Below are 272,212 nucleotides of genomic sequence, written 5' to 3' on the forward strand. Positions count from 1 at the left end.
AAGAAGGCTTGGCCCAGGAGTCAGGCAATGTGGGCTCTAGTCTTGGTTTTCCACTTAACTTATAGGTTTTTTATGTCCCCTGGGTCCCTCAGTCTCATTACCTGGATATGAGCGGATTGGATACAAAGAGCTCCGTGATCCCTTTTGACTTTCCTGAAGTCAGCTATAGGTCAGCTGCAAGGTAGGGATCCTCCATGGGCCACTGAGAGCACCAAGCCTTCCAGCCCCAGTGCTGGGAATGACCTCAAAAGGGATCCCAGTGGGGCTCCTGAAAAACATTCCAGTTCTTTTAACACAGCTCACTCCATATCCCTCTGGAAAGACTACACAGTGCCTCGTCAAAGTCCTTCCAGTGGAAACTAGCGTGGATCGCTATTGCATTCTCCTTCCCAAGGTCCATTCCCTCTTCCTCTAGTAATGGCACCCTAGCTTTCCCTTAAGGAACTATCTTCTCTCTATTCCCAGTCCTCGAGGGTTGAGCTCCAGGGATAGGTTCATGAAAAGCTGGGCAAATAGCCTATTTTTCACCCCAGTGGTTGACTGATGATTGGACCAAGGACAAAAGGCAGACTCAAATCAAGACTTTGGCTGGAGATGCTGGTGGCCTTTTGGCCTCCTTATGAGAAGAGTCTGTTGGAATGAAGCAACACAGAGGGAATCAGAGCTGGGAGCTGAAGAGGGGATAATTGTTGAGAACATCATCTGAGCCCCTAGATCCAGCCATGCATGAAAGCCTACACCTGGACTTTTTAGTTACCTGAGCGAATAAATCCACCCCCACTTTTTGTTGTTGTTGTTTAAATGAGTTTGAGTCGAATTAGGTGTCAGTAATGTGTTCTTTGAACTTTCTGCTTTTCTCATTCATGCATGCCCCTCTGTCAATGTTGCCAAATCCTAGTCAATTTTTTTTTTTTTTTTTTTTTTTGCGGTACGCGAGGCTCTCACTGCTGTGGCCTCTCCCGTTGCGGAGCACAGGCTCAGAGGCCATGGCTCACGGGCCCAGCCGCTCCACGGCATGTGGGATCTTCCTGGACCGGGGCACGAACCCGCGTCCCCTGCATCGGCAGGTGGACTCTCAACCACTGCGCCACCAGGGAAGCCCCCTAGCCATTTTTGATTAAAAGAAGAGGAAGGGGAGGAAGAGGAGAAAGAAGAAGAAGAAAAGGAGAAAGAAGGAGAAGGATAAGAAGAAGTTGTGAAATCTAAAAGCTGCATGAAGGGCAAGGTCTAATGTAGTGCTGGTAATTAGATAGCATTGTTGCCACCACTCCCTGCCCTGTACCCATCACAAATATCACTCATTTATAAGAATTCTTCTCAATGCAGAATTCTTGACAGCCATTGCCAATCGTTCGGAGTTGCCTCCAACCTGAAATCTATTTTCCAACAAAGCTAAAGAGACCTACATCAGTACACTGGGACGGGGACTGGGAGATGGTTTAAACCAAAGCAGAGGATTAACTACCATGGCCTGTCTGGAGGACACTAGTTGATCACAAAGACAGAAGCAACTTTGATATACTGGCAAAATCCAACAGTGCTAATAGTTAGCCCTGAGCTACTGCCAGGGTCAGCCCTTGGGGAGGGGTCTCAGAGACAAAAGCATAGAGTTTGGTTAATTGGCCCCTGGAGCTGAAGCATGGGCAGGAGAGGTCTGGTGGGTGCCATCTTAACCCAGAGGGCTAGGCAGCCTCACATGGCAGCCTTGGGGGGGGGCTCTGCCCTGGCCCACACCCAATGTCAACACATGATGGTGAGCCCCACCTACACGCCAACTGGCAACTCAGGGCTCCCAAGGCTGCCAGTTCTGAGCAGGTAACATTTTCTTGGGCATAAACCTCTGATAACAACAAGTGCTGGTTCTTTCTAAGTTGGCACATTTCTAATTCTGAAGCTGACGGATGCTTTTCTCACTCTCCCAGAACTCAAAATCAACTTGACATTTCTAAAATTACATTTTGAAGGCGATGAATCTATAAAGTGCAAATAGAAACATTCTGGCTCTCTCCCGTAAATGTGAATATTCTTTCTACATTAGCTGGGACAGGGGGAGTGGGGAAGGGAGACTTGCACCTCCGAAGGATGAAAGTGTTCAAGGAGCAGGTGCTCTCTGAATGTCCCTGAGAGTTCAGAGCAGCTTCACGACATGGGATGAAAATTAAGCAGAAGCAAGATTGGGCACGAAGAGGTGAGGCACCTTCGACTTCTAGATGAAGACAGCCCGGCCGCGAGGTGGGTCCCAGAGGAAGCCCCCTGGCTGGGCCGGCACACAGGACACTTAAAAGAGAATCAGGCAGGGCTTCCCTGGTGGCACAGTGGTTGAGAGTCCGCCTGCCAATGCGGGGGACACGGGTTCGTGCCCCGGTCCAGGAAGATCCCACATGCCACAGAGCAGCTGGGCCCGTGAGCCATGGCCGCTGAGCCTGTGCGTCCGGAGCCTGTGCTCCGCAATGGGAGAGGCCACAACAGTGAGAGGCCCACGTACCGCTAAAAAAAAGAAAAAAAAAAAAGAGAATCAGGCGGCAGCTTCTTCTCCTTAAACTGGAGAGGTGTTCGAAGGGGCTTTGTGTGAGCCACGATGGAAACACACCTATCAAGAGGGATCCAGAGCCTGGCCGAGAGGACTGCAGATGGGACAGGGAATTGAATCTTTTTTTTTTTTTTAACAAAAATGTAAAAATCCAGGGAGAAAATGCCTTTTTTTTTTTAAATTGTAGCAAAGGCTGTCCAATGACCACAATCCTCTTCTCCCCTTCACCCACAGATCAACCATAAAATGCAACCTGTTAGTATTTAAAGTGATCCATTCAACAGAAAAGAACCCCGCACCCCTTGCCCTCGGGCCTCCAGCCTGGACAGAGGGAGTCAGGCCCTCCTGCTTCAACGCCTTACAGTGGCTGCTGTGGGTTTTTACAGCTGCAAACAAACGTGACCCAGGATGAAACCATGAGGCCTTAATCAACATTCCACACAGGGCAGCTGCATTCAGCAATCATTAATCCAGTGCTTACAAGGTGCCTCCAGGGTGCTCATTAGTGGGGAGACAGGGAAGATTTGGGGAAATAGAGGCCTTGTTTTTTGGGATTGCAACACCCGGTGGTAGAGGCACATGCAGACAGCACAGGCCTTCTGAGGAGATGGGACGCCAGGGACAGAGATGAGAAGCACTTCTCCAACGGAAAACTGCGGGCTACACTTTGAGAGGTCCCTGTGGGGGAGACGGGGTCTGAGGAAGCTCCTGAGGGGTGGGTAGCATCGTGAAGGTGGCTGAGGGCACGGAGCCGGGCCATCCTGGGTAGAGTGTGCAGCAAACGCACAGGCCGAGAGAGAGGGAGGCTTAGGGGCACAGTAAGCCCTCCTGTGGTGTGGGGGCAGGGTAGTGAGCTGGGGCCCTGGGGAGGTACACCGATCTCCTCTAAGACCACGAATGCCAGGCTGAGGAATCTGCTAAATGAGATTCTAACGAAAGACACCCCTGTGGAGGGTCGTGCTGCTCCGGCCCGGAAGTGAGCTGAGCTGAACAAGCCACATACGCACCTCCGAGTCCCCGCTGCCATCTTACCTGCGTCTCCTTCCGCGCAGAGGAAGGAGCGCCTTCTGCAGGCTGGGCGCCAGGCTGGGCCTCCCTGAGCTGGGCAGGCCCAGCGTCTCTGTGCACGTGGAGAAGTGGCCCCAGGAGACCCTTTAGGGGCTGGGGACTGAGGCTGCAGGCGCAGCAGACACCTCCCAGCCCAGCTGAGCTCGTAGAACCAAGGCCTTGCTAGTCCGTCATAGACTCCGCCCGACTCAGTGAAAGGCGTGGAACACGGGCTTCTGCGGATGTGTGTGGCCTCTCAGCCCATTACCGGTGACACGGGCGGGAAGAAGAGGCAGCAGCCCTGGAGTCTCTGACGAAGGTGGATTATCTGAGTCGCTTATGTGCCCGCACGCAGAACTGCCGCCCTCACCCCTGCCCGCGCTGGCAAGAGTCCCCGCCCCTCCCCCACCGCCGGACCTGGGGGATGCATGGGTCACGTCAGCAGCTTCATGCAAGTGGGACCCGTCCTTCTCCCCCGTCCCTTTCCAGCCTCTACTCCCACAACACCTCCCCACTGAGTCCACACGACAGACTCATTTATTAACTTGACTTTGCATGTCAAATATCTTTTCCGTTTAATTAAAAAAACAAAACAGTTAATATCACAAGGGGCTCCAGAAATACATGCTTTTGAATTCCAGCCATGGAGAGGACTAAAGGAGAGCTGGGATCTGCAGGTGTGGCTGCTTTCCGCAGAGGGATTTGTGCAGCCCCGACAAGCTCACTGCCCGTGAGAGAACCCACCGCACAGTAGGCAGGGGCCGTGGGACAGAGTCTTTGGTCTGCGGGAGCTTCACCCAGAGCTCTCCGGAAAGTGGCTCGGCAGGAAGAGGGTGTCTCCCTAAAGCCCCCCGCTAAGGGGGGACACGGGCAAGGGGGTACAAGAGGAGGCATTTAAGCCTCCCTAGCCTCCCGCTGCCTCTGAGGCTGTAGGCCACCTTATTTAAACCTAACAAAAGGTAGGTTTATGATTTGAACTTGGACCTTGTAGCAGCCCAGTGACACGTCGGCAGCCACGATGCAGTTGTGGGCAGGAAAACGGTGGGCCTGGAAACTGCTCCTAGACCACCCTGTATCGTCAGGTCCACATAGAGAACACACAGGAACCCTTTAGACCAAATAAAAGTAAATAATCATACCAATATAAACAGGGCCTTTGACCCTTTCATTTTATTAAAATGGCACGTAAATATTAAAACAGCATACTGATCGCTTCCTACATCTGCAAGCCCCCCGGGGTGTGCTGATTTGGAGCCGCCTGTGGGCTCCTTCCTGGAGGCTGCAGACTCATGCATTCAGCAATTCATGTTCTTTGTCGGTTTTCCCAACAGCATCAGGATTTGATAATGGGTCGAGATCGGCGAAAAGGCTGAACCAGGCAGTCAGGTCCGAGGAGGGCTTGGCAGGCTCTGGGGAGAGAAGAGCAAACATGAGCACACCTACCTTGCTCCCACCTCTGCCAGGCTGCAGGCAGGTGGGTCCAGGTGCACCTGGAGGGCGCTCAATCCGACAAACCCCATTGCTCTTTGTCGCTAAGCCTGGTTAGGGTATTCCATGCCCCCCCGTTGGCCGGCTGGCTGAGCAACATTTTTAAACCATGGTCTTTACACAGTTCAACGCACAGTGATCCTTTGTGTTAACCCACACCTGCACCTCCACCAAGCGATGGCCACTGCCCGCAGAGCTGCCTGAAACCCCAGGCCCCATGCTTCACCACCACCAGGAAATATAAGTCATTTCAGAAATCAGACTGAATGTCTCAAGCAAGGTGCTTCCTGGAGGAATCTTTTCAAATCTGCTGGGTTAAGAGAAACACCGTGTGTTACTCTTTTCAGCCTTCAAAGCAACAGGTCCGGAAGGGGGGATGGCACCTAGGCCTGGCTGCCCCTCTTCTCTCAAGGTCACTGCCTTCTTTAACCCTCTCCCATCAGAGGAAGGGGGCCTGTGACAGGCCTCCCCTTCCCCACTGGGCTCTAAATTGCCCCCATACCCTTTACACTCCAGCCTCAGTGGAACAGCCTTCAGCTGTCCTTTCACCGAACCACCTGCCCTAACTTCTTGAGTGCCACGATTACAGAGCCTAATTATTTTCCAGATGAGGAGAACATTTTCAAAAGAGTGCCTGATGCAAGTGATTTACAAATAAGTTGGGGGCTCCTCTCTATATAAATCATTCCACATGAGAATCTAAGTTCATTCGCTTGGATGACCCATGCTTTTTTTTCTTTCTACAACGGGTGGCAGTATCAAAAGCATAAAGTAAATGTCTCTCTGACAGGTTATCCTTCTAGCTGAGAGCAGCTAGGAATGTGCTTGCCATCTGGCTGAGAAGAGTCTCAAAAACTGTTGGTAGCACAAGTTGCTAAAAGTGGTTATATGACAGTGATAGAGAATATTGATGGGATTATGCCAACATACACAGGGCTTTTGATCTTTTCACTAAAAAGCACTTAAACATTAAGACAGTATACCGATCACTTTATACTTCTGATTCTCCTCCCTTTGTTTTTCAAAGTCTCTTGTGGATATATTATTTTATAATGAGATAATAATGCATCTATTACAGAGATAAGCTATTGCAAGCAAGACTAGTTAGTAACTGTGCAAGTTATTATTATGTAACATTAATTTCACACTGTGTGCAGTTAGCCCCCAAAACACTTGGGTTATTTTGATATGATAAACTGAGACTTCAGAGATCTCAATACAGCTTGGCGGGAGTGGGGGAGACATCATTTTTTTTTAAAAAAGAGAGTAATTTCTCTTTCTTTAGTCATGTAGGAGGTCACACAAGGAAACTGTATGGGGCAAGATTGACTTAGGAGGATTAGTGTGTTCTTGATAGAGAATATCAAGATATCTTAGATAGGGAGGGTGGGAGGGAGGGAGGCGCAAGGGGGAAGAGATATGGGAACATATGTATATGTATAACTGATTCACTTTGTTATAAAGCAGAAACTAACACACCACTGTAAAGCAATTATACCCCAATAAAGATGTTAAAAAAATAAAAAGAAAATAAAAAAAGATATCTTAGAGACAGCACCAGTGAAAACACCCTCCATGCTCACCTCCCCTTCCCAGCACCTTCAGATGGTGGGTGTGGCCCTGCTGTGAAGAGCCAGGTAACTATACCTCAGGGGCTTGGGGGTCCTCACATTCCCCAGACCTCCACTGTGGGAGGGAAAACCAGGTGCAACTATTTGCACAACACCTAAAAAACATCAAGGGAATGCTTTCTGATAATAAAATTGACACTTCCTTTAACTTCCTGTGGTCAACACAGGGAAAGTGGGTGATGACCAAAGAAAGACAGAGAGCTGCAAATACAGATGAGATCTTCCTCAGGCAGATGTTTTGTCTCAAAAGAACAGATTTCACAAGCTCGAAAGGCCCTCTTTTGACAACTAAGACATCTGGCTCTTCATGAAAAGCACTAACCAAATGCCTTGTCTGGTGGAAGCAATGGTATTTTCAGCTAAGGATCACCAACCTCAGTGGCCTTTTCTCCCTTACTGTTGTCACCCAATCTTGGGGAGCACCCAGTCACATGGAGATAGATCTTTGAGTCTTCCTCATTAGATTTGATAGAGGGAGTTATGAATTAGGACATTAAGCCAGGAAAAAAGTTAGAATGTTAGTTCCTAGGAACATGCCGAACTCTCCACCCATGCAGCCCCTCCTCTGAACCCAAGGTGCTCACATGGAAATTAGTAAAGAAATAAAGAGAAGGGTGTTAGGCCAGTGAAAGTGAAGGCAACTGTCATTTAAGGGGGGATAGAACACTCTATTACCTTTCACTGCAGGGCTACTGCCATTTGGACTGCTTGCCTTTGGTGCTGCCCATGGAGGAGAAGTAGTATTGACATTGCTCTCTGACCAGCCTAATGTTCAAAACCAGAAGATGTTAGATCTAGGGAAGGGCAGTTACACTGCCCCATCAGTTCCTGGGGCACACACATGGCTCTCAACTCCGATAGCCTTCAAAGAGAGAGAGGAGGGTGGTGTGCAAAGACCCTTCTCCCATGTTCCTCATACCCGGAATATGTTTTAGGGGAGAGTGGATATGTATAATCATGCCCACCTTAAGAGTATGGGAAACTAGGGGAAAGACTGCATTTTGAAAAGCAAATGAGAAACTGCTAAGGCTAAAGCATGTTTGCTTTCAGTTTTATACCCATTTTTCTTACCAAGTGACATCATTTCATGGTCACACCAAAGATTATCAATAGTGTTGCAAGGAAATCAAGTGCCTTGTTTTCCTGTCACAAATGGGGAAAGCTTAAAAGAGTGAATACCATTAAATGTAGCAACAGAACTAGGGAATGGCTGGTCTTCTCTACTTCCAATATGATCCAGTTCATTTATTTTCCGTACAGCTAATTTAAATTGGGAAGTTTAGCTAATACAGAGAAATAAATGGCAGTCCAGTCCAAACATACAAGAGGAAAGAACCTCCCCTTAACTTGATGTCGTACCCTTACAAATGACATTGATCTTGTCTAACCCACTGTTCTGAAAGGCCCCCCTGTGCTCTGCCTGCCCCTAATGATTAAGAGGCATTCAGCAGTCCTGCTTTGGGAGAAGCAAGCCTAGTTTCCCCCCAGTATTTACTGTCTGTGCTGGATGTTTCAGCATGACTCATTTAATTTAGAACTTTACCATATACTTCTTTTGCACGTCTGCTTTAATTCTTCATGTGTTAAGTCCTGTCTTCTCAATGAGACAGGGAACTGTTTCTTCAATGTGCTCCATAACACCTAATGTGGTACAGGTAGGTGTGTGTGGGTTAAGTCCATTGTTGATTCTCATTGTGAAACGTCAGATGAGGCACCACTGTTGGGTCCAAATGGTTAAAACTGTATCCTTTCACTGGGATGCTCTGGTCGCAGTGTTTCCTACAGAAAAGCTTTTGTCTCTGATAAGGCCCCCATGAGACATCACGTTTAGATGGCAGAGTTCAGTTGGGGCAGTGAAACCAAATTCTGAAGCAAGCAAGCCACTCAGTAGATGCCACAAAAATGATAAGATGTAATGCTGTTTGTTTCCCCTACCATTCTAAGATTTGTGATAAGGGACCTAATTATAGAATCATACTATATTGATTAGCTTGTACTTTTGTTTCATCTCCTAGAGTTCTGAGCCCCTTGAAGGCAGGGACCATGTATTATTCATCTTTACATCCTTTAGTGCACTACCTGGCACACGATGGGTGTTGAAATTAAGACAAACTATTGAAGAACTCTTTTAAATCATGAGAAGTACACTTACGAAGCTTTAAGAGATGGCAAAGCAATGCTTGGCGCAGTAGATGCTATAATACTCACTGGTTGATTATTTCATTTTAGGCAAGTAAACACAAACATCTCTATGAAGACTAACCAATGACAAGTGAAACAGGTGGCCTGTGACCTATTTATTGGGCGTAAAATAATGAAAACATAGAGGGTTTAAAAAGTATTTTTATCCATTGGAAAGGTACTTGAACATGTTGTTAACATAATCGACAAACAACGAAAAGCACCAAATTTTAAAGGAACTTTTTGGGAAGATGGAAATGTTCTAACACTAGACTGTGGTGATGGCTGCACAAGAAAAAATTACCAGAAATCCTTGAACTGTTCTCTTACAATGGGTGAATTTCATGGTATGTAAATTATAGTTCAATAAAGCAGTTTTTAAAAATGACCAGTATTGGGCTTCCCTGGTGGCGCAGTGGCTGAGAGTCCGCCTGCCGATGCAGGGGACACGGGTTCGTGCCCCGGTCCGGGAAGATCCCACATGCCGCGGAGCGGCTGGGCCCGTGAGCCATGGCCACTGAGCCTGCGCGTCCGGAGCCTGTGCTCCACAACGGGAGAGGCCACAACAGTGAGAGGCCCGCGTACCGCCAAAAAAAAAAAAAAAAAAAAGACCAGTATTTGGTGTAATCCAGGAATAACATAACCTCCCTGTTTCCTAGAAAATTGGCCCATGGGCATTTTCCTTCTACACCCAAATCACATAAATAGTGGTAAACGTAGAAAGTTAAAATTGGAGTTTTGTCATGTGCCAAATAAAGCTCAAAGAGGTAGCATCTAACTGGGTCAATTTTACCTTTTTCCCTACAATTCTCTTCTGGACACCAAATGTCAAGACCCACCTGTGCTCTGCAGAGCCTGTGTAACTTTTCATCAATGCGAGCAGCCTGGCCTCCATCTCTTAGGGCAGTGGTTCGCAAAGTATGGTGCCCGTGCCACTGGCAGGGGCATCACCCACTGAATCAGAATTGCTGGGGATGGAGCCCAGGGAAGCACAAACCCTTGGCGGCTGTCATGCAGTGCAGTGTGAGAGGCCCTGCCAGAGATGGTCTCCAAGGAGCTGCCACGGTCACCATCTCTGTCAGCATCAGGGTCATCTTGGTTGAAGTCAGAGCCGGGACAAGGAGAGAGACCCTCCTCGGAAACCGAGAGGTCTGCTTTCAGGACCCCACCTCCCAGGTCCTGGAGCTTTAAGCTCCTTGACCTCGTCAAGCTGAGTTCAGGGAGGCCCACACTTCCAGAAAGATCCTGAACAGATGCAGAGAAAAGGCAGGTGAGGGGTATGGAAGTCCACCGCTCCCGGATCTCTGAATGCTATTTGAAACAGTGGGGACACGAGAAAATTCTTCACGTTTCAAAAATAGGCACATTTGTTTTTTAAAGTGGTGGCAGAGAATGCTGGAAAAGCGGTGGTTCAACCACTGTCTTTTTCAGAGTATAAAGTGGAACACTTTCCTACAGGAGGCAGAAATAAAGCCACATACCAAAACGGAGCTCCCCTCACTTTATGTGATGGGCATGTTCCCAAATGGCTATAAACAAATAAAGTGACTGTATATCAAGTCATATTTTTAAAGCACCAGAAATACAAGTTGTATTTTTAAGCCTATAATTTAAAGGATTATAATGGCAGACTCCTTTGTAAAGACAATGTCTTCTAATTGGATTCCTTTGTAACTATGGATTTTTGAATATTGCTCATCTAAACGCTCATGAACATGTGGAAGTGATATGTGGAGTGTGACATGTGGAATCTATGGGTTTGGGGGCTTCTCTGCAGCAGAGGACGTGGAGAAAAGGATGAGGGTAAAGACATCCCCTTTGGGGACTAAGATGATGGGGAAAGTATACCTCAAAGTTTCCCATCACTATTCCCTTGTCCCATAATGTGAAGCAGAAACAGCAGCCAGTTTGCCAAATCACAATCTCTCCTCAGAACAGCTATTAAGCATAAGTCTAACAATCCAACTATACGCACACGAGGGGAGAAAATGCTACAGTTGTGACACCAGCTCTATACATATATTTTAAGCAAATACTAAACTGAGCTGCAGTTTCACCCTCACTCATAACACTTTGGGAATTATTTAGGGGAGGGGTGCAACTAGGGTAATTATGTATGGAACGCCAAGCCAGACTTCAAAGGTCTTGGCTTCTATCAGGAAAAAAAATGCTATTTAACGAGAACTTACTGTTGCTAATATTCCTGTAATTGCCTTCAACTGTTCTCTAGTTGGTATTAATTAGTTGGCTGAGGCGTTTTTAACAGGAAGGTGTGGCTGGAAAGATGTCTCCCCATCTCAGAGAAATTGTGTCAGGAGATGGGTGGTGAAGAGAGGAGGCAGGAGAAGCTGAGAGCTCTGTGAACAAGATGCCGAGCCTAGCCGTCGGCTCCTGTGATATGTCAACTGTGCTACCCGTTTGCAGGAAACACATATAAAATTTTATTGGAGCAATCCTGCCCCGCTTTACTTACATAAGGGAAAATATAAATCAGCCAGAAATAACACCGGCCAGCTAGAGCAGCAAGTAAAGCCAAAATAATACCACCCAGAGCAGCACTTCACCATGAATATAATATTTCACTAACCAGGAAAGCAAAAGCCCAGGCTGGGTTGACGAGCACAGCCCAGGGTGCTCTGGGGTGGGGTTGGCCATGAAGGGGAAAGTGGGAAGACCATGGTCTTGGTGGCCGAGCACCAGCCTGCTGTCCACACCTTCTCTGAGCCCCGGTTTCCATACCTGCAAAGGGTGGATAAAAATTCCTGCCTCATTAGATTGTTGTATGGATAAAATGGGATCCTGGTGGTGAAACGAGGGAATACAGAGGCTGTAAAGAGCAGGCCCTCAATAAATCTAAGTTGAACCTCGATTTCTGAATAAGTCAGCAGACATGAGAACCAACCCCTGAGATTGTCTTAGGACTGTTTTCTTTCCTATTAGTGATTCAATGTCAGTTGATCTCTCCCTTCCTTCTTGCCTGCCATCCATCCATCCATCTACCCATCCATCCAGATGTCTCTGTCGAACATCTCTTCTAGGCACTGAGCTATGATCGGGAAATATGATGGTAAGCAACACAAACATGGGCCCTGCCCATGACGACCTAAAGCAGACAAAAAATTAAATCAATTTTACAATGAGGTGAAATAAGAGGAATGATTAAGTACTGGGTGTAAAGGGAATGGAGAGCAGAAACACCTAACACTGACTGCGGGGGGGAGTCCCTGGAGGAAATGCCACTGAACAGGAGAACCTGAAGGATGAGAAGTTAGCCAAGCAGAACAAGCAGAACATGCAGATGGGTGGAGTGCTCCGAGAGGAGGGGACGGTCAGACTCCCTGGAGTCCAGCTTACAGATGTAATAAATACATGGTTCTCCAGCTGAACAAGGTCATTGAGTCATGCTAAGTAAAGGCGTGGGGGGTATGGGCAGTGATGAGAACGGGGCAGGCCTTAAAGGACTTTGTAAGCCAAGCTGAGGAGTTTAGACCTTATGTGAATGGTGGATAAAACCACAACAGCTTGGCAAGTCATGAGACCTTTCTGGGGTCCCTTGATTTCCTCATCTATAAAATGATGGTAGAGTAGACGGTCACCAAGGTTCCTTCTGTGGACTAACGGAGGCACTTAAATTCTGCAGATACCCAAGACCTGGGGATGTGCCCAGCAGGCTTAGAAAGTGCTGCTTCTTTGATGGAACAAACAACGCCAATGGCTCACGCTCTGTGTTCAGGTCATCTTTAAATGGGGCCCAGCAGCCGCTTCTTTCACATTATTCCATTTGAGTCCTGGAAATATGTTAGCCTGGAGCAAGGCTAAGCCAGAAACAGCAAGAGGAGAGCTCTGGTTGAGGAAAGGTGACTCTAAGAGAATGATCACGCTAAGCTTTCCATTACACTGGCTTTACATGGAAACCCACCCAGATGGCAATAGCACCTCGGAATTAGGTAAAACAAAAGGATATCCAGAAGGAACAAAGGGCTGTATGTTTGTGAGAATCTGGAACAAGACCCCTAACTTTGGTTTGCAGAATCCTAAATTAAAAGATGTCCTGGTGCACTTATTTTGAGGAGATGGTTATCTTTTCAGTATCAGCGTCTGTTTCTAAATTAAATTTTGGATGTTGGTGGGGAATTAAGAAGAATGTTTAATGAGGCCCGTCAGCCTTGCCGGGTCTCTACCTCAGGCAGCCCCTCTGGCTGGCCCTCTTCCTACTCACTTTAAGAGGCCTCAGGAAGGTACAATTTTCTCATCACTGTATGACACAGAAAACCCCAGCCCCTATCATGCTGGCAACTTCAGAAACCCTTAGAAAGTCTAGCTAAAATTAACTCCTTAAAATTTTTAAGCACAACTTGATCCTAAATGTAAGTTCCTTTGTTTTGCTCTCCTAGAGGCTGAAGTAGGTGGGGGAAGGAAGATATCATTGTTCTCTTACTAAATCCCCCTTCCTTTCTACTTCCCCAGAGCAAAGGAGAAGAGTGAGGACACAGGCCAAAGAGGAGAGGAAGGCAGAGGAGAGCAGAGAGATAAGGAGGCGAGAAGACTGAAGAGGTGGAGGAGGGAGGGGGAGGGAGGGGGTTTGGAGTGCGGAAGGGAGCTGAGGTATCTGCGGCTGTGGCCTGGAGCCACCCACCTCTGTCCTCTGAACACTGCCCCTGAGGATACAGCTCTGCCTGGACCTCACAAAGAGCTACAAAGGTGGTGGAGAGACTGAGCTAGACAGCACTACAGTGAATGAGGGGGCAATGGCTAGCACAGGCGAAGATTTTTGTAGACAATCTCGATTTCACATATTCTATTCTGGAATGTCACCCAACTTTTGTGGTTGACACAACCCTGCCTTCCCACACCCACATGCCTCCTGCACGACTGCGTGGTTTCCCCCCGTCCCTGTGCACACCCAGGATGCCCAGAGCCAGGATAACAGTCTTTATAAGCCCTGCTCCTCCAGAAGCACCCAAGGCAAGGCCTGAGGGAGCCCGTCCGGGAATCGCGTTTGCCGTCAGAGACATGGTACTTGGAGGCAACAGAACAGAATGGGGAAAGGCATGGATTCCGGAGTCTGGCGGCTCAGGCCCACAATCCGGCCTGCCTCCTACCAAGAGGTATGATCTCGGGGAAATTACTTACTGCCCTGTTCCTCAGTTTCCCAGGCTGTAAGCTGGAGATGATGCCAGTACCTGCCTGGGAAGGGTGTGGTGAGGATGAAGTAAGTTAACACACGTAAAGCACATGGGAGTGCTTGGCCCACAGCGCATGCCATAGGGAGTGCTGGTTCTTATTATTTTACCACGATAAAGGGCAAAGTCACAGAAGCAAACAGTTTTAGACCACAGCATCTCTGAAGTAGGGGTTAACCCAGGGATAAGAAGATGACATTTGTGGAAAAGTAAAAAGCTCCTTCAGATGACTTGGGTCTCTGCTGATAGATTATTTAGTGAGTCTAATACCTCGTATTACAGATGAGAAGGCAAAGGCCCAGAGAATGAGTAGCCTGACCAATTGCTGCAAAGTGAGTGCAGGGAAGGGAGTTTACAGAAATAAAACCCAGGCTCTGAACTCCCTACCACTGTTTGCCTTGCTGAGCCAATATGCCAATGAGCCTTCCTACTCCACGTTTAGTTTGACTACTTACTTATATCAGTGGTTTATTTGATTTAGTTTTTGAGATGATCTGGATAATCAGGGGAAGTAGTTTCAATATGAAGTGTCAAAAGTTTAATAATTATTTAGATTCTTTTGCAATTCATGTGTATAGATGGATTTTCTAGACCATGGATGCAATGGAAAAAAATCTAGAGCCAACACCCACCTTTTGCTCTTTTTTTAGGAGGTTGGAGGGAGTCCTGACAAAAGCACAGAATACGGTTATAACTGGATTACATGATCAATCATCAAAGCAGGGAGCCCACTCTTTATCTGTACACGTGTTTTGAAGGTTTTCTGAATCAGAGGGCATCACTGGGGCAGAATTGTTGGGGCTGCCTGCTGGTAACCTGTAGGTGTATAGAAGCTGAATGGGCTTCCCCTTTAAAACACTGAAGTTCACTTTTCTTTCTGTCATTTTGAGTTCCATAGACATTCAATTTACGGCTGTTGGCATGCAAAGGAAACAGGATAACTCAGAGGTTACAAAAATAACTCCTTTAACATTGATCTTGGTAGAACCCCAGCAGAGGAAAGGAAACTTTTAGCAGCCAGAATGGTCCCTTTATGGTAAATCAGATCATGTCCATCCTCGGTCCAAGATGCTGTGATGGTTCCAAGTTCTTCCAAAGGCTATGAGGCCCTATGTGGCCCTACCCGTCTCCTCTCCAACTGCCTCCCTCTCTCACTCCAACCCCGGTGCTTCTCCTGCAGACCCTCGACCATACCTGATCTACCCTGCTGTTCCCCCAACACTATCTCTGGCTCTACTTTTTCCTTTTCTCCACATCGTTGGTCACTTTCTAAGCTACAATGTAATTTTATTATGTTTACTGTTCATTATCTCCTCTTCATTAGAATGTGAGTTCCAGGAAGGCAGAAGCCTTGTCTGTTTTGTTCTCAGGTGAATCACCAGTGCCTGGCGCCCAGAGGACTCAATAAATATTTGTTGGACAAATGAGAAACTTGCTAAAGTGCTACTGGGGTGGTAACCTCCACTGAGACTCTGTTTGCCTGAGAAATAAATGGCCTCCCTTTGAAGTACCTCTTTCTCTTTCCATAGCGCGAGCTTGCATCTCTCTTGCCGTCAGATCACCTCCTTCCCTCCTTAGACCCAAGTGTGGTCGTGTGCCTTTCTCCTGGCCATGGGGCAAGGCTGAAGTGCAAAGCCCACAGCCACCACACTTGTCCTAGCTCTCAGGCGGAGTTCTGGGGACAGCGCCCTGGGCCTGAGCTAGGATCTTCTTGCTCTACATGCTCAGGAAGAGGGTATGTGGCTCTGACTTCTCAGTGTCAGCCTGGGGTGCTCACAATAGAGTGACACTTGGCCATACCAGCGAGGGAGAAGCACTGCCACCACTGCTCCTGGGCAGCAGCAGGGGCCCTGGTGTCTCCAAAGCTGGGGGCGCCAGGGGGATTCATCTTCCAGCACATCTGGAGAGTCTCCAGGAGCCCCCAGCTCTGAGCTGTGGATCCCACTCCGGCCCCTGACTCTCCCACGCCTTGTTAGTGCCTCTGCCACAGGTGGGTGGTGGTGAAACCCAGTCTTTGTCAGCCTTGCTCATCTGAGGTCCCAGCAAAAGAGGTGGTGAAACCCAAGGGTGAAAGTTGGGGCAGAGATGTAGTTTTGGATTGCAGTTATCCATTACTGAGAATAAATGAGATGGCTACAAAATAGGACTCAATAAGGACGATGAAAGGAATCATGTATTTCATAAAAAAGAGAGAAGACTTTTCTTTTGGTCTTGCCTACCAACTCTTGTCATGTCCGTGATCTCATCTCCAAAGACCTGAGGTGTTTTTTTGTTTTTTTTAATTTAATAGCCCATAATTACTTAATCATTCCAGCTCTGCCACTTGTTCTCAGCTTTAAGAGCCAGATAAACACGTTGTTTATTAAAGGAGATAGCCTAAATTCATGGAAAAACCAAAACAATTTGAGAATTTCTTAACAGTGATTCCTGTCTTACAATTAAAGCATGAAAGGAGGAAAAAAAGTGTTGAACTACTAAAATGGTTTCCTTCTCAAGGTTTGTTTAGAAACTCGAACTTCAAAATTTAAATTTCAACCTGAGTGTTAGTTTTTGCACTCGAAATCAATGTGCTCCCCACGTAAGCAATTCTTAACCAGTATGTGGGCTGCTGGTGAGCCTCGGAGTACCTTAAACCCTTACCAATGCTGCCGATCACTTTTGATCAGTGTGAAAACTCTACTTCTGCCGTGGTCGGGCTTCAGGGGACTGTTGGGCCATGTGTTTCAGGCAGAACAGGAACAGCTGAGCTGAGGGCATACTCAGGGTACTGGTAAGCCCGGATGGAGAGGAAAAAAAGCACCCAGAAAGCTCCGTGTCTACGGGAACGTGGAGAATGTTGCCTCATGAGTATGTGGGAGAACTCAGCTAGGGTGAGTGCCAGGAAGAGATAGCAAAGTCAACAAGCCACAACCGTGAAGGCAATCTGATCCCTCAAGTGTGCCATGAAAAAGTCTAAAATCAAAGTAAGACAGACTGAGAACCACCCCTCTAGCCTTTGATTAATAGGAAATGTTAACAGGAGGAGAAAATTATGAGAAGAAATAGATTTTAAAACCTAATACATATCTTAAAGCTGGAACGTGATTCTGAAATTTGAGCTAAAGAGTCACTGAATATAAAAGGAAAATTTAAAAACAAACAAACAAAAAAGACACCGGCTATATTTTATCTTATAAAACACCAGTTTTATAAGGTAAAACCCAGAAAACATTAAAAAAAGATAAGGAAAAATAGGCCACTGGATTTCAAAAAACAAAAAATGAACCAACAAAAAAACCCATTTCAATCCCTGTGGTACATACCTTCCAGTGAGGCCTGTAAGTCTTTCATATTTTGATCTAGAAGCTGTGAAGGAAGGAATCCTGAGCCTGTCTGGGGCTTGGGGTCTGGCTCTCCCGGGGCCGCAGTGGGTGCTGACTCCTTCACCCGACTGTCTCCAAACACAGCAGCCCACTCTTTGCTGAACTCGCCCTCTTCCAGGGAGGAAGCGTTGAAGATTTCACTCAACAGCAGCAGGTCATCTTTGTCAGCACCTTCAGGTTCCAGGGTCCCTGCCATTGGGCCCAGGCAAGCTGATCAAAGCAACAGAACACGAAACATATCACCACCAAGGGCCCAGGCCCTAGGGAATAAATGTAGCGGGGGTTGGGATGGGACAGACCAGGTGATGGCTAGATTTTTTAAAAAGTTAATCAAAATATAAATTAATTCCCTTACAGCCTCTCAAGAAATTTTGGAATTAAATTTCTAGTCCCACTGAAACCAAGCAATACCCTGTGAGGACTTCCTGGGGACAGCCCCACCACCCATGTCCCCTGCCTCTTGTTCGTATAAAAGCTTTAGTCTCCTAGGCCTTCCCAGAGTTCGAAAGAGCAAATTTAATCAGAGAAGTAAAAAAACAAAAACAAAGGAACACAGTCAAACAAGACAAAATAATAATAGCTGAGCCATAAAACAAAGTCAAAGACCTTTAGTTTCTCCTCAAGGGTTATAGATAATATCCTGAGCCATATCCTTGAGTTGTTTTACAGATACTAAAACCCCCACCCAGTGGAGGAAGTTAACTGCATGCTGACCACCAGCATGTAGACAGGTTGGAACCAGAAGGTTGATGACTGAGATTCCTGTAACATCACCTTGTTACCTTACCATCAACCAATCAGAGAAGTGTATGAGTTGATCAGACGCCCTGCAAGCCACACCCCTAAGCTTGCCTTGAAAACCCTTTCACTAAAAGCCATCGTGGAGTTCTGGTCTTTTGAGCATGAGCTGCCCGTCCTCCTTGCTTGGCTCTACAATAAATGCTGTACTCTCCTTCACCACAACCTGGTGTCAGTAAATTGGCTTTGCTGCTAGTTGGGCAAGTGGACCCTTGTTTAGTTCTCACTCATTCTCTTTCTTTCAAAGCAAGTCCAGTTTCTGAGCCATTAGAATTGCATTGAAATAGTTTCCACAAAATTCTAGAGTGTTGGTTTCTCCTTAATATAAAAGCATATTTACCACCAATACATTTCTCAGACGTGAAACAAAGCCAGGATTGAAGGCATGTTGGAGATCTTAGTTCCTTGTTTGTATAGCTTCCCAAATCTTCCCAGACAAGCCCCAAATTCACAACCAACACACCATGTGGCAGCCTGCCCTGCCAACCAGGATGAGAAGGGGAGCCTCACCATGCCCAGACTGACCCAGGGAGATGGGAGCAGAGGTATCAGGAAGTCTAACAATGACCAAGAAAGACATCCTTGCTTCCTGTCTCATTTGCAGCACCCCAAGTGCATAAAACAAAGGAAAAGCGGGTCTGGTTTGCCTGAGGGCAGCGGTGAAAGAATGACAGGAAAACAGGGCAAATCACACACGGAACCACTAGAGAATGAGCTTCACAGACCAAAGACACAGCCCTGGAGGGTTGGAGTGAGCACTGGACCAAAGGAGGAGCCCCTGGACCTTCCTTTACTTGCTGTATGACTTTGGCAAGACCCTTAACCCCTCTGGGCCTCTGTTTTATCATCTATAAAATTTTATTAATAATGCCCACTTGAATATCATCAGGAAGATCAAAAGAAATACAACTGAAACATCATTGCCAGTCCAGAAGGAAGACTTTTGAGATTCATTCTTAGAATATGAACAATGACAAACTACTAAATAGTGAGTACAAGTAGAATGGGGGCATTACTATCACAAATCCTATAACCTTTCATTGAGTTTTCTACATATTTTGAAAACCAAGAATTGATGATTTTTTTAAACTCTGGCTTTGTTATGGTGTCTAACTGCCACTTGGAAACTACAAACATTTTTGTTGTTAAGTCATGAAGAGAGGGAACAATCATGATTTACATTTTCTCTGAGCTAGATGGTAATGCTGACACTGTCATATTAAGTGAGGTGAACAGGTTTCCCTCAAATATATGAGATAATTTTTAAAAAGGCTTCACATGAATTAGATAAAGCTCTTGTATCTCTGTCGGCTTTACTGGATCTATTTTCAACTATACTTTATAGAAAGATCTATGATAGAGGGGATTTTGGATGTGTTGTGCAGACTGGCTATCCATCAGGGAGGGGAGGGGTCCAGGCATGCTCATATCACTGTGGTTTAAAAATAGTGGTGAAATACCACCTTAATTGGACAGCTGTCTAATTTAAGCATTCTTCTTGTTTGTGTTATCACAGAGGTTTGCACTAAGATATAGCCTGTAGGTGTGGTGGTGAGAAGATTGGGAAAATGGCATTTTACTAAACAAGCTTCTGAGACAGTTCTGTAGTGAGAGAGTAGTGCAGGAACCACTTAGGCCTGTGCATGGTAGGGAAGGCAGGGCAGGAGAGGTGAGGCAGCTCACCGCTGTGAACAAAGGAAGGAACCTCAGCTGTGACAGGGTGTGTCCATCAACATGCATTTGGGTGTCCTTCCTCCCTCCCCCTCAGTCTCTCTCAGCATCACCCTTTTTACATCTATTAACTTCACAAATCTCTGTACTTCCTACTTTCAGTTGGGTCCTGAGTGCCCAAATCTTTTCTCATGGTTTACTTTCTGGCCTGACTGAAACCAGATGATTGCTGAACCAAACTCCTTTTATTGGAAACAATTCAAGTCGATGTACAGACCCTAGAGAAACAGATGACTTTAAAGGACCATTGAAAATTATGTGCATTCCTCCCAAAGTCACTTTACAGCTCTCCACTGAGTCAAAGCCTGGGGGAGCCTTCGTTGCTTTCATCTAGATGTCAATCCAGGGAAAATCACAACCAACATTAGCAACTACAAATAATAAACCTTGAGAGCCTTTCAAAAATAACCACAGACTGGAAGAGCTCTTTGTGTTTACTGTTTAGGTTTTGTGCGATTGTATTTAGAGTAGACCTCTTTGGGTTTTGCTAACTTAGCATCCCTTTCTTCCTCCTCTTTAGTTTCCCTTCGGGGTGACACCTTCTCCTCTGATCCTGGTGAGATACCACTTAAGATGCCTCACCACCTCATCCCAGGTGGATGTGTGACCTAGGCTGGCCAGAGTCTTTCATTTCTCAGTGCATGGTGACTGGCTCAGGGATGGGCTTCCCTGAGTTTGGAATATGGAAGCTGGAAGGAAAAGGGGCTCTCTTCTTTGGGATTCTAAGTTCTAAAGATGCAGAACGGAAGCTCCCAGTGATGATGGAGCCAAACAGGGAGGGAAGAGTCAGAAACAGAATCCTGACCACACTGTTTAAGCCCTTGGATACAGCCTTGCTTAAAGTCAATCCACCTAAGTTACATGGACCAATATCCATACATTCTTTTATTCTCTTTTAATTTTAAAGCTAAATTATTTAGAGAAGGATTTCTATTACTTCCAACCAAATGATTCCCAACTAATAATCTATCCTATCCAACTCAGATTTAGTGACTGAAATAAGAAAAGGACCCACGGGGAGGATGATACTGTCCAGAGGTAGTTCTGAATTGAGATTTAGTCTAAGGTCTACCATTGAATGTGGTCTATTACTTAGTGTCCTGGTTATTTAACAGTTAAAGCAGGCTGCACTGTGGATATTTTCTCTTTTAAGAAAACTTGTTAGCTGAAAGCAATGACACTGACACTGACTTGAACCTGAAAACAGGGAAACCTCCTAATTATTGCCCTGATAATTAAGATGCTTGAAATTACTGTACATAACTTGTAAGAAGATCACAAGTGAAAAAGGACAGGTTTAGGTCTGTAACCACACAAGTCAACACTTGAAAAATAACACTAGTCAGTTGGCTCTTAAGAATCATGCTATCATTTTCTCTGGAAATAATTCAACTCAACTGTGAGAATATGAAGACACACAGAGATACGATAAGCTCTTTGAGAGAAGCCTGGTGAGAGTTACAACTGGAGTCACAGCCTCCACCGTGTAGATGAGCAAGCGTTGCTCCTGGGTTACGGAGCCCCACCCTGCCTTTGTCTTAAAGAATGAACAAAGAGATTGCAGGGGCCAAATCCACAGATACTCCTTCTAGTCCCCTTCATGCCCTTGCTGGCTCTCAAGTCTCCATGTTTACTTTCCTATCAGTAACCCAACGGCAGATACTACTACAAAAATAAAGGGCAACACACGTGACATACTCAAATTCTCACTGCTTGGCCTCCAGCTCTACGACCCTTCATGCACTCCCTCATCCTTTGCAACATTAGCCCTCCCTATGCTCTCCCCATGCTTGTGGGAGCCTGCTCTGCTCCCAGTATTATTCCAACATCAGCATCTGTAATTGTTCATTCTCCAAGGCTTCCTCTCCCTGACCTCAGGTGTGTGCACAGCCAACAATGTCAATCTTCACTTGATGGTGCTGTCTCTCCCCACACACTCCCTGTCAACTCACTGTCCTAGTTTCTTCTTTCTTCTACAGCCACACACTCCACTTTGTCACCACTCTTTTTGGGGCTGTCTGTAATCAAGTTCCTGCCCCCACCTACACAGAAGTGGCCCTCTTGAAGGTTAACAGAGAGATCCTCATGGCAGATTCCAAGCCCCTTTTCTCAGGCTTTGACCTCTGTAGCACTTTGCACTAATGCCTGCTCTGGAAATGCTGTCATCTCCTGTGAGTCCCCATCAAGTGGCTCTCTTGGAGGTCCTCCTATCTCCTTGATAATACTTTCCCTGCTGCCTCTTCCTATTCTGGTTGCCCTTAAGATTTCTTCCTAAGCCATCATCTCTCTCTTCCCTACATTCTCTACATAGAAGATCCCATTTGTTCTCATGGTTCCAGCGTTGCTTGGGAGCATTCTCAAATCTCCATCTCCAACTCCAACTTCTTTCTTGAACTTGGATGACAAATTCCTACCTGGGGGCCCTTAGGGGTTTGCCCATTGGCGAACCTGCTGGCGCTCCATAAAAGGCACCCTCCTGTTGTATACCTTCGCTTAATTCAGCTGTGAGGTTATTACTCCCTTCCTCAAAAACCTTCAATGGCCCCCTCTGACTCCTGAGTGAAGTAACACTCCTTATGGTGGGTTCAGGACCACTACAGTCAAGCTTTAAGGCAGCTCTTTCAGCAGCTAGCCGACACTGCCTTCAGGGAAGCCTACGATTCAGCAAAACTCCTCCGACTGCCATTCCTCAAACATGCTTTCCTGCCTTCCTGTCTGGGAACCTGCTGTTTTCTACCAATGAGATGCCCAAAGAGAAGAGTCATACTCAACTGAAAGGGATCCTATAAATCATCTCCTCTAACTCATTTTACAGATGAGGAAAAATACACCCAGGCTAGGTGACCTCAAGGTCATATACTTTATTAGTTATAAATTATCTGGCTGGAGACCCACGGTCAAATTGTTTTTTCAGTGCACCACACTGCTTTCACTTCAGAGCCTATTAAGGATCTCATATATAAACAAATATTTAAGTTTTGTAAAGTTTGTAGGGTTTCTGAGGTCATATGGCTCCACTGGTAGCTAGGCAAAGCTCACAGCTGCAGGCGCCATGGCAGAATGGTCGAGATGACAGAACCACTTAGCACGTTTACCCTGCCCTGCCCTGCCCAAGGATTCAAAAATAAAAACCCTATGCCTCTGGGAAAACATTCCCTAGGAACAATGATTCTGACCCAGTGAGTTTTCATTGAGTGAAAACTGACCTTCAGAGGAAGCTCTCAAGTTCAGACTGAGTGTGGGTGACAGAAACCTAATGTAGGAGCCAGGTGACAGCCCACTCGGGTGATATTTTTGAAATCATACTGAGGTTCATGACCTCAGCAGAAATTAGGAACACAGAAGATGGAAACATAACTACACAGACCCAAAATGAGAGCACAGGAAAACAAGTAGATAAATGTCACAGAAGTTCCCTTCATCTGTGTGTGAAACAGGAAGACACTCTGGTTTGCTCCCTGGTCCCCACTCTCAACATTATGACTAATTGTAAAGGCCACACGCTTGAAACACACATGAAAAACCCCAAACACCAACACTATCCTCACACTTGGGTAGGAAACCACCTTACGAAGCTGTCTAACAAGAAAAATAGTCTTCATTATAAAAGGCTCTGGTAACAAATTGTACTTGTTTGGAATTCAAGAATACTGCTTCTAAAAACTCCCTTCTGGTGAAAAAAGACATGGATAGTAATAGCAGATGGAGGAAAACCCACCCTGCCCACTCTCTGGGACACACACACACACACACCAAACAAAAAACAAAACAAACAACCCCTCCCCCATCAGAGAAAAAAACCCCAACAATGCTAGACCCAGAGTAGGCACTCAAAAAATACTTTTTGGGGCTTCCCTGGTGGCGCAGTGGTTGAGAGTCCACCTGCCAATGCAGGGGACACGGGTTCGTGCCCCGGTCCGGGAAGATCCCACATGCCACGGAGCGGCTGGGCCCGTGAGCCATGGCCGCTGAGCCTGTGCGTCTGGAGCCTGGCTTCGCAACGGGAAAAAGCCACAGCGGTGAGAGGCCCACGTACCACAAAAACAAAACAAAACAAAACAAAACAAAATACTTTTTGATGAGCCTGCTCCTCCCTTGTAGCATTAGAGCTTAACAAGCAAGCAGTATTACCGGAAAACTTGATACCTGGAGCAGGGGTAAAGCTACATAGAACACTACAGACTATAAGGTGATGAAATAAGAACAGTATTTGGTTTTAAGGTACACCATTATCTCATGAAAGGAACCAAGCCAGCAGTTTTCTCCCTAGGAGACTGAGGGAGACAGGGAGAAGGGAAAGTTTATGAGAAAAGATAATGAGCTTAGTGTTTGACACATGGCTGTGAGGAAGCAATGGGACCCCTAGTTAGCTACATATATATATATATAGGTAAGTACAGGAGACAGTTCTGAATGACTGGGCAGGACCTGGGTGCAGGGACAGAAATGCAGATTACTGCTCCAGGCTAAAGCTTCTCACCCAGACATATGGGAGCTAGTGAGTGAGTGTCTCAGTCATTTGCTAATTGGCCAGAAGTTAGAATCGCAAATCTGGAGATAGAAACCAAGGGAGCAGCCAAAGACAAACATTTTCATTGTAATATGAACAATTAAACCATTTTAAAATTGGTCCAGTTAGTCCTGTCCTAGAGAGGGATATTTTGGATAAGGCCGAGTTAGGAGATTTAGATGAGCTGAATTCATGTTAACTCTCTTCTGCTTTATCCCACCACTTTCTGTTCAGTTATCTGAGAGTTATTTTTCTTGGCCCAACTTTGAGGAACATAAGACTTTACATGTTATAACTTGTGAATTGAGACTAAGGACTGTCACATGTGGTCACAAGGTGATTTCAGAGCCACTTTCAAGTATCTCAAAATGTCACTCAGTTTCTTTTTCATTTAAAATGTTTGTATAAACTGGCCAAATACCGGTTTTCCATTACCTTATCTATTTAGTAGGAGAAAACACATTTCATTATGACACTGAGTCGGAGTGATTTTCTGGGCCACGGCTCCTGAAGAATTGTGTCCTTGCTGTAGACAGAAGCGGTCTGCTCTCTGATAACACTGTACCAGGGCTTAGCCATGACTTGTCCAACAGAATCACCACTGGGGGTGAACCAGCCTCCAAGCAGCAGGGTGCTAGAGCTTACAGCTCCCCCAGTCCTATAAAGTCAGCCATCCCTGGATTAAGCTCTTTTTATTTCTTGATTGTTTAATGTCTTACATATTATAATCAGTATTTTAATTCAGGATTTGGGCCTTCTGGCAGTTTTCCGAAGGGCACACATTTGGAAGTCAACTAATTAAGAGTATTCTTTTCTTCCATCACCGCAAGTTCTCTGTACACTGAGAGAATATTTTTATACTCGTGGCCATGTTAATTTTTAAGCTGATGCTACCCCTGGGGCTGCGGACGCATAAGAGGCAGATAGAGGGAAAGCACGGCTGGTGACTCAAGGGGGGCTTTGTGGGTTGGCAGAGATAAAGGGAAAGGAGAAATTATGTGACACTGCATTTAACCAAGAAAATTTGTAAATCAATTTTTCTGCCTGAGAACAAGTACACATTTTGAGGAAGAGCACATTCATCTCTTTATCTTCAGAATTAAGTTGAGTGCTCAAAAAAAAAAAGTATATGAGCCACAATTCTAGGAAACAAAGATTGTAACTACAAACCAATGAGGTGTTTTAAATAAGGAGAAAGATATCAATCTTATTCCAACATATCTTGGCACATGTGTTAGAAGAAGCTCATGAAAGTAAGCCTGTATCTTGGGCAGTTAGCAGTTCTGACTTAATTCTGTGAATAAAGGCATGGCTACTGGGTTAGTGCTGTACCACTATAACCAAGTTTAAAAAGTCAAAAACCAAAACCAAGAAACTTTTTTTGGAAGAAGCAGGGAAACACGAGACTATAGACTCAAATGTGCTTGTGTCTGTGTAAAGAAACACTGGAGGGATGCACTAAGGGATGGGAATGTTGGAATAGAGAGGAGAGTGGGCAGCAGCAATGGGAGTGAGAGGTTTGCTTTTGTTTTTTTTACTGTATACGTTTATATCATTTTGATTTTTGCACCAATGTGAATATACCACCTACTCAAAAATTATGTTTATTAAAATAATGAAATTAAATAGGAGATAATAAAAGCAAAGAGCAAACTATATAAACAAGAGGTTGGGAATAGGATAAATCATATTCCTATCAAAATAACTTGAAGCTTATGTATAATTATAAATAATCTGTTAAATGTTAAGACTTGCTAAAACTAGGTGGTGGGTACCTATTACTTGTTACATTATTATCCTTATCTCACCTTTGTAAGACTGAAATATTTTCCCCCTCCAAAAAATAATTTGTTTAAAAGCACTTTTATTTCATCAAAATATTCTATCCTTAAGCCAAGGGAGAAACATTCTTATGAAAATATAGGCCATGTGATGGCAATCTGCATTAATTATTTGCTTTTTTACTTTCATACCCTGGTGTGATTTCAGTATTTACAAATAAGTAGACATTCTGATAAATATGCATGGACATTCATGAAATACTGCACAGTGTGTTGCCTAGAATGAAAAATTAGTAAGGAAAGTGGGTTTCTGCCCTCAAGTTTATATGCCTTAGCCTTGGAAACTTTTTTTTTTTTTTTTAAAGGCTTGGAAACTTAGTGCTAGAGTTGTGATGCCTTTCCAATTTTGAAAAAACTTTAACCAATGTCCTGTTTTCCAGGGTTTCTCCTCTCACACTCTGGGAATTAAATCCAAATCAAGCAAAGACTGAGTAGAGAAAATCATCAGCCCTAGGTAACTGGGGCTGGCAGGATGACCTTGGCCCACTTCTAGTCCTGTAAGAAACCTGTAAGACCAGGGCAGACGGTATGCCAGCCACCCAGGGCAAGGGGTGCTCTAGAATTTGGCTGACAATCTCAGGGGTAGGATGGAAAGCAAAGGCTATGACCAAGCTGAACACACTCAATTTCTTGGGATCGCTTAAGACTAGGCATGTCTCATCCAAATCCATAGTTCTGGAATCTCTTGTGGGGGGTTATTTAGTAAATGATTTTAGGTCTGGTGAACTTGGGTGTGGGACCTGGCCAGGCAAGCTTTCCCTGTGCATTTAACTAAGGTTCAATGAAGATAAGCACAGTACATCAGCAGGGCAACATTTCTTTCTTTCTTGTTTTTTTAATTAGATTTTTCTTTTTTTGAAAATTGCCTAAATGCATAATTTATAATCTATTTATTTATTTAAAAAAATTTATCTATTTTTGGCCACACTATGCGCGGCACGTGGGATCTTAGTTCCCCAACCAGGGATCAAACCCGCGACCCCTGTAGTGGAAGTGCAGAGTCTTAACCACTGGACTGCCAGGGAAGTCCCAGCAGGGCAACATTTCTAGTCCTACCATCTCTGCTTACCGTTTGGAGAGTGTCCCTGTGTCAGAGACGATGAAAGACCCTTTGCATACTTGATCTCCAATCCTGGCAATAACCCAGCAAGACTGTTGCTACTGGTTCCAATTTACAAATGAGAACAACTGAGGCTAAAAGAGTTTAAGTACGAAGCAAGTTACTTAAGGCCATAGAGATCATTTCTAGGAGAACCATATCTAAATTCAGGTCTGTCTGATTCTGAAAGCCATGTTTTTTTTCTACTCCAGCATTCAACCTCTGACATAATAGCTTTTAGCTTTAGTAGTTTGAACATTATGTAATTACACTAAAGATGACAGATCTACACATACTATTTGTGCTTGAGCATATCTGAAGTCACTTATAAAGACAAATGACAGTCACCTAAAAACAATTGCTTGGGAATGCAAAGCTATTCAAAAGATAAAAATTACATTTTCCTGCATGTAACAACAGTATTTAAAATATTAAACAAATTATAACCCCAAAGAAATGCATAAATCTTACCACCTTCCTCGAGTTTCATGTCTAATAGTTCATCTATAGGTTCATTAGAGGAGAAGAAAGAAAAGAAAATTGAGTCATTTTCATTTTGTAAGGAGTTTGAGTCAAATTACTAAAATTGAGTTGTTTTCCTTAATCTAGACTACCTGAGCATGCATTATGTATAGAGCTTTTGTCTAAGGCAGATAAAACACTTTTTCCATCTTCAGCTGTAAATATAACACATGCATTTGGTTATCACCGATTCAGAAAGGTGTGTGTGTTCATATACTAACGCTAAGGTAAATACATGGCTTCAGGAAGAAATGGTATCCACAAACTCACTCACACAGAAGCAGTGGTCCTCAGATGATAATTTACCCAAGCTGCTGGCTCTCCATGAATGCTGAGTTAACAGCCCTGAATCCTTGTTTTGTTTGGTAGAAAACTATATGACACTGATCAACAATTCTCCTTCTACGGACAAATGTGTGACTTAAGTACCAGAAGATCGAGTGACGGTGCGCTAAGGAACCTCAGCCACGTGGGCCTGGCTAAAATAAAAGGGCAGATTACGGGTGAAAGAAGCCAACCTGTAAAGGCGACATTCAGCGTGATTCCAACTATATGACACTCTGGTAAAAGCAAAACTATGGAGACAATAAAAAGATCAGTGGTTGCTAGGAGTTTGGGGGAGGGAAAGTTGAATAGGTGAAGCAACGGGGGATTTTTAGGACAGTGAAAGTACTCTGCATGTGGTGGATACATGGCATTAAACATTTGTGAAAACCTACAGACTGTACAACATCTAATGGAAACTATGGAATCTGAGAGATAATAATATGTCAGTGTTGGTTCACTGATTGTTTACCCTGGCGGGGGATGTTGCTAGCGGGGGTGACTATGCATGTGCGGGGGGCAGGGCATAGATGGGAACTCTTTGTACCTTCTGCCTGATAAAGTGTGTGCGTGTGCGTGTGCGTGTGTACGCACAATATAACGACCTTAAAACCTGGTTTGCTCATAGGTACATTAGACTTTCTACAGGTCCCAGAATAAAGGACAGATCGCACTTCATTATAATGGGCTCCATTCTGTGTATATGTAAAAGAAGGAAATCAACATTTACGATCTCAAAATATTATGCAGCTACCACAAGCAAGTGAACATACGGCACAGAGAGAAAATCTGATCCCCCTGTACTGTCGCATGTTGTATAAATAAACGATCTCTATTGATAATTTGAATAGAAATAGAATCAACTGGAGTTTACATTTTTCCCACAAAACTAAAATTTTTCTATTCGATTACTTAGATTCCCACAGGATTCGTGCTGTCAGCCCCGCATGATCCTGAGGCTGGAGGGTGATACAATACACCCTTACAATATTGTAAGAGTCTCTGACAATACAGTCAGAGACTCTTACATGGCCAGCCTGCCTCTCTGGCTTCTTCTACCACTTACTCCCTCCGTCAACCTCTAGGACATTGTTCCTCTGACCTTCCCCTGGTCCTCCCTGGATCATAGTCTTTGCCCAGGCTGTTTCTTTTGCTTTGATAGGTCTTGCAGTAGCCTTGACTTAGCCAGTTCCCCGATGCCCTCGAACAGGTGAAGTCACCCTAACACACAGGCCCATCGCCCTTGCAGCCCACACCCAAGTTGGAGTTGCCCAGTTACTTGTGTAATTGTTAGGTTACCACCTGCTTCCCCTTTTGACTGTAAGCCCCATCCTGGAAGGGTCCATCACCATGGGCCCAGAGCCCTGTGCTGTGTCCGCCACAGAGGTGGCTCTCAATTAACATCCGCTGAACAAATGAAGAAGTACATGAGTAAGTGAAGGCATACAAGCACGAAGGGATGACACGAAGCCAAGCTGTAGAGGCAAAAAAGTGATAGTTTTTTTTTTTTTTTCCCCTGTTGAAAGACAGATGGGGGAAAAGCAAAGGAAGCAGTAAATGGGAGAAGAATAAAGTAGGTGATGTGGTTGGAAAAGTAGGAAGGAACACAGAGTGTGAAGGGAAGAGATGGAAGAGAGGGGGAGTTCTAGGGTGTAATCTGCCCCCTCCTGTCTCCTGGAAAGGCTGCCCCAGCAAAGGGCAGAGGCAGATACATTCCGAGAGGGCCAGGCTGAACAGGCAGTTGGGGTAATTTTAGTTCTCTTCCTATTACCTATAAAACTTTCCCCTGCATCTCCAAGAATTTGAGTCCCAGCGAAAGGCTCAGCTTTCCATCCTGAGTTCTGTCACACTTTACCCTACCCCATGCTCCTCATGCGAGAACGCACCAGTGAATGAATGGGCTGTAATAGCAGAAGGCAGGAATAGCTGACAAGCCCTTCAAAGCACACTGTCTGGTCCACCAGTGCTCTGATCCCTCTTCCGACCACACGAGGGTCAGTACGCCAGAGGGATCTGGCGCCACTCAGTACTGAGCAGGCCCAGGAACCACCTGGAAGAGCAGTGTCTGAGCTCTGCCATCTGTTCCCAACCATGACCAATACACACCCCATGACACAGCCAAAATCGAACTCCCCTGATGTCATCATGTAATCTCTTTGCAACCATCTCTACAGCCCAAATGGCAGTTACAACTCGTAATGGTAATAGCAGAAATGTTATCACCTGTTGTAAAAGAAATAGTATCAATAGTGATGCTCCCCTGACAGGCTGCTGCTGAAATGACTAATGATGCTTTTTCTAGTTCAAAATATACAACCTCTCTCAATAATGCTATAGGGTCAACAGCACTGATATCTGAAAATTTAAAACTTAAATGATAGGAAGCAAATTAATATAGAATTTTCTCAATTGGAAAAAAAGGTCTAGAAGAAGTTTACTGAAAAAGAAAATGAGCTGGCTGTTGTGCAGCAGTATTTCAGAAGCAATTCTAAATAAAAATCGAAACTTACTCTTAAAACTAGAGGATTCCTTGTGCTGGTTTTCATCCTCTAATGAAATTAACCTTAAAATTAAAAAACAAAGTTTAGTAATGTTGTTCTGAAAATGTTATACTTATGATAGGGCCAGATTTTCTGTACAATATCTATTACTGTACATACACACACACACAATATGAACATACAGTCATTTACATGCTATATATTTTTGGAAGAAGAAATAAATTTGCTGGCTTTCTTCTGTCCCTGTATTAAAACTGGTTAGTAGTATCTTAATGTCTGAATTTAGTTTCATGCCAAGGCACATATTCTGTAAATATCTAGGTGGGCAGTTATGTATAACAAAGATAGATACTTACAGTTATCACTTTAAAAACATAGTTAAAAAACTGATGGGCAAGCAGGTGTTTATTCTGATTCGTGGTGTTACAGGAGAGGATACCTCAGGAGGCTAGCTAAATTACATAAGGCTGAAAGCAGGATCATTCTCAAATCCACAAGACTGTTGCCTACTGAACTCTCACTATTCATGGGTAAGATGATGGCACAGATACATCACCACCCTGAGATTCAGCTGGTGCCTCTGAATCCCCCTCCTAGCGAAGTGGTTCACTTTACCTGCCATTTCTGAACAAAATTCTTATTAAATTTCATTGTCATTTAAACTAGTTACTTTTATACTTTTTGAGCTTTAAAAAAGGAAGTACTAAAAATAATGAAGAAATATGAAATTAATTAAAACTAACCACCCAAAACTAATCTTCGGTGGTTCCTCTCTAAGTAAAAGTTAATGCTTTACTTTGATTGCAGTAACATATATGGTGAAAAAAAGGCACCAGAACTCACTCCAGGCCCTGCCTCTTACTATACTAGGGGCCATGGGCAGTCCCTTAACCTCTCTGAGCCCCACTTCCATCATTAACACAACAGGGAAATGCCTATGTTAATTACACGGAGGGTCATCATGAGAATGAGTTGAGATAACATGAATAAAGCACCTGGCATTGTGTTTCATACACAGTAGGTGCTCACTAAATGGTAGCTAGCATCACCATTACTAACAGTAATAGGTTAAATTGCTTCCCCCTCAAATAGTCAATTGTACTAGATTCAGAGCACATTCTATAGCTGTTCCTACAGTGAAAAATTGTCTTTGTTCTGCACTACAGGAATTTTCTAGTATTTGCTTTAAAATTAAAGAAGGCGGGCTTCCCTGGTGGCGCAGTGGTGAGTCCGCCTGCCAATGCAGGGGACACGGGTTCGTGCCCCGGTCTGGGAAGATCCCATGTGCCGCAGAGCAGCTGGGCCCGTGAGCCATGGCCGCTGAGCCTGCGCGTCCGGAGCCTGTGCTCCACAACGGGAGAGGCCACAACAGTGAGAGGCCCGCGTACCGCAAAATAAATAAATAAATAAATAAAATTAAAGAAGGCTACCCTTGGTGGTAAATACTTCCATCAGACAAAAAAGATATTTAAAACCTGATTTAGAAACACAGTAAAAATGTAAACCTGTTTTAGCACAAGATTGTCATCTAAACTTTTTTGTGTGGAAAAGGAAGAACAAATGGAAGTAAGGTAATCTACTAGGTTAGCCAGCTCAAGATTAACCCCATTCCCACAGGCTATGACATCTCAACAGAAAAAGACATAGGTTCACATGTAAACCTTCTCCTTGCTGTATGAGTTGAGGAATCATGCAGCATATATGTTGAAAAGTTCATCTCAGTGTTTAAAAATGACTGGAGGAGGCTTCTCTGTAAAGAGGCAAGAAATGATGATGGAGAGTCACTTCCTGCGCTCAAAGCTGCTCTCCGCTTCACAGAGGAGGAAACAGAAAGTCTGCACGTAGAAACAAAATGTCAAGACCCAACACTTGTGTATCATAACACCTGAGTACTACATGTGTTGTGAAGTAAGCTAATAAGTTATTTCCTTCTATGAGAGAAAAGCCGGGGATTTCCTATCTAGGACAGGATCTTGTAACTGATGGTGACAAAAGGAATAGATGGGGTGCAGAAATCCCAGAGAGCAGGAAGCTGGGTCTGAGGCCAGGGAGTACTGGGGACCTTTACCCTCTCTTGCCCCAGTCAACTCCTCACAAGTTGCCCTTCCTAAGACCCCAGAAAGGGGTCTCTTCTTGGGATAAGTGAGTCCCGGCCTAGCAGGAATATGTGAGGGGAGGAGTTTGGCCTCAATTTTAGTACATCTACTCAGAGAAGTGAGGAAGTAAAGCAGTCACCCTGTGTCAGAAACCCTGGCAGACTCGGTCTGCGAGGATGGCGGTGGCCTTACCTGTGGGAAGAAAGGTTTGCCAAGAGAAGGAGCCGTGACTTACTGACTTGGTTCCTCCACTGAGGCCTCTGCACTTTCCTGCTGGGCAATCTTCTTCCTTTCTTCTTTCTCAACCAGCTTTTTCATAGGGTCTTGTAAGCTCTTGATCAGGATAATAGGAAAGAAAACAAAAGAAAATGAAAGGTCAATTAAAAACTCAACTGCCACTGGTCCCAGGAATCAAACCCTGAATTAGAGGTTTGGGGAGGTAAGCTTGAACCAAACAAGTGGACAGAAATGAAATGTTGGATGTTCTCAGACCTATCCAAGAAATACTAGCTTATAAAGGAGAGTTGTTTTGCCACTAGATTTATGTTTTTCCCTTTTGTGATAAGTTATTCAAAAGAAGGCCTTTTGGCTATTGCTAACTTTATGTTCCATCTTTAACATGCAGCTAAGATAAACATTCTGTTCTGCTTGCAGCCCACACACTGACAGAGTAGAAGCTTTCTCTCCCCCAAAGATGAGACAATTTTATTTTTAATTTTGTTTGCTATTTTGCAATATAAAACAGCTTATTTTTTAAAAAACAAGAGGAAACAAACCCTTTTTTTTTCAGACCCAAAATAGTGACTTAACAAATTCTGACAAGTTAACTCCCACGAGTGGACAGAGCAGGTGCGTCCAAATCTTTGTAGGTTAAAAACGGGTGAGAGTCTTTTTTGGGCACATAATTCCTTTGAGCGACTGTTCTTACAGTTTATTAAATATTTAAGGAAAGGTGTTTTTTTTTTTTTTTAAAAAGCAAAAAGTGCCAAGGAACTGTACACCAGTGACAAAGCCTGAAAAAGCAAAACATCCCTGTAACAACTGAATAATGAGTTATATACAAAGATCTCCATTTCTGGCCTAATTATAATACAAACAAAAAAGAAATATCTCAAGATACTTATCCTGCTTATATTCTCAGAACTATTAAAGTCCTCATCCTTTGGGTCTTCACCTCTCTGTTCCTGTCTCCTTCCCATTCCTCACTTTTCTAGTATGACACACACACAGAGGAGGCAATAACTTTTCATATGCCAACTCGGACTGATTACTGAGGGCTGACCAGAGGGCTGGTTGAAGATGGTCTGAAGGCTGAGTCTTGGCAGAGTGGAGCTGTGATTGGTTTTGGTGTCTGCCATGGACACTAGATGGACACTGGTGTCACTCTTCCTGCTAGAATAATTTTCCTATAACACCCAGGCCATCACATTACCCTTTTTCTCAAGAACCCATTGTAGTTTCTTATTTCCTTCCATTTCTAGTCTAAACTTCTCTGACCAATTTAAAAGATCTTCTAAAATGTGACCCTATCCTACTCTTCCAGATGCATTCCCACTAACCTCACATGTCCTTCCGTTCAATTAGGCTTCTCTCCTCACGGTCTCCTGTGTGCTAGTTGCTCCCTTCCTATCTTTGCTCATTCTGCTGCTTTAACCTAAAAAGCTCTCTCTACCTATCTGTCTGTCCTCAAAGTCCTATCAGTCTCTGCAAAGTCCAGACCAGTTACTACCATTTTTCATAAAGCGTCATTCACTGAGCATGCCAAATTCAAGAACGTCCTTCCATCTCCTAACTGCACTTACAGTTTTATTAGTATTTCATTATACATATCCTGTATTATGTTTTGTCTTTTAAAAATATTTTTTTAATTAGAAAAGTAATAAAACCACATGTAGAATGTTTGGGAAGTAAAAAAGGAAAAATTACTCGTAATTCCATTTCCCTAAAATAGTTATTAGTTTTATAATATTTCCTTTCTGTTTTTTTTCTTACTCATACGACTTATACAATTGGAATCCTTGTTTGTATAGTAGATATTTTTATAGAGCATAGATGCCCTCTTAACCAATTTAATGTATGTAGATATTTCATAATTAAAACAATTTGAGTGCAGAATATAAAGAAGATTTTATATATCTTAAACATTTAATATTGAATTAAAAAATATAAATGTTTAATTTATATTGCCAATATTCTAAGGTAGGGCTAAATGTTCTCTTTGAATGTATGTCCCGATTAGGATTCTGACGCATTTTCTTGCTTAAACCACATCCATAAGGCACTGCCATAGTTTTTAATGATTCCCTATTTCTGGACATTTAGATTAGTACACTCAGTCAGTGAATAGTGTTTGAGCACATCCCAAGGCCAGGGGCTGTTTCGGGTGCTGGGGATACATGGTGCACAAGACAGACAAAATCATAAGCTAGTGATGGATCCAGGCAGAGAACTGATATAGGGGGATAGAAAGTGACTGGGTCATAAGGTAGCAGGTAGCAGGAATGTCCTCTCTTAGAAGTGATATTTCAACTCAGAGCTAAATGGCAGGAAGGAGCCATCCACGTGCAGCTCAGGAGAACCACGGGCCCCAGGTGCAAAGGCCTAGCGGTAGGAACAGCTTGGCTTGTTTCGGCTGTAGAGTAGTGGGTAACAGGACAAGTCTCATGAGACTGGGATAAAGAGGTCAACAGGGGTCACACAGGGAGAACGTTCCTTTACCCACATTCCTCAATACTTAACATTTTGCCCCCATTAGTTTCCTTATACTCTTTTGCTCTTTCTGTCTCTCTACTGCATGACAACTAAATGGACTCTATGATCCTTGGCTGGAGGGGGAAATGCTATGAAGGACAGCATTGGAACAAATGAAGCAATTGGAATATGGACCATAGTCTTGGTGTTCTTCATATATGTGTGTGTGTGTGTGTGTGTGTGTACACCCAAAGGCATCTGGTAAAAGCTGGGCACGTGTGTGTGTGTGTGTGTGTGTGTGCATTTTGGAAATGTGCAACCACAAGGAGTAGTTGAACAGATGTCAAGGACTTACTCTTTTCAACTGAGCTGCCAATCACGGCACTCACACACACACTCATACACACCCCACTTCCAGCAGTTTTATTCTCTAAAGAGTGGTCCAGCCCTGGTCAAAGTGAAGCCAGGAGAATTTCCAGAGAAGGCTCCGCCGGCTCCAAGTCTTGCTTTTAGATTCTGTGACGCTTTGCTCAGGCCTCCTGGTTTGCTCAGTTATCTTCTCTCTGCATTTCCTTTGTATCAATCAGCAGTGGCAGGGCCAGGACAGCTGCTCTCAGCCGGCCATGTCTAGCTGCCACAGTGCTCGCCTAAGCCCCTGAGATGCCCTTGACAGCTCCATGGTTATCATCCCTTCTGTCTCTAGCCTGACCTCCCCTCAGAACCACACTCCAGCAGCTCTCAGACAACCCCTTTGTGATGTAAACCACTTATTCCTTCTTTTCAACCCCTGCTCCTGTTGGGCCATTAGCAGGCACTCAATTGTTGGCCCCCTGTCACCACCATCACGGTTAAGTCACTATTGTGCTTCACCAACAGAATGGCTGCAGTTCCAATTGCTACTTTATTATTAATAATTCCTGTGACAATCACTCCTTCCTTCCTTCTATTACCATTGTCCTTAAAACAATTTTGTTGTTGCCACTCAAGTGAGGTGCTGTGTATGCACCTGTTGGTTGATAAATTAATGTACATAAGGTTAAACTGCAAAAATTAGAGCTCTTTAGCTAAGAAATTCAAAGGTTAGGGGAATCATGTGAAAAGGCTTATAAAATCATAAGCAAAATTAATACTGAGCACATGGGCTTATTTATTAAATATTAGAATTTTGAACTAAGAGGACTCGTGTGTGTGTGTATCTTTACTGAGATATAATTCACATACCACAGAATTCACTCATTTAAAGTGTACAATTCAATGGTTTACAATATAGTCACAGTTGTGTGATCATTAACACAATCAATTTTAGAACATTTTCAGAAGGCGTCTCTTGAAGCAAGAGAGAGTTTTAGATCAAACTAAGCTATATGTTCCTCTACAGAGCAAGGGAAAAAACCCTGCAACACCACATATGGAACTTGTTTCTTACAAAAGATGGTACACATTGAAGATATAAAGAGGCTTAGAGGAACTCTAAAACATTATGGAGGACAAATCATGTCTGCTTTCCTCCTTCAAAATCAGTTCCCGGGTGTGACTGTTAGATACAGGATATTCTACATGGTGAATCACGACGTTTTCCAAGGTTTGATTATAAAGGCCCAACTGGGGGCAGGCGGGTAGAGGTGAATTCTTCAGATTAAAGTCCAAAACTCAGCTGAAAACGCTTAACCCTGTAGCATCCTTAAAAGTCAGAGGTGACAGCATCTTCTGTGTGACGTGAACATCTGCTCAGGCAAAATGAATCTAAGACGCCTGGCTGACTGTGCAGACAAGGCAGCCATCAGATGGAAGTAGTTTGAATCACTGGCTGATGGAAGCCATGTTCAAATCCATGTCCAGAAATAAAACGTCAAAGCATTCTGTTTCTAAACCCCAAACCTTCTAGGCCCTTCATTAAAATTGCTTGGGAAAATCACTATGAATTAGAAGCAATACAACATCATATAAGACTGAAAGGTTCTCTGTGAAGGAGGGAATGTTTTTAGACCAAGTAACCTTTCTCTGTTAAGGCTGCACTGACATGCTAATAGTTTCCATCAATGCTTAAATGGTTTCAGGAAGCACACACACAATATGTAAGATCAGCGTGACAGAGGAAACTTACAGACCGAGCTTGCAAAAGTGTCTTAGAAAGGAAACAGCTTAATATAATAAAGGGAGTTACTACTTCCTGTATTAGGAAAATAAAAGCAACAGCAACATTCATCTGAATGAAAGCAAAACTACTCAGCAAAACAAATTTCACAGGCAAAAGAACAGCAATCAGCCCTCATCTAACGACCTAAATTTAATGTTTAACTTTGACAACTGGGTAACGTTTCCTCTAATCTTTATTACTTTTAATTTTCTTAGGCTACTTCCCATTAATTACACGATATGTATATAAAGGTGCCAAATAATTGTTTATAAAAGGAAATAAAAGTGCTCAAAATAGCACGGCATGGTTAAAAGATGCTGAACTCAGTTGGGTTTGTGTATATTTGTGATTTTATAATTAGTAGCACATGAGGAATAAAAAGCAGAGGCCATGATGATGTGTATGAGCCACATAATTTATGGACATTTAGCTCACATGTCCTCCCCACCCATGCAGCTATAAATTTATAAAGGCACTGTACAAGGAACACAAATTAATCTAGGACCAGAAGGTACTCTTGAATTCTACTGTAGAACAAAAAAGTTAAACAGTAAAACTACAGAAAAATAAACACAGTCTATTCTTTAAAATAAGATGGAGACTTCCCTGGTGGTGCAGTGGTTAAGAATTCGACTCCCAGTGCAGGGGATGCGGCTTTGATCCCTGGTCAGGGAACTAGATCCTACACGCATGCCGCAACTATGAATTCGCATGCCACAACTAAGACCCGGCACAACAACAACAACAAAAAAAAAGATGGAAAATTAGTACTGGGAAGGCATCATAGTGTACTAGAAAGAGATGGACTTCGGAAATAGTTCACGTAGTGCTGTGCCCTGGTAAAGGGTCTTCACCCCCGGGAGCCTCTCTTTACCCATCAGAACAAAGGAGACAAGTAAACCATCCTTGGGACATTGTGAGGATTAACTGAGATAATGTCTTTGCAGAGTACCAAGCTCATAGTAAGCACTCAAAACGTGCTTTCTTATCAATGACTTTTAAAGATCTAAAAGGAATTAGATGTCTTAAGGGCTCATTTTGTGTTACGTACCGCATTCCATGTTTCATACATCTCTCAAAACCCAGATAAACACTGTCCTTCCGATTTCCTGACATGGACATGGAGATCAGGGGAGGTGAAGTAATTTGCTTAAGGCCATTCAACCATTAACAAGGAGAAGCAATATTTAAATCCAGGTCTTTACAATTCTACAACTAGTTAAGAAACTGTATTGAATAACCAGGCCAAGAATATCTACTGAACTCCCCTTTCATATGAAGTACCAAGGAGATGGAGAGGGCTTCATTTCAAATTCTAAAGGAAGGGCCATGGTATTCGAAGACTGACATATACAAGATGCTTTTCGCCTTCAAGCAAATACTTGGAGGATATGGGGAGGGGGAAGGGTGAGCTGTGACAGGGCGAGAGAGAGGCATGGACACATACACACTACCAAACGTAAGGTAGATAGCTAGTGGGAAGCAGCCGCATAGCACAGGGAGATCAGCTCGGTGCTTTGTGACCACCTAGAGGGGTGGGATAGGGAGGGTGGGAGGGAGGGAGACGCAAGAGGGAAGAGCTATGGGAACATATGTATAACTGATTCACTTTGTTATAAAGCAGAAACGAACACACCATTGTAAAGCAATTATACCCCAATAAAGATGTTAAAAATAAATAAATAAATAAAACAGCCAGGACATGGAAAAAAATACTTTAAAGTGCTATTTTTAATTGAAAATTTATAGCTGTACTTTTTTTTTTTTTTTTTTTTTTTTGTGGTATGCGGGCCTCTCACCGCTGTGGCCTCTCCCGCTGCAGAGCACAGGCTCCGGAAGTGCAGGCTCAGCGGCCATGGCTCACGGGCCCAGCCGCTCCACGGCACGCGGGATCCTCCCGGACCGGGGCACGAACCCGCATCCCCTGCATCGGCAGGCAGACTCTCAACCACTGCGCCGCCAGGGAAGCCCTATAGCTGTACTTTTTAAAGGTGGCGATTCTGCTTTCTCTACCCTCCTGTCTCACAGCCAGAACACCACCTGAAAGAAGTGCCACAAGGCAGAGTGAAAGAAGCATAAGCATCCCTGTTTCCAGATCTACCATGTACTGGGCATGTGTCCTTGGGCAAATTACTAGACCTTTCTGAGCTTCAGTTTCCTCATTTGAAACATGGAAACAAGAACAAGTATGCCCACTTCCCCAAGGCTACTTTGAGGATTAACTAAAATATATGCACTTTCTATATGTCAATGCTGAACCTAACGTATTATTCATTATAAGACCCAACCTTGGTACATTAGAGTCCCACGTACCATGACAAATTCTTCTAGACATTATTGCACTTCACCCTTAGCAGAACGCCTGGCATAAAGTAACTACGCACACAATGCTAATATTTTTTCCTTTTCCCTCAAGGAAGAGGTGGAAAATAAGAAGAGGTGGTGAGGAGAGAAGCATCTTACTGTTGTGAACAGGGCCTGGGCTACCAGCTGCCCTGAAGAACCAATGTCAGTCATCAAGGATGAATGGATGACCAGCCACGCTTGGGTGTGTCCCCATCCAATCTGAAATACCTCAGATTTCAGTGGTAGCCACGGTCAGTCTCTCTACCGCTCCTCTCCCAGTGACCTGGATGCAGCCCAATTTGCTGTTGGCAATGATCTGGCCTGGAGCAGCTTGGGGAAAAACATCATTCTGCTAAATGCTGTGTAAAGTAAAGACACTGAGAAAAAACTTGAAAGTCTAAAAGGATATTCTGGATGTTCACCATGAGTAATTGCCATGTTGGGACTGGCAACTAAAATTGCATTGCAGGGATATTTACCCAATTTTCATAAAAACTATTATGGCTTTATTTTCAAAGCAAGTAACTACAGAGCCATGTGGCTTGTCGGTAAATGTTCAAGTGATTAACTGAGAAATGGGGTGGGTGGAAGAAGGCTGTGAGGCATACGAATTTGAGAAAAACAAAATTTAGAAAGAGATGTTTTTTGAACTGTTAGAACTAAAAGCATTTGAGTCTGCAGAATGATGTTCCATATAACAGTGCTAAGTCCTAGACCCCAGGAGAGAGAGGAGGGAACAGTGGCACATCCATTTCGATGGTTATTTTTGAACATGCACAGTTAGGTTTTCAAATTCAGGTTTCCTTAGAGTTAAAATCTTGGCGCAGACCAAGAGCCACTTGCAAAGCCAAAGCGCATTTTTTAGAATTAGCCCTGTTACAGGGGTGGGACACCCTCTTGCTTTTCTGGGGTGCAGGCCGGCCCTGCCCTCTCCTATCCCTGGTGGGAGTGACCTGAGCCCAGACCAGGGTCTGCAGGGCAGAAAGGCTGCCAGAGCGTCTGGGGGAGCAGGGAGGGAGGAGGTTGGGTTTCCCTGGGCAAGGTTAGTGAGACCTCCCATTCCACTGCCATAAAGCCTTGCCTGTGCAAAACTAATAACCTAGGGTGAAAATGGTGCCTAAGAAAGTAACTGAAGCTGGGCTCCAGAACCCGACAACCACAGCAAACCCTTCTGTATCGATACCGCCAATGGCTGTCTTCTGGATCCACTGACAGAATGTTTAATAATCCATCCCTCCCCCACTCCCCCCCGCCCATGGAGCACCAAGGCTGCCACAGTCACAACCACCACCACCACACGGCTGGGCAGTGACAGAGCTAGACTCAGAGCCAGATCTGGCTGGCTCCAGGGCTTGTGCTCCCACATGCTTTGATTTATCCCATAACCAGAGTCAAAAACCGGCTTTCCTCCCCACGACACTGCAGTGGGGCACATCACAGGACTACACTCTGCTACTGACCACTGCCATTCAATATAGGTCCTCATCTCTTCACAAATACCAGTGCAGAAGGACATGCCTTCCCTTCAACCAGCCCCCAGGGAGCGTGTCCACGTCTTCAAAGGGCCCAATGCTCACTTCTCTACAAAGACATCCAACTCAGCGCATGTGCCGGCACGTCAGATAGGGGAGAAAAGGCCACTGGTACAAACAGAATTTTAGATTTTCCAATGAAAAGTCACTTGACTCCTGAGGGCTATTTTTTTTTTTTTCTTAAAAAAATTTTTTTTTCCTGTTGCCTGTTCTGGATATGTGGAGAAATGTGTAAGTAAGTGACATCCTGAAAGGATGAAGCAAACATGACCACATCTGAAGGCTGGTAATTTAAGACAGGTACTGCTTTCCTGTAGACAGCATTTCTTTTAGTTTTCTTCCAAAAAAAAAAAAAAAATGTTTTAAACTCTTAGTCTAAATTACTTTCTCTAAAAAAGCTTTCAAGATAGGGCTAGTCACTATCCCCATGACTTGATAATTTCTACCATGTAAAAGACATTCCCGAATGATGTGGAATCAGTATAAAATTAACACACTAATGATAATTCATGCAAAATTATATGTTAGTAGCATTGTAATGAACCAATAAATATTTATTGCTTGAAAATATGAGATTAGGGAATTGCTTCTTTTATGGGAAACCACTCAAAAGATAGTCTTTCAACTTTCAACTTGAGCTGTTACAATTATTAGATTAACAATTTTTTTGTTAACTTTAAATTTCAAGGCTAAATTTTCCACAAAGTTAAAATGCTACAAAAATGTATTTATCATGAAATTAGAATGATGAAGGAATATGTCAATAAATGTAGAATCGATATAGTCAGGCCTGAATAAAAATGTAATAGCTGTTGTCACATAAAATAGTACCACAAAATATTCCTAAAATGTCAAAATCGTCACTTGGAAAAATTTCAAGTTGTGTGAGGTGAAGACTCAATTCACTTTTATAATAAAAATATTATACAAGAAAGAATTACACATATTTTCTAGAGAAAGGCTCATTAGAAATAAAACGAACTTCTGGGACACGAGTTACATCTCTGTAATTCTGCAGCAAAAGACTCTTCCCTCCCAACAGGATGCACTGAGTGTTTAACACATTAATTATCATCCTTCATCAAGCATAAAACTAACAGTCAGGAAATACAGCTGCAATAGCACAATTATCAACACACTCAGACTACGCCCCACAGCAAAGAAAGCAAATGGGTTGCTTTTCATTAACAGAGCTTGGCACACCTTCCCAAAGACAATGTTTTCTTTCCAGCCAGCATCCCAAAAGGCATTTAAGGGGCTATTTGCTTAGGTAAATCCAAAGAACAAGTAAACCATGAAAATATTTAATTAAATTTCAAAATATTCATTATTGATATACAGTGCCACTCATATATATACATATGTGTGTACACATATGTATACCTATATGTATTGAAAGATGATTTGATCAAGCCAAAATCTTTTATATAAAAGGCTTGTATTTTTAAAACATTATTAGTGCAAGAGGGTTGGTAAGTAAGGTTATAGTCCATGCTTGACTGTGATACATAAGGTATTCATGGTTTTCGTTCTCATAGTTTGTGGCATACAGTATGATATGCAATGCGCCTCCATCTGTGCAGTAATGGGCTGGGTGATAACAGTGTTCTATGACACGGGTTTGAGTCCATATAAAGAAAGTAATTAGCTACTAGCTTCAGATTCTAATATAACATGTCATCACTGAAAGCCTAGATGAATAGCATTCTAAAGAGATAATAAAAGCATAGTTTATTTGGTTTACTTCTGGACACTTAACATCCTTAATATTATTATAATCTTATTACACCTTAACAGATGTATTATTGCTCCTACCGAATTTATATTACAATTGAACTATAAACTGTTCCTTAAACCATAATTTAAGGAAGGCTTGGGGGATGTAAAAGGCAATGGGTAGGGGCTTCCCTGGTGGCGCAGTGGTTGAGAGTCCGCCTGCCGATGCAGGGGACACGGGTTCGTGCCCTGGTCCAGGAAGATCCCACATGCTGCGGAGCGGCTGGGCCCGTGAGCCATGGCCGCTGGGCCTGCGCATCCGGAGCCTGTGCTCTGCAACGGGAGAGGCCACAACAGTGAGAGGCCCGCGTACCAAAAAAAAAAAAAAAGGCAGTGGGTAATCATCTGCCCAAAATATTTGGAATTATATCTGAAGCACTGCCATCAAACTTTCACTAAATTCCCTGCCCAGAAAGCCTCTAGCATAATCAGCTTGGTCCTCTCTGCAGGAAAGATATCACAGCAAAACTTAAGGAGTCATATTTTCTTCAGCACAGAAGGCCAGGGATACACATAGGATTCTTCTATGCTTGTGGCACAACTTCCATTTCATGATTTTATACTGTACTTTATATGCAATTAACTCAAATCTGAACCTCTTTAAAACTGTATCTGAGATAGGCATTATCTCATCTTCCATCTGGCCAACTTGTGTTATGTACAGTTGTCTTTCAAATGACTGATAACCTTTGTATTCCTTATAATATAAACTCTGACACACATTTATGCCCTAAAACCTAACACTTGCTGCCTTACCAAAGGTTAATCCATGGGATTCTGCTCAGGCCTGTGTAAGAAATGTGAGTAGTGTGAGTTATAATAATTTTAATCAATCTGCCTTGGTCGGGATAGCTGCTTCCTAAGGCGCCGAAAGCAGCAGTAAATCACAGAGAAGGCATGCAGTCCTTACCAACAGCTGTAACATAGCCAGTGTGATAAGGAAGGCTGCGGGTTCGCTGTGTGCGGAACATCTGGCTGGACCAAGGACGATGCACAAGAAATGAAAGGTCCGTCCCCTCAAGTGCCTATAGTTCAACTGTTTACACTATGCAGCATGTCAGCAAGCACCAGTGAAAGAGTAAGTGACCAGCTGACAAGGGGATCAGGAAAAACAAACTCGATGGCCAGGGGATCTGTCTGGGGTCAGGTCAGGTACATAACAAGGTGAGGGGACTGTCTTGCGTTCCTCTTGGGACCTCCAATTAAAGGGTCACGGCCTTAAAGTGTTTCTGTCTTAGTACTTTTGTAGATGCAGTGACATTATAAGCATCTCAAAATCAAAGAGGTGTTTTAAGGCAAAAGAAAAAAGAAAAATCTTCTTAATGTTTTGTCAAGCAAAGTGTCGAGACCTACTTACAAACTGCCTGAAAAATTAAAAGGAAGGTAATTTCAAGGTGAAGTTTAACTAGTTCTTTCCTAGTCTCTTCCTTTCAGAGATACAACCTGGCAACAAAGCACCCTGTGTTCTGTCACCATTCTGAAAATCCTTTTAGAACCCAAATCCCTTCCATATCTCGATATGTATTCACCCTCAGCAACCATTACAGAGCAAAGTGATTCCACCTTCAGTTGTAATACTGAGAACCTGACATTTTGCATGTGTTCCTTTTGGGTTGAGAAATCATTGAGTTTAATGTTGCTTCTTCAATTAGAAAATATGACTGCAGTGTTAGGAAAAAATCATATTCTATATTGGATGGTACTCACAGAATAAAATGATATTTGTTAGAAGTAAGGGAAGAAAGAAAAATGTCTTCTTAAGTGAGTATATTTTAAGTTAATAAGTAAAAAGTAATAAAGTGTACTAGACTTGCACAATTTTCTCTTTGGCAACGTCAAACAAGTATTTTAAAGGAGGAGGGCCAATCATTAGGCTCAAGTTCACCACAATTCATCTCCCAGTGACAAGTACCAAGGTTAAACCTGTGTTTTTGGATGGCTGTGGCTTATTGTTGTATTGAATACTGATGTGGTAAAAAAGACCCTACTAGGGGGCATAATTCTCTCTTTGACATTTAGAGTCTGTTATAATAATGATGCTTGCTTCAACAGACATTGCTGGTGATAGAAACAAACCTTTACTTTTTATGAGATTTTCTAACGGCCTCTCTAGCTCTCATACCTTTTTTTCTTAATGTAATATTTATTTATTTTAATTTTTTTTACATCTTTATTGGAGTATAATTGCTTTACAATGGTGTGTTAGTTTCTGCTTTATAACAAAGTGAATCAGTTATACATATACATATGTTGCCATATCTCTTCCCTCTTGCGTCTCCCTCCCTCCCACCCTCCCTATCCCACCCTTCCAGGCAGTCACAAAGCACCAAGCTGATCTCCCTGTGCTATGCAGCTGCTTCCCACTAGCTATCTATTTTGCATTTGGTAGCGTATATATGTCCATGCCTCTCTCTCGCTTTGTCACAGCTTACCCTTCTCCCTCCCCATATCCTCAAGTCCATTCTCCAGAAGGTCTGTGTCTTTATTCCTGTCTTACCCCTAGGTTCTTCATGACATTTTTTTTTCTTAAATTTCATATATATGTGTTAGCATATGGTATTTGCCTTTCTCTTTCTGACTTACTTCACTCTGTATGACAGACTCTTGCTCCATCCACCTCACTACGAATAACTCAATTTCGTTTCTTTTTATGGCTGAGTAATATTCCATTGTATATATGTGCCACATCTTCTTTATCCATTCATCCGATGATGGACACTTAGGTTGTTTCCATCTCCGGGCTATTGTAAATAGAGCTGCAATGAACATTTTGGTACATGACTCTTTTTGCATTATGGTTTTCTCAGGGTATATGCCCAGTAGTGGGATTGCTGGGTCATATGGTAGTTCTATTTTTAGTTTTTTAAGGAACCTCCATACTGTTCTCCACAGTGGCTGTATCAATTTACATTCCCACCAACAGTGCAAGAGGGTTCCCTTTTCTCCACACCCGCTCCAGCATTTATTGTTTCTAGATTTTTGATGATGTCTAGCTCTCATACCTTTAACGTAGTGAATTCATATGGCTGATAACCTTTGAAGCTCTCATGGATGGCTGCCATAGTGTGAGAAGTTTTCTCCCAAAAATGGAGCAGAGTGGTCTGTAAAGAAAGACAGTAAAGCTATTAGCATTTTAAATGCCCAGATCTAATCAGGGGTCCTAGAGAAAGAAGCGTGCTCATCTGTGGCTTTCAAAGTTGTTTTTTTAAAAAATATTTATTTATTTGGTCATGCTAGGTCTTAGTTGCAGCATGCGAACTCTTAGTTGCAGCATGTGGGATCCTGTTCCCTGACCAGGGATCGAACCTGGGCCCCCTGAATTGGGAGCACGGAGTCTTAACCACTGGACTACCAGGGAAGTCCCCCTCAAGGTTTTCTGAAACACGATTTTTACTTATCTCTGCAGCCTTGTTTCCTACTATGCCCCTACTTACACCCTGTATTTCAGCCAAACTTAATGGCTCCCTGTCCCCCTACAGCTCATGCTGCTCCACCACCTGGGACATTCTCCTCTCCATTCTCTTTGTACTTGTCCCATCTGATCCATCCTCCAAAACCCAGGGCTAGTCATTAACAATGGACTTTTGTGATTCCCTCAATTGATTCCATTTCTCCCTCTTCAAGCCTCCATTGGATTTTGTAGATCTCATTTCACTTAGCACACCCTGTTCTGCCCTTGAGGTAGAGAAAATATAGTCAGACGTTACTGTCTCTGACTTCCTTTCTAAATTTTAAGTTCCTTGAGGACAGGAAATCTGGTTTTATCCACTGTATATTCTCTACAACACCCAGAGTTTGCCTCCCACCCTCAGCTGGTGCTCAATAGTACCGTTGATGGATACGAGTGCCATTCTGAAGGAACTGACAGGCAACGAGGAGACAAAAGCAAGTTCATTAAATTATGGCAACCTGGTGAGGAAGTGACCATGCCGTGAGAATTACAGCAACAATGCTAAGGGAGTTCAGAGGAGGCTTACTGAAGGAGGGGACACTCTGGTACCTCAGAGTGGAATTTGGAAAAGCACAAGTGGAGAGGGAGAGCACACAGGCAGAGGGAACCACCTAAATAAATGCAGGGAAGTGGGGAATTACAGTGTATATACAGGGAATAGCTAACATTTGGTTTGATTAACTGTAGGATGCAAAAAAGAGAGATGTGGGAAGTAAATTATGAGAAAGGCAATCTGAACTTCATTATGCCCAAACCATACTTTGGGCTCAAACACCATTTTTCTGTTATCTAAACCTTGTAACATTCTTGGTCCGCTGCATCAAACATCACTTGGTTACCTGGTATGTTGCTAGCATATGAGACAAGAGATTGCATCTGCTCGCTCCCAGAAGATCCACTTTTTGACACACATCCATCTTCAATTTGTCAAAGCTTTTTTTGGCAAGGCGAACTTGTGTTTGCACCTATGAAAGTAAAAGAGAATCTCTGAACCACTCAAACTGTTTGGTTAAAATTTGTCAGTGAGAAAACACCAATAGCGGGATTAACTCTTTCACGTAAGAAAACACCTTTGAAAATTCCAGGCAAGTGAGAAGATGCTACAATATCCATTCTTTACTTCCAAAGGACCTAAACGACAGTACTGTATATCATGATTTTACAGCAGACTTACCATCCTAGTATTTTTCTCAGTCGAATGGTAGAACTCCTCTCCTCTCAAGGCATTCACAAACTGACCATAGTGGGAAGAAGTCTGGAAACACGTAGGGTGGTAAGGGGATAATATTTGCCTTACTGTTTTCCTATGGTTCTTTGAAGCTGAATTCCCCACGTACTCCTCACTCTCCTTCCCCTAATGTTAACATCTTACATGACATGATACATTTGTTAAAAATATGAAATTAACACTGATACAATCCTATTAACTAAACAACAGATGTTATTCAGATTTCACCAGCTTTTCCACTAATGTCCTTTCTTTCTGTTCCGAGATCCAATCTAGGGAACTGTGACACAGCCTAAAACACTATCCCCACTGATAAACTTTCAGCTTTTTATTATTGCATATGTACATCAGCAATCCTCCATCCATCCCTAAGCCATGCAGTAATTCAGGGATGGAGGGAAGGTCAGGAAGATTCAGCAATGTTATTCTACATATTATTTGATAATAATACAGAAAGTTTTAAAATTTAATACAGCTACATTAAAAATAGTGGAATCAAAATTTCCCCTTCCTCTAACCTGAAGCATCACTATATCCTATTTTAACCAGGGAAAGGTAGTCACATATTAATTTATCTCAGATAACTCATGCAGTTGTAGTTACCAGGTAGGTAACTGGGAGTTGGGAATAATGCTGACTCATTAATGGTAGCTCTTTCATCACAGGATACCTCGGGTGGGTATCTCCAGGGACTCGAGGACAATGTCTACCTTGATCACCATTATATGATAGGCACCTGGCGACCTGGTACAAAGCAGGTGCTGAATATATATTTGGTGACCGAATCAAGAAAATTTCCAGACCATTTCTAAAGGTAAAGTACCTGAGTACCATTTTAAAGTAGAACTTTTAAAGTAGTCTTAAAAGTGATAGTTTTATTTTTTAATAAAAATAAACATGAAGATGATTTGATTTAAAATATATTAATTTTACCACTAATAATTTATATTCACAGCTTTTAAAATTATAGGGTATTATACAGTAACAGTAGCAATTGACACAATTGTTATCATTTGTAACAATTTAATAATCAAAACAATTCAACAATAGATATAATTCAAAATTAATATTATACAATCGATACAAGTGAACAATTAATACAATTCGCTCATCACATGCCAGCTTTATTCTCTGTTAGCCTCTGTTATTGCGCTCTGATGGCTGAGGGTAAGAGGCTTCATCAGGGGAAGTAACTGACAGGCAGGGCTGGCATTCTAGATTAGCCTGCCTGACTCCAAAGCCACGCTCTTCTGCTGCCCCAAACGACTTCCACTAACCATTGCAAAATCAAGAAGCTCAAAATTATGATTCTACCCAGAAGCACAAGGTTTCCTGTAGGCTTCTATGGAATTGGAAAATAATCAGGCAGTACATTTAATACCATATCGACAGAATTAATACCCTATATGAATAGGGTCTTGTTTCTGTAGCTGTGTAAAGCATTACCTAAGAATTCCTCTGTATTCCTAGGTCTACAGAGCTTGGAAAACCAGCAAATGAAGCCATCCAGCTCCTCTCAAAGCACACCGTAAGCTTAAATAAATCCCAGAACTCGATCATTCCTCACTGTGGAGTGGAGAGACTCTAGGGAAAGCTACTGGGGTGTGCGGACTAAAAAAAGAGTTAGGATGTGTTAAGTATCAGTGATTTTCTGCCCTCCTTTGAGAGGAATAGGGATGATACAAAAGAGAAAACCCAAGTTCCTGAAGGGAGAAGTGGAAGAGTACGCAGGGCAAGAAGTTTAAGCAGCTGAGAGTTTCACTGCAGGTCCCCACTGGTTCACCAGTTGCTCAAGCCAGGAAGAACTCCTCAACTGGGACCCTGAGAGGCATCTGTCTTTACCCTTTCCTTCTGAAGGGGGAGGAGATAAATACACGTGTGAGCTTTCATGTATGCCTTCATTCAACACATGCTTAGTGAGCATTAGTGCCCATTATGTGTCAGGACCAGTGCTTGGCGCTGGGAGGTCTGTAAAGGAATGAGACACATAGCAGGCGGTCAATAAATACTTAAGAATGAATGCACAGAGGCACAAGGACCCCCTAGTCTTTTAGAGATGACAGATAAGTTAGCAACTATATTATAATACAATGGGAAAAGCAAAACAACAGAACTAAGAGTGAAGACAGAGGTAGCACAGACAAGGGAATGATTAATGCTGGGGGTGGCATGGGCAGGGGTGTTTGATCAATGGCATTAAAACCCCAATTACAGGCTTTCTAGTATCCACACCCTTAGCCCTGTAACTTTGTAGTCTCCTCCCACTCTGACACTGGGCTTGGTATGTGACTTGCTTTGGTCAATGGGCCAAATGTGATGAAACTGGAAGCTTGGGGGAAAAAAATGCCAGCATGCTTACACTTTCTCCCTCCCTTATCTGAGACTGCCGTGAGAGCATGCCCAGGTCAACCTGAGAATGTGCCTGGGCTGGCCAGCTGGAGAGGTGCTGAGGCTTGTGCATGCAAGAGACACGAGGAGGAGAGCCCAGTGGTCCCAGCAGATCAGCCTTTGGCAAACTGATGCCCAGACATGTGAAGGAGGCCAGCCACGGTCAGCAGAGCCTCTCCCCTCCCCACAGCTCACGGGTGAGCCCAGCAGAGACCAGAACTGATGTGCGAACCCACAGACCTGTGAGCAATAAGAAATGCTTATTGTTTTAAGCCATTGAGTGTTACAGTTGTTTATTTCATAGCATTATTGGGGCCATATACATAACATATAAACGGTAAGTAAGGGGCAATGAAGGCTTCTGAGATGGCGGGATATCTGAGGTGAGTCTTAAGGCATGAATAGGAGTACATAGTAAATACAAGGTAGCCATGAGGCTGGCCTGCTTATGCGGAGGTTCTAGATTTTTCTAATTAAATACAAATTACTTTTCTGTGGGGATGTGAATTTTGCTTTTTCCTTTACATTAACATAATCAGTTACACATAGATATTCTTTTATCCTAGAAGAAAACTTAATTCTTTCATAGATATTCTTTTATCCTAGAAGAAAACTTAATTCCCTTGCTTATAACACAAAACTCATGAATTAACATACATTGAAATGTGCCCTAATTTAATTTTGTTTGAATTTTGTAAAGTAATTTTAGGAACCTAGAAGACGACTTCAGCACTTGACCCAGTGAGTTCTGAAAGGCCATATGCTTTGTGTGTCAACAATGATTATTAAAATACTTAATGCACTGCTGAGTTGCCAAATGTTGAGCCCTTTCCCTGCCAAACAAGGAGGATGTTACACTGTTGGGCATTTTGAATACGGCAAAGTTCATTTAATATTTTGTGCTCCATGTCTGTTCTCTAAAACACATTTCCAGTCTGCAGCCCGAGGACAAAACACCAAGGACACAGGCGAGCACAGGCCACCATCAAGAGTCTAATTTCATATGCTTCCAGATGCACTTAAGTAAAAAATGTTTTGATTATTATTCCTCTCAATCCCAAATAAATTATATTCAATTACAGAAACATCTTGAGGAGCTCCTGTAGTTTTCAAGGTTCTTTAAAAAAATCTTCAAATAAATGTATCTTTTTTTATTTCTTAATTTTACTCCTGTTGCCCCAGCTTTGTTCTCTTCTTCTCCAAGCTCTAGGAAATGATCACATATATTTGACCCTCTTTAGCATGGGTCCTGCCTTCCCAAGGCTGCAGAAATTCAATTTACCAGAGAAAGGAGTAATGTCTTGTGTGCCAAAACTACAGGGCACTTCTCTGTACTTACTCGTCATAACCTGAAATTCTACCTCTTAGCCCCAACTTGAATTACATATGATGAAGCCAAAGCTATGCGTACTCAGTACAAGCTGGCTTCTCCATTCAGTGGGAAAAGTCTTCATATTACTACACAACCAAATAATTTGAGAGTAGCTTTGCATTTTTTTCCTAGTGTTTTCTTTCCTTTAAAAGTAAAATAAAGCCACACACCCCCATCTTACTCTTACTTTTACATTGTCTTCTAGAAGATGGATTTGCCTCTCTCCCTCTATCCATTCACTTAGTAAATATATACTGAGTATCTTCCACGTGCCGATAACAGTGAACAAAATGGAGGCCTCATGATGACAGTCCAGTGGGCATTTTCATAGCAGCGAGGAAATAACTACAAACTGAGTGAGGTGATCAGAAGGAAAGCCACACAGTTCCATAAGAATGATTTACCAAGAAATCTGAACAAGAGTATGTTCTGGGAGGTGGTGCTCAAGCTCTCTTCTGAAGGACTGAGCATGGTTAATTGTGCAAGGAAGAGAGCTCCAGCAGGAGGAGGAGGATGTGCAAAGGCCCTGGGGTAGAGGGCAATAAGACAGGCCCCAGAAAACTAGTGCAGCTGGATTGCTGAGAGCAAACAGAAAGGTGGTGTGAGAAGAGGCAAGAGAGGTGGGCTGGGGCATATCTCAGGGCCTTGGAGGTGTGCTCAGGATTTTAGTTTTTAATCCTAGAAGCAGTGGAAAAACATTGGAGTCTTTGAAGCAAGGAAGAGATAGAACCCTATTTTCAGTTTGAAAAGATCACTCATTGCAGTGTGTGGATGGATTGGAGGGAGATGAGAATAGATGAGGATAGATCTAGAGTCAAGGGGAGAGACGATGGTAGCTTTAAACTTGGGTAGTGATGCTAGATATGGAAAAGAATGCTCTGACTGGAGAGATATTTAGTAGGTGAAACAGACTGGACCTGGTGAGGGGTTAGATGTTGGGGGTATAGAGGATGACTCCTATGTATCTGACCACCCCAAGCCCAGTATCACTGTCTAATTTTCCTTTTCCACCAGGTGATTCTACTCACGTCAGTTCTTGTAGACACCTCAGGCCACATCAGGATTCTTGGCTTGCTTTCTCAACCAGTTCTCAATACTCCTCCCTAATTAACTTATCTATTCACCCCTATCTATGCATCCTGCATTCAGAAAAAAATGTTAAGATCAGAGAATACACAAATTACTTCTTTTGGCTTTTAGGAAGGTGCCACAAGAGAAAGTCTAGCCTATCTGAAGTCCCTTGGAAAACAGAAGGTCAGATATTTGGTTTCATTAAAAGAAGATTGTTTTTTCTGAGGCCAACATACTAAGACCTCTAGAGGGACAGATGATCAAACATCTTGCTGAGTCATTTTACTGGACCTGATTTATCCTATACTTATCCACTGACGGCAGGAGCAATTCTGACATTGTATTACGTACAGAAGTATGTATAAGTGACTGGGTGTGCACATGTGTGTGGGCAGCCACGTGTAGACTTTAGGAGCTACCTATTTTTGGTCTTCCCTTAACAAAACCCTCACTCTGCTTTCAAAAATGTTTCTTTTCTTTATTCTAATAATGTGGCTTAAATGGGGGGTGTTGGTATGCTCTTTTATAGACCACCCCTCCACTCCTACTGACTGGCCCAGGGATGAGCACCTGAACCCAAGGTGAGTCAGTCACAAGGCACCATGGATGCCTGATTCAGGGAAAGGCACTTGGTTCAAGCTGGACGAATCAGAGCCCTTCCTCAGGATTTTTTAACTTGGAACTAGAGAAAATAAGTCTCAATCCTTTTCTAGGGACTTCCTGCACTAAGGGCAGGAAGTCGTGGCATTTGAATTTCCTGTGGTATGAAGAAAATTGGTCTGAGAGAATAAAGGTGACATATAGAGAAAAGCATAGAAGAGACAGAGTCCTAGTCGCATTCAAATTCCTGGATCCTGCTGCCCTTCCTACGGTCACATGAGATTTCTCCCTTTGCCTCAATTAATTCAAGTTTCTGTTATGCGGAACCAAGCACTAATACAGGCTGCTCACTTTTGCCTTCTTGGAAATTCATATGAAAGGTTCTATGATAAGGATCCTTTTTTAACTTTGATTATTCCAGGGTTTCTAAAATTTATTTAAACAGAGAACCCTTCCCATATTTCATATACCACCTATTACATGCAATAGATTTTTTAGGGGGGAAATCCCTGTTTTACAGAAGAAGAAATCACGACTTAGATACTTAACTGATATATAAAAATTAGAATCAAACTCAGGTGTGTTTGGTTCTCTAATTGATGCTCTTTACATTAATCCATGGGACACAGGGTAATTGATCTACCATTGACCATGTAACTCACAGTGTTCCAAGTCTATGACATGCACAATAGGTGCAGGTACCATTTCAGGAATCGACTATGCAGGACTTATCAATTTAGATGTAGGCATAGGGAGACTCCCAAGCCACATAGCCTGAATAGTACTTCTATCAGAAATCTAAGGCTCTTCAGCTCAGACTCCTCAACAAAGTGGAAAGAAACCAGTGCATCAAATTCCCTTAGGTGCACGGTGGTCAGTGGATTCCCTGAATTCTAGAGGAAAAATATGCAGAGAGGGTATCTGTTTCATTCTGTGCCTAGAAGCTGATGCCAGCACTGTTACCACCACTAGCATCACCACCACCACCATCATCATCATTATTTCTTTTTTAAGGTTTAATTAAGTTTTTAGTAGGGTAAACATTAATCTTTTTTAAAAACATTTTTATTGGAGTAAATTGCTTTACAATGCTGTGTTAGTTTCTGTTTTTATACCAAAGTGAACCAGCTATACATATACATATATCCTCATATCTCCTCCCTCTTGCGTCTCCCTCCCACCCTCCCTATTCCACCCCTCTAGGCGGTCACAAAGCACCGAGCTGATCTCCCTGTGCTATGCGGCTGCTTCCCACTAGCTATCGATTTCACATTTGGTAGTGTATATATGTCCCTGCCACTCTCTCACTTCGCCCCAGCTTACCCTTCATTACTTTTAATCAGCTTTATTTATGAGGTAAGATTTAATTTTAGGTGTACAACTTGATGAGTTCTTGGACAAATGTGTACAATCATGCAACTACCATCAGAATTATGATATGGAACATTTCTATCGCTCCCTAAAGTTTCCACTGCAGTCAGTTCCTTCCCTCAAGTCCCAACCCCTGCCAACTACGAATCTGCTTTCTGTCACTACAGATTAGTCTTTAGTTCTAGAGTTTCATATCAATGTAGTCTAGTTTTTTTTTTTATGACTGGATTCTTTCACTCAGCATAACCCCCTGGAGATCAATGTTGTTATGTGTATTTACAGTGTGCGCTGTCTTATTTCTGAGTAGTATTTAATGGTATTGATACAGCACAATTTGTATACTCATTTGGGTTGTTTCCAATTTTAGGCTATTTTGAATAAAACATCTGAGCATAAGTTTTTGTGTAGACATGCTTTTCATTCCTCTTGGGCAAATATCTAGGAATAGGATCCCTAGATCATACAGTAACTGTAACTTCACTTTTATAAGAAACTGCCAAACTGTTTTCCAAAGTAACTATATCATGTTGCATTTCCTACCAACAATGATCCAAATTCCATGGGTTCCATAGCCTCTTTAACACTTGGTATTTTCAGTCTTTTAAGTTCTACCCATTCTAGTGGATGTGGAGTCATAGTTATTATAATTTTAATTTGCATTTCTCTAATGACTAAAGATGTTGAAATTCTTTTTAAGTCTTATTTGCCACTTATATATCTTTAGTAATGTGCTTATTCAAATCTTTTGCATATTTTTAAAAATTAGATTTGTCTTTTTATTACTGAGTTATGAGTTCTCTATATGGATAATATAGATCCATTATCAGACATAAGTTTGAAAACATTTCCTTTAAGCCTGAAACTTGCCTTTCATTTTCTTAAAAGTGCCTTTTGAAGATAAAACATTTAAAATTTTGATGACATCTAATTTACCAAATTTTTCTTTTACCTACTTTCTCTTTTTGTGTCGTTTTTACCAAAACATTCCCTAACTCAAGGTCACAAAGACTTTTTCCTGTGCTTTTTCTTCCAGAAATTTTGTATTTTCAGCTATTACATTTAGATCTATAATCCATTTCAAGTTAGTTTTTGTATGGTATGAGGTATGGGTATAGGTTGATTTTGTTTTCCCCACATGTGGATATCCAACCGTTCCATGTGTTGAAAAACTGTCCAACTGCCCATTGTATTGCCTTGGTTGGCACTTTCGGCAAAAATCAACAAGCCATTATATGTGTGGGTCTATTTCTGGACTCCCTATTCTATAATTTTGATGTATATGTTTATCCTTACACTAATACCATGCTGTCTTGATTACTGTAGCATTATAATGAGTCTTTAAGTCAGGTAGTATAAGTCCTACAATTTTTTTCAGAATTGTTTCAGTTATTCTAGGTTCTTCATATTCCTACACATATCTTAGGGCTAGCTTGACAATTTCTTCAAAAAAGCCTTCAGGATGTTGATTAGCACTGCACTGAAGCTACAGATTTACTGGGAATTGACATCTTAACAATATCTTCAGACAAATGAACATAGTACATCTTTTCATTTATTGGATCTTTAACATTCTTTTAACATTTTGTTTTTCAGATGTTAGGGCACAGATTTTGCACGTTTTGTTAAATTTATTGCAAAGTATTTCATATTTTTGATGCTATTCTAATTTCTATAAATTTCAAGTTCTAATTGTTCATTACTAGAAATATGGATTAATTTTTGTAATTTGATCTTATATCCTGTGACCTTGTTAAATTCAGTGATTAGTTTTAAAAGCTTTTTCTGAAAGATTTTTCAGGATTTTCCCTCTCTATAATATATCTATGTAGACAGATCTATATATATATATATCATGTTGTCTGAGAATATAGACAGTTTAACTTCTTCCTTTCCATTTGTATGTCTTTATTTACTTTTCTTGCCTTATTGAACTGGACAGGATAATGTTGACTAGAAGTTGATGTGAGCAAACATGCTTGCCTTATTCCTTATCTCAGGGGGGAAGTGTTTAGTCTTTTATAATTAAGTATGATGTTAGCTGTATGTTTTTCATATATGCCCATTATCAGTTGAAGATATTCTCTTCTACTCCTATTTTGCTGAGAATTTTTATCAGGAATGGATATTGAATTTTATCAAATGCTTTTTCTGGATCCATTGAGATGATCATATGGTTTGTTTTTGGTCTATTCACCTAGTAAATTACATTGACTGATTTTAAATTTACCTCCATTCCTCGGGTAACCACATTTAGTCAAGATTATATTTATTTCTGTTAATAGTCCTTGTTCTGAAGTCTATTTTGTCTAAGGTTAATGTGGCCACTTCAGATTTCTTTTGATCAGAATTTATAGGCCATATATTAATGTATCTGTTTACTTTTAACCTAGCTATATCTTTATATTTAAAGTGAGTACTGAGACTATTCTCAGCTCTGTCTTGCTTTTTTAAAAATCCAATCTCTAACTCACTTTTCTCCATTTTATCTATAGAGAACTATATGAGACTTAAATAATATTACCAGTAAGAGGAATTGGAATTAGTCTGGTGTTAAAGTGAATCCACTGTGCTTCAGGATAATCCCATTTTTTTCCCCAAGTTCCTTAAAAACCACCTATATAGTAATCAGTTCTGGATTTGATTAAGAATCAAAGTATATTAAATTTTTGAGTTTTAAAAACTCTCTTTTAAAATAGGACAATATTTGCTTGTTATATTATTTCTGGCATCTCTGATTTCTCAAACATTACTGGCAGTATTTCTGTGCTTGGATACATGAGTTCTTTCTGGGACAAAATTTATCTAAGTCTGGTGACTAAGTTATTTAAATACAACTAATACACATTAGCCCCTTTCATGGACTGAGCCTCAAGTTTTCCTCAAGAGGTCCTTTCTATCCTTTCCAGTTTTAATACCACCTCCCTTAATGGAGGAGAAAGTATAATAGGAGTTTAATAGTTCTGCTTTCTTTGCTTTTGCCATTAAAATTAAATCATCCAAAATTATTTTCTAGCTCTGTCCACAGTAAAGGTCTAAATATAGTGGCTAACTCAGAAGCAATGAGCACCCCTAGCACCCAGATCATGGTCTCTAACTATCATATCTCTCTTAAAGGAATCAGCGTTCCTTGTTGAAATGGCTGATTCCAGGGTTAGGGCAGGAAACATATAAGATGACCCTGAAATATTATGCTGTATAAGAAATCAAAGAAGACCACTATCAGGGTCATGTCAAAAGGATTCAGGAGTCAACCTGAAGAGGCTCTCACTAGCTGAAGATGAGACAATTTGAACATCAATAAAGTATTATCAGCAACAATTAAAACACATCCAATATATTTAAATCTCTGAGTTCATAATGATACTTAAAAACAAGGAAATGAACAAATTAACTGAAAACCAAAAAACCTCATTGGGCACCTGTAGAGAATGCCAGTGAACCAACTCAATATTTTGACAAAGAACCAAACATTTATCCTGACTTTCCTATCAAACTGTACTGACCTGGTAGTTGATGAGGGAAAGTTACTCATTATGGAACCACTGAAATTTAGTAATGAAGAAGAAATACAGAATATATTAAACCATCTGTTCCTAATAGTGGGCCTATCTTCACACTCACAACAGTTTTATTGTTATTAGGATGTTTCATAAACCTCAATCATTCCAAGTTTTAGCCTTCCTGATATCACTCTTACTTCTAAGTCCCTTCTTTCCTCCCAAGAAATATTACTGAGTACCTACGGTTCTAGGTGCTGAGCATAAGCAGGAAATAAAGTCTCTACTTTCATGATGGTTACATTCTACTGGGTAAAACTGGACAATAAACAACAAAAGTAAATCTCTTGTTTGTTAGATGGTGAAAATAAAGCAACAAAGGAAAGATATATTTGCAGGGTTTGGGAGGGGTGATAGAGGAGTCTCTTTTAAATGGAATAATCTGGGAAAAGCTTCCTGAGAGGTGATTTTGGACCAGAGATTTGGAGGAATTGAGGAAGCAAACCATGCTGATATGGGGTTGGGGGTGGGGTGGGAGTGGAGCATTCTGAGCAGAAACAATGGTGGACGCAAAGGCACCAAGGCTGCTGTGTGCTTGGCTTGTTCAAGGAACTGTGGTCATAAGTTATATGCTTTAGTTACGTTTAAGGTAGGCTAGGCTAAGCTATGATGTTTGGTAGGTTAGGTGTATCAAATGCATTTTCAACTTATGATATTTTTGACTTATGATGATTTTATTCGGACATAATACCAATGTAAGTTGAGGAAGATCTGTACATGTTTAATGCTGCAGCTGGGACGGTTAATAAGCAGTATTTTGCCAAAAACAAGGAAGATGTGGTTGTCATCTTACTTCATTTCCTCTTAAGCATGCAGTTTGAACTTTAACAATTCAGGATAATAAATAAGCCGTGATAATTTTAAGATTTTTCATTATTGCTGAAATTACAGATAAAATTGAATCTTTTAGCTAGCATTCCCTTTACATGAATTAATAAAACTTAATTCAAGACAACAATTTTGGATCCACCTGTGTAATTAGGACAGGCACACATGTGGCTGACAGAATCTCAACTCATTTACACGAACACTTTCATTCAGATACTCATTTTAAGATACTAATAGGAAAAAAAAGCCAATTTCTTCACTACTCTGCTCTTCACAAGTTCAAGTTTATAACATGTTCTGATCATGAGTATAAAAGTTACCTAGGAGAGCGGAGCACACCAATGCCTCAGGGTGATGTATAAAATATACATTTTATATACAAATGTATAAAATATTGTACTAGGAATGTATAAAGTACTGGATGAATGCTTTCATCAAGTAGTTATCTCAATGAAGATTCAGGAGAAGTAGAGATACATACCACAGTCTACACTCTTTTGAATTTCCAGGGAAGAGAGTTTTAACTCTCCTTTTTTTTATTTCACCTGATCATGTGTTCCAAGTTGGGTAAGGAGAAGAAAAGGGAGTGAACACTTCCGGAGGGCAGTGTTTTACAAATGCTTCTTACTGCAGTTCTTCAAAGTAGGCAAAATTATCCTCATTTGCATAGAAGAAAAAACTGAGGTCCAAAGTAATTTGCCTAAAACCAAGCAGCCAGTAAGTATAGAAAGGTAAGGACATGGCCTCGGTTGGATGCTGTCTCGTCTTGTATAAAATACAGACTCCACACCCATACCCTGCCTGCCAGCCTGCAGCCCATCTGCCTCCTCTCCCACATCACCTCCCAGGCACCATGTCATCTGGGCATACAGAGCTGCTGTTCTCCAGCTACACCAAGACAAACCCACCCCCACCTTCTGCAAGATTCCTCTGCCTGGAAAGCCCTCTTCCCGTTGTTGTGCACATGGCAACTCGTGCTCACATTTATGGTTTCCACTCAAAGGTTTTCTCCTTTGAGAACCTTTTCCTGGAATGCTCCTCAGCTGAGTTAACAGCTTCTTCCTCCCTATAATCAAGGCACTTTGCAAACTGGCTTAGGACCCAAAACTATGGTAATTGCTACCTGCTCCCATGCAGGCCCAGCCACCCTCTGGACTGTAAGCTGCATGAGGGTAGAATTACACTATTCAATTTTATAAGGCTAAGTCTACATGCCTCCAGGTAGCAGGTAAACAAAACAACGAATGAATAAAGGGAGGACACCAGAAGGAGTGAACCATCAGGCCTTGTCCTCCCACTATGTAATATGTATAACATGTTCTGTTTGCTCAATTACCCTTAGACTTTCCCAGACACCATCCCTCTTCCTCAACCACTATCACCACCACTCACTGATTAGGTATAATACACACGCACATATTCTCATTTGATTCTCACAACACTCCTACACCATAATTTTGTTTCTTTTTCACAGAGAAGGAAGCTGGTTTTCAGAGCCATTAAGTAACTCACCCAAGCTTACTTGTGAGCAGGGGAGGGGCAGGATGTGAAAGTCCATGCTCATTTCACCAAATCACTTTGCTTTCCTAATTGTAGCACATCTCAAACCAGTTAGGTTAACTGTATATTACCCAAAATGCGATGTCAGCACTTCACCTACTACTCTATTTTCCTTGTCAACTCATTACATCAAAATAATCTAGCATGTTAAAAGTTTGTGATTCTGGCTTCTTCTTTTAAAATACAAACCATGACTCACTATGCAATACATTCATTCACATAGGAATCAAAGAGTAAAAGGTTTTCTATTCTCAAACCCTTGGCAAGTTGAAATGTTTAAAATGATTCACAATTATGTTATTTGCGACATGCAGATATAGTTCAGATTAGTTAGCTATCACACTGCCCCAAGTGTCTTTTTGTTTTGTTTTGTTTTTAACATCTTTATTGGAGTATGACTGCTTTACAATGGTGTGTAGTTTCTGCTGTATAATCCCAAGTGTCTTAATGTTTGCTCAGCTGGTGATTTTTTTTTTCTGTTTTTAACTTAAGAAAGCAATTCTGTCATCAGAAAATTTAACCGACTGGCTTCACTTCCTCTTTCAGGTCATTAGTGGAAGTATTAACTCAGGTCACAAGACAGAACCCAGGACACCCGCCTTATCAATTTCTCTCTAATCTGAGAAGCACACACTTCAGGAGACAGTAAAAGGCTATATTACTGTCTCTTTATCCCACTGATACTTTTGTATTTTATTGAGGTTTTAAACATATGCCATTATTCCTTTTCTTTTCACTACTGTTTTATGGATCATTTATTCATGTCTATGTGCCACGTGAAGGCTGGCAAGTTTGCCTGTGTCTCTTGTCTGCCTAAGCTAAAACCTGCTTGTACTTCATATTACAGTATATTTTTATTATACTTATTGATGATTCTGTAAGTAATCATAACTCAGAAACACAAATCAACTCCTAAATCAATAGGTGAACTGATGTGCTAAGAACCACCTTGTTTGAGGGGTCGTGTTAATTCACTCTGTTGTAGGTCCTGGATAAAGTGAAAAGGGAAAAAGATCAATCCTCTCCCTTTGTAGACATTCTGCTGCCCTTGAGTTCCAAAGTGTGGTGGAGCTGGGAGTTCAGGGCAACCTGGAAAGACCGTCTCAAGAACAATACTGTCACTGGTTCCCCAGAACATCGAGGGTGAACCCAGGCTCTGTAACCGGCATACACATCCTTTGTGATCTGCCTCAGATCCTTGCCTCTCTCTCTTTCTCATTCTTTTCTCCAGCAAACCTTCCAAACTGTTCATTTCTCCCAGTGTGATCTCTCAACTTGTAAAGTGGTTTCATCCTCTTCCCCTTCACATGTTGTTCCCATTGATGTCATATTTCTTCTCCTTTCTTGGCCCTTCACAATCCAGCTTGTGCCACCTCTTCTAGAAAGCACAGCGGGATCCTCAAGTCTGACTGCAGACGCTCCTCTTTCGGGGCCCCAATGGCACCTTATTATACACCTCTACTATCTCACAGGACACATCACATTGCATGGTCATTGTCATTTTAACTGACTATATTCTTCTATATTCTGCAGGGAGCTTGTGGCAGGGACCATATCTTGATTATGTTACCCTGGTACCGATAGTAGGAGCTAAAAATGCTAGTCAAATAAATTGTTTTTAACCTGGTGCATAGTAATATATACCATCACACGCTTTGGGTCTGTGGCTTCTACTTTTATAGTCTGATGACTAACATTCTCTCACTTTGGGTGTGTGTGCGTGCGTGTGTGTGTGTGTGTGTGTGTGTGTGTATGTGTGTGTGTGTGTGTGTTTGTGTGTGTGTGTGTATTTAAGAAGAAGACATTGTCACAGTAATTGTATGCCAAGAAGGGAGCTGGTCCAGCTCCTTCAATTTCCCATCAGTCTAAATCTTTAAAACATTTTCTGTGTTGAGATTTAACATATTTCTGTAGCATTTCTTTGCTCCTTCCTGCTGGAAATCACCTCATTCCAATTTTTTCTAGGTCAGCTCTTCTGGAAAACTTGGGTTTTGTTGTTCTTTGTACACACCTAATTCATCAGCATTTTGTGTCAGTGGTCAATGGTGATTCCTTTTGTTATAGGTCTGAGAACATCTCAGATTTTCAGTTGTTGGGCACGTGCTCTTGTGGCTGAGGCTGCCAGCTGTCCATCAGTATGCATGTGCCCTTCTACAGTTTCCAGTCTCCCCTCAAAATAGGTGTGGCCATGGGACAAAGTTCTCTCCAGCAGCATGTGAGCACAGGTAACACGCACCATCTCCAGGCTTGGCCTAAAGCCTTTCTACATGTGCTCCTGCAGGCTCTGTCTCCTTTTGGGATGACTGGGATGTCCACATCTAGGGGACACTGGAGACATACCTAAGGACTGCAAAGCTGCTGTCAGCCTGGTCCATAAACAACTTGGAGGAAGAGCCATTCCAAAAACCTGGACACCTGCCCAGTAATATTTGGTGAGCAAAAACAAAACCAAAAAATGCTTCTTGGCTTAAGCCATGGAATTACGGAATTTGGGGTGTTTCTCTGTACCACAGCCTAGCCTAGGCTATTCTACCTAATATAGGCACGGCTTTAAGAAAAGGTTAGTTAAATGCCAAGATGCTAGAAACAATGTTGGAAGCAGGTTAAAGTCTATTAGTCCCATAGGCAACTGTCAGCTGTCCAAAGATATGTTATTTCCATTACTATTTTGATCATCAACAAGAATGTCATCAATAATATCAGGTAATTACTAAAGTGTTCAAAAATTCATTTTAGTGCCACTGAATTTTTAAAGAAATGTTTTAAAGCAACCATGGTGGGGTTGGGGGGAGTGTGCTAAGTGTTGGGGGGGGTGAATTTGAAAACAGTGAAATTGCTGGAAAATTCTTCAGTGCTTTTTTATCATTAGAACTGAGAAGTCTTAGATGATGCTCTGGTGAACTTCTGATGTTCTTAGCCCAAGTTACCCAAACTAGCTCCCAAGTGCTTAATATATGTTCCTTGGAATGGGAGAAAGTCATTTTTCATATTTTTATATAAAAGAGGTCTCTTGATATTTAGGGCTGGAAGATATTTGCTTGAAATGGTGAGGAAATTAGAAAGTAGGATATGTAAACAAAAAAGACATCCCTCATTAAAATGGTCCTTTTCTTTTTAAAGTGCCTATAAATAATTGTCACTAAAATTCATTTCGGTCTCTGCTTTCTTTCAGGTATGCTCTGTGCTTCTATTCTTCCCTTCCTCTCCCCAAACTCCTTAATTTCAGCTTCTTTTTTTTTTTTTTTTTTTTTACTATTTTACTGAGGTATAGCTGAGAGGGCAAAATATGAAGCTAATACCGCCATATACTTTTAAATATGTATATACCCACATGAGTACCACCCAGAACAATATATAGAACATTTTCAGCACTCCAATAGGCTCCTTTGTGTTCCACTTTGGGCGATACCTCCTCAAAAATAGAATATTTTGACCTCTAACACCATGGATTAGTTTTGCCTGATTTTGAACTTCACATAAAGGAAAGCATATACTACATATTCTGTGATGTCTAGTTTCTTTCACTCAACTTCATGCTCAGGAGATACATCCATATATTGCAATCTAGTAATAGTTAATTCTTTTTCATTGCTCTGTAGTATCCTAGTGAATGAATAACACCACAATTTATCCATCTTACTGCTGATGGACATTTGGTTCGTTTTCCCTTTGGGGCTATTATGAATAACACTGCTATGAACATTTTTGTATATGCATTTTACATGAACACTCATTTTCCTTGGGTGTTTGCCCAGAAGTATACTATTTTTAGTAGATAACGCCAAATAGTTTTACAAAGTGCTTCTATCAGTTAACACTTCCACCACCATGTATAATAGTTCCAGTTGCTTCCTATCCTCATTAATATTTGTGACTGTCAGTCCTTCTAATTTTAGCCACTTGGGTTTTTTTTTTTTTAATTTATTTATTGAATTTATTTGTTTCTGGCTGCGTTGCATCTTCATTGCTGCACGCGGGGCTTTCTCTAGTTGCGGTGAGCGGGGGCTACTCTTTCTTGTGGTGCACGGGCTTCTCACTAGGTGGCTTCTCTTGTTGCCGAGTACAGGCTCTAGGCGCGCGAGCTTCAGTAGTTGTGGCACTCGGGCTCAGTAGTTGTGGCTCACGGGCTCTAGAGCGCAGGCTCAGTAGTTGTGACACACGGGCTTAGCTGCTCCGTGGCATGTGGGATCTTCCCAGACCAGGGCTTGAATCCGTGTCCCCTGCATTGGCAGGAGGATTCTTAACCACTGTGCACCAGGGAAGCCCCATTTGGTGGATTTTTATTTTCACTTCCCTGAGGGTTAATAATGTAAATACCTTTGCATATTTGTATTGGTAATTTTGATAACTTCAAGTGCCTTTTCAGATTTTTTGCCCATTTTCAACTAGGTAGTTAATATTTTTCTTTTTGACTTGTATAACTTCTTTATATAACTTCTTTAAGTCCCTTTTTGGATATATGTATTGCAAATATCTTCTTCAGTCTTTATTTTTTCTCAATGGTATCTTTTAATGCATAGACTTTTTAAATTTTGATGAGGTGCAATTTATTATTTTCTTTTGTGGTTAAGTGCTTTCTGCATCCTGTTTCAAAACTCTTTGCCTCCCCCAAGGTCATTCAGATATTTACCTAGGTTTTGTTCTGAAATAGTTTTTTATTTTTGGACTTTAAGTCTATGATCTCTCATTAATTTTTGTGATATGATATGAAGTAGGGGTCAGGTTTATTGTTTTCTATATGGATAGCTAACTGTCTCAGCACCGTTTATTAAAAAGCCCATTATTTCCTCTAATTAATTGCAGTAATGCTTTTGACATAAATCAGGTGACCATATATGTGTGCATTTTTTATGGACGATTTAGTCTGTTCCATTGGTCTACTGAATTATTCTTTAGTCAAAACCATACTGTCTAATTACTTTAGCTTTATAATAAGTCTTAATATCTAGAAATGTAAGTCTTCCAGCTTTGTTCTTGTTTTTTAAGATCACCTTGGCTATTCTATGTCTTTTGTATTTCTATATAAGTTTATAATCGTTCTGTGAATTTCCTATTGGGATTGGGATTGGTGTTGCAATTAAGATCAATTTGGAGAGTTAATGACATCTTAACAATGTAGAGTCTTCTGATCCATAAACATGGCATATCCCTCCCTTAATTTAAGTCTGCTTTAACTTTTCTAAGCAATGTTTTATAGTTTTAGTAAGGTAGTCTTGAATATCTTTGGTTAGATGTATTCTTAGGATTTTGTCATTTTCAGTTTTTAAATGTGGCTAAGAAAATAAGACAGTGCTTAATCAAGAAATGTGAGGCATTACTAGTATTCACATCACCTTGCTTAAGAGGTAAAAAGAGCACAACTCAAAGGCAAAATAAATATATAAGTATAGTGAAAACTACCTAGAAGATTAAATGTTAAAGTCTCATTTTCTAAGAGTTGAACATATCTGAGTGTAGCTATTACTGAAGCAATGTTCTTTGAACCTACTTCTCTATTATCTAAATTAAAGTTACCACTAGCTACTTGCATAGCTTATGTTAGAAAAATTTAATGCTCCAGTCAAATTTCTTTCATTTGTTTTGCTGTGCTATTCCTTTCTTCACCCTCTTCTGGGCTTTCAAACATCTTACAACTCTGCCAGGAAAATCCTTGCTCTCTCCTTCCCCTTTTCACCTGGCTACTAACTATACTAACAGTCTTCAGCTTAAATCATAATATCTCTAAGAAGCCTATCCTGACCCACCAGACAAAATTAGGCATCCCTGCTATGTGCCTCAACAAAATCCTTCAGATCCTCTATCCTAGCACGAGACTCTGCATTTTGACTGTTTGATTATTGTCTGTCTCCCCTACTACACTATGAATTCTATGAAGACAAGGGTAGCAACAGCCTTATTCACATTTTATCTTTAGAGCCTTGAAGATAAAAGTACCTGGCATATATTAATTGCTTGATAAATACTTGAAGGAATTACCATGAAATCTGGGCAGAGCAGAAGAATGGACTCTTTTCTTTTCCTCCTTGAAAACTGGAGTAAATAGAGACCAACCACTAGGCTGTCCCAAAGTGAAATCATTAACAAAATTCTCATTGTCCCTGAAATTTTGGTATGGTTATTATACTTCTTCCTAATTTTTATTGTTGGTAAAACATAAAGTAATGAAAAAATGAATTAAAGGATTACATTGAAAGAAGACCATTCTTCCAGAATAACCAGCAGATGTAGTATTCAGGATTTATCCTATTTTTAGAAATGTTTTATCTTTAAAAATATTATTTTTGTTTGGTGTGTTATGACTCAATTTTTTTACTTTGTGTTATATAGCTCCTTTTGAGAGAAACCCACTGTCACTGCAAGGTTGGCAAGGTAAATGAGAATCCCTACAAGGGAGATCATATCTCTGGATGGTTTATCCCTGCCTGCATCACCACTCATGTCTTCAAGAAATAGCCCCCCAAATAACAACAGTGGCATGTACAGGGACTTGCAGTGACATTTCCCTAATTTTCCAATGTGCACTGAAGATACACTAGACCCTCTAACCATAGCTTTCCTAAAACCTTGAAAGGGGAAACAGAGAAAAGAAGCTACAACTGAACAGACTGATTTAAAAGACTGAGTTTGGTTTTTTCAGCTCGTGGTCTCCTATGGGGAATTAAGGAAGATCAGTTTAGCAGCCATCAAATAGAGACTGAATAAAGGACGCAAGAATATACAGTGGAGAAAAGACAGCTTCTTCAATAAGTGGTGCTGGGAAAACTGGACAGCTACATGTAAAAGAATGAAATTAGAACACTCCCTGACACCATACACAAAAATAAACTCAAATTGGATTAAAGACCTAAATGTAAGGCCAGACACCATCAAACTCTTAGAGGAAAACATAGGCAGAACACTCTATGACATAAATCACAGCAAGATCCTTTTTGACCCACCTCCTAGAGAAATGGAAATAAAAACAAAAATAAACAAATGGGACCCAATGAAACTTAAAAGCTTTTGCACAGCAAAGGAAACCATAAACAAGACCAAAAGACAACCCTCAGAATGGGAGAAAATATTTGCAAATGAAGCAACTGAAAAGGATTAATCTCCAAAATTTACAAGCAGCTCATGCAGCTCAATATCAAAAAAACAAATAACCCAATCCAAAAATGGGCAGAAGACCTAAATAGACATTTCTCCAAAGAAGATATATAGATTGCCAACAAACACATGAAAGAATGCTCAACATCATTAATCATTAGAGAAATGCAAATCAAAACTACAGTGAGATATCATCTCACACCGGTCAGAATGGCCATCATCAAAAAAATCTAGAAACAATAAACGCTGGAGAGGATGTGGAGAAAAGGGAACCCTCTTGCACTGTTGGTGGGAATGTAAATTGATACAGCCACTATGGAGAACAGTACGGAGCTTCCTTAAAAAACTACAAATAGAACTACCATACGACCCAGCAATCCCACTACAGGGCATATACTCTGAAAACCATAATTCAGAATGAGTCATGTACTACAATGTTCAGTGCAGCTCTATTTACAATAGCCAGGACATGCAAAGAACCTAAGTGTCCATCGACAGATGAATGGATAAAGATGTGGCCCATATATATAATGGAATATTACTCAGCCATAAAAAGAAACGAAATTGAGTTATTTGTAGTGAGGTGGATGGACCTAGAGTCTGTCACACAGAGTGAGGCAAGTCAGAAAGAGAAAAACAAATACCGTATGCTAACACATATATATGGAATCTAAGAAAAAAAAAAAGTCATGAAGAACCTAGGGGTAAGACGGGAATAAAGACACAGACCTACTAGAGAATGGACTTGAGGATATGGGGAGGGGGAAGGGTAAGCTGTGACAAAGTGAGAGAGTGGCATGGACATATATATACACTACCAAACGTAAAATAGATAGCTAGTGGGAAGCAGCCGCATAGCACAGGGAGATCAGCTCGGTGGTTTGTGACCACCTAGACGGGTGGGATAGGGAGCGTGGGAGGGAGGGAGATGCAAGAGGGAAGAGATATGGGAACATATGTATATGTATAACTGATTCACTTTGTTACAAAGCAGAAACTAACACACCATTGTAAAGCAATTATACTCCAATAAAGATGTTAAAAAAAAAACTACAAACAGTAAATGCTGGAGAGGGTGCGGAGAAAAGCGAACCCTCTTGCACTATTGGTGGGAATGTAAATTGATACAGCCACTATGGAGAACAGGATGGAGGTTCCTTAAAAAACTAAAAATAGAATTACCATATGACCCAGGAATCCCACTACTTGGCATATACCCTGAGAAAACTAGAATTCAAAAAGAGTCATGTACCAAAATGTTCATTGCAGCTCTATTTACAATAGCCAGGACACGGAAGCAGCCTAAGTGTCCATCGACAGATGAATGGATAAAGAAGATGTGGCACATATATACAATGGAATATTACCCAGCCATAAAAAGAAACGAAATTGAGTTATTCATAGTGAGGTGGATGGAGCAAGAGTCTGTCATACAGAGTGAAGTAAGTCAGAAAGAGAAAAACAAATACTGTATGCTAACACATATATATGGAATCTAAAAAAAAAAAAAGAAATGGTCATGAAGATTCTAGGGACAAGACGTGAATAAAGACACAGACCTACTAGAGAATGGACTTGAGGACACGGGGAGGGGGAAGGGTAAGCTGGGACAAAGTGAGAGAGTGGCATGGACATATATATGCTACCAAATGTAAAATAGATAGCTAGTGGGAAGCAGCCGCATAGCACAGGGAGATCAGCTCGGTGCTTTGTGACCACCTAGAGGGGTGGGATAGGGAGGGTGGGAGGGGGATGCAGGAGGGAGGGGATACGGGGATATATGTATATGTATAGCTGATTCACTTTGTTATAAAGCAGAAACTAACACACCATTGTAAAGCAATTATACTCCAATAAAGATGTTTAAAAAACGAAACAAAACATAGACTGAATCTAAATTTCCCTGTGCTCCTAAAAGTCCTTACCCAAGAAAGTGAAGGTTATATCTTGACTGTTTAGCATCATTCTGAAAACCCTCTTCCCTGTATATTTGTTCCCTTAAAGGCTATTCTACCCTCCTCTTCCCTCCCTTCCCGCTCATTTATAGCATCAACAGCTGTGGTTCTACCCTGCATCTCGAACAGCATAGCCACATCACAATACAGCCCAACGAAAGATACACACATACTGATGTGTGTGTTGGGGGGTGGAGTTTGTAGAGGGGGGTAGTTTTGGTAGAATTCTATGTATTCAGTTAACAAATAGTTATTAAAACTCCTGGCAGGGCTTCCCTGGTGGCGCAGTGGTTGAGAGTCCGCCTGCCGATGCAGGGGACACGGGTTCATGCCCCGGTCCGGGAAGATCCCACATGCCGCAGAGCGGCTGGGGCCGTGAGCCATGGCCGCTGAGCCTGCGCGTCCGGAGCCTGTGCTCCGCGTTGGGAGAGGCCACGGCGGTGAGAGGCCCGCGTACCGCAAAGGAAAAAAAAAAAACAAAAAACTCCTGTCAGTGTGGTGAAGTGGAAAGGGTATCTGATAGGTCTGAATTCTATGCATGGATCAGAAACTTCCTAGCTTTACAACACTGGGCAAGTGATTTAACATTTCTAAGATCCTGCTATTAGAGGTAAAGAATAATGAGATAAATAACAGAGAGAACGGATATCAGATCTTTCTTTAAAACTGTGATACATAATGCTGTTATTAGGAGTTACGTGTAAGGTCCTGTGTTTAGCACAATGCAGGTCCACTATGTATCTGCTCACTTTGTGTCTCTGTGTCACATTTTGGTAATTCTCACAATATTTCAAACTTTTTCGTTGTTATTGTATTTGTTATGGTGATCTGTGATCAGTGATCTTTGATGTTACTACTACGATTTGCTGAAAGCTCAGATGATAGTAAGCATTTTTTTAACAATAAAGTATTTTTTAGTTAAGATATGCACATTGTTTCTTTAGACATCATGCTATTGCACACTTAACAGACTACAGTATGGCAGAAACATAACTTTTACATGCACTGAGAAACCAAAAAAATGCATGCAACTAACTTTACTGCAATATTCGCTTTATTGCTGTGGTCTGGAACTGAACTCGCAATATCTCTGAGGGTCTGCCTGTACATTAAGGCCTGGTGCCATTTCTAGGCTCCAAGAGGACTAGAGAAAGGGCACGCATGCTGCCTTGAGCTCCAGCTGTACCTTTTATCGGTAAGATGCAATGTGCTCAATGGTGAAAGGGCTCCACTCTACTTTGAAATAATAGCTGAATTTATATCATGGTTTGTTTGGTTAAGAAGTGAAATAGAGCAGAAAAAAGGAAATTTGCTTTAATCATGCTCCTTGGGGGAATATATCACAATATAAAACTCACACGATAGCTTTCTCTCTTCCCAGGCTACTGATAAATAATGCCTTTAGAATACATTTAGGTTTGGAGAAATAAATCATACTTGAATATATTTAAAACCTAATGACCTACTGTAGATTAAATACCTATTGTGTGTTAAACATACACCCAGGAGTACAAAGAAGATAAAGTTACCTCGGAGGCAGAGGAGAGAGACCTACAAACCATCTGTAACATTATTTTAAACTAAATATGTTTAACATTTGGAAGAAAATGAAAAGAAAAAGAGATAAATGAAAATAGTTCTATCCTTCTTCGGTTAAAAAAATAGAAAAAGCTCAAATTCAAACAATACTATGAGGCAGTTAAAATTGGTATTTTAAATAAAACTCAACTTTAACCCTAATCTTTTAAGAATTATAACTGAATATATGCATGTACCTAATGTCAAAAACACAGAGCAGACTTATGAAACTCTGAATCAAATGATCTATCATGCATCTATCTATTCATTGATGAATGATTATGCTTATGTAATGGTTCTCAAAATGTACTTTCTGCAGCAGCAACATCAGGACCACCTGCGAGCTTATTAGAAATGTAATTCTTGGGCTCGATTAGTGGACATTTGGTCCTGTCCAAAATGTGCATTGAGACATTTGGTCAACGCCAAAAGGTCCTTGACACTTGGTCCTCCCCAGAATCCATAAGCTTATTTGGTCCATGCCAAATGGCCCTTGATATTTGTTCCTTTCAAAATTGTTCATGCTTAGAAAATGTCCTGGGGTTCAAATAACCCATAATGTTTGCTTATACTTTTGATTTATAGGATTAATACATAAAAAATACTATCGCATGTTTTATTGGTCCAAAAATTGTGCTGTGGCTGTATTAACAGTAATAACCCTTCTTGCCTCAGTAGCCTAGCTGGTAATAGAACATGGAATTAGATAGACGGGTCAAGGTTCAAATTTTGCAGAAGAGTGGGATTTATATTAACTATGCCTACGGAGGAAGAGTCCTACAGTTAGAGAAACACAGAGGACAAGTGGAGGGTGAGATCTCATGATGCATGGTGCATTAATATGTCACTGGGCATTTGGCGGAATGTGGCTGGGTTGTTCTATAAGTGTGAAGTTTGAAAGGAGGAGCTTGGTTAAGCCACTATGTAAAATGGGGATCGAATGTGGTGATGTAAACACTTTACAGAGTATCTTGCTTGTTTGGAAGGAATGAGAATAGATGTGGCTCTCCTACCACAGAGTGGTCAGGTATAAAAGCCACCATGAGGGGCGATACCAGGCATTTAATTAGCCCCACTACAACTATCCCATTGCCCAGGATTAATGGGCAATGTTTCCCTTGAATCAAGGTCATATAGAGGTACGATCTTGGTAGACAGCAAGAAGCATCTGCCACTATTTGGAGAGATTTTAGTGGGTGTGACTCTCATGCTTACCTGCCAATCAGCATGGAGCACCACACCCTGGGCTAATGCCTGTCTACTGGCTAACCCAGCCAGGCTGAACTGGGTACTGAATCCGTAAGACATTAGTAAGGTTTCCCCTATCATTAAACCAGTGACCACTGCTCAGAAGTCTACAAAAGAAAAAAAAAAACAACTTCTTCTGTTGCTTGGCAATGTGACATCTTTATTTGAAAATTCTCAGCAGAATATTATACTCACAAAAAGAAAAGCCAATGCTACATAATACTGGCTTTTGTTACATCTCCATTCCTTTAACAGAGACAGGAGTAAAAGGTACTGGTGCTGTGAAGAGAGGAGAATCTGCATGGACAAGTGGTCAGGATTTGGATAATGTAATCATTCAAGATGGGACAGGAAAACATCAACACCACTTTGGTGATGTTGAAGGGGAAGTAAGGAAAACGCTGAATAGGTTAAAATGACACACAGAGAAGAACCAAATGCAACACCATCACAGCTACTTTGAAGAATTCTCTGTGATATTCATGATAAAGAAGTCTTGTTAATGCTGCCAGTAAGAAACTCATTAACGAGGCAAGTAAATAAACAGAACTCAAAACAGACATCAGCCTCCAAACCCAACTTCACTGCATGTAAATGAAATTCCAGAGGAGTATAAAGTGATCAGATGGGGAGAATCAGTTCTTATGCACAATTCCATTGCTCGAGATGATGACAGAATACTATTTACACAACTCATGATAATATTTGATATTTAAGTGCCAGTACCACAATGTTCAGTGACAGCACCTTCAAGATGGCACCTACGTCGTTCAATTGTCTACTGTGCACAGTGTGCTATTGGGTTATATTATGCTGTTGATTTATGTACTAACAATGAAAAGGCAAGAGACACTTACAGATATACATGAGGAAGTACCTGCATTTGCACGAAAGAGAAATCCTGACATTAACCCTTCACTGTGCATGATAGATTTCGAGTTTGCAAATATGAATGCAATTTGACTACTACTATCAAGTGCACGAATAAAGGGATGCTTATTTCACTTTTCACAATCTTGAAAAATACCTTCTCTGAGTCTAACGCATGATATGCGACAATGAAAGGTAACACCTGTCTAAGTGTGCACCATTTGGGCCTTTGAAAAACTTAAATGAAACCTTTGAGCACATTGTGGAGAATGCAAAGAAAATTTAGATGACCTAATGGCTTAGGCTCAGAGAGTGTACGTCTGTGGAAGGTTTGGCAGCGGCAGAGTAAGACCAGACGCTCCAAGATTTCCACCAGAAACTTGGGATGTTTACACATCAGTATTGAACGGCGATCACAGGACAAACAATGCAGCAGAAGGCTAGCACTGTAAATTTCAAAAGCCGACAGGAGTATATTGTCCTTCAATTTGGAGCCTCATTCAAGTGTTAAAAGACAGACAGGAAAGCAATGAACAAGCTATCACCCAGGTTTTTGGTGATCACACTCAAATATGGCCACCAACTTCACCATGATACCAATAAAACCAAATGCATATAACTGAAATTGTTAACAGATAAGGTCAATTATCAGGTTCACATATACTTGAGAGCAATTGCTCATCAACTTAAGAGTAAGCCTGCCAAACATCACGACGAGGAAGAATAAGAATAAATGTGAATTTATTACACATTTCATCATGAATTACGATAAAAATAATGTAAATACAATTTTAACAAAGTTGAGTATTTGTATTATTTAATGAATCACGGCCCAAATGTCTCCCTGGATGTTTTGGACAGGAACAAATACCAAGGACCTTTTGGCATGGACCAAATGTCTCAATAGACGTTTTGGATGGAACCAAATGTCCCGCAAGGCTCCGGTCCCACCCAGACCTACTGAATCAGAAAACACGATGGGGTTTGGCTATATGTTTTAACAAGTCTTCCAGGTGATTGATTGTGCTGCATGTTAATGTTTGAGAACCAGCCTCCTGGAGTGAAAAGGTTAACAGCGTGCTCTTTGAAGTCAGAGAAATTTGGGTTCACATACTGCACTTAGACTTACTGTCTCTGTGACTTGGAACAAGTCATTTAACCCAAGCATCAATTTCCGATTTAGTAAACATGGTGGCAAAGTAGAGACATGGTACCTTTCAGGGCTATTGTTAGGATTAAATGAGGAAGTATATACAGATGAGATCTATAGTGTATGTACCTCAAATACACGGTGCTTGCTGCAGAGTAAGCACTCAGTAACTGACGTCTGTTATTTTTCCAGGCATGGGAGACCTTGTGTTCAATATTGCAGGAAACACTGTGCTAATCAGACATGGCTTCTTTCTTCAGTCTGGAAAAGGAGCTACACTAGCTTACAAATAATCATGATACAAAGTAGAAAGTGTTAGTTGGCAATTGAGTGGGTCCCTCACCATGGTGCCAGGCAGTTTCTTATATTAAAGACACCCTAATGGAACTTGATGGAATTGGGATTCGAAAACTAATATCTAAAACGTTCCTGAGATGTTTTGTTATTTACATGAAAAGAAAACTTTTTGAGGCATCATTTCCTCTTATAATTATCAAACTGCTTTCATAAGTACAAAATAAATAGAATACCTAATTCCTATAATACTTTTGAGGAAAAGGTATTCATATATAAGAGAGTATAAAAAAGACTGACAATTTCGTAACACATAATGACATGTTTATTTGGTTTCTAAGTCTCATCATTTCTACCCTGAAACTCTCTCATCTATTTCCTCCTTTCCACTCTTGTAGCAACCCACACAGACCTACCAAAATAATCTTCCCCCAAAACTACTTTACCACAATCACCTCCTTGCTTAGGAACCTTCATAATGACATCATTTTCATGACGTCAGATACAAAGTTACAGAGTCAAGATTCAAACCTGAACAACTATATCCTATCACCTTTTGGAATCACCATCACTGATACTATTTTTAATAGTGAGTGTGGGGTAAGGGTGGTAGCCTGGCAGCGATTTTTGGTAGAAGTAGTTCAGGGATTATAAATATAGGAGGGCAGGAGGTGGCTGGGCCTTAAGAACCATTTTGGGGGTGAAGAAGTTTTTTTAAATGTGGAAATACCACAGTTACTGGCAACCCAAGGGGTCAGGGCAGGGAAGCCTTCGGGGAGAGGAAGAGAGAGCCTTTTAGGATGTGGCTCACCAGGGCTGGGAAGAAGGCAGCATTCAGGGCAGAACTCAGGGGAAGCAAGTCTATGGTTTGACAGGAACATCACCTGTGTTCCATCTCTCAGTTGTACAAGGAGGAGGGAAAGACCCCCCCGGAAAGGCCAAGGGACTAAGCCGAACTTTTAGAACAGCGGATGCAGAAGCCATGCTTCCCAGTGAACCAGCCTTGATAACCAGGGAGGGGAGAGAGTTAAAGCAGAAACCAAGGTAGGAAAAAACCAGGGAGGCACCCCTCTTTGAGGAAGTCTTCATCGATTCAGATGCCACCCTCCTGTGGGCCTTCAAGTGAAATAGGATCCTCCTGAGCTTTCATAATATCCAGTGATCATCTCATATAGCACTTATGTTGCAAGCATTTGCTTACACATTTGTCTCCCCCACTAAACACTAAACTCCTCGAGAGCTAGTTTCTGTATTATTTGACTGTATCCCTAACCCTTAGCCCAGAGCCTGGCACAAAGCAGGTGCCCTGAGTAAAATGCCAGTGAGTGCATGAATGAATGAATGAATGAAATGAGGGTAGAGCTCTGGAAGGACGCTTATAACTCATGTAGTCCGAGCCTATTGTTTTGCAGAGAGGTTAAAGGGCTTGCAAGGCCCTTTAGTGCTAGAGGTGCGGGGTTTAGTGCTAGAGTTGTTCCCGGAACCCAGAACATGAGGCCACCCTTCCTCCTCCTTGCCCTGCTGGGATCATGGAGACAGCTCTCACAGACGTTCTAATGTTTGTTGGCTCCTTGTTGGGAATGCACAATACATTTTTCCATGGAGACAGGTCTTTTTTTCTTCTTTTTTTTTTTTAATGGTGGTTCAGTTCCCAGGCCAGGCCACAAAAGCCAATTTACCCTATAGCTCAGCTCAACTATAAAACCAGCGGTAGCTTTGAGGCCTCACTGAACCCCCAGCTCCGAGCCCACAGTCTGGGGGGCAGGTGGGCAGCTGGCTCTGTAGGGAGGAAGGCAGAGCTCCCTTGAGCAGACCAGGAGCCTGGGGTGGGGGCTACGCAGGGGGGCTGGGCAGGGGGCCCGGGCAGCAGCTGCATTAGGCTAGGCAGCCTCTGAATGCCTTGGTGGTTCTTAAGTGGATTGTTTGTAAGTTGGGAACTGTCTGTACTTAGAAAGGCGGATTTCAAGAGGTAGGGGATCCTATTTCACTTGAAGGCCCACAGTAATGAGGGTTCTTTATTCGTAATGAAGTAGCCACTAATTGGAGGGACAGGCTCAGGAGGCCTGCCGGAATTTTGTACTCCTGGACCAGAACTGAGTAATATTATGCAGTAGCCTGGCAACCCCTCACTTCTGCATAAAATTCATATAAAAATCTACCATGAAGTGCCTATTTGACATTCACTGTGTTTATTATTAATAATGATAATAACAGGGTGGCTTATATACAGCATTAAGCTGAGAAAGTGAATGAATTCTCACTTTCCTCAAGTTTTCCCCCTCCGGCCAGATTAGGAACATTTGGAAAATCCTTACACTCAGAGTGGGCTGAAAACTTTCATAGTTACCCTGAGGAGACATGGCTCCAGTTTCTAAGGGCTCGTCCAAGAGATGATCTCTTTCCTTCCTTCAACTCCTCAGAGGCAGAAACCTTCCATAAACTCATGAATGTTGTAAAAGCAAATGTACAACAAAAAGCAAATGTACAAAAAAAAAAAATAGTGTCAATGGAACTGAAAAAGTTACAGTAGGTGAATCAATTATAACAAGGTAATAGTGTTAGCCTTTCTGGACTTAATGAAATGTAATCAACCCCACTGGAATGTTCTGGTGCCCCCTGGAGGATCCTAAAACCTACCAAAACTGGTTATTTAGTACCTTTCTTCAGAGGCCTTAGAAAATCCTACAGAGGCAATGTGTTTCTTCTCCCAGGCTCAGATCAACATAACCTGACTCAATCACACACAGGGGGACAGAGCAGGAACTAAACCTAACATTTAAAAGGTTTTACCCATCGTAAGTTTATCATTAGACTGCAGGTTTTTGGATCAATGACAGAATCTATTTTTGGTTTGTAAAGTTTATAAATCTGACAATGCAAAGTTCACAGCTACACGTGCAATCTCTCAGTTCTTCTGGGCTGACTGTTTAGTGAACAAGGAAGTTTGCTTCTGTGAACCTTGCTTTGTTTTGCACAGGCATTCTGGAAAGTTAAACATTTAGCTTCTAAAATTTTACTGCACTGGCGTTCCTCAAGGACATGACTCCAGTATGATTATGACTACATGGCCATCAGAGTTGTTTATTCCATAGCCACAGAGCAGTCAGCAGATGTGAGGAACCATTGTCTGACTTCAGTAAGCTCCAATAATAATAAGCTCCAATAATCTAACAGGATTATAGCTGCCCATCTGCCCTCCCCACATCTAATTTATATGAGAGTGACTGAAGTTACTATCTTGGTGCATAATGTGACTGATACCCGCCAGCCTTAGATCATTACATCTGAAAGACACAGACCAGGTTTCACTAAATTTGCAAAGACTCATGCTGGTACTTTATTGTGACTCATACAATAATGGTTACAATAAAAATACAATATTATACGTAGAATTAATATAAACTTCTGCTGTCACTTTTTTCAGTGCCATTCCATCATACTATACTGAATGCTTAATTTCTTAATTTGAATATTATATAGGAGTGTATGTATTCAAACCATGAAATCATCAAATGTAATTTCAGACTTTCAGAAAAGCTTCAAGAATTCTTTGTATTCCTAGATACACTTCACCTAGATTCTCATAATGCCAACATTTACTACAGTCTTTTCTTTTTCTAAATGCACGTGAACACACATTTTTTTTTCCCAAACTGTTTAAGTTGTGAATATAATGTTCTTTTATTCCTAAATATTTCAATGTGTATGTCCTTAAAGTAAGGAATCCTCTTATGTAAACAGTATAATTATCAAAATCAGGAAATTAACATTGAAATAATGTTATCTAATCTACAAAACCTCACTGAGATTTTATCAACTGTCCCACTAATATTTCTTATAGCAAAAGAAAATCTAGAATTACACACTGCATTCCGTTGTTATGATTTTTCAGTCTCCTTTAATCTGACGGTTCCTGAGTTTGTTCTTGTACAGGCCAGGTATTTTACAGAATGTCCCACATTTTGGATTGTCTTTTGTGTCGTCATGGTTAGATTAACGTTATATGCTTCTGGCAGCATAATATAAATGGGATTCTGGCTTTTTCTCTACAAAACATACTTGGAAACACATACTATTGATCTGTCCCATTAATAGTAGTGTTAACTTTAATCTTTTGGTTAAGGTGCTATTGGCAGGTTTCTCCACTTAGAGTTACCATTTTACCCTTTGTGAATAAAAAGCAGCTTGCAGGGATATACTTGAAGACGATGTAAATATTCTGTTCTCAAACTTTCATCTATTAGTTTTAGCATTCATGGATGATTCTCTCCTGTATCAATTATATTTATGATGGCTTGCAAAAGGTGATTTTCTAATTCCATCATTCCTTCTACATTTATTAGTGCATTTTCTACTAAAGTTTTCCCTTCTTCCTTATTTATTTGTTTACTTGTTTGTTTATATCAGTGTAGCTCATGGATCCTTACTTTATTCAATAGTATTAAATTTACTATTATTATTTATTTAAATTAGTTTAATGATTACATCATCCCAGATTGGCCAATGGGAGTCCCTTAAAGCTGGTTCCTCTGTCATTCTGACATGTCCCTATCATTCTTTAAACACATTCTTACTTTGGGGCATAACAAGGTGTTCTAGTTCTTTACCTGCCCCAATCCTGAATTCAGCCATTTCTCCACGGAGCTCTATATACCTCATTCCCTACTTTCTTTTAGTGGAGAATTTGGGTATATAGAAACCTAGATCTTGGCTGTAGGTATGCTCACTGCTACTGGAGTGAAATTGCTTCAAGGCCTTCTCAGAGGACAGAGCTGGGGAATGTTTATACATACATATAAACAAATATGTGCATATACACATGCACTCATGTGTACAATACACATTATAATCCATGCAGACTTATATCCAGTTACATACATATGTATGTGTATATGTATGTTCATGTATGTGTTAGAACCCATGAGTTCACACCTATATCTCCAGTTTCAGTCCAATAATGCAGAGTTCATTCTATTTTTTTCTTTTACCCTGATTGTAGCTTCCTTCTCTCGAAGTGCAAAACCTGACTGCTCAATCCTAGAACATACAAAAAATGACTTCAGAATTGCTAACCTACGCTTCTGCAGAAAGAGAGGTCTGCTAACCAGAGTTCAACATTTACTTAGAGTTATTATGTTTTTAGCCTGAGAGCATGTTGTCATACTACTGCATTCAAAGCTACTTGGGTTTGCTTCCCCCCACCTTCTTCAGTGTGATTATATTATTTATATGAAATATAATTTTTTTCTTATCCTCTGTTTGATCAAATCTATTTTTATCTTTCAGAGATGTTTTACAGTTCTCCTTATAAAGACGTTACATATTTCATGTTAAATTTATTCTTAAATATTTTATCTTCTTTATTGCTATTGTAAATACACTTTTCTCTACCTTTGTATATTCTTTTATAGCTTGCTGATTTCTGAAATCTCTTATTTATTTATTTTTAAATATAAATTTATTTATTTATTTATTTTTGGCTGCATTGGGTCTTTGTTGCTGCGGGCTTTCTCCAGTTGCGGCGAGCCGGGGCTACTCTTCGTTGCGGTGAGCAGGCTTCTTATTGCGGTGGCTTCTCTTGTTGCAGAGCACAGGCTCTAGGTGCACAGGCTTGAGTAGTTGTGGCACGCGGGCTTCAGTAGCGTGGCTCGTGGGCTCTAGAGCTCAGGCTCAGTAGTTGTGGCGCACGGGCTTAGTTGCTCCGCGGCATGTGGGATCTTCCTGGACCAGGGCTCGAACCCATGTCCCCTGCATTAGCAGGCAGATTCTTAACCACTGCGCCACCAGGGAAGCCCATGAAATCTTATTATTTTGTTTGGTTTTACCATTGGTTTTTTAGGGTTTCCTAGGTCCATAATTATATCATCTTCAAATACTGATAGTTTCACTTTTACAATTCTTATGTTGCTAATTGGTTTCTCATGCCTACTTGTACCAGCTAATATTTCTAGTACATTGTTGAATGGTAGTAAGACAATTGGTAACCTTGTTTTGCATCCAGTCTTAGTGGAAATAGTGCTAGTGTTTCTGCATTAAGCTGGCTTTAAAACTAATGCATGTTTGTACTTGATCATAAAACTATATGTTTTCAGAAAATATCCATCAATTCCTTTTCCTTGAGTGACTTTATCAGGAATGAGTGTTGAATATTGTAAAAGATTTTCAGAATCTATAATTATATGATTTTCTTCTTCAGATCTATTAACCAGGCCATTAAATTAATTGATTTCCTCATATTGAGCCATCCTTGTATTCCTGGGATAAATCCCACCTGGTCATGGTGTATTATTTTATTCATGTAGTATCAGATTCTATTCTCTAATATTTTATTTAGAAATTTTACATTAATATTCATAAGTGATACTGATCTATAATTTTTTGTACTGTTTCTATCAGGTTTAGTTATTGAAATTATACTTGCATAGTAAAAACAATTCAGAAAATTTCCTTCATTTACAATACTCTTGAACAATTTATGGAGCACTTAAGGAATATTTGGTCTTTGAAGGTTTGGCATAATTTCCCTGTAAAATGTTCTGGTCCTGGTGCTTTTCTTGTGGGGTAGTTCCTTGATAACTTTTTCTATTTCTTCTAAGGAATTTTTCTGTATAAGCTATATCAAATGAGATCAATTTTGGTAAACTAATTTCCTAGGAAATCATCCATTTCACTTAGGTTTTCAACTTTGCAGAAAGGTCTGAAACTCAGTTCTTATATTTCTAAATTCTTCTTACTCCAATAATTATCTCCCTTTGTGTATGTGTGCATTCTCCCTTTTTTCTTGACTTAGCTAGTGGCTTATCTAATTAATTTATTCATTAGATTTACTGTTTTTCTGTTCTCTACCTCAATTTCTATGTTATCTTTATGATTTCCTTCCTTTTGCTTTATTCTAGTTTACTTCTTATTCGTTTTCTAGCTTTGTAAATTGAGAATTTATTTATTGCCATCTTTAACTTTTATTCAGTGTTTAAGGCTTTGAATATTCCTTTGATCATTGCTTTATATGTATCCCACAGATTCTGGTATGTGGTATTTTTCATTATTATTTTCCAGAAATTTAATTTACATAGGATCCTTTTTTGGTGAATGTTTCCTGTGCACTTAAGAAGAAGGTGTATTTTCTATTGTCTGAGTATAAAGTGTAATATATATCCTTATTGATTATGCTGTTTAAATCTTCAGTATCTTTACTTTTTTTTTACTTGATTTGTCTTACGCTGAGAGTACTATGTTCAATTTTTTTATTAGTAGGTGTTTTTTATTCTGTGTATCCCTTTCATGTCTTGTAAATTTCGCTTTATAAAAGTGGCTGCTGAATAATTTAGTACATAATCTAAATGACATAAATGTTTTATCTCCATTGTGAATTGTGGCTTTTAGCATTAAAAAGTGGGGTTTTTTACACATAAAAGGCTTTTAAAACTTATATCAATATTGCTATATCTGCTTTCTTATTATTTCCACTTGCTTGGTATATCTTTGCTTATCCCTTTATTTTTAGCCTTTCTTAATAATTTTATTTTGGATACAGCATATAGTCGAGTCTTTCTTGGTGTGTCCCATGGAAAATCTTTTCTTTTTTTAGGTGAGTTAAGCCTATTTACATTTATTGATAAGGCTGATATGTTTGGCCTCAACTCTGTCATATTTTGGTTCATGATTAGTATGGGAATTACATTCTATGTTTTATTTCTCTATTGTTTTATTAGTCCTTTAATTTGATTTTTTTTTTTTTGAGTTTAGTGGCCCTATTCTGTATGCTTCTGTAATGGTGAATACATGACATTAAACATTTGTTAAAGCCCATATAATCTGTAACACAAAGGGCTAACTCTAATGTAAACTATAGACTTTGGTTGATAATGTGTCAATGTTGGTTCATTGATTATAACAACTATATCACACTGATATGGGATATTGATGGTGAGGGAGGGGTATGTGAAAACTATGTATTTTTGGTTCAATTTTGTTGTGAACATACACATGGGCATTTTAAAAAGTACGTAGCTGGGACTTCCCTGGTGGCGCAGTGGTTAAGAATCTGCCTGCCAATGCAAGGGACACGGGTTCGAGCCCTGGTCCGGGAAGATCCCACATGTCACAGTGCAACTAAGCCTGTGTGCCACAACTACTGAGCCTGCACTCTAGAGCCCGCGAGCCACAACTACTGAGCCTGAGTGTCACAACTACTGAGCCCGCACGCCTAGAGCTGATGCTCCACAACAAGAGAAGCCACCGTAGTGAGAAGCCTGCACACTGCAACAAAGAGTAGCCCCCGTTCGCTGCAACTAGAGAAAGCCCGTGTGCAGCAACGAAGACCCAACACAGCCAAAAATAGGTTAATTAATTAATTAATCAATTAAAAAGTATGTACCTGTGGGAAGGGTGAAAACAACAAAGATGGTAAAGATGAAAAAAATGATGAAAACTATGTTTCAGATTCCTTAAAAAATTATATGTCTACCATTTGCCAACCAAATTAAAAGAAAAGAAGAACAAAAACAAAGCCTTCCTACTCGAATTGAGCATGAACCAACACTGTAGAGAGATTTATAACTGAAGGCCACTGTCACTTCACCAGCCAACTGAGTGGCATTTCACACTGAAAAGCTAGAGAGTTGTGTCCACTTGGCACATGGTGGCAGGTATGTTCCAATCCAGTCTTTCTCTACATTGGGCTCTAAAAAACATTCCTTTACAGTCTATTGCAGTATTTAAATATGGTTTTAAGTTGTGCCAAAATATGTATCATCAACTGTGTTCTCCATTAGGTGTTGGGAAAGAGTAAAGTCATGATAATAAAGGCATTTGAACCATTGTTCATGCTTCTTGAGTAAACCCAGTCCCTACTTTACCAGCTCAGAACTGAGAAGCTGTGCTCTTTAAGGAATCAATGTGAGGAGTGCAACTCTCAATGCCACGTCTCTCATTTTTTCCTCCTCTTGGCTTTTTGCTACTAAAATCAATTAACTTTATACTAGAAAGAAAGCATCATTTTGTCTTATTCCAGGGGGATCCTCCCCCCCCCGCCCAGTTAGTTTAATAGATGTGCCATTGAACATTACAGAGAAAATGTCATGAAAAAACCACAACTGTTCTTGCCCCCATTTGACAAAGCTTCATCTCAGATGATTTACTAATGAGTCAGTTAAATCCAGCTTTTCAACAGTGCCATACTTCCTTTCAGAACTTTTCCTCTTTGGTTGCTTGTGTGAAACCCAGGCCCAGCAAATATATATCACAGTCCCCTTCCACCCACCCGGCATGGGTGGGTAGTGCCCTGAGCACTATTCACTATTATTTATAGAGTTAGTTGTTCTGAGTTAATACAGCAATATTTTTGTCTCAAATTTTACTTTACCAGGAATTTTTTTGGAGCTATTGATCCATGTGTGTGAAGAAGCAGATATAGTGCAATACAATGGTAACAACGAATGCAAATTCAATAAATATAAACTGCAACATATAAAGACCCTGAAGATACAGTTTAGTTGAGATAAACCGCTACCATCTTTTCCTTGATGTACAATGCAATTATGTCCTGATAAACTCAATGTAAGTTGAAAATATCCTAAATCGACAATGCATTCAATACACTTAACCTAGCCTACCTTAACAGCTTAGCCTAGTCTACTTTAAACATGCTCAGAACACGTACATTAGGCTACCATTGGGCAAACTCATCTAACACAAAGCCTATTTTATAATAAAGTGTAAAATATCTCATGTAATTTATTGAATACTGTATTGCAAATGAAAAACAGAATGGTTATATGGGTCCAGTATGGGTGTAAGTGTCGCGGTTGCTTACCCTCGTGATCCTGTGGCTGTCTGGGAGCTGTGGCCGCTGCCCTGCCCAGCATCATGAGGGAGGATCATACTGCCCATCGCTAGGCCAGGAAATATCAAAATTCAAAATCTGAACGTGGTTTCTACCGAATCCCTATTGCTTTTGCAGCATTGTAAAGCTGAAACATCCTAAGTTGAACTATTGTAAGCTGGAGACAGTAGTGAGAAAGTAAAGGGATTCCTGTAAAAACCATGTTAATTAATTTCAATGTCATAATAATACTACATCTCAAATTGGTGAAATGTTAGTGGACCAAATTTTTTACCCTCTCAAATGGCTAAACTGCCTATAGTCAATTAAAAGGACCATTCGGGGGAACACACTGTTCTTTGGGAACGAAGCAGAAGACCAGCCTGTGTGTGGTTCCTCAGAAAGGCCTCTGGCGGTGAGCACAAGAGGTAGGCAGGATTCAGAACAGGATTCAGAACAATGACCAAAAAGAAACCACAGAATTTAAGGATAGAAGTAGAGATGGATTTATATGAAACTAAGTAAGCTTGAGTGAGTGTCCCTTTGAAGACCTTACACCTAATTTTGTGGGGGGTTTTCCTAAAGAGAATTCCAAATAGTATATAAGCCTGGGCTTGTAAAACCTGGACCTGCCCTGAGTGGAAGGTCCTTAGAAATCACTAAGATGGACTGTCTGATTTTGCAGATGAAGAAACTGAGGGTCAGAAAGGACAACTTGATGAGGTCCAAAAGTGGATGTCAATCATTAATTAAAAGTCAGCCTTCTTTGCACAGGGAACTCTACCTAATGCACTGTCATAACCTAAATGGGAGGGAAGTCCAGAAAGGAGGGTATATCTGTAAGTGTAAGGCTGATTCATTTTGTTGTGCAGTGGAGGCTAACACATTGTAAAGCAACCATACTCCAATAAAAATTAAAAAAAAAAAAAAAAGTCAGCCTTCCTGTGTTCCCTGTAGAAAGGACTGCATTGTACTACTTACACTGCAATAACTACCCCGGCCAGGCCCATAGGTTCCTTCCCAGGGAAACTGCCCCACTCACAGCCTCTGCTGAAGGAGCAACCCCAGCCTGTTTCCTGAGGAGAAGTAGCTTTGTGGTTTACCCTGTGACCCTGCCCCTCACCCCCACCTCCAGGCCATCAACACAGGTGATTGGCCCTGGGGTTGACATCTGACCCAAGGGAGTCATTCCATCTGGGTCAATAACCTGGGAGGTCATCTGGTATAAAAAGCTCTGCTCAAACACAAAAGACTTTGATGAACTAGCCCAGTCAAATTCTCTCTCCTGGAAATCTGAACTGGGGAATATGGAAAGAGACAGACAATTAGCAGTAGACCCAGAGAGTGGCTGTGCAGTCAGCTAGGAAGCTGTGAGCTCTGTCTGCTGAGGGAGAGATGAGATAAGCCAGTTTTCAAACCCCGAGGGACCCTCTGGTTCTAGAGTCTTTGAGGTGTAGTTGCATTGCTCTTCCTGAAAGCCCTGGCATGGTGGCTCCGGTGGCTGCTTTCTTTCTAGCTTGGTCCTCATAACCCCTAACCCCATGCTGACCACCACCCCTGGGAGAGCACCAGATCCTTGAGCAAAGTGCTGATTCAGCAAATACTCAACTCCCATGTTTTTGAAAACCTTGATGGCAAAAAGTGGGAAATGACATTCAAAGTGAGGTCTGAGTTCATCTTTGAGGAGAAATTGCTCCTTTGTCCTTGAGGAAAGCACTTTAGTAGGTCTTTGCTTATTCAGAAGCAAGAACATATTCTGGAAAAGAAGCAGAAGGGAGAGAGAAGGAGCTAAAGTACTCTGCATTATAAAGTAAGTGCTAATCTTCCTGGTGGATGGATTACGTCTCTAACACAGCTTCCCCTTAAGCAAGTAAGACTTTTCTCTGAGAACCTCAGCGGGAGGCAAGATGGGGCCCTGGCGCTCCCAAGTGGGAGAGTGAAGCTGTCTCTGTGACATGGGGTCCCGCTGGGTCTGTCCTGGCGCTCCCAAGTGGGAGAGTGAAGCTATCTCTGTGACATGGGGTCCCACTGGGTCTGGAGGAGAGGCATCCTCCTGAAGTGGACTCTGAAGGTACCTGGTGGATGAATTCCATCAGGAGTCACACATCTGCATTATAATTCTCTTCCGTTACAGGACAAGGGAGGACCTGCAGAAAGTGCCTGGCAGACTAGAGGCTGACAGCTGACTAAGGACACAAGTGTCAGCCACAGCAGACTGGAGGAACACAGCATTCCTATGGAATTCCCGAGGATGCTTGGGCTGGGACTCCTGGGAAAGTCCTGTACCTCCAGGAAAAATGGGAAAAGGGTTTGGAGCACCATTATTGGACTGTTAAAGTGCAGCATGACCACTATATTTGGGAAGTGAATGAGACATCTGGGTTTCACATGGTTTCAAAGAACCTCATGAACATGGTAAGTAATTAAAATCACCATTTAGTGTCATCTATAACAACAAAGGAAGAGTTTTTAGGTATGAATAAATGCATGTATATATAAAGAATAGGTATATGCATATCCTTTTTTTTTTTTTAAGAAGCATCAGAGAATTGATTCAAACAGAATTAAACAATTAGGAAACATTAATTCACACCCTAGAGGTAGGATAGCCTCCAAAATTGGCTCTGGAAGTCCTAAAGGACTGAAATTCTTCCCAATTTCCTGTGTTACCATTCTCAGCCTATTGCCTTTAAGGGTGCCAGTAGCTGGGGCACCCTTCATGGTCCCAAGAAGGCTGAGGCAGTTCCAGGGGCCACATCCAGACATGACAATATCCAGGTAAGCACAAGGAGTGGTCTTTTATTTTTTGGCCACACCACACAGCTTGAGGGATTTTAGTTGCTCAGCCAGGGATTGAACCTGGGCCTTCGACAATGAAAGCAGAGTCCTAACCCCTGGACCGCCAGGGAATTCCCAGGAGTGATCTTTTTCTGAGTATCCTTCTTAGGAGCAAGGATATTTTTCACAGAAGCCTTCTTACCAACCTGATCAACTTCCTCTCACTAGCCAGAATTGGGTAAGCTACAAATTCTTCAAAACCATTTAGTGTCTGGGCTTCCCTGGTGGCGTAGTGCTTGAGAGTCCACCTGCCGATGCAGGGGACACGGGTTCGTGCCCCGGTCCGGGAAGATCCCACATTCTGCGGAGCGGCTGGGCCCGTGAGCCATGGCCGCTGAGCCTGTGTGTCCGGAGCCTGTGCTCCGCAACAGGAGAGGCCACACAGTGAGAGGCCTGCGTACCACAAAAAAAAAACAACAACCAAAAAAAAACCCATTTAGTGTCAAAGAGAGTGAAATTATCAAGACCGTCTTCGACCAGTGGTTCCCAAGCTTGTGCATACATCCTGGAGGAGCTTATTAAAACACAGGTTGCTGGGCCCCACCCCCAGAATTTCCGATTCAACGGGTCAGAGGTAGGACTCAAGAATTTGCATTTCTAACAAGTTCCTAGGTGATGCTGATACAGCTGTTTGGGGACCACACTTTGAGAACTACTGTCTTAAGACCAACCATTTGGAGTAAAATGGATGTTGGGGCATCAACCAAAAATGTCTGCCAAAAGAGATAACTTTGTCAGAAGAATATTTTGTATATTCTGGAATGAAATATTTCTAAGAATTTTCTTTTGAAAACTGAAGTTTCCGTAAGTTATGTATGTGACAAACAATACTGATTGTGGTCTACCACAAGCCAAAATATGGAAGTAGAACACAAGCTAATGGCCTATGGCAGAAAATGTGGTTTGAGCAAATGTCACCCATTGCCACAAACATCCACCCATCCTGCCCTGCACACTGTGCTACCCCACACCCCTTCCCTTGCATACTTCTATTGTCTTTTCCAAGGCTGAGCCTGTAGCAGTATCAACTGCCTACTTGCTGAATTGACACTGATCTCAGTTTTTCTCTTGGCAGAGGAGACAATACGAGCAAAGGAATGAGAATAAGAAACAGCTCATTGTTTGGAGGAAACTAAGCACCTTGATGTTTTTGCAGCATAAGATATGAGGCTGGAATTGGTGTGAGGTAAGGCCCTAGATTTGGACAAGAGCAAAACCACAGTGGGCTTTGTGGGATGTTGAGGAGCTTGAACTCAATACTATGGCCTCAGCAGCCACTGAGCAAAGACGTGATGTGGTTGGATTTGGTTTTGTTTAGATCACACTGGGTAGTGTAGAAGGCAGACGTGAAGGAGGGAGGCATGGTAAAAACTAGTAGTCCAGGAGAGCTCGAAGGAGAGCCAAAATGGTAGGCTTACAGAAAACACGGATCTGGGAAATATTTAGAAGGTCAAAATCTACAAATCTGGTGATCTGTTAGCCATAGAAAGTACATGAAAATGAGGCATTCAGATATTCCTTAGGTTTTTAACCTCAGTGAGAATAAAGAAGTGAGCTGTTATGGGTAAGGTGATGGGGTAGTGATACAGGGGAACAAGGAGATGAAATCAGTTTTAGATGCCCTGTATTTATGTTCTGGCCCATCTCCTCATGAACGTATAGATGCTCGACTGGTAGTTAGGCATATTAGGATGGGTTTGAGAGAGAGGGCTAGATGAGAGAGAAAGATATCAGAGTCACCTGGAGTTGAATCAGGAGCACAAATAGATCACCCAGGAAAATCATGAAGGTTAAAAAGAATATTTAGCCAAAAACAGGACCCTGGAAAGGCCAACATTAACATGGTAGGCAAAGGAGGAGAGAGCAATGAAAGAGAGCAAAGGGAGGAGGAAGGCTAGAGTACAGAGTTTCAGAAAGCCAAGGTCATAGCGTTTGAGGCAGGAAGGAGTAATCAACATTGTAAAATACTGTAGAGAAGAGGGTCCTTAAGATAAGGCCTGAAAACTGTTTATAGGATTTGGAATGGGGAAGTCATAAGAGATTTCAGGAGAGCAGCTGGGCTGAATTACAAGGCAGTGAAAAAGTGGAGACTTTTGTTCTTGTTGTTGAGGGTTTTGATGGGAAGGGCATGGTAAGAAAGCAGATAGCACTCACTGAAGTAGGGGGCATGGTCATAAATTGAGGAGGGTTATGAAGGTTTGGGATAGTCAGGAGAGGAAACTGTTCTTTAGGTGTTCTGGGAGGGTTGGCACTGTACTTGGGGCTCTTTCATTTTTCAGAGCGTTTTGGTAACCACAAACCCAGGAAATAATATATATTTTAAATGAGTGTGCCACTGGGTCTCAGGATTTGTGTAATGCTTAAAGGAATAGATATAGGTGCATGTGGCAGAGTGCATTTTGCAAAAATGGCCACAGTACTATTTCCAGTCACACATGGAAGAGGCTTTGTAACTAACTGCCTTAATGAATAGAAGGCAGAAGTGACGCTGTATGACTTCTAAGGCAAAAGGCAATGCAGCTTCCAGCTGGCTCTTTATCTGGGGATGCTACCATGCTGTGAGGAAGGCCCAAACCGCCCACTTGTCTGATGCTTGATGCTGGTTGCTGGCTGGGTTCTAAGGGCAAGCATCCTGAGAAAAAGAGCTAGTCCAAAGCTGCATTGTCCTTTGCCTTGGAAGTCACAAGGGTCATTTCTGTCCCCTGTCTGAATTCCTGACCCACATAATCTGTGAGCATGATAAATGGATGTTTTATTCTACTAAGTTTTGGAGTAATTTACTCAGCCATAGTAACTGGAACAGCATCCAAATATCCAATCAAGTAAACATGACTATTAGGGAAGAACAAGATATCCTTGTATCCCAGACACAGTCATAAGACATATTGAAAGTTATTGTTCTGATCTCTCTTGAATACAAGATATTTTTATTCACTTCCCAGACTTCAGCTTAAATGTACCCTAAATGTCTATGTCCAAGCCACAACTTTATCCCTAAAGTGGCCTTTATTCAAATACTTTCCTAACTCTAATTTTTTTAAACTATTTCTATATTTAGGATAATTAATATTTTATCACATCTAAATAGCTTCCCAGTGTGCTAACCTATTTTCAAAAGTAATTTTTTGAGTCTCGATACTACCCTTTTCTACCCCTGAGCAATAATGTAGACACACACACACACACACACACACACACACACCACTTATTTTTAAAACAAGCCTTTCCAAATGTCACCAGGCATCAAGAAAGGTACAATACCTACCTCTGCCACAGAGGAAACCATAAAAAATACTGTGTTTATTCCAAGAAGCACAATTCTGAAATAATACAGGTCAAACTGTGAGGAATTATCTGTAAAGTTTCTAGAATGATAAATCATAAGTATTCTAAAAAAAAAAAAAATCATAAGTATTCTTCAATGTCTCTAATCCACAGAATCTTAAAAAAATAGATGTTGAAATTGTTTTGCCTAAATAACAGAGCTAAAGTATTTTTCAGATCATTAAAGAGTAAAATAATTAAAATCCTCTTAGTAATTTCTAAGAAATAGTTACGCAACATCTAAGAAAGCACGTATACATAAAACTGTATTTTAAAACACTAATCATGGTTTCTGTTTAATTTCTATTTTCCATATTTTAGAGCTCAAATGCAGAAAATGGAGATTAATAATACTCTTTAGTTCTTGGGATATTATTTCTTTTGTTTTAGATTTTGAGCACATTGACAATTAAAGGGGGAAAAGTACAAGGTTTCCTTATTATCCCAATGAGTAAATACTAAGTATATCAACAGTGCACTCTTCTCTGCCCCACGCCGACCTTGACGTCACCAGAAACTTCCTACCTCCAAAATCACCAATCAAATACCATCCTCTTTGATCACAGCTTCCCATCTTCAAGACTCACTTTCTCAGGAACACCCCAGTATAATAGCTAATAGCCAGGGCTTCATTCTCATTGATGCTTCAGATCCACAGACCTCTGCCCTCACTTTCCTCTTTGTCTAGCTTGGATTGTATGGGCATCATCTCAAACACTCTTTGGCTACTTCGGCACTTCTTGTTTCTACTCATGTCATAACTTCCTAGAGAACTCCAACCGTGGGAGGAACCAACTATGAGCGGAACCGATCTCCTATCTTCTCCATGTCTGTGCCTGCAGCAACATGTGTGCTGCTGAAGAAAAATCAACCACTGGGGCAGAGAGGTATTATCCTGTAACTGCATGAGTAACAATACAGGTATCTCACGTGGTGCCTGTGTGTGAATTAGAACAAGACATCCCTTCCTCAAGACACTTGGCTTCTCTGTCGGAAAGCTGTGGTGGTATCTTGATTTTGCAAGAACAAGGTAATTTACTGGCATCTGTCAGAAACTTGCCATAACAAATATATAAATCTATGATGTTTATGATGTGAACAGTTCCCCTCTGAGGTATGGCAACCTTGTGCAATGCCTGCACAGCTGTACACAGTGGCCCTGATGACTACCCTCATTCAGGCACTCATGCCAGTAAATGTTTCTTTAGTGAAATATATCATGCCTTTGCCTGTCTTCTTAAACCCAACTCTTCTTTTTTCCCTTTATTCTCAGGGGATATCTATTCCTGATACTTCAAGAAAACTGGAGCTACCATATGGGAACTCCCTAATTTTCCTATTATCATATCCACAATCTTTCCATCATTTACACCCACCCTTTCCCTCTTTCATCTTCCTACCAAGACCAGTCCCTTTGTGTGGGCTCTGTATTCCAATCCTGTCGATTCTTTCATGGAATATGTCATGATTTTAAATTCCATATTCCTCTATATGAAATAGTTACTGCATGCCTATCTCCCTATTAGATCCACCCCCAGGGCAGGGATCATGTCTGTGTGGCTCAGCACTGGAATCCCTAGGGCTGTGTACAGAGTAGGGGCTCAAAAGATTTGCCGAACGGGTGAATGCTAACACCTAAAGGCACCTGCTAACTGAAGTATTGCTCTTCCTCTTTCATTACAATGGATTGAATGACAGTATTAATGTAAGCTTGTGAAGAGTAAGGCAAGCCAGCTTGTCCAATTTATGTAAAATAGTACCATGTCATGAGATGGCCAGATAGCCACGAAATGCCTTGGGGGAATGTTACATGTTGATATCTACACGTTTATACCTATTACTTACATAAATCTATGATTTGTTTTTCTTGAAATTGCTGTCTCTTATTAAGCTGTGTGCCCTCAAGGTTGCCTAGCATCAGTGTGGGAGGAAACTGACACATGTTTGGAGAATGAGTTACACCAAGTGGAGGATGAAAACTTCTAAAGCAGAGCACAAAGAAACCGGGGGATTATTTTGCAACAATGAGGAAGGTGCTGTAAGGTGCTGACTTGGAGGAGAGCTGCTGGATTAAAGTATCCTGCAGAAGTACAGCGCAAACCTAGCCCATGACTTCCAACCGAGGTTTAGTGGTGGAAAGACAGGCAGGAAAAATCTTAGAAGCAGACACACTGCTGGTTTTGAGCATGCATGTGTTGCGTGTGTGCTCTTACACACAGACACACGACACACAGAGACACACACAAACACACACACCATCTCTCCAAAACATGGCAGTATCTCTAGCTTTCCTGTATGAGGGTAGTCATTATAATGCTTGTTTTTTCTTGTTATCTTCCCTAAACGTAAGCAGAGCCTTAGTATCCAGCAGTAACTTCAAGCTTATTTCCTGCTGTCTTCCGGCCAGAAAGCTTGGCTGGTATGACTGGTCTCGAAACCAGCTCTCTACTAAGTCAAGCTCGGGCTGAAAGGGACACTAGATTTAGAGTCAGCAGGAAGGTAGGTCTATGCCCAGTTGTGTCAGGCTCTCTGATGTGACCACGTGTGAACCAAACTCTGGAAATCTCTGCTTCCCTCCTTACAATGCCTCTCTCATAGCACACAGGCTGTGACTTAAAAAGTGGAAGATGAAGAAAATGGAATGCTCAGAGTGTGAGCAGTTATTATTAGAGATCCTTCCTGCATCTGGCTTATGCAATTTTAACTATGATAGAAATACATTTAGTTTAGAATAAAGTGGCAAGTTCTTCCAAATTAGATGGAACTTCATGTCCCCATGAAGTTCTGGGACTATAGGAATCTAGGGAAATGCCGTACATGGACACTACTACTCATCTGAACACTAAGCCATCACACATATTCTCTCTCTCTGATGAGTGTATGTCTTATCTCCCCGACTAAACTGTATAACTGTTCCAACAGGGTCACTCAATAATTGGCCAGTGAAATCACTGAAGGAAGATCAAAGAATGAAAAGTAAGCCTAGAGTTTCTGCTGACATACAGTCAGTTGATTTATCTTTGAAGTGAGTGCTTTCTTTGTAAGTGTAACTTTTTGCTCCAGAATCAAAGCGAAATGGTAAAAAAAAACACACAAATATTGCCACAGAGAAGGGAAACATCTAGGCACCCATGCTGAAATGAATCTTAAAACATCTCCTTTTAAAAACCTGATTCCTTCCTTGAATCAACATTCCCATTAATTCTGTAGCTTCTGTTCTTCATAGAATGGTCAGTCTGTCCCTCTGGGAGACTTTTTCGAGGAGATTGGTGGGAAGGGTACCAGAATTCTGACCAGTGTTTCAAGGAAAAACTCTGCCTTTAGAGAGGGAAGGCCATATGACGTGAAAAGGACAAGGTAGGGCTTGCTGGTCTGATTCACAGGAAGACGATGAGTAACAGCAATGTTGTCAAGTGCTTTTGAGAAAAAGAATTATTCTCTAAATGACAAGGGATTCTCAACTAATGCACAAACAGGTATATAAAAATGCTTGACAGAATACATGAAAAAGGAACATGATTTCTAATTGAAGCAGAGGTTGGAAAAAAACAGTAAAGGCTACCAATTGGAGTCACAAATCTAACACAAGTTCCTCATAGGGTGTACTGGGCCCGATCTAGAGGAAACATGCACATCTCATTATTAAGTGGAAACGATGCAGCCAGATAAGGTTAATGGAGTACTTACCTCTTCGGCTTAAATGTTAAAGGCTTTCCAGATCTCTTCACTAGAAAAACTGCAACTCTCATGTGGACAGATACACACTTAGATCTAAAGGGGACACAGCAAGATCATCCATTGGCTCCCACATCTAAAACATCCAAACACGTCTACCTCTTACTGCTTTAAAATCTACAGAAAGGGGGGATGCTTCTCAGCTCCCTTAGGACTCTCCCTACACGAATAATTTCTTCAGGATCTTTATCACCAAGTAGTGCTGCAACCTGGTCTGATAATACAGCCTGAAGAGCTTCAGTGTTACTCTGAGGGAATGTGGGCCAGCACTGGGTAGACAAAGTGGGCACAGTCATGGAGAACACAGAGGGTTGGGAGACTAACAGATAACCACAGTAGATCCTTAAGCAGAGATGCAGCATGACAAGACTGCTGTTCAGAGAAGCTATAATTTCGGTTCAGTGTGTGTGTGTGTGTGTATGTGTGAGAGAGAAAGAGAGAGAGAGAGAGAGAGACAGATAGACAGACAGATACATCTGTTAGGAGATCTTTCATTAAAGCCCCAGGTGATGAAAGTCCAAGACTGGGTGGCCACAATGAGAAGCAAGAGGAAGGGACCAATGCAAGGAGACTTTTGACGGGATTCTAAGCAGGATATGATGGCTGACAGGACAAAGGGGATGACACTTGGGAATGAGTCAGGTTTTGAGTTTGGGGCCTAAAAGACTCTGGTAGGGCCAGTCAACAAATGTGGTAAGTTGTAAAAAAATAAAAAACAAAAGGCCTGTCTGGGGAGGAGACTGGAAGTCGAGAGCCAGCAATGTCATGTTGAGTAGTTGGGACACTGTAGTGTGGCCTGTGAGGAGACCTGAGTGTTTCCCCGAAGTTCTCATATATCTTAAGTGAGAAATCAGGCTTCAACAGAGAGAGATCTTGCAGTCCACACTGAGATTGTGGAACTGAAGTTATGAGAGCTGGTCAGGTTGCTTAAAGAATGTGAGCAGGGTGAACAGAGGACCTGATGAAGATTTTGAGGAATTGCCCTGTTAGTCAGTTCGAGACAGAAAAGGCACCAGTCAGCGGGATGAGGGAAGGAGAAAGGAAATGTACCAGAAGAAGCAGAAGAGTGAATAGCTGAGAAGTTAATCATTTCTCCTCTATTTCCGAGACTTTGGGTGTAGTTCCCTGCACTGGTTTGAATCATGTGTGTGTCCACTTTTCTTCCCGACTGTCTGGAAACCTCTTCAGGGTAGGGACCCTGCAACCCTACTCTGTCCCCAGTATCTATCTGATACACCTCCTCGATAGAGAAGCAGCTACAGAGAAAGCCAAGTGTCAGGGGAACAGGTGGAAAGGTAGTAACACTGCTTATTTTGTGTGTGCTCGATTCCCTGGCAACAAGAAAGCAAACAGTGATGAGCTATCGCTTCACATCTACAAGTCCTGCTCTGGACTTCCTCTCCCCTGATCCAGTCTCCCCGATCCTCCCTCCTTTACAAACCCTTCTACCCTGTCCTCTGCTGTTCTAGTCAAGGCAGAAAGAACTCCTTCCCATCTCCTTACCTCTTAATGTTTTAAGGGGAGGCACACAAAAACATCTCATTACAGATTCAGGCTGTATCCTACTCCAAAAGGTAAAGTGGGGTTTTTAATACTGGCCGTTTCACAGAATTGTTGAGAAGCCTAGTAAAGTAATGCATGCAAAATTTCTTGGCCCAGGGCCTGGCCCAGGATGTGTTAACCATCACTCCCCTCACAGCTCATCTTGCATATCTAGCACCGAGCACATAGTCATGGCTCAAAAAACAAACGAATAGTTTAAGCTCAGTTATATAAAGCCGCCATCACTCATCACAAAGGCCTCATGTTTGGGTGACTGTAAACCACCCATACACATTCAAAAACAAGCTCTTCCTAACTACAGATTTCTCTTTTATAAAGAAGATACATGCTTTCATTTGCAGTCTGAAACAGATATTCAGTGTTTTGACAAAAATGTTAGAAAACTGGAATGAAGTAGAAATAAGGTTAGAAATATTTTAATCCAATCTGACCCTCCCACCATACTCTGTAGATAAAAATAAATTAAGAAAGCAGGGCAAGTGAAAAGGATTTGCTAAATATTTGAGATAAAGCACAGTGTCCTGTTTGGAGGTGACATGGAGGTAAGTCTCTTTAACGTCTTTGAGAGCCTTTAGCATATCTGAAGGAAAGAAAAATACATCAGAACAAGTACAAAATACTACATTAGAACCATTACAAAGGAGCATATTAACCTAAAAGTGAATTCCTGGAAGTTCTGGGTTTTAAGCCAGGCTTAGGGAAGGGAGTGTCCATGAATTGACAGGAAGGAAGTCAAGGAAGAGACTTCCTCTTTGGATGATACAACCAGGAAGGGCAGGGAAGTAGGATGCTGCACTTGCCACGTGAAGGTTGATAAATACAAAAGGGGTTTTGAGGAGAATCAGAGAGATGAAACTGACGAGGTATAATGTAAAAGGTTCTGAAAGAACACATGGATACAGGAAACTGGATTTAATACAGTTGTCTACTTAAGGCCATTTTAGATTCTTGGATGTAATGCAAGAGTTTCACGAAGATTTAAGCCACAGTTGGGAATACTGGTTGAGTTTCAGCTGGAGATGCTGGGCCCCTCTGCTATGTGTCCAGTTAACCAGTATACCTTCATGGTTTGTCACGCTTTTCTACTTTCTCACTGTTAATTGTTATTTTTCAGGAAATCTGCTGATAGCATTGGCTTCTACTTTTGTAACTGCAGATTTCTTCTGGACTAAAGTGCAGTGTTTCATGTCTGATTTCTTTTTATCACTGTTCCTTTCTATCAATGCAAAAAATCACAAATTTCCTTCACTTTCATGGTCAGTGAGTATAGTGGATGAAAGCCTACATAGAGTATGTTCCAGTTGTGGGAAATTAATCTTTTTTGGAAATAGTCAGTGTGCTTTTCTGTTTGCCTGTCCATGTACCTGACCTTCTCCATTGTCAGCCTGGGGCACAGATCTGCCTGGGATCTGTGGGAGGCTGTTCATTTGGACTGTTACCAGAGAAATACAGAGAGAAAGTGGTACTTTCCAGCTCCTGACAGACCAAATGAGGTTTTCAAGTCTGCAGCAAGATAACAAGTTTGAAATTCACTTTGCTAGGCAATAAAGCACTACACAGTTTTTCTCTCCCACTTTAGTAGGTGGACTTGATCATATTTTTCTTGTGGTTGGAAGGGAGAAAGCCTGCCCATCCTCTCTGGCTGGGCGGTCCATCAGGGAAGTGTGCAGTGACACAGGGGGCCCAACTTTGTTCCAGGGAGGGAAAGCACTGAGGGAAAAACTAAAGGTAGAATGTGGTCTGCCCCACCACCTGCTTGGGAATTTGCAAGACGGTTACCTCTCAAGCCTGTCTGTAATCTAAATAAGGTCAGCTGCATCAAAGTAAAGCAATGAATGCAGTTGATAATGGAGGGCTGAATTCAGCTCCCTAGTATCTCCCTGGGCTCTCAGGGTGTGGAAAAGAAGAAATCCAGAGGATCTCACATGCCCTGTGGAAGGAAAAGGAAGGTGGTTAAGGGAGCTGATTAGCGTTCTTTCTGGGGAGTGTTCTTGGCTCCAACTGGGGCCAAACTGGAGCCTAACGTAGTCTGAGTTGCCATTAGCGTGATTCATCAGGGGAAGGTGGCTAAGGCTCCTGGAACGTTGCCAGAGCAGAGGAAAGAGACCAGGCGTTAACCCAGCCACGGGCTTCAAGGACACCATCTCCCTTGGCCCCTCCAGGACACAGTCAGCCAATGCCCTCCAGGGCAGGATAAGGGGAGGGGGTGAACTTCTAAAAGAGCATCCCAAAAGGGACTATTTCAACCAGTGCTAACAGGAAGCAGAATTTTGAACGGACTCAACATTTAAACTGAAGCAAGAGAGGCTATTTAACCTCATTTAACTGACAAGTCCAGAAGTCCCCACCACACATGCTCAGAAAGAAGCTGCTTTGGGTCTAGAAAATAAGATGTATGGATACATGTGACAACCCCTTCCCACCTGGCCTTGCCACATTCAGTGTGACAACGAGGAAGTTACTTAACCTCCTTAAACTTCAGAATCCTCATCCACAAAGAGGGGATCATAGTATCTACCCTCTAGAGAATTCTGGTGAGCATATTCATAAAATACTTAGAATAGTAGCTGGCACAAGATAAACGTTTAGTAATATATTTGCTAATTTTGTCATCATTTCTACTGATACATTCAACTTCAAAGTTTCTGTTGTCCTATTCAAGACACGTCTGTCAAGAAATGTCAAAGCACTCTGTTCCTGAAGTTCTTCATTTTTGATTTCACAGCCTCTAACGCATCCCCACAAGCACAGGATGTCATTCTGGGACAAACGAGAAATTCTGTTTTCACACCATCCGTGACTCTTTCTCAACAACTTGGTACTCACTGCAGGAAGTAACTCAAAGCCAGGACGTCATTGCTCATGAACAATGTTAGCTGTAACAAACCACAGAGGCAAACGACGGCAGTGTTGCAGGACCCGGTGCCGGACACTTCTCTGTCTCAGGCTGATCTAGTCCTAAGAGGACAGACCAGCTACAGGCAATAGTCAAGCCACATGAGCGAGGAAGGATGCAGAGGGGGAGGATTTATTTGTGATGCTGCAGGCTTTTTTTTTTTTTTTTTTAACGTGCATATCGGGACACTAACAGTGCCAGATTGCTCCTGGAAAATTCCCTGTATTTAACGTGTGTAAATTAATTCTCGGCACTGTTTGCTACATGCTCGCAAAGCAGCATGATCCTGAGTAATCAACTCTAGATATTAACTAACCTGAGGCTCCGTCCCAGCTCTTTCAGTTTTCTGAGTCAACCAGAAGAGCATTAAGGAAAGTTTAGTTGAAACCGGAGAGAGATTTAATTAGCAAGGTTAATATTTTTTTCTTCTTAATTTTTATTTATTTATTTATGGCTGCGTTGGGTCTTTGTTGCTGTGTGCGGGCTTTCATTGCGGCGGCTTCTCTTGTCACAGACCACAGGCCCTAGGTGCGTGGGCTTTGGTAGTTGTGGCCCACGGGCTCCAGAGCGCAGGCGCAGTAGTTGTGGCGCACGGGCCTAGGTGCTCCGCGGCACGTGGGATCTTCCCGGACCAGGGCCCGAACCCGTGTCCCCTGCATTGGCAGGCGGACTCTCAACCACTGCGCCACCAGGGAAGCCCAGCAAGGTTAATACTGATTGTAGATAAGCAAAGTAAGTGTATTTGAGTGTCTGTGATATACAAATTTCTAGGCTCTAGGGTTTAAGCAAACATTTATGATGAGTACCAAAAAGCACCATAATGCTTAGGATAGTAGAATTTGGGGGGTTTCATTTAAGTGACTTTTCCATATAATTCAACTTTATTTTTTAAAACAACTTTAAAAATAAGAAATCTTCATACATTCGACACCTGTCTTCAGGGATATCTTGTCTTGTTAAACAGAGCAAAATCACCTTTTTTGATGGGTCACTCATCATTGGAGCGTCAGTTATTCCACAGTGGTGTGCTGGGAAAATATGTCTCAAGGTGTGATCCATGGACCCCAGGCAAGGAAATCACCTTGGAAGCTCATTAAAAATCAGACTCAGGACTTCCCTGGTGGCTCAGTGGTTAAGAGTCTGCCTGCCAATGTAGAGGACATGGGTTCGAGCCCTGGTCCAGGAAGGTCCCACATGCTGTGGAGCAACAAAGCCCATGTGCCACAACTACTGAGCCTGAGCTCTAGAGCCCGCAAGCCACAACTACTGAGCCCGTGCGCCACAACTACTGAAGCCTGTGCGCCTAGAGCCTGCGCTCCACAACAAGAGAAGCCACCGCAATGAGAAGCCCGTGCACCGCAAGGAAGATTATCCCCCGCTCACTGCAACTAGAGAAAGCCCGCGTGCAGCAACGAAGACCCAACGCAGCCAAAAAAAAAAAAAAAAATCAGACTCTTGAGTCCCACTTCCAGCTTCCTGAATCAGAATCCTTAGGTGGGACCCAGGATTCTCCTTGTCCAATTCACTTCTCAGAGGATTCTTATACACAACACAGGCCAGAGAGGCCCTAACTCAGGGTTAGTTGGGTATGTAGGAAAATGTCCTTTACTGAAAATGTGGCAGGAGGCCACCTATCTTTCTGTGCCTATTTGTTGTAGCGTCTCTGTTACTCTTCTCTTATGAGTACTGATCTTTCTGTAGTGTACTGGCTTTAAACCTACAAGCTGATACACGGGATCCTTGGCTGGCTGCTGGCCTTTGTGATGTCAGCTTTCCATCCTTGAGCCTTATACCATGTGTTCAGGCTTGGGGGCTCTAGAAAGTATACTGCTGTGGGATTCAGGCGCCTGGCCCCAAGGAACCCATGCGGAGACACCAGCCATTTTACTGAAAATTGCACTCACAGGATAAGACGGAACGGGAGAAACGCTAAAAGCCAAACACAGAACATGACTAGATGTTCAGAAGGCAGACAGATTGATGGGCTGCCTTGGTGAGAAGTAAAAAAAAATCTGAACAACTCCTTAAGGGTACTGGTAAAAATGAGCCCTTGGGATCAGAGAAAATGAGAACAGAAGATGTGGAACGTGCTGGAAGAGGTAGCTGCTACTTTAATGGGAGGCTGGGTCTCTTCCACCACAGAAACATTTTCTCCCACAGCGACTAAGCACTACATAGGGATCCATTTATCGGATTTGGGAGGAACTCAAGGCAGAGGTGGGAAGATCACTGACTGTGGAGTCAGAGGACTTGGGTCGAATACTGACTCACATATGTGGCTATGGGCAAGTCAGTCAGACCCATGGCGCCTCAGTGGTCTTAGCTGTGAAACAGGACAAAGAATCCATGCCCTCACTGAAGAGTTGTGTAGCTCCAATGAAGTAATGAATATGAAACAGCTTTGTAAACTGAAGACACCTTACAAATATTTAATCAGAAATATCCTGCACTGTATACATATTTAAGTTGCTGCTACATCTTATCTGTAAGACAGAATGCTAAGAAAAACCCTAGGCTGGGAAAAAATTCAAATATGTTAATTATCTTAACATAAATAAACCTATCATATTGTCCAATATGGAGCTTAAATATCTGCTGTGCTTTTGTATCATGAAAACGATAGCTTTAAACAAGAAATGAACAGTACTTTGACTTTTGCACAACTCATATTTAACATTCTCTTGAAATTGGTTGTTCTCATTTTCTTGATTGAAGAATAAGTGAAAAAGTCAATCAAGTCTTCATTTCATTTTCAAAACCCTCTTTCCTAACATCAATTGCTTAATGTCTACTTTACTTACATGATTTATTAGCTGAAATTGCAAAATGGTGGGGGAAATGGGAACATGCCAGGGAGAGAAGAGTGACAAGTAGGTCGATACAGTATACAAGAGGTTTGCCCAAACCTAAAATACACTACGGATGGGAAAGAGGGAGGCTAACTTAGGAAACCTAACCATTGTCTGGCTTCACATCACTACTTTTAGTTGTTATCTTTTCATTATAAAGTGGAAGATGTGCAAACATTTTTTTAAGGCAAAGCTAGTTCTTTCAGCACAGAATTAAAATTAAAAGCAGACGGAGGCCTGGATAATAAGTAGCAATAAATGCTTTTGCTGACATAGCTTCAATTTACAAATCACTGGCTTTTCCTGGCAGCGCTTGGGGAAGGAGGGTGAGGAAGTATCGCCTACACAGCCTGGATGAGGAAGATATGGAAAGCTTTAAAATAAAAGATGTGTTTCAACTTCTTATTCTAAAACACTTGATTTATGGTGACCATGATAAAATTCCAGTGAAACCTGAGTATGCTCTGCAGCCTCTGGAAACCCTGGGAGTGACTATGTCCTTACGCCTTCCCTGTTGTATCTGATTTTGACCTGTATACTTTGTGAGTGGGAGCCCAGTCCATAATGTGTGCACAAAAATATGTGTGGTTTAGAATCTGCATGTATTTCCATCTTTTTCTACACTTGAGCAGCAGAACACCCTTGTGAGAATATGAAAAATAAACTAGGAATAAATAAATAATAGGAAGCCAAAGGGATGTAGGTTGACTTATGGCAATTGATTTTACTTCTTAAGAAATTTTAATGACAAACATAAATACTCTTGGTTTAGTTTCTAAAACCTGGAAGACTACCAGTAAAAAGGAACTGATAAAATTGCTAGATTTAGAGAAGAGAGTGGAGAGGCGCTATAGGGAAAATTTTTCTCTGAGCCTGTTAAGTAGCATGAATGAGAATTAGAAGTGGATGACAAACACAGAACAAGTCATTGAAGGCAGCAGAAAACCCCCAAGGTAAGAGATCAAATATCAACCTATAGATGCTGCAACCCAACTCAAAGGCCCCAGCATGGGTGGAAAATGTGAAGACAATCCCCTCTGAAATAGCGGTCCTCTCCCCCTTTGATTCATCTTTGGGAAAGGATTTTCTCTAAATTCTCACTTGGTGCAAAACACAGAATTCATTCCTTCTAGGACGCAATTGAGGGGGGGATGGAAAAAGTTATTTTTCTACTTCTTCACCTTTTCCCAGTCCCTTGAGGAGAAGCATAACTGCGTATTCCAGTTCTCTTAGAACAGTGAAGGCTTTTAAAGGAAACTTTCTCATCTTTCTTGATTTTGGTGGTTTTCCCTCAGGCGTTGTTTTTGATCCTTTTATTCCTTGGTGACTTGGCCACCTCACATGACTCTCCCTGCTGACGGCTTTCGAAAATGACTTCACCCTCCAACCTCCTCCATCTGGCTGCCTGTATGATATCACCTTTGGAACTCAGCTTCCCATCTTTGCCTCTAATGCCTGTCTTCTCTCTTCCCTTTATTATTATTAAAAACAAACCAAAAAAACCCTCCTCATTTTTGTCAAATTAGGAGAGTTTTCTGTCATTATCCCTTTCCTTCTACCAAATCTTATCTGTTCCCACTCTAATCTCATTTATTCTCATTATTTTTTATACATATTCTTTTAAGGATAACACATGCACATGGCACAAAATTTAAAAGGCACAAAAAGGAATATAGTAAAACTCCAACCTCATTCTCATTTCTGCTTAACTCCTCTCAACCCCTCTCTAATCTAGTCCCCTGCCCCAGAAGCAATTACTATTGCCAGGTTCTCCTGTATCTTTCTTTCCCTAATTTAAGACCAAAAAAAAATGGAAAGGGAACAAGATTCTAAATGTAATATATTTTACTCCACTAACTTCTTTTCAGCTTTCTGTCTATTTGAGAAATTTCTTCATTTATTTCCCATGCATTCATCTATGGGCTTTCCATATGGTTCTTCCTCCCTAGATGTGGGTATTTTTCAAGTCTCTGCCTGGACCTCTCAGAACATGAACTAATACCCATGAACTATTTTTGCTCATAAGAATGCAGAGTCCCATCTCTACAGGCCCAGGAAAAAAAAAAAAAAGATTTAAAAGAACAAAGCAGAAAAAAAAAAAAAAAAACCCATCCCTCAATTTGTTTATATAATTAATCTATCTTGAGTAGTATCCCTTATTCCAATGTCAGCCGTCACCAGAAGAACCACAGTAAGGAATCAGCATCTAAATGACAATGGTTGTCTCAGAATCACAGCTGGGGAGTGAATTTAAATAGATGGATGGACAGATAGATGGGTAGTTGGATAGAAAGAGCCAATCAACTGTGAAGTGTTACCAAGCCCTAAAATCATATTTCATTTGATGAGAACAACAGAAGCCTGATTAATGCATGTGGGAATTTCATTTCAAAGTTATACCAATGGCCTTTCAAGGGCCCGCTTCTTCTTAGGGCTCCCTGAGTCCATGTAAAATTGGCCAGTGTAAGATTTTAGGGCTCCTAAATATGAGTTTCATTTATCTTGTGTAATGATTAAGTGTAGGATAATTGTTGAATAGGAAACAGAATTTTTTCACTTGGGATAATACTCTTATACCCAAAACTGTCCTGAAAAGTTTTATGCTTGAAGGGTAAGCACATACACTTTGATGCTTTCTGTTTAACGTTTTACTTTTACTAAAAACTCATTAAAGGAGGCAAAGGGAAGCCTTCTGAGAGGAGTGAGCTGAATCGTGCACGCTTTAGTGAGCAGAGCTACTATGCCCAGGTCATATACTGGGTCACATGAGGGCCTCCCTGGCTAATTTCCCTCCGAGATTAAAATTACATCTGTTCCCTAGAAATCAAGGAATCATCAAATACCTTTTTTGTTTTTTTCTTTTAAAATCTCAGAACTGTGAATGGAAAATACCAGTTTTCTACTGACTCATTCTTTTGATTGTTCAAACACTGAGGTGTGGATGGACTTGGACTTGAGATGAAGGAGATTCTGAGTTTTACTGACAGACAGGAAAACCTGTGAAACCACTGACAGTCTATGACTCCATTATGGGGCCAATACTGCTCGGATAAATCTTGTCAGGAATGCTTTATTAGGGGTTCATAAAAATAATTCAATCGTTTAAAAAGTGGTATTCAAATTCTTTCAATATACCTTGATGACAAACTAACACAGAACCCAGGTGTTTTCATAAAGCGATTGTGATTCAGAGCTTTCTTTCTGAAATATGAACCCTCCATAGCCAATTTATAAATCCAGTTAGATGTAAAAGTGACAGTTTAGACAACCATCAAATCATTATTTTTTTCTGTCACTGAAAAGTCTGGTTGGAAAGAAGAATGTATTTGAAGAAAATTCCTCTTAACTCTAATAAAAGTAACTTACAGTGCTATAAAGCTATTGGCATTCAGGCAATAGTAGATACATTGCTCCTGTTTGAAATTAAATAAAATCCACATTCTATTTTGTGTGTCTAAGTAAACCACCATTTTGTAAAATAAGAATAATAGCATAGTGGAATAGATCCCTAAAGCATAAACATTTAAAAAGAGGGTGTTAAGTTAACCCACCAGGGTGCAACTGTCTTCTTTTATACTAAATTCTTGAAGATGGTAAAAATTGCAACCAAGTTACCATGAGGGAATAAGAGGACTAGCTGGGAAAGATGATATTTGAGCTGTTAACCAAAAGGAACAGGGTAATCTAGAGGGATATACTGACATGACAGACTTGGAGACAAACTATAGAGACAGTAAGTAGTATATCATACTACTTGAATACAGTAATTTTCCATTAAACCATAATCTAAAATGACATCTTCTCCAGGAGCTACCAAAAGGAGACAGAGGCAGATGGAATAGTCTGTGGTTTCAAGAAGGGGGGAGGGTGTCATGGGCACCAGCCACCCCCCGAACCTGAAGCCAAAAACACAATGTGATGAAACATGGAAATAATGAATTCATCCGAGAGATTCTAGCTGCTGAGGCACTGAGAAAGCCATGGTTATAAGATTTCGATCTGGAACCTGATGGTTCTACTCAGTAAAATCTGTATGTTTTGTATATTATCATGCATGAAATTCTACAGACCAGGCTTGCATATGCCATCCAAGACATGTAAGTCTTAGGAAGAAAAGCCAGACAATCTTGCAAAAGGAAAACTATCTTTGGACTGGATCAGTTCACACTTTGATAATGAACTTTTGCCCAGAGTCCATTCTGAAACTTGAAAGTTAAGCAAGCTTTTCCTTCAAACAGTTAGAGAAATGCCATATGCAAAGATTTTATACTTCTCTCAAGACAGAGGGAAAAAAATCTACTTTAAGCTGACACGTTAGCTTTTACGGTATTACATACGTTTATTTTTTTAACAGTCCAAATATTTACCATTCTTATAGAAATTAGACAATATGAATTATGAATTATTTTTTTAAATAAGTGTATTATTATTATTATTTTGGCTGCACTGGGTCTTCATTGCTGCGCGAGGGCTTTCTCTAGTTGCAGCGAATGGGGGTTACTCTTCATTGTGGTGCGCAGGCCTCTCATTGTGGTGGCTTCTCTTGTTGTGGAGAACAGGCTCTAGGCGCACAGGCTTCAGTAGTTGTGGCACGGGGGCTCAGTAGTTGTGGCTCATGGGCTTAGTTGCTCCGCGGCATATGGGATCTTCCCAGACCAGGGATCGAACCCATGTCCCCTGCATTGGCAGGAGGATTCTTAACCACTGCGCCACCAAGGAAGTCCCTGAATTATGAATTAGGATGTGCAGACAGTATCTTCCAAGATGATAACATCAAAATCAAATGACTCCTTGCTTGCATAGCCTGAGTCTCAATTTTATTCAATGGCAGGATTAAATAAAACACTAAAGAGAGATTATAACACTAAAAAGAAACTATATTTGTTTATTATGTATTTGGAATTAAAAGCAGGGTCTTGAAGAGTTATTTGCACACCAATGTTCGTAGCAGCCTTATTTACAATAGCCAAGGGATGGAAGCAACCCAAATGTGTCCATTGATAGATAAACAGATAAATAAAATGTGGTGTATACATACAATAGATTATTCAACCTTAAGGAAGGAAACACTGCCACATGCTACGACATGGATGAACCTTGAGGACATTATGCTAAGTGAAATAAGCCAGTCATAAAAAGAAATACTGCATGATTCCACTTATATGAGGTAATCTAAAGTAGTCAAATTCCTAAAAACAGAAAGTAGAATGATAGTTACCAGTGGCCGGGGGAGGGGAAAATGGAGGGTGGTTGTTTAATGGGTATAGAGTTTCAGGTTTTCAAGATGAAAAAGTTCTGGAGATCTGTGTACAACAATATGAATATACTTAACACTACTGAACTGGACACTTAAAAATGGTTAAGATGGTTCATTTTATGATAAAAACCCATCTTCAACATGTACTGGAGGTGCTTATAAATTAGAGGACAGCAAACACTTTTCTGTAAAGGGGCAGCACATAAATATTTTGGCTTTGCAGACCACAGTCTCTGTCCTTAACTACTCGACTCTGCCATGGAATGGTGAAAGCCACAGAAAACAAGTAAATGAATGGGCATGGTTGTGTTAACGCTAAAAACCTTACAAAATTAGGCAGCTGGCCCGTGGGCCACAGGTTTCTGACCCTCGCGAAAGTATGAATATCTAAATAAGAGACAAATATTAACACTTTGTAAACGCCAAGCGCTCCTCTACCCAAGAATTAGGAGTGAAACATTCTTGTTTTCCAGAGTCCAAGATTAGAGCAACAGCAAAAGGTCCAAGCAAATGCAACAAGACCATAACTTGCTTGTAGTAGGAAAACACTACACAAAAGGACACGTTAGGGCTTCCCTGGTGGCGCAGTGGTTGAGAGTCCGCCTGCCGATGCAGGGGACACGGGTTCGTGCCCCGGTCCGGGAAGATCCCACATGCCGCGGAGCGGCTGGGCCCGTGAGCCATGGCCGCTGAGCCTGCGCGTCCGGAGCCTGTGCTCCGCAACGGGAGAGGCCACAACAGTGAGAGGCCCGTGTACCGCAAAAAAAAAAAAAAAAAAAAAAGGACACGTTAGCCCTGCTCAAGTGTATATACTTCTTTACTGATGAGCTTAATGATTTTAGAGCTTAACGATTTAGAGGAAAACTACAAATATTACAGCTGGAAGAGAGCTTGGTGATCATCTAGTACCTACCCTCTCCTTGAGTGGAGGAGAAACTGCAACCGGCTTATTACCCCAATCGGAGCTGTCACAGCTGGTGTAGGCAGGGCTGGGAACAGAGCACACCGCCACCCCACTCTGAGGTCATGCTTCTTCCTCCTCTCTATTTCCAGTCACTAGCAGAAGCCAGCCACCCATCAGCTCTGCAGGAATTAGCTGTTTCATGCATGCTTTTCCACATGGTCTTGGCTTAACCCTGAAACGAATTTTTGCTCTTCACCAAGTTCAGTGGAGAAAATCAATAAAGACATACAAGGCCGCAAAGGCCTCATCTCATAAAATTCAGAAATGAAAGCGAGGGCATAATGATCTGTTCCCTTCCCCGTCGTGCCATGTGAAAATAGCATGTTTTTCTTTTGGCATTTAGGTAGTATAAAGAAACAGCAACGCAAGGGTGGAGGCTAGCAGCTAGATTCAATCTTCTTGGGGACCACAAAAAACAGGCACCCTAGTTAAACAACCAAAACAAATAACAAGCACACATCAAATACCAACAAATGCAGATGGAGGGTTGTGAAACAGATACGCTAGTGTGTGTTAGTTTTACAAAAGGAACTTTCACCTCATCAAAGGACTCAAGCCAGTGCAGAGAATTTTAGAACCAGAAAAGACAGAGAGATAAGGGGTCAAATCCTCCCTCCGCTTTTATGTATGAATTGGGCAAAGCCCTGGGAGTCAAGGTACTGCCTTCACAGATACTTACTGCTGGTCTACTGTATGGACCAAATCCTGACATTTTCCACACTCGCTCAACACAACTTGCTGGGTGGAGCCCCGCCCCGCCCTTGGCCCTGAACAGAGGCAGAACACTGGGTTAAGCCTGAAAGCTGGATGGCTCAGGCAAAAAGGAAAGGCCTTTATTGCAGTACAGGGAGATGGCTGAGCAGTGACACGCCTGCGTTACTTGGCATCTCCAGATCCCATGGGACCTGCCCTCAATTGCTAAAAGAGCCCGACCTCTGACAAAGACCAATGATTTCAGCAGTAATTAATGATACTGTCAAATTAATTAACCCAAGTCTTTGTCCACAGGAAAAAAAAACTCTCTGATGTCAATACTGCTGTTTACTAGTCCTTGATCAAGCTCCACAGACCCAAACCTTCAGTGGGGACACAGGGACACCACTGACAGATGACTCTAATATGTCCGCACCTATTAAGCCACCACCATTTGTTAACAAACCTTCTCACGGTAACATATCCTTCGATAATATGTCTAGCGAATTCACAGCTCTCCAAAATCTAGCATTCTTTTAAATAGATACAAGCCTGAGAACACCAGTGGATCTTTCACATTCCCTACAATACCTTTTTGATACCCTTTTGAATTATGGTGATGAAACACAAGACAAATGCTGTAGGATTTCATTAAGCCACTTAATAAATGGCCCTCATTAAAACGCCAGTTCCCTTGTCCTTGTCTATAAGGACTCCAACTAATCCAAATGCCCACATATACATTTCCATATTATCACTTTAGAGGATTCAGAAATATTTTCTTACACCTAGCACAGCTTTTGTTCCATTTAGAATAATTACCCTCTATCCCATTTCTGACTTTCAAGAAAAACAAGACACTTAACTGACCCCAGGAGGACCCTCTCAAGGGCATCAGGCTGCAAAAGCCCGTCTGTGAGCTCACAACTTAAGCTGATGTAATCTGCTACAAGAAGCTGACTTCTATTTTTAAGTTATACCCTTTTACTCTGCCTTCAAAGGGCACATATATCACACGTTGTAACTGCTCATAAAATACTTTGTGGCCTCCTCTCCCATCCATTTCCCTCCTGGGGTGCATCACACTGTCAGGAGCGTTTCCAATGGCAACAGCAGCCCAGCCCTGCCCATTTAAATGCATCCACCATTTCCCATTATTTGGTCTTCAGGAGAAGAGCTACACACGGCCCCACTCTCCAGGTGTCTTGTTTACCATGGTAATTTTGACAAGGAACAGATGACTAGCAGGGTCCTTCTTGAGGGCTGAGATCAAGCTTTCCCACCTCTTTGTATTTCCATCCCCAAAGACAGGCACTTAATAAATGCTTAGATTCCATATATATGGAATCTAAGAAAAAAAAATGTCATGAAGAACCTAGGGGTAAGATGGGAATAAAGACACAGACCTACTAGAGCATGGACTTGAGGATATGGGGAGGGGGAAGGGTAAGCTGTGACAAAGTTTCTACCAAACGTAAAATAGCTAGCTAGTGGGAAGCAGCCGCATAGCACAGGGAGATCAGCTCGGTGCTTTGTGACCACCTAGAGGGCTGGGAGGGAGGGAGACGCAAGAGGGAAGAGATATGGGAACATATGTATATATATAACTGATTCACTTTGTTATAAAGCAGAAACTAACACACCACTGTAAAGCAATTATACTCCAATAAAGATGTTTAAAAAATAAAAAAGAAAAGAAATGCTTACTAATCTTGCCACCGAGAGCTCTGTCATCGGGCCCATGTGCTCAAAGGGTGCCAGAATGAAACCAGATCATTTGCTTTGTTTAATTTTAAGTTTTTCATTCATCATTTCGGTCATGCTCACTGCGTGTTATTTAAAAAGTTGCTTAGCATCTTGAAAACACTAGGAAAAATGCCTTGGTTGTAAGTGAAAGTACATTTGATCTTGCTCTTCATTTATTTATACTTATTCTGCTCATTTCTAAAAATGAATGAAGAGCTCTGTAATTAACGTGGTGCTGTTACTGAGTCTGGCGGAGGTCAGAACAGGACATTTATTTCTCTCTGGTCCACTTCCCTCTTCATTCCCTGGGTATCCCTGTCTCGTCTGTGGCTCGCCCAGCCTCAAGGCTTGGGCCCTTCCAATCCCTTCTCCCCACTGAAATCTGAGCGAGCTTGTGAGAACACAGATTGGATCATTCCCTTCCCCTTCTCAACACCCTTCATTCCCCTCGGCCCTCAGGGAGATGTCCCTTCAGCTGTGGTCTGCTTATCTGCCCCCCACCCCCTTTGCCTTTCACACTCTGGTTGCAGGGATCTAAAAGGAGCTAATCTCATCCTGTTTGCCTTCACCTAAAGGCCTTTGTCCACGTTGCTTCCTCAGACTGGCACTCTGCTCTGCTGTCCCTAGTCCCTCCGCCCTGCTCCTTCCCTCTCATCCTTCAGGGCTAGTTTGGATGCCACTTCCTCCAGGAAGCCCGCCCTGGGTGTTCCTGTGGCACCATGTGCTACCTGAGACAACGGTTCACCTTACCACACCGTGTTTACTTGCTCTGTCTCCAAGTGACTGCCTGGGGCAGCAGGGCAGCCTCTGTGTCTGCTCACTCACTACTGTATCCCGCTGCAGGTGGCCTGGCACAAGGTGGGCTTCAATATCATTTGCTGGATGAATGAATAAATGAATAAGTGCACACTAAAGATTGCAACCAGCCCGGGGCGGGGTGTCACACTTACCAAGTATGAATTAGAATGTTGTTTCCTCAGAAAGTATGAACCCAAAGAACAGAATTTAGTTCAGGATTCATCAGTTAGAATGTGAGGGAGGCAGCTGGCTCTGAGGAGACTAAATTCCCCCTCCCACGGTGACTCCAAAGGAGCTGGACCACTCTCCCAGAGGACTCAGAAAACACATTTCAGTAACACTTTCCTGAGAGATAAATGGAGACTCTGTTTAAAATGGAATCCCACTGGGACAGAACACTAAAGCTGACTCAAAGTTGAGATTCATGCTATGAACTCCATGCAAATAGCAACCTCCACAATTTAAATTCATTCCAAAGAGGGCAGCAAGCCACAAACTAATAATGCTACTTCTTACCTGCAAAACCGTATATATCAATTTCCCAAACATTGTAAGGTCAGTTGCATGTGGCGGGAAAGCTCTACAGGTGTGAGAAGGCATGAATCTGGCACTCAAATGCCATGGCTCGCTTCTGGCCATCTGATATGGGTACTAACTTGGACCAGGTGCTGGGCTTGCCCTGGGATTGTGGCAGTAAAGAGAACTAACCGTGTCCCTGTCCTTGTGGAGAGTCTAGTCTAATCAAATATACACTTGAATACAGACTTCTTTTAAAAAATTATTTCTCTAAATTCTAAGTACACCATGTTCAGCTATTAAATTAAATCCAGCACACATGGGATTGTGGAGTAAGGCATTGCTTCAGCTACTTCTGCATGGCAAAGGATTTTTTTTATTTTTAAAAAATCCGTATTTTCCAAAATCGACAGATTGATGACACTACAGAGTGGGTAATGTTTCAACATTCAAACCGAACGACAAAGGGCTTGGTTTATTTCATCCTTACACAGCTAGTAACCACCCTTCAAAACAAAACCAAATAAACACAATTTCACGTGAAATTCTCCTGCCTTCCAAAATAATTTTATGTTTACTTTATTACCTAGCACATAGAAAGTGCACACTAAATGTTTGTTGAATGAATAAATCACAGGAGAGTTGTTACTATGAAAATGCTTTCGTCGATTTTAGGTATGTTCTTTAATTCCCTTCCTTTCCTCTCTTAAAGAAAAAATTATGCATATTTTCTAGGATTCTGACTTTCATTTCCCTGTCTGATCTTGTGCTAGTTACTTAGGTATCGTTTTCCTCCTCTGTAAAATAAAATCTGTGTCTTGGTTATTGTTAGGCTTAAATGAGGTAACAGATAGAGAGTGACTGGCATCACACCCTGCAGATAATGTTGGGTTTTTTGTTTCCTTTTTCCTTTTTTAACCTTTCCACTCCATCCTCCTCCAACCCCCAAATAAAGTGTCAAAGACAAACCAAATTACCAGCCTGATTAAAAAGTCAGGAAATTTCAAATGTAGCCTGGGCTTGCCAACATCTAGCGATCAACCTTTGAAAAGTTTTATTTACTATTTTGGGGCCTAAGGTTTTCTCTTTTATAGAATGAGTGAGTTTCACTAGCTCATCTTTAGGGAAGTTCTCAGTTCCGATTTTCCATGAGCTCAGAAACCTGCCTTACTAAGGAACTGGATATTGCTAACACACTAATGCCATCTACGATCAGAAAGAAAATGGACTCTGAGTCCCTTCATAGAGATGGATTCTAAATTACAAACCAAAGTAAAACTTGCCTTTTAAAAGAATTTGTGTCAATCTAATACCTGGGTCAACAATTGGTGACCCTATTATTAAGCAACAGAAGGTCCCTCTTTTCCCCCTCTCCACACATTCCCCCCATCCTCCCACATCCCACACATCTAACCTCCTGCACACCAGCAGGGTTTCCCATTCACAGCTGTGCAATGATGTACTTAGAAATCTAGGTATTTTAAGCAATACCACAATTACAAATGGATCATTTGAAATGAGTTAGACAATTGACACAATATTATGTCAAACCTAACATTTGCTTGATTTTTTGGTCTTTCATACCCTGAAATATATCCAAGTCGACCAAACAAAGACCTACCAAGGTTACACACACACACACACACACACACACACACACACACACACACACACACACACACACACACACACACACACACACACACACACACACACACACACACACACACACACACACACACACACACACACACACACACACATCTCGCTGCATTTTCATAAATATTCAGTGTATGACTGCCACCTAGTGGTGCAATGTATCCTCGCAGGACCAAATCTCCAAACAGCTAAATGAACACGGACACTTAAACACACAATGAAACATTGTTCCTCTGCTGCTCACCAGTCATTTCAGGGAAATTTAAGAGCATATCCATCTCCTCAGCTATCTATTTTGCCCATACAAATAGCTGAAGGGTCTGCTGCAGATGGAGTCAATGCCACATTATTTAATCCTACAACTAAACGCAACAAAGGCGCATTATTACTCTATTAATTTTAATATTCATTAGCAATTAAAAAGGATTTCCCCAATAGTCTGTTCTTACCTTCCGGTTTCATTTGGTCTAATCTTGATTTTTAGTTATGCATGAAGAAGCATCTACAAGTGACAGCCTTACAAAAAGTGCACATTACATGAAAATCTGACTTTAATTAAAACCAGTTACTAAATCCCAGCAATTTCCAGCTGTCTCTTCTATCTTATCCTTAGAGAATTATAGATCACATTAATTGGTATTCTGTCACATAAAGAGACACCAGCAATGATTAATTGCATCCTTGGTGCTTTTGATTTACATCTTCTTTACTAGAGGGATTCAAATCACATCTCATTACCTTCCAGCAGGTACCCCTTTTGTTAACCCTCATGAAATCTCCTACCTTCCTGAACTTCTCCATTTGCTTGTAGAGGTCTGGATCAAGCTCCTGGGACACGTCCTTCATCCATAATAACGCCCCTCTGTATTCAGTCCGGCACTGCTCCATGCGGTTCACGGTCAGCCAAGTGTCCGAGATGGCCCGATGCCGGAAAGTCTCCACTTCTTGGTGAAAGCGACACAAAGGATTTCGCAAGGCCAACCTAGACAAGAGGGTAAAGCCACAATAGTGAAACTAAGAGGGCCAGCAATTTGAATCCTTGAGAGCTTACCAGTCTTAAACTCATGAGCCTAGAATAGTGCCTGAAACATGGCCGAGGCTGCAGAAATACTTGCTGAACTATAACTGAAAAGTATGTGAACTGATGAGTCAACCAGAGATGACTATCCATGTGCTGATCCCTTAGATTACTGTTACTTAACTATCACTGGGGAGTCTCTCCATCAGTATCATTGGGGGTGGCCTCATGCCTGGGCAGAGTACTTCTTTAAAGCTGGAACCAATCTTGTGTTAACGGAGGAAGGTCAAGGCATGACTATTTCCCATTTCTTGGCCACTCCCTGCCCTCTGCCTCCCTGAAGCCTGGCTCTTTGGGAAGGCATGGATGTGTGCAGGATGAGGTCTCCCTGTCTAGACCATTCTGGATTACTCTCCAAAGGCCAGGGCATCTGCTGCTTGCTTCAATAGTCACAGAGAATGAAGTACGAACAGAAGCATCTTTAAATGGTCTAGGAAGTGGGAGAAGTACATTTACTGAGGGTCTACTGTGTTAGGCACTTTCAGATAGGTTATATGATTTGATTCTTATTTTAAAAAAAAAACAAACTTAAGGATACTACATCAGAAATGAATGTACATTATACAACGAAGTGGGTATAAAATAATTATAATATTGGTCATAACATACCATTATTTATTCAGCAAAAATTGTTTGATGCATATCAAACTTTGGATAAAATATTTATTTGGGAGGGGAAGGAGGATAGTGCTTCTTTCATCTTCCTCCCTCAAATGAGTAATGTCAGATGAATTATACTCTTAAAATACAGTAGTCTCCATGAAGCTGTGGGGCATAGGTTCAAAAAATAAAAGATTAGTATTTACATCTCAATTTAAGTGCAAACTTGTTAAGGTGAAGGGAAAAGTGGTGCCAGTGAGCTGAAGTCAGCTCTTGGCAGCTCCATCAATGTCTGAAGACATATGCAGAGCACTCTAAGATTATAGATGGGGCAATAAACTGTTTAAAAGAAAAAAATTCCTTTTATTATTTTCTCTGGTTTTCCTCTTATCTGTAAAGCATCATTGTTAAATATTCAGCACTTCTCTAAAAATAGCTTGCTCACATCATCCTACCTAGATGTTGCAGGCTGTTTTCAAAAACATATTGTTGTGCCATAAAGTAAGCTTGTGTTTTATCACCATTGGATTAAATTTAATACTCACTTTTCATCAAACTGAATGGGCTGTTGTAGCAATGACTACCAAATAAGTCAGTAAAACAAATGCTGGTATGAAGGTTTATAAAATTGGAGACTTCTATTTAAAGAAAGAGTCCTCAGCTGTTCCTCTAAGAATCCTGTTCATTTCTGGTCTCCTTTATCTCTTCCTTTAGAGTTTGCCAATTTTCCTAAACTGGCTGAAACAGAGTCTTGTGAATAAAATATTCTTGATTTCTTTGACTGTTATAAAGTTAGAAACCTTTGAAGATATAATGACATGATGATAGGTGTTCAGATCTTGAAGAAAAGAAAGAGGCATATAAAGTCACCTCATTTTTTTCTGTAACTTGTTTCATATAAAATCAGAAAGGTGAAAACCCATTCACTTGTGGTATAAGGGACTGAGTCTTGACCAAGAAAAAATCCAATAACCGGAAACATCAAACTTCAGTGAAAGACTGGCCCACGTTTCCATTCACTAAAATCTACCCAATGGGAATAATTAATAAAGCACCTAAAGGTCTAATCCAAAGACGTTTTATTCTTTAGTAGGAAAAGGTAGAAGTGGACACTAGCGGACAGAGGGCTTGGGTTAAACGTATCATGGCATGCCCAGATAATGGAATAATATGCTATGGACGTTTTTAAAAAGGTATACATGGACATAAAAAAAGTTAGGATTATTTGAACAAAAAATCAATTTGCTAAATAATCAGTACGCAATACTATTCAAAAATTGTATGGTATGCTGCTGTTTATATTAAAAATATATTCTGGCAAATCCCAAATTATGTCCATTCGAGGTTTGAGAATTCAACTTTATGGGAGTTTTATGTAATCTTCTTACTTTCCTCATGTGCAGAGAAGTAGTTTGGATTTCATGTGCCTCATGAGCAGTTGAATACCATGGAATCAGAGTCATCTTGCAGGAGGCCACCTTCCAAATTGCAAGCTGTCCAAGCTACATTAATTTATGGATACAGGGCAGTTTGCTGGTTTACAGTATCATTTACATTGTTTTGGTTGATTTCTTTTACTGTTTTTGTCTGTATCCAAAGGTTAGACTATATAAACTTAAGGTACCATATGTTCTGTGAGATAACTTTGTACAAAACTATGCAAGTGTATAACTGGATAGCAACATTATAAAATAATTATATGATCAGTAACAGTAACTCTTGTGGTGATTGTGTCCAAGGATTTGGCTTGTTTCCCATAAATGGATGGTAATCTTGGCATGAAGGTATGTATAAGAATTTTTCCCACTGAAATTAGTGATAATTATATGTATAATTTAAGAAATATATAATGCTTATATATTTATAAATAAATATATAAGAATTTATGAAAGATTTTTCAAGAATCAATGATCCTTGTAAGACTGGGGCAAGCGTATATGCATTGAAAGTATCTATCAAGGGGTTAAAAGCAAGTCAATCTCTATTAGCAAAATTTGGATTGTTTTTAATTTTCTCCTTTTGGTCTGTTCCTGTTTTAAAATTTTTCTAGAATGAGTATGTATTATTTTTGCAAGGAAAACAGTTATAAATAAGAGTAAAAGGTGCAATTAAAGATTATAAACCAACGCTTCTCTTGGAAAACTGGGGTAGAGAACTATTGGAAATTGTTGCATTCAACTATGAAAGTTGGGGTCCAAATGTCATTAGAGTGAACCAGAATGCTCAGGAGGGGGAACCACTGAAAAATGCACACGTTTGGTTCTCTTTCTTTCCACCCCACCTTTCTTGGATCTTCATAGGAACACCTGTATAACAGGTGGTGGCCTGCTTTTGGCCCACTGGGAGAGAAAGCAGTGAGGAAAAATTAACAGCAGAAGAAAATGTTGGACAGTTTGGGCGAGTGAAATTTTTGTGGCCTGAATATTTTTGGAGACTACCTACAAGCCTTATTTAGGTATGAAGTCTGCCTAATATTAGTGACTGACATTTTGGGGGGCTTGTTAGTTACTGGGGAAGGAGGAGGAGAGAAGGAATGTCACCTTCTCAGATACAAAGTGTGACTCTGTGCAGTGGCTCCTGTCTATTCTACATGGACCTTGAACGTAAGTTATGGCAGTGTTAAAAAAGAAATCACTGATCTATTACAATTTTCTCTTCACCAGAGCTTCTCAAACTTGAGTGTGCATGGAAAACAACTGGGGACCCATTAAAATGCAGATTTGGATTCAGTAATTCTGGGGTGGGGCCTGGATTCTGCATTGCTAACAAACTCTCAGGTGAGGCTTTTGATGCTGCTGATCTAGGGTCTGAGCAGAACCGTGGAGGGCATCTTGAACAGCACCCCTCTCAAGCTAACTGCCCCCAGAGGGCACTCGGGGAACCCTTCTGCCTGGTCTCATTAGGCTCTTGCTTTAGTCAGCTGCTGGAAGGGGATTGGATGGATTGCTATGAAGAACACTGAAGGTCAAGTATAAGCCTAGGATAGCACTCACAGTGACTGGTGCATAACTATAGACCAGAAGAAACAGGAAAACATTTTTTAAAAGTTAATAGGGAAGGAAAAAGATTATACATGTTATCTGAATCAGAGTTAAGTACGAACAGACTAACAACTGTGAACAGAGGAGCTCCTCAATCACAGGCAAGAGTCTTCTAAAGCCCAGTAGGAGGTTCCCTTCATGAATGAGTGGGTCCCAGGTTCTCAGGAGACCTCCCCCAACAACAGAGCCCCAGTGCAGGCCACACACCTTTGCTGGGAAGAAAAGCAGAGGGCCTTTCCTGTCGCTTGCATCATTTTTCCTGCTCTGGTTTTATCCTGGAAGCCTTGGGATCGGAGAAATTTTCCCAGTTCGTTTTCTTCTTGAGACAAGACTGATGGAGAAAAGACCAAAAGGAGTCATGAACAATGAACATTTTTATGACAGAGAGGAGAGAGACAAATCACAAGGTCCTCTCTCTTCTAAAGGCAAAAACGAGATGAAATTAAATCCAAGTGGAAGGCTACAAGGTAAGCCTCCACCGCATTTAACTTTCATGCTGTTCTTCCATTTACGAAACGAGAGATCAAATTCACTTGAGTGCATCTGTCAGTGCGTTTGGTGCTCTGTAATCAGAACCAGAAAATGACCTCTGTACTGAAAAGCGAGCTGATAATGTGCTGCTTCGAGCTGAAATAAAAGAGTTGGGTCTGTCAAATATGACTGTGGGAATCTTTTGTGGCGGCCTATAATGTAGGGCCAGTTTCCCCCTATTATTCCCTCTTCCTGACTTTCTAATCCCTGCTTTCTGAGTTACATTCCACTTGATTGTAAAGCAATTCAAATACCTTATCCATGGCATAGGTCTTGGCTGGAGCAGGGGGTGGAGGTTGAGGGTATGTAGGTAATCAAGTTGGTGACTTGGTAGATTTTTAAAATGCAGGGCTGGAACCCAATCTGAATTGCTAATGCCTAATCTTGACCTTACTCTTTGTTCTTATTTTATAAAATTGAGGTATAACTGACATACAACATTGCATTAGTTCCAGGCGTACAACATAATGATTCAATATTTGCATATATTTGGCCTTATTTTTTAAAGACAACCTCAGAGGGTGCTATTGGTGAGAAAGTGACTGGTACAAGCTCTCTACAGACTGATTTGGCAGTAAATATTAAAAAGTCAGAATTGTACACATCTTTTGACGTTGTACTTCTGTTAGGAGTAAACTACGTCCTGAAGAAGTAGTAAAAATGGGCACAAAGATGTATATACAGATATAATCATAGCCTAGTTATTTATAGTAGCAAAACATTCTCTTTCCCTACCTTGGGGACTGATTTGATCAATGCAGTGCATCCACACAATGGATGCATGGGCTGCTAGGCAGCTACTGGTCCGAATACACATTCACCAACAGCTGAGCCACAGGCAAGCAGTGACACGGAGCTTCCCAGAATGGTTTTTCTCTGAACACAGACTTTGCTAGGGACACACTTTGAACACTACTCTTATTTCACATTTCTGTACTGACGCATTTACCAATCATTTGTCTCTAAAAATGCTTTCTAAATGCTACCAGGATTCTTGTCTGCTTTCATGAACAATCCAGACTTCTTTCAGAATGCATCCCATTCCTGACACTATCCCCCCAACAACAGCTGTAAAACATTAGCCAGGAACCAAGAATCCAAAAGTGAAGGTTAAAGCTACGACTGCTTCCTTATTAATTTGTGACTAGCTTACACTCAACATTCCACGGAGAAGAGGCTTTAGAATCCATTCTTCCTGATGGTCAGTGACTACCCTCCTTCCTCTTCTGTTTCTCAAAATCAAGTTCATTGGTTAAAGCCTAGCTCAAAAGCTACTTCCTCTGTGAAGCAGGTGATCCCTCTTTCTCTGTGACAGCAGCGCCCTCTCGGCACCTGGTACTGGGGTGTCCGTGGGTGGGCAACGTGTCTATCTTTCCCGTGAGAACCTAAGCTTTCTCAGGACAGGGACCTCGTCCAAACTATGGATTCCCAAGACTGAGCATAGAGTCTTATTCAGGGCACTAATTAAATGCTTGTGAAATTGAACTAACTATAACTTTTGCCTTGTTATCGCTGTATACTTCACTCTAAATATTTATCTGATACTTATGTCCTGGTTCTAGGTAATTTTTTTAAATTCCTATAATTATATGAAGCTTTGTTGTTTTTTAATACCTTCCATTCTTCCTCCTCTCCACTTACTAATATGGGACTCAACTGCACAATAAGGAAAATTTCACACTTTTGTTTATAACAGTATGAGGCTACTGTCACCTTTTTTACCTTGAAACCTCAAGTCACGTACAAATGAACACATGAACTTAAGGCTAGGAAGAAACCAATTCATGGTACCTGAATGACTACAAGCGTGGTGAAATGTAGTCTTTCCTAAATAAACCTAAGTAGACTGAAGCACTTGAGAATCCATTTTTGGTTATTTTACACACTTGAGGATTAAACTTGGACTGGAAAGACAGGCTTCATTTTAAGAGCTGGAATCTGGTAATGGGCAGCGCTGCTCAGAGGGTGGTGGAAAAAGTTTGAGTGGCATCAGGCTACAGGTTGGATGACTTAGTGATGACTGTGTCATCTTCCAAGAAGGGATGTTCATTCCTTAATTTTAATTTTAAAACTCAAATACTGAAATAAATTTATAGAAGTTTAAAATTCAGGTGCAATACAGGTATCAGATAACTCAAATGTTTCTACTTATAAGGTTTCACTCAACTGGGACCTAATTCAGAGACAAATAAAAATCTTTTCATGTTTAACTCCTAATTAGATTTTCAGATGTGCCCTGATAAGGGAACCAAAGAACTACAAAACCAATTAGCTTGGCAACATTAATTCACTTAGCACAAATTTATGAATGATCTCATATGTACTAAGCACTGTTCTTGTCACTGGGAATAAAGAGATGGACAAGACACATGAGGACCCTGCTCTGATGCAGTTTATGTTCAAGCAGCAGACAGAAAATAAAAAATACAAAATTCAAAACACAAGAAGAAAAATACCAGATTGGGGGCGGGAGGGTGGCGAGTAAGAGAGAGTGATTGGTAGCTGCTTTGGGCTGGGCGGTCAGGGAAGGCATCTCTGAGCAGATGACCATTAAGCTGAGCTCTGAAGGATACGGGGCCACTAGAGACAATGAGGGCAGGGACATCCCAGATGGAGGAAACAGTGAGTGCAAAAGGCCTGAGGTCACATCGTGGGTAAGAGCAAAAGTGGCTGGAGAGGTGAACTGGGTCAGATTGTGTAGGAATTTGTAAGCCATGGAGTAGAAGTATACATCTTACTTTAAGTACTTATTGGAGGCTTTTCAGCAGAGAAGCAATATGATCCAATGTACATTTTAATTTATTTTTAAAAATAAATTTATTTTATTTTATTTATTTAGTTTTGGCTGCTTTGGGTCTTCCTTGCTGTGCGTGGGCTTTCTCTAGTTGCGGTGAGTGGGGGCTACTCTTCGTTGTGGTGACTTCTCTTGCTGCAGAGCACGGGCTCTAGAGCACAGGCTCAGTAGTTGTGGCACACGGGCTTAGCTGCTCCGCGACATGTGGGATCTTCCTGGACCAGGGCTCGAACCCACGTCCCCTGCATTGGCAGGCAGATTCTTAACCACTGTGCCACCAAGGAAGCCCCAATGTACATTTTTAAGAAAGCCTTATTTTGAAATAATTTTAGGCTGATAGAAAAAATTGTAAATAGGATACAGAGTTCCTGTGTACCCTTCTTCCCCTAATGTTACATAACCATGGTAGAATGATCAAAATAAGGAAAATAACATTGGTACAATACCACTACCTAAACCACAATCTTATTGAATTTTCCTAGTTTTCCCATTAATGTCCTTTTTTCTTTTCCAGGATCCCACATTGAGTTGTCAAGCCTCTTTAGTCTCCTTCAACCTGTGACAGTTCCTCAGGCTTTTTTGTCTTTTATGACCTTGCCGCCCTTTAAGAGTACTGCTCAGGAATTTTGTGGACTGTCCCTCAACTTGGGTTTGTCTACTTTCTCATGATTAGACTGGGGTTACAGACTTGGGGGAAGGAAACCGCAGAGGTGGAGTGCCCTTCTTAGTGTTTCATATCAGGGCTACCGGAAATCAACACACATTATTACTGACGGTGTTAACCTCCATCATTTGGTTCATGTCATGTCTACTGGATTTCCCCACTGTAAAATTATGATTTTTTTCCTTTTGTAATTATTAAAAATTTGGGGGGTAAATACAGAAGACTATGTAAAGGTCCAGTTTCTCCTCAAACTTTCACTCACTAATTAAAACATCTTTCAGTGAATCTTGCCTGCCACAGTTCTTACTGTGGTATTTACCTAATGGTGATGCTGTGGTTCCCTCATTCTTTCTAGATTTATTAATTGCAATTATTTTATAAGCAAGAACTGTCTCTTCTCCCCCATTTGCTTTTTTGTTTGTTTTCTTAGAAATAATAGCAGCATTTAATAATGTGAATGGATATAAGCTTAACACAAAAGTCAGATATATTTTTATTCTCCAGTAGCAAAAATATAGAAAACATAAAGAGGGGATTCCACTTAGAATTGTATCAACGAAATATTACGTGCATAAGAATAAATCCAAAAAATGATACCCAATACCTGTAAAGGAAAAATTCTAAAACTCTGTGAAGCAGTATTCAAGAGTACCCAACTAAAAAGATATAAACTATGTTTCTGGATAGGAAGACTTAATATCATGAAAATATCAGTTTGTTTTTTTGTTTATTTCCATACACACTTAATGGACATTTATCTTACTTCATGGGCTCTAACCTAATACAATCAGTTATTTACTTTGTTGCTCAAATTGTCCCAGCTTTGACCACTGGGAGCTCTGGGAGATTGCTGACTGCGCTCTGACTGCAGTGCAGATGATGGGCTGGAGAAGGAAAAAGTGGAGGCAGGGAGATCAGTTAGGAAGCTGATGCAGCAAACCAAGTAAGAGTGCTGATGGTGGCCTGAACTAAGGCGGTGGCTGTGAAGAGGTACAGCAGGGAGGATCTGAAAGCAAAGTAGGTGACAAAATGGACCAGCATTTGTGGCTGACTGGATATGGGACAGAAGAATGTTGGGGGCAGTGTGTCATGTGTCTGGATTCCTCATACCCAAGACTATGGAGTTCTAGCCCTGGAGAATTCTTAGCTCAAACACTTAGTAAATAGTAACACAGGTAATTTACAAAATTCTGCCTCTAAGTCCTAGGATTTTGTACTTCCGAAAAACAGTCTTCATAAAAGTTTACTAATGAAGGAAAATGTCCAACTGTTAATTTGTGATTACTGGAAAGGGGTTTGGCAGTAGTCAGAAACAAACTTCTCAGAGTCTAGTCTCAGAAATACAGAAATTGTACTCTTAAATGACCTACAAATGGAAATTTAAAAACATACTAACATACGTACAACTTGATATTTAGTATTTCAGAGACAACTTTGTTGGTAATTATTTTAAGATGGGATGACAATAGGAAAATCTTGTTCCCTAAAAAACCCAATATCTGACATAGAAAATGTTCAGGAAGAAGCGCTGTCAACAAAATATAGTCAATGAATTAACTGTTGCCTTCTCTCTCCATTTGGTCATTTTAAAAGGAACAAAATTGGACATAAGAGAGCCTGGGCAATCAAATAAAAACAATGCCAAATCCCAAGATATAAAACTGAAAAAACTTTTTTATAATTAGGAAAATAAATGGCACGTACTTATCCATGGTAGACTCAATGTAAAATTCTTCTGTTATGGTACTTGCATTGAAAAACAGCCTATGTAAAGAATTTCCGATAAAATGATTAAAGACCCCACCCCACCAATTAAAGAGTAAAGACAGACACTCCTAAATAGTAGTTTCCTTGTCTTGCTTCCTAAACATATAAAATTATATATTAAGGCAAAATATCCAATTTCTTACTGTCTATTTGGTCAATATTCACACTTATGGCATACTTACAACAGATTCTCTTTTGATAGAGTACAATTGCTTTAGACAAGTCCAGACAGGTTCTCTGAATCGAGTGAAACAGCTATAATAAAAATACAAACAAAATGCTAAACAAAACAGACAGCAGTGAAATAAAAAACAAATTATATTGAATATAACCATAGCATTTGATTTGCCCACTAAAAACAAGATCGTATGCCTAAATGAGCTTGGTGTTACGTGGTATACTGAACAGAAAATGTGACCAAACCTTTTAAATATGCCCCTATTTTTCTATATTTATTAGAATTCATCAGCTCTGCGATCTACATTGAGATCTGCAGAAGGATGATTTCCTCCAGACATTGAAATAATAGCTGAAAACCAGAAATCCTAAGTGAGGGGCCCAATTAGAGGACTTGGTAAACCAGAGACCCAATATTCCTTCATAATTGAATTTATTTCTTTTACCACTTACTGTCTCTTTTTTCAGATGGAAGATCTGTCAATTAAGCATCTTATTTAAAACACAACATTAGCTTACTTTGTGATCCTAATGCATTTTACGGTAGGCTTAAACAACTCTATAAAAACAAACAAATATCAATCAGCTGAATGTTCTGTCTGCTTTGAAGAGATCTGGTAAAACGGAGTTTAGCTAGCAGCTCCTATCACTCATTATCTTCCCAATTATTTCATAAAATATACAGAGAAGAAACCTAATGTCATGCTATGGCCATAACAGAGAAAATTAAGGGAAAAGCAGGTGGGCTGTATGGAGAAGAATCTCACTAGATTTTAACTTATGGTGGTTCTGGTCTTTGCTTCAGAAATGTAGACAGTTCAAGAGAAGACAGAACAATTGTAAACCAACTATACTACAATAAAAATTTAAAAAGAAAAACAGAGCAGAGACTTCACACTTTCTCCATCCTCTGTCCACCGACTCAGAGACCAGGGCTGCTATCAATTAGAAAACCTGGCAGACAAACATTATGCCTCTGAGGAGCCATCCAGGGAAGCAGGGCAAGGGATTCTTCTCTCTTCCCTGGCTTACTGGCCATGGTGATGTAGTAATGATGCCCTAGTACTACAAAGCACTTCACAGTTGGGTCAAAACAGAAGATCGGCTTCATGATATAAATGATCAAATGTTCTAATAAAAATGAATGCATGCATATATACTTGAAAGATTAAAAACCATGCCTATGAATGCTTAATATGATAAATTTGGTCATGTAAAGTATAAATTTTACTAAATCTCATGTCATTACACTTCCTCCTCTACCTATTTAGGGAAAAAACAAAAACCCTTTACCATAAAACAAAACAGAAAATCAGCAGTCTGAGTATGTTCCTTAACAAATGCTTGATAACAGTATTCTGGGTCACAAACTATCAACACATTCCTGAACATAGGAGCAAGGACGTTAAAGAAAGTATGTTCAAGGGCTATTCTGCTGTTACTGTTCACTTTTTAAAAACTGAAGTATAAATTAAATGCAATAAAATGCACACCTCTGGGGAGTTCCGTTCTGTGAGTTTGACAATTGTATACACTCTTGTAATCATACCCAAAGTAAGATAAGAAACATTTCCACTATCTAGTCAGTCTGCTCTGCTGTGGCAACCACTAAAAGACTTCTGTCACCACAGGTTAGTTTTGTCAGTTCTTGTACTTAAGAGCTGTTTTTCAGAAAATGATTTCATTAACAAGCAATTCTGACAAATATTTAAACTTAGTGAACATTTCTACATGAGCTTCCCAACAGACTGTAATAGAATCTGACCATCATTACAGCTTGGCATACAAGCTTTCTTTGCCAGCAGAATACAAGTTCTTGTTTCATCAGCTAGTCTTCTATGGATAACTTAGTTGAAAAGCGCATCAAAATGGTCTGCACATCGTTTTCATATGCTTTATTGGTGGAATCCGTTCTCCTTCTCTATAAACATCAACATCGGTATTAAAACATTCCTGCAACAGAAATCTTTATCATGTGTAAAATGATTAGTCACAGTTAAGTACTTTGGATGCTATGTGCCTAGGACAGCAGGTATTTTGATTAAAGTACAGTTGGTTCAGTGAAAATGCTTCTGCAAGAACCTAAATATAAACATAAAATGACTGTATTGTGTTTCACGTGCTAGAAAATAACATATTCAATTACTTTTTTGAGTAATGCTTGTATTTACTAGGTTGTTAAGAGGAAAAAAAGATAAATCTATAAGATGTGAAAAGCATATGCAACTTACAATCATTTCAATTCTATTTAGAATACTAAAATCAGAATAGAGGCTTCCTGGCTCTACTTTTCTCCGTTGAAGCAATCTCTGCTAGAACATCTCTGTCAAACCCAGCTTCTGTTAGAACAATTCCACTGACAGGAGAAAGGGTTGGGAACTCATCTTAACTGCATTAACACGTACACTTATACAGTTAATACTTACTGAATGTGTACTGAGTGTCATGGAATCTGACCCCCTGGTGGAGGGAAGGCAGGCAAACAAACAGACACTTGAGATAATTCCATGAGAGATGAGTACTATGAATAGTGGCCCTGGGTCTGGTTCTACCGTCAGATGCACAGAATGAATCTTATCCCTCTTCCACATGACAGGCCTTCCCAGAGAACTGACAATTAACATATTTCCCCTCAACCTCTCTGTTCCAGAAAAACCATGGCTTGCACCACCCTGGTCACCCTTCTCAGAAAGCTTTATGAAATCTTGAGCTTTTGATTTTTGTCTCATTAAGTGTTCAGCTCAGTAACTTTAGCTTATGTATTAAATTTAGATATCATTCTGAATTCTTATCAGACCACGTGACATGTTATCTCTCTCTGTGCCCTGTCATTCACAGAAGTGTTAAGTACGCTTTTTAAATTTTGGGTTTTTTAAAATTAATTTTTCTTGGAGTATAGTTGATTTACAATGTTGTGTTAGTTTCTGCTGTACAGCAAATGCTTTTTAAATTCTGATCTAAAGTACTGGCAGAATGTCCAGCAATCAGGGAATTAGTGGGCCTTTAACCAGTTGTACTAGTATTCAAGGATCATTCAGATATGAATTCAGCTTACTGTATTATTAACTAGTCTAACTAAATATTGGTTAATTCAATTCTAGAATTTTCCAGGATTCAATACAAGCTTATTAGACTCACTTTCCAGGATCTTTTGCCGTCATCCTGTTTTCTTTTTTTTCTAAATGTAAACATTTGCCTGACCCTAGTGTTGCTATCACTGGCAATGGCTCTTAGAGTGCATTAATGTTTTTCAACAAACATTTATTGAGAATTTACCACATTCCATGCATTCCAACGAAGTGCTTGAAAAACAAATTAACTGAGGCATACTGGGGGTTACAGGAGAATTTGTGGGTTTTTAAAAAATATGCTGGGATTGAGTTAATCTGATCCTAGATTTTCCTTATGAACTAGCTGTTTGCAGTATGTTTTCAAATACAAAGCACATCTATGCTTGCCCCCGTGAATACATTCTCAGACCCTGAGCCTAGCAAGGTGGCTGTGCTGGGGCTGAGGGCAATGAAGCGCTCACCTCCAGCTTGGCATCCAGGTCTGCGTCGGAGGCAACGACGTGTTCGTCTTCCTTCTTCCCTGTGGCTTTAATAAAGGCCTGCTTCGTTTCCCAATACTTCTGCTGCATCTTATTTACAACTGATTTATCTTGAGCATATCGATCGTGTAAGTCCCACGGATAACTGCTAAAAGGCATTCGAAGAGCCATTTTACTCATGACTTTCAAAAAAGTTAAGATATTATAGTGTGAACAAATGTATCCAAACATTTACAACATTAATAAACATATAAGTACTTTCTTACATGGTTATTACACCAAAAGGTTAATCAAGTCTAACTTATACCAAAACCTTAAAAGTTAGTGAGGAAATAAAGAAACTTTTGCAGGAAATTGAGAAACTAAACCTTGAGGAGTTTAGATATCCAAAGACTGGACACACTCCTTTCAGAAGTAGACAAAGTGAGGCCAAGTCAGGCAAGGTGACTGCCTCAAGCGCCCCAGTGAGTCAGAGATAAAGCCGAACACCAATGTTCTCTCCAGCCCAGCATTACGGCCAACAATGAAGTGATGGCAGAAAAGTAGAGATAAGGGGCTGAAAAACAGCATACATCAAATCTGTATCACAGAGGTACCTAACACAGTCAAACTCATAGAATCAGAGAATAGAATGGTGGTTTCCAGAGGTTGAGGAGGAAATGGGAAATTACTAATCGACGGGCATACAATTTCAACGGTGCAAGGTGAATAAGTTCTAGAGATCTGCTGTACAACACTGTGCCTAGAGTTCACAGCACTGTATTCTACACTTAAAAGTTTGTTAAAAGGGTAGATCTCATGTTTAGTATTCTTACTACAGTCAAATAAAATTTTGAAAACTAGAAAAGTATTAAAAAATTGATTATGGGTTTCTCATACTAAAACTTTAAATTCTTAAACATAAATGCTTAAAATACCGATAGGAAGCCATTCTTCAGGAACAGCACAGTGAAGATCATATCAAAAAGTATGTAAGGAAGAAATTGGAAAAAAATTCAATTCAGAATAAAATGGAGTTCTGTAAAAGTGACCAGGGTACCCAAATATTGACAGAAAGTTTGCCACTGGTGTTCCATCCCTCCTTGCTTTGTCTACACCTCCCTCCTGTCTAAGGTTCCTGTCCAAAACCTCACACAGGACCCCCAGGCATCTCCCTCTGCAGACATGTAACTTCTTCCACCCCATCCCATTAGCACTCAAAATGTGCCCGACTTGTGTCCTAAAACAGAAATTGCTTTATACTACTATACCAAAATATGTATCTCAAAACTCGATGATTTACACTCTCCTGCCAGATAACATTTACAAGTTTCAATTCACACATTTGTTCTTAAAAAATCAGTTTCAGATGACTTCCTTAGCAATGGTTATCTTTGGAAAGAGGAGAAGGATTATGGTTTACTTTATGTCTTTCTGCATCATTTCAAAGTTTGGAATAAGTCCAGCTATTTCATGTACAGGCATGATGACTGTACTTAATAATATTGTATTCAACACTGGAAATAGGCTAGGAGAGGAGCATTACTCTTCATGTGCACTCATCACACACAAAAAGTGGTAACTATAAAAGGAGATGATATGTTGGGACTTCCCTGGTGGGGAAGTGGTTAAGACTCCGTGCTCCCAATGCAGGGGGCCCAGGTTTGATCCCTGGTCAGGGAACTAGATCCCACATGCATGCCACAGCTAAGAGTTTGCATGCCACAACTAAGGAGCCCGTGTGCTACCCACCTGCTGCAACTAAAGACCCAGAGCAACCAAATAAATTAATTAAATAAATTTTAAAAGATGGTATGTTAACTAGCTTGACTGTAGTAATCATTTCACTATGCATATCAAATTATATTGCACACCTTAAATATATATAATTTTTATTTAAAACATATCAATAAAAACCATTTTGTTATGAGCTTAAATCAGAGAAAATAAGATGAAAATATGTATAGCTTTTATGTAAAAGATAATCCCTCTACACAGTATGTGCATTAAAAGATGGTAAGAATATACTCCCCCAAACTGTGGCTATTTCAGGGGAAAGGAATTTTAAGAGTGGGGACTAGGATGGATTTCTTTCTATTGTGGTTTTTGTTTTTGTTTTTGTTTTTTTTGCGGTACGCGGGCCTCTCACTGCTGTGGCCTCTCCCGTTGCGGAGCACAGGCTCCGGACGCGCAGGCTCAGCGGCCATGGCTCACGGGCCCAGCCGCTCCGCGGCATGTGGGATCTTCCCGCACTGGGGCACGAACCCGTGTCCCCTGCATTGGCAGGCGGACTCTCAACCACTGCGCCACCAGGGAAGCCCAGTTTTTTTGTTTTTTTGGTCAAAGGTCATGGATTAACAACAAAAAAATTCTATTTCGAGGGGGGAAAAAAAGGACTTTAGAGGTCATTTAGTGAACATGCCTCACCCGTTATTTAACAAATGAGGAATCTTAGGTTTCAAAACGTTAAGAATCTTGCCCAAAATCACACAGGATTAAAATCCAAGGCTCTAAATCCCAGCGTAGTGCGCATTTCAATGTTCTCTGCAGCCCTTGTATTTCAGCAGCAAGCAATGAAGTGGCACAGTAATGGGAGAAGGACTATGGGGAAGGGCTCATCTCCTGGGACTCTCCAATCTCTCCTAGGTGGATGACAACTACCTACTTCCCTGAGCCTGCTGCCAGGATATGACAGCCATTACGAGGGTCACAGGATGAAGCCATCCTTTTGTCTTAATGAGGCAAGCTGGAACAATTAAAAAAATAGTCTGACAACTCTTACAGAGCTGTCAGTTGGGGATACTCAGGGAAACTAAATCCCTTAGCTATTTATTAATTACCTTTTAAAGCTCATTACATTTTAAGACATGCAAAGTACTTTTAAAGTTTGACATTTGATATTACAGAGGACTTGGACCTGACTGCTTCTCTACTGAGAGAGGAGGGATTAAGAAGTATATTCCTTGGGGCGCTAACCGTAGCGCAGCGGTTAAGTATCCGCCTGCCAATGCAGGGGACACAGGTTCGAGCCCTGGTCCAGGAAGATCCCACACGTCGCGGAGCAACTAAGCCCATGCGCCACAACTACTGAGTCTGCGCTCTAGAGCCCATGAGCCGCAACTACTGAAGCCCGCGCACCTAGAGTCCGTGCTCCGCAACAAGAGAAGCCACCGCAATGAGAAGCCCACGCACCGCAACGAGGAGTAGCCCCCGCTCGCCACAACTAGAGAAAGACTGCACGCAGCAACAAAGACCCAACTCAGCCAAAAATAAATAAGTAAATAAATAAATTTATTTTAAAAAGTATATTCCTTATTATAATCAATTGTACCTTTGAAAAATGAAAATATGCAATGCACTTTTTCATGATACAAATTAAAGAAGGTAAAAAACGACAAAGATCTGCTTGCCCAGTGGATCAAGGTTTCAGAAGGGTTCAGAAACACTGCTTGTAACAGAACTGGAATTTATAAGTGGTTTAACATGCTGTTAGATGCTTTATAGGCATGTGAAAGGCAGTGATAACACTGTCATGTAATTACCACATCTATTTTATTCAGCATCATCTACTTCCAACCATGACTGGCTCCTGAATGTTCATGAAGGTTGAAGTCATGACTATATATTAATGAGTCTGAGTTATTTTTATTGTTATTTTATAGCTGCCCTATATAAAATTCCCCTATAACCCTAATATTTGAAGTTGTAAATAAGACAGATTAAAAAATGTATCAACTCATTACACTGAAAAAAACGGTGGTAAGAAAAGCCATTGTTAGATTCCCAGGAGAAAGTTACATATAAATGAATTTCTTAGAGAATATTTTTGATTATTGGTTTTCATATTACATTTAGTAGGGATACTGAAAACTTGACTATACTCAACATTGGGTATAGGCTAACAGGTTATTTACTGCTATTGTGACTCTTGATTTTTCCATTCAGTAGACATTTATTGAGCATATACTACATGCTTTCTTCTTTCACTAGCCTCTCCCAGTTCAGAAGAGACAACAAATTACTTACCATTTGTGTCCTGACATATTTCCTTCTTCTTCCTTTTCTACTGTTGATGATTTGGGGAGAAGGGACAGGGAAAAAGCATGAGAGGATAAGTTATATTATAACCTGAAATAAAACAAATATGTTTAACAGTTACATACTATATTATAATTATACATTAATTTGACACATATAAAGTTTTTCAATCTAAGCCATTTCTAGTTGTATCTTGGGGGCCAAACATTATTACACAGTATCACTGTACCCCAATGTCTAGAGTAGTTTAGTTAAGTAACACTGGAAGAAATATCCTCAATGAAGTTTAAGAAGTGAACAGGCAAGTGGAATGAAAAAAGCAGGTTGCAAAAGACTACATAAAATATGAGACCGTAACATTCCAAACAATACTCTATATTGTTGAAATATACAATTATAGAGTGAAGGTATAAAGAATTGCATATGAAGGATGAACACTAAATTCCAAACAGCAGTTACCACTGCAGTGGGGATGCGGAATATTATTTGAGAGGAGTATACAGGGACTTTGTACCCATAATATTTTCTTTGATAAGCTAGGTGGTGAGTATACTGCATCTGTCTGTCTCTTTACAGATTTTAAATCTTTCATAATCAGTATTTCTAGAAGGTAAACCAACACATTGCAAAAACAAACAAAAAGAATTGATAACCCAGAACAAGATACCAAGAAGCGTACAAAGGAGGAAAATGAGATTATTTCAGTTTTGACCAACCAAGTACTGTATTTTCATCTCATTAGTAAATATGGGAGTCACTTGATGCCTTTGCCCCTCACTCCACTTGCCCCCCTCGTGGGAGCTAGCCAACCCCAGGGAGGGGCAGAGACAGCCAGCCCAGCCACACTTGCCTACCAGTTACTGGAAAGAACGGAGAGTTCGCTACCTAAAGGAATGGCCTCTGACCAGACACAGACTGCTGGCCACTGGAGTGAATGCTCAGAGTGTGAATGCTCTGGCTACTTCAACAACATAAACCCAATCGTTCTCCCTCTGCCTCAGAAAGGGTCCTAACAACCAGGATCCCTAAAATGATCAGAGTTTCCAAGGCTTTTTTTTTTTTAATTTATTTATTTGGGTGCACCAGGTCTTAGCTGCAGCACATGGGATCTTTGCTGCCGCATGCAGGATCTTCATTTGCGTCATGCAGGTTCTTTAGTTGCAGCATGTGGGATCTAGATCGTTCCCTGACCAGGGATTGAACCTGGGTCCCCTGCATTGGGAGCGCGCCGTCTTAGCCACTGGACCACCAGGGAAGTCTCTCCAAGGCTTTTAAAAAATGTTTTGAGGGAACGCAATTGAGGTGTTGATATTCCAGGCTTCAGGTATGGGGACAGGAAAGAGGAAGGACATTTTCTTAGAGTGTCCGGATGCCTCTGAAATGACAGCATCCCGTAACCAGCATCTCTCTTCTTCCTGGAGAGCATCCATGTGCTTTTTGGCCATTTGCATATCTTCTTTTGAGAAATGTCTATTCAAGTCCTTTGCCTATTTTTTTAATTGGGTAATTTTTTTGTTATTGTATTATAGGAGTTCTTTATATATTCTGGATATTAACCCCTTCTTTGATATATGGTTTGCAAATATTTTCTCCCAGTTGGTAGGTTGCCTTTTCACTGTTGATTGTTCTGTTTGCTGCAATTTTTTGATTAATTTTTGATTATTAATATATTTAACAATGAGTTCTTTATAGTATAATAGATAATAAAAATCACTAAACAAACTGCCCTTTTCCTGAACTTTCAGGCTATTCCCAGATTATGATGCCATACAGCAGTGTTCCTCACGGTATTGCTTACAAGTCAGTTACGCAGGAATCTTCTGGGGTGTTAACATGAAGATTCCTGGGCCCCATCCCTTACCTACTGAACTAGAATTTCTGGAAATGGGTTTGGGAATCTGCATTTGTAACAGGTTTTGCAAGTGATTCTTAAGCACATTAAAGTCTGAGAACCACAGCTAAATGGCACAAAGGAAAAATCCTCTCTAGAAATAGATCATTCTTGAACAAACTTCTGGATTATATAAGGCACTTGAACAAAGGAATCATGGGTGGCAAAATCAGGTCAGCCTACAGGGGATATCTGAATGTCTCATGAGATGGCAGTTGCAGCCCGCACTTGCATCTCTTTTAATGTATGTTTCAGTCCCATACACCAGGGACAATTAATAAACATTTTAAGATTTACTGACAAAGTCCATCTCACCTGGCCTATCACCTTCTAAATCCACAGTGTCAAAAGAACTATTTAAAAAAATTGTTATAATTCTCATCTGTTCATTCATTTCATTTCAACAGTTTGATTTATCAAACATGCATTGAGCATTTAATTAACATGTGGCAGGCACTGTCCCTGGCCTCAAGGAACCTAGAGTCTAGATCAGCTCTGTCCAATAGAAATATACTATGAGCTACATAAGTAATTTTAAATGATCTAATAACCATATTAAAAAAGTAAAAAAAAAAATAAACCCACACATATATGGTCAATTAATTCACGACAAAGGAGCCAGGAATATACAATGGGGAAAGGACAGTCTCTTCAATAAATAGTGTTGGAAAAACTGGACAGCTACATGTAAAAGAACAAAACTAGACTAGTGTCTCACACCATGTACAAAACTAAATTCAAAATGGATTAAAGAATTAAATGTAAGACCTGAAACCATAAAACTCCTAGAAGAAAACATAGCCAGTAATCTCCTTGACATAGGTCTTGGCAATAACTTTTTGAATCTGACAACAAAAGCAAAAATAAGTAAGTGGGACATCATACTAAAAGGCTTCTACTTCCTGCCTAGCAAAGGAAACCATCAACAAAATGTAAGGCAACCTACTGAATGGGAGAAAATATTTGCAAATCATATATCTGATATGGGGTTAATATCCAAAATATATAAAGAACTCATACAACTCAGCAAAAGCAATCTGATTAAAAGATGGGCAGTAGATCTGAATAGACATTCTTCTCAAGAAGACATAGAGATGGACAACAGGTACATGAAAATATGCTTAACATTACTAATCATCAGGGAAATGCAAATCAAAACCACAATGAGATATCACCTCAAACCTTTTAGAATAGCTATTATCAAAGACAAGAAATAACAAGCATTGGCGAGGATGTGGAGAAAAGAGAACCCTTGTGCACTGTTGGTGGGAATGTGGTGGGAATGTAAATTGGCATAGCAACTATGGAAAACAGTATGGAGGTTCCTCAAAAGATTAAAAATAGAACTACCATGTGATCTAGCAGTTCTACTTCTGGTTATTTACCTAAAAAAAGTGAAAACACTAACTCAAAAAGATATTCACACCCCCATGTTCACTGAAGTCTTATTTACAATAGCTAACACATGGAAACAACTTAAGTGTCCACTGATGGATGAATGGATAAAGAAATTGTTGCCTCTGTGTGTATACACACACATACACACATACTTATGATGGTATATTATTCAGCCATAAAAAAGAAGGAAACCTTGCCATTCGCAACAACATAAATGTACTTTGAGGGCATTATGCTAAGTGAAATAAGTCAAGTAGAGAAAGACAAATATCTTCTGATCTCTCTTATATGTGGAATCAAAAACAAAGAAACAAAACAAAAAACAAGCTCATAGATACAGAGAACATATTGGTGGTCACCAGAGGTGTGTGGTGAGTGGCTGGAGAAATGGGTGAAAGGAGTCAAAAGGTTAAAAAACACGGGCAAGTATACAAATAGACACCTTACCATACAAGATATACAAATGGGAAAAAAATCATATACAAAGACCCTGATAATAAGGAGATTATAAGAAAATAACAGATATGAGAAATCCTACACATTGATTAGAATGGTTACATTCCAAACAAAGCTGAAAATACCAGTCCTAGCAGGAATGTAGAATAACAGGAAAACTCATTCATTTAAAAAAAAAAGTAAAAAGTAAAAAAATTTAAATATATTTTATTTAACCCAATATATATAAAATATTATTTCAACAGGCAATCAATTAAAAAATTACTAACTATACTTTGCATTCATGATTTTGTATCAAGTCTGAAAACTGGTATGTATTTTACACTTATAGTACATCTCAATTGAGACCAGCCACATTAAATGCTCAAAGGCTAGATGTGGTTATTGGCTATAATATCGGGCAGTGCAGGCTGAGCAGGAAAGACAGATGTATATAAACATAATTTCTAGATCCAAGAGACTCTTGACATTTGCAAGAGACATATAAAAAGATCTTCATGTATCCCCAAATTTGTAAACTCTGCTGTAAAAATATCATTTTCCCTTTAAAATACAATGAAGTATATGTTTAGCTAATACTTCAATTCACGATTCTGCAGAGGAAGCTCTTTCTCCACTTCTGCCACAAAGGACTTATGAAAGAAGCCCAAAATGAATGGTATCAGGTCTCAAGGTTGTTAATAGCACAGAGAAGACTTCCTAAAGTTCTACTTGTGGTCACCTTACCTTAGGAGACAGGCAAGGAAGAGCAAGTATCAAGTTGCTCACGGACTGTGAATTCCATGATAAGAAAAAGAAAAGCACCAATATTGTTAAATTCAGCATGACTTGACCACATGAATGCTTGTGTTTCACTAAATTCTGTCTCCCCGGGGACAAAGCAGATGAGCCAATAATATTTAAGACCTACTCAAAGAAGTACGGGGTCTTCCCTGGTGGCGCAGTGGTTGAGAGTCCGCCTGCCGATGTGGGGGACACGGGTTTGTGCCCCGGTCCGGGAAGATCCCACATGCCGCGGAGCGGCTGGGCCCGTGAGCCATGGCCGCTGAGCCTGCGCATCCAGAGCCTGTGCTCCGCAACGGGAGAGGCCACAACAGTGAGAGGCCTGTGTACCGCAAAAAAAAAAAAAAAAAAAAAAAAAAAAAATAGTACAGGCCCAAGAGTTAATAGATCAATGAAAAGTTAGTTCCTAATTTTGATGTAGCAACCCTGAGAGTGGGAGGATGAGTGAGTGAGGAAAAGGTTCTGTGTCTAAGACAAGTAATAAAGGGGAAAGATGTCTCCCTACTCAGAGGTGGGACTGCTGCTGAGGCCAGCACCATCTTCTTGGGTGACACTAAGACAACCGACCTAATCCTCTTAGACTTTCCCAGGCTGCACTGTGATGGAATTATAATACTTCCACCTCAGGATCCGAGGCCAGGCATTAAAACCAGGAGCTGTTCTCTGACACACACATGTGGCTGCGAGACCATCTCGCCACATGGGGAAAACTGGGAGAAGTGGGAGCAGGGATACTTTGTTCAGATTTTCTACAGGGGTTCTGTGCAGTCATTATGTTCATTCTCCTCTATGCTTTTTTTCATGCTTGGTATGTTGAGTCTTCAATTTTATCCACCCATGTGGACAGACCACAACTGTCCCACTTGTTATTTCCAATAGCCATTGAAAAGCCATTTTGAACACACTGGTTGGCCAATACCTAAGCAAAAGTTTTTTCCAAATACCCCAAGGTTCATAGAACACTAAAGCAAGCCTGGTTTAAACAAAGTTTGATGCATTGCTACAAAGTGGATTCGGTCTGTCCGTGGCTGCCTTCAACCCTGATACTGGATTTTCCTCCTTGGAAATGTAACATGGCAGAGTATTTTCATTCCATACAGGCTGCCTTCAGTTGCACTGAACATTTGTTCCGGCCCAGAACACTTCTCTATGAGTTTATGGAGTTAAATGATAGCACCTCTGATTACATTTGAATTATGCAAAGAGTCTAAAATTCTTGAGCCAACGCTTACTCAGAGTAAAGGTAAGATGAGTAGTTATATTTCACCATATCAATATTCTCAACCCACAAAAATATTTCAGTAAGCTTCCTCTTGACTCACATTTCCTAAGTGTGTCCTGTTTCTTATGCAGTTTCATGCCTCAAATTAATTATCTTTCCAACTTTAGCAGTAGGTTTTTCTCTTCTCTCAGTGAGCAGGTTTTCTATTAGTTGGAGTACTAGCTGAGACTGAGTCCAGAATCCCTTTTTCCTATATCTGTACTGAGCATATGGTGGATTCTCTTGAATTGCAGATCGGAGCCACAGCCAAATTTGTCATTTGTCTAATTTATTCAAAATCTCTATTTTCTAACTAAAAATTGTCACCATCTTAGAGCACTTCAGTTCTGTTGCGCACACCAGCATTTAGCTTTCTTTGGGAAGTGGGCCATTTTTCCCCCCAAAAGAAACACACTTTTCAAGAGAACAGAACAGAGTCTTACAGTGATGTGGGTGCATGGGGGTATGTTTGAATCATCCCATAGTAAAATCACTCATTCCCAAACACCAGCTTCACGGCACCACATGTCATTGAATCGAAGGTGCAAATCTGTTCACATTCCAACCTTCCTGAAACCAGGATGTGTTGTATAATCGATACCTTGTCAACTGTTTGGCAGTCATTTTTCCTTCTTCATGGAACATAAAATGGTAAAAGAGTTTATAAGCAATAGTTTCTTATATTTGATCAAATACAGAATAATTCTTTAAAACTAAACCTCTATAAAATTACACATCACTATTTGCCATAGACTTTTGGGGCTATTTGTATATAAGTGAACAGGAGAATCTGAAGTCAGGGGATGCCAAGTGCTGCCTGTGATGGGGAAGAAGTGCCATGGATGAGGAAGGTGCCCAGGGTTAGACGAACAAAGAAGTCAGGGCACCGAGCTGGCTTCCTACATAGCCTCTGGGCTGGGATTCTAAGAATCAGTAGTTGCTGGTCAGGGGAAGGGCAAGAGTGTGTGTGGATATGTGGGGAGGGTATTATACCAGGCAGAGGGAAAGCAATGAACAAATTGCTTCCACAGTAGAACTGCATGGTGTGTGTGTGCAACCAACTGTAAGCAGTTATGCATTCCTAGAACTTGAAGAACAGGAGCTGTGACCGGGGACACATGGGGACCAGTCTCTCCTGGAGGGTAGACATTTGATGCTATTTCAAATGCAGTGGTCACTTTCTATGTCCTGTCTTTGCTACATTTCCTAATTGACTTTCCGTAACAAATGTTGGATGCCTTTGGCAGATCTCTTGGGTTTAGCTTCCAATTGCAGGATACTAATTTATATAATTTTCTCCTCATTCCATCTTTCCGTTTTCTCAGAGATCAACTTCATCTAGAAATATTACCAGTTTTCAACAGTTGGTTTTGTTTCTCTGATGCATAACCTCAGAACTAATACAAGCTGTATAATTTAAGAGCCTAGAGGGAGTTGAGAAAACAATGGAATGAAGCCCCTTCCTTTTAAATTGGGGAACCTGTGATCCAGAGAGAGCAAAGCAAATCAGCTTCAGAGCCAGGGCTCAGATACAGGCTCCTGACGACTTGCCAAATGAAGAAACACACATTTGTCAGAGGTTCTAGGTGCCACATTAAAAAACAATTTATGTTTGTACTTTTTATTTTGTTCAATGTATTTTCATCTTTTTTTCCCAGAAGTTTACCTCTAGTCACTTTCTCTTATGTCTACAATGATTTTTATAATTTCCCATGTAGAGAAGGAAAAGTGTTTTAAATATAAATATTTAAATGGTTTCAGTAGAAATGGGGAGGAAAAACTAAAACAATTCCTCCAGGCATAATTAACTATATTTATTTTTATTATTATTTCAATCTTGATGCATCAAACTGTGTTCACACATAGTTGATAAAGAGAGATCCCTGTGGAAGGTGGGAAGTTGAATTATCTTCTATCCTTTCAAAAGCTAAACATTAATTAACGTAATGTGATTTTGACTAGCTTTTATGGGTGTTTTTCTATGTCTCAGATATCACAGCCTTCCTTTTCAGATTTTGATAGGGTTATGACTACTTGAGCATTCCATATAACTTTCAATGGATTCTGTTTCTAGCTGAGTTTGGGTCTCCTGCAAATGATTTTTGACATTTCATAAATTCACAAGCAAATGTGAAACACCATCATGATTTAATTTTATGAGTCATGCTTTAATTTTGTGAGTCAGCAAGTCCTACAGGAGGAAAGCAGAATTCTAACCTTATTCAAGGCAGCTAAAAGATAGATGATAGATAAGTTTTTATTTAAACCCTACACGTGCAAGTTTGCATTTTCTGTTAATGAATTGGGGCTTAGGATATTTTTAAAATATTTTTAAATGATCGCTCACATTTCAAAACAGCTCAAGTATTATATACAGGCATTAATTAAGCTTAATAACTCCCTAACTCTATTAAAATCACATCCTGAAGTAAATATTTTTAACGCCAGTATAACTTGTCTCCCAATATGCTGCTCAATATAAAATCCGGGAAACCCACCACCATGCCACAAATCTGTCCCTCCTCCAAGTCACTTCACTATCTGGCCTCACTTGGCTCATCTATAAAATAGTAGACTAGGCTAGCTGACATCTAGGATGCCCTCAGTCACAAAACCATGAAGCTAATTTTAATTATTTTCAGAGATATTTACATCTAAGAGAAAGCTTAGAGATAATGAACACATCTTCCTTTTTAAAGATAAGGAAATTGGGTTTCTAGAAAGACTTTTCCAAGATCAGCTTAAAGATCAAGTTTAGGAGGAGGAATTCTGGGACTGAAACACTCATCAGCTGATTAGCAACCTGGTGCTTTCCTGAGTCTCTTCCTCTCTTCCAAGAGATGTCTCTCAAAGGAAAATATCAAATATAGTATCCCATATTTGAAGAAACGTTAAAAAAAAGCCAATGTATTCTCTAAAAAGCTTTCATCCTTAACATTAATATTAGTTAAAAATATTATGTCCCCACGAAACAAACTAAAATCAAAATAAACCGCAAACTCAAATTGCTCACAAGGGGCACAATCTAGGTCTTGCTCTTCTTTCTCTTGCTTACAGCCCTGTTTGCAAAGGAGGAGTAAGGGTGAATTTTGTGCTGCAACAAAACTCATGATGGTAGTAATGACGAGGCTAGCATTGAACACAACAAACCTCAAGGAAATCTAAAAGAGCAAATAATACCAAATGGATTAGAAGACTGGAAACAGAAAAGGAACAAATAGGGTATCTTTGCTAAAGAAAGGATTTTAAAAAAACCCTTGCTGTATAAATTATATTCACCCTTGATTTTATTTAGGTTGGTTTATGTAACTTTCAAATGTCAATTCAAATTTAGCATACGTATGGATTTTAATCTCTGGTACTTACAGTGGCTTTTCTCTAAAAGCTTAATGTCACAAGGTGAAGAATGAAGGAACACCCTAGTCAGACAAAGGTCTCAATCAACTTCTGTCAAGAAATACTAGAGGCTTCAACTGCCAGCATAGAACATTATTAAATGATGGGAATACATGTTTTCCTTAAATTAAATTTTAAAACTGCATTTTATAATTGGGATAAATTTTTTTATGAAAGATTAATCTGAGATAAACTAACTTTCTCATCCGAGACTGTGGTGTCCAGTACATCAGCCACTTGAAATATGGCTAGTTTGAAATATTTCAAACACACATGGCTATTGAGCAACTTGAAATATGGCTAGTTTGAAATCAGATATGCTTTCAAGTAAAACACACACTATAATCTGCAGACTTAGTAACCCCCCAAAAGTAAAATGTCTATTAAGAAATTTGTATTTTATACTCATTTATATTTTATGTTGATAAAATTATATGTATTTTATATTGATATATGTATATTTAAATTTTATATAACTAAATAGCTATATTATATATAAATATATATTTACATATTATATGTTATATTTAATTATGTTCATACTTATTTATATTTTATATATGTATTTTTATATTTTATGTTGAATAATATTTTGGATATATTGGGTTACATAAGTATATCATCTAATGCCCCCTGCTTCTTTTCAGTTGTTTCAATATGCCTCCTAGAATGTTTTAAATTACACATGTGGCTGCCCTTATATTTTTATTGGACAGCCTTGGTCTAAGGCATTAAACAAAGCAGCAAACAGCTAAAAATTAATTCCGTAACTCAGGTCATCAATCTTCAGTACAAATATAAATACCTTTAAATAGTTTTCTCCCCAGAATCTCTGACAATTATCCTGTCAGAGATGTCATTACAAAAATAAAATCTTATTTATATACATGTGTATGTATATATACAAAGACCATATATGTGTATATATACGTGTATATATAATCTTTTAAAATGAACTACAAAATGGCTACAATTCACATTTTCATAATAAGTTGCTTTAAAAAGGTCCAACTCTATATGCAAAATATACTGCTTTAAATCAGATTCACAGGAATGATTATGTGAAGTGGATGAACTACCTTTAGGCCATCAAAAGTGAGAATATAAGGACAATCAATCTCTCTCTCTCTCTCTCTCTCTCTCTCTATACATATATATATATACACACACACACACATATGCACATATATAAATACCTACAAATATAAAATGCATACATATATTTATAAATGAAATATACATAATTCATACATAAATATGAATGGTTAATAATATTACAAGCATGAAGGAAGAAAAAGAATGTGAATGTAGTGACGACACCTATATGAAATTACATATAAGCATAATGTCAACAATCAGAACAATTGGGGAGATACTACTGTTTACAAAGTTCTCTTTCTTTAAGGTTAAATTCATAATTGAAAGCCTTTTAAAGAGATGATCAAGTAATTTCTTAGGCCTCCCCAGGATCACTCAGAGATAGGAGAGAACTTACAGATCATTCAGTCCAATCTTCCCCTTTCATAGATGAGCCAACTGAGGCCCAGGATTGAAGGAAATTTCCCAAGGCACAGAGTAAGCTTTTTTCATTATTTTTAAATTACTGAAACACGCATACACCAGTACATGGTTTATAAAATATCTATGCTGTGCACAGGTCCTGTAAACAAACCCACACAGCTCCTTTCTCTGGAAACGGCACGGATTCAAGGACTTTCCTTGGTAAAGTAGTGGCCCCTAAATCATGTTGGAGTTTGGGCTGGTTTAAGAGCAAGGGATGAGGGCAGCCCAGGCAGAGGAGGGAGATGCAAGAGGAGGACCTTTAAATAAAAGTCAGCAGCAAAGGGAAGCAGGCAGAAAGAGAGAGCTTTGCATTTTCACGTACCCCAATTAACAGAGCCACCCTTGGGTCATCTACTTGGTGTTATTTGAGAACTAATAAAAGATCCCTTTTCCAGGTTCTTGCTACTTTCTTAGGGAAGACATTTACTGGAATAAACGGCAGCAATAGTGCTGTTATTATTAATAGTGAATAAATTATTAACCATTATTAATAGCAAATAAGGCACAAGACCAATTATTTTGGTGGGAATCAGGAAAGACAGGTCCATTGGACATATACCTGGTAAGGCACGTAGAATAACCAGGTAGAACCACCAAGAAGTAACTCAAAGGCACAGAGCTTCAGGTCAGGAGTGCAAAGAAGAGAGAAGCAGGAAACAAAGAGGCAAGTGGTTTGGTACCAACACAAAGTTTACCTACTTCACAATGTTGCCCATGCTGCCTACGGCAACACGGAGGAAAGAGTATTAGATACAAGGACACTCAACTCCTGGCTTTCAGGGAGCAGCAGGTAGAAGGAAAATCCCCAGGGTGGTGATGACCAGCCTCCCTCCTCATGCTCTATGTGGAATCATGGCCCTGGGCATTGTGCTGGGCCCCTTCTCTCATGGCTTCCACTCTTCATCACCACTACTCAGTTCTTTGGAACCATCCAGCACCATGACTATAACCACTGCTGTTCCTTTCCCTTCAGAAGGGACAGGTCTTACCCTTTTGCCCCTTCCCACCTTGGTCCATCTATTATCCCTTCTCTTTCAAGTTAATCAACCTCTCTTTCTGCCGTCAACCCATATCCTCCAACCTGTTTCTTCCTCCAGTTACCATCCTCTTCCTTCTCTTCACAAAGTTCTTCTACGCCCACACAGTCTGGTTCCTTTCTCCACCACACCAGAGAAAGGTTTTCACCAGGAGCCCAACTCAAGTCCTCCTCTCACTTGACCTTTGACTAAGCTCCCCTCCTTGACTTCTCAGAAAACACTCTCTACCCTTTGGTAATTTTTCAGTTTCCTTTGTTAGCTCCTTTCCCTCTGTGTGCAATGATATCTTGAATATCATTGCTCTACAAGGTTCCAACCTTAGCCGTCTTCTATTACACTTTACTTGCTCCCTCTAGGTGATTTAATCCACTTTTGTGGCTTCAACCAACAGCTGTATGCCAACAACTTCCAGAATTAAACACCTCTCCAGAGACTACAGTAGGGGGATCAAAATGTGGATTTGGTGCTCTGGAGAGGTATTTAACTCTCCCTTTTCCTATGGTCATCTTCACCTGGATGTCCGATAGGCACTTCAAATTCAGCACCTCTAAAACTAAAATTATCTCTCTCCATCTCCACCCCCAAATGTTTCTTTTTTCTGTGGTCGCTATGTTAATTACCAGCACAAAATCTACTGAGTGGCCCAAGTTGGAAACTTGACTTCTTTCTCGTCTTTAGCTGCTGGTCTCCAAGTTCTCTCCATTCTACCTCCTAAAAGGCTACTAAATACATCTTCTCCTTTCTAGATTCACAGCCAGGGCTTAGTCTAGGCCTTCAGAGGCAAAACCATCCCTGTATCTGCCCACTCCAATCTTTCACACCATGGTCTGAACTATTTCTATAATATGCAAATCTAATCACACCATCCTCCTACTTAAAACGCTTTAATTGCCTTCTCTTGTCCCTAGAGAAAGTCCAAACTTTGTAGCAAAAAAACCAAGCCCTTTCACATTCTGGCCCCTTCCCCAAAATGTTCACCTTGCACAGAACAATTCCTTCCGGTCATTTCAGAATGCTAGAACTTTCCTGAATACACTATCTCATTTCAAGGCTTTGCAAAGTTTCCCTCCATTTGAAGTGACCTCCCCTCCTTTGTCCAATTGGCCAAACTTAACATCTTATTTCAAGACTCTCAAATGTCACCTCCTCCGTGAAGTCTTCCCCAACCCAACACCTGCCCTCCTGCTCCACACTGATGCTAGTGGTGCCTTGCACTCCCATTATTCTCCTGTGATGAGCTGATTACATCTGCATGCCCCACACTAGCCTGGAAGTCCCTTGAAGGCAGGGACCCTAACTGGTTCATCTTTGCCTCCTTACACCAAGCACAGAACCTGAAACACAATAGGCCTTTAGTAAATATGTGCTGGACAAAGGGCAATAATTTTGTGCTACCATTTATGGGGCACTTTACATGTGTGAAGCACTTGGAGTTAATGCCCACACCAGAAGGGGATACAACCCCATTTTGCAAGTGAGAAAAAAAGCTTAGAAAGGTGAAATAATTTGCCCAAAGTCAACAGCTAGTAAATTCAAGGCTGCTTTTGACCTCTGAACTCCTGTTTCTAAGCACTCCACTCTACTCCTGGACCAAAGGGACTGGATACTGGGCTTGGTTTCTATAAAAACAATCTCTCCTAATCACAGGCTCAGGCTGTGTTAGCCCCAAATCCATTACCACCATGGTGCTTGTGCACAACAAAACCTTGCTGAAGACTCCTGGCAGCTATCAGGGTTCCTACCCTTAAGAAGAGGGGCGCACCATTTATCACAATTAGCTCCTTGGTCCCTGGCTTAGGATGCGCTACCCCAGAAACATGCAGAGAAGGCTGGATTTCCCCCACGTATCATTAGGTTTCCAAGCCCTACCCTGGGAACAGAGAAGTGGGTGGGTGTGAGAGATCATGATGACGGATTTTAATGCGTGCTCTGGGAAAATAGCTGCAAAACTTTACAGTCACTCGTTGTACAAATACACCACAGAATGAGAGGAACTTCCCACTCTCAAGTCTAGACTCTCAGGGCTAGCAATATACCATTATCTATATATTCATTGGTCCATCACTGAATATATATACCTCGTGTTTCCCACCCACAGTCATGCATTCAGTTGTCTTTTTCAGTCACCCTCTTTTAATTCTATGTAATTTCTGTTAAACGTATTCTAAAATTGACCTCTTTAATTTCCTCTAATTCTAATGACTTTTTAATGTCAGTCCCTTATTTTCTACTAATACCTCTACCGCCTCTCCATGACTATAGAGCACATAATTGAAATCAGTCCTGTGCTTACGTTGATTAATACATTTAAGCCTCTCAATTCACAGGTGATCAAACTTGCCCAAGGTCACTCAGCTAATGAGGGATACACATGCACACTGGGCTCCAGGCATGAGGACTATTTGCCAGTATTCTTTCCCTCTGTATGCCTGGGTACTGTGTGGTGAACTCTCTCTCTCCACTCCCAACCTTTTCTGACCTGCCAAATTCCTACTGGCCCTTTAAGGCTTAACTCAAGGGTCACCTCCTCCACAAATCTTCTCAGGTTTTCTCTGCTCTCTCTCCTGTCGGTTGGGTACCTCTGCCCTGGGCTTCATTCCCTCCCCACTTTTCCTGAAATGTAATTGTCACCTGACCCCTTGATCTCCCTCACTAGGCTGCAGGCTCCTCCAGAGCAGTGTAGAGTCTGGGTCTTGTCTTGGGATTCCCAGTTCTGGAACAATGCATGGCATATAACACACACATAACAAATGCTTGCTGAAAACTCAGTAGTGACCCCACTCCTCTGATTTGGCCAAAGTCCTGATGAACGACATCATCTGACTTAGGAGGAGAGACTTCCTATCATGAGCAATGCCATTTTCTCAGCTTTCCATGAACTCATTCTCTCCCTAGGTTTACACTGAGACAAGTAATTACCATTAGTTGAGGAATTACTACTTCTCAGACTGACATGAACGCTTCGTGCACAGTAAGTATGCTTATTCTGACAACACTGTCCAGTGGACATCATCCTCATTTTATGGATAAAGCTCAAAATCAGTTACTTATCCTAAGTAACTGGCCTACAGTCACAGAGAAGAAAGGCTTTGTTTTAAAAGAATATATAGGGCTTCCCTGGTGGCGCAGTGGTTGAGAGTCCGCCTGCTGATGCAGGGGACATGGGTTCGTGCCCCGGTCTGGGAAGATCCCACATGCCGCGGAGCAGCTGGGCCCGTGAGCCATGGCCGCTGAGCCTGTGCGTCCGGAGCCTGGGCTCCGCAACGGGAGAGGCCACAACAGTGAGAGGCCCGCGTACCACAAAAAAAAAAAAAAAAAAAAGCTTAAGTAACTTGCTCAAGGTCACATGGCTAATTAAGTGTTGCAGCTGGGGTTCCAATTCTGCTCTATTGGGATCCAAAACCTGTCCTCTGCCCAGCCTCCATGGCATTAAATATGATGGTGGTATAAAACGTGACAGCTTGAGGAAAAAAATGTTCCTCCTGTAGGTATCGGTATTGGAGTTAAGGGCTTTGCTGAGGCAGATTCTGGATGGGGGTGAGGATGGTAATGAGGTTAATTAGTTAGTGATCTATGTTGACTCATGGACAAAAACATACAGATAGCATCCTTGTCCATGGTTCCCATAAATCTGATAGTGCAGATGGAATAAAAAGGACATTAGTAGCCGGCACACTGATCCTAAACGTTGCCACCTACCCTCAGGTTTCTAGATGTGGGGCTCAACCAATAAAGAGGAAAAATCCTTCCTGATCCTTGTGGCCTATTAACTTCACCGCCTTCTCCTGTATGAGGTTTCTATAACTTAAAAGTTCACACCAATACAGGTTTACCCTGCCTTGTCATTTCACAGTTGCCACACTTCTCTTCCTCTGATAAAACTGCCTGCACCTGAAAAAAAAATGTACTGTTTAGTCAAATACACTGAAAATGCAGCAGTTTTGAAGGTTTTCTTTTGAGTAACAAAATTGTCCATATTTTTTCATAAGGTTGATGCGGAGAGAAATGCATGGTAATAAAGATGCTCAGAGAAAGCAGTCAGATAGGGTCTCAGGTGGACCTAATGAAGCAAAGACAGCTATAAAATAAACTTGCTAGGCATTTACCATCCAGTGTCTTTAGCATGTCATGCCCTATGGATGGAGTGTCCAAGGTCAGTTTTTTTAGCCTTGGGTCTCTCTACTATTACAATGAGTACTCAGTAGCTTAACTGTCATTTTCTAAAGATTCATCTTTAATGACAGTACAACTCTTTACCTATGTAATGCAAAAAAGATCCAATTAGAAAGCTACATCTCCTTAAATTAAATATATACATGGCAGTCTGAAACCAAACAATGATAATCGACATATTAAGGATTATAAACTGATTTTGCCCCTATGGTATTCTCTACACACGATGTTTCAAAAATAAAGACTGCAACCTAAAACAACAAAAACAAAAAGAATGGTTTGAAAATTCACTCAAAAGTAAAGAATGTGTGTTTTAAACAGAAGGTAAGAAATTGAGTCTGGAGCACAGATTTCAAACTAATAAGCGTTTCCTATTTCATTCCCCCACCCCAAGGAACAGTTCAGATCTCAGAAAAACTAAAGGTCCACAGAAACCAACCTGACATTTTTCTGGTGAGGCTTTACTGAAATGTTTAGACATGAACATGTTTGCAATGAGTCATAATTTATAGGACCTTAATGGCCAATGCCTTATGTGCGTTTCTTCCTACATTCAATAGCATTTTCAAACCAGCTGGTGGTACATTTTCCAGGCCCTGATAATTTGTATAAAGTTACCAGATCTCAGTTACTAAGGTTGCCACCCAGCACCCTTTCTCCTGATAATTTTTTATGCTATCTAAACAGAAGAGAACCTGATTCCCTTTTTGAACTAGAACTCTCCCCCAACCAGCCAGTTAATGCCTTTCGCCAGAGAAAGGGCGCACGCACTATTTTTAAGACCCCCAAAGAGAAGTTGAGGGGCCTTCGGGGCACTCCAAGTAAAAAGGCAATGGGAAACGTTAATGGGGAGCCGCTCTGGGCAAAGGCAGACGCAGTAACAGGATATGTTCCTTTCTAGAGGAAGCAGGAGCTGCGATAGCCGCGAGGCAGGAAAGGCGGTGTCAGCAGCACCTAAAGGAAACGGGCGCGCCAGGGTTGGCCAGGAGCTGGCCTGCGTAGGGACTCTCGCTCCAGTCGGGTCCGAGGTTGGTGAGCACTTCGCCCGCGGGAGATCAAGCTCAGGCCTCCCGGTACTAGTGGTTATAAAGAGTACCCATCTGCTCCCTGCCACCTCCGCCAAAGACGGGCTAAAGGAAGAGAAAAAGCAAACACCAGGAGCCGCAGCAGATGAACTCAACAAGTCAGCCCCGGACGCAAGTCCCTGTCCAAGAGGGACCTCGGGGTCCTGGGGCCGGAGGCGTTGGGAAGGCGACGCACTGCGTGGGTGGGGTGGGTGGGCGGGGAAGGGGGTGCTGCAAACGCCGGGTCCACAGATGGGGCTGGAGCGCGGAACGTTTCCCTCCGCGCCCCCCCGGGGCTGCCGCGCGCTCTCGAGGAGCGCGCGCATCCTCCAGACCTTCCCAGGCCCCAGGGCGGCGGCAGGGAAAGGGAAGGGGCTGCGGCGGTTCTTGCACAGGGACAGGGGGGCAGGAGGAGGCGACCTGCTTGTCACCGGCGCCCGCGGAGGGCTGGTAGCCCCAGGCCCCCGACCGCCCCGGCTGCCGGGCGTCTCCCAATGCAGCCTGCAGCCCGCCCAGCTCGCCCTCGCCACGGCCCCGTAGGGCAGGTACCTCGGAGCCTCGGCCCCTAGGAGCCTCCCGGCCGCGATCCGAGCGTCCCTCCAGCTCCCTCATCCGACGTCGGCGTCAGCAGAAGGCGAGGGAAGGGGGCGGGGGGAGCGCAGGAACCGGCCCTTCCTGCGGCGGTCGCCGCCAGCCGGAATAGCAGCCGGCGGAACCCGTGAGCGCCGCAGCGCAGCGCAGTGGCCGGGGGGAGCGGGCGCCTTCGCCTCTCCGCGAGCGCCAGGGGCCGGGGCCCCGCCGTCGTCTCCCCTCTCCGCTTCTCCCCTCCGAAGAATCCCCGGCGGGCGACCCCTCCCAGCAAGACCCAGGGACCCAGAGGAGGGAGAGGGCGATGGCCTCACCTTGTTTGGGGCGGGTCCGGGATTGGGGGAGTGAGTCTCCCTCTCTCTATTCCCTGGGGTCTTTCCTCGACCCCCATCTCCTAGGGTACACCCCGCTCGGATCTGCCGCCCAGGGTGACCCCGCCCCTGCTCTCCCGCAGGTGTGCCACGTGTCCAAAGCATTTGCGTCACAATGACCTGGCCTACAGGTGGGAGCAGCAGCGAACGCCCCGGGGTTCCCACTGTGCTGTGCTTAGCGCGTGCTGCTTGCTTCCACTGCAGACTGCTGTGGCTTTAGAGGACAGGAGACTTCATGACTTCAATGCCAAGGAAAGTTACAGAGCCCTGTACCTGGGAATCAAGTTTGGGCTTAAAGTAAAGAAGCTCTGTGAAAAAAACAACAACTGTATATGTATTTTTCATTCCCATATATTCATGTATCTTTTATACTTAAGTTACTGACGCTTATAGTAATTTCATCTTCTCTTATTCTTTGTTATCAGGAAAGAACCAAACCCTTCTTTTTTGAGTACCCTGCAGTGATCACATGAAGAAATGGTGTTGGAATAGTTCCTTCTTAAAATCATCTATGCTGAAAAGCAGTCCCAATGTGCTATGACTCATCCCTGATTGTGTTATATATTTATTAAAAAGTTCATTGAATAGTCACTGATTGAAACAATTTAACAGGGTGGAACGAAAGATGATTATTGAGTAATGATACAAACAAGTCTGAAATTCACAGGTGACAAGAATGGGCTGCTTGTTCTGTGCCAGGCATATGCTGTATACTTTACATTTAATCCTTACAGCAACCCAGTCCTGTGGGTAGAGTATTATCCCTATTTTACAGATGAAAACACTGCCCAGAGTACCATAAAGGCATTCAGCTAATAGGATGTTGAGCAGAAGTTTGACTCCAGGGTTGTCTGAACCAAGAGATTTAGTTTAATCTCAAGGTAGAAAGGTGTCTGACCAAGATGCAAAGTGAAAAAGTATAGGAGAAGATGTTGACATTTTAATAGAAAGGTAATAAGATGGTACAGCTCCAGGAATTTATATAACTTTTAAAGTTGACATTATTCTTTGGATATATTCTTTGAGGCTTTGCGCGTTTGTCACAGATGGATTTGAGCCTGTCCCAGTAGGGCACAAAATATGGAGCTGAGCAAATATCAAGGCCTTGAAAAATGGTTATGAATAAACAAATACTGATGAATAGGATCTACAAAATAGCAAATTGATAAAAACCTGAGATTCAGGAGAAATTTGGGGAGAGAAAAACATTGCTCCTATATATTTGACATTTATAAGAAACATTCATATGAATCTGTGGACAACACAAGCCAAATGATTATCCTGTTTGTAAAAAGGAAAAAAGGAAAAAAATCCTTTTAAAATGAGAAAAAAAAACCTTCCTTGCAAAAGAGAGATGATTAAGATATTTTGTTTTAAAATATTTGATTCCAAGTACCAATAACTTATGTGTTAAAACCCAGTTTAGGGAGTTTAAAAGAAACAGATTATTTTTAACAGAATGAAGTGCTATTTCTATCATAGTAGGTGCTCAATAAATGTTGGCTGAATGTATCAATCAGTAATCACAGCATTGAGAGAGAAGTAAATCACAACATTTCCTGATTCTAATGTTCTCCTTTCCACCAATGGTGATTTACTAGTTACATGAAAACGTGTTAGAAACCCTATTTATCAAAGGCTGGCTTTGTGGCAGATACTTACATTTGTTAATGAGCCAAATCTAGATATCTAGAGCCAGTAGAATGGCAGCTTGCTTGTGTGTTCAAAGTATCTCCTTAAGATGCAGATAATTAGAACACAGGCACTGGGGAAAGTGAGCAAGAAAGCTGATTTATGGAACTAATTACTCAGGTTTCCTTTTACCTTACAAAAGGTCAAGGTGGAAACCTGGGCCATGAGTCTAATAACCTATCATGGAGGCTAAAAGCAGTTTCTAAAACAATGTCTAAAAGTGAACAGACATGTGATACTGTCTAGTCAACATGGCACTGAGATTCCTTGGGCTCCTAGAGTTTAAGATAAAGCTTTAAATGACTTTTCATCATTATCTGTGTTGTCCTAACATTTGGGATAATACTTGAGGGAGGAAATAATAAACTGGTGCTCATCCTACATTGCCACAGGGAGTACTTTTCCTTCCCACTTAAAAAACTGCTCCATCTATAACACTTTCATTGTTTCCGGGTATCAAGTTGTTGTTTCAATCTTGCAGAGCACCCACAATGTGCTAGTGAGAACTGGAAACAATTTCTAAGAAGAGAACGGCTATTGAATGATGGAATCTTAAATTGTGAAAGAAATAATGTGCATTTTCCAGAGTGTAACAGGATCACAAAGAAACTTTTCCACAGAAAAAATCCGTACATATTCAATGAGTTTTTGAGGGCTTCCCAGTTTCCAGATGTGTTAACGGGACCACATGAATTAGGAATTGTGTTAGGCTGCCATTAACAGAGACCCAGAATAACAGTGGTTTAAATGAGATAGAGATTATTTTCTCTCACTTTAAAAGAATTGGAAAGTAGGCTGTCCAAAGCTGTGTGGCCTCTACTAGGTCCTCGGGGTGTTGCCCTCCTTTCCTTCTATTCCACCATTCATAACAAAGCAATATTGTTTAAAGGTATATCCAAGCTAGGATGTGGAGAAATGGGAAACTTCATATATTGCTGGTGGGAATATAGAAGGATGCAGACAATTTGAAAAATGGTCTCGCAGTTCCTCAAATGACTAGAGTCACCGTACGACCCAGCAATTCCACCCCTACATGTATATCCAAGAGAAATGATGACCTATGCCCACACAAAAACTTGCACATGGGCTTCCCTGGTGGCGCGGTGGTTGAGAGTCCGCCTGCCGATGCAGGGGACGCGGGGTCGTGCCCCGGTCCGGGAGGATCCCACATGCCGCGGAGCGGCTGGGCCCGTGGGCCATGGCCGCTGGGCCTGCGCGTCTGGAGCCTGTGCTCCGCAACGGGACAGGCCGCGGCGGTGAGAGGCCTGCGTACCGCAAAAAAAAAAAAAAAAAAAAAAAAAAACTTGCACATATAGCAACATTATTCAAAACAGTCAAAAGGTGAAAACAATCCAACCGTCTATCAGTGGATGAATGAATAAACAAAATATAGTGCAGTGGAATATTATTGGGCCATGAAAAGGAATGAAATACTGTTACATGCTGTGACTTGGATGAACCTTGAAAATATGCTAAGTGAAAGAAGTCAGCCACAAAAGTCCATGTATTATATGATCCCATTCATATGAAAATCTAGGATAGGGAAACCTACAGAGACAGAAAGTAGACTGGTGTTTGCTTAGGACTGGAGAGAAAAAGAAAACATACATATCAACTTATATACATGCATTAAAATGTAAATATGGATATATATAGACACAAATTATTCATCTATATATAATACAAAATATTTTAGTGCACTATTGATATTTTTAACGTTCTGAATGCTCCTTAGGCTCTCAGCCAATAAGAGCAAGTGAGGCAGAATGCCCTTGTGCCTCTTGGTGAATGGCCACCATAATGCAAATATGTGCTCTACCATTCATGCAGGCAGATATTTACTGTTTTCTACAGCTCTGAAATCCTTTTATTTTCTGACTCATCTTTGACAGCATCATCTATACTCTTGGTACCTGTCCAAGAGTAAGCTGCTGAGATAGAGCTTAAGCTATTATTATTACCAATGTGTTTAATAAGAGCTATACATGCGAATCTCTTGAAAGCTCAGTTCATTAATAAGAAAAACGCTTTTTCTTCAGAGTTGCTAGGAGATTAAACTTAAGATAATCTTTAAAGTAAATTTTGGAAAAAATGACATTTTAAAAATTATTATTAAATTTGTTGTCTGATTTTTATTGGTGATAGAAATTTAAAGAAGGGTTAAGCTACATTTTATGGGCAAAAATAAAGTTATTTACTGTATTGTGTAATACAGATATTAGATGTACTCAAGAATATGTACTAAATATCTTGACCAATTTTGGTTTAATTCTTGTGATCAGTTGTGCTCTCTACATAGCAAAACAAAGCTTCTATTATACTCTCAGCAGGTTTAGTTATATCTTTATGCAAATTTGTGTGCGCATGTGAAAATAGAACAAATGTTTAATTAAAAGCATTAGCTTTTGTTAATTAATAACTTCCTTTCCCTTCAAAATTAAAGCTACAATGAAGAGAGGAGGCTTATTTTACACTAAGGAGAAAGGCAATTCTTTTCATTGCCACACCAGCTTGGATTTATGTATAAATAATACAACTTCCCACACCTCCACCCCAGTATCATTCACTGGAACTTCTGCAAGAAAAATGCTGGTGATGGCATCCAAAAGGGACACCTCATTCACTGCAGGTGGAGAATTTCATTTTATCATGTGCCATCCAGTATAATCCTGCTTCTCACTAGGAACTGTGCTGGGATTTGGGCAAACCTTAGCCCAGAGTTCATAGCCGTGCCTTGGTCTTGGCAGATTTAGGGCTAATGACCCCCTCAAAGGGTCACTGTCTAATAAAGAACAGGACTTAACTGAAAGATTAGGATGGAACTCTCTAGGTCTTTGGTATCTCTCTTTCTCTGTGCACAGGTGGGAACCTAGTTCCCCAACCGGGGATCGAACCTGCATCCCCTGCATTGGAAGGCGGATTCTTTACCACTGGACCACCAGGGAAATCCCATTGATCATCTCTTTATATACCTTTTTGCTATTTTGGTGAGGTGCCTGTTCAGAATTTTTGCCCATTTATTAACTGGGTTGTTCATTTTCTTATTGTTGCATTTTAAGATTTCTTTATATAATTTAAATAACAGTCTTTATCAGATGTATTTTTGAAAATATTTTCTTCCAGTTTGTGGCTTGTCTCCTCATTCTCTTGATAGTGTCTTTGGCAGAGTAGAAGTTTTTAATTTTAATGAAATCCAATTTACCCATTTTTTCCCATGGATTATGCCTTTGTAGTTGTATCTAAGAAGTCATCACCAAACTCAAAGTTATCTAAACTTTCTCCTATGTTATCTTCTAGAAATTTTATAGCTTTCTGCTTTACATTTAGGTTTATGATCCATTTTGAGTTAATTTTTGCAAAAGGTACAAAGTCTGTGTCTAGATGCACATTTTGGCCTATGGATGTCCAGTTGTTCCAGCAATCATTTCTTGAAAAGACTCTCCTTTCTCCATTGAACTGCCTTTATTTATTTGTCAAAGATCAGATAACTATAAGTGCAAGTGTCTATTTCTGGACTTTGTTCCATTGATCTGTCTATTCTTTTGCCAGTACCACATTGTCTTAATCACTGTAGCTTTATAGTAAGTCTTGAAGTCAGGTAATGTCAGTCCTTCAAATTTGTTCCTCTTTTTCTTTGATCCTCTCCAACAATATTGTTGGAAAAAATCAACCTAGAGTTACCAGTGAAAAAATATTAAAAAGCAAAGTCAACTTTTTCGGATGTACAAAGCTAAAAGTTTCATCACCAACATACCTGCATCTCAAGAAATTCATTAATGATTTTGAATCAATTTTATTATATAATCACATTGTATGTATTTCAAAGTTGCAGTCTTTATTTGTCATGCAGGTGTTTGATCTGCAGACTCTACTTGTTTGGAATCCGAATCCCATGATCCTTTGTATTAACACCAAAGACTATCACAGTCCTGTGACTCACAGATTGAGAATCATTGTTTTAGAATATAAACTTCATGAGATATTAAGATATAATTCAACATCATAGGGGAGATGGATTAATTAGGATAAACGCTGGGCTATAATAATATTTAAAGAATATAGTGGCTTAAACAATATTGAACCTTATTTCCTTCTCATAAAACAATCCACTCAGGTGGACCAGGTCAGTACAGCAGATCAGGTGGTCAGGGATTCAGGCTCTTTGTTATCCTCAAAGTATTGCCCTCACTGCATGGCCAAAGAAGCTGCACCCTGTGGGAAAGGGGGAAGGCAAGGGTGAGGGTGTGTTTCCTTCAAGGGCATGACCCAAGTTACACACAAGTTTTTCAGTCACATCCTATTGGCCAGAACCTGGTCACATGGCCATGCCTTGTTGTAAAGGAAGCTAGAAAATATAGTCTTCAGCTGGGCAAGAAAAGAAGAATAAATATTTGAGAAATGATTAACAGTCTCTGCCAAAGCAAGTTAGTGATGGAGTTAAAAGTAGAAGGGGAAAAGTGCATCTGATTGGGAATTAGGAAATAGGGGTTATAGTCCTAATTCAGCCTTACTCCATTATTAACCCAAATGTTTGGCCCATGCTTCACCTGAATTACCCTTACTATCTGCACAGAGAAACTAAGTCCGCGCACCACAGTTACTGAGCTCGCTTACCTCTAGAGAGTCCACGTGCTGCAAACTACAGAGCCCACGCACTCTGGAGCCCTTGCACCACAACTACAGAGCCCACACTACCTGGATCCTGCACGCCACAACTAGAGAGAGAAAACCCACACACCACAACTAGAGAGAAGCCCGCACGCCCCAACGAAAGATCCCCCATGCCTCAATGAAGATCCTGCATGCCACAACGAAGACCAGACGCAGCCAAAAAATAAAATAAATAAATAAAATATTTAAAAAAATGATCAACATCATACCTCCCTAAGAAACTGCAAATTAAAACGAGACACCACTGCACACCTACTAGAAACCAAAACACTAAAAAACACCAAACAGTGGTGAGAATGTGGAGCAAAAGGAACTCTTATTCATTGCTGGTGCAAATGGAAAACGATACAGACACTTTGGAAGATAGTCTGGCAGTTTCTTATAAAACTAACTATGCTCTTACCATATGAACCTGCAATTGCACTTCTTAGTATTTATGCAAATGGGTTGAATACATGTCATGAACCTCCACATGAACGTTTATGGCAGCTTTATTCACAATCGTCCAAAATTGGGAGAAACCAAGATGTCTTTTTTTTTTAACATCTTTACTGGAGTATAATTGCTTTACAATGGTGTGTTAGTTTCTGCTTTATAACAAAGTAAATCAGTTATACATATACATATGTTCCCATATCTCTTCCCTCTTGAGTCTCGCTCCCTCCCACCCTCCCTATCCCACCCCTCTAGGTGGTCCCAAAGTACCGAGCTGATCTCCCTGTGCTTATGCAGCTGCTTCCCACTAGCTATCTATTTTACATTTGGTAGTGTATATATGTCCATTACACTCTCACTTTGTCCCAGCTTACCCTTCCCCCTCCCTGTATCCTCAAGTCCATTCTCTGTAGGTCTGTGTCTTTATCCCCGTCTTACCCCTAGGTTCTTCATGACCTTTTCTTTTTTTTTCTTAAATTCCATATATATGGGTTAGCATATGGTATTTGTTTTTCTCTTTCTGATTTACTTCACTCTGTATGACAGATTCTAGGTCCATCCACCTCACTACAAATGACTCAATTTTGTTTCTTTTTATGGCTGAGGAATATTCCATTGTATATATGTGCCACATCTTCTTTATCCATTCATCCAATGATGGACACTTAGGTTGCTTCCATCTCCTGGCTATTGTAAATAGAGCTGCAGTGAACATTTTGGTACATAACTCTTTTTGAATTATGGTTTTCTCAGGGTATATGCCCAGTAGTGGGTTTGCTGGGTCATATGGTAGTTCTATTTTTAGCTTTTTAAGGAACCTCCATACTGTTCTCCATAGTGGCTGTATCAATTTACATTCCCACCAACAGTGCAAGAGGGTTCCCTTTTCTCCACACCCTCTCCAGCATTTATTGTTTGTAGATTTTTTGATGATGGCCATTCTGACTGGTATGAGATGATATCTCACTGTAGTTTTGATTTGCATTTCTCTAATGATTAATGATGTTGAGCATTCTTTCATGTGTTTGTTGGCAATCTGTGTGTCTTCTTCGGAGAAATGTCTACTTAGGTCTTCTGCCCATTTTTGGATTGGGATGTTTGTTTTTTTGTTATTGAGCTGCATGAGCTGCTTGTAAATTTTGGAGATTAATCCTTTGTCAGTTGCTTCATTTATTTTCTCTTCATTTATTTTTATTTATTTTCATTTATTTTCTCTTCATTTCTCTTCATTTATTTTCTAATATTTGCTTCAAATATTTTCTCCCATTCTGAGTGTTGTGTTTTGGTCTTGTTTATGGTTTCCTTTGCTGTGCAAAAACTTTTAAGTTTCATTAGGTCCCATTTGTTTATTTTTGTTTTTATTTCCATTTCTCTAGGAGGTGGGTCAAAAAGGATCTTGCTGTGATTTATGTCATAGAGTGTTCTGCCTATGTTTTCCTCTAAGAGAAAACCCTAAGGGTTTGATAGTTTCTGGCCTTACATCTAGATCTTTAATCCATTTTGAGCTTATTTTTGTGTACGGTGTTAGGGAGTGTTCTAATCTCATACATTTACATGTAGCTGTCCAGTTTTCCCAGCACCACTTATTGAAGAGGCTGTCTTTTCTCCACTGTATATTCTTGCCTCCTTTATCAAAGATAAGGTGACCATATGTGCGTGGGTTTATCTCTGGGCTTTCTATCCTGTTCCATTGATCTATCTTTCTGTTTTTGTGCCAGTACCATACTGTCTTGATTACTGTAGCTTTGTAGTATAGTCTGAAGTCAGGGAGCCTGATTCTTCCAGCTCCATTTTTCGTTCTCAACATTGCTGTATTTTAATAGGTGAGTAGATAAACAAACTGTGGTACCTCCATACAGTGGAATGTTAATCAGTGTTAAAAAAGAAATTTGCTATTAAAAGACATGGAGGAACCTTAAAAACATACTTCTAAGTGAAAGAAACTAGTCTGAAAAGGCCACATACTGTATGACTCCAATTATATGACATTCTGGAAAAGGCAATACAATGGAGACAGAAAAAAAAAATCAGTTGTCAGCGGCTTGGGTGGAGGGAAGGAAGGATAAATATTTTTTCCCTAATATCCAGTATTTGAGTGACATTATCTGTTTTACTTATTTCAGGTAGGAGAATACATCTGATCTCCGTTACACTGTCTTGATCAGAAGTAGAAGTTCTTCCATTAATAAGTTAACAGTAACTTTGTATTATGTATTTTCTTGGTCAATATTATGTGTATTACTACTATTTTGTGGGGGAGAGTCTAGGAATTCTTTAATATTGAAGAAGGGTCCTCATGAACACTCCAACTGAAAAGTGGGCAAAGGCCAGGGACAGACAATTCATAAAAGAAGAAATTATAATAGTAAAAAATTTAAAAAGCCATTTTTCAATTAAAAAAAACTTTCAACTTAAAAGATTTTTGTTTATCATACTGGCAAACATGAAAAATATAATTTTCAGTGTCGATGAAGATATGGACAATGCCATACTCTCATAAACTGAGGATAAAAACAAAATTTTTGCCAGTATTATTGAGAAATAATTGATATACATCACTGTATAAATTTAAAGTATACAGCTTGATGGTTTGATTTACATATATTGTGAAATGATTACCACAATAGGTTTAGTTGACATCCATCCTCTCATATAGGTAAAATAAAAACTAAAAAAATTCTCTTTGTGATGAGAACTCTTAGACTCTATTCTCTTAACAACTTTCCTATATATCATAGAGCAATCTTAGCTATAGTCATCATGTTGTATATTACATCCCTAGTACTTACCTATCTTATAACTGAAAGTTAGTACCTTTTGATCACCCTCCTCCAATTTCTCCTCTTCCCACCCTTTGCTTACAGTAACCACAAGTCTGATCTCTTTTTCTGTGAGTTTGGTGGTTTTGGTTTTTTGATTTTTTTTAGATTCCACATGTAAGTGAGATCATATAGTACTTGTCTTTCTCTGACTTATTTCACTTAGCATAATGTTGTCATGGTCCATCCATGCTGTTGAAAATGGTAGGGTTTCCTTGTTTTTTTATAGCTGAATAATATTTATATGTATATTAAATATATCACAACTTTTTAATACACGCATCCACTGATGGACACTTAGGTTAGAAACAAAAATTTTACACACCTTTATGGAGGGCAATTTGGCAATGCATGCAAAATGTTAATTGTACATGCCTACGATGTCACACTTCCACTTTTAGGATATTTTCCCACAGAAATAATTAGGTGAGTGTACAAAAGTGAACATTTGAAGATGAGCATCACAACACTGTTTATAATACTAAAACTTTGAAAACAGTAAATTGTCCTTCTAATGGAAGGGCTAGTTAACTACGTTATGGTACATTTACATATTGGAACTCTGACAGTTGTTAAAAAAAATGAGGTCAAGATGTTTTCTTTCTTTTTTTTTTTTGAGAGAAAATAGCAGCTTGCACATCATGTGAAATATGATTCTATTTAAGTAAATATTTTATATATAACATTAAAAGCACAGGCTTTTAATGATATTCACTAAAATGTTAACAGAGGCTGTCTCTAGGGAGTCATCTCTTTTGGCTGATGTTGGAGGAGGGGAAAAGTTGCATTTTCACTTATACTGTGTGGTATTGCTTGGATTTTTTTACAGTGTACATATAGAATTTTATAATTTGCAAAAATAAGATTTAAATTTTAACGCTAGAAATAAATAGAAGAGATCCTCACCTTTGAAGATGTTTGGAAATACTGGTTATATGATTTCTAAAATTCCTTATTGGTTTAATATTCTATGCTTCTAACCTCTAGACTAACCTTTAAGATTCCTCCCAGTGCTAACAGTCTGTGGCTTCCTCCCGCTTGCTGCTGCTGTCAAGACAAATGTGAATTGCTTAAGTAAAGCTGAGGCACTCCCTGATGGTGAGAGCCTTACACTGGCTCAAGTTCTACTTAGTTTTCTTTATATTTCAAGTGATTCTATTCCTGGATGACGATCTTGAGCTGGTTATGGGAACGTGCAGAAAGGCCTTGGGGGTGGAAAAGCTAGATATGGTTCTAAGAAGGTAGTTCAGATTTGAGTGGGAAGGGGATCATGAATTTACCTTTCATATCTATCTAGAGTTTTCTATTTTACTCTTAGGTTCAGGATATCACTAGTAGGATGGCTTATTATTTGTTTAAGAAGAATTTATTATCCCCAATTTGGTGACTCAGCCATGTTTTCCTCTCAGAGCTCTTCCTCTTATGTGTTCAGGCAAGCTGAAAAGCCTTAAAATTATTTTGAATTCCTCTCTCGTAGTTTACCTCATATACTCAACTAGCCATTAAATTCTGTTTCACCGTAAGTTTATGATTCACTACAAGAAACTACAGTTTCTTTTCTGGCGTCTCTCAGCTTTTCTGTCCTTTGTTCTCAGTCTTATTTCCATTTCCATTGTCTTTCCAACCCTGGTTGTTTCTTACCTGGAACTTAAAACTTCTTTCCAGCTAGAATTGTGTATTTACATCAATATTAAGCCAGTTTAGATTGCTGCAATATAAGTATTTTAAGTACTTAGTTTTGTACCTGCTTTATGCTAAGAATTGCATATGTGTGTATATGATTGTGTGGGTGTTGTGGGCGATGATGGAAGGGGGGTGTAAAGTACTAGAAGACAGAACCAATGCATTAGAATTACTCTTTAAGTATGAGGTTAGTTAAACTCTGCTATGATTCCCTGGCTTCGGTTGCAACTACAAAATCTTCCAAAGATTACATCAAAATCAAACGCCTGATCAAGAAATTCAAAACCTTCATCAGTCCTAATTCACCTTCCTCAGCTTCCGACACTGATTTCTGCTTGTCCTCTCTTGTTCACCAGCCCCCACGTCCATCCCCCCGCCCCTGGACTCATTCACACAAGAATGATCACCGTCAGCAACTGCCAAGGCCAAGCTCTCACTGAAGGTGTCCTTCAACTCCAAGTTTAAGGTTCCCCAGCACCTTCTGGCCCTTCTCTTATCATGACCACAACTGCTGCCACAAGGTTTTCTGTAACTCCCAAATGCCTGTTAGAGTTCTCATTAAAGGCTTGCTGAAACAATCTTAATCGAAAGCTTTCTCAATCAGGAAAATAAGGACTACTGGACTTACAATCCACACCCAGCTCAGTTTGTATTTCCCACAAGAGATGTACATAGGTAATTAGGTCTTTGAAGGCAAGAACTCTGACTTCTTCATCTTGTGTGTCCCCTCCACATCTACCAGAGTGCTTTAGATGTACAATCTTAGATGTTTAATGAAAGTTTGTTGAATTAATGAATGAATCGTTTGTATATAACTAGGCCCTCTGAGGGTGGCTGTCAGTTATTTCTCTTGGCTTTGTGTTGGTAAGGTCTCTCCATTAATTCTTAGCCATTTTTTTAAACCTAAATTTGACATTCAAAACTATTATTATTAGTGGGAAGCAGCCGCATAGCACAGGGAGATCAGCTCGGTACTTTGGGACCACCTAGAGGGGTGGGATAGGGAGGGTGGGAGGGAGACGCAAGAGGGAGGAGATATGGGGATATATGTATATGTATAGCTGATTCACTTTGTTATAAAGCAGAAACTAACACACCATTGTAAAGCAATTATACTCCAATAAAGATGTTTAAAAAAAACCCAAAAACTATTATTATGTAATACTGATATGGCTTGATATTCTTTGTTATAGTTTCTTCCACACTTATTTTATCCTAAAAATCATGTAAGCACTTTTTCTATAGACTATAAATGTGTGTTTCCTTCCAAATTTGTATACATGTTGAAATCTAATCCCCAAATGCGAAGGTATTTTGAGGTAGAGACTTTGGGAGGTGATTAGGTCATGAGGGCAGAGCTCTCATGAGTAGGATTGGTGCCCTCATAAAAGAAATCCCAGAGAGCTCCTTCCCTCTGTGAAAACACAGCAAGAAGAGGACCATCAATGAACCAGAGAGTTGGCTCTAACCAGACAATGAATGTGCCAGTATCTTGATCTTGGACTTCCCAGCCTCCAGAACTATGAGAAATTTCTGTTATTTACAAGCCACTCAGTCTACAGTATTCTGTTATAGCATCCCAAAGCGACTAAGACAGCTTGTGAAACATGAGCATTCTCCAGCCCTTTTGGCCCTTTTCCCTACAGAATCAGAAAATTCTGTGGAAGGTCCTGAGAATCTGTATTTTTAACACCCAACCCAGGTGATTCTTATGGCCAGAGAAATTTGGAAATCCTGTTCTATTGAGAAACTTAGTAAGTATTAGTTGAGGTTAATGGTTATCTTTGATCTTTATGCCAAATACAATTCCATGAGTATTAACTTAACATCAGAATGCCTGAACTCCAACCTTGTTAATTACTGTCTGAGTGATTTGGGGCTAGTCCATTGTTTCTCAAACTTGTCTGCAAATTAGAATCACAGGGTCTCTTTAAAAAATTCCAAGACGCAGGCCACAGCCAAGACCAATTAAATCTCATTCTCTAGGGCTGTGACACAGGCATCAGTATTTTCTGACGTTCCCCAGGTGACTGATTTCAACATGCAAACAAACCTGGGAATCGCTGGACTAATTTACTCTCTCTAAGCCCGTTTCTTCATGAGTAAAATGTGGACAGTAACTTCCATTCTAAAATGTTACTCTAATTAGTGCATGTGAATATACTTTATAAATGATAAAACTTTATATAAACCTAATTATATTTTAGGCTTTAAAATATTTTGAATAAACAAATATGCAGATAATAATTTTAACATTTTCTATATATTTATTTTTTAATGTTTATCATTGTGATTGTCAGTTCAACAGTTTAGCATGGTAGATTCAGCTTGCAAAGGAAACCATCATTCAGAAATTTAGGTACATTTCCTTCAGGTGGCAGTAGTTTATCTGTGGCCCAAGTTTAAAGCAGTGGTTCTCAGCTCTTACAGTGTATCAAAGTGCTCCTTGGCTGGGCTTTATCCCCAAAGATTCTGACTCAGTAGGTCTGGAGTGGGACTCCAGCAACTATAAGTTTATAAAGATCAACATGTCATTCTGTTGCCCTGTTGCTAACCGTGGTGAGTTTGCTATTTATGTTTAAGCCTTCTGCTTTAACCACAAGATTTAGTCATAAATGTTCTACTTTTCTCAGGTCAGAAATACCTCTTCATTATGTAAAGCAGAAAACAATATTAGAAGAGTTTAAAAAATGTTTGAAGCCATGTGGGTACCATTCCTTATTACCACTACCATTCAATCTTTATTCTAATATAATCTTACAATTTTTATTCTAATATGAAATGGCCTTCTTGATATATACTCAACCTTCCCAATGACTATGACCACTCTCTGCATTTCTAAAAATTCAAATGAGAATGTGTACTTCCTCTGTTGGCCTGGAATCTGTCTCTCTAGGGTAGTGATTTTTCAACTTCATAGTGCATGAGTAGCACCTGAGAGGCTCATTTACAATGTACCCTCCATCCCAGACCTGGTGGATTAACCTTTGGGTTGAGGCCCAAGATTTTGGATTCTAAGCTATCTCCCTAGGTTATTCCAATGCACACTAAACTTTGAGAACCATTGGCTCTATGGAACAAAGAGGCTGGGATAGCTTTGGTAAGGTACAGACACTAAGGGAGGGCTCACAGGATCCAGACACAAAACTCTGTAAGGAACTCTGTGTTCCATTCTCTCCTCCCTCCTGTGCAAATAGTGGTAAGTAACTACGTTTTTACTCAGTGACCATGAGAAGAGTTACTAAGAATTGGTTGGTGTTAGTTCACAACCTCAGGAGCTCCCCGGGTGAAATTTGAAACTGACCCACACCCCGACCCCATCCTCACCCCCATGCAGAGAGAAAGGAGAGACTAAAGAAAAAGGCAGGTGACTCTACATTGGTAGGTGGCAGTTAATAAGCAAGGGAACTTACGTACAAGGCTAGTCTTGGGCGGCTGCAAGATGAGCAGATGTCCTCATTTGCCCACTAGAATCTTAGGAGTACATACAGAGTACATAATGGTGTTCTGTCGCATATACTGTCCAGATGGTCTCAATAACACATAGCTCTCTCAATGCTCTGTCCTTGAAATGGCTCCCACTGTGAGAATGGTGGGCGGAATGTAAATTCCAAGGACAGGGGAGGGTGTAAGAAGCCTCCAATTGCCCAGGTTCAGCTCTTGGTTAACTGGTGGTCACATCCTCTGGTTGACCTCTTCCAACAGTTGGTAGGCTTGGAGCAGTAAGGCCTATTAACTTTTGTTGCCAATCCCAGCATGCAGCCTGGGTCAGAGAAGACGCAGTAAATACTTATTGGTTTACAATGAGGAAATACTCCTTTCCCTGCTCTTTCTGTTTTCCTTTCCTTTTTCAACCTGACCTTTTCCCACCTTTGTCTTTTTTCCCTGGTTTGTTGGTTTGTGGTCCATTCTTGAAGAAACATCCATCTAGAACAGATCTAGACACAAAAAGAAAAAAAAAAGCCTCTGTATCAGAAATCACATCAATAACAATTAAATCACCCAGTTCATCTTTAAATTGCACCATTAGCACATTTGGTAATTCACTTGGGTTAATTATTTTTACTGTTATATATAATTGTACTTGGCCCATCTTTCATTTCATGACTATGCTTTTATTTATTTACTTTCATTTACCAGCACTTTAATACATCCTGAAGTTTCATCTGCCTATGATTTCAGGTAAACTGTGTTCTTTCTGCAAAACATACAGTAAGTGATTTCTACTAAAATATGTTAGATTGGTAGGAACACATGATACGGATGGGTCACTGAATTTTCATATTCTATATTTGATGTCTTAAAGAAACTTGAGAATTAATCATTTTTTATGTTAAATCAGTATTGAAAAAGCATTAGACTCAGCAGTATTTGAAGCCAGTAGAATCTTAAGGCTAGGCTTAAAAAAAAAGTTAGATTAGGATAAGAGCAGGCAAATTGATTATTCTTTTCCCAAATCCTTTGCTTAAAACTCCAATTATATATACAGCTCTCTGCCCTCTCCCCACCATTCCCTGTTTCCGTAGACAAGTTGTGTTCTTTATTGTGGTTTGGAAAGGACTAACAATAATGGCTAGATCAGTACTGTTTAAATAAGAGCTATAATCGTATCCACACCATCTCTATGTTTGTTTAAGCTCTGTTACTTCTCATATAAATTATGGCAATTGCCACTCGTCCCAGAACTACCCTCCCAACCCATTCTCTAGCCTGAGACTAACTAGGGTAATCTTTCTAAAGTACACATTTGGTTATTTCTCTCTTTTGCTTAAATTCTTCTGTTGGTCTCCTGTGCTGTGTTCTCTGTTGTTCTGGCCACCCACAATGACTTCTTTATACATGGAAATGAAATGAGAATCTTAAATTTAATACTAGAGGGCACATATGCCTGTCCTTCCTGGGGCGTGGCAGCTAAAAGAGGAGAAGCTCAAGACCTGTCAATGGCCTTGTTCTTCACCAGGTACAGGAACCCATGGGGAGAAGCAGATATGAGAGACAGGGAGCAAGCTGCTGGTGCTATTAGAAGCCCTGGTTCAAGTTGTCCCTAACCCTTGGCTGTACCCCTTTCCTTCTAGAAGTTGGTTGTTCCGCCCTTCCTTGTCATATGAGATACCCCAGTACATTCCTATAATGTTCTTCCTTTTACCTAAGTCAGTTAGAAGTAGGTTTTTGTCACTTGCAAACAAAAGAGTTTTGGTTAGAAGAGCTTGTAAGGAAACACACAACTGCTCCTGATACATGGCAAGCACTCTGTTAGCCGTTGTCACTATGATTTGCCTGATTATCAGTGTCATTCCTGTAACATAAGGATGCATATCTGCCCCTTAGCTTATATTAATGCAGAATTGGCACTTAAGTAATGATTGGTAAAGTAATCAACATTAGTGCAATTGAAGGAAAAAAATAAAGAATAGCTTGTAAGGCCCTGCATGATATGGCCCCAGCTTATCCATTCAGTCTCCATATAAATCTTAGGAAGATGCTCAGCTGCAAGTAACAGAACACAAATAGACTTAAATGATAAAGGCATTTTGTTTTCTCTTGTACCAAGAAATGTAGACAAAGATAGTTAAAGAGATGGTTTATCAGCTCAGCTAAATGATAATGCCTTAGCTCTTCACAACTCTTTGGGTCTTTCCTTGATCACAGGATGGCTGTAGCAGCTCCACACAGTCTTTAAGACCTATGTGAGCATCCTAGATAAGGAAGCAGAGGACAACAGCTTTCTCCTTGGGAGGGTCTGTTTTTAGCCTGGAAAGGAAGTCTCAGCTGACTTCTTAGATCTCATTGGCCAGAACTGGGTCACATGCCCAACCCTAGACTCATGACTGTGAAGCGAAAATTACCTTGACTCATTCTCTAACTGTCCTTAAATCCCTGGGTCTGTGCCAATTATCTGAGGCTCTGTTAGCAGAGAATGGAAAGTGGGGCTGTAGCATAGCAAGAAACCATGTCTCCCACACATATATTTCCACTATCCTCCCTGTCCTTCTACTACCAACAGCACCACCACCCCAATTCTAAGAGCCAGTCTTCCAGAACTGCCTTCAGTACTCCAAAATGCTATGCTCTCTGTGGTGTCTGGGTCTTTGCACATAATTTTGCTTTGCCCAGAACACACTCTCTTTCCTTCATTTACTAACATCTTGGTCTGCGTGGCTCCTACTTCTTCCTTTAGGCCTCAGTTTACATAGCATTTCCTTTGGAAAGTCTTCCTTGACCCCCAACACCCCCGATACTCCAGCACCCTCTTGTTAGTCCTGTCTTAGACCCTGCCAAACTACAGATCTTCCTCGACTTATGATGGGTCTTGATGGGGTTGTGTCCCGATGAACCCACTGTAAGCTGAAAGTATTGTAAGTCGAAAATGCATTGAATACACCTAAACTACCGAATATCATAGCTTAGCCTAGCTTACCTGAAACGTGCTCAGAATGCTTGCATTAGTCTACAGTTGGGCAAAATCATCTAACACAAAGCCTATTTGATAACAGTGTCTTGAATAACTCATGTAACTTATTGAATACTATACTGAAAGTAAAAAACACAATGGTTGTCTGGGTTAGAATGGTTGTGATTGCGTGACTGACTGGGAGATGCCCGATGTCGTGAGAAAGTATCATACATCATACCGAACATCGCCAGCACAGGAACAGATCAAAATTCGAAGCATGGTTTCTACTGAATGTGTATCACTTTTGCACCATCATAAAGTTGAACTAATGTAAGTTGGGGACCATCTGTATATTGTAATTTTATGTCTACTTATTTATAATCCCTACTAGACTGTAACTTTTTTTTTTAATAAATTTATTTATTTGGCTGTGTTGGGTCTTCATTTCTGTACGAGAGCTTTCTCTAGTTGCAGCGAGCGGGGGCCCCTCTTCAACGCGGTGCGTGGGCCTCTCACTGTCGCGGCCTCTCTTGTTGCGGATCACAGGCTCCAGACGCGCAGGCTCAGTAGCTGTGGCTCACGGGCCCAGTTGCTCCGCGGCATGTGGGATCTTCCCAGACAAGGGCTCGAGCACGTGTCCCCTGCATTGGCAGGAAGATTCTCAACCACTGCACCACCAGGGAAGCCCTAGACTGTAATCTTTTGATGGCTTATTGGCTGAGTCTTATTTCTCTATGACTTCACCTAGAACCTGTACCTAGTAGGTGATCAATAGATACTTGTAGAAGTAAATGAAGCGAAGCAATTTTGGGGTGCACTCAAAAACATATGTTAAGGGCTTCCCTGGTGGCGCAGTGGTTCAGAGTCCGCCTGCCAATGCAGGGGACACGGGTTCGTGCCCCGGTACGGGAAGATCCCACATGCCGCGGAGTGGCTGGGCCCGTGAGACATGGCCCCTGAGCCTGCGCGTCCGGACCCCGTGCTCCGCAACAGGAGAGGCCACAACAGTGAGAGGCCCGCGTACCGCAAAAAAAAAAAAAATGTTAAAACCACTTAAAAAAAGTAATAGGGACATAGATATTAATTTACTTCTGATTTTTCTTAAAGGGAATAGACAAAAGAGTGGTTTGTTAAAAAAAAAAATTCCTTAAAGACATTTAGATTTAAAAGTCTTAGCTTTGGTGGCTTCCAAAGAAAGAGAATGGCAAAAGATGATTTCTAGTTCAGGCAGGGTGATACTTATTTTGCTTGTCTCGCACAAAAGCTAAAGATTCTAAGAGTTTTTGAATGTTTTTTAAATAGTTTTCCAAGTGGGCATATTTTTGCATATGCATTCATAACATAGAAACTAAATGTAGCTAAATGAATTTACTTGAATTTTATAAGATGCTATCTTACTCTGCAACTACTTGCTACCATTAGGAAAAAGCAATAATGTGACATGACAAGACACTTTCAATTTCTTTTGTAAGCAGGTAAGTTTAAATAAGGAATGAATGAATGAATGAATGAATGAAATAAAGTGGGAAAAAATATGACCAAGTTTGATTACTATAATAAAGCAGCACCTTGAAAATTTAGCACTTTGAAGTTAAATATTGAGCTTGTAAATTTATATGAGGTAGTGAAACATTCATTCACAATTTTTTTTTTTTTTTTTTTTTTTTTTGCGTTATGCGGGCCTCTCACTGTTGTGGCCTCTCCCGCTGCGGAGCACAGGCTCCGACGCACAGGCCCAGCGGCCATGGCTCACGGGTCCAGCCGCTCCGTGGCACATGGGATCCTCCGGACCGGGGCACGAACCCGTGTCCCCTGCATCGGCAGGCGGACTCCCAACTACTGCGCCACCAGGGAAGCCCCCACAATATTTTTTAGAAGAGAATTTACCAGGCACAGTGAGTTGGGGCCTCTTCGGATTTTAAACAGAGTATTGCCACTTTTGGGTGTCATACTGTGACATTTTTCTGGGTGACACCCCAAAAGCTGTCCATGTGGAATGGGGCCCAAAGTGGGAGGGGGCTGTCCAGCCTGTCCTAGCAGCAAGGCAAGCATCTCTGCCTTGGCTCTTGTGAGCTAGTGAATCCAGTGCTGCTGGAATAGTCTGTGGCCCATGCAAAAGCTGTACGGAACCCAGGACAAGCCCCAGCAAGACCACCACAGAGGAGACCTTTTGTGTTCAGGAAAATGCAAAGGCTATTTTATCAAGTGACTCTTCATTGAGAAATGAGTCCTGGCTTATTGCTAGTTTCATGTAGAGACTGAATCACTCAACCATCTGGCATAAGATGGCCATGGTACCTCAATACCTGACATGAAATAGTGTTGTCTCAGACACTTAGCATAATAGCCAGGCATTCCCAGAAGTAATCCACATCAAGTGGGTTGAGATGGAAGAGAAACCTATGAGGCTGTCTATGAGAAGCCTGAAGACACAGGTAAACTGTATGAGCAGGTAGTTGCACTTCTACATTACTCCTGGGGAGTTTCCTATGACTAGTGGACCAGGGACAGTAACTTGAACCTGGTGTACAGATGGCTTTGCATGATACGCTGGCACCAGACAGATGAGAGGAAGTGCTGCTGTTCCTCAGGGTGGCCCTGAACTACATTTGAGAAGGGAAATGCTTACAATAGTTAAATTTTGAGCAGTAATTTTATGTTCACTTTGTCTAGAAGGAAACATTTTATTGTCTACTTCGCCTAAGGTCAGGATCTACACTGATTCTTAAGCACAGAGGTGCTCAGCGGTGAGCACAGAGGTGATATTCAAGATCTGTAACAAGAAAGGCAATTGGAATCTATCACTGAAACTGGGCCTGAAGACCCCCTGTTGTGCCAGATGTTAACCCTTTTATTGCTGAATTGCAGGGAGTCAGAGATGTCTCTGAGGAAAGAACCAGATTGACTTGGGCAATGGTGGATATACTGGGGCAGGGGGCTTGGGACAGTGGCAATATTTTAGAAATGCTTAGGGTTGAATGAGTACATATTGGGTAATTTTGTTGTTCTCGTCTCACTAGATGGTGGGACTTAGAAGGATCAAGACTGGAGAACTGATGACAAGAAGGTTTTAGGGGAGGATGGATGGACCTTTCAGAATGGGCCCATAGTGTGAGAACATCTGTGTTCATGTGAATGCTCACTAGGAGGCCTGCATTATTAAGAGGTTCTTAATAACCAGGAGAACAAAATGACTCCTTCTATGGGAGCCAGTCATCCTCCTTCTCCAGCTAGTCTATTGGTTCATGGATATAACAGCTATGATGGCCAGCATGAAGGTAATGCTTGGAGTCAACAACATAAATTTCCTTTCAACAAAACTGATTCATATACTGTTAGCAACAGTGACTAGCAATGTGCTTCTAGGGGACCTGATCTACTATCCTGTGGCACATAAATTATTTTGAGTTGGAAATGCCCTTTCATCATGGAGGAGCAGCATTTATCATCACTGGAATAGTCTTTCTGGATTTGGATTCTCTTTCCCTGCTTACATGCCTCTAAAGCATCACAGGATTCCATACATGGCTTCTGACCAATGAACTCACTGCATCACAAAACAAGCAAGGCAATAGGCTACTAACTGCCTGGCCTTAACTGTATAGATATCCAATCACCCTGATGAAGCTAGACTTCATTGGAAACTTAGCCACAACACTATCTAAGAAGTAGTCCCTTGTGACATTGGTGTGCTCTGATGTAGGATGTAAAACATGAGCAGAACCAGTGACCAATATGTTTGATATTCTTTTCATAGCCAGAATGCAACCTAGGACCTAGGGGTGAAGACACCTCTTATACTACAGCTACTCTTTCACTTTCAGAGTTTTGGCTTTAATTCTTTAAAATTATTTCTTTAACTCTTTAGTGTAAGGAAATCAGTATTCATTGAAGGGATGCTTCATCTAAGGGTTAAAAAAAGTGTAGGTTTTATTGAATTGGGAGCTGAAACTGCCACCTAGATATGTTAGTTTCTTTGTGCTATCAGGGCAAGGATCCTTGGCAAGCTGTGGTGTTGGCTGAAAGCCAGGAGAACTTGGAACAAGTTGAGAAGAAATCTATCTTATAAGTCAGCAGCATTCTTGTGCATGCCCACAGAATGGGACTTGCACCAGTACTTGCTTGCTAAGTGTGCTTTTTATTCTCATGTTTCCTTTTAAAATGATAATTAAAATAATTATTTTTTTCTTTTCTTTCCTCTTTCTTCCAGGGGTATATGTTATCTAAGTAGTGGTTGAATTTATCATGTAGTCTATAGGCTGTAGAATACTGAGATGGGATTGTGACAGAACTGAAGAGGAATGGACACAAGCCAGAGGTCCTGGGCTCCACAGCCAATATCTCACCTCTGTGTGCAGTGGCTGTAAATGACTGTGGTTGTCTCCCATTGCTGTTGTGTGAGAATTGGTTGGATCGTGTGTTATGAGTGGGGTTTTTTTTTTGTTTTTTTTTTGTTTTGGATATAGGAAAAGAAGGTATGTATTAGAGAGAAAGAGAGAGACAGAGACAGAGAGAATGAATGAATGAATGTCTCTGTGTGTGTGTGTGTGTGTGTGTGTGTGTGTGTGTGTGTGTGTTCTGGGCAGCCAGAGGGTGGATTGTAGCAGATGGCTTTGGGGTAGCTGTATGGTCAACTGTGATTTCTCCTTTCTCAGAGAGATTATTTCTTTGCATATAGACATAGGCCCAGGAGATTTTATCTGTGCTATGTGATTCTGTCTACCTAGTCATAGATGTTTGTCTGGGAGTTTCCACTTGATTATGTTTGGCATCTCGATGATTAACATTTGGAATGGTGAGACAGAGAGTTGGAAAGCCATTTGATCCCAGTCACATTAGTGGCAAATTCTAGAGAGAGATCTATAAACTCATTGATGCCCTGGAAGCTCACCAATTCCTGTCCTTTTAAGCCTTTGTCCTTTACCCCTTCGTTGGATTTCATGAAATGCTCTGAAACCCCTCCCATAATCTTCCTTTGTTGTCTAAGTTAGCCAGTGTTGTTTTACGTTCTTCACAACCAAAGAATATTAGTTAGATAATACAGAAATAAAAGACTACCTATGTATGGGGTGGTCCTAGATGTGGTTGCTTAATTTTAATAAAAAATCATCAATTTTTTGTGAAGAAAAAAACTATAAGAAGAAAGGAAGACTTCCAAGCAAATCTCTTTCTTCATGGGGTTACACTGACCTCTCGCTTCCCTTAATTCTGCGATGGAAAAAACTCAGCATTAATTATTGGAAAAATTGTATTTATTTTTCTAAAGTTAAAATTTGGATGTACAGAGGAGATGGCATGGGGAGGAATGAAAAACAGCATCTAGTGTAGCTGGTTTAGTGAGAGAACTGGGTCAGATGGACAAGAAGTAAAGATACAAAAACTTGGAGTAAAGGCAAACAGAGGATCAAAACAAGTGTAAATACATAAGCCGGATGAAGTCCTCCAGTGCTAGCTTCCTCATACCTGTACCATTTTACTAATCCCACTGCCACTGGGACACAAGTAGATGTTCTGGTGGTAGTGGATACAGGCTATAAAGAAACTTGCCAAATAAATAGAATTATAAATTGGTGGCTTTAGGTATATCATTAATGTCACCTTCTCCCTGTTTATTTTCATTCACTGGTCTTTCCAGCTTTCTCCTCATGGAAATCTAATATCCTCTATTATATATTAATGAAGTAGTTCTCAAACTTTAGCAATCCTAACAATTACCTAGGGGGTGCTTGTTAAAATGCATATTCTGGGCTCGCCCCTCAGGGGTCCTAATTTATTAGGTTCAAGGTAGGACGCAGGAAGCCCTATTTTTTATAAGAACCAGGATTTTCAAATGCAATTAGTCATTGGTTGAGTGACCATGTGTAAATTATTTTCCCAACCAGAACACTTTTGAGAGTGAAGTGAGTTGCTACTAATAATTATTCTGGTAGGACAAGTGCAAACCAGCACTGTCTCATGGAAACCATGACATGGCCAATAATTGATCACATTTGAGAAACACTGCTACGTGAAATTAAATTTCAGTCATAGCAACTCAGACAATTCACACTTAAACTAATTGTGGTTATAAAAGTCCTTGTTATATATGAGAAATTTTAGGCCTTAAGGAAAGGCAGATGGAAGTCCCTTTATTTTTCAGGTGGGAGATCGCCTGCCTGCTATACCCCCAAAATTTATATAACCTTTGATTGGCTTGTTTTACCAGTGATTTTTGAGACAGTTCAAGCACTTTTAAATCACACAAAAAATCTCCTTTATTCTTCCCTCCTTTCATTCCTCCCTCCCTGCCTTCCTTCCCTCATCAATTTTTTTTTTTTTTTTTTTTTTTTTTTTGTGGTACGTGGGCCTCTCACTGTTGTGGCCTCTCCCGTTGCGGAGCACAGGCTCCGGACGCACAGGCTCAGCGGCCATGGCCCACGGGCCTAGCCGCTCCGCGGCATGAGGGATCTTCCCGGACCGGGGCACGAACCCGTATCCCCTGCATCGGCAGGAGGACTCTCAACCACTGCGCCACCAGGGAAGCCCCCTCATCAATTTTTTAAATCAAATATTCATTGAGGAATCCAGAAGACTGAGAAAGAGTCTGGGAGAATGCACCATGAACCCTCATTCCTCTTACTTTTCATAAAATGCAGAGACAGCCCAGCTCTTGAAACTGGTGCACTTTACTACTGTTTTGGATAGATGTTTAGCCAAGCATAATTAAAAATACAACAGAACCATGTATTTTACTTTAAAGCTAGTTTAGTAATTCAAACAGAAACACCTTAACCTTGAATGTTTAAAGGACGAGTTACCTCAAAGTATTTTTAAGCGATGTTAGACTGTAAATATGAAATTTTGTCTCTTTTGTCTGGCATGATGGTCATTGTGTTTAGAGTTATTCTTGTGGGTGAAGATTAGGTTTCACTTTGTTCTTTTCCAGTTAATTTTGGGTTTGCATTGTAGAAAACAGATCAAGTGTGTCAGAAAGTAAGCACCTGCTGGGGAGGAGGAGGGCATTAACTATTTCAGGCACTAATAAGAAATGGTACTTGATGCAGAAGTAAATTAGTCAATTACATTCACGATGACAAGAACAAAATTAATGTTTCTTTAAAAGTTCCTGACCTTTTGAATTATTTTGCCCATAGAAAATGATCCACCTCCCCAATTTTTAAAGCTAAGAGTTGTAGTGAGCTTGGAAGAACTTTATGATTATTTTTTCTCTCCTTTATCAAAATAGAAAAGGGATTTACTTAGGAAGATAAAATCATCGTTATTTGATCTTTGTTAAGGCTGTGTCATCTTATAGATGTTTTTAAAGACTTGGAACATGAAGCACTTTGATAGAGAGATACATATTTTTCTAAAAGTTATTTTTTTCTTTGACTTTTCATTTTTCATATATAATTACTGGAAACACAATTTAAAAACCACAAGGTGAAATTCTTAATTTAGACTTAGCTTTCCTTAAGGAATTCAACAAGAAGCAAATGTCAACTCTAAATAACCCCTTTTTAAGGCATAGGCCATACTATTGTGTGTGTATTGTCTATAAAATAAATGTCATGTTCAGCTTCTGTTAACCCACATTATGCCAGGAAATTTCCTAATGGCTCTTTCAGACATTTTTTTCTTTCTGTAAATCTATTACTGTGAAACTAGTTCCTTCCTGACTTCCTATTATGTTTCTCTGCTATTGCATTATTGGTGTTTATTGTGTTGGAATAATCTGTCTTTATAAATTAATTTTGTCTTTTTGTCTTAATTTTTTTCAATGCTCTTGGTTTTTTCAACTTACATTAGCATTTTTATTATTAATTCCTTTTTGAAGAGGCATTCATACTTAAATGAGATTTATTCTGTTTGCAAAATTTAATTAAAATTTCCTTCTTCCTCAATACATTAAACCTGTAATTGTTCTTGGATTTAATATTTTCTATTATTTCAAGTCAATAGTGGAGAATGAAAACATTCATACATTGACCCAAATGATTTTTCTCTATTTTCCTATCTTTCTAGCAGCTACTTGAACATTTTTTATCAACTTTGAGATCCCTTGAATATAAAAACATATTCTTCTATTTCCTCTATGTACAGAAAGTTTTTCTATAGTTCTTCATCTGTAAACTTACACATTCCACAGTTGTGTTATTTGTTTTCTCTGTGTCCATTCATTCAGCCAGACATTCATTGAGCACATATTAATAAGATACTGTTAGGTTATGTTTATTTGTTATTGTTTCTTTCCAATTGCAATTTTTTGGATTATATTTCTAATGCTGCTCACAAAAAGTATGCTTAAAGCAAACTCTCTTACTCTGATTTATTCTCTTATATAGTTAATTAAAGTGTAGTGTGTTTATAGATTTAAGAGCCATGACTACTAAACAGATACACTAGTAGTTATGATAATTCTAAAACTGCCCAGTGAAATCATATAGATATATAGTGATGGTCTTTCTGCACATATAAAATTTCACTGAGATTTGCAAAAATTACAGAAAACTTGATGACCTTTACTGACAATAATTTTAGTTAAAATTGCAAATTAAACACAAATTAATAAAAGCTGTAACTTAGTATCATTTACTATGATAGATAAAAAAAGCTAGATAAAGATGAAAAATTCTTGGTAGTCATGTTGAAATTATTCCATTCACTAAAAATTAACCTTTTTCAAATTAAGTTTTGTTTTTAGATCTTCACAGGTTATTCTATGAGCAAAGAATCAGGAGAAATGGGAAATAACTTTAAAATGGACAGTTTGCTCAGCTGATTTAATTAATTGAAAGCCATTGCTATTAGCCAACTCTTTCCAGCCAGGCTTGGTAGAGCAGAAGGTACCTTATAGAGCAACTAAACTTTTTTTATAGAGCGACTTTTATTGGGCCCTTTTAATAAAGTCTATTTCGTTAGTTTAATTTCTATTAGAGGGAAAACACACACACATACATACATACACTAAAAGGTCACAATTAATTTCAAAATCTTGGGGTACAGGAACATCTAAACAAAATTCTAGTTCAGTTCAGCATCCCCCATTGGGCAGATATTTACAGAATACCTGCTCTGATCTGGGCAGAATGATGGGGAATCAAGATGACTCACCTGAATCCTAAATAAGGATTAGGCCTTATTTATGCTAGATTTAAAGTGTGTGAAGCTCATTGGAAATACATGAAATCCTGTTGCCAGCTGAATAGGATGAGATACAATTCTGAACAGTGTTTAAACATTTGATGGTCTGTGTTTCAGCGTGCTCATTTCCTAAAACCTAGAGATGTGGCACAATCCAAGAGAAGCCCCAAGCTCTGCTCCTGCATCCCACCTTCTGCTCAGATGGATCTCTTGCCAACCCTTCTTCTACTAGGAAGTTTCTCCTCAAAGTCTCCAACTACTGTCTCAACTAGGTTCATTCATCTTTGTAGTCACCGATGTTCCTAGGACTTAATATTTTATCTTTCAAAGTATACCTTCTTTCTGAGATTTATTTTTCACTTGCATTTCCTGCCTTTATTGTTGAAAGCATCTACAAAATTTATAGGTTAGATTTTTTTTTCTTGAGTTAGTTTTTTTCTCCCCAGAAGCTACAAGTTATAAAGTCGCTTGCAACTGAGGCTAAATCATTTTTGTTTCTAATTCAACACCTAAAATAGTGTTCTAGCTCCCTACAGACTGTTGGTGTTAGTTTTCTTAGTTTGATCCATGTGGCTTTGAAGATTTTAAAGTGCCTGTGAATGTAAAAGTACCTAATACGAGCAGGATTAAACAAAATGTCCTGTGTGTACTTACCGAGTGTGATGCTTAATGGTCTTACTCGGGAAGAATCACGGCATCTATAGCTCAACATCTTGGAGAATTTAGACTGTATTTAGGAAAGGCCACTTCTCACCAAATGGAGTTTAAAAATGTTGACAGGTGTCCCATTCTGAATCAGATAGTGTAATATTTTCAGCTTTTTTTCTGGAAAAAATTGGACATAAATATGACCTGATGTATATATCTGTCATTTTTACTCAAACGTGTTTTATTATGAAGTGACCTATTACAATTTTTATATATCTACTCTTGAGATATTTGCTATTGATCCATTTCCATTGGCATTATGAGTGGATGAATGTCTATACATGTGGACCTTGGTGCAGAGCAGAACAAGCAGCAAGCGTTTTGATTGTAGCACCCATTATAGAATTTTCTCTTAATGAGGCTTATTTCTAGTTGGATATATTGGGATTATATTTGATGCTTGCTAAGTACACAGTAAATGATCATTTGAAAGAATGTGTGAATGAATGAACAAATGGACTTGAAAGTAGGAAAAGTAAAGCAAATTCTATGCTCTGCCTTTAAGAACACTTTGCAGAGGTAGATAACTTAAATTACCCTCAGGAGTTGAATCTAGTATGGACAAGGATAAGACTTCATCAAAGCCAGAACAATGTATCTAGGGTGGGGGTGAGGTAATGAGAAATGTACAGTAAGTTATTGGGGACTTACTACGTACCCACATTATGCTACAAACTTCCATACATGTTATCCTCTTTAAATCACAAAATAATACTATAAACAAGGTATTGTCTATAGGATTGTCTACAATCCTATAGACAAGTCTTGTTTTACAAGGGAGGACAGAGAGGCTCCAAAAGTTAGGTCACTACCCAAGATTATACAGCCTACAAGTGGTGCAACCTGGATTGAACTTCCAACACCACAACTAGTGATCTTATGACAGTGGCCTTGTCTGGATTATAATATTTTTCTGCTGAAACAAATGGAATCCCTACAGCTATAAGATGAGTTCAGGCATGAGAAGGAATGAAAAAAGAAATATGGCATAAGATTTCATTCATCAGGGAACTATAGGGATTTAGGAACACAAATTAGCCTAAAAGATATGAATTGCAGACTAATTCATCTTATGTAAGTATTAATTTATGACTTATTTATTCATCCAATAAATACTGATTTGTTATCCTCCAGCTGCTCACACCTGGCATGGGTCTTGGGTACCTCTCTGGTAGGATGTTGCATTTTATTTGGCTCTCCAAAGTGAAACCTATGTTTGCAGGTTCTGTCCTTGAATCCACCCACCAAAACTCAGATGGTAATTTGCCTCTTTATTGTAGCCAGGGGCTCCCAGTTAGTGAGAGAGGCTGCTATAAAGGGGAGTGAAGAGCCAAAGGAGGTAATTTGTCTCCATTTCTGCTGATAAGGCCAGGAAAGCAAGTTTTCCTGAGGCTACGATAATCTGGAAAGCTGTCTCACTTATTACCCACAGCATCTGGAAGCTCTGTGGCTAAACTGCAAAGATAAGCTGATAAGTGTATTTTGCCCAATAACAGACACTGAACTATCTAATCTTCCTTTAGTATTAGAAGGTGGTCTGGGAACACCAGGTATTAGAAACAGGTTTTATTGTCACTTGTCTGACGAGTTGCATGTGCACAAAGTGTACAGATGAAAAAACTAAACCAGATTAAAAATTAACCAGTTAATTGTGAGTATAACAGAGATAAAGTGAGTTTTGAAAATGCCAAAGTGCTATAACATATTTGTTATTATGAGTCCTTTATGATGAACTTCAGTGGACTGGTTATGTCACAGTAGGTATTAAAATCTCACGAAGATTTTCTTATGGACAGCCAGGTGGTATAAGGTAATACTTCTCTAACTTTAATATTCATATGAGTCCCCTGGGGATCTTGTTAAAATCCAGGTTCTGATTCAACAGGTCTGGGATGAGGCTTGAGGTTTTGTGTTTCTACAAAACTCTCAGATGATATCGATGCGGCTGGTTCATGGACCACATTTTGAATAGCATGGGTGTAAAACTGAGGGCATTATAGTTCCTCAATTCATGAGAATTTATGAAACTTTTGTCCTAAAAATACATATATATATATAATACTTATTATGTATATTATTATATACATTATGTTGTATATTAGTATATATTTATAATATGTAAGTATAAATATATATTATATATATAAAATATATATTTAAAAATATGTAATGTAGCTGGTGCAGGACTCATGGTATAACAGCAAATCATCAAATCATCTTTATTTTCATCTTTCCTGCCCCAGTAATCACTGGGTGCTCCTGGATGAAAATTTCTCCAGACCCCATGACTTTTCTGCTCATGTTTAAGTAATAGATCATCCTCCTGTCAATTAAGATCATGAACAAGGCTCAATTCAGTAATTAGATTTGGGGGCCCAAGATATTAACTAAGCTCTGACCTTAATTTAACAGGCAAACCTCCCTCGGCCCAGCAAGAGCCCGCTTCCCTGGTAAGTCTGCTCTGGAAAGAGGCCCTCATTAGCCTTTATTTACTCATCTTGGGCCTTTAGGTTTAAAGCTGATTCTTTCCTCCTGGGGCACTTTTGTGGAGTCTTCATGATTATGTTTGCTGGTGACCTCCCTCCTGCAGTTCCCTTGTTGCTGGCTGACAGAGCCACTTGGATTCCAGGTGGCCACTTGCATCTCTTGCTTTGGACCTGAGGAATCTGGCCTCACCTCCAGCCTCTTGCTGGACCCCTATTGGGCCAGATTCTCTCTCATCAGCTGCCTACCTCTGGTCCACAGGAAACACTCTCATGTCCTATATCCTGAAAACCTCTGGCAATGCAGATGGACCTGCCCCCAGAGCAGTTAGTCAACCATCCGTGGTCCTCTAGATTTCCTGGACAGAAGGCAGATGGCAGGCCTGGAGTCCCCAAAGTGCAGGGATGTACCACTCAGGGTCACCGAGGGGACCCATCTGAGTTCTTCTCAACAGAGTGAGGTGGTGAAGCCTATTACCTAGGCAACAGCTCTTTCCAAAGTGCTCTCCACAAATATCCCTCCTCCTTCCCTTTCTCAATCCTCTCATATTCTCAAAGTGGGTCAGAGGGTTCAGAAGTTATGGCATGTATTCTCAGAAATTTCCTTTGAAATTCTTTATATGGCAGTTTGGTACCTCACTTTTAAATCACTCTTGTTATTGTAATGGAATGTCAACAACCTAAGTTTAGCAAGCACAACATACCATGTAGTAGGTGTGATACACTTCCCCATTTGACAGGTGAAGAAACTGAAGCATAGAGAGATTAAGTAAAAAATGCTGTATGTGAAGCTAAAAATTTTTGCTCCTAAGTTTGTAACCTTAACTGCTATGCTGGGCCTGTAGTAGAAAATTTCCAAATATTTGAAGGCAATATAATGATACATCCAAAAGAGAATATTAAGAGGCAAGTGGTATGTCAGACCTGCAGAGTAAAATCTTTGGATAACATTTTTGGTTTTAGGTCTTATTTATTATTGCCTTAAAAGAGACATCCTTGGACTGCATTTCCTAAAGTGTGTTCCATAAAACATTAGGCCCATGGTTCCTTGAATCATTCAACACATTTACTGCATGCTACACAGGGAATTCTGTTCCTCTTGGGGACTTACAGCCTATTACCATGTTTCTAAGAAATTGGTAGAAAAGAAAAGTATGATTTAACCCCAAATTATTTGATATTGGATTTTTTTGTTTGACTTAAAAATTTTTTGTTGTAATACCAGTAACGTTCTTTGGAAGTTCCAAAGAATTGGCTCTTGGGAATTTTGTAATGGATTCATTGATTACTTCAGAGATGAGTGAAGGTACATCTACTAATTATATTTTCTTTTTCCTTTGGCTGTAAAGAATGTTTAGTTTACAATCACCTTTTGCAGTAATTTGACAGACTTCCAAAAGCACATTTTAAACCAAACTTGGAACTAACCCCCTTTATAAATAACACTGAAAATAAAGCAGGAGTGTGTTAACATCAGTTTATGTAAGATGTAAGGTTTGGTGCAGTGGTCCTCAACCTTGTCTGCATATTAGAATCACCTGGGAAGCTTTTAAATATTTGAGGCTCAGGCCACTCTGGGTCAATTAAAGCAGGATCTCTGGAGGTAGGATCCAAGTACATATCTTAAGGTAGGCTCTGATTTGACCTTCCCACAGTCCATGTGAAAAATAACCTAGATACTTAGGTGAATTCAAACTACCTCTCTGAAAAGGAGATCAAATTATCTACCACCAACAGATTTAGTCTGCTGAAATAAAATGGTTAAAACATGTAAGATTTTCTTTCTTAAAAAAAACAAAACTAAACTAAATGCATACTACTTAACATTTCTACATCATGGCAATTATCTAGGATATTCCTTATTGAGGCTTTGTAATCTATGACCTTTTGTGTAAGACCCCTCTCCTCATTTGGCTCTCATTTGTCAATTTTATATTTCCAAACTGCACTCTACTGAAAATAAGGAAATTAGATCAATATAGTTATGTTAATGGAAGTAATATGCAACTCATTCGAAAGAGAATGGCAATATATATTTTCCTAAGTTCTACATTATTCAACTCATTAACCAGAAATGTGTTAATGATATAACGCTGTTGTTTTGAATGTCCGAGAGCTCCTGTGATGGCACCTCAGAGATAAAAAGCTACTTAATGTGCATGAAACTGGAATGAATGACTGCACTGAATATATTTAAATTATCTTTAATGTCCTGTTTTTAGCAGCAAGTTTTATCCAAACTCATTAACTATTATTCCTAGGAAATAAATCAACTATGCATTTTTGTTCATCGCAGCTCCCACAATTCCTTGTTATTTTGTTTGAATAGTGAGCATAATTTTGTTTGCCAAATAAAAGAAAAACAAAATCATAGAGCTATATATCATCAAAAAGTCTACAAATAATAAATGCTGGAGAGGGTGTGGAGAAGAGGGAACCCTCCTACACTGTTGGTGGGAATGTAAATTGGTGCTGCCACTATGGAGAACAGTATGGAGGTTCCTCAAAAAACTAAAAATAGAGCTACCACATGATCCAGTAATCTCACTCCTGTGCATATATCCCCAAAAGATGAAAACTCTAATTTGAAAAGATACATGTACCCCAATGTTCATAGCAGCACTATTTACAATAGCCAAGATATGGAAGCAAACTAAATGTCAATCAACAGATGAATGGATAAAGAAGATGTGGCACATATATACAATGGAATATTACCCAGCCTTAAAAAGAATGAAATAATGCCATTTGCAGCGACATGGATGGACCTAGAGATTATCATACTAAGTGAAGTCAGAGAAAGATAAACATCATATGATATCATTTATATGTGGAATCTAAAAAAATGATAGAAATGAACTTATTTGCAAAACAGAAACAGACTCACAGACATAGGAAACAAATTTATGGTTATCAAATGGGAAAGTGGGGGGGGGTGGAAGGGACAAATTAGGAGTATGGGATTAACAGATACAAACTGCTATACATAAAATAGATAAGCAGCAAGGATTTACTGTATAACCCAGGGAACTATAGTCAATATCTTGTAACAGGCTGTAATGGAAAATAATCTGAAAAAAATATATAACTGAATCACTTTGCTGTATATCTGAAACTAACACAATATTGTAAATCAACTATTCTTTTTCTTTTGTATTCCAAACTGTATTTATTATAATGGGTCAGAGAAGAAAAAAATACACCAAACAATTAATAATTGGCTGCCATTTTGTCTTACCTATTCACAAGCAACATAATAATCTTAACCGCACAATGATAGTAGAAGAAAATATAAATAGTGACTACAAAATTATATCCAAACACCACTTTGAAATCATTTTTCTTCAACAGAATCCCCCAAGGAACATTTAACTCTGCTATTAATGTACATAAAATGCTGCTGACATACTGCAAAATTCAGGCTAATTTAATACAGCCTGATGAGCCTTACTTCATGTTAAGATGATGTAATAATATGTTGCTAAATGAGTCTCCTCATATTACCTTCACAGCAATGGCATAACTGATGAGCCATTAAAAGGAAACTGGTGTAGCAGTATTACTGGAAACATTGATAGATCATTCTGCAATTGAACTTTTTTTGGTTCAACACAGAGCATAGAAGCCAACATCTTTATTAACAATAGGTATGGGGGGAGGGATAAATTGGGAGATTGGGATTGACGTATACACACTACTATATATAAAATAGATACCCAATAAGGACCTACTGTATAGCACAGGGGACTCTACTCAGTGTAAATCAACTATTCTTCAATTAAGAAAATAATTTAAAAACTCCTAGAGCTCTAAGAAACACAATGCCAGAATTATGTGATTTAATAAGAACAAACCAGGAGTAAATTCTTGGGATTTTCTTCCATTAAAAACTCCATTGCACACATTTCTTTGCTTTCCCCTTTGGTCCTTGCCCTTGTCATGTATTGTTTCTTGGTTCTATTTTTAGTGGGAAAAACAATAATGATGGTTTCTATGTAATGAGGAACTTCCAAGATAACTTTAGGGAATAAAAAACTATTAGATGATTTCGCCCTGAGAAGGCAGTAGAAGTTGAGCAAATGGGAAGGAGGCGATAGAAATGTGAAAGAATTGCTTGTTGGGATATTTGAATGAAAGTGAGGATGCAGAAGGAGTCTTGCTGGAGAGAAAATGGATTTGTGTAAATGGAAGACTACTTGCTGTTCTACGGAGAGATGTCAAAGGATTAGCAACAAGAGACATTAACATTTAATCTTTTTCATACTTATCAAAAAAATAGAGAAACTAAGGAATAAAGTAATCCTGGGTACACATATATGGTGAAAAAGTCATCTGCAAATTTCAGAAATATGAACTGCCTTCTACGGACTACTATTTAAATGTCACCTGCCTAAAATAATACATTTTAATTGGACTTTGATTGGCAAGTTCTTCACTACTTCCTTTCCTTTTGTGAAGATGTGTTTCAACTGGTAATACCCAAGAGTGCGTGGCATTTTAAAAAGGGAAACGGTGAATAAACACTATTACCTGGATCTGAGCTTCCTGACACAGACAACTGTTTCGATATAATTCTTCTTAGTTGTTGATTACTAGCCTGAAGGGCGTCGTTAAACTGGTTTCAGTTTTCTTAAAAAAATAAAAGTACAGGTAACAGCACTAGAAAGGGAATTTGAAGATGCTAGACTGAGTCCTAAAAAAAAATTACTCTATGAATGCTAGGAACTAACTGGAGCCTCAGTTTTATCAGCTGTCCAGGCGAGATGCCATTTAATGTCTCTGAGGTCCAAAATTGTATGAATTGTATAAATTAGCCTAGAGCTAGGTAGAGCATAACTTGCTTAAACCAATGGTGACATCTGGTGGCTGGATGTGCTAATGACGGTTTCAGCTGCCTTCCAGCTTCCCGAGGGGCTTGGTAAAGCTGTTTTTTAAAAATGGCTGCCTTTTCCATTTGATAATGTTCTGAGGGCCAGTTGGAAGTCTTACTGTTCAGATTTGGTCTCTCTAACTTATTGTTTATAATATGAGTTAAAATAATTATGATTAAGTAGATGAATGAACAATGTGGGTTTTTTTAGTGAATTTGATAATCTTTTTCTTTTAAATAAAAAAAGCTCTAACTTCCTCTGGCTCTGGAGCTACCTCTCTGAAGCAGATTATGTTGCTGCCATGCAATTGCTTGCAGTGCAGGCTGTTAAAAGATAAACTGAGGCATATTAAAATTTTTAAGAGTTTATCTGAGCAAAAATAGATTTGAATTGATTGTCAGGTTTCTGCAGGGATAAACAGTAAATATTCCTGGCAGTACGGAACAACCTCTTGGATACAAAAGGCGTCCCAAAGAACGTGCAAAAGATACTACCCTCCCAAGATCCAGAGCCACTCCTGAAGATAACCATAAAAAAGACAATTCCCCTGAGAGCTGGCAACAGTCTGTGGGACCCTAGCAACCCACATTTTTGTCTGCCTGTATTTTGGGGGCCCCCAACCTGACAGCTACCAACTCTAGTTCTCGGGACACAAACCGGGTCAGACAAGAAGGCAATAGTTGTCTGCGGAAGAGACGGGATCCACAACCAACGGGTACCCGAAAGCAAATTCACAAGTCCCAATTCAAAATGTAATTCTTAATTTTTTTTTTCCTGTCAATCTGCATTTGGGAAGGAAGGGACACGTGAAATTTTACCTTCCTCTCTCCACCAGGCACCACAGATAGAGAGATCTGAAGAGCTGACTTTGGTGAGAATTCTCACCCCTTGCTCACTTCTGCCAGTCTTCCCAGGATTCTGTGTACAGGTTCTGCAGCGAGTGGGGTGTCCCAGCGGCTCTTACTCTGGTCATGAGAAACTGCTGAGGAGGAAAAGTAATTTTCGCTCTACCCATTATGGTGAGTGCTTGGCTGAGACCCTTTTTCTCCAGGGCACCCCGTAGTAATGGATAAGCTTATCCAGGGTTAAAGTTCTCCACTGTGGCCAATTCAAGATTATTTTCGGTAAGGTTAACTTGCTTGTTCAGCCTTGAAGCAAAATTTTGTTCCCTTGAGGCCTCACACTGGACCTAGTCCGGCTTAAGTTGGACCGGGACCCGGTCTGGTTTCCAGGTCGGACCCTGGCTGACCCCAGACACGGTCTGGTTTCCAAGTCGGACCCAGGCTGACCCCAGAGACGGCCTGGTTTCTAAGTCGGAAGCCGTTGGACTCCAGCCGGCTTCCGGACCCAGCCCGGAAAAAGAGCCGCTCAAAGAAAGTTTGTAAGCTCGCGATACAAAAGCTGCTGAGGTAGGAATGAGGAGGGCTTCACCCACCACCAGTAAGAAAGCGGCGAGCTCAAGGGGCTCACAGGCACAGTCACCTGCTTGCTTCTTGCTCCAGAGGGTCCTCGGGGGTCTCCTCTGGTACCCTCTTCTGAAACCAGGACTGTTAAAAGATAAACTGAGGCATATGTGGTCTCTCCCATTGCGGAGTACGGGCTCCGGACGCGCAGGCTCAGCGGCCATGGCTCACGGGCCTAGCCGCTCCACGGCACGTGGGGTCCTCCCGGACCGGGGCTGCATCGGCAGGCAGACTCTCAACCACTGCGCCACCAGGGAAGCCCATAACATGCTGAGAGGTTTTTTGAGCAAAAATCGATTTGAATCAGTCAGCATTCCATCTATCGGATAGAAGGGGGCTCCGAGAATCTATACAAAATGAGATTTTTATAAGCAGAAGGGAGCAGGAACAAGGACATTTACTAGGCAACAAAGTGGTTGGTCATTGCAAGGTCACTTCCCTTTAAGGGATGGCGGGGGTCTGTCAGGCAGATTACCTACTCAGTGCTGATAGGTGATTCCTGATTGACTGGTTTTAGACTCCATTTCTGGGAGAACTGAAACTGTAATTAATTTATGTTTTGGTTTGGCGACGTGGGGTTTAACGTAAGTGACTCCATTTGGGGCCTGTTGTGTTGTTTTTACAAGACTTAAATTTTAAAATAAATTAACTTATTTATTCTCTCAGTGTGAATCAGGAGGGATTAAGAAATAAAAAGCACATCTCTTGACTACTGAAGCCTCTGGTTTAGAACCTGTGCAACTGACAACACAGTGGCCTGGATTTGGGCTCCCTTTTGAAATATAGACAGCAGCAGGGTAAGTCTTGATTTTCACTTTGTCATTATTTCCTGGTTTGCCTTTCATGGTGGTGAGGTCCTTACCCCTGCCTTCTGAATCCCCACTCCTCTCAGACAACCCTTAGCCTCTACACATGGTTGAATGAATGAGCACTTACTTAGGCTTACTATTTTTCCCTACATTTAATATTCACAACTTGTGATTTGTAAAATCTTGATATTCCCTTTAGTGCAGAGTGATAGCACCTCCAGCTTAGTCCTTTTCCAAACTATCTGGCTGACTTAGAATTCCCACATTTCCCAGTCTCTGCCATAGTGCTGCATTTTATCTTTTTTATAGCATTTAACATTATTTGCAATGATAATCTTTATTAATCTGTCTATAGCTATTTTTTCCCCCTATGAAGTATGATGAGAAACCTAAGTGTCAGCATATTTAAGACAATTTCCCTGAAACCCGAGTAAGGGGCAAAGTGAGGAACCTAACCCAGGCTTTTAGACTTCCTAGTTTGGGGTCTTTACCATACACCCAAACTGCCTTAATTCCTGGAAGGGTGAGACTCTCCTTATCCAAGTTTCTGGACAAGAAAGTGGATCCAACCAGAGAGAATGTGGAGAAGGATGCCTCTCTCTGCTTTGTATCCTTGTCCACTGTGGCTTATCAGTCAGGAAGTGGAGTCATAGGCAGGTACATACTCAATTTAGTTTCCCTAGAAACACTGACAGGTGGTGCAAACAGAAATCTGAATTATTTATAAATGACTGTAGGAAAATATTAACTTTGGGAACTCTTACCATTTTATGCTTGATTCATTTATAGTCTACTATTTAGAGCTGCGGTTGGCTTTACTATCATTTATTCTTTTGTACATTGAATCAGTGAGCCTTGATTCAGCAGCTACTACGAGGATAAACCAGATTAGGTTATCTTCTTAAGCATTTAAGAGTCAAAGTAAATTTGATTGACTTACAGTTGTATTTTAGATATATTGCCCCCTCATTCATGTTCCCCTATATACGCTAGAGGGAGGCTGAATTCTGGAACACACAACAGTGACATAGAGGATGGTCTGTTACATCTCTCCCCATATTTTAGGGTATGTATATGCCAGCACCTAATAGTCCTTGTCACATGGCAGATGGTCAATATATACTTGTTAACCGACTATCTGAATGAATATGATGATACCACCTTTCTGCTTGAAATCCTCTAAGGGCCTCCTGTTGTACATACAGTGAAGTCCTTTCTTTGACTCTGACCTTCAAGCCCTGCTTACCTTTCTAACCTCACTTATGCAGCCCCATCTGCACTAGTCTTTTTACACTCTCTCCTATCCAAGGACTTTGGCACATGTTTTCCCTCTGCCTGGAACGCTTTCTTCTGTTCTTCTTCAGGTCCCAGGTCAAATGGCCTTCCTTGACCTCACTATTTAAGCATGCTCCCTTACCTTTCTCCATTTCAGCAACTTGTTTGTAACCTTTGGAGCATTTATTTCAATTTTCAATTTTCACCTCTTTCACTGTCATTCCTAGGTCTAAAACTCCATCATCTCAGGCCTGGACTATTCCTGCCCTCCTACATTTTGTCCTCCACGTCGCAACCAGAGTGAATTTTTAAAATAAATAAGATAGATCGTCCTAGTTACAATCCTGGCTCTGCTCTATACAAGCATGTGTGACGAAATGTGATGAAATGTCTCTGGGCCTTCGTTTCCTTATTTGTAAAATAGGGTTAGTACAGTTGACCCTTGAACAACACAGGTTTGAACTGTGAGGGTCCACTTACATGCAGATTTTTTTCAATAAATAAATTTAACAGCTGGTTGAATCTGCAGATGTGGAACCTTGGATATGGAGGGCTGACCGTGAAGTTACACATGGATTTTTGATTGCGTGGGGCATCTGCACTCCTAGCCCCTGCGTTGTTCAAGAGTCAACTGTAGCAACACCTCTTTCATAAGCTTGTTGAATGATTAAATGAGTACATATTTGTAAAGCACTTAGAACAGTGCAAGTTCATAGTCAGTGCTATATTTTAGCTTTTAACATATACCTGAAACTCCCGTTACTTCTCATTATACTCTAAGTAAAATCCAGACTTCTTAACCACAAGTCTCTGAGGCTCTACATTATCTTGTTTTCTTGCTTCTCTCTTCAAACTGACTGCTTATGACTCTTCTCCTTGCTCCCTGTTCACCCACATTGACCTTTTCTTCCAGGCTTCTGGTCTTAAAACCTGCTTTACTAAAGCTGAGAATGCTCATCCTCTAGATCTTAGTGTAGTTCTCTCCTCACCAGTTCAGGCTCTTCTGAGAAACCTTTCCTGAACACCTTATCCCTCCCCCTCCCCCTCTCTTTCTTTATTTCTGCATCCCCATTGTCTTTTCCTTAACAGTTGTCATAACCTGCAATTATCTTATATCAATATATTGATCTATGTACTTGTTTTTTCCAGTCTCCCACACTCTCAAGTTATCTCTATGATATCAAGCGCTTTGTCTGCCTGGTTTACCTTTGTATCCCCAGGATATAAAACAGTGCCTATATAAAACAGTGCCTGGCATCTAGTAGGTGCTCCATAAATATTTGTTGGATAAATTACAAAACAGTCTTACAAGTGTACTTTACCATTGGTGGAACTATTGCCATTTCTACCATTTCATACTTCTTGGTTAAGACATAAAATCTATGGTATAATTTAATCTCCTTAAATCAACTATAAGCATTTGGCTGGGATTAAGCAAATTCCAAATTTACATGATTAGAGTACAAGGAATTGTTTTGACCTCTCATAATTGTATGTTTCAAAGCTTTTTTGTGTGTTTTCAGTGCCCGGAGTTATTTAAATAGGTCTGCATTGTGATATTTTTTAGTCAATACCATTTTTATTAAATCTTTTTGTAAAAATGCTATCTCTGATCTTTCCTGATAGATGGAATTTAAATTCTTTGGAATAGTTGAAGAAGATAAAGAAAGAAGGCAATAAGGCTGGGGTGTTCTCTCGAGACTCCATAGCCTAATGTGCTTTGAGGAATGTATATTCTGATTCATGGCACATTTTACCAGTTTGGTAAAAATGGAGTATAGTGATAGCTCATTGCAGTGTTATATACAAAGTATAATTGAGAGCTCTAAGAAAACCATTAGAAATCCAACTGAGGATTTCTTGTGTGTCTAAAACTGAGAATAGGAAATCTGCTTTGCCCTGATACCCTCCCTCACTTCCCTCATTTCTGGGGTCTTATAGACACCTAATCAAGTAAGCTGGCCTAACAAGAAGGAAGCACTGCAAAAAAGCAAAGGAGTTCAGTCTGTCTTCTATGCCTAATAGAACAATCTGCCATTATTAAACAACTAAAGAAATTTAAATAAAAGCAGATGATTATTCAGTGTGCAGATCATTCAAGATATAGGTGAATATCAGAGAATGAAAGAAATTCCATTTAGAATCTTTGACGTCCCTTTCTAAGATCTGCAAATGTAGCAAACATATGAGTCCTTAAAGATAGAATGTAACTTCAGCCCATCCCTCAATTCTCTCCTGGGCCCACCTTGTCTTCAACATCAGTTCCTGGAATCTCAAAGAGGGAGTGAAGCTCACCACTTGGTAGAAGATGAAAGGTGGAAATCTGATGGTTTGTTTTTAGGTAGTGTCATAGTGTTCTTGCTTCAAAGTGTTCCTTCAGATGGGTCTCATCATATTATCTTGGCATCGAAATGGCTGCATCAAAGCGGCTTCATGAACAGATCATACACTTAAAATAGAAGACAGGCACATTACCTCAACACGAGCAGTTGTTACACTATCTGCCTTTCTGAATATGCTTCACCGACATCCACACTAATTAAATGAAGTCGATTAGAACTCAGCAATGACGTAATTCCATGTCTAGCACGTCAAGAGCTGTTTGTTTATACCAGTTATCAGAATAGGGTTACCAAACTGTAGAAGTAATTTAGGTGGCACTTTCTCAACAATGTAGATCAATTTAAAGTGGATTCACTGTGGTAAGTGACTCATGGTAGAATAGTGAGATCAAACCTATAATAATGTTTATAAAAGGAAGAGAATGTGAGAAGAGTGAAATATCTTAAGTTATAAAAATTCTTCAGACGAATAGATTTAGTTAACTATTTATTGAGTGCCTACTATGTACCAGGCAGTGGGGGTACAGCAGTGGACAAAATGGACCAAAAAAATTCCCTACCTTCATGGAGCTGTCATTTGTGAGGGAAGGTGAATAAAAATATTAAAAGTTAAATGTGTACTATGTCAGAAAGTGATAAGTGCTATGAAGGAAAATATCACAAGAAAGGGGAACATTTCACTTCTAATCTGTCACCAAATTCTGATGGTTTTACTTTCGAAATATATTCAGAAACCAACCACTTCCACCACTTCCACTCCTCAGCTCAAGCCGCCAGTGTATCGAGGGCAGAATAATGCAGTAGCCTCCAGATTGGCCATCCTGCTTGAACTTGGCCCCTTTCCACTTATTCTTTTTTTTTTGGCTGCACCACGCGGTATGAGGGACCTTAATTCTCAGACCAGAGATCAAACCCTGCACCCACTACCTTGGAAGCGTGGAGCCTTAACCACTGGACAACCAGGAAGTCCCCCTTTCCATTTATTCTTAAGACAGCTCCCAGAGTCATCCTGCTAAAAAGAAGTCAGGCAGTTTCACTTGTCTCCTCTAAACTCTCCAGTGGTCACCCAGAGAAAAGCTCAAGTCTTTAATATGGGCTTGGCCAAAAAGTTCGTTCGGTTGGAAAAACCCAAACAAACTTTTTGGCCAACCCAATAGTAGCCTCAAGGCCCGGCATTATCTGGCCTTTGTTTGCCCTTTGTTCTCATCTCTTATAGCCCTGCTGGCCTGATTGCTTTTCCTTGAATACCCGGTATCTCCTGCCTCAGGGCCTTTGCTCTTGCCCTTCCTTTGCCTAGAAATCATCTCTTTTACTCTTTTCGCTTTGCTGTCACCTGCTTTCGAATCAACTCTGGCATCTGCCTGGGGCTGTGCTGATGGTTATTTCACAAAGCAGAACAAGCAGGGAGTTTGACCCTGATTATTACCTTTCACCTGTTTTGCTTGCCACACTATCAAGCACCTGTGCCTCATTAAAAGGGTGATAGCACATGTTACCTCTTGTCTGTTCATCCCTCCCATGCAGTTACTCAACTACCAATTTTCTCATTTCACCCTCACCCTGTTCATTGGACCTATGCTCTTACCTTCCTGGGTTATGCCCTTGGTCCATTAGCACTAGGACCCTGCCTGTCTGTCCTGGTGATGTATGTTTGAACTGCCTTGGGAATGCACCTTCCTTCTGACTTAGATCCAGGGAACTCTTCTAGCTGAAGGCTGTCACCAGCTTCATCCATGCCTCCTCATAGCAGGCAGAGTTTGGACATCATGAGCTTAAGAAGGCAACTTCCATTTTAATGTGAGTAATAAATAGAAAAATGTTGTCCGACAAAATTTTACCTTAGAGCCCTTAGGGTGGAGTGGAAGTTCTTTATGCAGCTCTTTACTGAAGAGGAGGGAATGTTATTTTTATTGGCTATTTAGATTATTAATCATACCATCAATTGGTAGAGTTATTAATAGGTGTGCTCTCTGCAGAGATCTGTACTTTTCTTGTCTATCCTTGCTCCACATTGCAGCAGTGATAAATCCTGTTATCTTTCATGCTTTTTGGTCTTTTCATGTTGCTTGTCTTTGGGTGGTAAGATTAAAGATTCAGGTATGGCCTTGGAGGAGGGAAGAGAACATAGTCCAACTAGCTTTCCAGAGTCTTCTGCTAACAGACAGCAGAATATGTGTGTGTGTGTGTGTGTGTGTGTGTGTTTGTGTGTGTGTGTATACACACACATGTTTTAAAATATATACAGTATTTAAATGAGACTATAGATTCTCTCTCTCTCTCTCTCTCTCTCTCTCTCTCTCTCTATATATATATATATATATATATATAGACTCTGGTTGGGATGATTTGATTCTTCCTAGTTCCCCATAATTTATAACATAGCATCTCAATTCCTGTTTTATTTCTAACAGTCAGTATTCCAGTTATCTACTACTGTATAACAAACCATCCAAAACCTTAGTGCCATAAAGCTAAAACCAGTTTTTTACATACATGAAATTTGTTGTTAGGAGTTTGCACAGCACACAGTAGGGATGGCTTGTCTCTGTTCTATAATGTCTGAGACCCTAGCTGGGAAGAAATGAGTGGCTGGGGGTGACTGAATGGCTGGGGGCTGGGAATCATCTGGAGGCTTCTTCCTCCACATGTTGGTACCTGGTTTGGGATGATTTGAAGGCTGGACACAGCTGGGACACTGTGAACTGGTGTTTCTACCTGTGTCCTTTCCATGTGGCTTGCGCTCCCAACAATATGATATTCTTTACACATTAAAGTGTTGTTTAGTAGTGTCTAAAATAGAGCTGCCCAGTGATGAAAGTAGCTTTCACAAATTTCATGTTCCAAAATCTTTTAGGCCCTTATTCAAGAAATTGTTACTCTTATTTCACAGTTCCAGTAGGGGTGCACCTCATGTAACTTGGCCTATAGAAGATTATAAGCAGCCAATGAGACAGTCAAGGGTGACTGCCAGAGTCAGGTGAACGGATAGGGCAGTCACTGTCAGATTGGTGTCGGGATACAGATTCAGTTTTAATCCTTTAGCGGAGGTATGTAAATCTTCATTGCAACTCAGAAAGAGCAACAGTGGGGACCACGGAGTGTAAGAATCACTAGATCAACATGAGTCACTAGCCCTTTAAGACAATATAGTGTGGGAAGGGACCAATTTTATGTACTAGTTAAGGACAGGTTTTGTAGCAAAGCACTTGGGTTCACATTCCTAGTTCTATTTCTTAACAGGTGTGCTGCCTTGGTTCTGTAAAAGGTACTTATCAGATCCATATCATAGACTTATTTTGGAGGAAAGGGGAGATTAAGTGAGGTAATGTCTTTAAAGCAGAGTGTGGATGGTAAAAACTGATAAACAATCATACCATCTCTGACAGTCCCACTGATGACCCTGAATCATTAAGAGAAGGGCACATTATAGTAAGTGTGCTCATTTATTGAAACTAGAAAATGTATCATAAATATTATAAAGATTAAAATTATAAAGATCATAAAGTAAAACATCAGGATCAGACAACGTCCTGACAGGAAAGAACCCATTCAAATTGGATAATTTGAAGAGAATTTTGCAGATATGTGAGCAGGGTATAGGGAAACCACTGGATACAGAGAACAGGGTGGAAAAGTATTATCACTCCGAGGTCTTGGGGGAGGGGATGGGGTTACCAGGACTTAGACACAGTGAGGATGAGAAGAGCGTTGCTGAGACCCTTGGTGGAAGGATGCAGCTTGCCTGTGGGGACCCCTTAGGGAGGAAGGTGGAAGGAAAATACCCTGACCTCACTCTTTCTCTAATCTGCTGGAAGGCAGTGGGTAAGGAAGGCAGTCTGCTCGTGAGGGCCATGCAAGTTAGCCTTCTGGGACTGGGAACAGAGTGAACCAACAATAAATAGCCTTTTTCATCTTCCGGACAAGGCAAAGATGAAGAGATCAACCATGTGTAGTTTGTAAAACATAGAACTTCAGCAAAGGAGATTAATGGAGCTTCCCTCTCTCCCTCTGTCTGTTTTGGTGTTCTGTGGGTGAGGCACAGGGTGATTTAAGATGCATTTAGCATTTAGTAGTTTTCCAGCAGGCTGTTTAATGCAGACATTCTTGTTCCTACATTGCCATCCTCACTCAGCAGGCCTGTTAGGGGATGAGAACTATATTAGAAGCTGTGGGAAAAACAAGCTAAGGGGGAAACTCGATCCTTATCTTGCAAGAATTTATATGTAGTTAGGGAGATAGGACAAGCCCATGATAGCTAGCAATTCAAGATGATGTATCACTATACATGCCTCAGGAGTTCGAAGAGGGATGTCATTGAGGTCTTGGAAAGGTTCTTGGCTGGGACAGTGCAGGGGAGCTGTACTTTGAAGGTGGGTGAGATAGAAAGGAAAGCATTCTGTGTGACCAGAATAAATGAAGGACTGATATTTGGGCTCCAGTAGCACCAGCCAGAACAAGTATTACCCTGTAGGCAAGGTGGAACCAGTCTGAGAGATTTAGAGGATCTCAAATCTGGTTTAGGGGAAAATGTAGTATATTAAGTCACTGGGGAATAAGGTAGGTTTACTTTTTTGCTTGTTGCCTTGATAAATCTGGAAGGAACGTCCTGGAAGAAATAATAACAATTTCTAATGTTGACTTTCTTGATTAACATAGAGTCTTTCAATGTGACCAGGTAAATCCAGTAATTTTTGTCGTTTTTCTAACTGCTGAATTGCAAGGAAGTGCTGACTTAGAATCTTGAAATAATGAGGTTGCAGGAATTTGATTTATACATCTTCCTGAGACTGAATAGTTAATTAACTGATGACTAAAATAACTTTATAGATTTATCTATGAAGAATGTGTTCCTAAATACTATAAGGCTTATTTATTTAACCCACTTTTGAGCTTCATGTAAATGAAATCACACAGTATGTACTCTTATGTGTCTGTTTTCTTTCAATAATACAGTTTTGAGATTCATCCACGTTGATGTGTACTGTGGTTCATTAATTATCATTGCAGTATAATATTCCATAATCTATTCTGTTGTTGATGGGCACTTAAAAAAATTTTGGAGCTGTTATGTAATACTGATGTTGTAAAACGTTCTCGTACATGTATATTTTGTTGGGTATATATTAAGGAGTTTAACACTAGGTCATAGGATATTTATATCTTGAACTTTACTAGTAATGCTAAATTATTTTCCACTTATACTAATTTATACTATGATCAGCAGTGTTTGACAGTTTTCATTGGTCAGCATCCTCATAAGCAGTTGATATTATCAGATTTTTAAAAATTTTTAGCCATTCCAGTGGCAGCTCAGTCGTACTGTATTGTAAATTTACTTTACATTTCCAAGGTTACATAATGAGGTAAGGCTATTTCCCTATATTTAGTTTTATTCATTGGATTTTCTGTGCTGTAAAGTGCCTGTTTAAGTCTTTTGCACATTTTTTAAATGGGTTGTCATTTTCTTATTGATTTGTAAAAGTTTTTAATATATGAGTCCTACATTGATTGATTATAAGTACTACAATTAGTGTTTCCTTCACCCTGTGGCTTGCCTGTCACTCGTTTAATGGTGTTTTTAGGTGAACTGAAGTTCGGTTTTATTAATAACTGAAGCTCTTAATTCAATACAATCTAATTTACTAAGATTTTTGGTGGCTTTTCTCTCTTTCTTTTTTCCTTTCATTCTTTCTTTCCTTTGTTTAATAAATCATATTCTATCTCAAAGTCATGAAGATATTCTATATTATCATCTAAATGCTTTATTATTTTGCCTTTTACACTTAGGTCTATAATAGATTTGAGATTGACTTTTTGTGTGGTGTGAGATGGGTTCCAATTTCATTTTTTCCCATATGTTTACCCAGTTGTAGAAACACCATTTATGAAAAACATGGTCATTCTCACTGCTCTGCAATGTCACTTTTGTCATAAAGAGGTTTTATGTGTACAGGTCTATTTGTGTTCTCTCTGTTCTTTTTCATCGGTTGTTTTGAATAATCTTTCACCCGTATCATAATCCTTTCATTACCTTGGTTTTATGTTAAGTTTTGATATCCAGCAGCAAAAATCCTCCCACCTTGTTCTTTCCTTTTGGAATGTCTAGAATATAGACAATTCTTAGACCTTTGCCTTTTCTTATAAATCTTAGAATCATCTTGTCAAACCACACACACACACACACACACACACAGACACACACAGACACACACAGACACACACACACACACACACACACTATCGGTTGGTATTGTGATTGAGATTGTGTTGAGCCTATAGATCACTTTGAGGAGAACTAAGTCCTTCTAACACTGATTCTTCCAGTCTCTGAATATGGTAGACATTCCTATTTCTTTAGGTCTGCTTTCATTTTGCTCAACAAAGTTTAAGAGATTTCCATATCTTTTATTAGTTTTATTCCTTAGGTACTTAATATTTTTGTTGCTATTTTCAACCATATTTAAAGAATTGTTTAAAATAAATATTTTTAGTGAAGTATGACATCCAAACAGAAAAATGCAGAAAACACAAGTATTGCAACTGAATGAATTATCACAAAAACATACCCTGGTTATTACTACTTAAATCAAGAAATAGAACATTGCCCATGCCTCAGAAGCCATCCTCATGCCCTTCCCAGTTAGGATATCTTCTCTCTTCCCCAACGGTATCCTTTAATCTGATTTCTAACACTACGGATAAGTTTTGTATGTTTGAATTTTATATAATTTTGAACACATTATACATTAGTCTTTATTTGGCTTTGCCTCAACAATATGTTTTTGATATTCATCCATGTTCTTGCATGTAGCAATAGCTTATTCATTTTCATTGTAGTTCTGATTTACCCGACCTAATGACTATTCAGTTAACAACTCATTATAATGGCTTTTGAAAATTTATTCCACTTTTTTGGAATGACTTTTTATTTAGTAAAATGACTTTTTCAACCCTAAAGCATACTGAATTAATATGCTATAGGAAGTGATGTTTTAACATTTGATTTCAGGCAGACATATTCACCAAAATTCTTGAACAATTGTTCCTAGTCAAAGAATATTATATGGAACAAATTCTAATTGTGTGTCACATCTGAATGAACCCAAAATGTGTTGTTTTTATTATTTAAAAAAAATTATTTATTTATGGCTGCATTGGGTCTTTGTTGCTGTGCACGGGCTTTCTCTAGTTGCGGAGAGAGTTGCATTGGGTTGCATTGGGTCTACGTTGCCGTGCATAGGCTTCTCATTGCTGTGGCTTCTCTTTTTGCTCTAGAGCACAGGCTCAGGAGTTGTGGCCCACGGGCTTAGTTGCTCTGTGGCATGTGGGATCTTCCCGGACCAGGACTCAAACGCATGTCCCCTGCCTTGGCAGGCGGATTCTTAACCACTGCGCCACCAGGGAAGCCCCAAAATATGTTGTTTTCAATGGATACAAGAGAGAGGCAGCAGTGTTATTTCCCATGACTCTTCAGACTGCTGTGTTTCTACTTGCTTCCAAGAAATCTCATGTTTAGCCTTTATTTTGCCCTCTATTTTGTTTTACTATGCTGTTACTTTGTTTATAAGTGCAGTTTGAGTGCAAAAACCATAACCCCCCAAATGCTGAATAGTTGTTATAAAAAATGGTGCAGAATACCATGATATCACTTATATGTGGAATCTAAAATATGATACAAATGAACTTATTTACAAAACAGGAACAGACTCACAGACATAGAAAACCAAACTTATGGTTACTGAAGGGGGAAGAGGGGAGGGGAGGGATAAATTAGAAGTTTGGGATTATCAGATACAAACTACTATATATAAAATATGTAAACAACAATGTCCTACTGTATAGCACAGGGAACTATATTCAATATCTTATAATAAACCATAATGCAAAAGAATATGAGAAAGAATATATATATCTGACTCACTTTGCTATACACCAGAAACTAACACAACATTGTAAATCAACTATACTTCATTAAGTAAATAAATAAACACATAAATAAATAAAGGTGCAGAAAGAAGAATGAATACAATAAATCTTATATCACATTATATTTTATGTGCAAACTGCTTTTTAACTATTGTTTTTCACTTATATAAACTTGTTTTTGTTGTTCATTTGGTACATATTCTATCTGTGAATATTGTTTGGGTCTTTATGATTGGAATAAAATGCATTAGTTTTTTCCATTAACACTAACAAAAATACTTTTCATTGAATGTTTTTGCTTTAGTAGCTGTGACATTGTGATTTATAAGAAATATGTATTTGGTCTTCTTCCACTGTTCTTGGCACATAGGTCTTAAAACTGTGGGAACTTCCTAAGTGATGAGAGCCATAAAGGTGTCTTTCGCTATGTTAATGAGGTAACTTTTGGATCTCACCTAAGGATGGGGTCTGGATGTCAGGAGAACCAACTATGTTATTGGGGGATTGGAACGTTCCAACCCACTGAGGAGGGGAGAGGGGCTGGAAGTTGACTAGCTGGCCAATGGCCAATTATTTAATCAGTCATGCCTATGTAATGAAGTCTCCATAACAACCTAAAAACAGGATTGGGAAAGCTTCTGATTTGGTGAACACGAGGACATTGGGGGAGACTGGCACTCTGAGAGGGCATGGAAGCTCTGCACCCTTTCCCCATGCCTGTCCTATGCACTTCTTGCATTTGGCTGTTCTTGAGTTATATCCTTTTATAATAAACTGGTAATCTAGTAAGTAAAATGTTTCTCTGAGTTCTGTAAGCCACTCTAGTAACTTAACCAAACCTAAGGAGGGGATTGCTGAAGCCTCCAATCTATAGCTAGTCAGTCAGAAGCACAGGTGATAACTGAGGCTGGAGAGGGATGCAGTCTTGTAGGACTGAGTCTTTAACTTGTGGGATACGATGCTGTCTCTAGGTTGGTAGTGTCAGAATTGAGTTGAATTGTAAAATACTCAGCTGGCACTGAGAATTGCTTGGTGATGTGGGGAAACCCCCTTCACACACTGGAATTAGTGATCAGAGTAATTAGTAGCGGTGTTTTCAGGAATGAATTAAAGTCATTGAACAAAGGATAGGTATATTTCATTGTATGACTATCCCATTTGTCCATTATATTACTGATGGATTTTTTTTTTTTTACTATTTTCCTATTTCTGGTAATTAAGAATGTTCCAAAAAAGAGGGGATATATGTGTATGTATAGCTGAATCACTTTGCTGTACAGTAGAAACTAACACAACATTGTAAGGAAACTGTACTCCAAAAAAATTTTTTTAAGAAAAGAATGTTTCTATAAATATCCTGTACAAGTTGTTTGGTATGTATGTGCTCAGATTTCTGTTGGGTGTAAACTTAGGAGTGGTTTTTCTGGGTTACACATATATGTGCAACTTTAATAGATAATGCCAAAGAGTTTTCAAAACTGCTTCTGCCAAATTAGATTTCTACAGCCAGTGTATGAGAGTTAGGGTTGCTCTAATCTTTGTAAGCACTTAGTATTGTCAGTCTTTTGAATATTATTCATTCTGTCGGCTGTGATTGATACTCTATTTAACTTGTATTTCCCTGATTATTAGAAAGTTGAGCATATTTTCATAGGTCTACTGGCTATTTGGGTATTCTCTTTTGGTAAGTGTCTGTTCAAGTCATTTGCCCATTTGTCTGACAGGTATATTGACTTGTAGGCATTCCTTATGCATTCTGGATACCAGCCCTTTGTCTGTTGCTGGTGTTACAAATATGTTCTCTTATCATGTGTCTTGCCTTTTTACTCTTATTAGTGGTGTCTTTTGATGAGCAGAAATGGTTAATTTTTTTGAAGTCCAGTGTATCAATCTTCCCTTTATGATTAGTGTTTTTTGTGTTGTTAAATAAATCTTCACCTACCTCAAGGTCACAGAAGTTCTTTTCCTATGTTATCTTTGACATGCTTGATTGTTTCACCTTTCACATGTAGATCTACAATCCACCTGGAATTGATTTTTTGGTATGATGTGAAGTAAGGGTCAAGTTTCATTGCTTTTCATATGGATATCCAGTTGACTCAGTACCATCTTTTGAAAATATGACCCTTTTCTTCTGCCCTACAGTGCCACATTTGTCATAAATCACGTGACCATATATGCGTGCTTTTTTTTTTTTTCTGGGCTCTCTACCCCTCCATTGATCTATATGTCTACTATTGTATCAGTAGCACATTGGCTTAATTCCTATAGCTTTCTAAAAAGCCCTGATAATTGGTAGAGTAAATCCTCCAATTTTGTCTTCTTTATGCTTACCTTGTTTATTTTTGGTCTGTTGCATTTTATAAAAACTTGAGTGTCAGGTGGTCATTACACACACACACACACACACACACACACACACACACACACACTCTGCTAGAATTTTGATTGGAATTGCATTGAAAATATGGTTTAATTTGGGGAGAATAGATATGGTACATCCTTTTATTTATTTAGATCTTTAATTTCTTCCAATAATATTTTTTTGTATAGAAGTCTTATGTATCTTAAAAAAAATTTATTTCTAAGTATTTGAATTGTAGATGTTACTGTAGATGATGTTGTTTCAAAAACTTCGTTTTCCAGTGTTTCATGCTGGCACAGAGAAATAGAACTAATTTTGGTCTGATAACCAGTGACCTTGCTAAATTCACTTATTAATTCTAATAACTCATTTGTAGACTCTTAATTCTCTACATTGTCAATTATATTGTCTATGAATAATGACATTTTTATTTCTTTGGGATTCCCCTTTTTCTAAGAGTGGAGACTTTTGAGGTCGCAGCCTAAAGTAGAGGGTACTTTACCACGTTTCCCAACCTTGGACTCTTACTGTTGTCTTCCTGGTCCTCTAACTGTGGGGATTGCTCCTATTAATGTATAGTTGTGCAGCTCAGAATCTCAGCTACCCCCTCCAGATAGATAAATGTTAACAGGCAAAAGCAGCCCACCAACTCTGGGTTCTCTCCCCTTTGGCCTGGGTGTTCCTCTCTCTTGTTAGCTCTTTGATGCTTTTAAGAAGCTGTTCTAAAAACAGCATTTCCCAATTTGTCCTCAGTGAAAAGATTAGTATTCATTACCAAGTCTGCTATTATTAAAAGCAAAGGTTTCTTAGATGTTTTTCCACGGCAGCCTTGGGAGAGAAAGGGTGCTGAGCCTGAGGACTAAATTCTGATGTCTATCTGGCAGAAAAGTGATGAGTCATGGGTGAAGGGAGCTGACAGAGCCAGGTCAGAATGACCTGCTTGCTTTGGCTGTACTCTGGGGTTGCAGTGATCATGGATAAAGCCAAAATTGTAGAACTCTGTGTACTGGGGATGGGTGTAAGGAATACTCCTGGGTGCACATGGAAACTTCTTTCTTTCTATGCTAAACACAGTGACTGGAGTTTACCCAAAGCTGCTTCTCTCTCAAGCATCCATGTTCATTTTTAATTCCTGAGACTATAATGGCACATGGGGATCAGTTCAAGGAAGTAAAATTGAGTTCTAAATTGTATAGTTCAGACAAATAGGTATGATAGAGAAGGCATTTTACATATCCAGAGACCAGGACACCATTTATTGAGTAGGCTTATTTTAGAGCATTTGCCAAGTCAGATTCACAAATAGTTGGTACACAGAAGTGGCTCTGTTCTATAGAGACCTTACTTGAAATGGTATTCATTATAGAGGATCTTAACCATAGTAATTCTGGGCTGGGATCTCCTTGTATAACATGCATTTCCATAAGATTCCATCTGAAAACTGATATAAAACCCTGTGCTAAGTAGCCTGCCTTAGACATCATCAAAAACTCTACAAATAGTAAATACTGGAGAGGGTGTGGAGAAAAGGGAGCCCTCCTACACTGTTGGTGGGAATGTTAATTGGTACAGCCACCCTGGAGAACAGTATAGAGGTTCCTTAAAAAACTGAAAATAGAGCTAACATATAATCCTGCAATCCCAGTACTAGGCATATATCCCAAGAAAACCATAATTCAGAAAGATACATGCACCCCAGTGTTCATAGCAGCTCTATTTACAATAGCCAAGACGTGGAAGTGTCCTAAATGTCTATCGACAGATGAACGCATAAAGAAGATGTGGTACATATATACAAGGGAATATTACTCAGCCATAAAAAAGAATGAAATAATGCCATTTGCAGCACCATGAATGAACCTACAGATTATACTAAGTGAAGTCAGACAGAGAAAGACAAACATCACATGATATCACTTATATGTGGAATCTAAAAAATGATACAAATGAACTTATTTCCGAAACAGAAAGAGACTCACAGACATAGGAAACAAATTTATGGTTACCAAAGGGGAAGAGGGTGTGGGGGGAGGGATAAATTAGGAGGTTGGGATTAACATATATACACTACTATATATAAAATAGATAACCAACAAGGACCTACTGTATATCACAGGGAACTATGCTCAATATTTTGTAATAACCTATAAGGGAAGAGAATTTAAAGAAGAATATATTAAAAAAAAAAGTAGCCTGCCCTAGCAGAGGGCTGAACCGGGATGTTTACCATGACTGAGCCTTCTTGAAATATTCTTCCCCTTGCCTTTCACTTTTTCCCTGAAAATAGAGTATTAAAATACTCTATTTAATTTGGAAGTATTACCTCTTTAAAATTTTTTTCTGCAAAAAAAAGGAAAAAAAAATCCTTCACTGCTGATAGAGCTGAAGGATCAGCAATCAATTTACATTTTCACATGAAAATGGCTGAAGGCCTCTGGGAATCTCTGGTTCCAACATTCGTCCAGTTTTAGTTGATTCAGGGACACCTAAACGCTGGAGTCAGCTTTTCCCTTTCTTTGCTCTTTAAGAGTCTGGGACTTTGTGCATTCTTCATTAGCTGTTATGAAAATGTAGTTTTTAACTATATAAGCATTTCCCACAAAGTGGTGTTTTACAGCCTTATTAGAGGCAGCATTTTAAGAAAAATGAATATTTTCAATAAAACTTAACCTGCTGTAAAGTTAGAAACAGTCTGGCTTAGGTTATTGATAATCCCACATGACAAAAACATCTGGATGAACTGCCATAGCTAATATTTTCCAAGTGAGATCCAAGCTAAAGATTGTCCACCCTATTAGGACTCTTTTGATAGAACCTACCCTTTGTAACCAAATACTAGGAATGAATCTTTAATAGTTATCAATACAACATAAAGTAGTACATCAGAATGCAGAAAAATCAGGGTATAAGGACAATTTTAATAAAATTGTAATAAGAGAGGTAAAAATATAATAAGAGGGAATACCTAACAACAACAGCAATAACCACAAATGCCTCAGACAAACAAATCATTCCTGCACATACCTATGAAAGTATCCCCTTCATTCCCCCATCCGCAGAAATTAATTTAATTGAGTGGGGAAAATCTTGAATGTAATTGATCTTGTATACTGCACTCTATTGCTTATGAAAGCCGCCTCTGTTTTATGTGGTGGTGAATACACATAAATAATAAAAGAGCTCAGAGGAAAACAGAATGCATTTATATTTTTAGTTGGTTTAAAAAGGTTTACAAATTTTGTGACCTTGAAAAATAGAAAATATTCTACAGCCACATTTATGCTATTGACTTGATATTTCAATATAAATTGAATAAATCCTGGATATATTTTTTGCTTGCTATTAATTCTCGCAGAGTATTCCCAAATAAACGTTCTCAACAGGGAAGACTGAACTGATATCATCAGAAGGAAGAAAGACATGATTCTCAGATGAAAGTGCCTTAAATGGCAATGAAAACAATAAAAAGCATTGGCATAGCACCGTGAGAATCAAACTTTAGAGAGATGCGAATAAGGCACAAAGAGTTGGTAAAAAAAATCCTAAATTACAGTTTCTTTAGAATAACACCTTGTGCAGTGTCAACATATGACAGGTATTACTGTTGTGCTATAATGAAATACCTTGAGACAAAATGTTGGGATTACATTCATTTTAATTGAAACCAGAATTTTAAGATTTATAGCCCCTGTAACATATAGAGACATACTTCTGCTACACATGATTAAATCAGCTCCGTTTGGAGGCAAGGAAATGGAGGATGACAAGGATTGGAAACTCAGGCACTAAGTAAGGAAAATAGGAAAACAAAGAACTCCAAGGCTCATGTAACTAATACTTTTTTTGAATTATAAACGATTACTTTAGACACTAAGACAACTATTATTTCCATTACTTTACACTGTCTTCCAACTATTTCTTGGCTAGTGCTGGGCAAAGTAAAATTTGGACACCCAAACGGGCTTTCTTCCATCACCGTGAAATCCTCACAAACTTGCTTGAAGGATGCCTTAATATGTATAACTAGAAGAGGGGATGGCTCCACAGCAGTCGCTAGGGATACTGAGATGACGAAAGTGCAGTTCTTTTCTTCAAGGTTACCATGACTTGTTGGCAAATAATTATAAACACACTGGACACTCATTACAAAAGAGTTTTGTACAAAACAGAGACATAGGGGAATAGGGAAGGAGTAAGATGGAGGTGGGTGTAGGGAAGGCGTAGAGCGAGCCCAGAAAGAGGTGCCCTTGAGCTAAATACCTAAGGATAAGCAGGAGTTCACCAGGCAGGGAGGGAAGAGAAGACACTCTGAGAGGCAAGTGCACAGACCTGGAGGTGCTTAACAGATCAGAGCTGCACATAGAGCACAAGGGATGTTACTGGGAATGACTGGTGAGAGGGGTGGAGAAAATGCTCACTGAGGATGACAGACTGAGGATTTGGATGTTGTTCTGTGGTCCAGGGGGGCACATGTAAGCATTCTGAATAGAAGCATAAACTGATTCCATTCGCTCTTTAGAAAGACCATTCTCTCTACCCTGTTGAGAGCTGATTGCAGGAAGCAAGACTAGAGGAACGAGGGTTGACTGGGAGGCCATTGCCAGAAACCAGTATCTGGATCAGGACAGAGTTGTGGTACAGAAAGATGTGATGATAACTACCAAATTTCAGACTAGAGTTATGGTGGTTTAATTTACTAGGATAGGGAATAGAGGTTTAGCAAGGAACGTAATTAGTTGAGCTTTGGACTTGCTGTCTTTGTCATCCTGGGTATTATCTCAGTTGATTAATGATAGTGTAGAAGACAGGTAGAGGGTGGAATGGCTTGACATTGACTTCAAAGGCAGATGGATATACAGCTAGGTAGGCTGGCAAAGTACCTCTCTGGAAGGTATTCATCCCCTGTGTCTGATGTTTAGGAGAAGGAGTGGAACCCTTCCACTCTGTGGCCAGTGCCAGTCCCAGCTCCTAGCACTGCAATGAATGTGGCTTTTAAAAGAAAAGTATCCTTGGAAGTTTAATGGGCTGCCAGTCACTCTCAACCTCATGTTACATAGAGCAATTAGTAATTAGCTGAGCTGATCTCAGATTTGGAAGAAATGGGAGGAACTAATTGGGGAATATGGGGGAAACTGCAGTTTCTGGATGGTGGCAACTAGGCAGCTGGGGGTGCATGAAGCCACACAAATTAGGAGATAAGGGTAAATAAAAGTCAAGTTCCAGGAGGAACAAGTCCAGATAGGGAGGTGGGAGAGACCAATTATAACACATGGAAATTTTTTTTAGAGGGTCCTCTTTGCTCTAATACTCCTAATCTCCAACAATTGGAGTACAATCGAAGGAACCTAACATTTATGTCCTAAGTGCTTTTAATTTAAGGTAGATAAGACCGTATCTGTGAACCCATTTTACAGATGAAAAACCTGAGGCTCGGAGAGTTAAATAACTTGCTAAGTGGCAGAGCCAGGTATCTCTGCCTAAAGGTCCACATACTCTTTCTACTCTATCATATTGGATCCTGAGATGAGAGAGGAAAAGAAAATTAATAGGATGAGCATGGGTGTTAAAGGGAAAGAGTGGGTAATATTATTTAAATGTATTTGATGGATATAAGTCCTTGGAAAAGATCCCATAACTTCTTGTTGCAATGCCTGTATTCAGGCTTCTTCCCAGATCCTCAGATCTCAAACCAGGGCTCTGATGGTTGCATTTAAAATAACCCAAACCTCACAGAAACAGAAATATAGATCAATGGAACAGGATAGAAAGCCCAGAGGTAAACCCACACAAATATGGTCACCTTATCTTTTTTTTTTTTTTTTTTTGCGGTACACGGGCCTCTCACTGTTGTGGCCTATCCCGTTGCGGAGCACAGGCTCCGGATGCGCAGGCTCAGTGTCCATGGCTCACGGGCCCAGCCACACCACGGCATGTGGGATCCTCCCGGACTGGGGCACGAACCCGCGTCCCCTGCATCGGCAGGCAGACTCTGAACCACTGCGCCACCAGGGAAGCCCTGGTCACCTTATCTTTGATAAAGGAGGCAAGAATATACACTGGAGAAAAGACAGCCTCTTCAACAAGTGATGCTGGGAACACTGGACAGCTATATGTAAAAGAATGAAGTTAGAACACTCCCTAACACCATACACAAAAATAAACTGAAAATGGATTAAAGACCTAAATGTAAGGCCAGACACCATCGAACTCTTAGAGGAAAACATAGGCAGAACACTCTATGACATAAATCACAGCAAGGTCCTTTTTGACCCACCTCCTAGAGAAATGGAAATAAAAACAAAAATAAACAAATGGGACCTAATGAAACTTAAAAGCTTTTGCACAGCAAAGGAAACCATAAACAGATGAAAAGACAACCCTCAGAATGGGAGAAAATATTTGCAAATGAAGCAACTGACAAAGATTTAATCTCCAGAATTTACAAGCAGCTCATGCAGCTCAATATCAAAAAAACAAACAACCCAATCCAAAAATGGGCAGAAGACCTAAATGGACATTTCTCCAAAGAAGATATACAGATTGCCAACAAACACATGAAAGAATGCTCAACATCATTAATCATTAGAGAAATGCAAATCAAAACTACAATGAGGTATCATCTCACACTGGTCAGAATGGCCATCATCAAAATATCTACAAACAATAAATGCTGGAGAGGGTGTGGAGAAAAGGGAATCCTCTTGCACTGTTGGTGGGAATGTAAATTGATACAGCCACTATGGAGAACAGTATGGAGGTTCCTTAAAAAGCTAAAAATAGAACTACCATATGACCCAGCAAACCCACTACTGGGCATATACCCTGAGAAAACCATAATTCAAAAAGAGTCATGTACCAAAATGTTCATTGCAGCTCTATTTACAATAGCCAGGACATGGAGGCAACCTAAGTGTCCATCGACAGATGAATTGATAAAGAAGATGTGGCACATATATACAATGGAATATTACTCAGCCATAAAAAGGAATGAAACTTGAGTTATTTGTAGTGAGGTGGATGGACCTAGAGACTGTCATTCAGAGTGAAGTAAGTCAGAAAGAGAAAAACAAATACCGTACACTAACACATATATATGGAATCTGAAAAAAAAAAAGGTCATGAAGAACCTAGGGGCAAGACTGGAATAAAGACACAGACCTACAGAGAATGGACTTGAGGATACAGGGAGGGGGAAGGGTAAGCTGGGACAAAGTGAGAGATTGGCATGGACATATATACACTACCAAATGTAAAATAGATAGCTAGTGGGAAGCAGCCACATAGCACAGGGAGATCAGCTTGGTGCTTTGTGACCACCTAGAGGGGTGGGATAGGGAGGGGGGGGAGGGAGACGCAAGAGGGAGGAGATATGGGGACATATGTATAACTGATTTACTTTGTTATAAAGCAGAAACTAACACACCATTGTAAAGCAATTATACTCCAATAAAGATGTTAAAAATATATATATATACGCAACATAGTCTAACGATTTAGGCTGTAAATCATGCCTTTATAACAATAATAAAAATACTTTAATATATTGAAAAAAAAATAAGCCAAACCTGAAAATCATTATTTTACTTCCTTAAGATGTCAGTTAATCACTGGTTATAAACTAACCATCCAGTGGCTTTGCTTCCCAAATTATCTAACATTGTGGGAACATATTGACAGCACTATGTTTTAAGAGTATGTAGACTAGATGGTTTATAATTTTAAATGTACTTAAATTTCATGATATCATTCAGTCTTCACATCAGTCCTACAAAGTGACAGTGTTTTTTTGTTTTTTGTTTTTAATATGAGTCGAGGAAATGGAAGATCAGAGAGGTTAAGTGACTTACTCAGACCCACACAGCTAGGAAGAGTTGGTGCCAGTACTAGAAAAAGCATGTCTTTTGACTTATTAGCAATATTCTTTCTACAAACCCACACAGATGTGGTGGTGTGTGCTCGTAGATTTAGAGAGAGAGAGAAGGAAGGGGAGGGAGAGGATATATAATAGAGAAAAGGAATGCAAAGCAAGATTCAATAAAAATCCAGGGAACTGAAAATTTCTTTGCTTTCAAACGCATCATTTATGTCTTTCAGACATTCATTCTTTTGTTTTGTCCAACGTTTTTCAAAGATCCTTAGGGTCTCAAGATTTCAATGAAGCGCCACTGATGTAGCCACACAGGCTGCCACTGAAGGGTCCTGGAGGCTGGGGAGTTAATAGAGCTTAGGAGTTCACTGCACTGCAGTCAAACACAGAACCAGAGTTACAGTTTTCTTGCAGGTAATGAGCTGAGCTTGCTGCATGGTCTAAAACAGACCCACCATAGGATGCTACTTGATGCAAATGACAGTAACTGTGAATGGCATACATGTGAGGCTGACTCTAGGGGGCAGAACTCTTAACATCCCTTGGATTAAATTCCTTCTCCCCATCAGCTTTAGTGGGTACCTGTCCAAGTGCCTGAGTTTTCCAAGTGCAACACTTGATCTTTACCAAGTAATTCAGCCATCAGACCCTTCCGGGGCTTTCCTTTAGCACTTCCACACTTCTCAGGAAATACTGATTTCTGCTAATTGAACTGTCATTGACCAAGGATTAAGTGGTCGTTGTTCTATCTTTGGAGAGAAGGAAAGCTGTCACCCTGGTATATCTACAAAGCTCAATGACACCTTTCCCCTGGTTGTCTTGCCTACCACGGCTGCTGTTGAAAGCAGGCTAATTAGTTAGTTCCTTCCAGAAATATCCATTTAAATCTGTACTAGCCACTTTAAAATATCTTCATGATATAGCTTTCAAGGTGCAGAGAGAACACTGATCCTAGTGTCTCTTTCCCCTTGAATGCCATGGTTTAAAAAATAAAAACTGTTTCGGTGAAATATACAAAGTAAATTAAAAAAATCTGTCAAGGTATTAAATGCATAAGTAATAGCAAAATAGTTAAAACTCTGCACTTGCATTAGATGCAGGGTCATTACTTTTGATGAATATTTTCCCTTTTAAGAGGCATAGCTAATATAAGTAAGTAGACCAAAGAGGGTATTTAAAATATATCCATATATTGCCTTTTGTTAAGATCTCTAACCCTGGAAAATCATGTCCATAATCGTAGCTCATTATCTTAATTAGATCTGTCCTACATTATCTCACAGTTTATTCTCTTTACTTCATAGGTGATCAGCCTTCTGAAAAGAATGTGAGCAGAATTTGCTGATTTTTATTGTGATAGTGTCTGTCTTCTCTTTCAAACTCTATTTAGATCTTTGCGCTGTTATAATGGTGATGCTATATTTAATTAAAAATTACATTAGAAAGATATTAATATTCATTCTGATGAATGAACACAGGATTAACTCAAGAATTAAAATCTCAGTAATGGCTAATGAGGTGAACTCTGCTGGGCTGTCCATAAAAACAGAGATGAACCATAAAAATGACTAAAAATCTGAAGCTTTCCTGTCTATTGTCATGCTTTGTGTACAGGGAGCAGCTCTCTTCAGTACCAATTCATTTCCAAGTGTGCTTGCCTAGGAGTGTGACAGCACCTGATGTACTTGACCCACAACCCTGCCCTGAGGCTCCAAGCCCTTAAGGGATCAAGATCCCATTGCCGGAAAGCTATACCTTCTCTCTTCCTTGATCCCTCTCATTCTGCATAGCCCAGGGAGATCAGCTTGGTGCTTTGTGACCGCCTGGAGGGGTGGAATAGGGAGGGTGGGAGGGAGGGAGAAGCAAGAGGGAAGAGATATGGGAACATATTTATATGTATAACTGATTCACTTTGTTATAAAGCAGAAACTAACACACCATTGTAAAGCAATTATACTCCAATAAAGATGTTAAAAAAAGAAAGAAAGAAAAAAAAAACGTAAGGGGTAGCTATGTTTCTAACAGCTTGTCAGTTAAAATGGGTTTATAATCCTTTGAGGTAGGAAATATGTACTGAACTTTCAATTTTCTGGCTTGTAATATAGATTCTGGAGAAAAACTACAGTTGAGGAGCACAGAATTGTAACTATGCAAATAGGAATGGAAAATTGTAAATAAGTTTAGCAACTGTTTGTGAGGACAGTTCTAGAAGCATTAAGAGCATAAAATGTTGAGGCAAGTATAGACATTGCTTGGCCAATTCTGGGACCCTCTGGGGCAGGTTGGTTCTGTAGGGAGGGAGAATCACGTGACAGGGCAGATAATTAGGACCACGGAAATTCACTGTGGGAGAGGGCTCGGGCACTATACTCACAGGCAGAGCTCAAGTCGCAGCAGAGCAGGACGGGGCCTCAGTGAGAGTATCACGGCTGAGAGACCAAAAGTCTTTATTGGCTATTGTTGGTGCTTTTCCAGATAACTGTTTCATGGCAAAAGTGGTGGGTAAAAAAATGGAGAACAAAACCAAATTTTGTTGTATCCTAAAGGTATCCTTGGAAGAAAGGATAGTGCAGTGTGGTAGAAAGAGCTCTGAGCTGAATCAGAAGTAATTTCTATTCCTCCTTTGCCTCTGAGAAATTAATCGAATTACATAACCTTTTTGGGCCTCAGATTTCTTCTCTCTGAAATTAGGTTGGAGTAAACAATAATCACTAAAATCCTTCCAACTTTAGAGTTCTGGGAAACTTATGGAGAGTCCAAGTTTCTCCCATACATACGGTATCATGATAAAAGCAATAACCCAGATGTGGTGGATTGATTGCAAAAACGGTGTCCGTCATTTCCCTGTCAGCATCTGCCTCCCTCTCAATGACTTTGCAGATTTTCCCATCAAGAGGTGGAGTCTATACCCACACCCCTTAATATGACCCGGCCTTGTGATTTGCTTTGACTTACAATATGGGGTGGAATTGATGGTGTTCCAGGTCCAAGCCGAGGCCTCAAGAAGTTCTGTGCTGTGTTGCTCTTTCTCTTTCTTTCTCCCGGACCCCCGCCTCCACCTATGGGGACAAGCCTGGGTGAATTCACTGGAGGTACGTGAGAAACATTTGGAGGAAAGCTGAACCGTTTCAGCCAAGGCCACCTGGTTCAGCAAGTCCCCAGCTGACCTGATCATTGACCACAGACACATGAGTGAGCCCAGATGAGATAAACCAAGCCCAGCCCAGGTCACCAGAGCTGTGACTCCTAGACTTGTGAGAAATAATAAATGGTTCTTATATTATGCCCATACATTTGGGGTATTTTTATACAATAAAAGCTAACTGCTACGTGAGACTTCTCTGGCTCTACCCCCCTCTCATTCACCCAAGAATTCATTTCCTGGTAAAGTCCTCCCTCTCTGGCCCTGACTATTTCTTGGGGCCCTTAGGCAGTGTTTTCATAAGTGCTCATGAAAATCCGGTGGTCAGCCAGATAGCACCCGCTGGGTCCTACTACCAGTTCTGTGGGACACTGCTATTCCACCTGGCATGTTGACACTGCACTGGTAGCAGCTATTGCTCCATCTTTCTACTACTAGCTGGTACTCTGGCCTCAACAAGTGTTTCAAGGTGCCAAAGCTTTGTCCAGGGAAGAATGACAAAGTAACAGAAATGCCTTGTTTGTTCTGTTCTCTGTTGCGTGGTTACATACAATACACCAGATATCTTGAAGAAGTTTAAATAAATCTTAGGTTTTATTTATAGCCCCTTGTCTTCCTAGGGCTTAGAGACTGGACCAGAGAAAGAAATGTGTGAAGATGCCATGTTACGCCCAGCACATTTCTCCCCTTCAGTGATTAAAGCTTTGGTGTTGGGTGAACTTTGACGTGCCCAACTCTTTCCTTCTTAAGGATGAATGTTTTCCTAGGAGGCTCCTTTGTACCCCCAGTAAATACACTTCTGGAAGTTTGCCACACCATTATATGAGATATACCCAGATGTGTTCAAATTCTGGCCCGGGATGAAGCTAGGATATCCCATGGTGATTGTTTTGAAATCTGCTTCTTGTATCCAGAGAGAGGAACACTGGGAGCCAAGAGGCAGTTACTTAAGTGTCGCTTACGTATCAGCTGTTTCTCGTTGCAATGTGCATCTTCATTTGCGCGTAATATTTTCAGTTAGTTCACTTTTACCCAAACACTGACAGAATCTTTTCAGACCCATTCTTCTCCATTTATTCACACCAAAAAGTTTAGTCATCAGCATAGCCCCTGCTAAAAATTTTGTGGGGAGAATGAGGATGAGGTTTATATTGCATAATATATTAGTTAATCTAATCTAGGCTATGCTGTGGTAACAAATAAACCCTTGAATCCTAGTGACTCTACACAAATAATACATATTTCTCTGTCATGCGTAATCTGATACCCTCCATTTTTTCCAGCTTTATTGAGATATAACTGACATACAACATTGTGTGAATTTAAAGTGTATGTGTTAATTTGATATACTTATGTATTGGAAAATGATTACTACCATGATATTAGCTAACACCTTTGTCATGTATGACTACCATTTCCTTTTTGTAGTGAGAGCATTTCAGATTTACTCTTCCAGCAACTTTCAAGGACATAATACAGTGTTACTAACTGTAGTCACTATACCCCTTCTCCATCTTGTAGCTACACTGTCTGGATTACATAGCCTCCCAGGTCACCAGAGCAGGGAAAAGGAAAGAACAGGAGAATATTTAGGTGGGAAGTTACATATCCCTTTTGCTCACCTTCCACTGGCATGATCTGATTGCACGATCCCACTTAGGTTTATGGGGCTTGGAAATGTAGAGAAACACGTTAATATTAGGTAGGCTCTTATAGTCTCTCCACTGTCTTCCCTTCTAGTCATCAAGTCTCCAATTACTCCCTTATTCACACACAGAGGCCATCTCAAGCCAGCCTTAGGAGAGACATCCCGAAGTCCAATCCAGTCACTACATCAAGTTCTATGGAATACATGGGCCTCTTCATGAGGACTATGTGAAGCTCTTTGTGATCAGGTGATCTACGAACTGAAAGGAAAATTATATAGACTTCCCACCTCTACTGGATATATATTCGTGGAAAGGGGCAGGATAACTACAGTACACATTCCTACTTGGAAAGGGGATGATTGAGGACACACAGCAATGATGAAATCCCACTGGGAAGACTTGGTGAAGGCTTCTCTCACCTGGGGTGGTGTGTTCCTGGATTAGGCCTTGGTTCTGAGGCTTGAGAGCAGTTCTTTCATCTGTTGTACTCCATGGCTGCAAGCTGTGCCCTCTGAGATGTTCCTTCTTTTCCATTAGTCTCTTTAACACCTCTGAAGTGGGTGTTGGGGAACATGATCTCCTTGGTAGCTGCACAGTTTTCTCAGCAACCTTCTTTCTCATGGAACACTGGGGACCCAAGAGTTGCAAGTCTCAAAATGTCAATAGTTTTTTAAGTGCAGACTCATGGTTTATTTGGCAATGCATTTCCCTCCCAGACATAGTAGGCTTCTGATGTATTTGCTTCCAACAAGGTCTATGTGACAGTGATCACACCTAAAGTTCTTTTCTAGACAAAGTTCTACAATCTGCTTTGTTTCATTGCTTCACACTTCCATGCATTTCTCTGTCAACTTTATGGTGGCTATCTTGAAGATGTCTGGATAGTAGGTGGGAAATTCATACACTTAACTTGATCTTTGTCTTGAGTCATTTCATCTGACAGGAAAGATTCACTGTGATTTTTGTTGCAGTCTTTGGAGATTCCCAGTTTTAATTTCTGAGCTCTAGAAGTAGTCACTTTTTCTTTTTGCAAGTCCCTAAATTTCTGAGCTATTCCCATTCCTTTTCATTTCTGTTTGAGCTTACTTCATCCTTGTAAACTTTTGTCAAATATAGCTAAAATTTGCTTTCAGCATTCTTCCCCTAAACCAGTGGGCTCAGAAGCATATTGTCTGCTTCCCAAATTACCACAGGAAATAATTTTACCAAATGCTTTCCCACTGTGTAAAATGGATCAAACACTGGATACGTCACTGCCTTCTGTCTAATTACTAAGCCATTGCTACATATTTTAGGTTTCTTTGTTATGGCCTTTTATCACTGGTACAATTTCTAAATTTGTTAGGATAGACTAGAATATGCTGTGGAAACAGATATCCTCATCCCAACCTAGTTGTTGAACACCATGAAGTTTTCTTTCTCTTCACGCAAAATCTCGAGGGTCCTGTCTTATTTCACTATAAGCCATGGTTATAAGCTACCATCAGATCAGAAGGGTATAAATTGTGAGGAAAATGAAAATGGAAGTTCAGAGTGACATTTTGTTTAGCAAAATTGGATTATATGTCAGTATTATTGTTAGGTATATTTACTTGTATGTTTATTCAATGTGATTAAGAAAATTTATAGTGCCTGAATCATTGGTTTCCCTCCCTTGAGAGAGCAATGGGTAAGGATAGGGAGAGGAAAGTATTTTATTACATTTACCAGAGTGAAAATTAGCAGAACGTTTGTGCTAGTGGACATTTAAAATAATATCTCCTCTAAGTTATAATTATATTTAAATTTTTTGCATAGGTAACTAAATAACTTGCACTTTCTTCTGGTGGCTTATTAGTGGAAAATAAACACAGATACTTTTATTTGTTTTATAGTTTGTAGCAGTACTTTCAGCAGTCTTGAGAGGTAGGCATGGCATAGCTGGTATATTTATTATCTTCACTTAATGATGTGGAAACAGAGGCACCTGCCACAGTTCGTGGCACATTAAGGGTCTTAAAGAAATATTCTTCAATGAATGAACAAGTGAACAAAAGGTTGAATGAGTAAATGAGACAGGTTAAATGACTACTTCTAGGTTGGTTAGTACTTGACACAATCTAACCAAGTTTTCTTTTTTTAAAAAAATCTTTACTGGAGTATAATTGCTTTACAATGTTGTGTTAGTTTCTGCTGTATAACAAAGTGAATCAACTATATGTATACATATATCCCCAAATCCCCTCCCTCTTGCATCTCCCTCCTACCCTCCCTGTCCCATCCCTCTAGGTGGTCACAAAGCACCGAGCTGATCTCCTGTACTATGCACCTGCTTCCCACTAGCTATCTATTTTACATTTGGTAGTGTATATATGTCCATGCCACTCTCTCACTTTGTCCCAGCTTACCCTTCTCCCTCCCCATGTCCTCAAGTCCATTCTCTATGTCTGCATCTTTATTCCTGTCCTGCCCCTAGGTTCTTCAGAACCACTTTTTTTTTTTTTTTTAGATTCCAAATATATGTGTTAGCATACGGTATTTGTTTTTCTCTTTCTGACTTACTTAACTCTGTATGACAGTCTCTAGGTCCATCCACCTCACTACAAATAACTGAATTTCATTTCATTTTATGGCTGAGTAATATTCCATTGTATATATGTGCCACATGTTCTTTATCCATTCATCTGTTGATTGACACTTAGCTTGCTTCCATGTCCTGGCTATTGTAAATAGAGCTGCAATGAACATTGTGGTACATGACTCTTTTTGAATTATGGTTTTCTCAAGGTATATGCCCAGTAGTGGGATTGCTGGGTCATATGGTAGTTCTATTTTTAGTTTTTTAAGGAACCTCCATAGGGTTCTCCACAGTGGTTGTATCAATTTACATTCCCACCAACAGTGCAAGAGGATTCCCTTTTCTGCACACCCTCTCCAGCATTTATTGTATGTAGACTTTTTGATAATGGCCATTATGACTCGTGTGAGGTGATGCCTCATTGTAGTTTTGATTTGCATTTCCCTAATGATTAGTGATGTTGAGCATCCTTTCATGTGTTTGTTGGCAATCTGTATATCTTCTTTGGAGAAATGTCTGTTTAGGTCTTCTGCCCATTTTTGGATTGGGTTGTTTGTTTTTTTTGATATTGAGCTTCGTGAGCTGCTTGCTAATTTTGGAGATTAAATCTTTGTCAGGTGCTTCATTTGAAAATATTTTCTCCCATTCTGAGGGTTGTCTTTTTGTCTTGTTTATGTTTTCCTTTGCTGTGCAAAAGCTTTGAAGTTTCATTAGGTCCCATTTGTTTATTTTTATTTTTCTTTCCATTACTCTAGGAGGTGGGTCAAAAAACATCTTGCTGTGATTTATGTCAAAGAGTGTTCTTCCTTTGTTTTCCTCTAAGAATTTTATAGTGTCTGGCCTTACATTTAGGTCTTTAATCCATTTTGAGTTTATGTTTGTATATGGTGTTAGGGAGTATTCTAATTTCATTCTTTTACATGTAGCTGTCCAGTTTTCTCAGCACCACTTACTGAAGAGACTGTCTTTTCTCCATTGCATACCCTTGCCTCCTTTGTCATAGATTAGTTGGCCATAGGTGTGGTGGGTTTATCTCTGGGCTTTCTATCTTGTTCCATTGATCTATGTTTCTGTTTTTGTGCCAGTACCATATTGTCTTGATTACTGTAGCTTTGTAGTATAGTCTGAAGTCAGGGAGCCTGATTCCTCCAGCTCCGTTTTTTCCCCCTCAAGACTGCTTTTGAAATTCAGGGTCTTTTGTGTCTCCATACAAATTTTAAGACTTTTTGTTCTAGTTCCGTAAAAAATGCCATTGGTAATTTGATAAGGATTGCATTGAATCTGTAGATTGCTTTGGGAAATATAGTCATTTTCACAATATTGATTCTTCCAACCCAAGAACATGGTGTATCTCTCCATCTGTTGGTATCATCTTTAATTTCTTTCATCAGTGTCTTATAGTTTTCTGCGTACAGGTCTTTTGTCTCCCTGGGTAGGTTTATTCCTAGGTATTCTATTCTTTTTGTTGCAGTGGTAGATGGGAGTGTTTCCTTAATTTTCAGATTTTTCATCATTAGTGTATAGGAATGCAAGAGATTTCTGTGCATTAATTTTGTATCCTGCAACTTTACCAAATTCATCGATTAGCTCTAGTAGTTTTCTGGTGGCATTTTTAGGATTCTCTATGTATAGTATGATGTCATCTGCAAACAGTGACAGTTTTACTTTTTCTTTTCCAATTTGTATTCCTTTTATTTTTTTTTTCTTCTCTGATTGCCGTGGCTAGAACTTCCAAAACTGTGTTGAATAATAGTGGTGAGAGTGGACATCCTTGTCTTGTTCCTGATCTTAGGGGAAATGCTTTCAGTTTTACCCCATTGAGAATGATGTTTGCTGTGGGTTTGTCATATATGGCCTTTATTATGTTAAGATAGGTTCCCTCTATGCCCACTTTCTTGAGAGTTTTTATCATAAATGGGTGTTGAGTTTAGTCAAAAGCTTTTTCTGTATCTGTTGAGATGATCATATGGTTTTTATCCTTCAATTTGTTAATATGGTGTATCACATTGATTGATTTGCATATATTAAAGAATCCTTGCATCCCTGGGATAAATCCCACTTGATCATGGTGTATGATCCATTTAATGTGTTGTTGGATTGTGTTTGCTAGTATTGTGTTGAGGATTTTTGTATCTATATTCATCAGTGATATTGGTCTGTCATTTTCTTTTTTTGTAGTATCTTTGTCTGGTTTTGGTATCAGGGTGATGGTGGCCTCATAGAATGAGTTTTGGAGTGTTCCTCCCTCTGCAATTTTTTGAAAGAGTTTGAGAAGGATGGGTGTTTACTGTTCTCTAAATGTTTGATAGAATTCACCTGTGAAGCCATCTGGTCCTGGACTTCTGTTTGTTGGAAGATTTTTAATCAGTTTCAATTTCATTACTTGTGATTGGTCTGTTCATATTTTCTATTTCTTCCTGGTTCAGTCTTGGAAGGTTATATCTTTCTAAGAATTTGTCCATTTCTTCCAGGTTGTCCATGTTATTGGCATATAGTTGCTTGTAGTAGTGTCTCATTATCCTTTGTATTTCTGCAATGTCAGTTGTTACTTCTCCTTTTTCATTTCTAATTCTGTTGATGTGAGTCTTCTCCCTTTTTTTCTTGATGAGTCTGGCTAATGGTTTATCAATTTTGTTTATCTTCTCAAAGAACCAGCTTTTAGTTTTATTGATCTTTGCTACTGTGTTCTTTGTTTCTATTTCATTTAATTCTGCTCTGATCTTTATGATTTCTTTCCTTCTGCTAACTTTGGGTTTTCTTTGTTCTTCTTTCTCTAGTTCCTTTAGGTGTAAGGTTACATTGTTTATTTGAGATTTTTCTTGTTTCTTGAGGTAGGCTTGTATAGCCATAAGCTTCCCTCTTAGAACTGCTTTTGCTGCCTCCCATAAATTTTGGATCGTCGTGTTTTCATTGTCACTTGTCTCTAGGTATTTTTTGATTTCCTCTTTGATTTCTTCAGTGATCTCTTGGTTATTTAGTAATGTATTGTTTAGCCTCCATGTGTTTGTGTTTTTTACGTTTTTTTCCCTGTAATTCATTTCTAATCTCATAGCATTGTGGTCAGAAAAGATGCTGGATATGATTTCAATTTTCTTAAATTTACTGAGGCTTGATTTGTGACCCAAGATGTGATCTATTCTGGAGAATGTTCCGTGCCCAGTTGAGAAGAAAGTGTAATCTGCTGTTTTTGGATGGAATATCCTATAAATATCAATTAAATCTATCTGGTCTATTGTGTCATTTAAAGCTTCTGTTTCCTTTTTTATTTTCATTTTGGATGATCTGTCCATTGGTGTAAGTGAGTTGTTAAAGTCCCCCACTATTATTGTGTTACTGTCGATTTCCTCTTTTATAGCTGTTAGCAGTTGCCTTATGTATTGAGGTGCTCCTATGTTGGGTGCATATGTATTTATAATTGTTATATCTTCTTCTTGGATTGATCCCTTGATCATTATGTTCATTCTTGTTCATTCTTGTTTGTTCATTCTTGTCTCTTGTAACATTCTTTATTTTAAAGTCTATCTTATCTGATATGGGTATTGCTACTCCAGCTTTCTTTTGATTTCAATTTGCATGGAATATCTTTTTCCATCCCCTCACTTTCAGTCTGTATGTGTTTTAGGTCTGAGGTGGGTCTCTTGTAGACAGCATATAGATGGGTCTTGTTTTTGTATCTGTTCAGCAAGCCTGTGTCTTTTGGTTGGAGCATTTAATCCATTCACATTTGAGGTAATTATCGATATGTATGTTCCTATGACCATTTTCTTAATTGTTTTGGGTTTGTTTTTGTAGATCCTTTTCTTCTCTTGTGTTTCCCACTCAGAGAAGTTCATTTAGCACTTTTGTCGAGCTTGTTTGGTGGTGCTGAATTCTGTTAGCTTTTGCTTGTCTGTAAAGCTTTTGATTTCTCCATCGAATCTGAATGAGATTATTGCCGGGTAGAGTAATCTTGGTTGTAGGTTCTTCCCTTTCATCACTTAAATATATCATGCCACTGCCTTCTGGCTTGTAGAGTTTGTGCTGAGAAATCAGCTGTTAACCTTATGGGGGTTCCCTTGTATGTTATTTGTCGTTTTTCCCTTGCTGTTTTCAATAATTTTTATTTGTCTTTAATTTTTGCCAATTTGATTAGTATGTGTCTCGGTGTGTTTCTGCTTGGGTTTATCCTGTATGGGACTCTCTGCGCTTCCTGAACTTGGGTGGCTATTTCCTTTTCCATGTTAGGGAAGTTTTCAACTATAATCTCTTCAAATATTTTCTCGGGTCCTTTCTCTCTCTCTTCTCCTTCTGGGAACCCTATAATGTGAATATTGTTGCATTTAATGTTGTCCCAGAAGTCTCTTAGGCTGTCTTCAGTTCTTTTCATTCTTGTTTCTTTATTCTGTTCCACAGCAGTGAATTCCACCATTCTGTCTTCCAGGTCACTTATCCATTCTTCTGCCTCAGTTATTCTGCTATTGATTCCTTCTAATGTCGTTTTCATTTCAGTTATTGTTTTGTTCATTTCTTTTTGTTTATTCTTTAATTCTTCTAGGTCTTTGTTAAACATTTCTTGCATCTTCTCGATCTTTGCCTCCATTGTTTTCCCGAGGTCCTAGATCATCTTCACTGTCAATATTCTGAATTCTTTTTCTGGAATGTTGCCTATCTCCACTTCATTTAGTTGTTTTTCTGGGGTTTTATCTTGTTCCTTCATCTGGTACATGGCTCTCTGCCTTTTCATCTTGTCTATGTTTCTGTGAATGTGATTTTTGTTCCAGGGGCTGCAGCATTGTAGTTCTTCTTGCTTCTGCTGTCTGCCCTCTGGTGGATGAGGCTATCTAAGAGGCTTGTGTAAGTTTCCTGATGGGAGGGACTGGTGGGTGGGTAGAGCTGACTGTTGCTCTGGTGGGCAGAGCTCAGTAAAACTTTAATCCACTTGACTGTTGATGGGTGGGGCTGGGTTCCCTCCCTGTTAGTTGTTTGGCCTGAGGCAACCCAACACTGGAGCCTACCTGGGCTCTTTGGTGGGGCTAATGACAGACTCTGGGAGGGCTCAAGCCGAGGAGTACTTCCCAGAACTTCTGCTGCCAGGGTCCTTGTCCCCACGGTGAGCCACAGCCACCCCCCACCTCTGCAGGAGACCCTCTAACACTAGCAGGTAGGTCTGGTTCAGTCTCCTATGGGGGTCACTGCTCCTTCCCTGGGTCCCAATGCGCACACTACTTTGTGTGTGCCCTCCAAGAGTGGAGTCTCTGTTTCCCCCAATCATGTTGAAGTCTTGTAATCAAATCCCACTAGGCTTCAAAGTCTGATTCTCTAGGAATTCCTCCTCCCGTTGCTGGACCCCCAGGTTGGGAAGCCTGATGTGGGGCTCAGAACCTTCACTCCAATGGGTGGACTTCTGTGGTATAAGTGTTCTCCAGTCTGTGAGTCACCCACCCATCAGTTATGGGATTTGATTTTACTGTGATTCCGCCCCTCCTACCATTTCACTGTGACTTCTCCTTTGTCTTTGGATGTGGGGTATCATTTTTGGTGAATTGCAGTGTCTTCCTGTCAGTGATTGTCCAACAGCTAGTTGTGATTCTGGTGTTCTCACAATAGGGAGTCTCTTCTCATTTTGCTTAACTTACTGTGTTTGGGCTCTCCTTTTCACAGGCTGCAGGTTCGTAGTTCCCGTTGTTTTTGGTGTCTGCCCCCAGTGGATAAGGTTGGTTCAGGGGGGTGTGTAGGCTTCCTTGTGGAGGGGAATGGTGCCTGTGTTCTGGTGGATGAGGCTGGGTCTTGTCTTTCTGGTGGGCAGGATCATGTCCGGTGGTGCATTTTGGGGTGTCTGTGACCGTATTATGATTTTAGGCAGCCTCTCTGCTAATGGGCGGGGTTGTGTTTCTATCTTGCTAGTTGTTTGGCATAGGGTGTCTAGCACTGTAGTTTGCACGTCGTTGAGTGCATCTGGGTCTTAGCCTTGAGATGGAGATCTCTGGGAGAACTTTTGCCATTTGATATTACATGGAGCTGGGAGGTGTCTGGTGAACCAGTGTCAGCTCTTCCACCTCAGAGGCACAGGCCTGACACCTGGCTGGAGCACCAAGACACTGGCAGCCAGATGGCTCAGAAGAAAAGGGAGAAAAAAAAGGAAGGAAGGAAAGGAGGGAGGGAGGGAGGAAGGAAGGAAGGAAGGAAGAAAAATATAAAATAAACTAAAGCTATTAAAATAAAAAAAATTATTTAAAAAAGTTAAAAAGTAAAAAAAAAAAAAAAAAGGAAAAGGACAGACAGAACCCTGGGACAAATGGTAAAAGCAAAGCTATCCAGACAAAATCACACAAAGAAGCATACCCATACACACTCACAAAAAGAGAAAAAGTAAAAAATATATATCTTTTGGGAAGTCTGAAGTCTTCTGCCAGCGTTCAGTAGGTGTTCTGTAGGAGTTGTTCCACATGTAGATGTATTTCTGATGTGTTTGTGGCGAGGAAGGTGATCTCCACATCTTACTCCTCCACCATCTTGAAGGTCTCTAACCAAGTTTTCTAACGTTCTGTTAATCCTGACTCAAAGCTTCAGAATGCGGGTTTACACTTCTGCTATAAATATTTTCTTTGGAGTTTTGCTGATGAATTGAAGTTTCATAACAAAAAGAAAGCAGATGGCTTTTAGGAAGGGCTTATATTTGCCCTTTGAACTGTGTTTCTGTTTTGCTTGTTTATGCAGAGTGTGCACGAAGGTTGCCAGAGCCTTAATTTCAAACTGCATCATTTAATAAAATACAATAAGGAGAATTAAGAAGAAAGGCTGCAGGGGAACATCCTGCTTATTATCTCTGAAATGAGAGAGCTGTTTTTTCTTGCATCAGTTGCCAGTGATGGGTCTTTTGTTTCCTTTCATCCGGGCACAGTTGTGATATTCAATGAGAGGAGTGTGAAGTGCCACTTTAAGGCCAAACATTCAATTCCTCCTAATTCACAAGGGAGAGAAGGATCCAGTTGTGCAGCTGGGAGGTGATGTTTCTTCCCAGCAGCTGTCACTGAAGAGACACGTGCAGACCATAGAAGTCATTTGTCACAGAACCCATCCAGAATTTGCTATGTGCATCTCTCTTGCTAACGTGACATGAAATAGTGAAGCTTTCAAAATCAAGTATGGAGACTTTGCTGTGTTGACATGGGCAAAATTAAATGGAGAGCTGAGGCAATTATGTGGATAAATCAGGCCAAAAATATCCAACCATTGGGAGTAAAGTTCCTTTAGCTCGAATTATTCAGAGTGACTGTCCATGTTCATCAGTTTATCAGGATAATGAATTTTATCCTATACTTTACTTTGTCACTACAGATATATCTTTAGTCTATGAATTTGAATGACTTTGTGATATTTTATTTCACTGGAATTTATAATAGGAGTTGAATGAGCAAGCACTATGTTAAAAGATTGCTGCTGCAGCTATGATAACAGTCCAAGAGAATTTAAACTTCATTATTCAATAGGCAGCAGATATGGCTATTGGAATGGGGGGGTAGAGAGGGAGGTGTGAAATCTGTTGAGAATCAAATGCTTGTAACTAATCTGTCTCTCCCATTTAACATTCCATTTTCCTAAAATATCTCGGTCCATAGCTCCTGGCTGCTTTTCTGGTCATTTGACAACTGGCTAAATGAGTCTGAAAATTTCATCAGGTTTCATATAAATAATAATATATTATTATATTATACACACAAGTGTATCCATTTGTGTATTTTTAATATCCCGTATTTATGTACGAAGAGATAAATATTTCAAATATGTGAAGGATAAACAAGGTCAGTCCTCATGTCTGCCCATGCCTTGGCTTTGAGCTTCCTGCCTGGAATCCTCAGCATGCTGTGCCCTTTAGCCATCCTTCCTGTTTCCTCATGCTTCCAGAGCCACCAGTATCATGCTCAAGAGGCCGGGGGTCTCCCAGGGGGTAGTGAAAAACCTTTGAGCACCTAGCTACTATCTTGGGTGTTCTGGTCCTTGTCAGAGTCTCCTATATATCGGGACAGCTTGCCACTTAGAAGTTACAAATAAATGCCTAATATTGACAATCTTTTAAATTTTTATCATAAAATTACAGTATGAGAGAAAAATCTAAAAGAATGGTCCTATTGTTTCCAGTCACAGTAATATTGTAAAATTTCATTTTGAAAAGTGGAAATATGTGTATGCCTTCTGATTGGAAGAGAAATACATTGCATAAAATTATCAGGAAAATAAAATCACTAGAATTCAATATCTAGCAATAACCACTTGCTATGTGTTGAATATTTGTAACCCCATCCCTCAGTTTCAGAGGTTGAAACCTTAACGCCAATGTGATGGTGTATGGAGATGGGGTCTTTGGGGTATAATAGAGGTAATAAAGCCCTAACTCAATAGGGATGGTGCCCTTATAAGAAGAGAAAGAGACACCAGAGCTCACTGGCTCTCTTCTCCTCTCTCTGCCATGTGAAGACACAGTGAGAGGCCATTCGCAGGACAGGAAGAGAGCTCTTGCCAGAAACCAAGCCTGCTGGCACCTTGATCTTGGACTTATAGCCACTAGAACTGTGAGAAAATAAATTTCTGTTCTTTAAGCTACCCAGTCTATCATATTTTGTGGTGGCAGCCTGAGCATACTACTACAGACTAAGGTTTTAAATCTTTTTATACTTTAACGTTCTTCTCGACTAAAAAATATATATATACACAGGCTCCCAAGGCAATAGAAATAAAAGCAAAAATAAACAAATGGAACCTAATCAAACTTATATGCTTTTGCACAGCAAAGGAAACCATATGGACTCGGAGAAAATGTTTGCAAGTGATGCAACTGACAAGGGCTTAATTTCCAAAATGTACAAACAACTCATACAACTCAATAACAAAAAAAAAACAACCCAATCATAAAAGGAGAGAAGACATAAATAGACATTTCTTCGAAGAAGACATACAGGTGACTAACAGGCACATGAAAAGATGCTCTAATTTTTAGAGAAATGCAAATCAAAACTACAACGAGTACCACTTCACACTGGTCAAAATGGCCATCACTAAAAGTCTACAAATAACAAATGCGGAAGAGGGTGTGGAGAAAAAGGAACCCTCCTACACTGTTGGTGGGAATGTAAATTGGTGCAGCCACTATGGTAGACAGTGTGGAGGTTCCTTAAAAAACTAAAAATAGAGTTGTCATAAGATCCAGCAATCCCATTTCTGGGCATATATCAGTAAAAAAAACTATAATTCTAAAATATATATGTACCCCTATGTTCACGGCAGCACTATTTACAATAGCCAAGACTTGGAAACAACCTAAATTTCCATCGACAGGTGAGTGGATGAAGAAGATATGGGGTGTGTGTGTGTGTGTGTGTGTGTGTGTGTGTACACACACACACACACAGTGGAATACTACTCAGCCATAAAAATGAAATAATGCCATTTGCAGCAACATGGATGGACCTAGAGATTATCATACTAAGTGAAGTAAGTCAGAAATAGAAAGACAAATACCATATGATATCACGCATGGGTGGAATCTAAAATATGACACAAATGAAACAGAAACAGATTCACAAATATAGAGAACAGACTTGTGGTTGCCACGGGGGAGGGAGGGTGGGGGAGGGATGGATTGGGAGTTTAGGATTAGCAGATGCAAACTATTATATATAGAATGGATAAACAACAAGGTCCTACTGTATAGCACAGGGTACTATATTCATTATCCTGTGATAAACCATAATGGAAAAGATTATGAAAAAGAATGTAGATATATGTATATACATTTATAACTGATTCACTTTGCTGTACAGCAGAAATTAACACAACATTGTAAATCAACTATACTTCAATAAAATAAAAAAATTAAAAAATATGTACACACGTATACATACATAAATACATTCAGATATAGTAAGATCAGTGATGTCCAACAGAAATATATTGTGAATCATATACATAATTAAACAATTTTAGTGACTACATTTAAAAGCAAAAAGTGAAAATAAGTTCAACAATATTTTAAATTTAATCCAATATATCTAGAATATTATTTCCAACCTGTGATCAATTTAAAAATTACTCTTGAGATAATTTACATTCTTTTTACATCCTGTCTTTGAAATCTGATGTATACTTTATACATACAGCACATTTCAGTTTGGACTGGCCACATTTCAAGTGCTATGGCCACCATATTGAACAGAGCAGGTTAAATCCAGGGCTTTCAGTCCTGGGTTTGGGCTGGGTCTCTGTGGCTTATTTGCCAAAAGACCTTGGGCAATTTAATTAATCCTTTAAACCCTGGGTTCCTTATGTTTAAAATGGAAGTAATAGAAGTATTTACATCATAGGATTGTCATGGTGCCTAAATAATATGCTATGTAAAGCATGAACACTGCATGGTAAATAGCATTCAATAGATGTTGGCAAAAATTATTTATGTAGTCATAGAATATGAATCCGTATTTTACAATAAATGATGATTTGTATATTTAAAACCATTTTCCCACCTAATCATATCTTTCTATAAATTCTAAATTTATAGACACATGATAGAAAGTGAAATGTGTTACCAATGAGGATCATGCCATCTCATTACAATGCAGTGTGTGTGTATGTTTCTGTCTACACCTTGGGAAAAGTACACAGGTGAGAACATACTATCACAAAAATCTTCCAGGTTTCAGAGACACGTGAACTGAATTCTCAGATATAATGGGTTGCCTTATGTTGAGAGCTCAGGAAAGTAGTTGTAATTGTGGTGAATGATAAAGCATCTTTTAATTTCTTAGTTGACATGTGTCATATTACTGCAACCATTGCTGAATTAAAGAGCCATTTCATTTATTGACAATCTCAGCAAAAAAACTAGGAAAATCAATTCTGAACGTGAATTATGGCATTTCTTTGAATATCAACTATTTCTGTTGTTTCTAAAATCTGCACTATGGTATTCTCTGTTTCCTACTGGTAGATTATAAATGGATTCTGGTTGCACCTTGTTATAAATTTTGTCAGAAAGATAATAGCACGGTAACCTGGCACAGTAACCTTCCAACAATGTGTAACTTGATTTGCTGACAATTCCTATCCTCAGTTCCTGTAACTAGAGGAGAAGAGGTGAAGTAGAAGTGTCGATCAAGGGACAGAGATTATCAAAACAGTTTAAATAAATCATTAAAATGCTGATATCTTCCCACATGACAAAGATATTAAGAAGAGGAAATAGTTTAATATGAAAGCATTTTTCATGAAATGAATATAATGGAATTGGAGAAGAGGAAATTATATCAACCTACTTGCATTCATTACAGTCTGAATTTTGGCCTTTGGTACTTGTCTTCACGTGTCCTAGTTCCTGTCCTCATCCTTTGTCAAGAATAGCAAATCAATATGGCGTTTTTGTGAGGACCTGAACTGGCCTTAAAACTATGTTCTTTTAAAAATAAAACTGTTAAATTCATCATTTAAAAATGTGTCTTGTGGGAGTTAATACCACAGTTTTCTACCACCACTCATTTAAAATTACTAGAACAAACTCTTTAAGAGTTAGTGATCTTACGTTGTTCTTTTTTCTCACTTCCCCCACAGAATTTTATTGTAATGAAATACATATATTTTTGACAGTTTTTATTGATTCTCCTATCATATTTCTCTGCTGCCAAAATATGTTTATAAATTGGAATTACTTTTTTCATAATTTTGTAAAATTTTTACAAAATTTTGTAAAAAATTGTTTTCCTTAATTTGACTTAAATTGTTTTCCTCTATTGAGTTATAACATTTTTATTAACTAATAATTTATAAAACCAAATTAAACATTAAATTTGTGGTACATACTCTTGCAAAACATAAAGAAATTATTAAAAGCTTATTTCGTCATGAGAAGAATTGTGTCTCTGTGTATGTCTCATGGGAAGGGGAACTTAGGGTGTCTTAATGAGCAAATACTTCTTAGAGAGCAACATTTCAAATTATCCTCTGACACAATACACCATAAGGAGGTATGCTTTGGTAAAATGGGAAAAGAGCAACTGTGAAAAGGGAGTGGGGCAGAGAAAGGAAAGCTCAGTAGATAAAACTGCAGGTGTATTCTCCTGCAGATCAATTTTAGGAAAGAACAGACTACATGTGGAAACTGAGGATCCAATCGGGAAATTGAGTTCCTTAAAATTTCTGTGCCTATATTCCCCTTTGGAATAATCTTGAACACCCAGGGGTCAGCAGTCCCTCTTGGAAGGCCTGGATTATAACTTTCCCATAATTCTTGGTAGAACATTGAAGAATGGAAAGAGTTTGAAGAAAAACCAAATGAACCACTTTCAAGCTTTCCATCATACTCAGGGTGCAGGAGCTGTGTTAGACGAAGAGCAAGTTCATGCTGGAAAGACCCTGGATTTGAAGGGCTGGGTTTGATTTGCTGTTTCATTACTCATTAAAAACTAAACTACCATCATCCAAAATGAAAATAAATAAGGAAACATAAGCTTTAAATGATACATTAAAGAAGATGGACTTAATTGGTATTTATAGGACATTCCAGCCAAAAACAACAGAATACACTTTCTTCTCAAGTGCTCATGGAACATTCTCCAGGATAGATCATATCTTCGGTCACAAATCAAGCCTTGGTGAAATTAAGAAAACTGAAATTGTATCAAGTATCTTTTCCAACCACAATGTTATGAGACTAGATATCAATTATAGGAAAAAATCTGTGAAAAATACAAACACACGGAGGCTAAACAATACACTACGAAATAACCAAGAGATCACTGAAGAAATCAAAGAGGAAATCCAAAAACACCTAGAAACAAACGACAATGAAAACAAGATGAACCAAAACCTATGGGATGCAGCAAAAGCAGTTCTAAGAGGGAAGTTTATAGCAATACAATCCTACCTCAAGAAACAAGAAACATCTCAAATAAACAACCTAACCTTACACCTAAAGCAATTAGAGAAAGAAGAACAAACCCCCCCCCAAAGTTAGCAGAAGGAAAGAAATCATAAAGATCAGAAATAAATGAAAAAGAAATGAAGGAAATGGTAGCTAAGATCAATAAAACTAAAAGCTGGTACTTTGAGAAGGTAAACAAAATTGATAAACCACTAGCTAGATTCATCAAGAAAAAAAGGGAGAAGACTCAAATCAATAGAATTAGAAATGAAAAAGGAGAAGCAACAACTGACCCTGCAGAAATACAAAGGATCATGAGAGATTACTAAAAGCCACAATATGCCAATAAAATGGACAACCTGGAAGAAATGGACAAATTCTTAGAAAAGCACAACCTTCCAAGACTGAACCAGGAAGCAATAGAAAATATAAAGAGACCAATCACAAGCACTGAAACTGAAATTGTGATTAAAAATCTTGCAATAAACAAAAGCCCAGGACCAGATGGCTTCACAGGCGAATTGTATCAAACATTTAGAGAAGAGCTATCACCTATCCTTCTCAAACTCTTCCAAAATACAGCAGAGGGAGGAACACTCCCAAACTCATTCTAATAGGCCACCATCACCCTGATACTAAAACCAGACAAAGATGTCACAAAAAAAGAAAACCACAGACCAATATCACCGATGAACATAGATACAAAAATCCTCAACAAAATACTAGCAAACAGAATCCAACAGCACATGAAAAGGATCATACACCATGATCAAGTGGGGTTTATCCCAGGAATGCAAGGATTCTTCAATATATGCAAATCAATCAATGTGATACACCATGTTAACAAATGGAAGAATAAAAACCATATGATCATCTCAATAGATGCAGAAAAAGCTTTCAACAAAATTCAACACCTATTTATGATAAAAAGTCTCCAGAAAGTAGGCATAGAGGGAAATTACCTCAACATAATAAAGGCCATATATGACAAACCCACAGCCAACATCTTTCTCAATGGTGAAAAACTGAAACCATTTCCTCTAAGATCAGGAAAAAGGCAAGGTTGTCCACTCTCACCACTATTATTCAACATAATTTTGGAAGTTTTAGCCACAGCAGTCAGAGAAGAAAAAGAAATAAGAGGAATCCAAATTGGAAAAGAAGAAGTAAAACTGTCACTGTTTGCAGATGACATGATAGTATACATAGAGAATCCTAAAGACGCTACCAGAAAAATACTAGAGCTAATCAATGAATTTGGTAAAGTAGCAGGATACAAAATTAATACACAAAAATCTCTTTCATTCCTATACAATAATGATGAAAAATCTGAAAGAGAAATTAAGTAAACACTTCCATTTACCATTGCAACAAAATGAATATAATACCTAGGAATAAACCTACCTAAGGAGACAAAAGACCTGTATGCAGAAAACTATAAGACACTGATGAAAGAAATTAAAGATGATACAAACAGATAGAGAGATATACCATGTTCTTGGATTGGAAGAATCAACATTGTGAAAATGACTATACTACCCAAAGCAATCTACAGATTCAGTGCAATCCCTATCACACTACCAATGGCATTTTTTACAGAGCTAGAACAAAAAATTTCACAATTTGTATGGAAACATAAAAGACTCCGAATAGCCAAAGCAATCTTGAGAAAGAAAAACGGAGCTGGAGGAATCCAGCTCCCTGACTTCAGACTATACTAAAAAGCTACAGTAATCAAGAGAGTATGGTGCTGGCACAGAAACAGAAATATAGATCAATGGAACAGGATAGAAAGCCCAGAGATAAACCCACACACATAAGGTCACCTTATCTTTGATAAAGGAGGCAAGAATATACACTGGAGAAATGACAGCTTCTTCAATAAGTGGTGCTGGGAAAATTGGACAGCTACATGTAAAAGAATGAAATTAGAACACTCCCTAACACCATACACAAAAATAAACTCAAAATGGATTAAAGACCTAAATGTAAGGCCAGACACTAAAACGCTTAGAGGAAAACATAGGCAGAACACTCTATGACATAAATCACAGCAAGATCCTTTTGGCCCACCTCCTAGAGAAATGGAAAGAAAAACAAAAATAAACAAATGGGACCTAATGAAACTTAAAAGCTTTTGCACAGCAAAGGAAAACATAGACAAGATGAAAAGACAACCGTCAGAATAGGAGAAAATATGTGCAACAGACAAAGGATTAATCTCCAAGATATACAGGCAGCTCATGCAGCTCAATATCAAAAAACAAACAACCCAATCCAAAAATGGGAAGAAGACCTAAATAGACATTTCTCCAGAGAAGGTATACAGATTGCCAACAAACAGATGAAAGGATGCTCAACATCACTAATCATTAGAGAAATGAAAATCAAAACTACAATGAGGTATCACCTCACACCAGTCAGAATGGCCACCATCAAAAATCTAGAAACAATGAATGCTGGAGAGGGTGTGGAGAAAAGGGAACACTCTTGCACTGTTGGTGGGAATGTAAATTCATACAGCTTCTATGGAGAACAGTATGGAGGTTCCTTAAAAAACTAAAAATAGAACTACCATATGACCCAGCAATCCCACTACTGGGCATATACTCTGAGAAAACCATAATTCAAAAACAGTCATGCACCACAGTGTTCATTGCAGCTCTATTTACAGTAGCCAGGACATGGAAGCAACCTAAGTGTCCATTGACAGATGAATGGATAAAGAAGATGTGGCACATATATACAATGGAATATTACTCAGCCATAAAAAGAAATGAAATTGAGTTATTTGTAGTGAGGTGGATGGACCTAGAGACTGTCATACAGAGTGAAGTTAAGTCAGAAAAACAAATACCATATGCTAACACATGTGTATGGAATCTAAAAAAAAAATAAGGTTCTGAAGAACCTAGGGGCAGGACAGGGATAAAGACACAGATGTAGAGAATGGACTTGAGGAAACTGGAAAGGAGAAGGGGAAGCTGGGACGAAGTGAGAGAGTGGCATGGACATATATAGACTACCAAGTGTAAAATAGATAGCTAGTGGGAGGCAGGTGCACAGCACAGGGAGATCAGCTCGGTGCTTTGTGATGACCTAGAGGGGTGGGATAGGGAGGCTGGGAAGGAGATGCAAGAGGAGGAGGTATGGGGATATATGTTTATGTATATCTGATTCACTTTTTATACAGCAGAAACTAACACACCATTGTAAAGCAATTATACCTCAATAAAGATGTTAAAAAAACAAAACAAAAATTATATTACCAGTTTTGTCATTAGTGAAATTGGGATATCTATAAATAGATGTTTTAGAGTTACTGTAAAGATTCAGTGAAATAACATAGTTAAAGCACCTGGTTCATAAATAGTAAGTACTCAATTTAAAAAAAAGTAAAAAAATGTATATACATGTTCAGTATTTACTTTTGGCAAAATTATTTAGAGGAAGGATGGGCTCATAAATGTCCAAAGATTGGTCTCAGATATGCTCACAGGAGCAATCAGGTATTTGTCTGCTGAGGGTTAATCTTGTCATTTTTCAAGAAAAGAGAATGAAACATCAAATTACTGCTCTCCCAAACTTGGCTTGGAAAACTGTAGGAATTTTCTCAGCCACCTGCGAGCAAAAGATGATATATGCAAAAGCCACTCAGAGAGAAGGCCTCTTATTCCAGACACTTATCAGCTGAATACAATGCCCAGCAAACAGCTAGAAGTTTTCATATCACCAGAGAAGGGCTCCTGCTTTGAAAGGTTTTTCAAAGTTTCCATGACAAAATATTCTTTCACAGTCTCTGCATCAGTGAGCTGCTTTGTATTTCTAGTGCAGCTAAGCAATTAAAAGAAGATGAATAGATGTATTCCAGCATGTGTGATAACAAATGGCATACTTAAGGTGACAAGGTTTTCTTTGTTAACTGGCTTTGCAGTCACTTGCAAGTTTTTGAAAAATACTCCTTTTTTATTGGGAGTTTTTTCCTGCTTAATCTTAGCTTAAAGACTATTTTTTCTCAAATTGGAGGAGAGGTCATCTTTGATGCGACAAAATATATGTACATATTCCCTCTGTGCAGAGGAGCTGCTGCTTTTATTATGACAGCTCAAATTGACTAAAGTTTTAAGCATCAAGCTCTTCACCATTACAAAACATGCTCTTGGCAACAAATGATGAGACTTCTGCAGGAAACTGAGATGGTCCGTTTAAATTGCTTCTCTACGGTCATGCTTTTTTTGTAGGGTCAGTGCACTAGGGAGGCTCTCCATAGATCTTGGACTCAGGATATTTTTGGATCTAGGTTATTCCCAGGAGCAGGGAATAATGGGAATTTAGATATCATTTTGGTTGCAAGTTGATGGAAAGAGAAGCAGATGGCATTAAAGCCCTTCTAATATAGTCTTTAGTCCTTATCAGGTCTGTTTTATTTTCTCTTGCTTTTGGAAAGTTCACCTACCCTGGACTTCAGTTAGGATCTCTCTAGTTATGTGAATTTATGTTTATTAAAGCTGATAATTAGAATCGTAGGGCATACTAATCTCCTGCTCATTTATGTGCCGTTTTGCAGCTTCATGAAACAGGCAGTGTGGTATAAGGTAATATACACCAACTTGGAGGACGATGAACCTGGATCCAGGTTCTGACTCATACTTTTGGCTCTGTGACCTTGGGCAAGTTACTTGACCTTGTTAAACTACAAGTTGGCAAATGTAAAATGAGGCCCTGGGATCGATGATCACTTTCCCTAAGGGTAGTAATATGCCCTTGTGGTTAAGAAGCTATCTTTGCCATCATATAGACCTGGATTTGACAGACCTCGTCTACTTCATAACTATGAAACCTTGAGAATTCCATTTAATCTTTTTAGGTTTGCTTATTTCCTTACTTAAAAAAGAATTTAAATGTTAAAATAATAGTAGCTACCTTGTAGGGTTGTTGTGAGGATTAAAAGTGAGAACACGTGTTTGATAAAAAATAGTTCATATTAGCTGGGAACTCTTTAAAAGGATTATGTACCATTGTAGGAGGTTCTTAATAAAGACTCAAATCTTAAAACACTGAAATGGGACTCGGATTATAATCTAAAATGTTCATTTTATAGATGAAAAAAACCAAAACAAAAACCAAGTGGAGATTGTGATGTGCTCCAGAGCCCACACCAATATCCCATACCTGACTCCAGTCCTCCCTAATGCTAAATGCATGTGGCACATTCAACAGATAAGTATGCTGTTCACTCCAAGTAATCCCCGATAGAGTATTTCACCCCCAAATCAGTGAACTCACCAAGAACAACTTCTTTGTGGGGAAAAAATAAACCTTTATGATCACTGTACTCTCTTTCCCACCTAAAATAGCAAAATTTTCATGAGTAAACAAAGAAATGGACAAATAAGATTGAGGGTTCAACCTTCAGCAGAAGAGTTAAGACATTTATCAAGACAGAGTCCTTTGTTTAGTGAGAATCCATCTGTGCCTTTCAGTAAATGAAAAAAGATATCTGCAACTCTTTCATAAGCGTTGTTATGAAATTTTTACATTGAATGTAAATTTTGTATTCCAGCTCTCATCCTCTCCATAGAAGATGTTTCCAACCTTCTTCAACCACAGTTCCTTCAAGAATTATTTTTATTGTACTTTCACAGAGACATTTTGTTCCTTAGTTTCATTTTAGACACTTTACTTCATTCAACTGAAACTGGCTAGGGTTTCCCTTTTCTCCCAAGGGAGAAAAGGGAAAATGTGAAAATTCAACTGTTAAAAAAAATACGTATTTTATGACCTACACTTTGTGACGTTACTTTGTTGTGTGTCCTGGCTAAATGATGCCTTTAGACATAATGAAATCTTACTGTCTGATAGACTGCTTGAAGAGGTTAGAGCACTTCCCAGCTATTTAAAACGCTAAAGTGGGAATGTTAAATGACAGAATGCCCTCCAGTGTTGTTATGGCCTGCATGGTAAACACATCTTGCCTTTTCATAGTCCTGTGCATGGTGTCTTTTAAAGATATCCCTTTCACTGTTCCCCTTACTCCCTACTCTTTTCTTCTGCAGTGGAAAAGAACTTATGCAAAGGCATAGAGAACAAACAACAGTACAGGATTTATCTACAAAACATGTTGAGGCTGGAGCTGTAATGTTTACCCATATTCTCCAATCTCCATCTGAATAAATAAAGTGGTATCATGGGATAGGCTGCTCTATAGATAACGAGTTTCAAACTCATTCATCCAGAGAAATTTAAACTGATATAGTTTGCCTATCAAATGGATTTAAAGTTGTATTGTCACTGCACTGCTTTCCACGGTGATTGTTTCTGCTCTGTGGTTCCATGTCTTAATAGACGGTTTGATTGTACATATATGATGCTTCGTTCATATGATTCAGTTTGTAATGGTCTGTATGTACAACCCTGCTATCCAGTAATAAAGCAGAACATAACCCCTTCCATGATTTTAACTAAGGAGTTTATCTGTTTCTAGTGCTATTTTCTGAGAGTAAATAAGGAAATCCTTTTTGCTGATGACTTTTCTTTTTTTTTTCTTTTCTTCTTTCCCTCCCTTTCTCCTTCCCTCCCTCCCCTGCACCCACTCCCTTCTTCCTTTCTTTGATCTATGTATCCTTTCACAGTTTGGGTTTGATGAATATTTCTGCTGAATTTTTGTGAAGAGAAGATAAGTTATCAATGCATTTTCTCCTTGTTAATGGCTTCAGTGGCCTATCATTTATTATCTGAGTGCTGTGTGCCTTGAATAGACAGTGGAGTAGATGAAACAGGCTTTCACTTGGTGATCTGCCCCCAACTGTAAGGAAATAGTCTTGGATCTTTGATCGAAATCAAGGACTGTCATTTGCCTCATACTTCGCTGGTTCCAGGAAGGAGGCCAGGATTATTTTCCCTTGGAAAGAGAATCAGCTATGTTTCCTTCAAATGCCTAGATTTTACTCTCAGGCTCAATTATCTATAAAAAGAGCTTTTATAGCAAAGAGACTTCACCATAGAGAAATGATGTTAAGTTAAATGGAATATAAAGAAAACCATATTCCAAACTCTCTCTGTTAAGTAATTTAATATTAACTGAAATCTGAAGTTGCAGAATATAAAAAAGAAATAAAAAATAACTCTGCTGCTTTCTCAAGGGAAAGATTACTCAGCTGCCTTGCTGAAGTTGGCTCCTGTGTCCTTTCCACAAAATCACCCTCTTAAGCACTCTCTCTGACTAAAATCCTTAAAACATCAATACAGGCATTACAATTTCATTATATTTGATGCTGACTCAAAATGACTAGGTGTAGAACACCACTGAATTTCAAACTCACCTTGACAGATGAAAAAAGTGCACAGCTATAAACAAGGTTGAACTGGTCTATGTACAAGGTGAAGAAGAAAGACTGTATGTACAGAAACCAGTGGGGCAGAACTGTGGGTGGTGCATAAACAGCAGAAAACAGGTCAGAAGACACATATGAGGCACTTCATTTCAGATTCTCCTTAAGTATTACCTCCTCAGAGAAAATTTCTCTATCTAATTAAATATAGACTACTTCATCACTCTCCATCCCTCATTCAGCTTTACTTTTCATTATAGAAATGTTACTATGTATTAAATGTATATTATATGTTAGATATACTAAATAGATACTAGATGTATGTTATAAATATATATATTTTAAAATGTGATTATTATCTAAATTTCCCACTAGAATACAAGCTCAATGAAGTCAATAACTTTGCTTGGCTCACTGCTATAGACTCAGCACCTAGAATAGTACCTGGCACTAAACAAATATTTGTTGAAACAAAAAATTAAAAATGAAAAATATAAATTGGTTATGTTAAAATGTAGCTGGAAGGTTTAATTAGGAACATTGGTTGCTAGTAATTCTCGCAGTCACTCAACATTTTTTAGACCTTGTATGAGAACCATGTTCTGTTTGGTACACAATGGTGATATTAAAAACTTGTCACAGGTCTTGAAAAGATAGATGAAAAATACATATAGTTCAGCCTTTGCAAGAATTTCCTATGGGATCTATTACATTTGGAAACGTCAAGTTCTGTGATCTCTCTTCGGGGGGAAAAATGTAACAGGAATATGAGATTTAATAGTACTTACTGAATATATATAAAAATATCTAATATTAAATGAAAAAAAGTAGCTAACATTTCTGTAGTGCCAGGCAATGTTTTAAGTACTTTATATTTATTAGCTCTTTTAATTCTTAAAAAAATCCTTTGAGGTAGGTTTTGTCATTAGCCCTGTTGTATAAGGAACTTTGACTTTTTTTACTGGTTCTTGGGAGGGAGCCTCTAAATCCTTGCAATTTCCTCAGTTATAGGAATGTTTTTGCCATTCATGGTGGACCCTTTGTTATTCATGATAGTTATGCTAATGAGATGGCTCATGGTAGTCCTTAGATAGTTTCAGGATTGGGGCCAACTATGCCAGAAAGACCAACCTTGTGATTAAAGGGTTGGGTCTTTGAGCCAAGCAATACCAGCTCAACCTCCTGGTGTGGTGGGAGGATGGGCCTGGAGATTGATTTCCATCATGTGGCCACTGATTCAGCCAATCATGCCTACATAGTGAAACCCTAATGAAAACTCTGGACACAGAAGATTGAGTGAGTGCAGGGATGTGTCCTGACTCTGCAGGGAGAAGACATGGAAGTTTTGCATTTGGAACCCTCCCAAAATATCCTTTTATATACTTCATCTTTTCACTGTTTCTGAGTTGTATTCTTTTGCTACAATACAACTGTTAAAGAGTATAGCACTTTCTTGAGTTCTGTAAGTTGTGTCAGCAAATTATTAAACCTATTAATGGGAACTCCCAAATTTGTAGCCAGTTGGTCAGAGGTGTAGCTGGCCTGGGAACCCTTGAACTTATGGTTGGTGTTTGAAGTGAGAGCTGTCTTGTGGAGGCCTGAGCCCTTAACCTGTGAAGTTTTGCGAAACTCCAAGTAGTTAGTGTCAGAATTGCATTGTAGCCCCACTTTCAGATGTAGAAATGGAGGCATGCAGATTTGCCCAAAGTCTCAAAGCTAGTAAGTGGCAGCATCAGGAATTAAATCCAGGCTATCTACCTGCAAAAAATATCTGCTCTTAATCATTATGTTATTGTCTCTCTTAATCAAAGAGCTCTTTTCAGTTTTCAATAGAAGTAAGATTGGAATGAATCTGTTAGGATTTATTACCCTGTCCACAGTTTGTTTTCAAACTTTTGGAATCCACAACTTTGAGAGAATATATTTCTGTTGTTTTAAGCAACCCAATTTGTGGTAGTTTGTTATAACAGTACTAGGAAACTAATACAGTATCTCAAACTTAATATGACCAAGACAGAACTCTTTTTTTTTAAAAAAAATTATTTATTTATTTATGGCTGCGTTGGGTCTTCGTTGCTGCACGCGGGCTTTCTCTAGTTGTGGCGAGTGGGGGCTACTCTTCATTGTGTTGCGTGGGCTTCTCATTGCGGTGGCTTCTCTTGTTGCGGAGCACGGGCTCTAGGCGTGCAGGCTTCAGTAGTTGTGGCACACAGGCTCAGTAGTTGTGGCACACGGGCTTAGTTGCTCCACAGCATGTGGGATCTTCCCAGACCAGGGATCGAACCTGTGTCCCCTGCATTGGCAGGCGGATTCTTAACCACTGCGCTACCAGGGAAGTCTCCAAAACAGAACTCTTGATGTGCCCCCACCCAAAACCTATTCCCCTTAGTCTTGCTTTCTCAGCATATGGCAACCTTATCCATCCAGTTGCCAAAACCAAAAATTGAGGAATCATCCTCTATTTCTCTTTTCCTCTCCTCCCACCTCTAATCCTTTAGCAGGATTTAAATACCTATCTGTTGTCTTTATCCTACCAGATCTACCTTTTCCACCTCCATTTCTCTCCATTTCCATTGTTACTATGCTGGTCAGAACCACCATCAACCCTGGCCTGGACTACCGTGACACCATCTTCACTGGGTTCCCTCCTTACGTTCTTGCCATGTCACACTTAAATAAAATCCAAACTCCTTACTGTGGCTTACCAAACCCTGCTTGATCTGGCCTGTGCCTACCCATCTGAATTCATCTCAGCTCACTTCCACTTACTGTGCTTTAGCTGTACGGATATTATTTGTTTCTCAGTAGACCAACTTAACTTATCTTAGGCTTTTGCACTAATTGTTTCCTCTGTCTCAAATGCACTTACCCTGTTCTTGATGCAACAAGTTTCTTCTTGTAAATTAAACCTCAACTTCAGTATCACCTCCTCTAACAGGCCTTTTACTGACCTGGTTTAACTAGCCTCCCTGGTATTTTTTCTTTGTCCCATTAGCCTATTAAAATTCTTTGCATGGCACCCATCATTATCTAACATGTTTCTTCTTTATCTGTCTATTTTCCTTTACTAGACTGTATGCTCTGTGAGGCTAGAGCTTGAGTGGCTGATCACTGCTTTGTGAATGCCAGAGCAGTCTTTGGCATGTAAGAGGAGCTCAGTAAATATTTGTTAAATGAACAATTACCATTCTCCCAACCCCTTGCAAAACCGTGTAAAAATTATTGACACAGGTTCAAAGTATAGAGCCTTGAAGATTTTGACAAATCTGTAAGACGGGGGTGAACAATCATCTTACATGTTCCTTCTTCCTTTATAAGAGTTCTTTATTCACTGTAGTTCCCTTACCGGGCTTGTATAGTTCTCCCTGATGTTGATATATATTGGGGTGGTTACATGTCAAGGAAAAAAAATACATATTTATTTTTCAAAAAAATACAGAAGCTCTAAGGTTGTTAGTATTGGGGGGAGTCATTGTATAAAATAAATGAATAAATATGCTGTTAAGTGGTACCTATAAGCTGTTAAGATCTATTGAGGCATGCCTAATTTAATCACTTTAAATCACATGCTGTGAAAACAATTCTTACAGTTCACTGAGAGTTTTAGAAATTTTATTGTTATTAGAAAACAATGAAAAACAAAACTTAAAAGGCTTGCCTTTTAAAGGAACACTTATGACTGTCTTCACTCTTTTTTTTTTTAATTTTTATTTTTATTTATTTTTATTTTTATTTTTTTGACGTACACGGGCCTCTCCCGTTGCGGAGCACAGGCTCCGGACGCGCAGGCTCAGCGGCCATGGCTCACGGGCCCAGCCGCTCCGCGGCATGTGGGATCTTCCCGGACCGGGGCACGAACCCGCATCCCCTGCATCGGCAGGCACTCTTTTTAAAATATGAATTTCAATTCAATATCTGTTTAACTCTGCTTTCAGAAGTTGAATTTTAGGTTGATGTAAAAATGCATGATAAATTCATGTAATATCTTAGCACAGGTAGTACCCTAACAAGTAATATACTGACAGAAAAATGCCTGTTTTTATGTGGTCTTAGCTCAGAGAAAAATTTTTAAATGTTTGGAACAAAAATCAAAGACTATTTTGAGACGTGAAAATTATATGAAATACAGTGTCCATAAACACAGCCAGGTTCATTCATTTATGTACTGTTTCTGGCTGCTTTCCCATTACAATGACAGCATTGAGGAGTTGTGACAGAGACCACATGGCCTGCAAAGCCTAGCTATTTATTACCTGGTCTTTTACAGAAACAGTTTGCTGACCCCTGATCTAACATATAAAAATATGTGAAAAATAATTTTATCTCTCTGTTCATCTTAACTGTCTAATTAGACAGCAATGCCATATGTTCTAAACTCAGATCAGTGTTTTCTTGTATCTAATAACTGTTGGCATTCAGTATAAGGGCAGCAACACAAACATATATAAGAAAATGGTACTACCCACATCAACTGTAATAGCACATATCTCTAGAACTTATTAGTCAAAACATTCTTCCCTAGACCATATGGGAGCAGGGGACTGTCTTTGTTAAGGCATCATTTACATTCAGGTGCACCATTCCATCAAACTTGTATTTAAAGTCCTCGGTGCTGTGACACAAAGATGAACAAGGAAGTCCCTACTCTCTAGGAGTTCCTGATCAAGCAGGAAGTTCACATTTTCATTCCCCAAGCAACTCAATGAGATTCTTATTATTACTATTTTAGAGGTGAGACAACAGAAATGCAGGCAAAGATCAGGCAATCTGTATAAGATACCCTGAAACATTGGAAATTCCTGTTTTGTTTTTTCTGGATTCAGATTAACATAGTAATAAAAAATATATATGTATATATATGTGTGTGTGTGTGTCTATATATCTATATATAGATACACACACACACACACACACACACACACACACACACTTTTATAAATAGCACAGAGCTGAGCAAGTATGTAGGGAAAAGGGAGAGACGATCCATACTCTGCAGGGAAATCTGTCAGGGAAGTCTACGCCAGAAGGAATTCCCTGCCCATGTTATTTCTTTCAACATCTAACAGATTCCTGTATATGTTCCAGGTTTAAAATTGTTGAGGGTCAAGCAGAGAGGACACTAGGAGTGGGAGGGCATCAGACTGGAGTCTGTCTTTTAGCAAATATATTTCAATGGATCACAGACACCATACCAACTTCCTCATTAAAAAAAATATCTCAAAATAGACTTGGTGGAGCCCTGTAAAGTGTAATGATATAAGGAAGAGCAGGTTGGGTGCTGAGAAACGCTCTGAAGTCTGACCTTTCTCAGATGTGGATATAATGACCCACTTTCATTCCAGTTGGAGAATAAATTCAGATAAAGATACATGCTGCCGTCCCATGGAGCCCACATGTGGCCTTACAAATGAGTGTGCTGCCAGAGCTCAGAGTGACCAGGTTTATACGGGCACTGGTAGTCACTTCTTTGGCTCCAATTGGAGAGGCAATTCAAAAGAATAAAGGTCTAGACTTTACACTTTGCCAGAGTTAGGAATTGGCTCCCCCCGGCCTCAGCTATGTATACAAAATTATATAGGTACATAAAATTATACATACACACACACACTTTTTTTTCCCTTTCCCTGAACAATTGGAGAGTTAGTTTCAGGCTTGCGGGATTCATGTCACTTCCCCTTTCAGCCTGTATCTTCTAAGAAATGGACATAACCAAACATTATTTCATATTCAAGACATCTAACATTAACATAACACTATGACCTATTGATCTAATATACTGTCCATATTCAAAATTTCACAATTGTCCCAATAATGTCTTTCATAGGCTTAATTTTTTTTTTCAGAATTTATAAATCCACAATCTAGTCAAGGATCATGAATTGCATTTACTTGTCATACTTCTTTAGGGTCTTTCTAGGACAGTTCCTAGCCCTTTTGGGGGCATTTTTGAAGAGTCAAGTTTAGTTGTTTTGCAGACTGTCCTTTAATTGGGATTTGTCTGATTGTCTTATTATGATAAAGGTTAAACTTTTTTTTTTTCAGGAATATTACAGAAGTGATGTGCTCTTCTCAGTACATCTAATTTAAGAGACACATTAGGTCATTTTGTCCTATAATTGGTGATGTTAAGTTGATCATTTAATTAAGGTGGAGTCCATCAGATTTTCCTGCTATCAAACTTATCTTTTTCTCTTTGAAATTAATAACTAATCAGTAGAGTTATATTTTCAGACTATGTGAATATCTTTTTCTTCAACAGTCTGTCATCCATGTTTTGGCATCTATTGTTGATTCTCACCTGAATCAGTTACTACCATGGTGGTTTGCCAGTGGTGATTTTCTAATTCTATTGACTCTTCTACATTTATTAGAATTCTTCTGTAAATAAGAGCTTTTCTGTCTCCACCCCACTTAAAAATATTATTTATTTATGATTACAACGCACATACACATACATAAGCACATACATGTAAGATATATTTTATATCTGTGGGAACTGATGGATTTTTAAAAATTCATTGTATTATAATTGGTTTCTGCCCTTCTTCATTATTATACTCAAATGAGAATCAGTTTAATTTAGGTACACATTAACTTAGTACTGCTGCTTGGAATCTGAGATCTGTGTGATTGTAACTCTAACGTGGACCAGAGTTCTCCTGGAAAATGTAAGACCATGGCCCGCAAGAGTTGGAAGAGACATTAAGCATTACCTTCTCATGGACAGTAGGAATTTTCTATCTAATGTCTTGTGTCCATCTGTGGGAAGTGTCCATCCTATTTGCTTTCTCTGGAATGCTTTTCTTCTCCCCAGTCAAGATGCCCTCCGTATATCTGTCATCACACATCTTCTGCCACCTGGTGGTAGGTTACTGAGTCTACAAGAAGAGACCAGGCAGACCAGCCCTTAGGTATTCAGAGACCAAAGCAGGACCTGTGCTCTCCAATACTGTCCACACATCAAATGGCAATGCCTAATTAACAGGGACTTCTTTGTAGCTAAGAGTCTTTCATTTTAAATGCTTGTGAGTTTTTGTAGGAGGAAAGCGGATATGAAATATTTACTGGTCTCTGTTCTGAGACCTGCCATAAATGCTAAGTTAAACCTTGAGAAGCTCTACAAGGTAAACTTTGTTATCCTAATTTTATAGATCAGGAAAAATAGAGTTAAATATTCTGTCGAAGTCATGCAGATCGTAAGTGGTGGAGCCAAAATCTGAACCAAAGTTAGCTGACTTTGAAGCCTGTGTTCTTTCCACTCATTATACTAACTCTAAAGTGTGTTCATCCCTATATATGTGTATGTGAGTGAGAGAGAGAGAGAGAGAGAGAGAGAGGGCTATTTATATCGTAAATCATTGGAGACCTCCCAAAATCTCAGACTGAAATTAATTGGGTTATAAACTATTAAGATATGTTAGAACGTATTATTATATTTTTTAAGGTGAATGCTCTTCACTGATACCAGATTTCCTCATTTCCACAATAAATATAAGGGAAGCAGTAGGGTCAAGTATTTAAGAGAGCCTGGATTTAGTAATCAGACCTGATTTTGTTCAAGTTTGTCTCTGCCACTTAAATGTGTGAATATGGACAAGTCAGTAGACATCCCTAAGCTTTAGTGTCTCATACATATAATGGTTAGGTATATATAACATTTGGTTTATGGAGTTGTAAACATTAAGTTAGGAAACATACGTCAAGTACTTGATTCAGGGCCTGACAGAATTTGTGCTCCATTACTGATGACGATTACCATTTTTAATTATGAGAGGAGTGAATGGGAATCTTTGTAGGTCAGTAAATATTCCTCAGATCTGAAGACTGTCTTGATGCATCTTCTTAGAGATGAAGCAATGAATTACTCTTGCTTTTTCTCCTACTTAACATTTAAATTAAAGTGTTTCATAACCAAACAGTTCCAGAGCCTGAGCGCCTGTTAATCATACAGCCATCTGTGAGTAATACATAGAAACTCTTAACTTCTTCCTTTCTCTATTTGTTACTAACCAGAGTCCTCAGAGACCACCTGACTTGGGAAGAACAATTGTTTGAGGTCATCAGGACTTAACTTATGACAGTTTTAAATCATCGGAGGGTTAAATGTATTTTAAAGGACATCTGTAAGACAAATTTTGATATTTATGCCAATGTCGCTGAGACAAAGAAGTGGAGCATTGCTTTCGTTGTTTTCAAATATTCTTAGTGAGACCTCTTTTTTGTACGAACATGTGCACTCCTCCCTTTACTTACTGCTTATCAGTAGAAATATATGACATTTAGTTGATTTGATACATTTGTTTTCTTGTTATATTTCATCATTTTGTAAAGTACTTTGCAATGGATTCGCTTAAAAATGTTTATTGAATAGGGCTTCCCTGGGGGCGCAGTGGTTGAGAGTCCGCCTCCCGATGCAGGGGACACGGATTCGTGCCCCGGTCCGGGAAGATCCCACGTGCCGTGGAGCGGCTAGGCCCGTGAGGCATGGCCGCTGAGCCTGCGCATCCGGAGCCTGTGCTCCGCAATGGGAGAGGCCACAACAGTGAGAGGCCCGAGTACCACAAAAAAAAAAAAAAAAATGTTTATTGAATACTTGTTATATGCCAGGCAGTAAGTCACTTTACAAGGTAGAGTATAAGAAAAAATTTAGTAAATATAAAAATATACGTGTCAAGCACTATGCCTGGTACAGGCAATATAAAAATTAACATAAAGTTATTAAGATATGATTTTTTCTTAGTGAACGTAAAGCCTGGTTTATCATCACAATTTAATATTATTAAATACATTTAATGAGAGATGAGGAAGCTGAAATTAAAAGAAGTTGAAATAACTTGCATAAGGTCACACAGAAAGTGAGTTGTAAATTGCAATTTACATTAATCAAATATTTTTATAATACTGTTTTATTTCCTACATTGACTTTGGAACTACATCTCATTTTTAAAAGACATTGATCTTGGATAAAAATATACATTTTTAACTTATAGTCTACTTAGAATCAATATTATATAGCTTGCTATATAATGTAATAATCATATTTCCGTTTTCCTCTTTCTAGCCTTTGGACTATTTTTGACATACATTTTTATTTACATATATTATAAACCCCATGATATATTGCTATTAGTTTTGTTTAAATAGTAACTCTCTTTTAAATTGATCTAAAAATAAGAATAAAATCTTATATATTTATCCATGTAGCTACCTTTTCTAGTATTTTACATTCCTTTGTATAGATCCATATTTCCATCTCATATCTTTTTCTTTCGGCCTGAAACACTTCCTTTAACATTTCTTGTATTACATGTCTTCTGGTGATAAATTCTTTCAGCTTTTCCATGTCTCAAAAAGACTTTATTTTGCCTTTATTTTTGCTAGGTATAGAATTCTATGTTGATGGATGTTTTTGTCTTTCAATACTTTAAAGAGGTTGCTCCATTGACTTCTTACTTGCTTTGTTTTGGATGAGAAATCTGCTCTTTTCTCTCTCTCTCTCTCTCTCTCTGTGTGTGTGTATATATATATATATATATATTTATTTATTTATTTATTTATATGTTTATAATATATATATTTATGTACAGTGTTCTCCCTTTCCCTACCCTCGCCCCCTTTCCCCAGGATACTCTTAAGATTTTCTTTACCACTAATTTTTACCAATTTGATTAAGATGTATCTTGGTAATTTACTTCATATTTCTTGTTCTTGGGGTTTGTTGAGCTTCTTGGATCTCAAAGTTTTTGGTTTCCATCAATTTAGGAAAATTTTGGCCATAATTTCTTCAAGCATTTTCTGGGTTCCTCCCTTTCTTCTCCTTCAGTGACTTAAATTACAAAAAATATTAGGCCACTTAAAGTTGGCCGATACCTCACAGATGCTCTGTTTACTTTTGTGAATACTTTTTTCTGTGTTTCATTTTGGATAATTTGTACTGCTGCTTTTTCCAGTTTACTATTCTTCTCTTCGAAATATCTAATCTCTTATTATTATTATTTCTGTTTTTCTAAATTTTGGCATTACCCGCCGGAGCTGCCATGACGGAGTCTCTGCATCTCTGCAGCCACTTACTTCCAGCGGTGATCTCGAGAGACTCCATGCTCTTGGCCATTGCTACCCCTCTTGTTATTCTTATCCAGTGTAGTTTTCATCCCAGCCATCATGGTTTTCAAATCTTAAAGTCTGATTGCCCCAAATTTCTGGCTTCAGAGAACCTCCCTTTTAAAAAAATATTTCTTGTTTCAGCTTAATATTCTGAACATATGGAATACAGTTATAATAATTATCTTGATGTTCTTGTTTGTTAATTCTAATATTGGTCTCAGTTTGGATGGGTTTCAATTGATTGATTTTTCCTCCTCTTTATAGGTCGTATATTCTGGCTTTTTTGTATTCCTGGTTAATTTGAATTGGATACAAGAATTGTGAATTTTATCTTATTGAGTGCTGAATATTTTTGTATTCTTATAAATATCCTTGTGCTTTGTTCCAGGATGCAGTTAAGTTGCTTGGAAACAGTTTGAACCTTTTGGGTCTTGCTTGTACAATTTCGTGAGTCTGACCAGAGCATCATGTAGTCTAGGGATAATTATTCCCCGTGTCTAATGCAATACTTCTCTGAGTACTCTACGAGTAATGTGGCGTTCCAGTCTGGCTGGTGATAACCAGTCTTTGTCCTGTCTGACACTTGAGTACTGTTCCCTCTGATTTGCAGGGCTTCAGGTACTTTTCTCAAATGAATGTGTTAAACACTTGAAGAAGACTCTCTGGAGATTTCCAGGCTTCTTTCCTTGTGCAGATCTCTCCTTTCTGCTCCTCTGTCCTGCAAACTCCATCTGCTTTGTTTTACTTGGACTCTAACTTCATCTCCTCAACTCACAAAGTCTGATGGGCTTTGCTTGGTTTCTCCCTCCTTGAGTGGTGGCCTGGAAACTCTCAAGCCAGGAAGCTGGGATAATCACTATTTCCTGTCTCTCAGGGATAACTGTCCTTTGTTGACTGATGTCCAATGTTTTATATATTTTGCTTTTTTCTGTTTCCTTATTTTAGGTTAAAATAACATAAATAAAAATTAATTAATGTATTATTTATCAGTAACATTTATTAATTAATAAATCAAAATTTATTTAGAGTAACACAGTTTATTCTATCTTCGTTGAAAGCGAAAATTCTCGTTTTTGGCACTTTAAAGATGCTGACTCATTGTTTCTAATAAGTCAGAGTCTCCCTATTGTTGTTCCCCCATATGTAATAATTTTCCCCCTTTGGCTGCTATTAATATATTTCTTTTTTTTTTTTTTTTGATGTTTGTTTTACTATCTTGTGCCCAAGGATGGTCTTTTTTGTGCTTGTACTATTTTTGTTTTGCTCAGCTTTATGAATCTGTGGGTTGATGTTTTTCACCAAATTTGGGGAGATTTCAACTATTATTTCTTCAAATATTTTTTTGCCTCAATCTCTCTCTCTCCTATCCTTGTGAGACTCTATGTCCGTTAAACATCTTTTTACAGTCCCATTTGCTGTTTATTTTGAAAAATCTTTTTTTTTTTAATCTTTGTTTTTCAGTTTGGGTGATTTCTACTGACCTATCTTCAAGCTTACTAATTCCATTGTCTAATTTTCTGTTAAGCTCATTTAGTGAATTTTTAATTTCATATATTTTATTTTTTAGTTCTTGAATTTCTATTTGGTTCTTTTATAATTTTCATATCTCTACTGATATTCTCTATCCAGTCATTGTACCCATAATTTCAAGTTCTTGAACATGTTTATCATAGCTTTTTAAGAGTACTTCTCTGATAATTTCAAAACCTGCAGCATCCTGGGGGCTTGCTTCCACTGGCTATTTTTCTTTTTTGACTTTAGGTCATATTTTTTGCTTATTTGCACGTACAGTAGTTTTTTAAATGTATACTGGACATTGTGCACAAGACATGATTTGTGGATTATGCTGTTTTCTTTAAAGAATTTGAGGTTTTTTTCCTGGCAGACAGTTAAACTGTGGTGATCACTTGGAGCTTATAGAGTGGTGCTTCTCAGCTAACGGTAGTTTTACTCCCCCCACCCAAGGAGATATTTGGCAATGTATGTATATATTTTTGGTTGTCACAACTTGGGGTGACAATGACATATGACAGTGACAGTGGGTAGAGGCCAGGAATGTTGGTAAACATCCCAAAATTCACAGGAAAAGCATCCCACAACAACTAATTATCTGATCTAATGTTTCAGTAGTGCTGAGGTTGAAAAACCCTACTGTAGATGTTTTAGACATTGTTAGAAAGGGTTTATTTCAGTCTTCCCCCTAGTCCTAGAGCACGTACCTTATTCTAGAGTATGCCTCATTTCTAACATTTGGCCTTGCTGGGGTCTTAACTAAATGCCCAAAGTACTAAATGTCTCTTTATTCCACTCTGACTGGCTAAACCTCCAATGTCTCCCAGCACTTTACAACTTCAGTATCTTTATTCAGGACTCACCTCCCAGCAACTGGTTAGTCTTACTGCGTCTCACCCTGCAGAAGTACAGTCCACGGCTTGGCCAAAGTCCTTCAGGGCACCTCTGTGTAGAACTCTGGGGATCTCCACCATCTCAAGGAACTTTGCCTATAAATTCTCGCCTCCTAAGCAACCCTAAATTCCAAACTCTGTGTCCTCTTCATAATGAGATTGCCACTTTCTGTACTTCACTTCAGAAAGTACCCTCAATAGAAATGTGGGTCAACATGAAACTCACCTCACATAATTTCCTTCTGTCAAAGATCACAACCCTATGCATTTTGTTTTCTAACACCTGACAACAATTGTTTCATATATTTTGTACAGTTTCATAGTTTGCAATAGGAGTGTAATTCCTATACCAGTTATTCCATCATGGCCAGAGGTAGATATGCCAGAAATGGAACTTGAATTCAACTCTAAAAGTTAGGTTTCTCCATCATTCTTTGGGAGTAAGAAGATATCCTTTTAATTATAAGGAAATATTTGATAATAGATGAATATAAACTTGCAGTTTCCTTCTCTAGAAAATACTAGAGGAGAACATTTCTGCTAGATCTACCTTCTTATCCCATTCTCCAAGACCATTTCTGTGCTGGCTAATAAGACCATACAAATGATGCCTTCTTTCTACCAGAGATAATAATAGCTGTCTTATCTTGTATGGTTTCTATTGCCAGGCAATGTGCCAATAGATTTACATACATTTTATTTTATGTTATGTTCATAGCAGCCCTATTTTCCCTGATTTACATTTTAATTTTTGTTTTATTTATTTCTATTTTTGGCTGCGTCGGGTCTCAGTTGTAGCATGCGGGCTTTTCCTTGTGGTGTGCGGGCTTCTCTCTAGTTGTGGCTTGCGTGTTTTCACTCTCTAGTTGTGGCACGTGGGTTCCAGAGCGTGTGGGCTCTGTGGTTTGTGGCACGCAGGCTCTCTCGTTGAGGCGTGTGGGCTCAGTAGTTGTGGTGCACGGGCTTAGTTGCCCGGCAGAATGTGGGATCTTAGTTCCCTGACTGATTTAGTTCCCTTAGTTCCCTTCCTGACAGGAAGTCCCCTTCCCTGATTTACTTTTACGGAAACTGAGTCTCCAAGAAGTTAAGTAACTTGTAAGTTTTCAGAGGTAGTGAAATGAAAGAACTGAAACATAGGCCTAGGTCTGTCTGACTCTAAAGCCTCAAATGTGTATCATTTGAGGCTTTAGAGGCTAATTGCTGTAGCAGAGCACCCCCAGATCCTCAGTGGCTGAACACAATAATCATTTATGAAAGTGTTTTTATTCATATTAAATTCTAGCAATGGTTGATGGAAACTTCTGCTTCACACAATCCTTTTTTCTAGTGGCCCCATTATTCCCAGGGCCTTGGAGTTCTCTGCTGCTCCACTTCATCAGAAGACAATAAAAGAGAGTGCAGAGGATCAAGCTGGAAGATGTTAAGACTGATAAGTAGGGAATATCACTTCTCATGACACACAATTGGGCAGAAGTCTGTTGTAGAGCCCACCTACCCACAGGGAGGCTGGGGAATAATGTTTAGCTATGTACATAGGAGGAAAAGGGAATGGGCTTCAGTGAACTACTAGCTAGTCCCTACCACACCGCATTAAGCCAGATTCTCTCCTAAGTTCCTCCTTGGGGAGTATTTATACACTTTGCTCTAAATTTAGCTTTTCTAGGCTGGGGACCTGTTTTAGTGTCATAGATAATTCTCTAGGCAAGTGAAAGTTAACAGAAATCATATCCTGAGAGGATGTGGATCTTTAGTTCATGTATCACATTGTCCCTCATCAGGCCAATAATTATCACCATCAACATTACCATCATCATTCCCAATTTTAAGCAATGCATTTTTGATAATTTTTGACATTTTAATCTACAGTTACTGTCTACATTATTTGAATTAAGACACTAAACTTCCTCTCCCACCACTCTCATCTATCATGCCCTTGGACCTGGGCCACCATGGAGTCAATGCCTTGTTTTCTTGGCCTCTATCTTGCCCAAGTATCAGGCTTTCAGAATGGTGTCTTCCAGTGAAACTCTGAGTCTGTAAACACAAAATGAGTATCAAGAACTTTCTAACTGCCCTGAACAATATCAGTGCTAAATTAATAGTCAAAAAATAATCACAAGTATGAGGAGGACACTTCCAAAAAGAGCTGGCTTAGATTCCTTTGGGAAATGGTAGTGACACCTGGGAAACCAACAGTTAACTGAAAAAAAAGGCAAATTTGAAGAGCACTTTAGTCAACTTGCTTTGGTCAGCCCACCTGGGTCTTTCTTTTGATTTAAGTATATCTCCCATCTGTTTGGTTGGAGTGTTTGAACCAGTTCCCTGGATTTCATTCCAATCACACCTGCCCTAATCCAGGACCTCCTTTTCCCTCCTTCTGACAACACATCCAGATTTTCTCTGTCTTTAGTGACGCGGGCTCAGCGGCCATGGCTCACGGGCCCAGCCGCTCCGTGGCATGTGGGATCTTCCCAGACTGGGGCACGAACCCGTGTCCCCTGCATTGGCAGGCAGACTCTCAACCACTGCGCCACCAGGGAAGTCCTAAATGGTCTCTTTTAAATAAAAAACCAAATGCTTCAAACAGTTAATTTTAGAATAGATCTATAGTATCTTTTAATAGCCTATATTTTCTTAAAGATAATATTAAGTAGGAAGAAAGGTTAGAACTATTTCTATAAAATGTACTGTAATTTCAAATTTCCAAAAAGGCATCTTAAATGATAGGTATTGAGTGTCCCTGGGATGATGCCACTGCAGGCGGCTACTTTAGCAATGTCCTGGATACAATTTTGCATCTAGATTATCTTTGCCCAGGAGAGGCACAACTTTTGTTGGAAAGCACAACTGTTGGTGCAGTGGGGCAATTGGAAAGTGTTACATTGGAGGGAGATCCTTCAGAGAGAATGTGTATCTTCATCAAAATTCTCAATGCATTGAAACTGTCATTCAAAGAGTTAACATCTGCGAAGAATAAAAAATGCAATGGAGAGGTTTCAGGCAAAGCATGCGGAGACTGATAAAATTATCAGTGAATTAAATTCAGACAGATGGCTTTGGAAAGGAATGAAGTACACAAACCTTCCGTGGAGTATAATGACTCTCGTTCTGACAGGGGCTTTGTCAACAGGGTAAGCCTTTTTTAAAAAAAAGAAAATCTGGATTTTAAAGCAACTGGAAGTCAGATTCTTCTCCTTTTCTGAAGGTGGTGTTTAGTACTGAAAGCAACACAACAACAAAACCTGATAGAGTCTGGACAGTCTCAGAGTCTAAATTGCCTGGTGTAGGTGCACAGCTTGGTGGAAGGCACATGGTAGGCACCCTTGGGTGCTGTTCCTTTCTCATTGTCCTCAGACTTGCTGCCCACATCAATGGGTCCTTGGCAGCTAAAATATTTCCACAGAACAGAGGCCAGTCATTAGCTCTGCTTACAACAGCGGGATGACAAGAGAACCTTTCGGCCATTAAACACACTCGTGCACACATATGCACACTGAATAAAGAGAAATCAACTGATTTTTGCTGTTTAAAATTTCAATTTTTATCATTGTTGATTACATTAAAAAATAAAGCTCCTAGAAAAAGTATCCTAGTTGATACTAGCTATCCTTCTACATTTAGATAAAAATGATGAGAAAATAATGTTATTTCTCTCTCAGGGTTTCTTTTCCTTACTGTTTCTATTTCATCTTCACTTATTTGGCTCTAGGGACCCCCTCTTTCAGGCGACAGGGCCTGGCGTATTCACGCTTGGACGTGGATGGCCAGGTTGCTTCTAAGCAATGGACGTTGCCTTTGTTCCAGACCAGATGTTCTGTTTCTCCCTGGTAACAGTTTGCATTGTGGTGTCTTATTATCCGGCACTCTTGGAACTGGTGCCAGGGTAGCCTCAGAATCTGCCAAGAGCAGCGCTGAATCAATGAGACAGCTGGCAGCCTCCCTGGGGAGGGAACATTTTTACCTTTTTGATTCATGCAGTCTCCGCTAGTTCTGATCCAGGATGCCATGAATGATTTTTCTTAGCGACAGGTAAGAACAAAAAAGCTTTGTGACCTAATTCAATAGAAGCTGGAGACTCAGTGTGTGACTGATTTAAAGGAGAAGACGATGAAGAGGAAGTGTACACACAGTCCATTGCATTTTCTCCATAATCGACATCTATGCTTCTGCCTGTGTTGGAATTGTCAGGTTTGCTGGGAAGAGAAGCTTGAGAATCAAGAATATTGTGTTTATTGACCTAGGATTAGGATTTTAATCATGTCTCTGAGACTGCATGTTATCTACAAAAACAAGAAGATTACTCTTTTTTAATTTTTTAGCTATAAAATTCACTGATCTATTGCTAACTTGGCTAAACATTCAAGGTTACTTTAATGGGTTTGTTCACATCATTCAGGCTTTAATGTTTCGAATGCATTTATTTATGAGGGCTATGAATTTGGGTAAAAATCATCCATGTTTACACTCAAGCAAAGGATGACAGCTCAGTTTGGGTCCTCACCCTAGGTCGTACACATGTCAGCACACTTTTTGAGTCAACAAGAACACTAGTCGTGAACACCCTGTTCTCCCACTGCCCCATGAAAGCAGGCCAGTTCTTAAGCCATTGTAGTCAAGAAGGCCATTAGGAGATGAGATGGCACAGTACCTGAGCTCCAGTCCTGGTGTGACTGAGAGGAAAAAAATGTGACAGTAACAGAATTCAGGGACCTTGAGGTGTATCATCCCTATCAATCATGGCAGACGTATTGGCAATATGATGGATGACACCCAACCACTGACCTTGGTGGGTTAGCCTTTGTCACATAAGTACCAGAATAAGTCAAAGCAGTGGGTCAATCCACCATCAAATAAGAGTGATAAGCTGTGACAGCAGCAGAGGGAAAATGAACATTAGTATCAAATGTTGTCCATATTTCTGAAGAGCAGTTATCTTACTGTTCAACCATTGAATGGGATGGGTTATTTCAGGAAGAGGGAAAATCAATCATCAATGCATGCTTGTGGCAGTATGAGTATTCCTCTCTTAACTAAGGTATAACTTAGAGTAGTTGGTCTGTAAAGTAGGCACTCTCACAGGGTGAAAACTATTATAACATAGATTTCTTTACTTAAAACCTGAGAAAAATTAGTGTAACCACTGAACAAACCCCATACAAACCGAAGTTTCAACTCCATTTACAAGACATTGCCTCATCTACGTGCAGTTCAACATTCAGTTGGTGACAGAAGGCTTGGTTTGGGAGTAGAAATAATTTAGCCTGGGATTCCTGGTGATTTTCCCATGATGGTCTTAGAATTTGTCTCTCAAGCATTCTCCCAAAGCTTCACACTTACAAATGACCTACCCCAAATCTATTTTCTCAGTTTACATTTTATTTGATTGGTCATAGAAAGTAAGGAGAAATTTTCAATAAGATATCTCAGTATGCAGCAGGACATGTGGAAGGCTCAATGGCTACAAAGGATAAAGGAAACAGAGAAAAGATTATGATCAACTTGCTTTTCATCAAAAAGTGAGGTTAGAACAGACTGAAGCAAAACCTGCCCGTTTATTTTCCAGATGGCTTTGTGCTATGTGGTAAGGGATTCTATCAGCTTTATCGGTGGTAAGAGTTAGTCGCTCTAACCATACCCCTAAGCCAGTGGAATCACTGAAAATACTGTATCATATCTTTTGGAATCAACATTTAAAAAGCAAGAGACCCAGATATCATGTGATTATCTTTCCTTACAAGCCAAAATATTCAGGTTGGCATCCTGAGGCACTCAGCCAAGGGGAGTAGACCAGGTGGTGCATTAACAGTTAAGGGTCAGACCCTGCATCATTCTAATCCAGCCCATTCGCGTTGCTATGCATTTCCCCCCCCAAATATCTACTGTGTGCTTCCCACCGTGCCAGCCATCAGTACAAAGGGTGTTTTAAGGCAAACAAACGAGATACTATTTATCATAGCAGGCTTTGTAACTTTTGGAGCTTCAGGAGGTGGGTACAAGCTGAAAATGCATATAGAGTCAGGGAAGATTTAGGGTGGAAAAGGAGCAATATATTATATGCATATCGGCTTTATTAAGGAGAGAAAATCCCCAGGGGTGTTTCAGAGCGAACCTTCTCTCTTTTGAGATTGATGTCAGGGAGGATGAACATATCCTCTCAGGGGTGACCTGATATAAGCCATTTGTCTGATCCAGCAAGATATTTCTTATATTCTCTAGTTCCTGATATGGGAGTAGACACTGAGAAGTCAAAGCATCTGGATGCATTGTGTTTGGCTGTGTGGACTACTGTACACAGAAAAAGATAAAGTGTAAGCCCTGATGGTATTCTGGGTGCATTTCTCTCCTTTCTGGATGAATGCCTAAGATGTTGCTAGACTGAAAGCTGAATTGGTTCTCTTGGTAATCTTTCCCATTCTTCTCATCTGCAGGATTTATAAAACATTGCTCTTTCAGTCTAGGTATAATTTTGGGATCACATCATGATAACTCTGTGTGTGTGCCGGGAGGGCAAAGTTGCAAAGCAATTACTCAGCAGTGCTGGGGAAAGAAGCAATTACTGGAACACATTTTAGGCCCGCTTGTCAGAGTGAGTTTCACTTGGGCACAAGGGAAGCATTTAATTTGGGCAGCATCCCTTTTTGGAGGCTTAATTTAGTTTTTTCTTCCCTTTAATTGTGTGATTCCAGTATTTTAGCTACAATCCCTAGGCTGTGAGAACCTTTAAACAGCTCTTGATTATGAAGCAGGGCATGGGTTTTGAAGAAGAATAAACAGGGAGCTGTATAATTTATAGGAAAACTGCATGATGGACTTTTCTTTACGAAGAACATTGGGTTTACACTGGCACAAGCCAAATACCTTTGTAATGAATAGTCAGTAATCAGCAGCAGCTACAGTAAGTGCTTGAAATTTTTTCTTTTATATGCTATGAGTCCATAAATTAAGCATCTGATTCCGATTGCTGTCACGAATGCATACACCTATTGCTACCCACCCCCACTGCTCAGATCTCCTGCATCAGCTCATGCGCAGTATAGAACATTATGAAAAGTAGAAGGCAAGTCTCTTTTAATATGTTCAATTTCCATCTACTTTAAATACCATAATGGGAAAAGAGTGTTGACAGTGCATTCCACTTTCCTATTTGGATCTAGATCACAGTTTGGATTTGAAGACAGCAGTGTTATGTTCTAGAATGTAAGAAAAAGAGTCTATATCAAGAGCCATTAAAATGAACTGAATTGCCAAGGTGGTTTAAAAATATTATTATTATTATTTAGCAGAGATTTATCTAAATTGTAAGCTTTCAACTTGCTCATTCCACTAAGATTTTGCATATGCTATTTTCATCACTTGGAGTGTATCCTTCCTTTTTCTATTCTCTGCTTCTCAAGATTCCTAATCCTAACCAAAAACCCAGACAAAATACTTTAGGAAATTATTCTTTTCTAATCTCTTCTACAACCAGATCCTTTTCAGTCCCCTACTTAATGATCCATTGGCTGCTGTGAAGTTAATGTGAACAGATAGCTATTAATTTATAACTATGATGTTTTCTAATAGTTTAAGAGTACTGTAAAAAAACATAAACATATTTTCTAATTGGAACAATGTTACATGTGGTAGTTATGGCTCCAGGCCAAGTTACAAAATCTATTGAATCCAAAGTATGGATTAAGTGCAAATATTTAAAATTAAGAAGTAGCATCAGAAAATAATATTGCAATATTAACAATAAAATAAGTTATTAGAGCTTTATCTATGCCAGCACTATTTTAAGTCATTTACAAGTATTAATTGACGTCACAATATTCCTGTAAGTACTATGATTTTCATCATTTTACAGAGGAGGAAACTGAGGCACAAGAAGGTTTAAGCAGCTTCTCATGTTTGCATAGCTAATATGTGGTTGGGCTGAAATTTGAGTCGAAGTTTAACACAAACTCTTATGATTTTAACTGCAGTGTTAATTGTATTTAATTTTTAAAAAATATCGTGGTAATTGAGGTATGGAAGAAAGCAAACTTAGAAGACAACTTTAGTAAATATATTCAGAAGATAACTTTGAAACTCTAATTGCTTTAGAAGTTGGCAAAAATTATTCTATTGAAGTCTAAACAGTTGCTGATTTCTTATCAAGTTTTTTAGACTTACAAAAGCAATAGAGAGAAAAGGGTTTAAAGAAAGCAAAAGAAAGTAAGTTAAAATTTTTTTAATGTGAATTTGGTAAGAATTCAAAACAGAAAAGAGAAAGGGAGTTAAAGAGAAATTAAGAGAAACAGAAAAACTTTTAAAAAGTAAACAATAAGCGTGGAAGAGAAATATATGGAATTGTAACTTTTACCCAAGTTCCCTTATGAATGATCCAAGAAAGAAGAAAAAAAAAAAAGGACCTATGGGATCTGATAGTTTCCTCAAAGACCCACTAGGCGGCAGTGTTGTCCGAGACAGCTTTGTGGCTAAGACTGCTTAGTCAGGGTCTAGGATTTTTAGGGGAAGTGAAGTGAGAAATATATGTGGGATGTTTATTATTCAATTGTCATAATTTGGAGAATGCCTTAATGATTGTCACTTGTTACCTTTGAATTTTTTTAGTTCCTTTTTTTTTTTAATTCAGTAAATTATAGTATTTTAGGGACAGAGAATATTGTATCTTCCACAGAGCATGAAGTTGAGTTTTCGTATTTGGAAAAATGGCTGAGGTCATTCCTACAGAGTGAAAAAGCTAAACTTTGCCATGGGAGAATCACCTTCCTGCTCAAGATACTTCCTCACCCAGGTAAGTTTCTTACTGCATCTCAAGTAGTGATCTGAACATCATCTTCACCCAATTAGTATTGTTGAATAAATATCATACAGCGTTTGAAACCTTGATTTTTATATAAATACAGTGATTTTTGTAGTTTAAGCCTGAAAAGTATCTGTTGTGTCATCCCATCAGCTGAGGACAGTGATTTTTGCGGCTTCCTTTTGTATTTCACTGTTACTTGCCTGAGGAGGAAGCAACATTGAATGCAGGAAACCCAAGAGAAGATTTAGGTAGAATGTAAACACTGTAGAGAATTGAAGTGTTCAGCTTTGCATTAGGTAAGCAAAATTCCAGCAAGTCAAGATCAGCAAATTTGTGCGATGTTCTGGTAAGCCACTTCCCTTCTGCAGCGCACTCATTAATTTTCGGAAGCCTGACAGAATGGCTAAAAGGATGATCAATTTCAAGTGTCACTCCTGGCGTGTTTTTAGCCTATGTAAAAGTAGTTCCTGACAAGTAACCCTGTTAATGCCCTCAAAATATCTTCTATTATTAAATATTGGGAATAAGCTGAAATAATGAAACTAGCTTTTTTTCTGTCGCCAGAGTGGTTGGTTTAGAAGATGATGAGATTGGTGTCTATTACTGACTTTTAGGTTGGCTTAAGCACTCAAACGAGCAAAACCCTGAGAGAAATGAACATATTTCAGGAGAACTACTTTTTTTTTTTAATTTTTTTTAATTTTTAATTTTTTTTTTTTTTTTTTTTGCGGTATGTGGGCCTCTCACTGTTGTGGCCTCTCCCGTTGCGGAGCACAGGCTCCGGACGCACAGGCTTAGCAGCCATGGCCCATGGGCCCAGCCGCTCCGCGGCATGTGGGATCTTCCCGGACTGGGACATGAACCCGCGTCCCCTGCATCGGCAGGCTGAGGGACTCTCAACCACTGCGCCACCAGGGAAGCCCAGGAGAACTACTTTTCCTTAATGGATCTGTGTGGAACAAATGGGATATCTCTACTCAATTTCCAAGTGATTCCATAACCTTGTTATCTAGTAGATAAAAACCTCTCTCCTCCCCCTCCCTATTCATTTTTATTCTAATGTGTTGCTTTAATTTTGGGTAGATAACTGGTGTCATTGGGACCCCTGAGCTGACCCTGAAGGAGCTGTGGGTAGCCCTGTAGGTGTTTCTCTACCAGAGGTCCAGGATGGAGTGTCTTTCCCTCCTTGAGTTTGCTTCTCCTCTCTTTCTCCTTCTCACTCACTCATTTTTTGCCTTCTTTTCTAGATGTCATTTTTTCCTCTTCTTCCTTTTGATAACACCTTCTACCCTTAAATGTTTAGCCCCAATCATAGGCATGTGTAGATATTTTGATGTCTATTGGCACTAAAGCATTTGCTGCTGTTGGTCTTAATTCCTTTTATGTCCTAATATTTGGTGAACGGATATTATTCCCAGAGCACTTGGTGAGAAAAAGGGAGAGAGTTATTGCACAACCCAGTTACAGAATCTCTACTGCAAATATGTGGAAAATTCTAAGAAAGATATAGCCTTCAGGTCAGACCAACACTGCAAGGCCTTGAGGAGTGGCAAATGTGAAAACTACACACAGGGGCCTGACAGTTAAAGCAAGTAAATGGCATAGGCCTAGCAAGGATGGAAAAGAAGAGGAGAGCAGCTGGTCCATTCACAGGGACTCCACTGCTTCTGCTGTTCTGAATATGGGATCTGCCTGAATTTACTTGGTTTGATGTCAAGTAATCCTATATATATATAGGAGATACACACACACACATATATGTGTGTGTGTGTGTGTGTGTGTGTGTGTGTGTGTGTGTGTGTGTGTGTATAAAATATATATATGGTCCTGGAAAGAGAAAAAGAAAGAAAACGAAATGAAAAGAAAAGAAATGAAAAGAAATTAAAGAAAAGAAGAAAAGATAAACAACAATGTATCTGCAGGCCTGGAGTACCATAGGCAGCTTGTTTGCAGTTCCTACCATAAGTACTATAAATTCTGGAGATAGAATATTGTAATTTTGTTACACCTGGGAATCTTAATGTACCACAGTGTTCTGACAGAAGTTTGAGCATAAACAGTTTCCTAGATGAATGTTCATACACTCAGTTAAAACTCTAACTCTTCAGAATGTGAAATTCTGAACTAAGACTGGAAACAATAAACTGACTAATTAAACATCACCTACTGTTAAGATACAAACAGCTATTAATTTATAAAGCTAATTGGATTGGAATGCAGTTAAACTCAAACCAGAGTTACATTCTATTTGCTCTTTTACTTTAGAAAATATCAAAGACCACGAGATAATATTTTTATGGTGATAGTTCTTAACAAGTCATGCAGGTCTTCAATAGAAGCCTTTGTTAGAGTGCTGGTATTTGAAAGAATTTAAGTGTAACAGGCCAACTTTATGGAATTGACTCAGAGTGCTTTAGAAGAAAAGGGATTTGTAAAGGACTTTTTTAAAATGCAGCCTTCATTCCATATATGCTGATATCTAATAGTCTCATAATGTGGTTTTAAAAAATTGTGTTTTCTAGAATGCGTCTGAAATAGATTATTTTACAAGCTGAGTTGTTTTCAATACCTTGAGCGCGTTAAGAATTGTTTCCTTTTGTCTTGATAGAGCTGTCAGGCTGTTTCTAATCATGTTGGCTTTGATGTCTATCAAGAACAGACACACAAAGAGAAGGTTGGGAGACCTGTTTGCCATTTCACTCCCTCATAGATGCCAAGTAACCAAGTGGAAGAGCATGTAGGGACAGTGTGACATGGAGTAGAGGACACAGGGTCATCTAGTCTGAATGCCCATTGATGTTTCAGCCTTGGACTGTGAACACTTCCGTTCAGATATGTATCTCAGGTGTTTGCCCTTAAAGGAGGGTCTCAGACCTCAGGGACTCTTCCTTTCATAATCTAAATTAAAATACCCTCAAACAGACCTCGGAGTCATTTCAGTTTTCCTCATCCGTGAGCTTCCTCTAGCTTTTACCCTCTAGGTTTTACCTATAGCTTGAATCTGGGGGGCCTGCAGGGCTTTCCTGGGAGTCCCGAGCGCACCCACGTCCCTGGATTCCTCACAGCCCCCTTCCCCCTTCCCCCCCCCCCCCACAGGAAGCGTCAGCCACAGCTTAATCCTCGACACCCAGGTTATCAGAACGCTATTTCCCCCTACACCCCGCCACGGCCGCTGCGGTCTCTCAGCGAAAACTGAGCAACACCCAGGAGCTGCGTTGGGTCCTTGAACAGGGCTCCGGGGCCTGCAGACGTTGGCTTGGTGATTCGGGGAGACGCCAGCTTGCGCGCCAGTCCGGGAACCCTGAGCCCGGCCTAGGGGCGCCGCTCTTTGCGGGAGCTGAACTGGCATCTCCACGCTGCCAGCGCCCCGCTGCTCCTGGCCGCCTGCACAGGCCTCTCCTTGCGCTCGTCAGTCACGCATTCCCGCCACTGACCTTTCCTTCCCGTCTCTGTACTGGGTACCCATTTCCGGTGCAAACAATGGCTCGTAAGCAGTTCCCCCTCCGTCTTTTCCAGCCTCATGTCAGTCTGCAGCCCATCAGCAACCTGTCACCCGCAGTTCAGAACCAGCGCTCCAGCCCATTGTTCCACGCACACATCTCTTCTCTGTCTGGCGCTGGACAAGCCTCAGTGCTGCCTCAGGGCGCTCTCGTGTGTCACCAAGGCAGACAGGGTTAGGAGGACCCAATTTGGTCACCTGTCAAAGATTATGTCTCTATGAGGCAATTTCAACTAGGCTTCTAGATTTTCCCGACACCCCTCCCACCCTATTTAACACATATCCACGTGCCCACAAGCGAGAACTCTGGTAAATATGAGGCGGGATTTTAACCTGAACAACTTTAGGACTTGGAAGGCGAAGGTGGGGGGGGGAGCGGGGGGAGGGGGGAATATGAAATGAATAGGAAGAAAAAACGATTGCAATTACATTGCCACCAATACACCTCCTGTGGGGAAAGTGATAAAGAAACAATGTGCTTGGAAGAAACATTCAGGAGGCTCCTTTAAGATTTTGCACAAGAGAAGCAATCTATTTTTTTTTTAGAAATAGGCTCATTGCTTCTGAGGCCGAATGGTATTGCCATATAACTACACTTTCTTCTCTTCAAGTCTTTCACCTTCCTCTCTCTCTATTTTTCCCCCCCGGCTCGTACTAGATATAGTAGAAACCTACTTCCTATCTCCATGGCACTGAGTTCAGTAAAGCTGCATTTCCTTGAGAGTAAAAAAAACCATGCAACCCCAAAATGTGTGTGATGTGCGTATATTTCATGGGCTTGTCTTTCTGTGAGCAGTGAGTTTGAACACACACAAACACACACAATACTCCATAACAATTTCTTTATCATATCTGCCTAGATAGGTAATATCTTATGTAAGTAAAGTGTCTAATTAATTTTTATGACCTTGGCAGCTTCTGTAATTCTTTTTCTTTAGCACCATTGTGTACACAGTTACCATAATACTAAAATTTTTCTAACAGTTTTTATTCCTAAATCTGCTAAACTATTTCCAATCCGTGGAACTTTAAAAATCTTTCCTTTTTCTTTTGAAATCTTTTTTCCCCTTAAATGGGGAAATTTTATAATTAGGTTGCACGATAACATCGGTAAAATTAAAAAGAATTTCTCAAGATTTAACCTGTTATGTGCTATCTTTAGACAGCAACTTGCAAGGTGCCTGAGAATGCACCTGAGAATTTATATGGACTGCATCTTTTAAAATAATTGAAGTAATAATGGGTGGAAACAGAGTACAAAATTCTGTAGTAATTCCAGTTTATTCATACTATTATCCTTGCCGCCAGCGTCTGCTTTATTTTCTGACTGCACTTGTTAAGTATTCTCTAAAAGCTGTATGAGAATTTAAACTTCTCTCTCCCAGAGGACAAGGAAAGACTGACAGATGAGGCTCTCAAGGGGTCTTTTTTGTATTTTCCCATTTTCCAATCAAGCAGTGCATTTTATGCTATTTCAGTTTTATGACTGACACAGAGTAAAGACACAATTTCATCCATCTTACCTTAGTTAGGTATGTAGGTCAACTGGCATGTGCTTTTTACATTGAGAGGATTCTCACTGCTAATTGCAAACAACTTCTTTTTAAATTTCCTGGTAGTAGGATTTTTATTATATTTAGTCTGGAAGCACAGCATTTCTCTGGTTTTCTGTGTGCATGTGTGTGTGTGTGTGTGTGTGTGTGTGTGTGTGTATAGCCAAAAAAGATCTCCAGAAGTCAGAAGGCCTGTCTTCCCTTTGCTTTGTTATGGGTAAATTGTAGAGGTTTCTTGCTACACGTTGTGCACTTGGCATCATCTTTACAAGCATGACAGACCTTTCCACTTAGTTGCAGGATGTGTTTCCAAAGACAAATTAAATCTTTTCCACTGAGAGCAAAATCTTTTTCTTCCCAGCCAGAAAAGATCTAATTAGCTTATGTTATTTACAGAATCCCCCATATTATGGCATAACTTTCTCATTGTGCATCTTTGGAAATGCTGCTCACAAGATTGGGTATAATCAGGAAGTGGGTGGTATAACCAAATAGCCTTATACTGTGTTGGGGGCAGCCTGGAACCAGAAACTTTAGAAAACAGGTGTAAGAACTCCTCACATTTCTGTTCTCCTTTGAAGGCTGGGGGAAGTTTCACAATAAAGTCTGGTATTGTTGCAAAGTCCTCCTCAAAAAATCTCCCACTCCCCCTTCAGTTAAGGAGCTCTTCATCTGTGAGGTATTATGATTGTTGATACTTTATGCTCAGGTTAGGCTCTTATTTACCAGCCTGGAGACCTGCCAGTTATACAAATCAAGAAGGGCTTTGGTCATCTGCTTGTATATTTTGGTGCTAAGAACTTCATGGTCAGTGTTCTCTGCCAAAGAGCCCTGCAAGACAACACTCTGATGTTCACCCTGACCCTCCTTTTTGTTTCTGGCAGCCACTCCCATCCTGTGCAGGGCGGTTCAGTGGCACCCCAGAGCCTCGGTCATCTCAGGATCCTCCCATCCTCTTGGAAGTCAGGGAGCCCATTGCACTGCAGTGTCTCCCACCAGTGTCCTGACCTTAGGCAAAACCACCTAAGTGCTTTTCAGATACTAGCCCTCTTCTCACCAGTGTATTTCTCAAGTCCTGGGTGAATGAAGTGTCATATCCCCTTGAAGGACATAGTTAGAGGGTAGATGGTTGATGAGTTGCCTATGATTAATCCATTCCAGTATTATTTCATGAACTCTTGTATATCTTCCTGTTTATTATTATTTTTTTCTTCTTCTTTTTTTTTTTTTGCAGTACGCGGGCCTCTCACTGTTGTGGCCTCTCCCGCTGCTGAGCACAGGCTCCGGACGTGCAGGCTCAGCGGCCATGGCTCACGGGCCCAGCTGCTCCGCGGCATGTGGGATCTTCCCGGACCAGGGCACGAACCCGTGTCCCCTGCATCTGCAGGTGGACTCTCAACCACTGCGCCACCAGGGAAGCCCTCTTCCTGTTTATTTTAAGGGTGCTTTTTTTTTTTTTTTTTTTATGGCATCCGACTTCATTTTGTGTTGTCCACTGTTATGTCTAGGTTTCGGGAAAATCATCCAAACACCAGTTAAACCCACTTGTAGCGACTTGAATTAGTTTATCAAATCCAGAATCTCTGGTGAATGTACTCATGCTGTGTACACTTGTTTGAGCATCTTTAGAATTCATTTCTACACATATTCCCAAGATTTTTGTAGATTCCAGCAATTCCATTGGTGTATAAGCCTTCTCCACAAGTGATTGACTTTGTCATTGTGTTCCCAAGACATTCTGGGATCTGACTCTAGTTATCAGACTAGTGGTGTAGAGAAGTGAAGGATAAGGAGAACTGATTTTTCCTTGCAAAGCAATTTCTTCATACGAGGTTACTAGAGGGTCTTCAAGTATAGGAGGGGCAGTTCCATCAGACAAGGGTGGCAGTTGAAGGTTCAAAGTAAATAAAGTTCTCCAAATCTTCCCATATGTTTTACTCAGCCTGGGCTGACAAAACAAAATACCATCAACTGAGTGGCTTAAATCACAGGAATTTATTTTTCACAGTTCTGGAGGCTTGGAAATCCAAATCAAGGTGGTGGTGGCTAATACAGTTCCCAGGTGAGGGCTCTCTTCCTGGATTATAGACGGCTGCCTTCTCACTGTGTCCACACATGGGGGAGAGAGAGTGAGAAGGAGAGAGAGAGAGAAAGAGGGATTGCTCTCTGAGGGCACTAATACCATGATGACTGTCCCACTCTCATGGCTTCATCTAAACTTCATTACCACCCAAAGGCCCCGTCTCCAATACCATCACATTGGGGAGCTTCAACATAGCACTTTTAGAGGGACACAATTCAGTCCATAGCATCATATATCCTAAGGATAGTTCTCAAAGTCCAATTACTTCCCAATGACTATCCTAATTTTTACATATGACACATGGTGAACATATGAATTCAAATGATGTTGTGATTCAGTAATTTACAGGATAAACATCCTCAATTGTTGCTGATTTCTGACTGCATCTGGTTGTTTGCATCCCTCCCTCAGTATTCAAAACTCCAGGTGTAAGTATCTGATTGGTCGAGCCTGTGTTGCTGTTACATGCCTTGATTGTCTTCCATAGTGGGAATCGGGGCCCTAAATTCTTTGCCTCTTGGGATCTGCCCTTACTAAATCAGAAGGATGTTCAGGTACTGTGTAGCAAAAAATCCCAATTGTTTACTATAATGATGTTCAGTTATTTTTCTTTGATTTTCTTGCTATTTTAAATGGCACTGATAAATAGCAAAGTTTCCACTTATTTCCTAGGATAGAGTTTCAGAAGTAAAGTTTTGGTGTCAAAGGTTTTATAAAAAATTTTAGGATTTGTGATATATCTGTCAAAATGCTTTCTAAAATTTTTGTACCAATTTATTCTCACTCCAGCAATGTTTGAGTGATCCTGTTTCACTGTGTCCTTACTCCCACTGACCTAAGACGTTTACTTTCTGTCAACAGTCTATTATTCTTTCTTGAAAACATCACCTTTTTATCTTTAAAAAAAAAACTTAACATTTCCCTCATTCCTGTTTTGATTTCTCTGCTTTCTTCTCAAGTCCCTTAAGAATACATCAGTGAGAAATGGATAGTCTCATTTCTGTGGTATTCCTGCCCAAAATACATAACCTCAGTCTGATTATGAGAGAATGTCAAACCCAACCAGATATTCTACAAGAGAAGTGGCCTTCTAAAGTGTCAAGGTTATAAAAAAGACAAAGACTCAGGTACTGTCCCAGACTAGAGGAGAGTAAAGAGACAGGACAACTAAACACAAAGTGTGGTCCTCAAGTGGGTCCTGGACCAGAAAAAGGCTATTAGTAGGAACACTGGTAAGATTTGAATAAGGTCACTAGATTAGCTAATAATATAATATCGATGTTCATTCCTGGGTTTGAGAATTGCACTGTGCTTATGTAAGATGATACCATTAGGGGAAGCTGGGTGAAGGGTATATTGATCTCTGGATTGAGTCTCTTAGAGTATTTAAGGTGGCAGTCATTTTAGTTCATTTTGGGGTCAGTTGCTGCCTTCTTTAGGGTGTTTCTAGCCCACTGGCAAATTATCTTCTGATTGGCCCTCCCCATACCTTATTTCTCCTTTGGAAACCATACACATCTCAATTTCGTTTTCATTCTCTTCCTTGAGGTAGGTTTCAAGGTAGGGCCAATGTAAGATATTGAAGCATTAAGTATTTGGGAGGGGTTGAACTAAGGAAAGATTCAAAATGTGGTCAGGAAGAGTGCCTCAAGTGTGTGCTGGGCACCTGTATAAGACACTCCTCTGAACCACTTTATATCCTCTTTCCTCTTATCCAGGCTTCAGTGACTAGCTCTGTGCATTGTTCAGGAAGCTTCTCACAGGGGTCATCTGGTGGTACCTCACCTCACGGGCTGCATATATCATGCTTCCTTCCTCTAGTGCCAAGAGCTTGACCTCTACCCAAGCTCTGGAGGTGGAGTTATCCTTGACCACTGGAGACAGAAGCTAATGGATAAAGTGCATCAGTCTCTCTTGTGTCTCTGCGGTGGACAGTTCTGACATTTCCTAAGGCTCCTCAAAAGGTCACAGGAGGATCAAGCATGAGTCTCCTATAGCAGTGACAAACTCAGTAATGCATCTTTGTATTGTTCTTTCCTGTTTCTCTGTTTCACTCTCATTGGTCCCTCACTGCTGCTCCCTGGACCATAGACTGTGCTCAAGACTTTATATCAAGTTCTGCTTTCAGGAGTAGCTCAGACTGTGACATAATGAGCAATTTTAGCACATATGCTTAATAAAGCCACATTTCTCCCCCCCCCTTTTTTTTTCACTTTAGGAGCTTTGGGCATCATTATTGAAGCACAAGGAACATATTACTCTATTTTTTTTGTTTCTCCCTCCTTTTCACATATTTCTCCTCTCCTTTTATTCAACAAATATTCATTGAACACTTACTATGGGCTGAGCCCATAGTAAGAATAGAATAATAAAGTCGTTATTCTATGACTTTAAGATACATCAATGAATAAAACAGACAAAGATTCCTGCCCTTGTGAAGCTTACATTCTAGTGAAGGGAAGAGGCAATAAACAATAAATCACTATGTGATAAGTAAATCACAAGATCTGTTGGAAATTGATAAAAGCTGTGAGAGAAATGAAAGTTAAAAGTGGGTAAGAGGGAATCAAGCATACCAGGGGTTGATGGGGGTTACAAATATAAATAGGATGATTGAAGCTTGGTTTAAAGAGAAGATGACAGTCAATTAAAGACTAAGAAAGAGGAGGAAATTATCTACACAGATAATGGGAGGAAGAACTTTGCATCAGAGGTAACTGCTGTGCAAGGGCTCTCAGGCTGGAGGAGGCATGCCATAATCAAGGAACAGCACGAGTGAACTTCTTTTCTCCAGAGTGTTTTGCTTTCTGCTATTGGCTACTCACCTTAAGCCAGGTGTGAGCTTTACACACCATGAGTTTCTCTGTCTGATTATTCATAGCTCCTGCTCAGTTTCCCATGAACTTCTAATTCCTTTACATTGTTCTCCTTGTTTTCCTCTTATTCCGCTGCACTCCTAGGAATATCTTGCCATTTCTTTAGAAGTAATCTCAGTCGTATGTATCATTCCTCTCATGAGGATGGAGCAACCGTGTTTGCTTTTATTCTGTAAGATGAGAAGGAGAAGCCATATCCCAATTTTGCAAAAGAGGCTAAAACACAGGAGATTTGGGGTTGACCCAAGTGAGGGAACTTCCAGTCTCATGCACAATGGATTTTTGCAGTTTGATGGTTCAAAAATAAAACCTCACATCCCTTAGGATGGCTACTATTAAAACCCCAAACCACAAAACCAGAAAGCAAGCACTGTCAAGTATGTGGAGAAATTGGAATAGTTGTGCACTGTTGGTGGGAATGTAAAGTGGTGCAGCTGCTGTGGAAGCACAGTATGATAATTCCTTAATAAATTGTAACTAGAATTACCATATGATCCAGCAATTCCACTTCTGGGCATATACCCAGAAGATTGAAAGCAGGGTCTTGAAGAGGTATTTGTATATCCATGTTTATAGCAGCATTATTCACAATAGCCAAAAGGTGGAAGTAACTCAGTGTTCATCAGCGGACGAATGGACAAACAAGATGTGGTATATACATATGATGGAAGGTTATTTAGCCTTAAAAAGGAAGGAGCTCTCATCCACCAGAGGGCAGACAGCAGAAGCAAGAAGAACTACAATCCTGCAGCCTGTGGAACAAAAACCACATTCACAGAAAGATAGACAAGATGAAAAGGCAGAGAGCCATGTACCAGATGAAGGAACAAGATAAAATCCCAGAAAAACAACTAAATGAAGTGGAGATAGGCAACCTTCCAGAAAAAGAATTCAGAATAATGATAGCGAAGATGATCCAGGACCTCAGAAAAAGAATACAGGCAAAGATCAAGAAGATGCAAGAAATGTTTAACAAAAACCTAGAAGAATTAAAGAACAAACAAACAGAGATGAACAATACAATAACTGAAATGAAAACTACACCAGAAGGAATCAATAACAGAATAACTGTGGCATAAGAACGGATAAGTGACCTGGAAGACAGAATGGTGGAATTCACTGCTGTGGGACAGAATAAAGAAAAAAGAATGAAAGGAACTGAAGACAGCCTAAGAGACCTCTGGGACAACATTAAGTGCAACAACATTTGCATTATAGGGGCCCCAGAAGGAGAAGAGAGAGAGAAAGGACCAGAGAAAATATTTGAAGAGCTTATAGTTGAAAACTTCCCTAACATGGGAAAGGAAATAGCCACCCAAGTTCAGGAAGCGCAGAGAGTCCCATACAGAATAAGCCCAAGGAGAAACATGCCGAGACACATGGTAATCAAACTGGCAAAAATTAGAGACAAAGAAAAATTATTGAAAGCAACAAGGGAAAAATGACAAATAGCATACAAAGGAACCCCCATAAGATTAACAGCTGATTTCTCAGCAGAAACTCACAAGCCAGAAGGGAGTGGCATGATATACTTAAAGTGATGAAAGTGAAGAACCTACAACCAAGATTACTCTACCCGGCAATAATCTCATTCAGATTCGATGGAGAAATCAAAAGCTTTACAGACAAGCAAAAGCTAAGAGAATTCAGCACCACCAAACAAGCTCTACAACAAACGCTAAAGGAACTTCTCTAAGTGGGAAACACAAGAGAAGAAAAGGACTTACAAAAAATACCCCAAAACAATTAAGAAAATGGTCATAGGAACATACATATCGATAATTACCTTAAACGTGAATGGATTAAATGCTCCAACCAAAAGACACAGGCTTGCTGAATGGATACAAAAACAAGACTGATCTATATGCTGTCTACAAGAGACCCACTTCAGACCTAGAACACATACAGACTGAAAGTGAGGGGATGGAAAAAGATATTCCATGCAAATGGAAATCAAAAGAAAGCTGGAGTAGCAATACTCATATCAGATAAGATAGACTTTAAAATAAAGAATGTTACAAGAGACAAGAATGAACAAACAAGAATGAACATAATGATCAAGGGATCAATCCAAGAAGAAGATATAACAATTATAAATACATATGCACCCAACATAGGAGCACCTCAATACATAAGGCAACTGCTAACAGCTATAAAAGAGGAAATCGACAGTAACACAATAATAGTGGGGGACTTTAACAACTCACTTACACCAATGGACAGATCATCCAAAATGAATATAAAAAAGGAAACAGAAGCTTTAAATGACACAATAGACCAGATAGATTTAATTGATATTTATAGGACATTCCATCCCAAAACAGCAGATTACACTTTCTTCTCAAGTGTACACGGAACATTCTCCAGAATAGATCACATCTTGGGTCACAAATCAAGCCACAGTAAATTTAAGAAAATTGAAATCATATCCAGCATCTTTTCTGACCACAACGCTATGAGATTAGAAATGAATTACAGGGAAAAAAACATAAAAAACACAAACACATGGAGGCTAAACAATACGTTACTAAATAACCAAGAGATCACTGAAGAAATCAAAGAGGAAATCAAAAAATACCTAGAGACAAATGACAATGAAAACACAACAATCCAAAACCTATGGGATGCCGCAAAAGCAGTTCTAAGAGGGAAGTTTATAGCTATACAAGCCTACCTCAAGAAACAAGAAAAATCTCAAATAAACAATGTAACCTTACACCTAAAGGAACTAGAGAAAGAAGAACAAAGAAAACCCAAAGTTAGCAGAAGGAAATAAATCATAAAGATCAGAGCAGAAATAAGTGAAATAGAAACAAAGAAAGCAATAGCAAAGATCAATAAAACTAAAAACTGGTTCTTTGAGAAGATAAACAAATTTGATAAACCATTAGCCAGACTCATCAAGAAAAAGGACAGGACTGAAATCAATAAAATTAGAAATGAAAAAGGAGAAGTTACAACAGGCACTGCAGAAATAGAAAGCATCCTAAGAGACTACTACAAGCGCCTCTATGCCAACAAAATGGACAACCTGGAAGAAATGCGCAAATTCTTAGAAAGGTATAACCTTCCAAGACTGAACCAGGAAGAAACAGAAAATATGAACAGACCAATCACTAGTAATGAAATTGAAACTGTGATTAAAAATCTTCCAACAAACAGAAGTCCAGGACCAGATGGCTTCACAGGTGAATTCTATCAAACATTTAGAGAAGAGCTAACACCCATCCTTCTCAAACTCTTCCAAAAAATTGCAGAGGGAGAAACACTCCCAAATTCATTCTACAAAGCCACCATCACCCTGATTCCAAAACCAGAAAAAAATATCACAAAAAAAGAAAATTATAGACCAATATTACTGATGAACATACATGCAAAACTCGTGAAAAAATACTAGCAAACAATCCAACAACACATTAAAAGGATCATACAGCATGATCCAGTGGGATTTATCCCAGGGATGCCAGGATTGTTCAATATACGTAAATCAATCAATGTGATACACCATATTAACAAATTGAAGAATAAAAACCATATGATCATGTCAATAGATACAAAAGAAGCTTTTGACAAAATTCAGCACCGATTTATGATAAAAGATCTCCAGAAAGTGGGCATAGAGGGAACCTACCTCAACATAATAAAGGCCATATATGACAAACCCACAGCAAACATCATTCTCAATGGTGAAAAACTGAAAGCATTTCCTGCAAGATCAGGAACGAGACAAGGATGCCCACTCTCACCACTTTTATTCAACATAGTTTTGGAAGTCCTAGCCACGGCAATCAGAGAAGAAAAAGAAATAAAAGCAATACAAATTGGAAAAGAAGAAGTAAAACTGTCACTGTTTGCAGATGACATCATACTATACATAGAGAATCCTAAAAATGCCACCAGAAAACTACTAGAGCTAATCAATGAATTTGGTAAAGTTGCAGGATACAAAATTAATGCACAGGAATCTCTTGCATTCCTATACACTATGTTGAAAAATCTGAAAGGGAAATTAAGGAAACACTCCTGTTTACCATTGCAACAAAAAGAATAAAATACCTAGGAATAAACCTACCTAGGGAAACAAAAGACCTGTACGCAGAAAACTATAAGACACTGATGAAAGAAATTAAAGATGATACCAAAAGTTGGAGAGATATACCATGTTTTTGGATTGGAAGAATCAATATTGTGAAAATGACTATACTACCCAAAGCAATCTACAGATTCAATGCAATCCCTATCAAATACCAATGGCATTTTTTATGGAACTAGAACAAAAAAATCTTAAAATTTGTATGGAGACAAAATATACCCCGAATAGCCAAAGCAGTCTTGAGGGAAAATACCAGAGCTGGAGGAATCAGACTCCCTGATTTCAGACTATACTACAAAGCTACAATAATCAAGACACTGTGGTACTGGCAGAAGAACAGAAAGATAGATCAATTGAAGAAGATAGAAAGCCCAGAGATAAACCCACGCACCTATGGTTAACTAATCTATGACAAAGGAGGCAAGGATATGCAATGTAGAAAAGACAGTCTCTTCAGTAAGTGGTGCTGGGAAAACCGGACAGCTACATGTAAAACAATGAAATTAGAACACTCCCTAAC

The 272,212-nt window shown here is 39.9% G+C and overlaps 1 protein-coding gene across 14 annotated transcripts; it reads right to left on the minus strand.

The window, feature by feature from the left end:
* Positions 1-4,713: 4,713 nt before the first annotated feature.
* On the minus strand, positions 4,714-149,525 carry ICA1 (islet cell autoantigen 1). Of its 14 annotated transcripts, none has more exons than XM_060157089.1 (15): positions 149,388-149,523; positions 147,301-147,492; positions 131,805-131,841; positions 127,782-127,947; positions 124,255-124,327; positions 118,524-118,647; positions 114,381-114,579; positions 47,617-47,742; positions 46,329-46,427; positions 33,080-33,177; positions 30,758-30,810; positions 27,873-27,905; positions 17,363-17,632; positions 7,372-7,461; positions 4,714-4,986 (listed from the first exon to the last, which is right to left on the minus strand). In XM_060157089.1, the coding sequence occupies exons 3-15, from the start codon at positions 131,819-131,821 to the stop codon at positions 4,865-4,867; spliced, it is 1,470 nt and encodes a 489-aa protein (XP_060013072.1). In that variant the 5' UTR covers positions 131,822-131,841; positions 147,301-147,492; positions 149,388-149,523; the 3' UTR covers positions 4,714-4,864. The 14 variants fall into 14 exon arrangements, with proteins under 14 accessions (XP_060013072.1, XP_060013069.1, XP_060013070.1 ...); XM_060157086.1 differs by having other exon boundaries at positions 131,805-131,844; XM_060157087.1 differs by having other exon boundaries at positions 131,805-131,906.
* Between the last annotated feature and the right edge of the window lie 122,687 nt (positions 149,526-272,212).

The sequence above is a fragment of the Lagenorhynchus albirostris genome, chromosome 8, assembly GCF_949774975.1.
Source record: "Lagenorhynchus albirostris chromosome 8, mLagAlb1.1, whole genome shotgun sequence".
Lineage (NCBI taxonomy): Eukaryota > Metazoa > Chordata > Mammalia > Artiodactyla > Delphinidae > Lagenorhynchus > Lagenorhynchus albirostris.

What these genes read in the sequence shown, in the direction of transcription:
- ICA1 (XM_060157095.1), bottom strand. An exon ending in TCAGTGGAGGAACCAAGTCA is followed by an intron (nt 31,066 to 33,079) that starts GTAAGTCACGGC and finishes CTGCCCACCTAG; the next exon opens with ATATTTACAGAATATGTGCC. An exon ending in GAATCCTCTAGTTTTAAGAG is followed by an intron (nt 27,914 to 30,756) that starts TAAGTTTCGATT and finishes CTCCTCTAATGA; the next exon opens with ACCTATAGATGAACTATTAG.